Consider the following 288,358-nt stretch of genomic DNA (forward strand, 5'->3'; position numbering starts at 1 on the left):
AGAAGGAAGGGGTTTATTCGGCCGGGGGCATCGGCAAGACTTCAGTCTCAAGAGCCGAGCTCCCGGAGTAACCAATTCCTGTCCCTTTTAAGGGCTCACAACTCTAAGAGGGTGCGTGTGAGAGGGTTGTGACTGATTGAGCAAGCAGCGGGTAGGTGACTGGGGGCTGCATGCACCGGTAATTAGTGACTGGGGGCTGCATGCACCGGTAATTAGATTGGAACAAAACAAGATGGGGATTTTCACAGTGCATTTCTATGCAATGTCCATAATCTATAGATAACAGAACCAATTAGGTCAGGGGTCAGTCTTTAACTACCAGACCCAGGGCGCGGCGCCGGGCTGTCTGCCTGTGGATTTCATTTCTGCCTTTTAGTTTTTACTTCTTCTTTCTAGTCAGAAAGACTAGAAAGCAGAAGGCAGAAATTGGGCATAAGGCAATATGAGGGGTGGTCTCCTCTCTTATATATATAACATACTAAAAAAGCAGAAACTAGAAAACTTAAAAAATGGATTATATTATACATAATACATATGTTATATATAAGTATATATATTATAATACATATACTTATTTTACATATACATTCCCCTTTTTTTTTTTGAGATGGAGTCTCGTTCTGTCGCCCAGGCTGGAGTGCAGTGGCACAATCTCCGCTCACTGCAAGCTCCGCCACCTTCCGGGTTCACACCATTCTCCTGCCTCAACCTCCCGAGAAGCTGGGACTACAGGCGCCGCCACCACGCCTGGCTAATTTTTTTGTATTTTTAGCAGAGACGGGGTTTCACTGTGTTTGCCAGGATGGTCTCGATCTCCTGACCTTGTGATCCGCCCGCCTCAACCTCCCAGAGTGCTAGGATTACAGGCGTGAGCCACCTCGCCTGGCCTACATATACTTATTATATATATACACATATACTAATTATAATATATATGTTATATAGAAGTATATATTATGATACATATACTTATATATAGCTTATATACTCTCTTAATTAAAAATATATGTGTGTATATATTTACATTTATTTACATATAAATATAAATATATATTTATTTATATATATATATTCCTTATTCCATGGTATGTATCCACGCACACACATATACACACACGTTTATACAAAGAGAGAGAGAACCTAATATATGTATTTATATTTATTTTTATATAGATTTATATTTATTTATATATTTATATTTATTTATATATAAAATATAAATATATATTTATACAAATATATTTCCTATTCCATGGTATGTACCTCTTTATGTAGTTTTCAGTGAAATTCAGCCCAATGAAGTAGAGATTAATTTCTTTATTTTAAAATTGAGGAAAACAGTTTTCATGACGGGATGTCCTTCATAAGGTAATATAATTAAATAATCAGGATTCGCATCTGTGTTCTTCTGATTGTGAAACTCCCTGTTCTTTCTGGCTTCATGGTGCTGCCTTAGGTATACATAAATATCATTTCTTTTTTTTTTTTTTTTTTTGAGACGGAGTCTCGCTCTGTCGCCCAGGCTGGAGTGCAGTGGCGCGATCTCGGCTCAATGCAAGCTCCGCCTCCCGGGTTCACGCCATTCTCCTGCCTCAGCCTCCTGAGTAGCTGGGACTACAGGCGCCCACAACCGCGCCCGGCTAATTTTTTTTGTATTTTTAGTAGAGACGGGGTTTCACCGTGGTCTCGATCTCCTGACCTTGTGATCCGCCCGCCTCGGCCTCCCAAAGTGCTGGGATTACAGGCGTGAGCCACCGCGCCCAGCAAATATCATCATTTCTAAGGAGAATGTTTTCCTCAGTAAACCTATTGCCACGATCATATATATATATGTGTGTGTGTTTGTGTGTGTGTATGAAATATATGTGTTTGTGTGTATGCATATATGAATACATACATACACATATACACAAAACCACAAATACACATATATTTCTAAATTCCAATGAGAGAGAATATAACAAATTAAATTTAAAAAAATATTTACATATGTGCTTACATATGAGTGGTGCATGTTTATATACATATATGTGCATTTGTGTGAGAGCGCTCCTAAGTCCCATGAACAGATCTGTCATTTTCTAAGTGACATTTTCTGCAACCATAATGCCATTTCCCCCACATTTTATATATCCCGTTTATCTTCTTGTTTTCAAAATACTCCTGTTAATTATCACATAAAACTACTTCTCTTAAATAAAAATAAGTTGTTTTCTCCAGCTTCATGCCTGAGATATATTTCCAGTCAATGTAAATGTGTGTGTGTGTGTGTCTATGCATCTACTAGGGAAACAATAACATCATGTGGAATAAATAGTCATTGACTCAGAAGTAAGAAACCAGGATTCATTTCTGGCTCTGCTACCAACAAATTCTGTTATCATCTAAAAATTGCAGACATTAAAATGTATTTCTTTGACTAGCTTTTCTGAAGAGTAAAAGGTTAGATAAAGTTAGGTTTTATAAGGTTAGATCTTTAAGTTCTTACCTTATAAAAATCAGCGAAATTTAGTGGTTAAGTGCACAAACTCAAGACAAAGAACACCCACTATCATTGTTACCTTGGGAAAATTAATCTGTCTATGTATCTTTCTGGTTGTATATGTTCTCATCTGCAAAATGTTTATATTAGTAGTAAGAATTTCAGTGAATTGTTATAATTAAATGATTTAATTCATTTAGTAGCTTATAAAGTGCCTTACAAATTATTAAGGATTAATACATGTTAGTAAATTATATTCTCTTCTAAAATAGGTAGTCCAACAATGTGATACAAAAATACTTCATAATCTACTTTAGGATAGATTTAAAAAGTCATGGTATATCCTTTATTAAATATAGAAAGATTAGCCCAAAGGGAAAAACATGCATGGGACAGTTATGAATATGTGTAATTTGATCTTATTTAAAAAGGAAACATGTACACAAAAGACAGAAGAGAAAATGGCTTGCCTGGTTCCACAGCAAATAAGCAGTAAGTGATTTTACAATTTCCCTCCTGCCATTGGGAAAGCTGTTGGCTCTCACCATCCATTGTCTTGTTGCTGACATCTCCCTCATCTTAAATTGCACATTATGGGGGCTACTCTCTGGCTCTCCAAGGAATGAACAAATTGCCTTCTGTTTATTTCCTCCATCAATCAGGTAGAGTAATAGGCTCTTTCCTCAAACCCCAGAAATGTATCCAGCTCAATTCAAGCCCTAGTGGTTGGAAAGTGTCCAAAATTAAAGTACGTAAGATTCGAAGACCAGAATTTATAAAAAGTAATTGTGCCCACTTAGAAATGTTAGTTATGGTCTGTATTTCTGACTTCTAGCAAAACCTAATTGTCCTTCCGTGGAACAGTGAGAAATCCATCAGATTGGAGATAAAAAGTCTTAGCCTTTTGCTGTTTCTGGAACAGCTGGGACAGTATAATATCTAAAACGTCCCGCTCCACTTCTTTAATTTACTCATATATGAAATAATAATAATCTTCAGCATTGCACTCAACGCCTTCTAAGGCTGTGCTACTCAACTCTTTTTGTCTCTGTATTTTAGCCCGTTATTCTCATCTCTTACCACACCCGTTTCCTAGTCCCAATAAACTCCCTGGAATCCCATATATCTTGGTTTTGAAGAAAATACACACAGAATTTCTTTGGATGGACTATTTTAACCTTTCTCTCATCTAACTTCCTAATTTCTAGCATCTTTGAACACTTAGAACAGATGCCATACAACTCCGTGAATCTTCCTAAAATCCCTGCGTTAGAATTGCTTGGCAATGTTTTTGTACCTTTACAGAAAGGCACAATCAGATACAGCCTAGTTCTTGCCATGTAATTTTATGGCAATCTATGTGATATGGTTTGGCTCTGTGACCCCACCAAATCTCATCTTGAATTGTCACCCCTACATGTTGGAGGAGGAATCTGGAGGGAGGTGATTGGATCATGGGGCAGTTACCCCCATGCTGTTCTTGTGATAGTGAGTGAGTTCTCACCAGATCTGATGGTTTAAAAGTGTGTGGCAGTTTCCCTCTCAACCCCGTCCTGCTGCCATACTTCCCCTTCACCTTCTGCCACGGTTGTAAGTTTCCTGAGGCCTCCCCAGCCATGGGGAGCTGTGATTCAACTAAACCTTTTTTATTTTAATATAAATTACCCAGTCTCAGGTAGCTCTTTGTATCAGTGTAAAAGCTAATACACTATGCATTATTATTCATTGTTTGTACCTACCCCGGACCCCCACTTATCTACATATAACCTGGACCACATCTTATTCATCTTAATGCCCAGCATAGACAGCATCATAATAGATACACTGGTTTAATAACTATTTGTTGAATGAATGAATTTATAAATAAAACTCAGTTCCCTATAAGTAGAATGAGAAAGTGGGAGTCTGAAGTTCACCTCAACTATATATATTAAAAAAAATCCATTCAACTTTGCAAACGCATTTATTCAATGTTAACGAAGACAACAAAGAGTGATTGTTTTACTTATTTTTTAAGTAATCAACAAAATTGAGCAGCATATGGGTCACCTGGTAAATAGAAACTTTGCTTTGACAGAGATGAAGATGTAGATAATTAGACAAATGAAAGGGATTTGGAGAGGATTAGTTACTAGGGTAACCCAGAAGCAAGATATCATGATAATCTAAAACCAGACAAATTTAAAAAGTGAAGACAATCATAACATGCTGAGCCAATTTTCTTATTGGCAAAAGAGGAAAATTTATTCTTCTGAATCAGCAAATATATGGGCCCGATTAGCTGAAAGCACAAAGTTAAACAAATGGGAAAATCCTCAAGTAAATAGTTTAAGTTAACATATATGTATGTCTCAATGAACAAGTACAATTTATTTTTATTTATTTATTTATTTTTTTGAGAGGCTCTGTCGCCCAGGCTGGAGGGCAGTGGCGCAGTCTCGGCTCACTGCAAGCTCCGCCTCCCGGGTTCACGCCATTCTCCTGCGTCAGCCTCCCGAGTAGCCGGGACTACAGACGCCCGCCACCACGCCGGGTTAATTTTCTGTATTTGTAGTAGAGACGGGGTTTCACCGTGTTAGCCAGGATAGTCTGGATTTCCTGACCTCGTGATCCGCCCACCTCGGCCTCCCAAAGTGCTGGGATTACAGGCGTGAGCCACCGCACGGCGCCTGAACAGGTACAATTTAAATTCAAATTGCAGAACAAAAACTAGAATATTCAGAATGTTAATCACAATAAGAAACAGACACTAGCATATAATAGTTTGTTATGAAACAGTTCTTGTCTTTTTCTCATGTAAATGAGAGACTTTATGACAGTCCCAAAGCTGACTTGCTCTAGTATCTTACTTTCCATAAAAATTGGAATTGCCAGATTTGACAGTCTATCTTGTCACATCACAGGTCTTAATTTGATGATTATAAAGAGGTGTCAAAAGATGAAATTACAACTAATTTAGTTTAAAGAACTAATTGGCTTTTATTTGCAATTCTAAAATCAGGTAATACGTCATGCTTAAAAATAGAATAAATGTTCTGCTGTGCGAGATCAAGCGTTTGGTTTTTGTAAGGTGAGAATAAGGAAACAGCACAATAAATAAAGTGGATTCATTTATATCAGGCTATTGTAGTTTACTAATAGTTGTAAAAACAGAGGGAAAATTTGTATTATGCTGACTCAGGTACACTGGCTGTTTCTGATCCATTGCCATGAATCTGTTTTCAGAAAACATACCTGATCTATTTGATTATTTGCCTGTTTCTTTAAATTTTCAGGTTGATTATGTGGCACGTAGCATGGGTAACTCCATTTTGGTTTGGTCTGATTTGCTGGGGCCTGTTACATAAACTCAGTCAAAAACAATGGCCTCTCATAATTTTATTTAACGTTTCCCCCTGTTTAGTCAGGCCGTCACCTAGGTGCCAGTGTGACAAAAACTTAATATGTTATCGCTACTCTCAGTTACCACCATTCTTGGTTTTTAGCCTCAACATATCATTCATAGGTCACAGTTTCCTTGTTATATGTCGCTTTGAATTTTTGTTGATGTAGCCAGAGAAGGACCATTTAATGTTCAAAGAATGGCTGCATGCAGACATTAAAACTTTTGAGAGAATACGGAATACCAGAGACACTACTATTATGACTATCAGAAGAATAATACAGAGTTTGGAGAATGCATATTAGCCAGGGTTCCCATAAAACAAATCAACTAAAATTTAATAGATCAAAGAATAAATCAGATTAGAAATCTACCCATATTAACCAAATAGCTTATTGATTAATTTTTTGCCACTGAGTTTCTACAATGCCCAACATACTTACCTATGTGAATTAAGAAGTGTAAGCCACCTCACAGAACCTTCCCTGTTCAGCCAGCAGGTAATTGAGAGCAATTCTCTTATCTAGTACAATTCTAACAAGAGAATTTAGAAAAGTCTGTTGTGCAACTATAGCTGTTGTAGTAGAGTTTGCTATAGAGGCTATTGTGAGAAACACGTTTCAAATCCTTGACTCATTTGTACCTACTCCTAGCCATGGGAAAAGGTACCTGAAAAATAATGCTCATCCAGAAGGGTTAATGCTTCCTAGTAATATTCTCCTTATTTTGTAGGTTAAGGGGAGTGAACCAATATTCTGCTTCTGATGGGTTATGGAGTGATGAAGGTACCATTAAAATTCTTAGCCCATACTGACCCTTCATTTGCCATTGGTGAAGTTACTCAATGAAGCTAGGGAATTTGAAATTCTAACTACAGGGTTATTCTGACAAGTGAAAGAGGTATGCATAAGCAAAGAAAAAAATTGAGAAGAGTTAGAGTCTCATTATGATGGGAAGTCTTGTTCCAATGACTTGGGAAAAGCTGCCCACAAAATGACATCATCAGCTTCTTGCCTTTGTTTGCAATTTGAATGTCTCTGGTTATAACATTGGGTATTTCTGTGAATTCTATGAGTGGCTCACACATCAGGTACAAGGGTTGTCCTTTGAAATTTACATTGACTTATCCATCTCCAGCTTATAAAGTTTCACGGACAAAATAATTCCTGTTCCTTGTGATTCCAAGTCATAAAAGTTAAAAAAAAAAAAAAAATTGGAGAAACGTAGAAGAATTCAGGATCCAGTCCAGTCTACAGGTAGATAATGGAAAACAATGAATACAGTTAAAATCTAATAACAGGTATACTATAGTTTTCTTCTGAAACATCATTTTTCTTTCTCTAGTCATCCTCATTTCTACTCAAATCTAAGACAGTCAGATAGATTGTTTGAAAAATAAGTTTAATCTCATCAAGCTTGTCCTTATAATTAAAGTAAGTGCAGAAAGAACAGTGATTGACCACATAGGCTGTTAATGAGTTTGCTTTGCTGGAATTTTGTATAAGTAATCCCAGATTAGACTTTTAAAAGTTTCTCAAGGTTAGAAAGCCAAACCACAGCAGACTTCAGACTTTGCCTTTAGTACCTATATATTAGAGTGAATTCTCTTTTTGAAGTTTCTGAAATATCCTCAGGTACTTGGGCCTGCCAATCAGTGAAATTTTTGTATTCACTGTAAGGCTGGCAACACTTGAAGCCAGGTGTCCTATGCACATTCTCAAATATGACATCCCAGTCAAAGCTTTGGTAATATAATCATAATTTATAGAATATACATGCTAATAAAAGTTTTCATGTTTATTAACAGATCCAAATATATTTAACTTATCTACACTGTATAAATACAAGATCCCTAAACATATAAATTTAAATGTATATTTAGCAATTAAGATTTCAGCATTTGAACCTACTTAGAAATCACTCGGACATTTAATGAATATCTGTTACTTAACATAATATAAATTTAAAACTTTAAGTTACCAAAAAATATTTTTTGAAACCATGAAAGGTTCATTTGTGAACTTTTATCCCATTTGCACTCATCTAATTTACTTGTTTTTAATAATTGTGCTTGAGTTGCTCATGAAAATTTTCACAAAACACTAACCATCACACCCAAACTTTTCCACAAACCCTCCTGTATCTTTTGGAGCCATTTATCTTTCCAAGACATTTATTTACTCTAAGGATATCTCTCTTCTTTACCCCTGACCACTTTATCCACTCCAAAAGGAGACTGAGTCAAGGGACCATTGCCCATTTCTTGATTAACCTCCCTGAGTATTACCCTAAATGATTGTTAGCTAGTTTATTCATTGTAGTCTGTGACTTTTTGCTTTTAAATTGAGCTTCAGTTTCTTAACTAGATTACTGAGTTTAAAGAGGAGCCTATCAATAAACGGGAAAGATAGCTTCTATACCTGAATTCAGCATAGATAGCTGTGAACTAGGGTGTGAATGTGGTTAAAGAATAAAACTGGGTTTGCCTAAGGGTCTAGCTTTTATAAACACTTTAGCTTTCTTTTCTCCTTTTGGGTTGAATGGTAACTAATTGAAAAAGTTTGCAGATTCAGTGTTTCTTATCAGTTAATTCATTTATCTTTTCATTTACCTTTTGTAAGAAATCTTTTGAAGAGACAAAAATTTTTTGAAACCTTTTTAAAAGCTTTTGTACAGCAATTAAAATAGGTACCCCTGGGTGGACCTAACTTAAGAGTACTTATTTTAAAACACATGCCTTAGATGAACAGTCTTAATCATTTGGAATGTCCTCCATTATAGCCTTTGTAATTCTAAATTATCTTTAGTAAGATTTTGCCATTTTTGTAAGTGTTTGCAGCTTCTGGGGCCTAATACTTAAAAGGGTAGGTGTCGCCAGAAGTTGGAGTACTCAGTTCTTTAGATATTAAGAATTTTATTTTTACATTGAATCTTGGGTCTCTTAGAGCCAAAATAAAAGACTAAAAAGAAGACACCACAGTGTTGGGTCCTGTAATATGTTTACAGTATTCTTTTGTGGAACAGAAATTTTCTCGAGACTGTTAGGTGACCTGGTGTCACCTTTGCAGTTTCATGACCCAGCTTATCTTAACATGGGAGTCTTATTTTTAGCTGACTAGTGGTCTAACAGCTTTTAGGTGCCTGACTCATGCCCACCACTGGAGTATGTCTTGGCTCGAAGATTGCCTTTGACCAACTTAGCCAATAATTTCCCCCTATGTAAACATGCAAAACAAAAGCAAGAAAAGGAGAAAACTCAAATTTTGTTAAATATCTGAAATCTGGATTCGCACATCTCATGCCTTAATAGCCACTTAATGGAACCACCATCTATCACCTTTAAAACTCCAGTGACTGTCAGTGACACATCAATCACCATGCAAATCACCAAAAAGTCATGTGCTCTTGGTACAACAAAACCACACACTCTCTCACAGCACAAATAAGTGCTGGATTCAAAAGCCAAAAATATCAGGGAGCTCAAGGCAAAGACAGCAGAATTTGAACTCAAGAAGATTTCACGACCCTCAGGGTTTAGGGAGGAATCCCCAAAAAGGCAGTCAACAGTGCCTCACCTGCATTCCCCATGGGGCCTCGGGGTGTCTTTGGAGTTCCTTCATAAGTTGCCAGACATTTTCAAAAGACAAAATTACAACAAATTTAGTTTAAACATTTCATTGGCTTTTATTTGCTATTCTAGAAGCAGGTAACACCTCATTCTAAGAAATAGAATAAGTGCTTGGCCCAGCGTGACAGAACAGTTGGATTTTGGAAAGTGGGAATAAGGAAAAAGAACATTTAAAAAAAGTGGATGTATTAACATCAAGTTACTACAGGTTACTTTTTTTGTAAGATTTAAAGCAGAGGGAAATTTCTTACTATGCTGAATCAGGTAGATTGGGATCTTTCTGATTGACTGCTGCTAATCTCCGATTTTCGGAAAACTACTGGTCTGGGGATTTACCTGCTTCCTTTAGGATTCAGTTAGATTATGTGGCACTTGACATGAGTAACTCCATTTTGTTTAGTCTGGTCTGCTGGGGCCTGGTGGCCCCAGTCCAAAACAATGGCCTCCCATAATTTTGTTTAGCAATAGTATCTCAATTTTGCTTTCATCATACTCTTCTTGATTGCTATTGAGATTTACAATCTCTTCATATATTCATTGGGTATTTGCATGTCAATTCTGAATTATGACAATATTTCTTTTTGTTTACTTTTAGATTTGCTTCTGAACAACTTTAATTTACTACTCTTAAAGGTTTCATGGATTCTATTTTGGCTTATGTAAAATTTGTCAGTCTAACAGCATTTTTGTGTATGAATAATCTGGAAAAAATAAATAATCTGGGAAAAAACTGTCAACCATATTTTTTTCCCCAAAATCGTTGCATTATGAAATTCACCCTTTCTTTGTGCTACTGCCAGTAAGGAGGTAGACAATGGATGACGTAAAATATCTTTCCTCTCTGGCAGTTTGTAAGGTCTCCATATTTTGTATTCTGAAGTTTTCCTAAAATACGTGAACTTATTTTTATTTATTACATATAATATATAGAATTCTTTATGCCTCCAAGATCTGAAGATTCATGCCTCTATCCTATTCATGATATTTTTCTGCCATTATGCATCCAAATATTGCTATTTTTGTTTTCTTTATTATCACATAGTTGTTGAGGGAGAAAAAAAAAATCTGTATTCCATCCCTGATTCTTTTCATATAGATGTGATTGTATAGATATTTCATGCCATCCTTTGTCTACCTCCTTACTGGCACTAGCACAAAGAAAGTAGAGTGAATTGCATGATGCAACAATTTGGAAAAAAAAAAGTGTGGTTGACAGGTTTTTTTTAAGCTTTAATGAGGAATAATTAACAAGAAAAAATTGTACGTATTTAAGGTACACAATGTGCTGTTTTGATACAAGTATTACCTGTGAAATAATTCCACAATCAAACTGATTAATGTATCCCTTCACATAGTCACAAGTGTGTATGTGTGCACGCGCTTGTGTGTGTGTATGGTGAGAACACTTAAAATCTACTGTCTTAGCAAATTTCAAGTATACAATAGAATATAATTAGTGAAAATCATCATGTTGTGCATTAGATTCCCAGAACATGCTCATCTTGTAACTGGAAGTTTTTATCTTTTGACCAACATCTCTCCATCCCTGCCACGTCACTGCCTGTGGCGTTCACTTCTTCACTAGGATCACTCTGGACCCGTGGCTATTCCTCAGCCTCAGCTCAACCTTTGCACTTGCTTGTCCTAGAATGTTCTTCAGCTTTTGACATAACTGGCTTCTGTTTATCCCTCAAATCACTGCTCTTCTTATACAAATATTTCTTTCCTAGAACTTATCATTAGTTAACGTTCTATTTCAGTTATTTATATTTTATCTTCCCATTAGATATTATGCCTTGTGTGGCAAGAGTTGATTTGCTTGTTTACTGATTTTTCCTTAGAATCTTAAAAAAGTGTCTGGCACATGATGGGTATTAAATAAATATTGATCAAATGAGCAAATGACTGTTTATAATGTTTTATCATATATATTTAGTTGTAAAAAAGCTTTATGGTCTGTTGAGTATTTTCATATACATTTACATTAAGTGGTTGTACTAAGGCTAGAAATCAAATATCTCATGTTTAAAATCTTCTATTTTTTAATGTCAGAAATATGTAGTACTATATGTAAGGTTAATAAATATTATAATAACAGCTAGTAGTCACTGAAGTTTTATGTAACAAACACCGTGCTTTAGAAATATCTTTCAGTGCATACTCAAAACAAGATTGCTCATATTATTTACATTTTTGCTCTATAATATGGGAACACTATGACTGAGTGAAGTTAAATTAATCACCAGCGGTTACTAATATAAGGGTGAACCCATTAAATAAAACTGAGATACATTAGACTTCAAAACCCATGCTATTTACACTAACTACCTTTTCAGATCACAGTCCGATTTCAGCTTATCTCTATTAATAACTACATAAATTATATCTACTTATAATATTTTTACTCCATTTTTATTCCATTCTAATATTCAAGCACATTTTTCTTGTGCTTAATTGATCTGAGTCTGAGATGAACTTTACGTGATTTATTTAAAAGTTAATTTAACTTGACAGCGTTCTTTGGAGAATCTGTATTTAATATCTTAATTTTCCATAAATACTCATTATAGTAGACGTTCTCTGAACAGCATTGGTTATGGTTCCTGTGAATGATGTCACACACTCCATGCAAGCTCCAGTCTTCACTGCAAGGAGAACACTGTGTAAGCTTAATAAACTTGCAGGACTTGGAAGGACATAAAACAGACTTAGATATTTCACTCAGAACACAGAGTACTTTACCGTCGGGTGAGAATTGCATTGCGGCTGCATCAAAGACAGGGTTTTGAGCTTCTAGAAGATAGGCCTGAAGTGGCACCAATCATCAGTAATATTACACATTCCATAGCATGTATTGAGCAGCTATGTCAAAATATGAAATGACTAGGATACCATGGAATGTGACATCCTTGCCTTGTATTCCAGTCTTAATGTCATCTCTTGAGGTTAAAGATGGTGTGAGAACTTATGATGGGATGAGGATGCTTGCTTTTCATGTCAATCAGTTAAAAAGCAAGCTAAAAGATTAATATTTTGTGTTTGAGGCCATATATCCCTGGCACTAAAATTGCTGCTACAAACAGACAGCAATGACAAAACAAAAACAAAAACAAAAAATCTTGTGTTCTGACTACATCTTATGACTCATCATTTCTATTCTTATCTCCCACTGAAGATTCCACTCAATATTTCAAACACACACACATCTTCTCCTTATAGCCAGGCACCACAGAACTATTAATGATCTTACATAACATCTTCTAGCTCTCAGCCTAGAATATTCTTCCCCCTCTGGTAATGGTTGTAGGAATATTTTCACTGATAGCAGAGGTGGAGTTGACTTATAGGTTTTCCTTCTTTCGGAGTGCTCTGATATGTCTTGTTTATCAAACTACCTCTCCGACTAGAGAGTGAACTCCTATAGAACAAGGCATATTATCAGACCAATGGAAAAGTAATTGCAGTTTTTGCCATGAATGGTAAAACCACAATTACTTTTGCACCAACGTATAATAAATAATTATTGGCTTTCTTTGTATTCCTAACTTTGAGCACAGTGAATGATATATAGAATAAGTGTGGTAACTGGTGAATGAGTGAATGAATGAATAAATGATTTTCAAGCATTTAAAATAAATGTAGTTTTCCCTAGAGGCCATTATCCCTAGCAAACTAACGCAGGAACAGAAAACCAAATGCCACATGTTCTCATGTGTTAAGTGGGAGCTAAATGACGAGAACACAAGGACACATAGAGGGAAACAACACACACTGGGACCTTTCAGAGGGTGGGGAGTGGGACGAGGGAGAAGATCAGGAAAAATTTAATGGGTACTAGGCTGAATACATGGGTGATGAAATATTCTGTACAACAAACCCCCATGACACAAGTTTACCTATGTAACAAACTTTCACTTGTACCCCTGAACCTAAAATTGAAATTAAAGAAAAAAATAAAGTTGAATATTGATGGGAAAAGTTAGATCAGGAATGCTGGATACTATTTTCTGTTGAGTATGTTTCCATCACCAGCAGGGAGAATAAATCGGTTTAGTGGGACAGTAAAGGACTTTGGACTATGGACTCTAGTATCTAGGATTTAGGACTATGGACTCTAGTATCTAACTTCTTGATTTCCAGTCCTGTCTTAGTAGATACTTGCTTTGTGTCTTTGCACAGCTATTAAACTTTTCTGATTCCCATCTCTTCAATTTAAAAATGGAGATATTGAGAGTTTCTGCAATCAATTGGATTCAAGTCAGACTTAAATTACATAGAATATGTAAATATCTTTAGCACAATATTTAGCTCATGGTAAAGACCCAGAAATATGAATGATTACAGAAAAAATATAATACTTACCATCTTATGATTGTTCTCTAGGCAAAAACAAGTCTGGCCATCACTGTGTGCAAAAATGTATTGTCTTAAGCAATGGAAAGTTCTGACCTTTTCTTGCTAAGTCTATGAGTTATGCTTTATGATAAGGCATTGGTCTTTACATACTCGAAGTAAATATGTTGCTTAGTTTAATTAAAAAGACATGCCTTTGCCTACCCTATCTCGGGCACTATGCTGGGTATACAGATTCAAAGCATAACAAAACATTCTCTTGCCCATAAAGAATTTGGAGCATGGGGAGAAGTAAAGGGTTATTTAAAGCAGCCTGCAAAATTCCTGTTTTCTGAGACGCTAGTCTAGTTTGTGCAGACTGTAGTGCCTTGAGTACCACCACTGGTGAATAGGCTAATTACACATTTTTACTGGATTTCTTCTGAAAAAGCTAGCAACCAGAGTACAATAAAGAAGTGTGCTTGGGCTAACATGCTTAGTAAACTTCATGGCCACAACCACCTTACCCATGGCAGACCTAGCATTTATTTAGAAGGCAAGAATGCCTGATTCTTTTCTGCTCTACTATACGCTTTCTGATTACTTTCGCATCTTTGAGAAAGATTACTATTGCCAAATGTTTTTGTTGTAGAAGTCAAGTTATGAGAACAAACAGCACTAATTAAATTTGGAAAAAATATACTCACGCCAGGGATTCACTATAAATGTGCGCTCTTTTTCTTTTATTGAATGACTGTGTGTGCTTTGAACTTGATAGTAGTTTTCACTCTGCAATGGTAGAGCAAAGAAATATTGGGAGAAAATATATAAAATGTCATACATAAGGTGAAAAACAAGCAAAATATCATGAACAAGCCACTTTGTTTTTCCATAACAAGCACTAGAATATTGCAGAAATAGTGTTACACAGCCTTGGTATATTCTCTATGTCAGTGTATTTAAGAGTTCTTTTGTGAAGACAATATGAAGCTAACACAATACTAAAACCGATTTAACTCACACTGTAGTCCAAATACACTTCTGCAGCAAGCACGTGAATGCACACACGCTCACATACATGTCATACATACACGCATACAAATATGCAAACGTGCACACTCAAGTACCTGTCAAGTATTAAATACTAAGCATCAGTGCTGTGTTTTACTCCAAGTGCCAAACTTTAGCCTCTCCACACAGATACTTTAGTGTATCTCCTCTCAGTGGTTGTAGGTTTTTAAACATCAACTCCCTAATTAAAGCAGTCTTCTGAATCCTTATGTTTTTCACCAAAAAAAAAAAAAAAAAAAAAAAAAAAATCTTCAGTAGCAATGGAACAAAAAAGCACATCTCAATTATTTACAAGGAAATGAGAAAAAGGCTTAACAGCAAGAAAACAACAGTTATCTTGATGAATTATCTTGATGAATTTATACATATAGAAACATTAGCTACCCAGTACCTACGAAGTCTACCATGTATTAAACTGTTTACAATCACAAAATCCCATGATTCTATGAATAACTGTGAAGTGCTCTGTGACCAAAAGAAAGTCTTATTAACTACAATACTGTCCCTCTAGAGTTAAATTTCAGGTGGAAAGTATCAGAAAGCTCCAGAAAACTATGTTTTCCTTATTGTGCTTTAGTTATTTTATTGGATTGTAATTTAGATCAAATAAGTCACATATCTTAAAGTTACATACATTCATTGAATTTAAACAAATCTGTAAACTCATATGACCACCACCATAATTAAGATATATAAAACATCATCTTCATCCCCAAAATTTATCTTGGCTCTTCCCAGTTTCTACCAACTCAGGCCCCAGAAAACTAATGATCTGCTATAATTATATATTCTCTAGGTTTCCACATAAATGGAATAATACAGTCTAGTGGTCACTCAATATCAGTAGGGAACTGGTTCCAGGACTCCTGAAGACACCAAATTCACAGATCCTCAAGTATCTTATGTAAAATGGTGTAGGATTTGCATATGACCTATGCACATCTTCTCACATACTTTAAATCATATGGTAAGTATTTACTAACTGTATAGGACATGGCAAGAGACTTTTCCAAAGTGTTAGAACCCTCTTACATTTCCACTACCATTGTATTAATATGAGTGCCAGTTGCTCTATTTTGTCCAAAAAACTTTGTGTTGTCAGTTTTGTCTTCTCACAATTATTTTAATAATCAAACATAAAATAACATTTAAATAATTTAAAGTTGAGTACCTGTATTCTACCATCTAGATTGTACCATCATTTTTATAAAAAATAATCACATATCTATTCTCTCTCTCCCCCTACCCTTCCATTAATCTAACTTATTTTTGATGCATTTCAAGGTAAATTGCAGACATTGACATGCTCCTCTGAATAGTTTAACATTCAAATTATTAAATAGAAGTGAGCATTTATTTATATTTTTTAAATTTTAAGCCAAAATTTACATACAATTAAATGGACAAATATAAGTGTACCATTGCTGAGTTCTGAAAAATGCTTTTCATTTTTCAAATAATTGGGAATTTTATAGATGTAATTTTGTTATTAATATCTAGTTTCTTTTGAGACCCTAAAATGAACTGCATATGTTTTTAATTATTTTCAATGTTTTGAGACACTTTTTCTGCCTCATCAATGCCATATTTTTATTTTTATTTTGAGACAGGGTTTCACTCTGTCACTCAGGCAGTGGCACAGTCTTAGCTCACTCAACCTTTGCCTGTGTTTCTATTCATTGTGCTTTCACCATTTAAGTACATCATCACATTGTGTTTTTATTGCAAAATTCTGATACAAAATAAGTAGAAAATCCTGTCATTTCTACTCTGCACATACAAAAGATCCTCTGGTTACTTTTAATATTGTTTTTAGAATTTTAAGATTATCTCTTTATAAATGATTTGATTGGACTTTTTTGACTTTTCTTTGTTTTGGCATTCTCCTAAATTTGTTGAGCTTTTTAGATCTTTGTACAAATAAGATTCAAATTTACTAAACTTTCAGCCACTATTTATTCAGCTGTTGTTCCTGCCTCACCCCTTTTTCTGATATTCCATTTCTGTGTTTTCCAGTGCATTCTATCACACACAAGCTCAAAGTGCCTGTTTCTTTTTTTAATTGTTCTATGTTCAAGATCAGTGATTTTTTTCCCCACAGTGTTAAATCTATTATTATTCTCCTCCAGTACAATTTTTAAATTCACATATTTTATTTGTCATATCTAGATGTTCCATTTTGGTTTTATATATTTAATTTCTCTTTTCATTAGGTTCATGTTTTCTTGTAAATACTTAACCATGGTTACAAGCTTTATTTTAATATCCGGGTCTGTTTGTTTACTCGTATCTGTCCCTTCTTGTTTTTCTTTTTTTTAAATTTACTAATTTTTCTCCTCATTATGATTTGCATTTTTTCTGATTCTTGGCATCTCTAGTTTTCTTATTGGTTTGGGCGATTATGAATGCTATGTTATTTTTTGTCCTCTATTCCAATATGTTGCTCTGCTGTCTTCTGACTTCAATTCTGTTCTCAATGAGAAATCAGAGATCTTCCTACTCCTTTTTCCTCTATATACAGTATGCCTTTCTTCCCCGCCCTCTGATTTTAAAATATTCTCTTTAGTTCACACAGCTTCTGCTTTGTGTTTATTTAGCTTCTTGGATATGCGGGTGTATCGTTTTGTTAAATTTGGAAAATTTTTTCCCATTACATCTTCAGATAATTTTCTGACTACTCCTGACCATCCAGGCACTCTAACTGTATGTACATTAAACTGCTTGAAATTGTTCCATAGCTTCCTGATACTGTTTTTTTCATTTGCTTTTTTCTCTATACATTTTCTGTGAATAGTTTTTAGTAATATGTCTTCAAGATTTTTTCTAGTTGTCATCAAATTATCTAATTATCATCAAACTAATCTTTTCTCCTGATAATCAAATTTGCCCTTTACTCTGTATTACACATCATAGTTTTTATATCTCAAGCTATATTTGGGTTATTTTTATATCCTCTATATCTCTACTTAACTTTTTGAACCTATGGAATGAATGTAATTATAATAATAAAAGATTTTATTTCAATGTGTGCTAATTCAGTTCTTAGTTGGTTTTAAATGAATTTTTTTTCGCATAGGCCATACTTTCATGTTCATTTTAGGTCTGGTGATGTTTTACTGGATGCCAGACATCGTGATTTATGTTTTGGGAGTGCAGAGATTTTAATATCCCTATAAATATTTCTCAGCTCTGTTTTCGGGATACAGTTAAGTCACCTGGAAAACATTTGGTTCTTTGTGTCTTTAGCTTAAGATTTATTGGGTAGGATCAGAGCACTGTTTAGATTAGGAGTGATTATTTCCCACTGCTAAGGTAAAACTCATCTGTGTACTCTACACATTGCTTCACGTTCACGACGTTTTCCATTACGGTAGGTGGGAATTCTTTTCCAGCCCTATAAGAATTCTGGGCACTGTTACCGCTAGTATTTTTGGATGGTCCTTGCCTTGACTTTGGTAGTTTCCTGAGGTGTATGTGCCGATCTGTGCTTAACTGAATAGTGAGGGGTAACTTGTGCAGACATCTAGAGTTCTCTCTCTCTCTCTGTCTCTCTCTCTCTCTCACTTCAAGCAGGGGAAATGCCAGATACTTATAAATCATAAGATCCTGTCGGCCTCCTGAGTCGCTGGGACTACAGGCATGCACCACCACACTCGGCTAATTTTTTTTTTTTTTTTCCTGAGATGGAGTTCTGTCATCCAGACTGTAGTGCAGTGGTGCATCCTGGGCTCAGTGCAACCTCCGCTTCCCAGGTTCAAGCAATTCTCCTGCCTCAGTCTTCTGAGTAGCTGGGATTACAGGTGACCACTAGCATGCCCAGATAATTTTTGTAATTTTTTTTCTTTTTAGTAGAGATGGGGTTTTGCCACGTTGGCCAGGCTGGTCTTGAACTTCTGATCTCAGGTGATACACCCACCTCAGCCTCCCAAACTGCTTGGATTACAGGCATGAGCCACTGCACCCAGCCTAATTTGTGTATTTTTAGTAGAGACGGGGTTTCACCACATTGGCCAGGCTGGTCTCGAACTCCTGACTTCATGATCTGCCCGTCTCGGCCTCGCAAAGTATTGGGATAACAGGCATGAGCCACTGCACCTAGCCTTTATTTATTTTTTTTAACTTTGTGCCACAAAGCTGAGTGATTGGCACAGTAGGAAACAGAGTGTATCCAGAAAGCTTTATTATTTTGACACAACTACCTATAACTTACGTTTAAAAGAGGTGATTTCAAACTACACACATATATTCCATTCTTTCAGATATGTATTGCTGCATTAAAACTTACCCCCAACTTTTATTACTTATAAAAACAATCATTTAATTTGTGTACAATTTTGTCAGTCATCATTTTTTTTACTGTGCTTATCTGAAAACTTTTTTTTTCCTCTGGCTGTCATCAGTTTCAAGTAAATGTTATTAAATCAACTCAAAATGAAGAAAAAATGGCCTGTAGGCCTAAAATAGCATTTTAAAAAGTTCCAGTCTTTGCCAGCATTTCCTTTTCTCTATTAAACACTCTTTTAGCCCTCCAACTTTATATTCAATGATAGCTATTATGGATTTCAATTATGGGAGGTTCTTGCACATAAATAATCATTTATTTTTCAGTTACTTTTGTTGTATAAAAAACCACCCCAAGTTTATTAACTTGTGAAACCAACATTTCGTTTTCCCATTTTGTTTTTCTGTGCTTCAGAAATTTGAGCTAAGATGACTAATTCTAATGGTCTTGTATGAATTACTCATGTTATTGCGATCATCTGGTCAGTCTGTTGAGGTAGGGATGTCCATAACTCCTTAATTCGCATATTTAGTGTTCAGGACTGCTTTTTAAACATGTCATGTATCTTCAATATGCTAACCTGGCCTTCTTCAAATGGCAGAAGAGTTAAAGCAGCAAAAGAAAGGCAAGCTCCATTGTTCAAGAACATACTTTGTAAGCCTTTGCTTGTGACATTTTGCTAATATTTCATTGTCCAAAGCAACTCACATGCCAACACCAGGGTCAATATGGGGAGTGCTATGCAGATGTGATGACAGGGAGGACTGATGTTCCTGGGACCATCTGCAGCAATCTGCCTACACAGCCACATCACTTATTTATGTCCAGACTTCCACCAGCACTGAAGATCCTCTCTTAATATGTTTAAACATTTCAGAAAATACAACAGAGCCATTTATTTTTCTTGGAGATGCCTCTCTTGATGGCCACCACTGTCTGATGCTAATGTTTATGTGCTAAACGCCTACTTCATAGTCATCTTCCAGGGACTGTCATTCATCTCACATCTGCGTATTCCTGTTGCTTCCTTCCTTTGTTATAGCACCTATTTTGCATAGTAGACAACTGTTATACTGTTAAAACCAATTTTATTTTTAACTTAGGGCTCCCCAACAAAGTTTAAGTAAATTTTTCTTCACTTTTAATTTTCCACATTGTGATTACTTCCTTTCCAATGGATCATGAAAAAAATCTACATTTTCCAAACTCTACTAGGGTATAGGCATATATGACTTAGATTCATCCAATAAGTTGCACCCACTGCTGATTTGGCAGTTAGTGCATGGGAGCTATGTGGTATGGCAGCTGCATGTGGAAATACTGAATTCTGGAGTTCATGGGACCTCTGATTTTCAGTCCGGAGCATGAAAGTGCAACACTGTAAACAGGAAGAGCAGTGATATTTTCATTAGAAAGTTCTCAGAAGTGGTTAGAATCTGTCCCTCTCTCTGTTGCTCCTAGCCTTGTATCATACAAGTCAACAAACAATCTAGCCATCCCAAAGTATTTGAATAAACAATGTATTTTAATGAACACCTTTCTCATTCAAACAGTTCAAGTGAATTTTTCTCATTTGCAACCAAGAGCCATAATGGATACAACATGTTATCCTCTTTCTTGGTTTCCACTTCGTTTTGGTAATATTCATCTTCTAAGCATCTTCATGTCTTTAAGTCCGTGAGAGGCTTATTTGTAATATGCTCCTGTCTTAGACAGTTTGTGCTGTTGTAACAAGATACCACAGACCGGGTCATTTATAAACAATAAAAATTTATTTCTCCCTATTCTGGAGGCTGAGAAGTCCAAAATCAAGGTGCTGGTTGGTGAGGGCCCAGTCTCTCTTCTTCCAAGATGGTACCTTGTTCCTGCATCATACGAGGGGGAGGAAATCTGTGTCCTCACATAGCAGAAGGGCAAAAGTGCCTAAACCAGTTCCCTCCAGCCCTTTAACAAGGTACTCATCTGTTCATGAGTATGGTGTTTGACATGGTTTGGCTCGGTGTCCTCATCCAAATCTCATCTTGAATTGTAATGTGCCTGTGTCAAGGGAGAAACCTGATTGGAGGTGATTGGATTATGGGGGTGGTTTCCCCCATGCTGCGCTCGTGATAGTCAGTAAGTTCTCATGAGATTGGATGGTTTTATAACTGTCTGGTATTTCCCCTTCTTGAACTCACTCCCTCCTGCCACCTTGTGAAGTAGGTGCCTGCTTCGCCTTCCACCATGATTATGAGTTTCCTGGGGCCTCCCCAGAACTGTGAATCTATTAAACCTCTTTCCTTTAAAAATTACCAAGTCTTGGGTACTTCTTTATAGCAGTGTGGAAACAGACTAATACAGAGCCCTTATAACTTAGTCACTTCCCAAAAGGCTCTGCTTCCTAACATCACCGCAACAGGGATTAGACTAAAATGAGAATTTTAGAGGGGACACATTTAAACTATACCATCATAATTACTTGAAAATAAATTTAAATGAACCTTTACAATTGATTATAAACTTCTCTGCGTGAAAAATAGAGGTTGGACATCCATTCTTATTAGCATTTTAAAAGTTTTCTTTGTCCATTTTTAAGTGGAGCCCAGTTTGATTCCTTCATTCTTTTTATGTGGTTTGACTTTTCATTCTCTGTGAAAGCTTTTAGAGATCGTGACATTGTTATTTTTTATGTTTCACCAAAAATGTGCTATTATTCCATTTTATTCCTTATGCTTAGCATTCAGTTTTTATTTTCTATTTAGAAACCTTATATTTTATAACTATGAAAAATGTTCTTATTTCTTTGATATTCTCCTGCCATTCTTTGTTTTCTTTGTTCTGGAACAACTTTTATTCAGCTATCTCCTGAAAAGAATCTTTAATTTACTTATTTTTTTCTTCCAATTCTCTATATTGTTCTACTTTTGTGATTAGAAAACTCTCCATTTTACCTTCACAACTTGTAATAAATATATCATCTCTGTCTTCATTAAACATGTCTGCAACTTTTCAAAAAATCATTTATTGAATGGATGATGATCCCCAATGTTCTGGTTTTCTTCACATATTAACTTTACTTACCTCTCTGAGGATATTAAAATATTTTTGAAGTTTTTTTTTTGTCTTATCATCATCTCTTTTTATAATACTGGCTTTGGTTTATTATTCTATCTGACATTTATCAGAAATGTAATCACTTGTAGATTGTTTATATTTGAGGGAACACTGAAATGATTATTGAACGGTCTATGTTCCTATTTGATGGTCTATGCCATGGTATTGAGAGGTAACAATGTGCTAGCAGCTCTCCCTTGCTCTTGGCACCTCCTCAGGCCTCAGTGTCCCCTCTGGCCACGCTTAAGGAGCCCTTCAGCCCACCGGTGCACTGTAGGAGCCCCTCTCTGGGCTGGCGGAGGCTGGAGAGGGTTCCCTCTGCTTGTGGGGAGGTGTGGAGGGAGAGGCCCCCGCGGAAACTGGGGCTGTTCACTGTGCTCACAGGCCAGCATGAGTTCCGGGTGGGCATGGGCTCGGCGGCCCTGTACTGGGAGCAGCAGGCAGGCGCTGCTGGCCCCAGGCAATGAGGAGCTTAGCACTCAGGCCAGCAGCTGCAGAGGGTGTTCTGGGTCCCCCAGCAGTGCCTGCCCACCCGCACAGTGTTGGAATTCTTGCCAGGCCTCAGCTGCCTCCCAGGACTTACAGCCTGCCATGCCCGAGCCTGAAGCCTCAAACCTTGAGACTCTCACCTCCCCTCCCTGCCCTCCCGCCCTGGTCTCCCCCGAAGCCGGAGCCTCCCCAAGGGGTGCTGCCTCCTGCTCTGCGGTGCCTAGTCCCATCCACCGCCCAAGGGCTGAGGAGTGCAGGCGCACCGCATGTGACTGGCAGGCAGCTCCCTTCATGGCCAGGGGCGGGATCCACTAGGGGAAGCCAGCTGGCCTCCTTAGTTAGCTGGGGATTTGGAGAACTTTTATGTCTAGCTGGAGGATTGTAAATGCACCAATCAGCACTCTGTATTTAGCTCATCTGGTGGGAACTTGGAGAACTTTTGTATCTAGCTAGAGGATTGTAAATGCACCAATCAGCACTCTTTGTCTAGCTCAGGGATTGTAAACGCACCGATCAGCACTCTGTCAAAACGGACCAATCAGCTCTCTGTAAAACGGACCAATCAGCTCACTGTAAGAAGGAACAATCAGCAGGAGGTGGGTGGGGTCAGATAAGGGAATAAAAGCAGGCTACCCTAGCCAGCAATGGCAACCCATTGGAGTTCCCCCTTCCACAGTGTGGAAGGCTAGTTCTTTTGCTCTGCGATAAATCTTGCTGCTGTTTACTCTCTGGGTCTGCGCCACCTTTATGAGCTGTAACGCTCACTGGGAAGGTCTGCAGCTTCACTCCTGAAGCCAGGGAGACCACAAACCCACCAAAAGGAAAAAACTCCAGACAGATCTGAACATCTGAAGGAACAAACTCCAGACACACCATCTTTAAGAACTGTAACACTCACCATGAGGGTCCGTGGTTTCATTCTTGAAGTCAGTGAGACCAAGAACCCACCAATTCCAGACACAGTATGAGGTGCCAACCTGGATGTTTCCATGGCACCATCTTAGAGACTACCTATAGCTGTTTTATGCGGGGCTACTGAATTGGATCAGAGCAAGTAATCCACTGTCCTTACTGGTGGGAGGGGTCTATAAGTTTGGCTGTTAGTGTCCTGAGAACAAAATGTGGAAGAGGAAAATCGTGACTCAAAATTGTTTCTGCAGACTTTTCTGAGCCCCCTGTTTTTCATAAGGTATATCACTACTGTCCTTTTGGGTCCCTTTTATCCTACATTTAAACTTACTTTTATTCAAAATATTGAGAAAATACATTTCTAAATTTTTCAGGGATATGTAGACCCTACCTATAATTGAAGTTCAACCCTCATAAACAAAGTGTAAATCACCCATTCATCTTACAGTTTCCAAAATGTTCTTGTCTGTCTTCACTGCTTATATCATTCCCTTTATTTATTTTGTTTTGAGGTTACGTCTTTTTTTATTATTTCACTGTCAGGTTCATGTAGATTTTGAAGACAATAAACCAAATATGTCTATGTATCCATCATTTTAACTGAATTGGGTATGATAGTGAAATTTTTGAAGAAAATTACAATGTTCAATTATTTTTGAAAAGCTTATGGTAATTCTGCTTATTGGAACAACATGCTATAATTAAAATATTTTTTATAAAGATTACCTACTTTATGGAAATTGGCTATGGTGAGGATTAGACTAATAACCAATTTTACATCCATTGTGATTGCAATAATTTTTAAATGTTCATTAATAGGAAGCAATAAGTATTAAATGGTATACCTCAAGATATCAATGTATAGGAGTGATTAAATGACAGATTGCTTGTAATCTTTTTTCATTATTTCTGTATTCTCTGTTTACTTCAATGGGTAGGTGACATTTTTTAAAAATGAAAAAGAAATCAGACAAGAGAATACATGTGTAAAAAATTGTATATTTACATAAAATCATCATTTCTATGTCTTATGTAAAAATTAACACTGTCCTCTTCATGCATAGCTGGCCAATTGTTTCTACCAGCTGGACATATTGGCAATTTACCAAGAGAATGGTGCTCACACCTAATTTCCGTAATTATGGAAATTATTTAGCCCCTGGTGTTTCTTTTCTATTTAACCTTTTTGTAGAAATATGTATTTTGTAAAAGGATTGTAGAAGGATGATTAGCCTATCTGTGTACCATTAGTATAGACAAAATGGAGAGATAGAACAACCCATCATTAACCAGCTATGTGACTCTAGGAAAAAAATATATATGTCTTTTCTCAGTATAAATTTTTTTAATCTATTGAATGAAAGTTTGACTCCTACATAGTTCTGATCAGCAATGTTATACCCACTTCGCTTATAACTGAGAAACCTATTTGAAATGATTTACCCTAGATATTTTCAAGTTGTCTCATTTCACTGTGCTCCTTGCATCACAGTAATTTTTTCATGGCATGCTTTAGGCCAACAGAAGTACCAAACAATTTCAATATATGTATTAAAAAGTTTCCAACAACTTAAATACGTATATCCTAAATTGGAATAATCAAAATACGTATGTTATATATGTTAAATGATTTTTAAAAATCCTTTCCTTCTTAATTACAATTACTTACTAGTAAAAGTGATTTTTGGGTACTGTACTGCCTCTAAAACCTGGAACCAGATTGGACACCACCACCCTCATTTTCTGTTCCACAGTGATTTTCTTGCTTTATACTGGTGTTTGCTTCTAATTCCAACATCCACTAAAATCCCAGCTTCGCACAAATATCACATTCATGAAAGGAGTGCAATGGGATCTAATGTGCAAACTGTGAAATATCTCAAGCTGCTAGTTCACATAGCTTTCAAAATACACTCAATATCTCTTCTCTTGTTTCAAAAAATTTAAACTGTCTCAGAGTTATCTCTACGGTACTGCAGGATGCTTCAACACATAGTTTTGGAATCGTGGACTTACATAATATATCTAGACATGTTTAAATGTAAAGACATTAGACTATTCTTTCACAGAAATGTTTATAAATACCAGAGCTAGAAGAATCTCTAAATTGTACTTAATTCACGTAACTTGTTTTACAGATGAAGCCATCAAAACCAGTAAATCACATGGCTTGCCAAAGGACACAGAGATAATTCATAGACTATCACTGTTATATCACTTTTGATGTTTTATTACAATGTCCTGTTGACTTATCAATCTTGGTCACTGAATAACAGAAATCATGTCTTTGGTCTTTCATTTCCATAGTCTTGGTACAAAGGACATTGTATATGCTCAATAAATGTCTCTTTAACCTATAAAAAAGTTGAGATAAACATATGAAATCAGATCTTATACATCTTTTATATCGCAATATCTTTGATAAATGAATTTCTTCAGTCATTTATCGTAAAAATCCAAATTTGTGTGCTTGGGAGAAAAATCAATATTCTTGTTGCCTCCAGATTCTAAATAGTTAAAAAGTATTTATATTCCATTAGTATATCTTTCAGAGTATCAGCCTCATTATATATCTTAGTCTCACCAATTTTTGTCTTATTTAGCAACCTAAAAATTTGATTATTTCAAATATACTAAACTATTTTGGCTCTCGGATATTGAAAAAAAAGTCTAATGAAGATGAAAGATGTAGTTAGAAAAATAATTCTCAAACTAATATAAAATTATATATATATTATTTTATTGATATGCTTCTTTCTTCAGTCTACCAATTTAATTTAAAAATTCTTAATTGTCATTTGCTTTTGTAACTCCTGGGAGTTAAAAAAACAGGACAAAATGCTACTGTGGGTAATTCGAAATCTGGTAAAATACACAAAAACATAAACAACTAGCTCTAATAAAATGTGATGAATGCTGTGTCAGAACAATCATGACACTAAACATCAAGAATAGTTTAATGTCTTCATGTAGTTCAGAGACTTCTGAGAGTACAGTTGAAGCAAGGGAGAAACTGATCAGGATGAAGAAAAAGTATGAGCATAAATGAAGGATCCATACATGTTTAAGAAGTTTCTGGGAGAAAATACATAGCAAGGTGTTTTGAAGTTTGAAAATGAGAAGAACTACAGGAAGAATATTACTCTGGAAAAAATAATCGAAGGAATTGAGTCTCAGAGGGTTTGCGTAACTCATATTGCCTGGGAGGTACTCTCTGTCAGAATCTCATGACACTCTTGATAAATGGTGTTTTTGCAGGGTTTTCTCTGGAGTAAATATAGAGCTATGATTCAAATTTTGGTCTTCTGGATAAGTCACAGGAGCAAGAATGATCTGTGTTTGAACTCTAATTGTTATCTAACCTTGGAATTTTTAAAAATTTTCTCACATTTAATTTTTCCATCAGAAAATGTGGATAACAGAAATCTTGAACTGTCTGTATGGAAATTAAATAGAATAAATTTTTATTGCCTCGTACAATGACTAACCCACAGAGTTGTTTTTACAGATGAAAGAAAAAAGTTAGATTATGTGTCTCATTCAAAATCCATTAAAACACAGCACTTAACATTTTCACACTAATGCTTTAATCTGCTTTTGGCATTTTCCTGAAGGAAGAATTAGCAAATTCCTGCGGCACAAGAATTAGTACTTAACGTAACTGAGAGAAGCAAGCAAAGTTTAAATAGCTATGATTATATTTTATGTATAGTAGGGACTAAAAAACTGAAGATATCATGACCAATCTAAAGAGACATCCGATGTCAGGTCCAAGTTCAAGTGAAATTATATCATGTTGAAATATGGGATAGTTATGTCAAATCTTCCAGTTTTTTTTAAGAGAATCTAGAAATACAGATTTCTTTAAAAAGCACATTTCGAATGCTTTTGTTCAGCAGTAATCCTGTCGTTGTGTACCCTCTGCATCAACAAGACTTCAAATCCATGGGTATTCTAACCAGTGCTAAAGGAGGCTTTTGTTTGTTTGTTTTAATTTCTATGCCAAACTATAGAAGGTTTTTTTGATTTCACCCGACTTTACACTGCTCTTGCTTATGTAAATGACCTGCTCTATAAATGGCCTGCCAGCCAGCTCAAATAACTTTGGGAGAATGTGCATTGCTGACATGTCTTATCCATAGGTATCCAAAGGATAAAGCGGGTGGTCGAACTAAGTTGTCTTCCTTGAGGTGTCTCTGTCATTCCACAGATAATGAAAAAAGTAGATTTCAGGGAAAATGGTCATTTTGCATACTAATTAGTCTCAGAGATAACAAATAAGATGAGATAATTTGCTCCCTTTTCAGCATTATAAACTTTCTGTGCTTTAGGCATTGGGTGACCTGATTAGGTAGGACCACAGCTATAAGACACAGTAATAGAATGAGGGAGAAAGGAAGAAAGAATTTCCAAGAGGCCGACTTCTGTAGTGAAAGCCCTCAGAGGCATGCAGGAAAACAAATTAATTTTTCATCTGGGACAATGCAGCTTCCTCCTGGGCCAGGAACTTGACTCCATTTAGGTGAGATAGTTGTTTCCCATCGTTTGGCTTCTCATGCCCATGGCTATCCTCTGACTTCTCTCATCCTTCACACTTTTCTTCCTCTCCTGTTTATTTTCACAGTACATGGAGGTCATCAGATATAATGAAAGTTTAATCCAAATGTCTCTTTAGAAAAAGGCCACTGTGAAACAGTAACAGGAATTATTAGGGGAGGTGATTATGACACCATATATTTGGACACTATACTGGTGAGCACTTAAGTTTGTGTATTTGCTCCACTGTCCCCCACGTATTGACTGAAGCCTGCTCAATGGGGATGGGGTGGGAAGAGCATCTGTTTAGCATTTAGAGACTTTGGTTGAATCAGGGTAACAAAGGGACATTAGGAAACTGTTAACTTCTCTCAAGGTTGAGCTCTTTATCTCTAAAATCTACTAACTCTGTTATCATTGTATTACTTTCAGGATTAAATTAGTTAATTTAGGTAAAATCACTAGCAGATATTATTTTAATTGATTTAATTTTTTTAAATTTTTAATTAATCTAAATGAATTTAATTTAAATTAAATCACTAGCAGATATTATTCCACAAATGCTATATTTCTATTATTGTTTTTTCCCCCTGAATATTGTTTTGACATTGTTGACTCCATCTTGCTTCTAACCTCCAAGCTGTCCTTCTTCATTTCTGGGTATAGGTTAAGCTAAATTTGGGAGGAATTTTGTTTGTAGTTTAACCTTAGAGGAAGGATGATAATAACCTTTCCCAAAACCACTCCTTCCATATTTGGGACCAAAACTGCCATTGTAATACTAATGAAAGGCCATAATGTTAGGATTATGAGAGGGGCTTGGATTCTGCTAAGATATCGGTTTAGTTACATGATAACCAGCCATTATTCTGGAAGTCATAAGATTTGTAACTTCCCCAACTACTCATAGATAAAAATAGATAAAATCACTTTTTTGGACCCTCATATTGGGCTGACTCAGCAAACAAGGACTGCTTTCCACACCCCTGTGATTTCACCCCAACCAATCAGTAGTACGCATTCCCTAGTCCCCTGCCTGCCAAATTATCCTTAAAAATTCCCCGTCTCCAAATTCTGTGGGAGACTGATTTGATTAATAAACTCCAGTTTTCCACTTATATATACTATATGTGTGTGTATATATATATAAAATATGTATACTATATGTGATATATATTATATATGTATATGATTTATAAAAGGTAAAAATAATAAACAAGCCTGGACCATGCAAAAGCTACTCAAGAGCTCATAGCCTAGATCAATAAAAAAAGGTAATCATAAATAAGTCTGCCTGAATTCACAGTTACTGACTGCAGCTGTTAAATTTTGCTCTGAGTGTTCTAAGATATGAGATGAAAAGTGAAGATATGATCACTAAAAAATTCTTTTAATATCACAGTGCAATAAATGTTCTAATTCTTCTTAAGTAGCAAAATTTAGAATTTTGCTGTAAATCTTTCTAAATAAAGTGTCCTCTATTGAGTCCTTAATACTACTTACAACGTAGGCAGGTGATGTATAACTCTATTTAAAATTAATGTCTAGTGGAATCACCTCATATCCACTATCTCTCTTTACATTGTTGACCTATCAGTGAATCTCAGGCCAAGTTTGATAGGTGGATTATTTCAGGTCCAGCTACATTAGATTATCTCCTTATCAGAATTTGGCGAAACAAACTAATGATTGTTTACCCCTCAGTTGTAATGTTATACCTGAATAACATTTGGGAGAGGGGGACAAAAATAAAACAGCAAAAATACTTCAAATATTCTTCAGTGTTTGATATGTAGTTACTTAGGCCACTTTGGACTTTGTCATTTGATATGGGAACATTCAGCTTTAGGGATAACTGTCGCTGACTTTTGGGCATAAAGGTTTTATTTTTTTAATGTGTGGTTAGAAAATGCTGTGACAACATGCACCTGATTCATAGACCTGTAATTTCACAGAATATATTATTCTGAATTTGGATTTAAATTAGTAAAGAAGAATTTCATTAAACATTTATTCAAAAAAGTTAACAATGTCAAGCAGTGGCGCAGAATATTTAAACCAAAATATAACATGATGACGGAGGCATTCATTTGTGTAGTTTATTATACCTACATCTAGCATTGTTATGTCTTCCTGAAAAGCACAGGCCTGGAACAAAACTGATGCAGACAAAAAGAAAAGAAAGGAAGTAACAATTGCAACCGTTCTGCTTTTACAGTCAGTGAAAGGGAAAAACATATACACAAAGGACTTCAATTCTTTATGCTGAGCTCCTTTTAACTAGTTATTCTCGGTGCTCTGAATGAAAAATAAAATTCATCTATAAATAAATAAATATTCAACCAGAGGAGAGCTCAGATATTCACAAGATAAATAAAGCAGCAAATCAGAGGGATGATTCTTCCTTATCAATGGGAAAAGCACCGTTCTGCCTTTTTGGGTTTTTTCTTTCAATGTCTTGTAATAAAGAAAACCCATTTCAGTGAAGTGAAATTAACAACTACTGAACACCATAGCCTTGAATTTGATTCTAAGACATTTTTAAAGCCATAATATTCTGCTTAAGATGACACTAAAACTTACTGCCTCATTTTTAAAAGGTAGTTTGCTTTTCAAGGAAAAATAATTGCCCTACGCAAAGAAACAATACCTTGGTTTCTGTAGAATAAGGCAGTTTCTCTCTGTATGAATTAATACTTATATGTTACATATTTCTTTTTGCCAAATAAACATTCGTGTTCTACAAAAGCATTTCTGCAAAGAATATAGTGAAAACGCTGTTCTATCTTTGGCTCCCAAGAGGAAAAAAAGAGGAAAGAACACAAGTTTTGTTCTCATGGTTCATTAAAATTCCATGCCTCATTCATGGATTTCCTCAGTCTTAACTCCTTCTATTGAGGCTTTTCATCATACTAGTCAAATGGAATCTTTTCCTTCTTCAAAATTCCATGTATTTTCCCTCTGATTATTTCAAATGACTTTTTCATACCACTAATCATGATTTCTATCAGCATCGCTTAACCTTGGAGAAGTAAATCTCTTAAAGGCAAAGACTAAGTCTACTCTATACCAAGATTTCCTTGTGAATGCCAGGTGCAGAGGTGACCAGTGTATTCATACTGATGCAAGAAGAACCTCCCAATAGTCTCTACCCGACCTAGGTGTGAAAAGAGTTTTTCATTCAAAATGATAGTAACAAACTATCTCTAATCCCAGTGGCACCTGTGTCTCTGTAGTGCCTGCCCTGTCATGACTAATGCCAACTATAGGAAATGCTTAATTATCTTTAAACACAGATGCTTTCATATCTCCCACATGTTTATAAATGACACACAAGCATTCATTTTCTCTGATTAACAGGGAATCTTCCTTCTCCCAATAACATCTTAAGTCAACTCTAACCTTTACTGATTACGGTAAGTCAACCATTACTCTAACTGCTTTAGATGCTGCTACTAGGTGCTATTTAGAAGACTGGTTGGTTCCACACCATTTACTATGTCCTCTGTTTCAATAATAATATTTAAGTACAAATTCCTCCTGGCAACATTGTGTTTCCTCCTGCTGGGCTTCAAGTTCATAGCTCTTTGATATACTCAGTATGTTCCTCAGCACCATTCCAAGTTGAACCTTTATTCTAATTTCATTCCAATCAGCCATTTCTCAGTAGTCCTTTCTGCTTAGCATAGGTACCAACTAAAATTTTTCTCTTACTAAGTTCTTTTTTCAGACTCTTGTTATCTTTTTCTCTCTGCAGATCAACTATATGTCATGCTGTTTACAAAGACAGCTGTTTATACAAACAGCTTTCTATAACATGGAATCTCAGGGTAGAAGGATTGGGATCTTGGTCTCTTCTCGAAGTCCTGGTGCTCCTTATGTAAACTGGTCTATTTTCACTCTACGGCATGTATACTCAAGGATCTCAAGAATGGCAGTATTGTCCAAGCCACAGAAAATCAATTACATCCTTCCACCCAAGCAACTATTTACCTATTTGTCTTATATTTGCCTACTGAAAAAGAATAAGTTCTCTAAAGGATTCCTCCCATAATCATAAAAATATACTTCCAGGTGATTGCTGTTCTCCACCTGTGCTCATAGAAGTAACAAGCATAATTATTATTTACCTTTAATCATAAAGAGTAGTATTAGAAATGTAATCCTCCTTAATGCCCAGTGTACAAAAAAAGCACAAAGATTAACAATGGGACTTACATAAAAAGTATATGTGATATAGAAGAGGCAATGCAATTTCTCCATTATTATCAAAAGAATAATTGTGCTTTTAATCTGTCTCTGGTACTCCTTGTGTGATCCACTGCAACTAGTCCTTTGGGTGCTTTAGTTTCCAGATCACTCATGTAGAGAATCCAAATATAACCTAACAGAACATGTATTTATGATACTTTGAATACATGTTTATTTTAAATTATTATTTGTCAGTGACACAAAGTTTTTTTCTTCTTAATGACACAAAATAGATTGATTGAAAAGATACTCAAATATAACACTGAATATCAAATTATAAAATGGTGATTACAACAGAATTGTAGATAAAGTAAAATGAAAACGTCACAAGTTAGGAAATGAGCATTTTGACCAAATTTTAGATCTGGTGAGCAGCGGACCTAGTATTTTGTCTTTCTGAATCCAACCCCTGATTCAGAAAATCTCCTGATTCAGAAATACTCAACTGAAAACTCTAGGTCTGTTCAGGTTTACAATCCATAACAACTGCGTGAAGATCAAATAGGATATCACTTATGACAGGAACTGGTAAAGTAAAAAGCGTTTTTAACAGTTCATCTGTAAATGTTACTAATTATAATAATTTTGATACATTTAGTGTCTCTCATAGCTCCGTTATGTACCCTGATCTTCATGTTGCTAGGAGAAAAATGTGCTGATTTTTTTCCAATGTAGAGATCAAGGCATGGCTTCGGAGTAGATTGCTAGCTATTGAAGCTCTCTGAGCTTGAGTGACCTCATCTGTAAAAACCTGTGCAGCATTCAGAGAGAAATTAAATGAAAAAGTGAATGCATCCTATTTGTACAAACGTGCCCCTCCTAGAAAGGTCAATTATTTCTCCTTAAGAGGAAATGTCCCTCTAAGTAAATTTTGCAGAATATTAGTACCAGCAAATATTTTCCTGATAATCTAATTCTTTATTTTTTTAGAAGTGAAAGATGAAGCCCACTAATTTGATGTGACTTTCCGAACATTACACACATATATTTAAGAAGAAGTTCTAGCATCTTTGAGATCCCTTTCTGTGCCTAGAGTAAGGTTGCAGTTCTTAATGACAATTCTGAACTGGCTTTTAGGGAATTCACCCAAAACCACACCTGAAAGTGAGGCAGGGTGAAAGATTTCATTAATAACAACTCCTTTCTGTATAAATGGTACTGCATATACACCTATTGTTCTAAGACACTAGTAATGATGCGGAGAAAGTTAAAAAGTAGGGCAGAACAAAAACATTTTATAAAATAAGTAATTTGTGAAAAATTATCTTAAATATGCTTCTCTTCATAAAGTTTGTGCTTCATTTCTCTATATATAAATTTGCAAATTATCTGTTTTGACAAATATCTTCATTTGCCAGAAGACCAAGTAACTCATTTCATCAATATATTGCATTATACATAAACTTTAATTAAGTCAGGCCAAATCCATACTTAAGCCTTTCTTTATGTTCAGGCTTAAGGTAGGAAGCGCTAAGAGACAGAAATAAGAACTTACCTGCAGTAGAACTCCTAGAAGAAAGTTAATTAATTTTAGTTAATAGTCAAATTGATTATTACGTTTGCATTTTATGGGTTTATGTCATTTTTAAGTGGAAATATTTAGGAAATCTTTTCTTTGTTTTGGCAAAATCTTCAAAATGACTCTTTTATTACACAAACATAAAGCAAATAGGAATGCAACTAATGTAGAAATACAGAAAGTAGATAGTCAAGCATTTTGTCTATGAAGCTTTTAATAGCTAAACAGGGGAGTGATAAAATTATTCACTGATATGCAGAACACCAGTTGTTCATAGGTTAGCTAAGTTTTGCAGACTCCAAAGTATTTTAGGAGAAAAGGGTCTAAAACTCTACTGTATTTCCCTGTGATAACATGTATCATCACTTTCATGCTTCAACCTAGCTATGTCCGAGGCTTAGTGTATACACTTGGGAAAGTTCATTTCCTTCATCTGTATCTCTGGACTTTACTATTGCATGAACTCCAACATGTAATGATGCTTTCAGTATGAAGGGCCTCTGACTCTAGTCATTTGGATTCTCATATAAGGCTTAATTCTAACTTGACAGCTTTGGCACATATTTCTGAATTTTAATATTTTGTGTTAAAAGTGTTCAGATTCATAATAAATTCTTTGCTAACCACGGGTTCTTGCTTATCCCTTTAAGCTTTTCTTCAGTCTCCTTAATAAAACCGCCATATACTACATCTTCAAGCTAGAACTTCCAACCTTTCAGTGTGACACGGACCTTGTTAAAAATGAAAACTTACCAGCAACTCAGCAGTGAGAATATAGCACCTCTATGCAGTTTTTTTCTTTTCTTTTCTTTCTTTTTTTTTTTTTTTGAAGTTTTCTTCTCTTGACATGGGAACCAGTCAAGATTAATCTTTAAAATACTTCAAGAGAGCATTTACCTCCATGGATTTTTTTGATAAAAAAAGGCAGCAGCTGAGGCAAACAATGTAAGTAGAGAATTTATTTGGACCAAGCCTGAGGTCTGCAACCCAGGAGCATAGATTCTATTTATCCTGAATATACACTCAGATCAGCAATGTAACAAGTGTTGCTTGTAAGTAACTAGGGAAGTAAAGGGAAAGAAGAGGCAGTTCCTGAGTTGTTTACCAAAAATTTACATTAAAATAACATCAGCTGTTGATAGGTTATACATTGTTCTTTGTGTCACAAATTCTAGGAACCTGAAGATAATGGTCGAGGCAGCTGGTCAGGAGCACAAAAACTAAATAACTTTTCCTAGGCATAGTGTGGCATCGGAGTATGACTAAAGTCCCATACTCATGTCTCTCTGGGCCTGCATACCTTGCAGACTTCAGACTGCTCTGAACTATTTTTCTTTCCTCATTTCTCCTGTTTATAAAAAATATTCCCATGGAAGCAGTGATGATCAGTCTCTTAGGCCTTCATCCCTTGGCACTGGGAAGGCTCATTCTTGGATAATCCTCAGTCAAGTCATTGATTTATAGAACTGTCATTGCTTGTTGAGTCATCTCCAGTCTTCAGAATTTCATGCTTTTGGTTTTCTCAGAAGAAGTAAAACTGATAAATACATAATCAAAAACCTGTTTCATTGGGGATTCAGTCCAAATTGTTGGAAAATTACAAAAACTCGAAAACAGTGGTCAGGGCTGGAATCTAGTAACAGGTATGCTATAATTTTTCTCTGAGCCATAATTTTTATCTCTCCAGTTTCCCATTTATACCCAGGACAAATCTTAGTAGGACCAATTTACTTGCAAAGTAAGTTTTAGTGTTACACTGGGCCTGATTATTTTCAAAAAACACAAGAATAGCTATTACCGTATAAGCTCTTTTAAATTGGTTTTGCTGAAACTTTCTTAAGGAATTTCAGATTAGGCTTTCATAAGTCTCCAGGCTAGGAAGCCAAGTCAAAGATTCACAATTAGAATGTGCCTGTAATACCTGTACAAATGGAGTAAATTTTTCCCTTCTCAAGGTCCCCAAGATATCTTGAGTTTCCTGGGCCTGTCAGGTATGGACGTTCTTTACTTACTGCAAGGTCAGAATTTTTGAAAGGGAACTATGTGGATGAAGTACCAGGCCAATCTCTCCGAGGACTTTTTATTGAATCTATAAAGTCAATCTTAATTTTTTAAAGCAGTCTAGTAATATCCAAAAATATGCCATTTTGGTCGTAGCCTTAGTATAATAATCATTGTATCTAGTGTATCTTATTTTACGGTTACCATAACGTAAGAGTATTCATAAAAGGATTTTAAATTTTGCAGAAATAACTTATAGAGAATTTTGTTCACACATGTATATTTCACCCCATTCTATAAGCTATAAATAGCTCAAAAAAGTTTCACTTACTCTGCACAACAGTTATAAAAAGAATCAGCAATGTTTTAAACACAAAGTCCTAAAAATCATTTCAGTCTTCTTTTTCTATCAGTTCAGTCCCACATAATAAATTCTTGTTCTGCTTGATGTTGAGTTAGAAATCTTCATGAACACATCAGTTTATGAGAGTTCTCAAAGTTTTTGCTTAGTCTAATAATACAATCTCCAAAGTTATCAGAAACCTGTATTCAAGAGTACTTGTCAGGGTTCTTTCCATGAATTGTCTTAAAAAAGAAAAAGCAAATTTTGAACTGTTGTCAGTTGTAAACCACTTTCTGAGAAGAATCCAAGTAAAACAATAGTTGTCTGTGGATGAAAAAAGACTTAGACTAGTCATGGTTAAAAACGCAATTGACAAGGAAATTTGGTTATGTCTGTGGCAAACGACAATGTAACATAATAACCATATTTATGTCTGACAATGTATGGTAACACATCATAATTTTAGGAATATCATACAATGTTGAAAGACATAATAGTATATAGTATATCTCCTCTAGAGATATAATATATATTAATATATTAATATATTAATATATTATATATAATATATTAATATATATATAATATATTAATAATATAGTATATCTTATTAAATTATTATTATTACTATTATTTGTGGTATCAAAAGTAGTGAAAGAAAGGATCAGAAGTGAAAAGAAACAGAAGAATTAGTCTTATAGGAACCAATTTGGGGGCATGTTAAGCTTTCTAAAAGGCAAATGATGTTTTACATTTTTCTCAGCAAAAATTATGCCAACAAGATAGGAAGTAACCAGACGGATCAAACACCTTTAAAAAGAGTTTCAGTCAACTGAAAAAAATCCCCCAAAACAGGAACCAAAAGAAGAAAATGCAGAAAGCCCTTTTTATTCTTATTTTTTAAAATTATAGCCTAAATGTCAGCTTTTAGTTAAGCTCACTTCTGACCCTAGAGCTCTAAGAAAGAATCTTTTTAAATCTCTTATTACGAGACTTAATTCAAGAAAAACAAACTACTTCTCTGATTCAGTATGTGTGGTGCTAAAACCAGCTTTTTTTTCTTTTTCTTTTTCCAATTGTGTGAGCAAATGGATTCTTTTAGACATAGCAAAGGATTCTTATTTTACCTACTGCTGATCGTTCCAGTGAAACGGGCTGGTTGTGGAGTTAACACCCGAGATCTGTTGTCTCAGTCACAGAAATCTAGGATGCAGATACACAAAGTGTCAGGTTGAGAGTAGAAGTTTAATAGGCAAAAGAAAGAGAAGAGCACTCTGTTGCAGAGAGGGGTCCCAGAAAAAGGGGTTGCTGAATCCATGGCGAAATGCAGGGGGATTTATAGGTGCCTGGTGAGGAGGCAGTGTTTGATTTACATAGGGTGTGAAAGATTGGTTGGACCAGGGGTGCCATTTGCATAGATCATGAAAAACTGGTTGGGATTAGGTGTGCCATCTGCACAGGGTGCGAATTTCTGGCCACCCCCGCCCTAATCTTTTATTATGCAGGCGGGTCCTCTGCCTGAGCTGCGCCATGTTGCCTGTTTCTTTATCGCACACATGAACAAGAAAAGGGAAGATGGAGCCTCCGTGTTGGACGTGCTCGGCCCTCAGGTGGCCCTTTTCTATCAGGGCCTCTGCCAGCATTCGCCCCTGCAAGCTTCTCTCTTGATTATCTGTGTTTGCAGCTCTATGTTTCAGGCTGATCTTCATTAGAAAAGGAATGATTTGGGGGGCTCCTTTTTGTTAGAAGGGAAGCTCTGCGAAGAACTCTGTTGCCCTATCTGCCTAAATAATTTCTACCTTCTGTATCACTAAATTAGGCGGGTCCACTTTCCTAGGCCTTTACAAGAGGATGCCCCATGAGTGTTACACATAAATCCAGCTGGTGTTTCTAAAAGGGGTACTCTAATTTTGATGCTTGACGCTTGACTTTCCCTAATTTAGGAACTTTTCAAGGTTGGGAGTGTGTTTAGGGTGAAAGTGTAACTTATCTCGGACTGTCTCTAACTTCCAGGGGTCAATAGTGTGCTCAGTGTATGAGGACCAGATCTTCATAGTATACGTTTTTGGAAGAGCAAAAAGAGGGAACACTTTTCAGTTAGAAACTAACAGGAATTGGTCTCAAATAAAACGATAGGTCTGAATTTTTAAGCAATAGAAAGAGTTCTAATCTTAAGAGCATGCCATATAAAACAAAAGCATCTGTGCGTAACTGCCAGTCCTTTGACCTGAACCTCTGCTGTGAGACAGAGGCAGGAAAACCTTGACCTAAATCTCCATCCTGAGGTAGAGGTGGAAGAACCTTGATCTGAACCTCTGCTGTGAGACACAGCAGCAAAAAACACATTTTCTGCAGAGCTCTTTACTTGAAGCTCATGTCCAAAGACAGAGACCAAAGTCCTCTCTTAAAGAAAAGAGACGGTTTGAAAAACAGCCAAATAAAGTCTAAATTTTCAACCCAAGTGTGGGAGGTCCTAATTCTGGAGAACTTACCCAAAACACCCAGTGGGACTTCTGAAGACACAGAGTTCGTGCTGGTATCAAGCACTGATTTCAGGGAGAAACACCGCACCTGGTGGTGAGAATGAGTCACTCTGAATCCTGCTGACGATGCCAGATAACGCCCATCTCAAAGGAACCTGCTGAGTCAAATTTAATCTATTAATAAGCAGAGATTTTACTTGGGCTAAGTTTGAGGGCTGCAACCCAAGAGCATAGATTCTATTTGTCCTGAATATACACTCTGATTAGCAACAGTAACAAGTGGATTTTTAAAGGGAAAAAAAAGAGTCAAGTTCCTGAGGTTTTTACCAAGGATTTACGTTAAAATAATATAAGCTATTGATTGGCTCAACATTGTTCTTTGTATCATAAATTCTAAGAACAGGAAGATATTGAGTGAGGCAGTCAGGAACAAAATGACTTTAAACAATTTCCCCTAGGCATGCGTGTGGGGTGTGGGCATGACTGAATCCCATACCCACGTCTCTCTGGGTCTACATACCTCGGAGATCTCAGACTGCTCTCAGCTATTTTCCTTTTCTCAAGTTTCACATTCTCAGTGTAGAATATTTTTGTCACAGGCTATTTTATATGTGGACATACAGAATGGCCAAAGGAACTTTTTAATGCAGTGAAAAATATACGCAATGAAACTGATAACATGTGTTTAACAAAAATGATATGGAAAATTAAGGTCATTTTTAATGAATATGTGATTTTGAGAATGGGGGAGGGAATTCATGGGGTCTTTTAAAGCCTGTAACATCTTAGTGAGTTTGTGGCTTTGTTTTGGTTGCCTAATATCAATAAAACTCTCATAAATTTAAAAATCTCTATATTAAAAATATTTGATTAAGCAAAGGATGCAGAAAAGATTTTATTCTGTTACAGTCAGAAAAAGATGTCTTAGGCAGCTCAGGCTGCTATATCAAATACCATTGACTGGGTAGTTTAAACAACAATCATTTCATTTCTCACAGTTCTGAAGGTTAGAAGTCCAAGATGAACTGTGGAAGTTAGAAGCCCAGTAGGATCAGATTCTTTTCCTGGCTTGCATCTGGCTGCCTTCTCATTGCCCTTACATGGTGGAGAGAGCGATCAAGCTCTCTGGCGTCTCTTCTTATAAGGGCAACAATCCCGTCATGAGGGCCCCCACACTTACAACCTCATCTACCAAAGACTCTATCTCTAAACTACCACATTTGGAGATTACAGCATCAGTATGTACATTTTTAGTGAATATAATTGAATCCATAGCAGAGTGGCAATGTTAATTAAGCAAAAAATGCAGAGAAGGCTATCTGTCACGTTCAAAAAAGGGATTAATCCACCATCCACTCCACAACAAACACAAAGTATAAAAAGTTTATGAAGAACGCATCCACACATGTGAAAATATTCAGTTTTCTTTTTTAAAGTTAAATGTAAAATCAGAAGTGAAACTCAAGTTACAATTGTGGTGAACCCTAGAGGTAGCTCTGTTAATACCTGGGGAAAATCAACTTGTTACTCCCAACTCATAGATTTATAGAGAAAGAAATTATGGCTTAGAGAGATGTAACCCTGCTGAGATAAATAATGAGTTAGCAGTCAAACTAGAGAAAGGATATAGCCCTCCACGTTCCCACTGCTTTTTCCACCTCACTTTCCTAATAAGCCACTTATAAAACTAAATTCATGTGAAACTATATCCACTTGTTCTTCATTTTGATGTACTTCATAGTCAATGTCTTTCCTAATGATGTCAATCTAATTGAAAAGTTAAAAAAAAGAAAGCCAATATGTATAGGTGACTAATTTTATTGTTTTAATCCATGTTCTATATTCAAGATAAATGATAAAATAAATTATGACATGTCTTCAGCTGTGCTGCAATGTTATTAAAAAGAAAGGGAGACAGAATGATAGGGTTGAAGACTCATAGATGTCATACAGCAGTTAAGAAATGCTATTTTTAAACAACATTATATTGGTTCTACTGTCCTAAAATGTGTAAATCATATGTTCCTGAAAACATTTCATAGTCGACAAATGTTACAGATACATGCCATTCAGTGATTAATCACTATTGGCAGATAAGAGCTGTAACAGAGTCATACTGACACAGTAAATTAATGAGTGAGTAGTAATATTAATATGGAAATTTTTTGGTATTAATGACTTCAGTACCAAATAAATCTAGAACTTATTTTCTCCCAGTGTGCAGAATAAGCATTTGAAATGATTTCACACTTACAATTTTTTTTTTTTTGGTATGTGCTAGCATGGTTTACAATGAAGACATTGACAGGATAAAAGAAAAAGGAAAGGTTGAAAGATGATACTGTATGTTTTTTTCACATTAAGTAGGAAACAAGAATGGTTCAAAATTGGCCAACATATGTTGAATGGAATATAAATCAATGGAATTGTGGTAGAGTGAAAAAAATGGCCACAGTTTTTTCCCATGCATGTAGGTATGTTCTTCCCGATGTGACTTTGCTACTCCTCAAAAGAGAGGTGAAATTTTTCTCTCCATCATTTGAATCTTGGCATGACCATGCAAATTGCCTTGGTCAGAAGGCATTAGAAATATGATACAAGTAAAACTTTAAAAGTATTTGCATATTGAGGGTTGGCCTCTATTGCTACTGGGAACCCAGGAACTACCATTCACGAACTATGGGCTTTCCATTGAAGAGCCATGTGAAGAGTCAGGGAACTCTGGCCAACACCCTGCTACATATGACACATATGAGCAAAGCCCTGCTAGACTGGTCCACTAGACTGCCTCAACAGAGCTGCCATCTGACTGCAGCTGCACAAGTCAGCTCCCAGGGAACAAGTAGGAAATCTGCTAGGAGTTACACATACAGTATAATGGTACAGCCATCAAGAAAGGATATGAACAGACATTTCTCAAAAGAAGACATTCATACAGCCAACAGACACATGAAAAAATGCTCATCATCACTGGCCATCAGAGAAATGCAAATCAAAACCACAATGAGATACCATCTCACACCAGTTAGAATGGCGATCATTAAAAAGTCAGGAAACAACAGGTGCTGGAGAGGATGTGGAGAAATAGGAACACTTTTATACTGTTGGTGGGATTGTAAACTAGTTCAACCATTATGGAAAACAGTATGGCGATTCCTCAAGGATCTAGAACTAGATGTACCATATGACCCAGCCATCCCATTACTGGGTATATACCCAAAGGATTATAAATTATGCTGCTATAAAGACACATGCACTCGTATGTTTATTGCAGCACTATTCACAATAGCAAAGACTTGGAATCAACCCAAATGTCCATCAGTGACAGATTGGATTAAGAAAATGTGGCACATATACACCATGGAATACTATGCAGCCATCAAAAAGGATGAGTTTGTGTCCTTTGTAGGGACATGGATGCAGCTGGAAACCATCGTTCTTAGCAATCTATCACAAGAACAGAAAACCAAACACCGCATGTTCTCACTCATAGGTGGTAACTGAACAATGAGATCACTTGGACTCAGGAAGGGGAACATCTCACACAGGGGCCTGTCATGGGGAGGGGGGAGGGGGGAGGGATTGCATTGGGAGTTATACCTGATGTAAATGACAAGTTGATGGGTGCAGCACACCAACATGGCACAAGTATACATATGTAACAAACCTGCACGTTATGCACATGTACCCTACAACTTAAAGTATAATAATAATAAATAAATTTAAAAAAAAGACTATATGAACTTAATACAATTATAAATATATATAAATAATTGAAGGAGATAGAGAGTCCAAAAATAACCCATCAGATTATGGCCAATTTATATTTCAATTGTTTCAAAGGCAATTCAATTGAATCTGATATGTTTCAACAATGATACTGGTAGAATACGTGCAAGGAAATAAACCTTGTTCCACGCACACACAAAAACAAAAACCTAAAAACGTAAATGGAAAATGTAAATGTATAACATTTCTAGAAGAAAACAGAAAAGAAAATCTTCGTGATATTGACTTAGGTAATAGTTACTTAGATACTACATCAGAAGAGAAAATACAAAAGAATAAATTGTAAATTAAGCTGCATCAAAATTAAACCTTTTGCACTTCAAATGTCATTACTATAAAAGTAAAAAAGGCAAACTACAGGCTGAGAAAAAAATATGTGAAAAATGTATCTGGCAAAGGCTTTGTATCTACAATATAAAAATAACTCTTACAACTAAATAATAAAACAATCTTTTTTAATGGCCAAAAGTATTTACAGTCACACCAAAAATAATTAGTACATTGTACATGATTCTTTATGTAAAGCTTTAAAAACTGCAAACAAATCAGTACTTAAAGTAGGCTAGAAGATTTCTGGGAATAAGAAGATGGAATAGTGAGGGATGGATGAGCTGCAAAGGGACATGAAGAAACTATTGGGCATCATACATATGTTCATTAGGATAATTTTGGTGATGATATTCTAGGTGTAAATAGATCACAGATCTTGTAAAACTGTATACTTTGGTATGTGCACTTTATAGTATATATATATGTAAAATATATAATAGATGTTACATAAAAATTATTTTGTCAAATTGCAGAAAATTTAAATATATATTTATCTGACACATAGTACATCCTATGTGTTGAAGATACTAAAACAAGTTAATTAAATATAAGCTTTCCCTCAAAAGGTTGTATCTATAATAGCATACTACCTAGCTCAGTAATAAGCACACTGAAAAGACTTTATCTGTTTTTTGGAACTCTGACCCATAAAGTGAGTGGTGAAACAAGGAAGCAAGCAAAGGAAGAAATAATAATAATAATAAATAAATAAATCTAGTTTTGCTTCATCCTCGTTTAAACTTTACCAACATGTACATTGTTCTTCAAAAATATAGAATGTGATTTATTCAAAAATTATATTGTCAATCCTAGGGCAACCACAAAGCCAGGGTAAAACAAAAGAAAGCAAACTAACCAAACAAAAGTGAGTAATAAAGAAAGTGATTTTAAAAAGAATAAATGAAAACTAATAATCGGGTAAAATATAGTCAATCCAAATGCAGGCAGAGTGCAAACTGGTCAAAGGACATTTGAAACAAACAGAAAACAGGTAGCAACATGGAAATTTTAGTCCAAAAATAATAATAGAGTAATTCTTTAATCATCTAATTATAGGCAAAACATAAACCTTGACACACAGACACACACAGCATATATAAAAATTATCTCAAATTGATCATACACCTAAATGCATTACCTAAATTTATAAATTTTCCAGAATAATATCTAGAGGTAATTTTGTGACCTTGGTTTAGGCAAAAATTTCTTAGGCATCACACACATAAACACACACACACACAAACACAAACCAATAAGAAATTGACAAATTTGACTTTAACAAATTAAAAACTTCTACTATTCAAAAAATTCAGTCTTAAGAAAATAAAAGGATGAGCGATGCACTGGGGAAAATATTTGGAAACTATAACCAATGAAAGATATGTATATGGAATGTATAAATAATATTCAAAACTCAACAATAAAAAAGGGTAAAACTTTGAACAGCATCTCTCTCTATATACATATATACATAAATTTTATATATAAAATAAGTATATAAATACATGCTTAACATTAGCCTTTCATAAAATGTAAATTAAAATCACAAAGAGATGCTACTGCCTATCTGTTCGAGTAGTGTATTTGTTTCCTAAGGCTGCCGTAACAAATGGCCTCAAATGGGATGGATTAAAATAACAGAAATGTATTATTTCAGAGTTCTAGAGGCCAAGAGTGCAAACTCCCTTCTGCAGGCTTTCAGGTAGAATCCATGTCATGTCACCTTCTGACTTCAGGTGGTTTTGGCAATTCTTGGTGTCTTTGGCTTGTAAGCTCATTAGTGCCATCTCTGCCTCCATCTACACAGGGTCACTCTTCCTGTGTGTTTCTGTCAGCTACTCCTTATTTTTCCTTTATGAGGGCTTGTCAGATTTTAGTACCCAACCTATTCCAAATTGAACTCATCTTGAGAATCTTACGTTAATTTCATCTGTACCCTGATTCCAAATAAGTTCTCATTTTGAAGCCTTGGGGAGATATGGCTGTGGGGGATTGTAACTGAACCCACTACATAGTTAAAATAAGTGTTGTGTTTGTGTGTGTGTGTGACACAGTTTGGTCCCGATGATGATAGAGAGAAACTGGATCATTTATGCATCATTCATGAACATGGAACATGTTACAGTCACTTCAGAAAATAATTTGTTAATTTATTATGATGTTAAACATATAGTTAACATTTGCACTAGCAATGTCATTTTAAGGTATTTATCTGAAAACTATAAAAACTTGTATATACACAAAATCTGTTATTTGAAATTTCATAATAAGGCTTTGTTCCTAATGACTCCAAACTGAAAATAAACTAAATATTTTTAGACTGGTAATATTCCGCATAGTGCATCACACAACAGACTACTTCTCAACGATAAAAAACTAGTAGTATATGTAACACATAGAAAAATCTCAAACACATGGTGCTAAATGAAGGAAGCTAGACTCAAAAAACCACACATTGGATGATTCCACATACATGAATTTTTGGAAAAGGCAGCACTAAAGAAAATGAAAATATCTCAGTGGTTGTTAGGTTGCCAGACACATGGTATGAGGGTAAGTGTTAACTACAAAAGGACATGGGGAAAATAAAGAGCATGGGAGAATCTTTGGAAGTGATGCATATCTTGATAATGGGGTTATATATCCCCAATACATTTGATAAAAATATTGAAGGGATGGTCTCATTGAATTTGATCACTATGCCAATTGAATTAAATAGGAATTTATGGCTTTATCTCTAATATCTTAAGAATAAATATTCACATACGTTACTTAAATCCAGGATTTTAAAAATTACAAATCCCACAGGCTTACAATGATTTCATGCTGCTCCTGAAATGCAATATAGGGTAAGTGACACACTGGAAGTTAGACACAGAGGGCAAGAATAACTATTTATCCAAGGCCAGGGTCTCAATAAATAAAGAAAGAAAAGAAAAAGTCACATTGTGCTTCAACAATCTGAATCACAGGAGGTATTCAGTGGAGAGAAAATAAGTCAGAAAACATCATTAGGTGCTCTTCATCTGAATAGAAGAATATCAGTACGATGTTCTGATTATATAAAGTTGTTTGTTTTCCCTTACACTCACAAAAATATTTTTATTTTGCGCTGCACATGTTAACCCTGACTCCATGCCTCATACCCCCATTAAATAAATGGACTTCAGATTCCAAACTCAGTCCAAATGGCTACAGAGTGAACAATTTAGCCACCACAGCTGTTGAACACTATAAAGAGATAGCCCTTCGATCTCCTTGTAATTTAAAAGATTCATTCCTGGCATAGTTTTCATATAACTGGAGGTAAGTTGTTTGAGGAGTGGAGGAGGATTGGAAGCAGTTTTGCTCTTCCCTTGTTCCTCTCAGTGGATTCAGTGGATAAAGAGCAGACACACATTACAATAAACATTTTTATGGTCCCCAACATTAGGCATATAAATTCTACCTGTCTTCATACACTTACACACTAAAACTCCCACACAAAGGGGGAATATTAGAAAAGGGGTGATATAATTTGGCTCTGTGTTCCCACCCAGATCTCATCTTGAATTGTATTCCCCATAATTTCTCACATGGCAAGAGCAGGACCTGGTGGAGGCCAGTTGGATCATGGGGGCAGTTTTCCCTATGCTCTTCTGGTGATACTGATTGAGTCTCGTGGGATCTGATGATTCTATAAGTGTCTGGCATTTCCCCTGCTTGCACTCACTCTATCATGCCACCCTCTGAAGAAGGTGCCTGCTTCTTCTTTGCCTTCCACCATGAGTGTAAGTCTCCTGAGGCCTCCCCAGCAATGTGGAACCGTGAGTCAATTAATACTTCTTTCCTTTATAAATTACCCAGTGTCAGATATTTCTTCATAGCAATGTGAAAACGAACTAATACAAGGGGCCACTGACCATGCTTGGTCCAGGTCCCATGGGCCTCTCTTCTGCACTGGTGTGCCTTCTCATGTAGTACCCTAAAATATGCATTGAGCAAACAGGATCACAGGCAAAGCCACATGTCCCAGAAATATTTCCTTGGCACATTCTTTCAGACACACCCTGCCTACAGAACATAGATAATCTTTCCTCTGCTTTTGTTCCCATGTGGAAATTTCAACTGGACTGAGCTCCTCTGCCCTGCAAATGTCCAACCCATTTCAGATGGAAAATCATCAGAATCCTAATGTTGGCTTCTAGTGTATACAATATCTTTCAATACAGCTTTATCTGTGACAGTTTTCTGTGAGACATCAATATCTTCTTCAATCTATTCTGACATTTGAGAAGGAAAATTATCACCCTTAAAGCTCATTTAAGTGAATATGTATCAAAATGAAAGCAAAAGTACATTTCGTAAAGAAAAATTATAAGCCATACTCTACTTAGCTTATTTTCTTTCCTAATGTCATGGAGCTTTGAGTAAAACTTATCTGAGTGGCTAAGACAATCTTAGAATAGGTGGATAATGTAGCTATTTCATTTTTATTCTAGTAAAAATGAGACAGATGATTACTGAGAAAAAAGGTTAATGTGAGAGTATTTTAATCAGTTTCACCAAATCCATAAAATCATTTGATTCATGAAATCATGAATCATTTTATAGTATTATACTTTGATAGGCAGATGCAGTTTAGTAGGTAAGAGTCAGGAAAGAGTGAACTTTAGAACCTATTGGCCTTTCTCAATCCTCCATACATCCAGTGCTTTTATTCTCCCATGGCATGTAATGCCTAAACATTCTAGAATGCAGAAAGTCACCCCTTATAAGACCTATTACTGTTTTCAGTAAGATAATCAATCTCATTCTCAATTACCCCACCTGTAAGAGGAGAAATATAATAAATCACAGTGCTGCATGTATGAAATATGATAATAGAAAACACTTAGCACAATCATGCATATAGGTAACCATAATATATATTCTATATAATATATAAAAAGAAGTAGGACTATTGGAATTCTATTGTTTTCATTGGCCTGGTTTAGTGAATGTCTGGGAATTCATCTTGGTACCTGTGGGTGCCTGCTGTGCCAACCATCCTTCTTTTACCTTTAGTTTCTAAAAAGATCTGGTCCTCAAGCAAAAGAAAGTCTATGCTATGATAAGCCTTCGGATGCTATATTTGTAAGATCAGTTTAAACAGTGCATGAAACTACGCTCTACCTTCGAAAGAATAGAATTTATACAGCTGCCTGCATTTAATGGATCCACAAGGCAGGCTGAAGTGGAGCCTGCTGAGAGCAGGCTGATGAGGGATCAGATGATTTGGTGCTCAGCAGGTACCTGCCAACAACTGCAATCCGTTTCTGCTCAGATCTAGCTCGCTAACCTCTTATTGTCCCAAAGGGAAGGGAAGACGTTGTGAGAAATAATTGAAAGGAGAGTGGACTCAAAGGAACATGGAATTGCTGTTGGACAATAAGGAGCAAGGGAAGGAAATTGTGAATAGATGTAAACAGAAAAAAAAAGAGAGACCAAGAGATGACTTCATGGGTGTGCATTCAGTCTATATAGCATGTATTTATACTCTGCCTCTGTCATTCACTACCTGGATGGCCTTAAAATACCATGTAAACTATGTGAGCCTCAGTTTCCCCTTATATAAAAGTGGAAATAAGACTGATCCCGTCTGGATGACAAGTTGGTTATGTGAAACTCCATACGCAGTTCCTAGAACTGCAGATATGTGTCATGCGTATGTCAGAGTATATCAATGAGAATTAAGGAAAGCTTCTTGACAGAGTGAAGATGGTTTAATAAAAAGAACATGAGCTTTGGAGTAAGAGAGATCTGGACTTGATTCACAGATCTCGTGTTTTGCAGCATTTTGACCCTGAAACCTAAAGCTTCAGTTTCCTCATTCATAAAATGATGTAGTATCTGTGTAGAAGGGTTGTTGTAAGCATTAGCGCTGATACATGTAGACTTCCTATTACTATGCATAGGACAGTCTATTTTAATCATATTACCTCTTACTGAAAATTATAAAACACAAAATTTTTTAAAAGACAAAAATCAAGCCTTCTATTTTTCCCAGCACTTTGAAAGGTTTTAGAAAACATTTGCTTCCATTCCTTCACATCCATCTGTCCGTTAAGTATCTCCCAACATTCTTACATGATATATATACAAAGACATAACATGGTTTACATATAAGGTAACTAATGTCTAAGAGGCAAATTAACGAATATCTAGTAGCAGGGAAAAAATTGAAAGTCAAGTGTATCTCACTGCAAAGCCTAGTCTGTTTTCATCTGTACGGGTTTCCCATTCTGTTTTTGTGTGAATGAGAAATAAAAGCTATTTTTTTTTTTTTGTAACGAACCACCCCAAAATACCACTTTGTATCAGAAAAGTGGCATGCCTAATTGTATGGAGCTCCTACATGCAAAAGCTGTGGCAGCTATTCCTTAATCTTCTGAAAAAAGGTGGATGTATGAAGAGTAATTTATAATAAATTACAGGAAGTATAAATGTAACTGAGAAGAAGTGATTGATTCTAGGACAACTTTTGAAAGTCTTACGGAAGGAGGGCCTTGACAGGTGAGAGTTCAGTAATAGCCTTATGGTGGAGACACATATACTACTAAAAAGCAAAGTAATCTCTGAGAACTGAACATTTATTAATTAATAGGGATCTCAATCTTGCCCATCAGAATCACCTTTGAAGCTTTTTCAAAATGCTTTAGCTCAGGGTGAACCTTTGCTTTTTGGCAAGTAGAAACTGCTCATCATTCTAACATAGGGAGCCAGGCTCTCCATGCCTTCATTTGGACACCTACTGTCACAGCCCAAGAGGCAGGGAAGACAGACAGAGAGAACGTGGCCCAACATGCACTGGCTCCAAAGCCCCTGGGATGAAAAACAACAAAGACATCAAAAACAAACACCAAAAACAAACACCAAAAAACCATCCATCAGCCAAAGGCAGTCACAAGGCCAAGTTCGACTTCACAAGGCAGTTTAGTTTGTTCAATTCTTGGCTTCACAGGAAGCAGTTGCAAATATTTGTGAACAATATTCCACAGGATCACAGCTAATATGTAACCATAATTATTTCCAATATTATTCCACTTTTCCTAGGGCTGCTTATTTTTTCCATTAAAAAGAGAGTGGAATTCTGAAGGGAAAGGAGTGACTTTGAATAGAAAATGAATGATTTCTTTTGTAGTTATAAAATTGTGTTGAGTAATTTTACAGAGAAAACAGGTGATAACTTTTATGGTTTCCTGTGATTCTTAATTAATATGAGCCTTAGAGTTAAAGCTGTAATGAAAAGACATGAATTCATTTTTGCATGCAATAAGCATTTTGTTGGCAAATAGTGTTCCTGAATCAGCTTCTTCCTTAGAACCTAGACTTGTTTCTGCTAATAATCTTTCTATTTAATGGACAGAAGATGACAACTAAACAAGAGAATCCAATTATTTTTGTAATACATTTTAATATCTATTGGCACATGTTTTTTGTTTTGTTTTGTTCTGAGGGATTAGAAAACTGAGAGATTGACCTTTATATTGTGGATAACCTTTTTTATTCTCAGTGTCATGGAAAATGAAAAATTTTTAAGCAGGCACAACTTACAATGTAGTTTTGAACAATGGATTAATAAACGCAGGATCATCTCCAGGAGGTAATACTCTTACCTGGCACATATCACAATAAGGGAAAAAACCTAGAAGCTAACACAAATTCTCTCAAGCCTTTGTAATGTACTTGAAAATAACACTGGGGCTTATTGAACAAATTGGAGAATTAATCAATCAAAAAGCAGACTCACTGATAGAAACTTAAACATGGAAAGGTTAGAATGTAGGTAGATTCTGCCTGTTAAATTTTCAATTCAGCACAGCATGGTATGGTTCCCATCAATAAAAGTGTGTAATATACAGGCAAAGCTGAATGTTTGAGACCAACCTGACCAACATGGTGAAATCCCTTCTCTATTAAAAATACAAAAAAAAAAAAAAATTAGCCAGGCATGGTGGTGGGTGCCTGTAATCCCAGCTACTTGGGAGGATGAGGTAGGAAAATTGCTTGAACTCTGGAGGCAGAGGTTGCAGTGAGCCAAGACGGTGCCATTGCACTCCACCCTGGGCAACAAGAATGAAACTCTGTCTCAAAAAAAAAAAAAAGTGCTGAATGTGGAAATGACTTCCTGCCTTAGGTCTACCACCAGCATTCACTTTATTCAAGCAAATGTCTACCTATTTCTGGACCTTGTTTGCTTAATTCTAAACTGACTCTCACATTTTGTCCAGCTCTAAGATCAATGAATCTGAAAATGCTGAGGAACATGTATCTTCACCATGATAAGAAATGCAGACCGTTGGAACATCTTACTGTATTAGTTTGTTTGCTGTTGCTTATAACAGAAAACCTGTAACAGGGTAATTTATAAAGAAAATAAATCTATTTCTTATAGTTATGAAGGCTAGGAAATCCACAGTTAACAGTATGTATCTGGTGAGAGCCTACTTGCTAACGAGGCCTTTGCAGCATTCAGAGGTTCAGAGGTGGTACAAGGTATCACATGGTGAGGGTACTGAGCATACTCATGCGCATGCCCAGAGATATCTTCTGAAAAAGGCATCAGTTTCACTCCCACAATAATCCATTAATCCACGAATAGATTAATCCATCCTTGAGGGCTCTCTCTCATGATCCAATCACCTCTTAAAGGCACTACCTTTCAATAATGCCACATTGATGATTAAATTCTCAACACAGAAATATAGAGAAGACATTCAAACAATAGCAATTACATATATGTATCAAATTTCTCCTCACTAAATAGCACTTTTCTAGAGCACTTGTTTGCAGGCAAAACAGGGAAGGCTGCAGGCAAGGTTAGCACGGTGAGAGTCTGGCCCAGTTATTTTTTCTGAAGAATGGCAAGTTAGGTGCATGTTACCCCTGCATGGGCTCCATGAGAATATATATACTCTAAAGAGAAGGATACTGTGTGGAGTTATATGAGCCACCATTCACAGACATGGTCTGGATAAAATTGATGTGTAACACACACACACACACACACACACACACGCACAAATGAGTAGTACATGAAAGAATAGTTTCATCCAGAGCAAAACATGGTTAAATATGTTAAATATTGTATCAGTTCTGTAGTGAAGAGGAATTGGAAAATTATGCTTTTTGTATCTTTTAGTTTATATTATATATGTCATATATGTTTTTATTTTAAATCTGTATTTTAGTTTTTTGTTCGTAATATTTTGTTCAGCTATTTTAATTCTTGTGTGTATGGGAAGTGAATTGAGACATAATTGGAAACACACATCAAGATCCTAGAGACTCAGTTAATACAGCATTCACTACTAAATACTTTTTAAAAATTCCTTTTAGTCTGAATAAGCCACGTATTATACCAGTGCTTCTAAACTAAGGGCAATTTTATCCTCCAGGGGCCATGTGGCAATATCTAGAGGGAGTTCTTTTGTTTTTACTTTTCCTCAAAATTCGACTTCATGGAGAGGGTTTTGTTGTCACTTCTGGGAGTGTGCTACTGGCACCTGGCTAGTGGAGGCCAGAGATGTTGTTAATATCTTGGATTACTCAGGACAGTCCCCACAACAAAGAATTATATGTCCTAAAGTGATAATACTACTGCTGTTGAGAAACCTGCATTGTGGTTTCACACATGTCTTTTTAGTTTCCTTCCCAATTACCATGTGAGAACAAGAGTGGGGACTATATTCCTTGCTTTGTAGATTGGCAGATTGAGAAGCAGACAAGTTTACACATTTATTCGAAGTCATACAACTAGGTAGTGGCAGATCCAGTGGCTTTTATCTAACAAGTTAGGCATCTCTCAGGACATCACCAAATATATTCACTCAAAAATAGGTTGCAAATGCTACTGAGAACTGCACAGAAATTGCTTATATATATATATGTATATATTATATGTATGTTCCATGAATATGTTCCATGAATGGGGAGTCTTAGAAGTCCCACAATCTACAATCAGCAAGCTAGAGACCCAAAAGAGCTGGTGCTATGAATTCCAGTCCTGATATAATGGCCTGATAACTAGTAGAGTGGCTCATAAAGTTCCAATTTGAAGCCAGAATCATGTGCCTGCTCAAGCAGTCAGGTGGTGTATCAGTCTGTTTTCACAGTGATACAAGGATACTACCTAACACTGAGTAATTTATAAATAAAAGAGGCTTACTTGACTTACAGTTCCACATGGCTGGGTTGGCCTTCCACATGGCTGGATAGGCCTCATGAAACTTACCATAACAGTGAAAGGCAAAAGGGAAGCAAGCACCTTCTTCACAAGGCAGCAGGAGAGAGAGAGGTGGTGGTGATATGGTTAGGCTTTCTGTCCCCACCCACGTCTTATCTTGAATTGTGATTTCCATAATCCGTGTGTCCAGGGAGGGACTGGGTGAGAGGTGAATGGATTATGGGGCAGTTTCCCCCATGCTGTTCTCATGATAGTGAGTTAATTCTCATGAGATCTGATGGTTTGGTAAGGGGCTCTTTCCTCTTCACTCATTTGCTCTCTCTCACCTGCCATCATAAAAGATGTGCCTTTGCTTCTCTCTTGCCTTCTACCATGATTGTAAGTTTCCTGAGGCTTCCCCAACCATGTAGAACTGTGAGTCAATTAAACCTGTTTCCTTTATAAATTATCCAGTCTCGGATCTGTCTTTGTAGCAATGTGAGGACATAATAATACAGAGGAGAATTACCAAACACTTTTAAACCATCAGATCTTGTGAGATCTCACTCACTGTCATGAGAACAGCATGGGGTAAACCAAGCCCTATGATCCAGTCACCTCCCACCAGGTCCCTCCCATGACACATGGGGATTACAGTTTAAGATGAGATTCAGGTGGGGATGCAGAGCCAAATCATATCACGTGGAGAGAATGGACTCCATTTCTCTGTCTCTTGTTCTATTCAGGCCCTCAATGGATAATTTCCCTCCACATTATTTTATCAATTTAAATGCTAATCTCTTCCAGAAATATCCTCACAGATACATCTAGTAATAATGTTTAACCAAATATCTGGATACCCCATGGCCCAGTCAAATTGTATTATAGCATTAAACATTAACTGCTCCTAGGTATTTCAATGGAATCATAGAAGACTCACATGAAATTAGAAAACTGTAGAAAGAGCATCTGATTGATATTCAAAATATTAAAAAATGTATCTGTTAATGTGGCATGGTCCAGCATAAGATCAACTGGCAGAGATTGACCATGGTGACCCAGTAGAACCCTATCATCAGAGATGATAATTTCTGAACTCAAGACTTGGGCTAACATCCATGGTTATGTAGCTAGAGTAGAATCATAATTATGGGCATATGTTCTGCTGATGATTTCACTGGTTATGGTGCAGACATTCTGGAACTCAAGATACATCTATGTTGGAGATAATACAGCCTAACCACTAAATATGACACTGTGGTCAGGGCAGACTTCTGTGACTCACTCATGACACACTGTGACAGTGACAGAAAGATCACTATTCCTCATAAGTTTAGGAGCCACAGAAATCTAGGAATGTCAACTGTAGTCAATTCCTGAAACCGTCATGAGAATGAAAAGGCAGTGGATCTAGGAGGAACTTGTAGTCTATTCAACCCTATTGTGCTAAGACTGCCAGAATTCTGCATGAAAATTTGCAGTTTACTATAGATAACAACAAGGTGACAACTGCAAATACTTTTAGCTATGGAGATAAATTCCAGAGACCAATATTTGCAGAATCTATTTCAAGGTATCCTATTTTCTGCTAGTCCTCAGGTGGCCCTACTTGAGTTACAAGGAACAATTTCTAAACAAAGGTACATAAAATTGTGATGTTTAAAAAATTGGACCTTCAGTTTGACAGGTGAGGGCTTGAAGTCATAGTATGAGTATTGAAAGACATAGGACCTTATACTGCATTCACAGAATGGTGAGGCCAAGATTTTTAGATTATACTCAGAAACTCAGCTTAGAATGCATTTCTTAGAAAACCATTTATCCACCATCGGTATTGTTTTGAAAGCTAATTGTAGATTTTAATGTCAGTGGAAATGAAAAAAAATCACAGTGACTCTAATATGGAACAATAAGATGGAGTAATAAAAAGAGAGTTTCATGCCAAGAGTTTCACTGGTGAATTCTACCCTACATTTAAGAAAGAAATGATAACAATTAAGTGCAAACTCTTCCAAAAAATAGAAGCAGAGGAGATATTTTAAAATAAAATATACAAGGTCAGCATTACCTTAATATCAAAACCAGACAAAGATATTACAAGAAAGTAAAAGTCCAGGCCAATATATCTCACGAACGTGACCCTCAACAAAATATCAGAGAATAGACTTAAACAATGTATTTAAAAAGACATTACACCCAAATGGGTTTTATGCTAGGTATGCAAGGCTTGTTCAACATCCAAAACCAATTAAGATGAAACACTGTTTTAACAGGCTAAAGAAGAAAAGTCATGATCATATCAACAGATGCAGAAAAAGCACTTGACAAAATTCAACACTTGTTCAAGACAAACACTCTCAGTAAACTAGCAATAGAGGGAAACTTCCTTATCTTGATAAAGCACATCTACAAAAATCTACAGTTAACATCATACTTAATAGTGAGAAACAGGAAGCTTTTTCTCTAAAGTCAGGAACAAGTCAAGGATGTCCTATCTTATCACTCATATTCAACATCATAGTAAAAATTCTAGCTAATGAAAAGCAAGGAAAGGAAATTTAAAAAATTATTGGGATAAATATTTATTCCAAAGAAACATGCTTTTCTATGTAGAAAAGACTCAAAGAATCAATAAACAAACAAAAAACTGTCACTAACAAGTGATTATGGCATGACTGCAGGACACAAAATTAATAGTTAAATTCAATTGCTTTCCTATATATAAACAATGAACAATTAGAATTGGAAATAAAAAACACACAGCCATTTACATGAACACCAAAATTTTGAAAACCTAGGTATGTGTTTAAAGTATGTATAAGATCTGTATGAGGAAAATTACAAACCTCTGATGAAAAAAATCACAGAAATAAATATGGAAATATTTTGTGCTCATGTATGGGGAAACGTATTCTTGGTCTTAATTGCTGATTAGTACTAAGTACAATTAAGAGCAGTAAACGTCTTGTGTACTATTAAGATGCCAGTTTTCTTCCAACTTCATCAATAGAATCAATGCACTACAAATCAAACTACTAGTAAATTAGTTTGTGGATATCAACAAATTGATTCTGAAAGTATAGGAAAGGCAAAATGCCCAGAATAGTCATCATAATATTGAGAACAAGAACCAAGTCAGAGGACTGACATTACGTTACTTTAACAGTTACTATGAAATAGACCAACACAAATACAATTAACTGACTGTAACAAAGGCAAAAAACAATTCAATGAAAGAAAAAATATCTTTTCAACAAATAGTGCTAGAACAAGTAGACAACTAGACATCCATATCCCCTGCAGAATATCTATATACAAGCCTTACACTTTTCACAAAAGTTAACCCCCAAATGGATCATAGACCCAAATGTAAAATGCAAAACCATAAACTTTCAAGGAAATAGCATGAGAAAATCTAGGTGACCTTGAGTTTAGTGTTGCCTTTTTGGATACAACACCAAAAATTCAATCCATGACTGAATAAATCGGTAAGTAGGACTTTATTAAATTAAAAAATGCTCACTCTGCAAAAGACATTATTAAGTAAATGAAAAAGCTAGCCACAACTGGGAGAAAATATTTGCGAAACAAGTATCTGATAAAGGACTTGTTTCAAAAATATAAAAGGAACTCTTAAACATTAACAATAAAATCTAAAAGCCTAATTTAAAAATGGGCAAAAGATCTGAACAGGCATTTCATCAAAGAAGATATACAAAAGGAAAATAAACATAAGTAAAGATGCTGAACATGGTATGTCATTCAGGAATTTCAAATGAAAACAACAATGAGATACTACACACCTATTAGAATGGCTACAATCTAAAACACAACACCAAATGTTGATGAGAATATGGAGCAACCAGAGCAGTTATTCATTGCTGCTGGGAATGAAAAATACACAACCAGTTTGGAAGATAGTTTGACAGTTCTTTACAAAGCTAAACATACTCATGTCATAAAATTCAGCATTCACACTCCTAGATATTTATCTAACTAAGCTGAAAATGTCCATGTAAAAACCTTATGTCCTTATAAAAGCCTGAACACAGATGTTTATAGCAGCTTTATTTATAATTGACAAAACCGAACGCAACCAAGATCTCTTTCAATGTGTGAATGAATGAACAAACTGTGGTACATGCATACAATGGAATTTTATTCGGTGATAAAAAGAAATGAGCTGGCCAGGCGCGGTGGCTCACGCCTGTAATCCCAGCTCTTTGGGAGTCCGAGGCAGGTGGATCACCTGAGGTCAGGAGTTCAAGACCAGTCTGGCCAAGATGCTGAAACCCTGTCTCTACTAAAAATACAAAAATGAGCTGGTCGTGGTGGCAGGCGCCTGTAATCCCAGCTACTCAGGAGGCTAAGGCAGAGAATTGCTTGAACCCAGAAGGTGGAGGTTGCAGTGAGCCGAGATAGAGCCACTGCACTCTAGCCTAGGTGACAAAGTGAGACTCCATCTAAAAAAAAAAAACATTAAAAAATGAGCTATCAAGATATGAAAACTATGAAAAACCTTCAGTGCATGTTAGTAACAAACAGCTCTCACTGCTAGGAACTTTCTGTGGAAACGAGCAAGCCTAAAAGTCACTACAGGATGCCCTAGTGAAATAAAAGAAGCCAGCCTAAAATGACTAAAAGTACTACGTACCGTACGACTTTATGTCTGTGACAATCTAGTAAAGGCAAAGCTACGGACACAGTGAAATGCTCAGTGGTCAGTAGGGGGTTGGGGGAACGGAGGGAGAAATGAACAAATGGAAAATAGGGGATTTTTGGAATAACAAAACTATTTTGGTATGGTACTGTAATAGTAGGTACATGACATCATGTATTTGTCAAAACCAATAGAACTGTAAAAAACACAGAATAAACCCTAGCATGAACTAGTTAATAATTGTATATCAATATTTGTCCGCCAATTCTAACAAATGTGCCAAAGAAGATGCTAATAATAGGGAAATTGTGGCTGGGATGAGAGAGAAAAGGTAGTATACGAGAACTGTCTGTACTTTTTACTTAATTTTCTTTTTCTTTTTTTTTTTTTTTTTTTTGAGACGGAGTCTCGCTCTGTTGCCCAGGCTGGAGTGCAGTGGCCGGATCTCAGCTCATTGCAAGCTCCGCCTCCCGGGTTCAGGCCATTCTCCTGCCTCAGCTTCCCGAGTAGCTGGGACTACAGGCGCCCGCCACCATGCCCGGCTAGTTTTTTTTTTTTTTGTATTTTTTAGTAGAGATGGGGTTTCACTGTGTTAGCCAGGATGGTCTCGATCTCCTGACCTGGTTATCCGCCCGCGTCGGCCTCCCAAAGTGCTGGGATTACAGGCTTGAGCCACCGCGCCCGGCCCTTAATTTTCCTATAAACTTAAAACTACCTTAATAAAGCCTATCAGTAAAAAAAAAAAAAAATTAAACACACAAAAAATCAGAGATTAGAATTTATTCACTATAATCACAAGGTCACAAAATAAATATTGCATGTTAAATATAAGAATTCAGTTTCTGGATGTTCATCGGATAAAGGAAAGGTCTTTTAAAAATATGCGTTATGTCTGCGTCCTGACAAGTGTGTGGCACTAGAGACCCCAAGTAATTTAGCTACATGCTCTAGAAGCAGTTCTAACTGAAAGTGTCCATATTACTTCCTTGCTATTACAAAGGAGGATTTCTCCATGGGCATTGTGAGTCTTTTCTATCCCTGTTCAAATACACAGGGATTAAAATTTTAGACTCATCCAAAATCCACTCTCTAGAACACAGCTGAACACACCAGGCTATTCTAATTCCACTCCGTCCACTTCGATCACATCTGAACAATGTTTCTTATCAAACGAGAATGTAGCCCGTATTTGGTTATTTTTATCTTCCTCCATACTGCTTCTGAAAACATCCCCTTATTCCCTACCATCGTACTTACTTTTCTTACTTTTTACTGTGAAATATTACCAATTATGGGGTACTGTATTTTATTCTAGAAACTAGAAAATAGCCAGATTTCAATTTGCTGAGCTGCTACTAACTCACTTCAAGACTTTGATCAGAGCACTCTGTCCTCCTCAATGTGCCCAGCTATATGATAAGGGTTGGGGGAATATTAATTCTGCAGCACTGTGTGTATTCTGTGATAATTATCACTGTCATGTTTTTAAATCAAATAGCAGCAATAATAATTATGATAATAAAAGAAGTAAAGAAAAAGAAGAAGGATGGCTGACATGCAATGTGTGTCTCCACATACTATAGGACACGCAAATTGTTTTGTAAACCGTGCCAGGCTTATTCTTATTCTCAACTAACACTCATAGCCAGTCATTAGCTCCTCTTATATGAAATGCATTACAAGATTTTAAAATTTCTTTCAACATTGGACTTACGTATTTTGAGACTAGACCCAAAGTGAAAACAAAGAATAAACAAGGTTTCTTTCTTCTAGATTGCATGCTGCTCCTCATCCTTTTAGAAAAAGCTCTATGAGTCTCTCATAAATAAACTTCTGAATTAGGTTCATTTTAGGGAAAAAAATTAAGTCAGAAGAAAACCCCAGCATCTATTTTGAACAAACCAAGAAGTTTTGCGTATTTGTTAAAATAATACTCAATGATTTGAAACAACAACAAAACTGATTATTTCCTTCAGTTTTAACTATATAAATTTCTTCCAGATACAGCCATTTTAATAATTTCACCAACAAAAATCTTAAGTGCTTATACAGTAACAGGCACAGTCACCGACAGCTGTTGAAGAGGTTTCAAACCTCTTTGGGCAGATTCAAGCACTTGCTGCTTAGAGAGGAAAATGGAAATGGATTCTGCGTTGTGCAGAGAAGAAGGTATTATTTCATTCTCAGTGTTCCCTGGAGTCCTCAGCATATTACTCTATAAGCCCTTCATGCAAAATAACATGTGAGTTATATAGAGCAATTGATGTCACAAAAATAAATATAAGCTGTAAAGGATCCCTGTGGTTGACCGAATCATTTTCACAATTCCTCACTCCCTTGACACAGTTAAGAATTCACACACTTTCTATGGTTCACCTGTGGGCAAAATAGGCTTTCTACCTCCTTAATCTTAACCTTGGCTGGCTGACTTGTTTTGTCCAATGTGACGTCATAGTGCATATGATGAGAGCTGAGGCTTGACATTTGCTTATACAATTGGACTTGCACTCTAGGGCTCCAGTGACCAGTTATGGGAAGAACTTTCTCTAGATAGTTGTGACTACTTTCATCTAGGACCCAGAGTAAATACAAATTAAATTGGCATAACCCAACCCAGAGCTAGGATCTCAGAGCAGTGGAAGCCTCAACTTGTAGCAGAGGATAACAGCTCAGACTGCATTGGGAAATCCAGTTAAACTGCTAGACCCTAAGCATAAAAATACATTTTTTATTTTGCCACCAAGGTTGTGTGTTTCTTTGTCATGCAGCAAAGGCTGACTATTAAACGGTCCAATATTCTAATGAAGGCAGCATATAAAAATAACTACAAAACTATTCATTTAGTAATACAGTAAACATAGTTATAATGTATTAGAGTAGCATGGAGAAATAAGTGATTATTTACAGAAGAAGAACAAAGAAAATTTTCCAAATAGTTACCAGTTGAGATGAGCTCACCCAGTGAAAATGGGAGAAAAAAATAAATTTCAGGAATTTTACAAATATACTAGCAAAGAGTACAGAGAGAAATCATCAATCTAAGAAAAAAATTACAGTTATAATTTTAACGTATTACCTTCTTTATCTTCCATGCCTATTGTGCAGGACTATAATGAATTTATATGTATAAGCCTGTGTCTTTACTTAGAAAAATGTTTTCATAGTCTTCACTCATCAGTATTACTATTTTAAACATATACTTTAATTTTCAACCTGTGAATACAGTATCTTTTGTGCAACAATTTCCTCATAGATGATTTTAATATTGTTTCCAGTCCGTCTCTATTACAAATAAGACGATGATTTTACTAGCATACAGCTTTTGATTTATCTTTGAAAATGTAAATACTAAAAAAAAAAATCCAATTTAAAAATAGGCAAAGGACCTGAATAGACATTTTACAAAAGGGGACATACAATGGCCAATAGGGATATGAAAAAAAAGCTCAACATCGCTAACCATTAGGGAAATGTAAATTAAAACCACAATGAAATATCATCTGGCTCTTGTTAGAATGGCTATTATAAAAAAGACAAAAGATAACAAATGTTGGTGAGGATATGGAGAAAAGAGACCCCTTGCACACTGTTCATGAGAAAGTAAATCAGTGCAGCTATTATGGAAAACAATATGGAAGTTCCTCAAAATATTAAAAATAGAATTACCAAATGATCCAACAATCCAACCGTTGTGTATATATCAAAGAAAATGATACCAGTATGTGAAAGAGATTCCTTCGTTGCCATGTTTGTTACAACACTATTCACAATAGCCAAGCTGTAAAATCATTCTACGTGCCCATCAATAGATAAAGAAAATGCAAATATGCACAGCGGAATACTATTCAGTCACAAAACAACATCCTCTCATTTGCAGCAATATGAATGGAACTGGCGATCATTCTGTTGAGTCAAATAAAGCACAGAAAGACAAATACTGTCTGTTTTCACTCACATCTGAAAAGGTTGGTTTCATAGACATAGAGTAGAATGGTGGTTAGCAGAGGCTGAACTAGTTGAGGGGAGACCAAGGAGATCTTGGTCAAAGGAGACAAAATTACAGTTAGATAACAGGAATAAGTTTGAAAGATCTATTGTACAGTGCAGCAACTACAGTTAATGAAAATACATTATATTCTTGAAAAATGCTTTACAAAATTGTAAAAGAGTAGATTTTAAATATTCTCACTACAAAAATGATAACCATGTATGGTAGTGCGTATTTTAATTAGCTAGAATTAACTATTCCACAATGTATATGCAAGCATTCCTCAGATATGTTGCAGGGTTAGTTCCTAAAGCAAATAAAGCAAACACCAAAATAAATCAAGTTACATAAATTGTTTGGTTCCCCAGCACATTTAAAAGTTATTTTATACTATACTGTAGCCTATTGAGTGTGAAATAGCATTAGGTATTTAAAAATATATGTGCTTTAACTGAAATATACATTATTGCCAAAAACATGCTAATGGTTATCTTGTAACTTGTAATTTTTTTGCTGGTGGAGGGCCTTGTCTTGATGATGTTGGCTGTTGGCAAATCAGGGCGGTGGTTGCTGCAGGCTGGGGTGGCTGGGACAGTTTCTTAAAATAAGACAATAATAAAGTTTGCTGCATGAATTTGACTCCCTCTTTCATGAAATATTTCTCTGTGGCATTGTTATGCTGTTTGAGAACATTTTACCCAAAGTAGAGCTTCTTTAAAAATCAAAGTCAATTCTCACAAACTCTGCCACTGCTAAACTTCTGTAATATTTTAAATCCTTTTTGTTGTTGTTGTTCCTTTGAGGAAAGATTTTGCTCTGTCACCCAGGCTGAAGTGCAGTGGTGTGAGCAAAGCTCACTGCAGCCTTGAATTCCCTGACTCAAATAATCCTTCTGCCTCACCCTCCTGAGTAGCTGGGACTATAGGCATATGTTACCATGCTTGACTAACTTTTTAATTTTTTGTAGAGACCAGTCTCCCTTTATTGCTCATGCTGGTTTCGAACTCTTGGGCCCAAGTGATCCTTCTGCCTTGGCCTCCCAAAGTGTTGGGATTATAGGAGTGAGCCACAACACCTGGCCTTCCATATCTTTTATTGTCATTCAAATAGTGTTCACAGCACCTTCACCAGGAGTAGATTCTATTCCAAGAAACCACTGTCTTTGCTCATGCATAAGAAGCAACTCCTTATCCTATCCATTGAAGCTTTATCATGAAATTGCAGCAATTCAGTCTTATCAGGCTCTACCTCTAATTCTAATTTTATTGCTATTACTACATCTGAAGTTACTTCCCCCGCTGAAGTTTTAAACCCCTCAAAGTCATTCATGAGAGTTGGAATCAGCTTCTTCCAAACATCTGTTAATGATGATATTTTGGCCTTATCCCATGAATCATGAATGTCCTCAACAGCATCTACAATGGCAAATCCTTTCCAGGAGGTTTTTAATTTTCTTTGCCCAGAGCCATTAGTGGAATTACTATCTATGGCAGCTATGGCCTTACAAAATATATTTCTCAAATAATAAGACTTGAAAGTGAAAATTACTCCTTGATCCATGGGCTGCAGAATGTATATTGTGTTATTAGACAGAGAAACAATTTAATCTCCTCGTACGTCTTCATCAGAGCTCTTGGGTGACTAGATGTATTCTCAGTCAGTGATTACACATGGAAAGGAAGCTGTTTTTCCAAGCAGTAAGTCTCAACAGTGAGCTTAAAATGTTCAGTAAACCATGCAGTAAACAGATGTGCTGTCATCCAGCCTTCGTTGTTCCATTTACAGAGCACAGGCAGAGTAGATTTAGCATCATTCTTAAGGGTCTTAGGATTTCAGAATGGTAGATGAGAATTGGCTGCCATTCTCACTAGTTGCATTAGCCCTTAACATAAGAGTTAGCCTGTTATTTGAAGCTTTGAAGCCAGGAATTGACTTCTTTCTAGTTATGAAAATTTTAGATGGAATCTCCTGCCATTATAGTGCTATTTTGTCTACTTTGAAAATCTGTTCTTTGGTGTAGCTATTGTTATCAATTATCTTAGCTAGATCTTCTGGATAACTTGTTGCAACTTCTATATCAGCATTTCATGTTTCACTTTGCACTTTTATGTTTCACGATATAGATCCTTTCTTTTATTTATTTATTTAGAGATGGCGTTTTGCTCCTGTTGCCCAGGCTGGAGTGCAATGGCACGATCTCAGCTCACCACAATCTCCGCCTCCCGAGTTCAAGCGATTCTCCTACCTCAGCCTCCCGAGTAGCTTGGATTACAGGCATGAGCCACCAAGCCTGGCTGATGTTTTGTATTTTTAGTAGAGACAGGGTTTCTCCATGGTGGTTAGGCTGACCTCGAACTCCTGACCTCAGGTGATCCACCCACCTTGGCCTCCTAGAGTGCTGGGATTACAGGCATGTGCCACGGTGCCTGTCCTCTTTCTTTAAGCGTTATGAACCCATCTCTGCTAGCTTCAAATTTTTCTCTGCAGCTTCCTCACCTCTCTCAGCCATTGCAGAATTGAAGAGAGTTAGAGTCTTGCTCTGAATTAGGCTTTGGTTTGAGCGAATCTTGTGGGTGCTTTGATCTTCTATCTACACCAGTGAAACATTCTCCAAGTAAGCAATAAGCTTCTTTACTTTTTTTTGTCATCCATGTGTTCGGGGGAGTAGCTCTTTTAATTTCCTTCAAGACCTTTTTCTTTGCATTCACAACTTGGCTAACTGTTTGGTACAAGAGGCCCACCATTTGGCCTGTCTTGGCTTTCAACATACGTTCCTCAGTAAGCGTAATCATTTCTAGTTTTTGGTTAAAAGTGGAAGACATGCAATTCTTATTCTCACTTAAACACTTATAGGCCATTGTAGGGTTATTAAATGGCCCACAGTGAATATTGTTGCATCTAAGCAAATAGGGATGCCAACGAGAGGGAGAGAGATGGGGGAATGGCCAGTGAGTGGGGCGGCCAGAACACACACTGTTTACAGATTGTTTGCTGTCTTAAATGGGAGCAGCTTTTGGTGCCCCAAAATATTTATAATGGTAACCTGAAAGATGACCAATCACAGATCACTATAACAGATATAATAGCAAGTAAAAAGTTTGAAATATAGTAAGAATTACCAAAATGTGACAGAGATACAACATGAGTACATGCTGTTGAAAAAATGGTGCTGCCAATGGACTACCTCAATGCAGGGCTGCCACAAACCTTTACTTTGTAAAAAATGTAATCACTGCACAGTGCAATAAAGCAAAGTGCAGTAAGACAAAGTTGGCCTGTGTACTTCAAAGTATCATGTTATACACAATAAATACATTTAATTTGACCAGTCAACTTAAAATAAATAAACAAATGTGACAATAGGAAATGTCAATATTTAATTTAAAAGGCAATATTCATAAAAATTTGTCAAAAGATTCTATTTTAGGTGCTCTTTCTACAAAAAAAGTAACTGGAGAGTTACAGATAAGTTAAATTACTTGACTATTGTAATCATTTAAAATATCATGTTGTAAGTCTTAATACACAATAATAAAGCAAGAAAGAAAAGAAAATGGAGATAATTATTTTGAGGGGAAAACAGAAAAAAAGCAAGTGTGGTGGAGTTGCATTTATTTAGAGTAAAATGAACTAGAATTTGTTGAGCATCTATTTTATGCTCAATATCTTGTTGACAGCATGTGATCACAAATGTACTTTTCAACAACCTTCCTGGTAGAAAATTTTCACAGATATGCAGACTGGTGACTTTAAAGGGAGACACAGCTCCAAATTGACCACACTGAATCTTACACCCAGGCCTCCCTGACTTCCAAACACACTGTCTTTCCACTATACCACACTGAAGTCTTGTGATACCAAAATTCTTATCTCATTTAACAATATTCTCAACTTTTTTCCTGTTAAATTGGATAAAGAGGTGTGATTACATATAATATTTTCCACCTGTTCTGACGAGGATACATTTTCTCTCTAGCATGCAAAAATTATTGGAAAAACATCTTAAAATATATTTGATGGAGTTAATAATGATTAAAAGCACTGTGGCATTTAAGATTTATTTCTCAAGAGGAACCTTGGGAGTCTGATAAAAAGCCAAAGAATCTTCTCTCTCTCTTTTCTGTCCTCAAGTTTTCTAACACTTGATAATGTGGGCACCTCTGCATTTTAAAGAACAGAACTTTTTGTTCAAAAATGAGGCAGAGCACCTTGTAAGAGATTAGTGTAATGGGGGGTCATAGCCTGCATTTTTTCTGTCACCAACAACTTAAATGTCAATGTGCTCTGTTCCTGTGGCTGGCTGTCTGCCTAGGTTTTGAGCACCCAGACATCTGGTTCTTTATGCTTATTATTTTAATTTCCCTCTCACATTATTCTAAATCCTTGGTGCATGTACATATGTACATTGATACATACATTTTGAGAGATAGCTTCTCTATATTGTTGAAAATGAGAAAGTAAAACTAACCTTAAAAATAAGCTATGGCTTCCCATTTCTTGCAAGGTTAAGTCCAAAATCTTAGCGTGGAATATATGACTTTTCAAATATTGAAGCCTTTTTGCTTTATTTCTTAGAGCTCCTCCTTCTCCCTATTCTGCATATGATGCTTAGTTGTAACTGAACTATTGCTATTTCCCCACAAGTGCCACACCTGCCTCAACATTGCTCTTGATTAGGCTTGAACACTCTTTTCCAAATCTCCTTGGTGTCATAAATACCTTAATGTTTTTCAAGACCCAGCATAGATCTCCCCAGGTCCATCAGGGACTTCCCCACCACTCTGTCATTCCAGGGTTAAATATTGTCATTTTGCATTATTTTAATAGCAGGTGAACAGTTTCCTAAGGAACCCAGCCAACATCAGAAAAGCTAATTTGCAGAAGGAGTATGTTGCCAATGAACCAGATGTCGATTCTTATTAATTTAATGAAAATATGTTTTAAGGAAACGACAGTCTTGAACATATACAGTGAAAAGGAATATATTTTTCTTACATGTGTATGTGTGAAGTAAACCCTCATACATTTTTGTATGACTAAGTCATACTAACAAAATCAAATGTTATAATTTCATGTCTTTTATATATTTTTATGTGATCTTACAATGATACATTTGATGACATCCTTAAAAGTCTAGCTACCTCTTCTATGCCAACATTATAACCATTTTACATGGGAGAAAACTCCCGTGAGGTCAGAGAAATAAAGTATTTTGCCAAATGATCATACAGTTGTGAAATTATACAATAGGCTCAGAATATAAATCTTCTGAGCCCCCTCTCTAGTGTTCACTCTGGCCTATCAACTATATGAATGGGTATAACATGCAAAAATATAAATTTACCTATTGTGCATTACCCAAAGTTAGCCAAATTGGAGGCGAAGGGCACAGTATATCAGATGATCAAGTCTGCCCAAGACTTCTGACACCAATGGCAAGCTGGAGGCTTTCCCAAAACCACTGTCAGTTTTGATAATTCAGTAGAAAGTTCAGTAGACTCACAGAACTCACTGCAAGCCCTGACACTCACAGTTATGTTTCCTTCAGGCGAAGGACACACATTAGAAAGAAAGGCATAAGGTAGAATACAGCAGGGGCCTAAAGCAGAGTTTCTGCTTGTCATCGTGCTGTGGAGTCATGCATGGCATTACTGCCTCCCAGCCACAATGTGTTACAATATCCAGAGATTATTTCCAATCAGAAAAACCCATGCATGCTACAGTATTCAGAGCTTTTACTGGGCCTCTATTATGTAGGTAAGCACAATTACTGTAATTATTGTTTATGTGGTTGAATTTAGTCTTCAGCATCCCCCTTCCCCATAGGTTGGGTTGATATCTTGTGAGCTAAATTCCCAACCCTTAATCACCTGTTTAGTCTTTCTGGTCTGGCCAGCCACCTAACCTTAAGATTGTTGAGTGCAGTCCTGGAATCTACTCATTAAGTCACTTTTTTTGGCATAAACTATGAGGTTTGGTTAAGGGGCCCATCATGGTTGAAAAAAAGACACTCTTATGACTCAGAAAAATTCAAAGGTATAGAGGTCACCTCCCAGGAGCTGGGTCAAAGGCCAGACCTCTATTTGGAGTTCAAATTTCTGGCTGTAAATACATAGGAATAGATGATGTATTAAGCAGTTCTTGCATGGCTATAAAGAATTACCCATGACTGGGTAATTTATAAAGAAAAGAAGTTTAACTGGCTCACAGTTCTGCAGGATTTAAAGGAATCCTTGGTGCTGGCATCTGCTTGAAGCTTCAGGGAGTTTTCAATCATGGTGGAAGGCAAAACAGGAGTAGGCACTTCACATGGCAAAAGCAGAAGCAAGAGAGAAAGAGAGTGGGGTAAGAGTGGGTGCCACACACTTTTAAAATGACCAGATCCTATCAGAACTTGCTATTGCAAAGACAGTACCAAGCCATGAAGGATCCACCCCCATGACCCAAATACTTTCTCCCAGACCCCACCTCCAGAATATTATAATAATGCATCATCCAAATATATAATCTTGACATATGACTTATAAAAGTTACGTATTTCATTTATGTAAATGTGAACATATTCTATCATTGCAATTCTCTATAGATAGAACATGGTTATAATGTCTTCAATATAAGATAATGGGGAGGAAAAGTCATATTTATATTCCACTCCCTATGTTTCCTCTATTAACATGATGATAACATGATATTTTAATGGAAGCAGAAAGTCCTCCATTAAAATGACATTTCTGTGCTGTCTCAGGCACTTTTTCAGCATTCCTTGGTGAGAAAGGGTGACTTCTTGATTACTGAGTGTGATTGAAGCAGATGGACATGCCTGGCTCAGACTCCTCCAAGCTAATTCTTAGATTCTGCCTAACCCCCAAAAGCATGGAATTTCTAATTTTCTAGAGACAGGCTTCCATGAGTAAGGTGGTCATACCTTCTGCTTTGCCCAGATAAGTCAAAGTTTATTCTTTTCTGGAGCCTCATTCAATTTAGAATGGGTACCGATTTTTTTTTCTTATAAAGTTGTGTTATTAACAGTTGCAGGAAAATAAGTGGCTTTACGTTTGATAGACCTACAACTTGTCTTTTCTCTAGCTTCTGTCATAATCTTACCTATTAGTGTCAGAAGTAAATTCAAAGTGAACAGAGTTCTCATTTAACACATGGATAAATCAAAGAGTTGACCAGTGAGCAAGCTTCTCTCCTGAGTAGCCTTTCTTGATGTCAGTACCTCTGGCCTCCCTTTAAAGTACACCACACAAGAGTCTATTCAGACATAAGCAGCTACAGACAGCCAATTCCGTCTAGTCTTTGAGTAATAGGAGGAGAAGTAGTTAATGCTGCTATCCCCACAAGCTACCTATTGTGTCAGAAAACTGAACCGCAGAACTTCTGGTAAGCTGTGAGATGTGCAAATTACATCAGGATACCTTGGTGAAAATTTTAAAAACTTACAATTTAGATGAAATAAGTGTGGAAAATAGAGACTGAGGAGACTAACCATAGATAAAGAGAAGATGGCAATCCTTTTGCTACAGAAGTAAATCACAATTATTCATTGTGTTATATTACTTGATAATTTAATAATAAATTCTACCATTAATTAGTTTTTTAAAATGTATAGTTAATGAACACTTAAGTAGTAAAAGTTCACGTTTATAAAAAATGCTGATTATGCTCTGGACTAAACTTTGGTTTTTCAGCTCTAAAATGATTTTATATACTTTGCTTTAGGAGGCTGGGGCTAAGATCATATAAACTACATTTCTTTCTTCTTTGTCACATGGCTTGCTGTCAGTTTCTGGACATCGGTGGCCTACTGAGAGACTAATAAGTAGGAGAAGAGAAAAGGGAAATTATTTTTTCTTTGTTCTAATTTTTTTTCTGTCTCAGAACCAGGTTCATCATACCCTCTAGGCTGAAACTAACACCAGCTGTCAACCCATTTTCAGAAACCCGAGTTTCAGTTCTGAGAGAACCCTCCAACAAGCTGTTTTTTCTGAGTCCCCACATTACATGGGCACCACGCCTTTTTTACAATTCTGTGCAATCCTTTCTATAAGACTCTAAATTCCAACAACCCCAACTTCTTCCTTCTGTTTCCCAAGAAATTAGGGATGATAGCAGTTTCTGGAAGTTACAAACCACCTTCCATCAATATTCCTTTCTTTTTATTTCTGTTCTCCAAAACCTGTCTAACCAATTGTCTGTCTGTATTTTCTCAGTTAAAATAACTGGTATTGGGTTTTTTAAAATTGGAATCTTAGTGTGTAATGTTCACAAAATGTCTATCAGTATTTACCATCTAATGTGGTAAACCCATAAGATACAAATCACAGTAGCAGTTATTGTAAGAGAGGAGCAAGTAGATAGCTACATACATTTGTAAAGAGGACATTTGTGTATTTTCAAATTAATTTTTAATTCAATTTTTGTGCATATATGAAGTAACAAATAGCTGTTAATGTTTTGGCTTTATTAGTAGAAGAAAAATTTCATAAACAATTAATGCTCATTTATATCATGTGATCAATAATATATACAATCAGATTAATTCCAATATTGTTCAGATATTTTATACAACAACTCATGAAATCAAAATCTTTGGTAGCTGATTTTATTAAAAATGAAACAAGCAGAAATGTTGTGAGTGTTACAGAGTATCTTGCTTAAAAGTGCAAAAAAGTTTTTTTTGCTTAGAGTATTTTAAATACGTGTTTTGAGGTGGTAGAGATCATAGCAAAACCAATATTCCATTCTCATTAAATTAAGAATTCTGTGGGGAAACATGTATTTGAATTTGGTTTTAGAACGCATAAAATTCACAATTGTGTCCAAGCAAGGTGTGATGTACTGTCAATTAAAATATAGAAGTGGGGAGCAAGGTAGCAGAATAGGACTCCCCAGCAATCGTCCCCCCACAGAAACGTCAATTAGAACAAGTATCTATGCACAAGAATACATTCACAAGAGCTGAGGAAGCTAGGTCAGAGACCGTAGTACCTGGTTGTTGCATAACAGTAAGAAAAGGCACACTGAAGAAGGGAAGAAGGATATTTGTACGTTACCTGTATCATCCCTCCACAATCTGAGGCAGTGCAGTGTGGAAAAAGATTCTGTCTGCTTAGAGAAGAGAGAGACAAAATGAGGATTTTGCCTTAAATCATAGCACTCAGCCCATCACAGTAAAACTCAGCACTGGACAGATCCCCATAGCTCCATATTCCAGGCTGGTACCTGTGGCCTGATCCTGTATACCTGCCCCGGTGCTGGTGGGATAACACAGCTCTAAGCATTATGCTTTCTGGGAGAACTCAATTTCTGACCTACAACACTTTTAGGCTGCTGTGAGTGGCCTCAGGTGCTAGAAAGCCCTCATTATCAGGCAGGCCTCCGAGGTCCCAGACTTACGGCGTGCCCCAGGTCCATACTTACCATAGCAAGACCTAGGCTTCTGGAGCACCATACTGGCCACAGCTGCTCTGTACTTCTGAAATATTACAGAACTATGCCTGCTGCAAGGCTTTTCCAGAGAAAGCCAGTCTGTGAAGACTAAAATGAACATCTACATTTTCAAATCCGTAGACATTGATGAACTGCCAAAAAGATCAAGAATAATCAGGGAAATATTACATCATTAAATGGAGAAAATAAGGTGCCAGTGACTGACTCTAAAGAAATGGAGATGTGTGCACTTCCCTACCAATAATTCAAAATAACTTTTTAAGGAAGCCAAGTAAACTTCAAGAAAATACAAAGAAAAAACTCAATGAATTAAGAAATAAATCAGAAGATGAAACTGAATACAGAAACTCAAATGATAATTAAAAACCCCAGGAATTCTGGAGATAAAAAATTATAATGAATGAAATTTAAAAAGCAAGGAAGAGCATCAATAGCAGAAATAATCAGGCAGAAGAAGGAATCTGTGAACTCAAAGATGGGTTATTTGAAAATGTACAGTCAGAAGAGAAAAAAGAGACAAAGAATGAAAAAGAGTAAGGAAAACATACAGGATTTTTGAGACTGCCTCTAAAGAAGGAATGTTTGAATCAAATGAATTCAAAAGGAGAAGAGAAAGATAAAAGGTAGAAAGTGACATTCCAGTATATGAAGGTCAAAAGGTTCCCACCAGATTCAATCTAAATAGGACCATCCCCAAACAAACAATAGTAAAACTGTCAAAATGCAAACAAAGAGAGAATCCTGAAAGTAGTAAGAAAAAAGAAGCAAATGACATATAAAGAATTACCTATACAGATAGCAGCAGACTTCTCAGCAGAAACCTTCATGTGGAGAGAGTGTGATATTCAAAATGCCAAGTGAAAAAATAAAACAACCACCAACCAAGAAAACTGTACCCAGCAAATCTCTCCTTCAAAAATTCAGGAATGAGATGAAGGCTTCTCCAAACAAAAGGTGAAGAACATCAGTACCAAATATGCCTTACAAGAAACACTGAAGGTAGTTCTTCAAGCTGAAAGAATGCTAATGAGTAAGACAAACACATCTGAAAGTATAAAACTCACTAGTAAAAGTACATATAGAGTCAAATTTAGAATACTATTATGTGTGTAAATTACTTGTATTTTTAGTATGAATGTAAGAATAATTTGTTAAGGAATATGCAATATAAAATGATGTAAACTGTGACATCAAAAATTTGAAATGTGGGGTGGAATGAATTGGAGTGTGGAGTTTTTGTGTGTATGTGTATGTATGTGGCTATAGTTAAGTTGTTATAATCAGCTTAAAATAACCTGTTATAGGCCGGGCGCGGTGGCTCATGCCTGTAATCCCAGCACTTTGGGAGGCCAAACTAGGCGGATGATGAGGTCAGGAGATCAAGACCATCCTGGCCAACATGGTGAACCCAGTCTCTACTAAAAATACAAAAATTAGCCAGGTGTGGCAGTGAGCACCTGTAGTCCCAGATTCTTGGGAGGCTGAGGCAGGAGAATTACTTGAACCTGGGAGGTGTAGGCTGCAGTGAGCTGAGATCGTGTCACTCCACTCCAGCCTGGAGGATAGAGCGAGACTTTATCATAAATAAACAAATAAATAAATACCTGTTGCAACTATAAGATATTTTGTAAGCTTCATGGCAACCACAAAGCAAAAACCTGTAGTAAATAGACACACACACAAAAGAAACAATAAAAACATTTGACTAGAGATAATTAGCCAAAAAGGAAGACAGCAAGAGAGGAAGAGATAAGAAAAGATCTGCAAAACAAATAGAAAACAATCCACAAAATGGTAGTAATAAACCCCTGTCTATCAATAATTGCCTTGAATGTAAATGAACTAAATTCTCCAATAAAATAATATAGAGTCCCTGAATGGAAACAAAAAAGCAAGACCCAACTATAAGCTGCTCCAAGAGACTCACTTCTGAAAGAACTCACATACTGAAAGCGAAGGCATAAAAAAGATATTCCATGCAAATAGAAACCATAAGAGAGCAGGAGTGGCTATATTTAAATAGGATAAAATAGACTTTAAATCAAAGTTTGTAAAAGAAGACAAACAGATAATTACATAATAATAAAGTACTCAATTCAACAAGAGGATATAACAATCATAACTATATATGTGCTGCCCAACACTGGAGCAACTAGGTGTATAATGCAAATATTAATAGATCTAAAGTAATAGATAGACTGCAATACAATAACAATAAAAAATTAACAACACATTTTCAGAAATAGACAAATCATCCAGACAGAAAATCAATAAAGAAACATCATACTTAAACTATACGCTCAATCAAATGGATTGTCAAATAATAGACATATTTACAGAACAATCCATTCAACAGATTCAAATTACCCATTCTTCTTAATGGCAAATAAAATATTCTCCAGTATAGAAAATACTTTAGTTCACAAAACAAGTCTTAAGAAATTTAAGAAAATTGAAATCATATTAAGTACCTTTTCTGATGATAATGATGTTAAACTAATATCGCTAAGAGTAGGAACTTCAGAAAATTCATAAATACATGGAAATTAAGCAATGTGTTCTTAAATTACAAATGATTCAATGAAGAAACTAAATGGTAAATTTCAGAAGTTCATGAGACAATTAAAAATGGAAACACAGCATACCAAAACCTATGGGATTCAGCAAAAGTGGATCTAAGACGGAAACTTATAGCACTAATTAAAAGATAAGAGCTCAGGCAATGCATGAGGTTTAATTTTGAACTTCTGTATTTGAGGTTTTAAATATTACAACATGGAGAAAAGATCTTAGAGTGAGCTTCTACTTTTAATTGGATAAATTTATATTATGCATAAGAATTAGATATAATTTAGGAAGGCCTGCAATGTTATAACATTTAAATTGAATTATGGATTATAAATAGAATAATACACAAATAAAGAATATTTGATATGGGTTTTCTTGCAAAATGTCTTTTAGAATGAAGACAAATACTTTATAAAACTGTTATTAATAAAATGTCTATATGAATAAAAGCAGAAATGAAAGTACTCACCCTTCATCAAAATTTGCCCTCATTTTTTCAGGTATCTCAGCAAGTGCAGAGATAAAATGATTTTTTTAATTGAGGTCTACATAAGACAGTCAATAGAAGATATCACAAAATTTAGTAATCTGTCGCCATAAATTAAACCTTGCAGAAGATTTCTGGTTCATTCTTAAACTCATTAAAATTAATAACATGATAAAACATGTTTTTCAGAAAATAGTGCAACAGTGACATGGTATTAGAAACAAATATAGACATGAAATTGATTATAAATATATGAATATATATTGCATTATTTTCTTTTTCTTTTCTTTTTTTTTTTGAGACAGAGTTTTGCTCTTGTCACCCAGGCTGGAGTGCAGAGGCAAGATCTCGGCTCACTGCAACCTTCGCCTCCCAGGTTCAAGTGATTCTCCTGCCTCAGCCTCCAAAGTACCTGGGATTACAGGTGCCCACCACCATGCCCAGCTAATTTTTGTATTTTTAGTATTGGCAAGTTTTCACCATGTTGGCCAGGCTGGTCTCAAATTCCTGACCTCAGGGGATCCACCCACCTCAGCCTCCCAAAGTCCTGAGGATTACAGGCATGAACCACCATGCCCAGTTTATTTTGATGTTTTATGTTTACATATTCACTATGATATTTTAAACTTCTTCATTTAAGGTACGCATGTCTCTATATCTTTATATTTCTATATGATATTTTACTTATTAGAGTGGCTTTTAAATGGAATTATTATGCAGATCTACTAGTATACTTAAATCAATAACATGTACAGTTTTTAAATATTTTTTGTTTTCTCTACATTCTTAAATGTTTTCTAGTTTTCACAGTAAATTGTGTAGTACTTTTCCCCTTTGAGAAAACTGTTGCTCAACCTGGGTGAGCAAGTCATTTTAAGGATGAATTACTGAAAAGCTTACTTTTCTATTATATCTAAAGTTATATTTCAATATGCTTGACTGCACTGTATATTTTGCAAATAATTCTGAATTTAAGGAGAAACAAAAAGTACTATTTACTTGTTTCTTTCAATCCCCAAACAGATGATATTAGTATTAATTGAACAAATGTTAAAATTTAGAATGAAATTATGCTAACTTTTTGTTTGAATAGACTTATCTGCATTGAGTTTCTAATGATGAGAATATTGCTTGAGGACAGAATGATGTCTGCAAGATGGTGGAATAAGAAGCTCTGGACCTCATTGTTTTACAGAGACACTGACCTAAAAATAATATATGATCTAAAAATGCTTTAATGAGAACTGCAAAAATTAGACAAGAAGTCATAGTCTACCAGGTGAGCACAAAGCAAATGGAATAGCTTAAAGAAAGGCATTGCATTTTACCTATGGTAAGCTTTCCCTGAAGCTGGCACCGCTCAGTGTAATTGGGAGAAAATGTTCAACTTGTGATGTATTGTTTGAAAGGGAAAGAGAAAAGTGGAATGTACATCCAATATTCTCAATTTGTGAAGGGCTGCCAGAGAAATTGGTTTCTGTCTTGCCTGACTCAGAGTATTGATGGAGAATCAGCATACTTTGGGCTGCTTAGAACAAAGGAGAGCTTGGTGATTTGTTACAGCAGCAGAGAACCTGCAATACTCCAGACAGACACCATAGGGAGGGATTTTTTTATTAGCTTCTTAAAAAGACAGTGGTAAATTTCTCTACTTGGGAAATTGCACACGTGAGCCCAGAGAAGACGCATCCTCAGGAAAGGTCTGAGAAATCTCCACGGTCTCTCATTGTTGTGCAGGCTGGTCTTGAACTCTTGACCTAAAGTGATCCTTCCACCTTGGCCTCCAGAAGTGTTGGGATTACAGGTAGTAGCCATAATGCTTAGCCACAGCACATTTTTGAAGAAATACGGGTCAAACATAAAGTCATAATGAAAATTAGAAAATATTTTGAGACAAATAGAAGTACCAAAACATATGCGTTGCGGCAAAAACCATAGTGACAGGAAAGTTTATAGCCATAATGCTTACACTAAAAAAGCAGAAAGATTTCAAGTCAACTGTCTATGCATATGAAGAAACCAGAAAAGTAAAACAAACTAAAACCAAAAATAGCAGATGAAAATAATTATAAGGATTAAAACTAAAATGAAGTAAAATGAGGAATAGAAAAACAATGCAAAAAAACCCAACAAACTTAAGAGTTAAATTTTAAAGATCAACAAAATTGATTAAACTTTATCTACACTGAAAAAGAAAAAAGAACAAAGAACAAAACCATAAAAGAAAGAGGAAACGTCACAACTGATGCTATATAAATGAAAAGCAATATAAGTGACTTCTATGAGCAATTATACATCAAGAAATTGGAGAACCAAAAGAAATGGATAAGTTCCTAGGAACATACAACATACTATGACTGAATTTTTAAGAAATAAGAAAATACGAGTAGACTTATAACTAGCAAGCTTACTGAATCGGCAATCAAAAGATTACTAGCAAAGGAGAACCCAGTACCAAGTGGCTTTCCTGGAAAATTTTGCCAGACTTTTAAAGAAGAGTTAACATCTTAAATATATACACCTCACACCCATTAGGATGGCTACTATTAAAAAAAATAGATAATAACAAGTGTTGACAAGAATGTCAAGATATTGAAACCCTTGGGTACCATTGGTGGGCTTGTAACATGGTGCCTAGGTATGGAAAACAGTATGGAGATCCTTAAAAAAATTAAAAATTAGAAATAGAATTACCATATGATTGAACAATCCCATGTCTGGGTATATATACAATAGAATCGAAAACAGTATCTCTAAGAAATGTTGGTATACTAATGTTCATTGTAGCATTATTCACAATAGCAAAGATGTGGGACCTGAATGTCTGTGACAGATGGATAAAAAAATGTGGGGAACACATACAGTGGAATATTATTCAACCTCAAATAAAGAAAAAATCCTCTTATAGGCTACAGTGTGAATGAACGTTAAGGACATAATGTTAAGTAAAATAAGGCAGTCATAAAAAATGTTAAGTAAAATAAGCCAGTCATTATACTGCATCATTCCAATTATATGAGGCATTTGAAGTAGTCAAACTCAGAGAGATAAGAATGGTGGTTGGCAGGGGATGGGGAAAATGGAGAGTTGCTGTTCAATGGGTATAGAATTTCAATTTTGCAAGATGAAAAAGTTCTAGAGATCTGTTGCACATCAAGGTTTATGTAACTTAACACTACTGCATTGTATACTTACAAATATTTTAAATGACAAGCTTAATGTATTTTTAAATGATAATAATAAAAATAGCACAGCTTGAGAAATATTATTGCTAGCCTGTTCCAAGAAATATTTGCTGAGCCCCCAAACACAAACTCGTAATGATTTGTAAGAGAAAGCTCCAGAAACTAACCCTAAGATCACACAGCTGACCATAAGGCCAAGCAGCAGGCAGCATGCCAGAGAGATGTCTACAGAGCTTCTGCTGCACTTTTTTATCTTTTTAAGAAATGTCTGCTTTTTAAAAATGCAATTTTACATGCTTTTACTTAGCCACATGACTTGTTTTTTCATTTCATGTAAATGAGAAACAGCCCAAAACATACTGATGCTTGTTAATTATAACAGTAACTATTCATAACTGACAGCAGCTAAGTTCCATAGCACAAAACAGGAGAGAGAGAGGAAAAGGAGAAATATAAAGAAGAGTATCTCTTAAGAAAAAAAAAAAAATCTGTAAGGACCAATACTCCATCACATACCAACTGAATGTTTGTGCTACATAAAAATTTTTGTAAGCATGTAAAATGACTTTTTCAAGTTATGATTAAGAAGTTTTAATGGCAGCAAAATATATGTTAAAATTTTTGGAGGTTTCAAAAAAGTATTAACATAGAAACCATTATTTGGCAAGATATGGTTATTTAAAATATAACTACAGTATTAAAGCAGAAAATGTCAAATGATGCAACACTGTTGGAAAGGCATGAAGAACTCTCAGGTGAATTAGAAAAGTCCTCATATTATATAAGCAAGTACTGAGGATCAAAAGGATAATCACTTGTTATTAAGTGGGAAAAACTAGACTAAAAGCCAGTAATCTTAAAATATATCACTATGCAAAATATATTTTTGGACACTTTGAACTCTTTGGGGGCTTAATATAAATATTTGACCTAAAGTGTGTTTTTTTCTCATAGGTGCCCTGAATCAAATATGTATTAAGCCCATCATAACAGAGCTATTTGAAACTTAGCCCTCCTGAAACTACTGAGAAGAGGGACCAATTTGCTACCATTTTTTTGTACAAATCATTGGACAGTTTAAACACTGGAATTGCAATCCATTTTTACCATGATTATCTCCTTCAGAAAAGATTTTTCACCATTTGCTGCTGAGAAAAAATGAAGGCCACAAAAAATGTCCTAGTAGGTGATAATGTCTTTGATATCATTTTTCGGCCTCAAGGAAAGTCATTTCATCTTCCTAGCTATTGGGTAGGCAATCTATTCAGCCAAGTGTATAAGCCACCTAGAAAGTGCAACTATTAACTATTGTCGAATCAGTAAAGTTTCATTTGTCATCCCTGAGAAATTTTTGCCTTTCTCAGGAAGAAGCAAGGAAGCATTACTTAGGATACTTTTGCAGCAGATAAAAGAATTCAACACGCAAAGGTCTATAATTGAAATAATGACTTAATGTGTCTCATTTCAACAATTTCAGAGGTAGAGCAGTTCCACGACTGGTTAATTGGGTGAGTTCATGAAATTATCAATACTTGGGCTGTTCTTATTGTTTGGCTTTCCATTTTCCAAATATTCTCCTAAATGTCACTTATTAATGGTAGAAAGAAGCCTGTGGCAATTCCAGATATTAAGTGAAGAAATAACATCCAGCAGCTGAAGAGGAAAGAAAATAAAAAATGAAGGGAGAAAGTGGCGGGGGGGGGGGGGGGAGAGGGAGGGAGGGAAGGAGAGAGGGAGGTAGGGAGGAAACAAGGAAGGAAGGAAGGGAAGGGAAGCGAAGGGAAGGATGGAGGGAGGGAGGGAGGGAAGGAAGGTCATTTATTCTGTGTGTTTCATTTTAATATCAAAAAAATATTTCCTATGTTATTCACTGACAAAGGGAACAGGACCTTGTGATAACTTATATGAATTGCAATTTGGAGTTATTCAGATAACCTATCTTAAAATACTAAGGAATGTAAAGTGAAATATAAATACACTTGCCGTTTAGATTTAGAGAATCTACCTCAACAAACTGAAAGAAATAAAATGCACACCTAACAGATGCAAACTTAAATTGTATAGAGATCCTGAGAATAATCCAAAAGCAGGCAAATCAATTAAATATCACTTAATCACTTTGGTTATAGCCTTCAATTCTTTGATTCATACTATTTAGCATTTTAATATATCCCTAGATTATGTTACATGTTAATATTGAATCACAATTTCACAATTTTTTTTTGAGAGGAAGAGTGATGGATACAAAAGAGCCCAAGCTTTAGAGCTAGATATACTAGGTTTCAATTTTGGTTTAGCTATTTGCTTATTCTGTGGCCTTTAGCAATCCATTTAAGTTATCTGATGATAGTTTACTCCCATATATAAAAAGTATAACATTATATATTGCATTGTGTTTTTGTGAGGGTTATAAATAACACATTTGAAATGTCCAATAGAATGCCTGAAAGAAAATGTAATCTAAATAAATGATAGCAATTAGGGACCAATATATCCAATTGTGTATGTGTGTGTGTATGTGTGTATGAAAAGAAAGCCAGCCCAAGTGAACTGAAAATTGAGTATAATCAATTCAGTTTACTGTTTATTTTTACATTCTTGCCAAATGGTTCTATGAAAATACAGTACTGATATTCTTCAAGCGAAGATACATTGAATAAGTACTAGGGCTGTTAAATCATATCCTATGGATTATACCTAGCACACTCAAGTATACTTTCTCCACATATCACATTTTGCAAAATTTCATACTGAAAAAAATTCAGTTAAATAAAAGATAATTATTTATGAATCTAATGGTTATTAACTAGCTACTCTGGGCAAATCACTTTGGGCAAATCCTCCTCTCTAAGATCATGCTAAACAATAATAAAAATAATTGATATTTTTTAGGAGTGTATGTGACATCAAATACCATTCTTGGTGATTTAATGCTTTTATATCATTTGTTCTTCAAAACAAGACATTTCAGGACATTAATCAAATAATAATAATGATAGCAGTAAATGTAAAATTACATTTACAATACATGGAAAAAATTTAGAGGATCATGGTTTTTGAAAATTTGTAAAGTTTACATACTAGGTTAATGTGGGTTTGACCTAGAAATGAAGTTCAAGAAAATTTTTTCTGAAAAAGGGAACCACTGACTTTATCCAAAGAATAAGAAGGTGATGAAGAAAGTCAACAGCAAGTAGAAATCCCAGTGGCTGGAGGGAGCATAAGCCTTTCTTGAGTATGTACTTGGGGAATAAAGAAGGCCTGTATGAATAGCAGCACCAAGAGCAAAGGGGAAGAGCCTAACAGAGATCAATAAAGACAGCTAAGGAACAGGCCATTGTGGTACCTTGCCCATGTAAAAGGTTTTGTTATTTTAAAAATTTGTATTGCATGTTACCCCCATTAAGCTACTACTTTCTTCACAGAATTAAAAAAAAAAAAAAAAAAAAAAAAAAAAACTACTTTAAATTTCATATGGAACCAAAAAAGAGCCCATATAGCCAAGATAATCCTAAGCAAAAAGAACAAAGCTGGAGGCATCACGCTACCTGATTTCAAACTACACTACAAGGCTACAGTAATGAAAACAGCATGGTACTGGTATCAGAACAGATATATAGACCAATGGAACAGAACAGAAGCTTCAGAAATAACACCACACATCCACAACCATCTGATCTTCAGCAAACCTGACAAAAACAAGCAATGAGGAAAGGATTTTCTATTTTAAAAATCATGCTGGGAAAATTTCTAGCTATATGCAGAAAACAGAACCTGGACCTCTTCCTTACACCTTATACAAAAATTAACTAAAGATGGATTAGATACTTAAATATAAAACCCAAAACAATAAAAACCCTAGAAGAAAACCTAGGCAATACCATTCAGGATACAGGCATGGGCAAAGTTTTCATGACTAAAACACCAAAACCAATTGCAACAAAGGCCAAAATTGAAAAATGGGATCTAATCAAACTAAAGAGCTTCTGCACAGCAAAAGAAATTATCATCAGAGTGAACAGGCAGCCTACAGAATGGAAGAAAATTTTTGCAAGCTATGCATCTGATAAATATCTAATATCCTTAATCTAGAAGGAACTTAAACAAATTTACAAGAAAAAAACAAACAACCCTATCAAAAAGTGGGCAAAGAATATGAAGAGACCTTTCTCAAAAGAAGACATGCATGCAGCCAACAAACATAGGAAAAAACAATCTCATCATCCCTAGTCATTAGAGAAATGCAAATCAAAACCACAATGAGATACCATCTCAGGCCAGTTAGAATGGCAATCATTAAAAAGTCCGGAAACAATAGATGCTGGCGAGGCTGTGGAGAAATTGGAACGCTTTTACACTGTTGGTGGGAGAGTAAGTTAGTTCAACTATTGTGGAAGACAGTGTGGCGATTCCTCAAGTATCTAGAACTAGAAACAACACCATCTGACCCAGCAATCCCATTACTGAGTATATACCCAAAGGATTATAAATCATTCTACTATAAAGACACATGGAGACGTATGTGTATTGCAGCACTATTTACAATAGCAAAGACTTGGAACAAACTCAAATGCCCAAAAATGATAGACTGGATTAAGAAAATGTGGCACACATACACCATGAAATACTGTGCAGCCATAAAAAAGAATGAGTTCATGTCCTTTGCAGGGACATGGATGAAGCTGGAATCCTTCATTCTCAGCATACTAAAACAGGAACAGAAAACCAAACACCACATGTTCTCATTCGTAAGTGGGAAGTGAACAATGAGAACACATGGACACAGGGAGGTGAACATTACACACTGGGGCCTGTCGGGGGTAGGGGTGGGGGCAATGGGAGGGAGAGCATTAGGACGAATACCTAATGCATGCAGAGCTTAAAACCTAGCTGGTGGGTTGATAGGTGCAGCAAACCACCATGGCATATGTATACTTATGTAACAAACCTGAACATTCTGCACACATATCCCAGAAGTTTTAAAGTAAAAAGAATAATAATAATAATAAAGAAAATACATCAACAAGAAAAAATTATATTGCAAAATAACAGCAAAAGATAGTACAAAAATACAAAAGTCAGCTCAAAGAATTACCACAAAATTAACAGCAGTGTATCCACTACCAAAAGGCACCAAAAATAAGGCACCGACAGTATCAGACGAGACATTTTACTTTCTCTCATTTACTGTTTCTTTCCTTTTACCCCAAGATTGCTATAGCTTAATTTCTAAATTTGTAAATTTATTCTAGAGTTATAGCTTAATTATGAATATTTTTCTGACTGTTTTTATTCAACATATTTGGCAGATCCATCTACATTGAAAGTAGTTTAATTTGTTTTTTTTTCATTCTATTGTGTAAATCATATTTTTATCAATTCCCCTCTTAAATGGTCATATAAATGCTTCTTTCCCTAAGCACAAAGCCAATATTTTTAAAAGTTAAGTATAAAAACAGTTTTTTAATGCACTGGTGTTCATATTTCTATTGAAACATAGTTGATAGTTCACATATTCAAATTTAGTAAAAAATGATTTTTTTTTCTGGTGATTGTGCTAATTTAGATGCTCACTACATCATTCTCATCAAGGGAACAGCCATTTGCTAATTTTAGCCATTATCTTGGTCACATAATTTTAATTTTCTTGATTAGTAATAAGGTTGAATATTATTTGATATTTGTATTTACATTTTATTTATTCTGGTTTATGAAATATCTTTTCAGGTCTCCTATACTGTTATTCTATTGGATTATCTGCTATTAAATAGAATTTAAATGTTATGTTATAGATTTACAGTATTTATATATTCTGAGTCTAAATTTTTGTGATTACTATATGGGTTGCAAATATTATCTGTTATTTGTCACTTGCCATTTGTCACATCAGTGGTTTTTGATGAATATAAATTCTCAATTTACATAAGATTGAATTCATTAATACTTTCCTTTTATATTAAGACTTTTTGTGTCTAGTTTCAGAAATCTTTTCCTCCACCAAAGGCATGAAAGTATTCACATCTTCTGTTTTCCCTTTCGCACTGATTTCTAAAATTCATTTAGAATTCACTTTCTTTATGATATGTAGTAGTAAAATGTGGTTATATTCATGTGTATATATGTGTATTTCATATATCAATGTTATATGTAAATTATGTGCACATAGTATTACATAATCATATATAATCAATTATTATATAATATTACATATATAATTGATTATACATATAATTTTTTAATCTACTACCAAATTTTCCTACTGCTTTAACAATACCAATCTTTTATTAGTCAAGAGTCTACAAATATGTGAGTCTATTTCTGGGCTTTGTTTTTTTGTACGATTTTCCTCTCAATCTTGCTTTTCACTGATGTACTATTGTCTCAGTTACTATAGATAGTTTTTTAATATGTATGGTTGATATATAGTTGAGGAAATACTAAATATTGATATAGGTTTGAGGAAATACTAAACCATTGTTTATCTCTAGTAGTCTCTGCTATTCTTGGTTGTGACTCTGCATATTAATTTAGAATTATATATTTCACGTAATGGAGCCATGATGATAAACTTAATTTCACTTGCTGTTATCACACTTTAATCATCTTTAGATTAAGCTGAAACTGAATGTATAGATCAAATTAAAGGCAAGTGACATCTTTACATAACTGAATCTTGCAATTTGTAATTTTCAAATGTGCTGTATATTTTATTAGAATTTCCCTAGATAGACGATTTTTTAATAGTGTTAACGTTGCACTTTTAAATGAATTTCTAATTGTTTACTCTAGGGGTGTGTGTGCGTGTGTGTGTGTCTACAATATACACTTAGAATTATCCACAGTTTTGCCCACAAGTTCTTCAACATAGAATTCCTTCAATTTTATCTACAGTTTTTCCAACCACAGTACTTATTTGAAGAAGTACCAGCTTTTTTTCATTTAGGAAGACATTAGGCCAAAATTCTTTGAAAATTCTGAGCCCTTTTCTTTCTCTCATACCTCACATTTAATTCATCAAGAAATTCTAGCAACTCTACATTCAAAGGGTATTCTGAGTGTGAATAATTCTAATTACCTTCTGTGTACTCAATTTATTCAAGCCATCATCACTTCTCATCTGAATCATTGCAATAAACACCCACAAATATGCCTGAATATACTCTTGTTTCCCCAGACCCTGGTTTCCTCATTGCTGGAGAGGAACACATTTAAACATTAACTTGGGTAGAATATGCCTGCATCTCAAGTATTCCTCTGATTTTCATCTTACTCACAGGAATATATACAATGTTTACAACAGTTTACATAACCTTAAAAGACCAGGCCGCCTGCTGCACTCTGACGTCCTCTTAAGCACACACACATTCTAAGTACTGTTCTTTCTTTCTCTCTCGCTCTCTCTTTCTGAGTTGCTTTTCCTCCAGATTGACCTATATTTTGCTGTTCTTCTTTCAGATTTCTTCTAAAACATCACCTTTTTAGAGAGAGATTGATCCTGGTCTAGCCTTAGTGACTCAGTTGTAACCGGTAGAATGAAGTAAAAGTTACTCTGTGTAACTTGTTAGCACAGGTCAGATTAGACCATGTCATTTCTTCATGATTTCTTTGGTGACGTGGGATATTCTGAAGGAGGCTCGCTGCTATGTAAGAAGTCTGAGTACCTGAAGTCACTGTCCTAGAGAGTCACGTGCAGGTCACCAGCAAGAACCACAGATGAGCTCTCAGCTGGAGATCAGCATCAACTGCTAGGAAGTGAGGGATGTTAAAGGCTCCAAAGAAAGAACTGCCCAGCCAAGCTCTTTGGAATTCCTGACCTGCCAAAAACACAAGCAAATAAAATTATTGCTGTTTTAAGGCTTTGATATGTGACTATAAAGACCCCTTATATAACCTCAGAGTTTTAAGGTGGTGACTCATGGAGCCCTTTCTTAGAGACAAAAGGCCTTTCTAATGATCGTGTGTATGTGGCTCACAGACAATCCCTGTTAAATAACAGAGATTCTAAGAATCTAAAGGGATCGCAACAGAGAAAGGAATTCCTCAGAGATTTGTCATTGTGGCTTTATGTCTAAATGGAGTAAATTTTAATACAATTTATAAAAATTATCACAAAGTTTGTAAGCAAGTTGTACCAGCGAAAGCCCCAACAGCATTAGTTGAAAGGAATAGAGACAGTCAAGTGTACAAAGGGTCTTTAGACCTTAGTCTTTACACAGGAAGGTGTCCAGGAAGGCTATCCACTACCTACACATGTCCTATTTTGTAGGAAACTAAGGATGACCTAGAGAACAGAACCAAGGCTAAAGGGCAGAACCAAGAACCATGGACAACAACCCCAGGCGGAATATATTATTGCATTAAAGGAAGTTTGCCAAAAGCAAAGTGAGATCCCCAATCAGTATGCTGCAGACTTCCTGCTTACAGCAAAATGCTGTGTTTGGTAAATGTATTTGCTACGGACAAATGTGGGATGCCTGTGTTGGCACAGACATGCATGTTAGATGCATGTGTGTGTTACAGTCTTTTACCATTCTGTTTTCTAGGAGTTGATCCCAATTTATCACACTGTCAGAATTTTGTTGTAATCAAACCTTCTCAGGATGGTTTCCTAGAATTTTATTTGATCCTTCCTTATTATTGAAATGCAAGACATTTGATTTTTATCCTCATTCAGAAAGTACAGAAATAGTATCATGCCAAAATATTTCTCAAATGTATATTTAATCAATCTTTTAGTGGCTCCTACATTCAAGTTTGAAAGCAGTGTAACTGATGAGTGCCTATTTATATGAGAAGTGTCAGACGGCAGGCTTCCTGGAACGATACTGGAAGTCAGCTACTGTCTAAATTTAGCACACAGAACATATCCCAAAAGTTATTGCATGGCATAGAATAGGTCCTTTTGTGTGTGTGTGTGTGTGTGGTGTTTGTGTGTGGTAAGTTCATCAATAAATGGGCCATTGACATTGGATTTAATCTAACTCTCCCACCTTTTATGTTATTATCTTGTTGAATTACCCAACTTCAATCCTAAAAATGGGATTAATGATATCTATTCAGTGTTGCTTTGGGGACAATTGCCTTTGAGCTAATTGCCTTTGTAGTCGTGAGCTCACTTTTTCTTCAAACCCTCCAAACTCAGTAGTGATTGCTTATCACTGTCATATAGATGAGGAGACTAAACCTTAGAGAGATTAAGTCACTCATGCGAAATCACTGCTATGATTTGAATCTTTGCTTAGTGAGAGGAAAAATGCTTTGTCTGTAGGCGAAGTTAAGTATTGAAGATTATTTAGATACATACAGTTAGACATTCATAGTTTTCAAAGCCAGAAATTGTTTTGGAGTATTTTCTAAATCTGTGTATTTCTACAATACAACATGTTGAATTGGGAAATAAATTCATAGCTTCCAGGTACCCCGTATTCTCCGGATTTTCTCCTGTCCTGTCCCATTGTCACTCCTTTTAACTTCCTTTGCTAGTTCTTTTTGATTAATACATTTTTGGAGTGCTCTAGTGCATAGTTTTGGGAACTCATATCTCTTTTTATTCCACACTCAATAATTCAAATCTGTGATTATCTCATCCAGCATCATGTCATTAAATACCGCCTCTACATGATACATCCTCTACTTATGTCTCCAACCTGGATTCCTTCCTGAAACTCCAGACTTTATTTTTAACTGCCTAATGAACATGAGTGTAAGTAACTTTGACTGCAGAGCAATGCTAAGGTTTGTTTGGCAAGGCCATTGGGAGTCCTCAAGCCAAAGTCCAGTCACTCATCAGAAAATTGCTTCAACTCCCAACAAATGAGCCTGCCTTTGTATCCCTGCCACGTTCAGTCATTGGCTAGGCAGTCTATGGGACATGTGACCTCAGCTGAAACCCACTGATGGATTTCAGAATGCTCCTGGCTGTCAGAGATCTGAGAGGTGCACTGTTATGGTGGACACACACTGTGATCTATCACGTTGGTCCAGGTCACTGTCCTTTCTCAATAGAATTTCTGGAATAAAATATACCCCTCTTATCTATCTGCTTTTTCTTCACTTTAGCCTTTTCTCAACAGAACTTCCACTGTATTCCTTTCAAGATATAAGTCAGGTCTTGTCACTGTCAACTCAAACCTTCCAGCGGTCTCCCATTTTTGACCAGACCACAAAGCCATCATAACAGACTGCGGGTCTCTGCATGAATTGGCAGGTGCTTCCTCTCTGACCTCTCACTCAATACAATCCTAGCCTCCCTGCTATTTTTCAAACATGTCAGGTATACTCTAGCCTGCAAGCCTCTGCACTCGCTGCAATCTCTGCTCAGGGTTTGTCCCCACCCCTGCCCTTAAATTTACAATCTCCTGCCAATTGTATTTATTTATTTATATTTGAAATTTTGCCTAAAGGCATGTAGCCATATTTGGGCCAGGGTTCTTATCCATTAATTGATGCATTTTTAGAGTAAGATACAGAATAAGTTCTCAGAATATATTTTTGCATTTACAAATAATGACAAATCCAAAGACTTCTGTGGCAAACAGATGGGCATTGAAATTTCAATTTATACAGCAACTAATGTTTTCCTCTGAAAAAATGAATTACCACTGTACCTCGGGTTCCTCAGCTGTGAAATAATAGATCAATTCAGTACAGGAATCACCACATATGTGTTGCAGGTATCAAATATTACACATTTTTTATAATCTTTTAGTAGTTCCAAAAGTGCCACTTATTACAGTTCTCATCTGACTAGACTGGAAACTATCGTTCTTCTACTCCAGACCCAGTCCTTGCAGGTGATGACCAGATTGCAAAACAAATCTGAACATTCACACTCAGAGGTACTTTGCTTATAACTTTCTTGAGGAATTACAAATCACTTTTCTTTCTTGCTCAAAAATATTCAAAAGGGTATAAATTAATGAACAAAGGATTTGTATTAATATCGGTTTGAAAACTGGCTTTTCCTCAGTGGGTATGTAAACAAAAAATTTATTTTGTACCTCTCAGTTTCCCTTCCCTCCCTCCCTCCCTTCCTCCCTCCCTCCCTCCCTCCCTCCTTCCCTCCCTTCCTTCCTCCCTTCCTCCCTTCCTTCTTTCCTTCCTTGGCTTCTTCCTTCCTTTCCTTCTTTCTCTCTTTCTCCCTTCTTTCTTTCCTTATTTCTTTCTTTTTCTTCATTTAAAAAAAGATTTTTTTGAGATGGAGTCTCACTCTGTCACCCAGGCTGGAGTGCAGTGGCATGATTGTAGTTCACTGCAACCAACACCTCCTGGGCTCCCACCCCAGCCTCCTGAGTAGCTGGGACCACAGGCACACTGCACCACACGGCTTTTTTAATTTTATTTTTATTTTTGTAGAGACAGAATTTCGCTATGTTGCCCAGGCTGGTCTCGAACTCCTCGGCTGAAGCTATCTGCCCAATTTGGCCTCCTAAAATGCTGGGACTATGTGTGTGAGCCACCACCCCTGTCCTCAGGCTCAATTTATTCATCCATAAAATCATGGTAATGATACTTTTCTCTCTAAGGGGATCTGGTATAAGATTCATAAGAAGTCTAAGTTATTTTTATATCAAGTAGCCAGCACCCCTGAAAATGTCACTTTACCTGAAAGTGGCAGAAAGTCAGTGATTCTCAATAAAGGAATGAAGGTATGAGATCATTTCCATATACTTGAAGGACACAGGTTCTTATTCAGCACAGCATTGGTCTCTAGCACATCATTGCTCTTAAAATGGCCAATGAAATGAAATGTTTGCATTCCAAAGTCAGTGTATCATTATTCTGTGCTGACTGAAGAATAAGATAAAGTCATCAACAAATAAGGTCATCTGAGCATAGAACACATTTATTCCCCAATTTCTCTTCATGAGCCACACTTCTCCTGACCTGTGATGTCCTATGTCAATATGATGTATTGGATGAAGTATTTTATGTTGAATGCTAGGTAAAAAACATGTCTTTTCTTTACTGACCTTGATATATCTCATTTCTAGAATTATGAGCACCAGAGTTGCAAAAGATCTGATCATGGCCTAACTCTGTCTTACTATAGTGGATGTTTTTTAGTTGCATCGTCTCATCATTTGCCCCCTAGAGTCCACTCTAGCTGAGCTTTGAGTTCTGTGCTGAGCTTTGAGTTCTGTAGAGGGCAGCCTTATCTCTGCTCTTTATAGTAATTTTCAACCAAGGACAGAGGTCTGTAAATAATCCATTTATAAAAACAGACCAATGTGTAATTTGGTTGAAAATCCACCCAGGTGTATTTTTAAAAATATGTTGCTTTGTAACAGAATATAAAGTATAATTGGTTATATTTTGCCATAATAATTTCTTGCATAAGTATTAATTACATTATTCACACACTGAATTGTCAGTCTTTCATTCTAGTGAAATAAGCATTGCATAAGTAAATATGAAATTATAGAATAGCCATTTATTGAGAGAAGTGAAAATATCAAGCTCCTTATAAATATTTTTTTCCATAAAGTATGTTAGTGAATTCAACAAAAGCAATTATAATAAAAAATGCCCTCTTTTGGTAGGGTGTTTGTAGAATTTATCACCCAAACTTAAACACATTTGAAAATGAAAAGGTGATATAGTTAACAACTACCGCAAGACATCAGCAAAAACTGAATTAGAAGATCAGCTTGTTCATCATTCAGTTTAAACTCTTTTCACTGTGATACATTGTTCCATATAAATATGTTTTAGACCCATCCTTCCCAAAATATCATACAAAGTATGGGATTAAATGAGTGTCTATAGAGTAGACACCGCTTGGCTGGACATTGCAGTCCTTTGGGGAACACGGAGTGTAGCCTTGAGAGGAAGCACACAGGTATAGAAAAGATTAATTCTGAGAGGGGTACTTCATTTTAACATGAAGACAGACTAGATAATCTGTAGGCACTTCCAGAGCAATACATTTGAAAAAATGAATAAACAGCAAAACATTCTCTTCACTGCATGACTAAGTTTTCAAGAAAGGAAAATAAATCCCCTGGCCTAAAAATATTAACTGAATGCAAGGAGGTTAGCGGATGCTAACTTGACTGCACTGAGGATGAATTTTCATCTTTAGACCTAAAATACTCGCATTTTCAAAGGTATGAGGAATGAGGATATAAGAATGACCACAGGCTCCCTTGAAGTAGGAGTGTAACTGACACCCTTACCAGTTCACCTCTAAGGTGATTGCCCTCCACTGGGTGTAGTAATGGCACACTAGTAGGTGTTTGTACTTTAATGTGGCTGTTTTTTGGTTGTGACAAGGGATGGGGGGACATCATAGTAATTTAGCAAATTGATAATTTTTTAAAATGTAAAAATAGAGTTTATGGTAGAATATAAAAAATATTTGTTTAAAGAAACTAAATATTTTGTAAATTCTACTTGAAAATTCAATTGCACATCAATGATGGGGAACAATCAGAGAAGAAATCTCCCCATATTTCATATAAGCATTTTTCACAATACTAGTATTATCATCTTTAATGAAATAACACAAGCATAAAGTATTGAGTCACGAAAAATGATTAAACTTTGGTGGAATCAAACAATTTTGAAAACATATGATAAGGTATGACTTTCTTTTTACAACATCAAGATCTTAATACGAATACCATTTCTTAAATCATATAGTGAAAACTAAAAATATTCTGAACTCTACTAATCCTCAGAAATTGTGAGTCGAAGGACTGTAGAAATTAGCATATATTATCTTCAGCCTCTTTGATGTAGTTTGTAAAGAGGAAACATCTGTGGGAATACATAGTGCGTCTGAAAGCACAGAATGACATATTTAATCATCAATATTCTGCACTCACTGAAGTGTCAGTATTTATTTTCTGCTTCTCCTTTTGGTTAACTTTATAATCCTCTCTGTGAATTATGTGGTAAATTTAATCACTAGAGAAGGATAGGTGGAATTAAAATTGGCATAGCATTTGTGGTTACACAGACCTTGAATGAAACTCCAGCTTCTCAATATGTCTGACTGAGGGCAAGTACTTAACCTCTCAGAGACCACGTATCTATTGCTCATGTTTTAAAGAAAGATAAGGGTGCCTATTTTACAGGATGTATGTAGGAATTATTAATAATAAATGCAAAGCCTCTAGGATCAAATAAGTTTTCAAAAAGGGTAGCTCTTATTACAACTGTACATCAGAATCACCTGAGGTATATATTAAGATTCAATCATATAATATCTAAGGATGTGGCACATGACCAAGACTGTAGGTATTTAAAAATAGCAACAGAGATATTCCCATTTGTACTACATTAGGAACAGCTGTGCAATGCTTTTGGCTTTTCCCGTATCCTTCCCAAGTCTCACACTTTGTAAAAGCTTCTTCGGCTGGGCGTGGTGGCTCAAGCCTGTAATCCCAGCACTTTGGGAGGCCGAAGCGGGAGGATCACGAGGTCAGGAGATCGAGACCATCCTGGCTAACATGGTGAAGGTCCGTCTCTACTAAAAATACAAAAAATTAGCTGGGTGTGGTGGCGGCCACCTGTAGTCCCAGCTACTCGGGAGGCTGAGGCAGGAGAATGGCGTGAACCAGGGAGGCGGAGCTTGCAGTGAGCTGAGATGCGCCACTGCACTCCAGTCTGGGCAATAGAGAGAGACTCCGTCTCTTAAAAAAAAAAAAAAAAAAAAGACTGTCTCTGTTGCAGACCTCACAGAAGCTGAGTAAGTGCAGTGGCAAAATTTGAAGCCAGGTCTCTAAGATTCACAGTCTAACTTTCTTTCAATAGCTAGTTCAAATGTCTCCAGCTTTTACATTCCTTCAAAAGATAGACTTTTTGTTCCTACTTTCAGCTGCCCTAGCATATTTTACATATCTTCATTAGCACACTTTTCACTTCAATCTATACTTTCCTATTGACATGTTTCTCTAATTTATCAAATGTTGGTTGCTAAAGGGAAGGAACTCTGTTATTTATTGTTCTGTAACCATACTGTATATGCTCACTTCCAATTTCCAACTATATATTCATTTTATGAGGTTGGTGCAAATGTAATTGTGGTTTTGCCATTGAGAGTAATAGCATTACTTTCAATGTTCAGCAATGTTTTTGTTGCTATCTGTAAATGCCATTACTTCCAATGGCAAAAACTGCAATTACTTTTGCAGCAACCTAGTATTTATTTTTGTTATGTTTCTTTGGGCACTTTTTTCCAGTTTGTTTTTGCTTTTCTGGAACTTGATTACTTGAAGAATATACACTAATTATTTTATAGACTGTCCCTTGGGTGTATTTGATGTTTCCATATGGTTAGATTGAGATTAGGCAAGCTCTTCAGTGTCTAGACTTGGTCAGAGTTGGTAGTGATTAAGGTATGGCAGGATCTGTAGGCAAAGGACCCAGCACTTGAGTGGGGCAAACTTAGCCAAAGACTCACGTCCTTATTGACATTTGGCTTCATTAGACTTGGGGCATCAGCATTTCTTCCAAGTCACCTCATGTTTCCACATGATACTGTTATCTTTTATTTAGCCTAACCTAGTGAACAGCTTTCACATCGTCTCAACTTGACTAAATTTTGAGACTGAATTATTGTATTAGTCAAGGTTCTCTAGAGAAGCAAAACCAATAAGATGTGTCATACATATATATAATATAAAAATCATATACATACATATATTTTTATTATATATATGTATATATTTTTGGACTTACCAAGCCAAAAAAAGCGTGTGTGTGTGTGTATGTATATATTATAAAATATAAACCTTTCACATATTTCATATATTATATATATATTTTATGAACTATATATATTTTATGAACTATATATTCTAAATATATAGTTTGAACTATATATTCAAAAATATATATATAGAAAATGAAAACTATATATTCATAAATATATATATATTTATGAACTACATATATATAGTTCATAAAGTATATATATAGTTCATAAAATATATATATACTTTTGGACTTAGCAAGCCTCCACAATGGCGTGAACAAATTTCTTAAAAATAAACTTTTCAGCCGGCATGGTGGTTCATGCCTGTAATCCCAGCACTTGGGGAGGCTGAGGCAGGTGGATCACCTGAGGTTAGGAGTTGGAGACCACCCTTGCCAACATGGAGAAATCCCGTCTCTACTACAAATACAAAAATTAGCCGAGCATGGTGGCGGGTGCCTGTAATCCCAGCTACTTGGGAGGCTGAGGCAGGAGAATTGCTTGAACGCGGAGGTTGCAGTGAGCCTAGATGGCACCATTGCACTCCAGCCTGGGTGGCAGAGCAAGACTCCATCTCAAAAACAAAAACAAACCTTTCATATAGATATAGATTTATTTCATGAAATATAAGCCTTTCATAAATGTTTTTTCATATTTATTTTATGAAATATATCTATATCTATATGAAAGGTTTATTTTCATATGTAAGCCTTTGGGAGAGGCTGGCATGCTGGAGATTCAGTCAGGTCCAATGTTATCCATGAAGTCAGAGAGCTAGCAGAATTATTTCTTGCTGGGAGAGGTCAGTCTTTTGTTCCATTCAAACCTTTACCTGATTGGATAAGACCCATCTATACCATAGAGGGTAATCTGCTTTACTCACAGTCCACTAATCGAAATGTATATCTCATTCAAAAGCACCCTCACAAAAACATTAAGAATAGTGTTTGAACAACTATATAAGTATTGCGGCCCAGTCAATTTAACACATAAAGTTAAACATCACAGTTATCCAGTCATCAAATTGTCTGTAGCTGTCATATACCAGATGTCACAAGGCTGATTCTTTTTTTCTGATAAGCCTGTCTGTTTCTTGTTACCACTGTAAAATAAGCACAGTCAGAGGCTGTCAGAGCTGGAAACGTGCTGAGAAATTATGCTATGCTACATTTTACAGGTAATATTAATATTAAATATTTTACATGTAATATTTCACAGCTATTCTATATTAATATATGTAATATTTATGTGCACATATGTAACAATATGTGGAATATTTTGCAACTATGCTATATGTAAATATTTTACATGTAATATTTCACAACTATGCTCTATTTCAAAGTTGAAGGACATGGGGATCAGATAGGAGCATGGCATTCTCAATGTAAACACGGCATGTTGAAGATACAGCAAAGTATCCTGACACTTAGGGTATTCTTGTTATCTCTACCATTTTCCAGATCTTCCATTTATATACTGAAAAAAAATAAATGCTATTGCTAGGGGCCTAAAGACATAGATTATAGTGGTTTGCAACAAGAATAAAATTTATTTGAAAGTTTATGCTCTACATCAAAAATCAATACAAAATTTTAATCTCTACTATAAGGTATGTGTATATTTGTTTAACCTAAATATCTGTGGTGGTTAATTTTATGTGTCAATTTATGTGGGCCATGGTGCCCAGATGTGTGGTCAAACATGAATCTGAATGTTTGAGGGTGTTTGGGGATGAGATTAACATTTAAATCAGGGGACTATGAGTAAAGCAGATTGCCCTCCATAATGTGCATGAATTCTGCAGCAAACAGCTTCTGGGCTTGAACTACAATATTGGCCCTCTCCTGCGTCTCCAGTCTAAGAGACTTTGGACGTGAACTGTAACATTGGCTCGTCTCTCCGTCTCCAGCCTGCTGGACCATTCTGCAGAACTTGCCAGCATCCATAATCAAAAAGGACAATTATTTAACATAAATCAATATATCTTTCTCATATATAGATAGACAGACTAGACTAGATAGACAAATGAAAGATAGATGGTAGATACATAGAAAGATAGATGACAGATACATAGATAGATGATAGATACATGGACAGGTAGATGATAGATCCATAGACATAGCTAGGGACACATACTGTGTACTAGTGTATTATTGGCTCTCTTTCTCTGAAGAATCCTGACTGATACAATGCCTTAAAATAAAAATTTCTCCAAATCTCAGAAAAAAAAAAAAAAACATAATCTACTAAGAGTTTGACTTGCTTCAAGGCATGTTCTATAAAGAATAAACCTCTGTTTTCTGCCAACATATAGACTCTGCATTCTCCTTTTTATTGCAAGACATAGCCACAGAAGCCCTTTCTCTCACAGAAGAGGAATTTCCACAACCCTCAATTAAGATAGGGTCTACAATGTAGTTTTTTTAAAATGCCATGCTTATCCTGGAAATAACAGAATTTAAAAGTGATGAATCAGCACTGGAATTCTAGAAACAGGATGCACAGCTACCATACATCCAATAGAGCTGGCGGCAGCAGCTGACTTAATGCAGACTCAGAAGACCCAGTAAAGCCAAACAGGGTGAAAAGAAAGCCTGAAAGGCTATACTCGAAATCAGCACAGTCATTCTCTGGAAATCTAATAAAATCCTCTCTGTTTTCACAAAGCCGTATGTCCACAGGAGTCCAGCTTCAGATACCTGTATAGCTTTTGGAGAATTCAAAATCAACTAGCAGCTTCTGAGAAAAATCGAATTTCAGAATTAATTTGTCATAAACATTCAAGCAAAAGCGTATACTCCAACTGCACAAGAGCAGAGAGAAAAGGGAGAGGTTAATTGGAAAGAAATGGAAGGAAATAAAATTGACCATAACATACAAAAATGTGTACAGAGTGAAAGTGATCTGGGCTCTGGAAAACAACAGCAAAATAGCTGTAAATGCTATTAGGCAATGAGCAATTATATCATTTGGAGATCTGGGCTCTTTGGAGTCTCCAATGAGTAATTGCAGTCCCAAAAGAGTAAGTAATCGTGTTTCTAACAATTTATGAAGTTGTGGCTTTTTTTTTTTTAACTAAAAAACAGAAACCAACCAAATAAATCCCCACAAAAATAAGTCACACTGGATTTCCTCATTTACCACATAGTTATATGCATAGGGATATTCAAACTGTCTGATAAACAAAAAGTTTGAGCAGAATGATTTTTTGTGGGGTTTTTTTTTTTTTTTTTTTGCTATGAATGTATTTTGGGTAAAAAGAAGATGCCTGGAATCTGGCTGCTCAGGAAAGGTAAAAATGGTAGCATTTCTCATTGCATCTTAGTCATTTGATTATACATCAAACTTGATTGAGGCAATCAATTTCTAAAAAATTATGAAAATTAATTCAACTAATGGTTCTAGTAGAATTTAATACCAAATTGTAACTTTTAGCTTTATTCAAGCATCCTTGGGTCCCGGTGAAAATAGTTTATTGAATGACTCTTTTAAATGCAGTTCTGTTTTGCTGCTTGAAGCCTATTCATTGAAACACAAAGTCTCCAGTTATTGTGTTCTTAAAACTATATTCATGCCATTTTATGATTTGATACAGTCTTTTTGCAAAGGGGCATACACAAGAAAATTATAATACAATGGATTAAGAAATTTCCCTGTTGTCTTATTTTACCAAGTGTGTTTTAAGGCATTAAAAGAACAATATTTGACAAATGACCCACAGAGACTCATATATGTGTTTCTTCAAATATATAATAAAAGGTGAAGGTTTAATATGATTTAATTCCCTAATAATGGATCAAATCCTCAGCATCACAAACATTGTATTGAATCTTTGTGCTTTGAATAAGGTAGTGAAATAATGTCTTTATGGCAATTACAAATAAAGTAATTCATGTAATTATTCTGTAATAATGTGATTGTTGCCATGTAGACTATAGACCATAAAAAAGCATTAAGTAATTGTAGGGTTATTTATGGCCTGAAAATTGTCTGGCAATTATACTAGAAGTAATAGTAGTATAAAATTCATAGCTTGTTACTTGATTTTTTAAATGTAAAATGTATCTTTTTATTATAGACCTAGGCACCTAATGCCTGGCCACATAATTATATCACATACTTCACATAGAATGGAAAAATTGGGTACAATCCAGTGAAGAAATATATTCTTCTATTTCACTGTAAGTCCTTGAAAAAACAGTTATTTTTTTGAATTGGCTGTGTCACTTCAATTTCCACATTTTTAACATTAGAAAGTTCAGTTTAGATATTTATGTGATACTATTTTCTATGAGACCTTTTGGTCATGTGTGTGTGATGTGTGTGTGTGTGTTTCAATAGACAGAACTTCCTTTGTTCTTTAAAAACATTAAAATTTGATAAAATTGGAAGAACTTGGCACACTTGATATGCCTCATTCCTTGCATCAATGTGAAAATTTACCTTCTGAGAATGAGAGATACTATTCTTGGAAGATTGGTTGAGAAGAGTAGTTAGCACTCATGGTTTATGTTCATCAGAGATAAAGATTGAAACTGTGAAACCCACTGCTCCCTACCCCATTACTCTCAGCCTCACCACCACTGTCTGCCTTGAAGTCCATAGTTCCAATCTGACCTTGTTCAGCGAGCCAACAACACAACACGCAGACACCCAGCTCACCTGAGACTTCCACATTCTAATCCCTGTAAAGTATTGTACATCTTTATTCCGTTCTCTTTTCTTACCTTTTCCAAGACATAAGACCCTTCCTCGAAATTCTTTTTACTTAATTATGAGAAAAAATGGCCTCTAACTTCAATCCATTTTAGGAATATTCTTTAGTTTTTGTTCTAAGAGAAAGCTGGCTTTTCCCTGAGGACCATAATTGCCCTGCCAGGCGTTACAGTGACGGCTGTTTTTAGTCTCCCTCATCCTGTCATCCCCATCACCTCCTTGAAAGTTGTCTTCTTATGCCACATGGCTGTTTATAAACCACTTTCCTTGCTCCCAACCCCCACTCCCTTCACCTTCAAATCTAATATTAGCAAGTTTCTTGTCCATTGGCCTGCATTACTGCTGTTTTGTACCAACTACTAGGACAGTTTTGTCTTCTTGATCGCCATTATTCTGAACAAAATGACCCATGTTTTGGTTGTTGATTTCAACATATACATAAACAATTCATCCACAGCTATGGCCTCTCAGCTCCCAGAACCATTTTCTTACAATATTTCTGTCTTCTACCTTACACAAGCCAATCATTTCCAGTATGATACTTTAAAAAAATATGTCCTTTTATGGTAACTCCCCTGAATAATAGTACCAAGTTTATTAATAAAACATTAAATACATTTCAGTGGCATATTCTTATATCTCATGCAATGAGTAATTAAAACAAACATAAGACCTTTTCATCTTCTTCAATTATTTAAAAGTGGTGGCAGAATAAAGATAAAGTAAGATTGTGTCTTTTTTAACCTTCAACATTATGCCTGGTATAAAATATGTGTTAAAGTTCATTTATTGGTTAAATAAATGAATTACTGATTAAATGAATGTAAAGGAAATAATAGTTCCCAGAAGATAAAAATACTTCTGATTCCATACATAGCTACACACACACACAAATGTCTGCACATATATTCACATCTCTCAAACTATATTCATAAATCAGTACATTGTTAACATTTGCTTCTGTCTATGATTGATTAAAAAATCTGTAGACACATTAGGAATAAAACTTTGAAAACATGAAGTCATTTTATAATCCTAAAACTTTGACAATCATCAAAATCATTTTAGTGCATGCCTTCCCAAAGCCTAGGTTTATATAATTACTTAATATAAAATTATGTTTACATTTTACATAATTTAAAGATACCATGACACAGAATCTAGTCATTAAACATTCATCCCCTCCATGTTAAACATATTCCAACTCTTTATGTCCGGCTGAGCAATGAGTTCAAGACTTAGCTAAACAGAATACCACTAATTCAAGAGGCAACACTAATTCTTTACAGCATGTATATTTGTGGCAAGTACTTAACTAGTATTTGCATTTGTTAATCCTTCCAGAATAAAAGCCTTCAATAATATAATATTATAAGTATCTTTCCCCTTCTCCCATGTGTCTATGTTTAACTCATTTATAAAGAGTCCTCACTGACGAGAACAAATTGCTCTTTTAGGGAGAGAAACAATTTCGATATTTCATTTCTGAAAAGTCCTTAACAATAATCTATTAAAAGAAATACTGAAATAATGTTTTAAAATTATGCACAGAGGGCAGATCCAATTTATTTAGGAAAATATATTAAAATTATTAAGTTCTTAAATAAGCCTGCCAACACTTTAACAAAATTGGGATGATGTTTTCACCCATTTCAGATATAGTTATTTTTAAGAGTTTGGCTTTTGGGCATTTGATGTAATCTCTCCACTTGCAAACTGTGAATAGCTTGTGTTAAGGCAGTTGCAATTGTCTTGACAAAGTCTAAGTCCAAAATACATCTGTTGGAGCATAAAACCTAAAGTGCCATGATTTTTTACTGGAACTGAACAAAAAATTGCTGTCATGTAAGAGTGACATCACAGAACTTTTGAAATCTAAGTTTAACCAGACTTTAGATCTCATTCTCTCCTAAACAATCTACTGTGTTAAGAGTCATCTTTCTGAAACATCTTTCTTATTATAAATAAACTGTTTTAAACATGCCAGATTTTTCTGATGTTTCACATAATAAAATAAAATTCCCTTCATGTTGCATGCAAGTTACTTATGACATGACCTCAGTGATACCTTCTATAACCTACTTGATTTAACCTCAAGTTCCCACCAAGTATCCACTATTTATGCCACACAGTTATTTGCTGTTTACAAAGTATAATGTGATCATTATCAGTTTCATGCTTGTTCCTTTACATATACTGCTCAACTTGCATGAAATACCCACCTTTCTTTATTTGAGGAACTCATTCACCCTTAAATGCTCCTGTCATATGTCAGTCATTGTTCCTTTGAAACATTTCCTTATTTTCATGGTAGAAACTTACTGCTCTCATATTTGTGTAAGTGTTTTATATCCTTTATTTCATTGTATTTTGATTATTGTCTCCATTTTCCTCTACTATGAACTCTAAAAAAAAAAAAAAACAGTGTTCTTTCCTTATCTTTTTTCTCATTGAGCTGGCAAGAAAGATTTTTTGAATAATGAACTAACAAAATTCAGAAAAATGGGTAGTTTGGTGTTTATTTTTATATTTATGTAGAAATTGTGAAGATAGTATAAATGGTCTCTATAACCATGTCCCTCACTCAGCTCCCTTTATTTTTAACATTTTACATTAGTATGTATGTTTATTAGAATTAATGAGTCAATATGGATGCAATATTATCAACTAAAATCTGTCAATTTATTTAAAATTTCTCCTTTCCATATGGTGCATCTTTGGAAGGAAGTCACTGTGTGTAGCCCAGAACTGCAAATGGAAAAAAACAAAACCTTTGTTATAACTGAAGAATTCAACATCTCATTTTCAGCAATTGATAAACCTAACTTGCTGAAAATCAGTAACGATATAGTTGATCTGAACAATATTATCAGTAGACTTGATCGCATAACATTTGTAGAATGCTTCATATAGTAATAACCTAATACCATAACTTACTAATAACCTTCTGAGAGTGATCCTTGGGACATTTTTGTGGAAAGGTTATTAGGAAGTTATTTTTTCATAGACAATAGGCCTAGTCAGATTAACTATTTTTCATGAGTTCTGATATTTTATTTACAAATATGTTATTTCATCTCCATATATATTGGAATGTTTTGAAGTCATCTTTCCATTATTGATTTCTAATTGTATTCTATTGTGGTATGAACACTTACTTTATATGATTTGTATTCTTTTTAATTTCTTTTAAATGTTTTATTTGTTTAATTGTGCTTTTTAATCCAGACAATAGTTTACTTTTCTGAATGTTTCATATGAGCTTGAAAAGAATGTGTTATGTTATAAACATAAAGAATGTGCATGTTATGTTCTTCAGTTCTAATAAAGGTTTTGTTTTTTTCAGTTTGCAGTTCTATCAGATTTTGCCTTATGCATTTTGGTGCCCTATTGCTAGGTACACACATGTTAAGAACTGTGATACCTTCATGGGGAATTGACTTCCTTATCATTATGTAATGTCCTTTTCTTATTTCATATCTTTCTACCAGAAGCCCAGACAAAAGCACCAGCAAGGACCCATCTTGCGTGGGTACCTTTGGTGGTTCAATTTTGGGAGGTTTTATTTTTCCAAGAATTTATCCATTTCATCTAGGTTTTCTAGTTTGTGTGCATAGAGGTGTTCATAATAGTCTGAAAGATTTTTTTTCTTCTTTGTTTATTTTTGAGACGAAGTCTTACTGTGTCACCCAGGCTTGAGTGAAATGGTGTGATCTCCGCTCTCTGAAACTTCTACCTCCCAGGTTCAAATGATTCTCCCACCTCAGACTCCTGAGTAGCTGGGACTACAAGCGTGTGCCACCACACCTGACTAATTTTGGCATTTTTGGTAGATGGGGTTTCACTATGTTGGCCACACTGGTCTTGAACCCCTGACCTCGTGATCCACCTGCCTCATCCTCCCAAAGTGCTGGGATTACAAGCACTAGCTACCACACCTGGCCTTTTTATTTTTTTATTATTATTTCTGTGAGGTTGTTGATAATGTCACTTTTGTCTTTCTAATTGTATTTATTTGGATCTTCTCTCTTTCTTTTCTTTATTAGTCTAGCTAGTGGTCTATCAATCTTATTTATTCTTTCAGAGAACCAACTTTTGGTTTTGTTGATCTTTTGAATTTTTTTGTGTGTCTCAATCTTATTCAGTCCAACTCTGATTTTTTATTTCTTTTCTTCTGCTAGCTTTGGGGTTGGTTTGTTCCTGTTTCTTTAGTTCCTGTGGGTGTGATGTTAGGTTCCTAATTTGAGATCTTTCTAACTTATTGATGTAGGTGTTTAGTGCAAAAAAATCTCTCCTCTTAGCACGACTTTAGCTGAGTTTCAAAGATTCAGGTACATTGTGTCTCTGTTTTCATTACTTTCAAAGATTTTTCTAAAAATTTCTGCCTTAATTTCATTCTTTACCCAAAAGCCATCCAGGACCACTTGTTTAACTCTTATGTAATTTTATGGTTTTGATAAATCTTGGTGTTGTTTCTACTTTTATTGCACTGTGGTTTGAGACTGTGGTATGATTTCTTTTTTTAAAAATTTGTTAAGGTGTGCTTTATGGCCAGTTGTGTGCTCAGTCTTAGAGTATGTGTCATGTGTTGATGAGAAGCATATATATTCTATTGTCATTGGGTGGAGTTTTCCCTAGATGTCTCTTACGTCTAATTAGTCAAATGTCTAGTTTATGTCCATAATTTCTTTGTTAGTTTTCTGCCTCAGTGATCTGTGTAATTCTGTCAGTGGGGTGTTGAAGTCCCCCAGTATTATGTGCAGTTGTTTAAATCTCTCTGTAGATGTCTAAGAATTTGTTTTATGAATCTAGATTCTCCAATATTGTGTGTATATATTTAGGACAATTAAGTCTTGTTGGATTGAGCCCTTCATCATTATGTGATGCATTTGTCCATTTTGATTATTGCTAATTTAAAGCCTGTTTTTATCTCATATAAGGATAGCTACCCCTGCTCTTCTTTGTTTTCCTTTGACTTGATAGATATGCATCCATCCCTTTAGTTTGAGCCCTATGGGTGTCCTTACATATGAGATGGGTTTCTTAGACAGGATACAATTGAGTCTTGCATCTTTATCCAACTTGCTCATTTGTGCTTTTTAAGTGGACCATTTAGCCTGTTTACATTCAGGGTTAATACTGATATGTAAGGATTTGTTCCTGTCATCATGCTGTTAGAGAGTTGTTATGTATATTTGATTGTATAGTTGCTCTATAGTGTCAGTGAGACATGTGCTTAAGTGTGTTTTTGTGGTGCACATACTGTCTTTCCATTCCCATGTTTTGCATGCCCTTTAGAAGCTCTCATAAGGTAGATCTAGTGGTAACAAATTCCCTTAGCTTTTTAATTGACTTTCGCCTTCTCTCTAGCTGCCTTTAATTTTTTTCCCTCAAATTGACTTTGTTGAATATGATGACTGTGTGTCTTGCTGATGGTCACTGTGCACAGTATTACACAAGGGTTCTCTAAATTTCTTGAATTTGCATGTCAACCTCTTTAGTGAGATTGTATAATTTTTCATGGACTATATCTTCAAAATTTATGTTGCTTGGTCTCTCTCCTCTTTCTGAAATGCCAATGAGTGGCAGCTTTGGTATTTTTATATAATCCCATATTTCTCAGCAGTTTTGTTAATTTATTTAAATTATTTTTTCTTTATTTTTGTCTGCCGGTATTGCTTTCAAGGAGTGGTCATCAGACTCTGAGGTACTTACCGCATCTTGGTCTATTCTGTTGTTGTCCTTCAAATTTTACTTTGAAACTCCTATAGTACATTTTTTATTTCCAAAAGTTCAGCTTCATTCTTTCTTAAAATGAGTATGTCATTCTTCAACTCCTGGATCATTTTAGTATGTTCCTTGTATTGAGTTTCAACCATCTCTTGTATCTCAATGACCTTCCTTGCCATCCAGATTTTGAATTCTATGTCTGACATTTCAACCATTTCAATCTGGTTAGATTCCATTGCTGGGGCGCTAGTGTGATTGTTTGGCGGTAAGAAGACACTCTGGCTTTCAGTGTTGCCAGAGTTCTTGTACTGGATCTTTCTCATCTTTAAGGGGTGATGATCCTTTATCTATTTGGTATTGCTGTCTTTTAGATGGAAATTTTCGTTTTTATTGTCATTATTACCTTTGAGGATTTGTCTGTGGCACAACATGGGTGTAGCTGAAATACTTTATTTCTGGATGCTTTTACCGGGCAAGGTTCATTTTCACACTTCTGGGCTGTGTTCTCTAACCTTGGAGTACTGGGTCTGGGTCAGTGGTTTCATCCCCTTCTTCCTCGAGGTCAAGCCCCAGCTGGGCTAGAGAGTCCAAAGTTCTCAAAGACCACTGGCAATAGCACTCCATAGGCGACAGCAGGGTACCACTGGCTGGAGGGGCTCTGGTGGGGACAATGGGGGAATCTTGGGCAGGAGGCACTCCAGCAGGGGGATGGGAGGGTGCTGTGGGTGAGGGTGCTCTGGCGTGGGGTGTCACAATGGTATGGTATGAGGCACTCTGGTTGGGGGAGGGCACAGGCATAGTGAGCAGGAAGTGTTTCAGTAGCAGTGGCACAGGAGGAAAGCATTTTGGTGAGGGTGCTGCCGGCAGGAAGTGCTCCAAAAGGGTGGCTGCAGGGTCTCAGGCTAGCATGTTCCGGTGGGAGGTTATCAGCAAAGGCACTCCTTTGGCAGGGGTGGGGGCTCACTATCTGCAGACATGGCCAGGCAGGGACTCTAGGAGAGACTGGAATCAGCAAAGCAGGCACATCAGGCTTTCCCTTGTCCCAGGGGAATGATAGTTCTGCTCTTTCCATTCTCTCCAGGTCCACAGCTTACATAGGGCAGAGCCACTTTGTCTTTAAGAGCCATTCCAGGCCTGGAAAGGGCATCGACGCTGGGCCAACCCAGTGGGGTTCCCAGCTTTCTCTCCCTTCGGTCCCAGAATCTGGATCATCTCTTCAACCACTCTCAGAGCCTTCTCTCTGATGGTCTGTTTGGAATATGCCGGTTTACTTGATATTCTGCTCTGTCGTGGTGGGAGAAGTTCTTCCTGGCTGCATCTAGTTGGCAATCTCGGAATTTCTCTCAGCATTCTCATTTTTAACGTAGATCAGAATTGAGGACATGTTGTTTGCCTTCTTCCTGAAGAATTTATTTGAATGCATTTTGCAGGAAATAGCTGCTAGATATGAATTCTGTCAGCATTTTTTATTTGCTTGTTTCCTGAGAAAGCCTTAATTTTTCCTTCACTTTGTAAGAATAAATTTTCTGAATATAAAAATCTACATTGATGTTTTCTTTCTTTCATACTTTGGACATTTCACTCCATTGTCTGCTTCCTTGTGTGGTTTCTAAGAAATTTACTGTAATCTATTCCTTTCCTTCTATAGGAAAAAAAAGTTTGTTTTGTTCTTTCCTACATCTTTTTTCAAGATTTTGTACTTTTCTTTGACTTTCTACAGTTTTAACATAATAAGTCTAATGGTAGTTTTTGTTTCCAGGTTTTGTGGTCCATTGTCTGTCATTATATTTTTTTAACCTCATAGTTATTATTTCTTCAAACATTCCTTTCAAATCTCTTCTCTCATTTTTTTCTTTATGATACTTCAATTACATTCGTGTTGCACCTTTTGGAATTACCACACAGTTCTTGTAAATCCTGTCCTTTTTTTCTCTTTCTTCTCTGTTTTTGTATTTCATTTCAGGCAGTGTTTAATAAAAAGTGTTTAAGGTTACTAATTCTTTTATATCTGTGTCCAATCAATTAATAGGCCTTTAAAAACATTCTTCATTTCTGTTACCATATTTTTGATTTCTAGCTTTTTAAAAAGAGTTTCCATCTCCCTGCTTATATTACATACCTTTTCTTTCATGTTGTCTACTTTTTTCATTAAAGCACATGATGTATTAATTATATTTATTTTAAATTCATTTTCTAATATTTCCAAAATCTATACTATATGTGAGTCAGGCTCTCATCCTTGCTTTGTCTCTTCAGACTTTTCTTCCAACTTGGCTTTACTAATGCTTTGTAATTTTTGTTGAAAGCTGGGCATGATGTATCAGGTATTAGGATCAGAGATAAATAAACCTTTGGTCTGAGATTTTATGTTTATTTGCCTCTGAATTGGGCTATGTTTAATGTTCTTTGCAATAGTAGGTATCAGAGGCTTCAAATTTATTTAGTGTTTTTCCTTTACTATCCTCTGTTTTCTTTGTGTTTTCCTAAGAACTCCTTAAAACTGAGTGTGTCTCTTGCTGCTATTTCAGCTGTAATCCCTGTTTATATGGTAGTAAGGGGTGGGGGAGAGAAAACATTCAGTAATCACACGATGAGATCTGTCTTTCGAAGGGACCGTGTTCGTGGTCTGTGACTTTCAAAGCTTTCAAAATCTTTTACTGTCTCTTGATTTAGACAACAGAAATGCCAGAAGGAGTAACTTTTGATAATTTTCCTTAAGCCTGTGTGAGAGAGGCTTCTGACAAAGACTGCTACAAGCACAGGTCTTCGTTAGGAGAACACACAGTATATTTCAGATGGTTACTCATTCACTCCCTATATTAGTTTGTTTTCAGGTGACTGATAAAGACATATCTGGACTGGGCCATTTACAAAAGAAAGGTTTGTTGGACTTACAGTTCTACATGGTTGAGGAGGCCTCACAATCATGGCAGAAGGCAAGGAGGAACAGGTCACATCTCACATGGATGGCAGCGGCAAAGAGAGGGCTTGTGCAGAGAAACTCCCATTTTTAAAACCATCAGATCTTGTGAAACTTATTCACTATCACAAGAACAGCAAGGGAAAGATCTGCCCCCATGATTCAATTACTTCCCACTGGGTTTCTCCCACGAAATGTGGGGATAGTGGGAGTTACAATTTAAGATGAGATTTGGGTGGGGACACAGCGGAACCACATCACTCCACCTGCCAAAGGCACAGGTTGATTTTTCTTGCCCTTTACTTAAAAAACCTGATAAAGTCCTGGAATTGAAAACTGTAAAGTACAAGGATTTCCTAAGGTTGCAGGTCCCATGATTCTCACTCTCAAGTTAGCCCATACGTATCAACTTGCCATTTAAATGCTCCTGTCATTTTATGGGTCCAGTAGTTTCTTTTCTGGTTAATCTGATCTTGGCTGGACTTGTCTGTATTTTCCTGTCTCTCCAGTTTTCAGAGTGGCAGTTTGCACTGTGACCTGAATTTTCTATTGGATCCAGGAAAAATCATTGATTTTGAGTTTATTCAGCTCTTTTCTGGATGTAAGGGTGGGAATAATGACCTCTGAGCTCTTCACATGTCGAAGCTGGATTGTACAGATTTTTACTCGTCATTAAAAAAATTTTCCTAGTCTGTTCCAACCATAATGATCATGAGGTAGTAGAAGTTATTTTATTTTATTTTTTAATATCAATCTACTGAATTCTTTAAGATTACTTCTGCTGAAAACCTAGGAGAACGCCTTGATTGGATGCATGTCATAGGAGATTTAAAACGAAGCTCAATATTATTCCCATTATGGTTAGCTTTAGGAGTTTCAGAAAAAAAAAAATCATTAATTTTCATAAGCAGGGGGGGAACAGCATCAGTGTACTAATCAAGTGACACTATGAACGTATTATTTTGTCACAGTGAGTAGTCTCAAAGCCCTGATGTGTCCTTTCTGAAGCTGGTTATTTACACACACACACGACAGAGAGAGAGAGAGTCATTTCTCTGGAATATAACTGTTAAAATAATGACACTTCTATCAAGAAAAAGTGATCTGTGCAGATGTCATAAAACCACTATTATTTATCTTCTATCTGGTTTTATGCTTGTCTACATATTTTACTTAGATGGTCTGCCCGTTAAGTAAAGCCATAAGTCATCTGTCACTTGGAGATATTTAATAATTGGGAACAAAACAATATAAAAATATACCTACAACTCAGTGAAATTGTAAGAAAAATTTCACATAGTATAGTCGCTTTTATCTAAAATATTTTGTCTTTTTTATTTTTTAATATATATAATGAAAGTCATCTTTAAAAGGTTTATGTGCTAAACTAATATACATTGAGGTACATATACATTTAGTGACTCAGTGGGAAGTTATTAAGGAGAGTGGAGGCAGTAAAGAAAGAAGCAGTAAGGAACATTTTGGCAGACATAATAACTTAGGTCAAAGATTCTAATGTGAAGTTCTATGGATGTATTCTTTGTTCGATTTGGATTAAGTCAGTTGTTCACAACCAGAGGTCATTACCCTCCACTGAGAGGACATTTGATAATATCTAGGAACAATTTTGGTTGCCACAAGTGAGAGGTTGCTCCTGCAATTAGTGGATAGAGAATGAGAATGCTGCAGATCTTCATACAATGCACAGTACAGCCAAATAGAACAAAGAATCTTCTGTGCTAATACGTCCATAGAACTTCACATTAGAATCTTTGACCTAAGTTATTATGTCTGCCAAAATGTTCTTTACTGCTTCTTTCTTTACTGCCTCCATTCTCCTTTATAACTTCCCACTGAGTCAGTAAGTATATATATACCTCAATGTATATTAGCGTAGCACATAATCCTTTCTAAGATGACTTTCATTGCCAAACAGATGTTCAAAGGGAGAGATCCAAAAAGATAAATCTGAGTAGAAGTCAGGCATTCTGAGCCTGGCTCATGGTAGAGGACGTCTTCTTTGTCTACAAGTGGTGTTGCATGATTGGGAAAGAGATATTTGTGGTAGTTCCTAAAGTGTCTCAAATTACACCTTCCAGGCTTGCATTTTAGCTTATATGAACATAAATTCAGCCCTTTATGTTGAAGTATGTAAACTCTCATAACAAACATTCAGTCACTTGTGCACCAGTGAACATTGCAAATTCCAGTTTCCTCAAATCTCTACAGTTTCACCACATATCATTGTGTACTGATGGGATTGATTTATTTGAATGAAGATAAAAACATGGCTTCAGTACTTTCATTTATACATGCTATAGGATTTTTTGGTGCTGTTGTTGTTGCATAGCATATCAGTTTGAAGAAATACAGATTTTGTTTCTCAAATAACTAAAGCCTGCTTATTGAGATTGATGAGAAATACAATATTATCTTTTGAGGATTTTTTTTTTTTTTTACCAACAGTGAACTGTACAGATACAGAGTCATTTTGTGTAAAGTGAAATAAAAACAAAACTGGACCTTTTAGTAAATAGAGTATCATATATTATTTATTTCTAGAGTCTAACAAAATAGTTAACATGCTCTGGGTAAACTATAAATGTTTAGGGATGGATGAATAAATAAATGCATATATTAGTTATGAAAAAACATGTAGAAATAGCATTGAAATATTTTCTTCTCTGCCATATCATTACTCTGACATTTTTCCAGTATTTCCTTGAGAATATGAATACTTTTTCTATGATATTTAAAGACTGTTCAGAAAGGTGCTTCAGAGAATACCACTTCCACAAGGAATAAGAAAGGCTGCAAATAACTTTGCTCTGTTGATAACATTGAGAATACTCTAAGTAATCTATAAAATCATACCTTTTTTGAGCCTATCAAAGAACTAATCATTGCAAAATAACTTGATGAACTGAATTCACAATGGTAACTAATTCCTCAGTGAGCCACATAAACTGTTTCACCTTTGGGAGAGTTTATGAAACAAGGTAACAACCAGAAAAGCAGAAAAGAAGAAAACTACCGAATTTTTTTTCAAGTTCCTAAGGATCACATTTAGGGGAATGTGACAGTTTAGTTCTACCTGAATGTCCCACACATTCCTCTAAGGGCTTGCTTGCAGAAGCTGTCTTGGGGTGCTCAGGAGAAACATGCAGCAGACCGTAGATCTGAGGGGGTCCTGTGGTGACACAGGCAGGCATATCATGATAAGCTGTTCCTAGAGAACAGGTACAAAACGCAGACTCTTATCTCACATGAAAGAAAGCTGCCTGCTGCTAAGGACAAGCTAGAAATCTCCCCACCACCAGACCCAGAGAGTGGGTAGCCACTCTTAGTAAAGGAAAAGAAACCAAACCATCGTTTTTAGAGAACTGTAAGAACACCTCCTCGCCAAGTATCATGCACTGGAATAAAGCAGACAAAGTGCTGAAAAATCACTCTCCTCCCACGCCTCCTCAACGTTATATGGTAGCATTTGGCTATTATAAGGTAGGTAAAGAAAGTGGGAAACACATTATCTTGGAAACACATATATTCATGGGCTACCTAAGACTGAGACCGAAGAAGGAGAGCCAAGGATGAATAGAGAGAGTAAGTCACTTTGTGTCTCTGGTGTGCAAGGTCCCTTAAAAGCTGAAGCAGAGCAGGGTCATTGAGAAAAAACTCTCCAGTGCTACAGGCCATACAGTAAGCAACAGGTAGGAGTCCGCCATTGATGAAGAAATATGAAGTCAGTGGTTCACTGAAGAGCAATTCAGCCACAATTAAAGCTAAGTCATCCACTTCCGAGACAAAGTGATCGGAAAGAGTTTTAAAGAGAAAAAGCAGCCAACAAAACCATACTCAAAAATGGCCTTGATGTTGAAAATGCCGGGAAAGGAATTGTAAACTATGAATAATCAGTTTAAGAACGTAATGGAAAAGGTAACAACATGCTTGAACAAATGGATAACTACAAAGTGATAACCATAAAAAGTGTCAAATGGAAATGGAAGAAATGCAAACCATGGTATCAGAGATGTAGATGTCTTGTAACAGGCTGAATAAGTCGACTGGACTCTGTAAAAGATGTAATAAGTGAATTTGAAGACATTCTAATAAAAAATATCTAAAATGAAATATAAACGTATTTTTTAGTTCAGAATAGAGCTTCTAAGAGTTATTAAACTATATCAGAGTGTTTAACGTAAATGTAATTGGTGTCCTAAAAGAAAAAACAAATGGAAAAGAAAAGGAAAGGTTAGAAGAATAGTTGAAAAGAAAGTGGCAAGGATTACATTAAATTAATCAAAACCCATACCAGGTAGAATCAAAAGACTCTACTGGTAACCATAGGCAGGATAAATACTAAGAAAATTTCCAAGGGCACATTATAGCTAAATTGTGAAATATTTAAAAAAAAAGAAAATATTGAATGCAGCAGAGGGGATAGGAAAATAAAATAAAATATATGAAAATATATGATGATAACAGCAGACTTTTTATCCAAAACGAGGCATCGATGGGAGGCAAACCAAAGCTGGAGGATTTATTGAAAGCAGACTTGCCTTACAGGTAATATTACAGGGTTTTCTTTTTTCAGGGAAAGTCTACATGACACCAGATAAAAATTTCAATGCACAAAAAAGAAGAATACAGAAATGGTGAAAATGATAATAAATATACAAAATATTTTCCTTATACTTAATATTGTAAATGATAAAAGTGTACTGTGAGATTTATACCAAGTGGCAGAGGAAAAGATCAAATAATAAAGGATGGGAGTGAGCAAAATGGAAAATTATTATGCTAAGATACTTATATGTTGCATGAGGTGGTATTATGCAAAAGTAGACTCCAATAAATTAATGTACCTTTTATAATCTGAGAACAGCTCTTAAGAAATAAAACATAGAAATATGCCTACAAAATTAATAGTGAGAATAAATTGAAATAAAATAATTTTTCCAAATATAGCAGAAAGAGGAAAAGCAGAGTAAAATAGAAAAGAAATAGCTAGAGTATATTTAAAAACTAAAAGTATCAATAATTACATTAAACATGCATCTTCCAAATACTCTAGTTACATATAGATTTAACTAGATGGATAAAATAGCAAGATCCACATACATGCTACATATAAGAAATCCACTCCAGGCCGGGTGCGGTGGCTCATGCCTGTAATCCCAGCACTTTGGGAGGCCGAGGCGGGCGGATCACGAGGTCAGGAGATCGAGACCATTCTGGTTAACACAGTGAAACTCCGTCTCTACTAAAAATACAAAGAATTAGCCAGGCATGGGGGCAGGTGCCTGTAGTCCCACCTTCTCTGGAGGCTGAGGCAGGAGAATGGCATGAACCCGGGAGGTGGAGCTTGCAGTGAGCCGAGATCGTGCCACTGCACTCCAGCCTGGGCAACAGAGCCAGACTCCATCTCAAGAAAAAAAAAAAAAAGGAAATCCACTCCAAATACAGAAAGAAAAGCTAGATTAATAATAAAATAATAAAATACATTACATCATGAAAACACAAATAGACAAATCCTGAGTGGCTACATGAATACAAGGCAAAGTAGACTTAAAAAATACTATGGATGAAAAATATTTGCATGTTACAGAAGTCAATTCATCAATACATAACAATCTTAAATAAGTAAGAATACATTCAAAAAAGAGCTTCAAAGTTTATAGTGATATAACTGAAGATAAAATATTTATAATAGCATGAAAAACATGAAATACAGATAAATTTCACAAAACATATGAAGAACTACAAAAAAATTCTTGAAAAAAATTGAAGGCCTAAATAAATATAGACATATATGATATCCATGAATCAGAACACTCAATAATAAGATTTCAATATTCCCCAAATATTATATACACACAGACAACACACACACACGCACATACACACCTACACATACAGAGAGATTCTATGCAATAAAAATTCCAAAAAGGTTTTGCTAGAAATGGTCACACTGATTATAAAAGTGTTATCAAATAATAAGGTACTTACAAAAATTTAAAAAAGTAAAACAAAAAACAAAACAAAGAAACAAATAAAAAAACACTAGAGGGCTGATACCGGCTGACTTCAAAACTTACTATAAAGCGAAAATTGTCAAGGCAGTGTGATATTGGCATAGAGACAGACATTCAGCTCAAAGAAGTGTCAAGAAATTGATGCACTTGATGTGGACTTTTTATATTTTACAATGATGCTAGGATACAATTTTTTTTTTTTTTTTTTTTTTTTTTTGAGATAGAGTCTCGCTCTGTCGCCCAGGCTGGAGTGCAGTGGCATGATCTCGGCTCACTGCAAGCTCCGCCTCCCGGGTTCGCACCATTCTCCTGCCTCAGCCTCTCGAGTAGCTGGGACTGCAGGCGCCCGCCACCACGCTCGGCTAATTTATTGTATTTTTAGTAGAGACGGGGTTTCACCGTGTTAGCCAGGATGGTCTCTATCTCCTGACCACGTGATTCGCCCACCTCGGCCTCCCAAAGTGCTGAGATTACAGGCGTGAGCCACCACACCCGACCACAAATGTTATTTAATAGAGAAAAAATTGTATTTTCAACAAATGATACCAGAAATGTTGTAAATATACATGCGTACATATGTGAACTCGAACCTTTCTTGTACCATATAGCAGCATTTAGTGAAACTTTATTACAAGACTAAATACAAAAGTTAAAAGTATGAAATGTGTGATAGGAAACGTGAAAGAAAATCTTTCTGACCTTCAGTTATGCAAATTTTTTTGTCGTTATGACTCAAAAAGGCAAATACTATAAAAGAATAAATGATAAACTTGACTTCTTTGAAGTAAAAAATGCTTTGCTCTTTCTAAAAACTTTTAAGAAAATGAAAAGACAGGCTACCAACTGGCAGAAGACATTTTATAAACATATATTTGGTAAAAGGACTTATATCTGGAATATATAAATAATACTTACAATTCAATAATTAGGACAAAAATGATTCAATAGGATAAAAGATTTGAGTATACACTTCAAAGAAGATGTATGAGTGACAATAAGACAAGAAATAATGCTCAAATAGCTGAGGTTTTCATATTTAAGGAAACATAATTAAAAACACAATGAATACCTCTCCAAAGCAATTATGTTGGCAAAATGTCAATGAGTAAAAATAACAAGTGCTAGTGAGGCTAACTGGAACTGTTATACATTGCTAGTGTGAATACAACATGTTATAGCCAATGTGGAAAGTGTTTGCAGTTCGTCATAAATCTAAAAATATATGTTTCATACAACTCAGAAATTTCACTCCTAGTTATTTACTGACAATGAAAATATATGTCCAAACAAGGACTTTCAGGTGAATTCTCAGAGTATTTTTTTTTTAATCATTAGCACCCCAAACTGAAAACAACACAATTGTCTTTCGGATGGTAAATGAACAAATTATGACACATTTGTTCAATGGCTTACCACACAATAAAAATAAAAATAAATATGCTGTATGCAAAAACATGGATGAATACTAAAATTACTTTGTGAAGTGTGAGAAATAGACATAAAAGCCTTTGTATTATCTAATTCCATTTATAGGAAACTGGAAACGCAAAACTATAGCAATCACTCTGCACTTTTTGAACAGAGCAATAGTTTCTTCTGTGAAAAAGTTATATTTTGGTCAATATTAGTAAACACATCATAAAGAATGTCTATTGTAAGAGATTTCTGACATGGGAAAAATTAAATGTAAGACCTCGACTCCATACTGTTTTTGATGGGGACCACTGATAGCACTGTTGAGTCCAAGAAATTGAGTAGGTTATTCTTCCTCAAACCATTGCTTCATTACACTTAAAATGTGTCCGTATTTGATTAACTTGTGAAATTCCTTTCCTAATGGAAGCACCCAATGAGATAAAACTAAAAAATTCTTGCAGCAAAATTTCTAAAGTGCATTATCATAGTATCGTAAATATATGATACATATATGATTGGTTGGATAATAGTAATACAATTTATTATAATGTTCAAAACTATACGTTATTTTAAACTAGAAAAGGATATTCTGTAAATATAACTTTTACTTGTAAAAAAAGAAAAGCTGTGTTTATTTCCATTTCCATTTAACTTAAAAGTTATATTGTGGGTCTATAAATAACGACTGTTTTTTAGCCATTTTCAAAACCTGACAGTAATTTTGCTGGAAGCACAGATCATTTATTTCAATTTTATGACAGATATTCAGGAATATTAATGACAAAAATGCAAGTGTAATTCAGATATAAATATATATATATATATATTTTTTTTATCTGGCATGATGTAAGATGCTAGCTGCTACCCTTCTAAGTTCTAATATGAATATGTTTATACCTCAATCACACCATATTTCTGTTGTTTTATTTTATTGATTCATATTTATTTACTATTTTGACATTCTTTCTATAAATATTATACAAATCTATTAAATAAAGTACAGAAAATGTGTTGTATCTAGACTTCTTCAAACCTGAGACAAAATAAGTAATCATTAAACATATTGAGGATTTATTTTCAGTTACCAATGAAAATGTAAAAATAATCCAGAAAAGTCTTAAAGATCTTTAATAATAAGTCTTTGTGGTGTAATGGGAGAAAAATAAGCACTTACTGCTTTTGTAAAACAGGTAACTCAACAATTCTAATTTTCAATTTGATTCTCTAAAATTTTAACAATTATGCTTACCTCACCACTTTGGTGCAAAATGAAATATGAAATAAAATCAGTTATTAAAAATACCTATCAAAATGCCTAAAATTTCTTTTATTCAAAGTTGTAGGAGCTGATTTATACCCCCATGAGAAATTGAGCAGAGTGGACTTGAATTTTCTTGTAGTATTTTAAATCAATTTGTATTACATAAGCCCTCCTGCCTCTGTGCTCTGTTTTCATGCTTCTGTTAATTAGATCTGAAAAAGAGAGCATCACGCTGCTGAATTCCAGACCCCAACTTTTCTGACATAATTACGTTCAGAAATATACTGTAGGTTAAAAATAACCTACATTATAAAGTCTAAAAACTTCATAAAAACTGTAAAAATGTATTAGGAAAATTGTCTCACAAACCTAGTTTCTGCTCAGCTGCAGATATTAACATCTTGACATACATTACATGGACCACTAATATTGCCCTCCAGATCCTTACCATGCGGACTGTGGAGTCCACATGGCTTCATTTCATTTCATTATTGGCTTCATTCCTGTGTTGATTTAATTATACTCATTTATTGTTTCCTTAGACCCAAAAGCCTATTTTTCATTTCTACCTATTTCTTCATCATCTCCTTTGGATTCTTGCATCCCAGATTAAAGCTCTTGTATGAAAATGGTAATTATTTCCTCCTTTAAAAATATTTGGTGATGTGTTTTGCTATTATTTTCTTATGTTTCATGACAATATATCTCTAGGGATTTGCATTATTTCATTGGTTTTACATTATTGTTTCCTTCTCCAGTATGTTACATTGAATCACATTCTTGATTTTGTTCTCTTAGGCTGGATCCTATCAGTACACAGAATATAATAGAAATCACGGAATGTAAATATTTTTCCATATCCTAACCCAGGTTACCTTTGCAAGGAATCTTTGTAGTTAGCTTGCTCTACATCTGATTGACAAAATGAGTAATCAAATTAGCTTTGTAGTATTAGCCAAGTACAAGTACTGGTTCTAAAAGGATGGCCTGGATCTTAATCTGGTGCTAATCCCAAACATAGTTTGAAAATGAAGTTCAGGGACAGTTCCAAGTTGCCAGAGGAGGGCCCTCCAACAACCTTGGGACATGATTCTAACCCTTACTGTCCTGCCTGGCAGCAACGTCCCAAGGTGCTGCTCCTTACTTAGCAGAAACAGTCTTCCCAGATGAGTATATCAGCCCAGAGATCGGTACACAAGCCAAGTCATTGGGCAGTGGGCCTGGATTGCTCTCTACTTCTCATTAGGCAGTTCCCCTTGTTGATTGGGATGGCCTTAGGGCTAGGCAAGCATAACTCAATCTGGCTCTGTTGAGGCTCTGTCCACTCTAGCCTGCCCTCACTGGGGCATATACATGGCAGGACCTGAGTTGTAGGATATTCCATGTGCTGTGGTAGTAATCCTATATGAGGCTGCAATCAGGCAGTTTGTCAAACCCAGATGCTGGTTATGGAGTATCCTGAGCTACTGCAACGTGTGTACTGAGTGCTGGACATCCAAGCTTCTTACTGTCTTCCTTCCAAAGCTGTGATGGGGTATACAGTCTAGCTTGTATGTCCTACTGCCAGGCCTTGTAGGAGAGCTAAAGTCTTTCCAGATCTAGTTAAAAGAGCATATGATAATAGAAGCTCTTGTCCTCTTTGGCTCTCATCACTTTGTAAGCCAGGATCTGTAAATTTTGTAATTGGGCTACTTGACATAAATGAAGTATTGTCTCAGCTTGGACAGACAACATTTTAAAAATGAAATAATTATTAACTATATGTGGAGTATATTAGAAATATTTGCTACAGAAGTTTGAATGAAAAAGATATTTTAAAGGCTATATATTTGTAGCCTAAAGTAAATATTACTTAATAACATCTCTGAAAATCCAGTTAGGTACCCATATCAGGTTCGTCCGTCTTTCCTTCCTTCCTTCCTTCCTTCCTTCCTTCCTTCCTTCCTTCCTTCCTTCCTTGCTTCCTTCTTTCCTTCCTTCCTCCCTCCCCCTTCCTCCCCCTTCCCTCTTCTCTCTCTCTCTTTCTTTCTTTCTTTCCTTCTTTCTTTCTCTTTCCTTCTTCCCTTCTGTCCTTCCTTCCTCCCTTCCTCCCTTCCTCTCTCCCTCCCTCCCTCCCTCCCTCCCTCCCTCCCTCCCTCCCTTCCTTCCTCCCTCCCTCCCTCCCTCCCTTCCTTCCTTCCTTCCTTCCTTCCTTCCTTCCTTCCTTCCTTCCTTCCCTCCCTCCCTCCCTCCCTCCCTCCCTTTCTTTCACTCTGTTGCCCAGGCTGGAGTGTAGTGGTGTGATCTCAACTCACTACAATATCTGCCTCCTAGGTTCAAGTGATTCTCCTGCCTCAGCCTCCCAAGAGCTGGGATTACAGGTATGCACCACCATGCCTGGCTAATTTTTATACTTTTAATAAAGACATAGAGACAGGGTAGAGACAGGGTTTCACCATGTTGGCCAGAGGCTGGTCTCAAACTCCTGACCTCAGGTGATCCACTTGCCTCAGCCTCCCAAAGTGCTGGGAGTACAGGTGTGAGCCACTACACCCCGCCAGGCTCTTTATTTCTATAAGGGAAGACTGATATCATCTATTCATCCTCTTGAAGAGTCCAGTGAGTTAAGCAATGATAAAAATAGCTAACATAAATTTAACAGATGGTGTTGTCTCCCTTGGGATAAACCCAGTATTGGGTTTAGAAACCTCAGCAGACATGACCTGAATCACATAGTTTTCTGGACATGCCTGTAAATTTGCTATGTAATTTTAAAACAATCATTATAATATTTCTTTGGGACAAATTTTTTTCTTGGTGTTATAGGCAAGTTGATTACAGACTCATTGAATTTTATGACTGAAATGAATGATGATGAAAATTATCAGGTCCAATTTCATGCTCAAGGCTGCAAAAGCTTATGTTTTAATGAAAACACATAGATACCCTGCCCGTGTTGAAACTTTCCTGTGTCCACTTTTCATCTGCCCCCACACAGCAGTCTCCCTTCCATTTAGGGGCACTTCTAGTTAGTTAATAATTTTCCATTATCTCTCTAAAGTGCATTCACACGGATTTACACAGGAGAAAGAATTTCCTGTTTAAAAAATTATCTATCCCAGAAAATACCTCAGAGATTTATGTTAGCAACAGCTCCACCTAACAGTAATCTCTAAGGGCAAATTAGCATGTACTTTTTGAAAGAAAAAGTAAGTTACTATTGAGTAAATTTGTAATAATTATGTGATATTTTGGCAATAAAAGGTGTTAAATGAAAGAAATCCGGGCACAGTTTTCCAGGGTTATTACAACTAAGAATAAGATTCCATTTACTAGGAAAAGTCTGTAGTTCAAAATATAGAGTTAGACACTGCTTAATGACAGGGATACATTCTGAGAAATGCATAGTTAGGCAATTTCATTGTGCAAACATTATAGTGTACTTATACAAACCTAGAGGGTCTAGCCAACTACACACCTAGGCTATATGGTAGAGCTTATTGCTCCTAGGCTACAAACCTGTAAAGCATGTTACTGTGCTAAAGACTGTAGGTCGTTGTAATGCAATGGCATTTGTATATCTAAACACATAGAAACACAGAAAAGGTACAGTAAAAATACACTATTATAATTTTACGGTATCACTGTCATATGTGATCCATTGCTGACTAAAAAGTCTACATGGTGCATGACTATAATCATTTATTCTGGGAGTATATGAAATGTTTTTTTTTTCTTTTTTTATTATACTTTTTAAGTTTTAGGGTACATTTGCACAACGTGCAGGTTTGTTACATATGTATACATGTGCCATGTTGGTGTGCTGCACCCATTAACTCGTCATTTACATTAGGTATATCTCCTAATGCTATCCCTTCCTCTTCCCCCCTCCCCACAATAAGCCCCAGTGTGTGATGTTCCCCTTCCTGTGTCCAAGTGATCTCATTGTTCAATTTCCACCTATGAGTGAGAACATGCGGTGTTTGCTTTTCTGTTTTTGTGATAGTTTGCTGATAATGATGGTTTCCAGCTGCATCCATGTCCCTACAAAGGACACAAACTCATCCTTTTTTATGGCTGCATAGCATTCTATAGTGTATATGTGCCACATTTTCTTAATCCAGTCTGTCATTGATGGACATTTGGGTTGATTCCAAGTCTTTACTATTGTGAATAGTGCTGCAATAAATATACGTGTGCATGTGTCTTTATAGCAGCATGATTTGTAATCCTTTGGTTATATACCCAGTAATGGGATGGCTAGGTCAAATGGTATTTCTAGTTCTAGATCCTTGAGGGATCACCACACTGTTTTTTCCACAATGGTTGAACTAGTTTACAGTCCTGTCAACAGTATAAAAGTGTTTCTATTACTCCACATCCTCTCCAGCACCTGTTGTTTCCTGACTTTTTAATGATTGCCATTCTAACTGGTGTGAGATGGTATCTCATTGTGGTTTTGATTTGCATTTCTTTATAATTTTACAGGATCACTATCATACATGATCCATTGTTGACTAAAAAATCTATATAGTACATGACTATAATCATTTATTCTGGGAGTAGATGAAATTTGTTAACATTATTCTAGTCTTTAGGTAAGTAAATGATAAGAATGAAATTTTAATTTATCTGACAAACAATAACCCTTCTGACAAGTAATCACTTATCAGATTCTTAACAAAAGTAATTATTAAAAGTTTTATCTAATATAACAAATGACTAAATATCTCCATCTAGTTGAATATTACACTCAAGCCAACATTTATTAAACAGTTATATATGTCAATATTCAGTAAAAAGATATTTACAGCCCAAGTGTTCACAGATAAAAATATTTAGAGAGATTAATATTCAAACAACTAATTACATTAGTATCCAAATACTCATACTATCCAAATACTCATAAAATAATTGATGTAGAGGGAAGTGTGAATTATTTTGAGGAGGTTAAACAATTACTTCAAAGGATAAAGGAGCTCAGTATTAAAGGATAAATATAATTTTTTATCAAATATAGGAATCTGGCTCAAACCGTCCTTTGAAATTGTCAACCTTATTTTGTAAAATAATAAATATTTAAAATCTTGCCAAAATACAAGTAAATTGAAAATATGTTTGCTTTATTAGAGAGAAGTACATACTTATTTCTAGAACATTTAGGTATATTTTAAAAAGATAAATAATAAATCATTCTGACTGTATTTCCTGTGGTTATTTTCATCTAATTTGCCTAAGCATTTTTCTGAGAGTCTGGGTAATATCTTATAACTCAAGAAAAAAATCAATAAATAACTAGAGCCAATTTCTGGACTAATTCCAGGAAGATGATGGCTCAAAATCATCATTCATCCCTTTCAACTCAACTCTAAATCAGCCAACTGTCTTGAGGCAAGCAGTTCCCGAGTCTTGTCAGTGACTGATTAGGAAAGAGAAGTTTAGCTCTAGGGAAATCCAATAAAACGGAAGTGGTACAAGGCTCTTGTGGCCAGTGGCCAGTGCGACTACTAGAGGCCATGTTAAAAGGACCCCAGTGTAAAGAAAAGAATATAATATGTATATGTGTATCTATATATCATCTATAACTATCATCTCCTAGAAAGAGCCTGGCCTACAGAATTGTAAAAACCACCTTGTTCCTATGTGAGTTTGCCTGACCTGCCTTATCTCCAAGGAGCCAAAACTGTCTAACTCCTCCTACTCCTGAGGCTAGGAAAGTTGAGAGCATTGATACTTCCATGGGGATGTGCATCCTGCTTGTTGACAGATGCCAACCATGTCTACATTGTACCACTTGCAGAAATCCCACAACTCAAGGTATTTCAACCAAAGACTTGGACTCCAATAAGCAAATAAAGAGAAGTGACACAATATAGGAGGATTCTTGCAGCCAAATATAATTAATTCAAGGATAAAGGAAAAAATCACACAAACTTTAAGATGGGGAAAACAATTTCTTACAAAGAAAAAAATTAGAGTAGTACAGTATTTTTTTTTTTCATTTACCACATCAGAAGCTAAAAGGTGGTAGAATGACATCAAAAGAAATTCACAGTGATAGAAAATGTCATACCCAACAAAACTATCAATATCTAGGAAAAAAGAAGTATGTTGTGGATATTCAAGAGTTTATCATCCATGAATTTGAGTTCAAAGAAATATTCAAATACTTGAGCAAGGACTCTACAAAATATTTTTTAGCTCTCTACAATGAGAAAAAAAAATTTTAAGAGTAAAATGATGAGTAATAAAAATGTAAAATATATAGCGGTACGTTACAGCTAAAGATACATATACATATAAAATAAATGTACAATTGTCAACTATTATATAGGGTAATTGTCAATATAGTATAATTTAATGTAAATCTATCTATATAGATGAGAGATTATAAGCTAAATTTTAATAATAGACTAAGTAAAAACCTATGTAGGCACTGACAGAAAAATAGTAAGATAGAGAAAACAAGCATTTTAAAGGTATCACACAGTATTAGTAATGGGAAATGATGGCATCAAAGCATATTTGTCTGGGAAAATACTTAGTATTATGTTAAACAAGAAAAATAATGAGTTTTATTATTATCAGAATTATGCACCCTCCTCAGAGAGAATTTCAAAAATGTATTGACTAATTGGACAACCTTATCAATTTCCAACCCATTAACTGATTTACTGTTATTTTCCATAGCACTTATTTCTTGACATTTTATCATATATTGATTTGCATCTTTGTTAGTGTTTGTTTTTGTATTAGAATAATTAGAATATAAACTGTATTGTGTTAAGGACTTTGTCTATTTCAGTCTTTGTCTTAGTCCCATGCCAGGCAGAAACGTGAATAATAAATAAATATTTATAAAGCAAATTTATGATTTCCAAGTTTAAAAAGTTAATAGTTAATGTAATGGAGAAGCATTCTACATGTACGAAGTTGTCAATGTGAAATATAGAATCAACAGAAATTTGACAAAACCAGAAAAAAAATCATCAAAATGCAAAAAAAAGAAAATAATCAAGAATATAAATTCAAATATAGAGTAAGTCAAGAAAAACAACAACAACAAAGCCTCCTTAGAACAACAGCAACAACAACAAAAAGCTGGACAAAGTGATAATCGATGTTTTTTTTTTTAGGATACATCATGGAACAGAGGGCAAACTGCCTCCTGGAAATGTGGAGTGTCTAAGGAGTCACAGCTGGGATTTTCCTTGGATTAAAGGCCGCAGGTGCCACAAACAGGTAGGAATACTCGAGTGGTAATCTTGAAAAATTACTGGAAGCTGAGGGTAGTCTAGGTGGTGAATGAAAACCTCCTGTGGACCTCAGTCTTAGGGAGGGGCCACACTTTTCTGGGCTTTACCTCCAGGAACCCTATCTTGTTCTCCCGGTGAAGAACCTGCAGTTTCCATTGTGGCTCTGAGGAATGGGAAGGGACAGAGGAAGGGACACTGTTCACAGAATAAAAATATAAACCACAGACTTGAATATTTGCAGAACATATATGTTACAAATAAGTTGTATCCAAAACATACAAGGAACACTTTAAACTCAACAGTAAGACAGGAAACCTACATAAAAAATGAAAGATATGAACAAACACATCAACAAAGAAGACATACAAATAACAAATAATCACATGTACGGTCCTTAAACAAATGTAAGTTAAAACAACAAGATACTACAGTATATCTATTAAAATGGCAAAAGATAATATATATAATATTATATATTAATATATTATTATATATTATATAATGATATATTATTATATATTAATATATTATTATATATTATATAATGATATATTATTATATAATAATATATCATTATATATTATATAATGATATATTATTATATATTAATATATTATTATATATTATGTAATATATTATTATATTATATATAATAATATATTAATATATTATTATATAATTATATATTATATTATATAATATATTAATATATTATTATATATAATATAATAATATTACATAATATTATATATTAATATATTTATATATATTAATATTATATAAATATTATATATATACTATTTTACAATCACACTAGAAATGAGTGAAAGTTATTGTTGCTCTGCATCTCGGCCAGCATTTGGTATTTTATATATTATATATATTACTACATATGGTTAATTGAATTTAACAATTGTATTTGCATCACAAATCAAGAGGTACAAGTTTCTTGCTGTTGGAGTGGGACGTTACAAATAAAAATTGGAAGAGGAGAGAATGATCTATACGGTGATGGATTAGGGCATGATTATGAACTACTGTTTAGCTTAATATATGTATAGATGGTAGTATATAGAAATATTTATAGATATGTGCATTTATGTATTCATGTCCTGACAGAGGGCAGAAGGAGCCCATTCTACAGGGAGGGAAAAATAAATCTTAGCTATGTCAAATTTTTTACCTCATAAATCCGTTATTGCCTAGAGCAAAACACTAGCGTTTTGTATGTTGTGTACCAGGAAGGGGTGATGCAATGAAAGAGTTTTTGGGGCAGGTGTTAAAGGCAGGAAGCCCTAGAGAGAGTTTGAAACTAAAGGATCATCAAGCTAAAGGAAACTAAAGGAAAAGGGCCATGCTGGGCAGAATTCAGAAAATGAATGTTTGATGCATCCCAGCAGAGAGCTTCTCTAGGCTCTTCCTCTTCACAGTGGTTAGCACAAGTGCTCTGGGGCCACAGAGCACTTGACAGTCACTCTGCATTAAGTTTTCCTACCAGGTAAGTCATATGAAGCAACAGGGAGCAATGAGGGTTAATCCTTTTCTGGCGTGTATCAGTAAGAAAGTCTTCAACATCCCAAAGTCCAAAGAAAAGAGGCTAGTATCAAACAAACAAACACATAAACAAACAAAAATACTTCCTCATTAGCATGGCTATGCCTTTGCACAATTCTCTGATTATCTCTGCATCAGATTCTTTTTTAACACAATGGGAATATTAATGCCTAACTGAAGCAGGGCACAGTGGCTCATGCCTATCTCAGAGGAGGAGGTTGCAGTGAGCTGAGATGGTGTCATTGCACTCCAACCAAGATGACAGAGTGTGACCCTGCCTCAAAGTAATAATTAGTAATAATGATACCTATCTGAAAGTTTCTCTTCATTTAAACTTTTTTAGCAATACAATAAATGAACAAATTTAACCAGCAGTTGTTTAAGAGAAATGGAGCTCTAAATGAGCAATGATTAACATGATAACATACCCAGATTCTCTTGTAATCAGGTAAATACAAATTAAAAGCACAACAAAAAATCTTTTAGGATTCATAATGTTGGTACTTTTATCATTTGACAATATCAACAGTTAGGTAGGATGCAGGAAAACAGGAATTCTCATATACTGCCAGTAAGAGTATAAATTATGGCAATAACTTTAGAAAACAATGTGGCAATTCTGTTACAGTTTCGGAATGTGTCTGATCTGTGGCTAAGCAATGCTAGTCCTTGATATGCACCTAAGAGAAACTCTCACAGGTACAAAGGAGTTATGCAACAGTCATTCTCTGATCTAAGAAGGTTGGAAACAATCTGAATCTATGCTGTCTGGTTAAGTAGCTTCTGATCACTTGTGGTATATATTGTTGCGTGGAAACATAAGAAGTAATAGGTATGTAAAGGATTACATGGAAATGAAATATTTAAATTTCAAGAGAGTGGTTATCTTCTAAGAAAGAGTGAAAGGAATGACATTCAGTGTGTTTATAAAACGTTTATACTTTATGCTGGGAGATGGGTACATGGAATCTTATATTTTTCTCTAAAAACTTTTTAATTTCTATTTTTTTAATGATTATGAATAAATAATGAACACACTTATAGGGCACATGTGGTATTTTGACACAAACCTACAATGTGCAATGATCAAATCAGGATAATTGAGGTACAAATCACCTCAATTATTTGTCATTTCTTTGAGCTAGAAATGTTCCAGTTTTGCTCATTAAGTTATTTGAAATATACAATAAATTATTGTTAACTATAGTAAGCCTATTGTGCTACTAAATATTAGATCTTACACCTTCTGTCTAATTGCATAGTTCTGTACCCATTAACCATCCTTACTTTATAATCCCTCCCCACTACTCTTTTCAGCCTCTGGTAAACATTCTGCTCTCTATCGTTATGGGTTCAATTTTTTTTTTATCTCCCAAATATTACTTAGAACATGCAATTTGTTTTCTGTGTCTGCTTTATTTCACTTATAATGACCTCCAGTTTCACTCATGTTGTTACAAATGACAGGATTTCATTCTTTTTCATGGCTAAATAACATTCCATTGCATATATGTACTACATTTTAAAATCCATTAATCTGTTGATGGACACAGGTTGATTCCATATCTTAGCTCTTTTGAATACTACTATAATAAACATGGGAGTGCAGACATATCTTTGATATATTGATTTTCTTTCATTTGGATATAAATGCATCAGTGGGTTTGCTAAACCATGTGGAAGTCCTATTTTTAGTTTTTTGAGAAATTCCATAATATTCTTTTGGCTATAGTAATTTACATTTCTACTAGCGGTGTATGAGGGGCCCCTTTCTTCACATTTTCACCAGAACTTGTTATTGCCTGTCTTTTGAATAAAAGCCACTTTTACTGGGGTGAGATGATAGCTCATGGTGGTTTTGATTTGCATTTCCCTGATGATTAGTGATGTTGTCAATAATTTTTTTAAATATACCTGTTGGCCATTTGTATGTCTTCTTTTGAGAAATGTCTATTCAAATGTGTTATTTTTTTTTGATCAAATTATTTGTCTCCCCTGCCCATTGAGTTGTTTGAACTCCTGCTTTATTCTGGTTTTTCTGTTGTCAGATGGGTGCTTTGCAGATATTTTCTCTCATTTGTGTATTGTCTCTTCACTTTGTTGAGGTTTGATTATTGTGTATGTTTAGAGATAAAGGTCTAGTTTCATTCTTTGACATATAGTTATCTAGGCTTTTCCAGCATCATTTGTTAAAAAGGCTGTCCTATCCCAGTGTATGTTCTTGACACCTTGTCAAAAACAGGTTGACTATAAATATGTGGATTTATTTCTAGGTTTTTTATTCTGTTTCATTGATCATTGGTCTATGTGTCTGTTTTATGCCAGTACCATGCTGTTTTGGTTACCATAGCTTTGTAGTATAATTTGAAGTCAGACGATGCCTGCAGCTTTGCTCTTTTTCCTCAGGATAGTTTTCACTATTCTGGTTCTTTTGTGGGTTCATATAAATTTTAGAATTATTTTTCTTATTTCTATCTTTGGTATTTTGATAGGGATTATATTGAATCTATAGATTGCTTTTGGTAGTGTGAACATTTTAACAATATTGGCTCTTTCAACCAAAAAACATGGAATATCTTTCCATTTTTTTATGTCTTATTTAATTTATTTCATCAATATACTAGAGTTTTCCTTGTAAAGATCTTTCACTTCTTTGGTAAGCTTATTCCTAGGTATTTTATCTTATTATATTTATTGTATATTATACTTATCATATATTATACAATTTTAATATGCAATAATTATAATGTAATTATATAAGTATAATTGTATTATACTTATTATTACATTGTAATATTACATATTATTGTATTATAATATACAACAAATATACTTATATAAGTATAATACACATTAAATATAATAAATCATAATTTATAAATAAGTTATATTTATATTATATAATTTATTATATATTAATATATTTTATTATAAATGGAATTACTTTTTCAGGTTGTTTGCTGTTTGCATATAGAAATGCTACTGATTTCGGTATGTTGATTTTGTATCCTCCAACTTTACTGAATTTGCTTATCAGTTCTAACAGTTTTTTGGTACAGTATTTAGGATTTTCTAAAAATAAGATCATATCAAACAAGGGTAGTTTGAATTCTTCCTTTCCAATTTGGATGCCCTTAATTTTTTTCTTTTGTCTGATTGCTCCACTGAGGACCCTCAGTACTATGTTGAATCACAGTGGTTATTCAGCAGGGCATCCTGACTTGTTCCAGATCTTAGAGCAAAAAGACTTTCAGTTTGTCCCTGTTCAGTATGATACTGTCTTTGGGTCTGTCATTGATGGCTTTCACTGGGTTGACGTATGTTGTTTCTGTACCCAGTTTTTAAGGGTTTTTATCATGAAAGAATGTTGAATTTTATCAAACACTTTCTCAACATCAGTTGAAATGATCCTATGGTTTCTGTCCTTTATTCTCTTATTATGGTGTATCACACTGATTGATTCGCATATGTTGAACCATCCTTGAATCTGAGGGATTCAAGGATGTGACCCACTTGGTCACAATGAAGATCTTTTTCATGTGTTATTGAACTCAGTTTTTAAGAAATGGGGCCTTTCAAAGTGAGGAGTTCCTCTCCCCAGCCACCCATCGCCTGGGAAGGGAGGAGCGACTCTGCCCAGCTGCCGCCCCGTCTGGGAGGTGAGAGGGGCTTCTGCCCGGCCCCCTCATCGTCTGGGAAGTGAGGGTCACCTCCGGCCGGCAACCCAACTGACTGGGAAGAGAGGGGCGCCTCTGCCTGGCTGCTGCATAGTCTGGGAAGTGAGGGGCACCTCTGCCTGGCCTCCGCACCATCTGGGAAGTGAGGCGAGCCTCTGCCAAGGCTGTTGCCCCGTCTGGGAAGTGAGGGGCACCTCTGCCCGGTCCCTGTGCAACCCTCCAAGTGTGAAGTGACAGCCTTGTATGTGATCTTCCTGCCCTCCCCAAGTTTCCATTTTCAACATTAAAGCTTCCTTTTTAAAGTTTTAAATTGGAGAATAAAAAGAGAGAGAGAGAGAGAGAGAGAGAGAGAGATGGGGCCTTTCAGAGGTGATTGATTAAGCCTTGAGGACTTTTCTCTTGGGGATGGGATTAAGCCCCTTTTAAAAATTGCTTCACTTAATGTTTGGCTGTCTCGCTTTCTGCCTTGTGAGGACACAGCACTCCTTCCCTCCGAAGGATGCCGCAACAAGGCACCATCTGGGAAGTAGAGAGCAGCCTTCGCCAGATAACAGAACCTGCCAGCACCTTAATCTTCGACCTTCCAGCGCCAAAACTGTGCGATGTAATTTCTGTTCTTTATAAATTACTCAGTAATATAGTTTGGCTCTGTGTCCTCCACCCAAATGTCACTTTGAATTGTAATCCCCATAATCCCCGTATGTCAAGGGCAGGAGCAGGTGGAGGGAACTGGATCACAGGGCTGTTTCCCTCAAGCTGTTCTGGTGATAGTGGGTGAGTTCTCGTGAGATCCGATGATTTTATAAGCATCTGACATTTCCTCTGCTTGCACTCACTCTGTCCCGCCGCCCTGTAAAGAAGGTGCCTGCTTCCCCTTTACCTTCCGCTGTGAGTGTAGCTTTCTGGAAGCCTCCCTAGCAATGTGGAACTGTGGGTCAATTAAACCTCTTTCCTTTAGAAATTACCCAATCTCAGGCAATTCTTTACAGCAGCATGAGAATGAACTAATACACCCAGACTCAAGTATTTTGTTATGGCAGCACAGACTAAGCCAGTACTGTTCCACAGAGTAACTGATCAGTACTCAAAATGCTTGGGACCATCAAAAACAAACCAAAAAAGGTTGAGAAATTGTCACCAAGAGGAGCTTAAGGAGACATGGCAGTGAAATCTCATGTGATATTCTGAATGGAATCCTAAAACAGAAAGAGGCAGTAAATTTAAAAAATTTGAATAAAGTATGGACTTTAGTTAATAATAATGTATTAATATTGGTTCATTTATTATAACTACTGTACCATACTAATGCAAGATGTCAAAAATGGGAAAAAATGGATATAGGTATCTGGGAACTCTGTACTATCTTCACAATTTTTATGGATCTGAAAATAGTTTATTTTTAAAGACAATTAGTAAAGAGTTAAAAATATATTGTGTTAGCAATTAATATTGGATGTAAGAGAATTTAGAAAGAGTATAGCAAGGTATTCATGTAAAATGTATCATCAGAAGATGGAACTCTTGAGATGAGTCATCAAGGGCTTAAAAATAAGTTTAGGATGACTGGGGTTTCCAATCAAGAGGAAAAGCATATGGTGTATACCCACTACCTGAGATTCAATAAACACCCCACAATCTCCACTTATGACAGAATGAAGATACCAGAGGGAACAACATATTTGAGGCTAGTGAGCTTGTAAGGAAGTGAACAGGCAATGAGAACAAGGATGATCATAGAGGGTGTTATGTGGCATTTATAGGAGTCCAGGAGTTATTAATTTTTGGTGTATGTGGATTATCATAGGAAATTTGGAGACCAGAAGTATACAGTGTAGTTGATGTGTGGCTAGTCTAAGGCAACTACTGTGGGATAAATAACTCAGAAATACAAGGGAACATAAAATAATCTTTGTAACTATTCAGGCATGATAGGAAAATAGCATGTTGAAACAAAATGACATTTCTCACTGGCAGATGCAAGCAAGGCTAATAACATATTAATGTTTTCATGTTTTTATACATCTCTAGAAACTTGTTAAAGGTCAAAGCAAGAAATTCATAATTGAATTCAGAACAATGGGCATAGTTGCTTTAGCTTGAAATACCTAAATGAACCCCAACCTTAAGAAGTAGATATCAGTAGATTTATTCAGATACTATATTTAATTCCTCTATGAAATTAAACATTTTGATATTTCAGAATTTACTGATGCTTATTTTATTGCACAACATAAAGGCTAAAGAGGAAGTTGAGATTTTTATACCTGCTGTGCAGTAATGAGTGACCTCTTTCTCCACTGTTTCAGGAGAGAGTACATGAGATCTTGGACTTCCATTTCTTTTTTTTTTTTGAGACGGAGTCTTGCTCTGTGCCCCAGGCTGGAGTGCGGTGGCGTGATCTCGGCTCACTGCAAGCTCCGCCTCCCGGGTTCATGCCATTCTCCTGCCTCAGCCTCCCAAGTAGCTGGGACTACAGGCGCCCGCCACCTCGCCCAACTAATTTTTTGCATTTTTAGTAGAGATGGGGTTTCACCGTGTTAGCTAGGATGGTCTTGATCTCCTGACCTCTTGATCCACCTGCCTCGGCCTCCCAAAGTGCTGGGATTACAGGCGTGAGCCACTGCGCCTGGCGGACTTCCATTTTCACATGGAGGTGATGAGACATTCCTCCATCTTCTAGCTGGAGTGGTGTGAGAGGAGGCTTAATGCAGTGTCAGGAATTTCAATAGTGCCCAATAGGAACAAAGCCAGACACCCTCGGTGTCAATGTAGGACACATGGGAGATGGCAAAAAGACATTCCTGTCCCTCCCAACCAGGTGAGTATAGTAGAGGCTTAGTAGACAACTGTAACTCCTACACATTTGAACAGAAATTGGGAGTTTTTACCACTTGGGTATTAATGGATGCTGAGTATGGTGTGTGGTCTTCTAGTCTACATAGCAATAAAGATGCAGTACCCTGCTTTTTTTCTGATGGAGTAGTGACAGAGAAGTCAAGGCAAACACAGATTTTAAATAAGAATGAGAAAAATCATACCATACTAGGAAAACAGCCAGGTTTCCATCAAAAATTATGCATCATATCAAGAAACAGAAAAGTCTGTGCTTAAAAGAGAAAGATAGCAGATGCCAACACCAAGATGATGGTGATGATAGAATTATCTGACAAAGATTTTAAAGCAATTACTAGAAAGTGCTTTAAAGAAAAATTTTAAACATGCTTGACAAAAATATTCAAAAATAGAAGATCTTAACCAAAAATTAGAAAGTTTCAGCAAAAAGTAGAAGATGTAAAAACAAACTAAATGGAAATTGTAGAACTTAAAAATAAAATGAACAAACAACTCAGAAAAATGAATAAAACAGAGACTAGTCAGTGAAATTGAAATGAAACAGTAGAAATTACCTAAACTGAAAAGAAAGAGAAAATAAACTAAACATTAAAATGAGCAGAGCCTTAGAGACAAGTGGAAGCTATAACAAAAGATCTAATGTTTGTATTATTGAATTTTTGAAAAAAGAAAAAAGTGGGAAGGGCTGAAGAAAAAGAGTTGAATGTCATAATGACTGAAAAAATGTCCACTTTGGTGAAATATATAAACCTATAGATATGAAGTGTTATGCCCAGACCGTTTGTTCCCCAAAGAAGACCACCAGAGTCTAGAGTCAAAGCCAAGCGGCAAGGATCTTTTACTACAAGTTCGAACTTGGTCCCTCCGTTCCACCGCATATAGGAGGGCCCCGAACAAAGCAAGTGCTTGCCTTTTATAGCCCGAGGTAAATAGGATACGTCAAGTTACAGAGGAACAAAGGAATTCTTTTGGTTACAGCACTACAATTGGGTAACATTTTAAGTTATACATTTAGCAGTTTTCTATTGGTTCCCGCACTTTCAGTAAATCCACGAATGGCTGTGTCCTTATCAGAGACTTTCCAGGTGGTGTTTGTACTGGGCTTGGGAAGTTGAGAGATATATGGGGGTATGTGTTTGTACTGGGCTCGGGAAGTTGAGAGATATATGGGGGGTTGTGTTTGTACTGGGCTCGGGAAGTTGAGAGATATATGGGGGGTTGTGTTTGTACTGGGCTCGGGAAGTTGAGAGATATATGGGGGGATGTGTTTGTACTGGGCTCAGGAAGTTGAGAGATATATGGGGGGATGTGTTTGTACTGGGCTCGGGAAGTTGAGCCCGGGGCTGAGGAATGTGCCTGATTTTTTTCATTCCTTTCATCCCCCCCTTTCCTCAGGAACCTCTAGATCCAATCTTGGGTCTTACAAGTCTGATTCTGTTTCAGCGTTTACAGGTTGGTATTGGGCTCTGAGGACCATGAGCTGAACGGTGTCAAACCTTTCTCTGACAAACTGCAAAATTCTGTTAACAACACAAGGTCCTATGGTAAGCAGAAATAGTAGACGCAGCAGGGGTCCAAGGAAGGGGGCTAACAGGGAAAACATAGAGGAATTCCACCATTGGTCTGCAGCTGAAGCAAACTGCCGTGTTCTTACTTCTGTGCTTAACTTGCGTAACTGTTGGACCCGGTCCTCTACAAGCCCTGATTCATTTATGTAGAAACAACAGTCTTCTTTTAGAAACATACATGTACCACCTTTTTCAGCAGTGAGTAGGTCTAGGGCCCTCCGGTTCTGCAAGGTTACCTGGGCTAGGGATGTGAGCTGCCGCTGAAGGGAGGCAAGGGATTCAGTCGACTCCTCCATAGCAATGGCAAATTGTTGGTATAACTTGTTGCTTTCTATGAGGGTGTGACCTAGGGCTCCCCCCGCCAGTCTGGCCGCAATGAGGGATGCAGTGAGGGAGATTCCTGCAATGAGGGGGAGAAATGTGGCTCGTGCAGGTCTCAGTCTAGGGACTGGGTGAATAGCAGTACTAGTCCAGTTACCGGTGTACCCCAGGAACTCGCCGGCAGTTAGTAGAGTCAACCAGGGAACTAATGTGACAGGAAGACACAGTAGGTTGGTAACAGAGGGACCAGATAGGTTCTTAGATAATGTTCCATTACACCAGAAGAATATGCCCGGCGGAGCCCTTAGGGTGATATGAGGGGGCATTGCAGTGATGCTGCAGAGGCTGGAATTGGTTCCTGAGAAGCAGTAGGGAAACTTCTCCTGACTGGGGTTTAGGTATAGTGGCACGTTTAGGATAGGGGCATATGAGAGGTTTCGGAGGTTGTTAGCTTGGGCAGAGGTAGAGGATCCCCATGGCAGAGGGACAGCGGTTAGCGGTGGACGCCCTAGAGTGGCACACAGAAAGCTGCCAGACAGGCTGTGAAGTCCCATAGGGTTAGCAAGTTCTAGTCCTTCTTGTAATATTTTTAACCAGGAGAAAGGACGTAAGTCTTGTGTTAGTCTGTTTTCTTGTTGTTGGATATTCCCATGGACCAGGGGCAGTACCTGCACTAGACCTCGCCACAGATAGAGGTGACTGCTAGGCTATGTGGAGGAGGAGGAGTAGTATACAGCCCCATGTTGAGGCGTGGTCCAGCGGGAGTTCCAGGGGTCTCTAACTATTCATGTATATGAAAAGTCTCCGTCCTGTCTACGATGGAAGGGCCACTTAGGGTCTAACTGTTTTTCCCCTCCCCAATAACGGGATCTATGGATGTTACAATAGTTATAAAGACAGCCAGCATTTTGGTGCCACCAATAGTGTTTACAATTATATTTAGTCTGATCAAACTCAAAGCATATTATTGGTGCCATAGGTTTGGCTATTTGAAAACCAGTAAAATTTAGTAGAATTGGGCTATTGCACCCTGAGGAGGGGCAATCAGCACTGGCCAATAATTTTCTGGGCTTATGAGGTTGCCCATGGTGGGTTTGGTTTTCATAAAGCCAGAATCTCCAGACAAAGGGATTAGGAGCTGGTTTTGTGATTTCCCCAGCGGCCACTAGGGCGACTAACGTTAGGATTAGACTACCTAACTGCATGTTTACAGTGAGCTATGCTGCCGGCGCAGGGTGAGTTTTAAGGGGGTTGTTCTTAGCTCTGTCCACAGTCCACGTGGCCGGTGCTTTAGCTGCCACCGTGATTGGCCCCAGAAGGTCGGAGGTTGGGTCCACTGGCTTGATGTGGGTGTAATGGATCCACGACGCGATGCCTTCTACCTTCAGGGCGGTGGGAGTGGTTAGGAGTACCTGGAGCGGTCCTTTCCACCTGGGTTTTAGGGTCTCTTGTCAGTGTCGCTTAACCAGGACCCAGTCTCTTGGCTGGTATGGATGGGGTGTCGGTGGGGGACCGGTCTCATATAGTTCCTTCAGCTTGGGTCAGAACTCTTGATGAATTTTCTGCAAGGCTTGTAGGGAAAATAAGAGTTCAGAGACATTTTCCGTTTCAGACTTGAGCAGATCATCTTTTAGGCTGGGAACCAGGGGTGGCGGTCTGCCATACATGATTTCGTAAGGGGTAAGGCCCAGTCTGTAAGGGGTATTACGGGCCTGGAACAGAGCGTAGGGGAGAAGGACCACCCAATTAGCGCCAGTCTCTATAGTCAATTTAGTTAAGGTCTCTTTTAAGGTCCGATTTATCCTCTCTTCCTGTCTTAAACTCTGGGGCCTGTAAGCACAATGTAGTTTCCAATTTGCCCCAAGGATGGAAGCCAAATCTTGACTTACCTTAGCAACGAAGGCCGGCCCGTTATCTGACCCTATCTGGACGGGGAAGCCATACCTGGGGAGGATATCTTCCAGAATTTTCTTTGCTATAACCTGAGCAGTTTCCCTTTTGGTTGGGAATGCTTCAGTCCACCCTGAAAAAGTATCTACAAAGACAAGTAAGTACCGATACCCGTATTTTCCTGACTTTATCTCAGTAAAATCTATTTTTCAGTAGATACCGGGCCTGGTTCCCCTGAGCCTTGTTCTCATTGCAGCCTGGGATTGGGGGTAGGCGTTGTTAAGCTGGCAGACTTTGCAACTTGTCACGATGCTGCTGGCCGTCTCGGCTATATGTCTGATTTTGAGCTTAGAGCATCTGATCAGGTCTGTCATCTGCCGGGCACCCAGGTGGGTGGTTCGGTGGATGTGTTTTAACACTTGCTGTCCTAATTTTTCCGGTAGGATGGTTTGGTCATTAGTATCAGTCCACCACCCATTCTGGATCTGTTTCAGGGGAAGTTTGTCAATCCACTGGAGATCTTGTTCTGAATAATCAGGGAGATATGGCAAGTCCCGGGGGCCCGGATCAGGGAGCTGGAGTGCAAGGAGCTGGCTGGGAGCCTTTGCCACACTCCTTGCAGTTTGGTCTGCCAGAAAGTTGCCTTGAGCAGTTGGAGTGGTTGGTTTCTGATGCCCTGGGCAATGCACAATGGCTAACTTTTCTGGCCTCCATAGGGCTGTTAACAGGGCTAGGATCTCTTGCTTGTTTTTTATCTATTTTCCTTCAGCCGTTAGTAACCCTCGCTCCCTGTAAATGGCCCCATGTATGTGCGCCGTAGCAAAAGCATATCGGCTGTCTGTATATACTGTCAGCTTCTTCCCTGCCCCTAAGGTAAGAGCTTGGGCGAGCGCTATCAGTTCGGCCTTCTGGGCTGATGTCCCCGGGGGCAGGGGTTCCGCCCAGATTACCTCAGTCTCTGAAGTCACTGCAGCTCCAGCGTACCTCTGGCCTTGATGCATGAAGCTGCTCCCATCAGTGAACCAGACAAGGTCAGCGTCAGGGAGTGGGCGGTCCTGCAGGTCCTCTCGAACTCCGTGCACCTGAGCTAGTATCTCGGTGCAATCATGGAGTGGGGCGTCCAGGTCCGGGTTGGGCAGCAGCGAGGCAGGGTTTAAGGTCGTTGGGTGCAGGAAAGTTATCCTGAGAGGATTTAGTAGTAGTCCTTGGTAGTGGGTGAGCTGGGCGTTACTTATCCTTCGATTAGGTGGCTGTTTGAGTACACCCTTGATGGCATGTGGGGTAACGACCCGCAATTCTTGACCCATGACAAGTTTATCAGCATCTTGTACCATCAGAGCTGTGGCCGCAATCATTCGGAGACAAGGGGGCCACCCGGCAGCCACTGGGTCTAACTTCTTTGACAGGTAGGCAACCGGCCTCCGCCAGGGGCCTAAGTTCTGAGTTATTACCGCCTTGGCGACACCCTCTCATCCACGTATAAGTGGAAGGGCTTGGTGACATCAGGTAGTCCCAGTGCAGGCGCAGAGAGTAGGGCAGTTTTGATATGTTGGAAAGCCGACTCGGCTTCGTCTGTCCAATTAAATGGCTGCTGCCCCCGTGTTGCCTGATACAAGGGTTTAGCCAGTTCTGCGAACCCAGGTATCCATAGTCTGTAAAATCCCGCCGACCCCAGGAATTCCCTCACTTGTCGGGTGGATTGTGGCCTGGGGATCTGCAGAACAGTCTGCTTCTGGGCGTCTGTTAACCAGCGCTGCCCTCCTTTTTTTTTTTTTTTTTGAGACGGAGTCTAGCTCTGTCGCCCAGGCTGGAGTGCAGTGGCCGGATCTCAGCTCACTGCAAGCTCCGCCCCCCGGGTTTATGCCATTCTCCTGCCTCAGCCTCCCGAGTAGCTGGGACTACAGGCGCCCGCCACCTCGCCTGGCTAGTTTTTTTTTTTTTTTTTTTTTTGTATTTTTTTTTTAAGTAGAGACGGGGTTTCACCGTGTTAGCCAGGATGTTCTCGATCTCCTGACCTCGTGATCCGCCCGACTCGGCCTCCCAAAGTGCTGGGATTACAGGCTTGAGCCACCGCGCCCGGCCTGACCTCCTTTTAACAGGTACCCCAGATATGTTACTTCTGGCTTACAGATTTGAGCTTTCTTTGCCGAGGCTCGGTAGCCTAGATTCTTTAGAGCTTGTAAGAGACTCCTGGTCCCTTGAATACAAGTTTCTTGGGTCTCAGCAGCAATCAGGAGGTCATCAACATACTGTAGTAAGGTTATTTCAGGGTGTTTGCTCTGTTATTGTAAACCCGCTGGACTATCTGAAGGAGGTCCCGCCTTTTAATGTCTGGGGCCACCTGATTTACAAGAGACCTTACAACAGCTGCCTGACTTCCTGGAGCCTCTGGGTCTATGGGGGTGTACTGTCTAAAAGCTTCCATTAATCTTTCTAAGTAGGTAGCTGGGCTCCCTGTCTTTCCCTGCAGAACAGAGTATACTCTAGCCAAATTAGTGGGCTTGCGAGCAGCTGCCCGGAGACCCGCCATCAGAGTCTGGCGATAAAGGTGTAGCCGTCCCCTACCTTCTGCTGTGTTGTAGTCCCACCCCGGCCTGTATTCTCTCTCGCTCTTCCGTTGTGAACAAGATTCAGAGGAGCTGCTGACAATCATCCCAAGTGGGCTGGTGGGTGAACATGACACTATCCAGTAAAGCCATTAAATCTTTGGGGTTGTTTGAAAACCGAGCACTCTTGGTCTTCCAGTTATACAGATCACTGGTAGAGAATGGCCAGTACTGGAGCCTGGGGATTCCCGTGTCATCTGGGGTTCCTATTTCCTGAAGGGGTAGAGCCACTGTGGAGTCAGGCGGCTGGGGGGAGGGGCTGGCCCGCGAAGTGCGCCCTCGCATCCGCCCCGCCGGCCCTTCAAAGTTACTTTCACTTTCAGCGGGTCCGTGTGTGCCCGCCGCCTCCCGTCCACCTGCTCCTTCCCGCGGCTCAGCCTGTGGGGTGGGTCTGGGGCCCGGCCGCCTCCCGTCTGCCTGCTCCTTCCCGCGGCTCAGCCTGAGGGGTGGGTCCGGTGCGCCGGCCGCCTCCTGTCCACCTGCTCTTTCCCGTGGCTCAGCTTGGGGGGCGGGTCCGGGGCCTGGAGGGGTATGGAGGGGGTTCTGTGGACAGTGGGTCCCCGCTATCAGGTAGAACAGGATGTGGGGGGCAGTCGGCTGCTTGGATTTTAGCGGCCGGGCAACCAGTGCCTTACAAGGTTTAGGGGCTGGTTGGAAAGGTGACAGCCAGGGAGGCGGGTTCTCAACAAGGTCCTACCATACGAGGATATATGGGATTTGATCTAAGTGGCCCGCACGCCCAGGTAGGAAAATCTTGGACTTTAGTGATGACAGGAAGTCGGAACGTCCCTTCGGGTGGCCACGCCACATCAAAGGCAGGCCATTCAGAGTGGCACAGAGTAATTAGCTTTCTCTTCCTGATTTCCATACCAAGATCATGGCCCCTTGCTATAACATCCTTGAAATTACTTATAAGGAGAGATAGGGGAGTGCTCTGGGCATTACCCATCCTGTAATAATTTGTAGTCTCTTCCTGCAAAAGAATATGGGTTAGAATTCCTGTAAAGGAAATCTGACGTATTAATAATATCTAGCCGCAAGCACGCTCCGGAAGCCCGGGTCAGAATCAGCTGCTCAGATCGCAAACGCACTCTGACAGCTCAGATCGCAAGCGCGCTCCGGCAGCCCGGGTCAGAATCAGCTCAGATCGCAAGCACGCTTGGAAGCCCGGGTCAGAATCAGCTGCTCAGATCGCAAACACGCTCCGGCAGCTCAGATCGCAAGCGCGCTCCGGCAGCCCGGGTCAGAATCAGCTCAGATCGCAAGCGCGCTCCAGCAGCCCGGGTCAGAATCAGCTGCTCAGATCGCAAACGTGCTCCGGCAGCTCAGATCGCAAGCGCGCTCCGGCAGCCTGGGTCAGAATCAGCTGCTCAGATCGCAAACGCGCTCCGGCAGCTCAGATCGCAAGTGCGCTCAGGCAGCCCGGGTCAGAATCAGCTGCTCAGATCGCAAACGTGCTCTGGCAGCTCAGATCACAAGCGCGCTCCAGCAGCCCAGCTCAGAATCAGCTCAGATAAAAATCTAGATCAGACAAAAGCCAGGGGACGTCTCCCACGGGTCTCCGCTGGCCGTCCCATCGTGCGTCCTCCAGGACTGCGCCAGCTACAGTTACAGACCTCGCGAGTCACAGATTCAGGTTCAGAACAGACACAGACAGACAAATGGAGACGAGCCGGCTCACCTATCAGTAGATCAATCCTAGTAGATCCATTGACCAGGGGTCTGGTGGGCTTGGGGAATCCCGGAAGAGCCCCCAGATGTTATGCCCAGACCGTTTGTTCCCCAAAGAAGACCACCAGAGTCCAGAGTCAAAGCCAAGAGGCAAGGATCTTTTACTACAAGTTCGAACTTGGTCCCTCCGTTCCACCGCATATAGGAGGGCCCCGAACAAAGCAAGTGCTTGCCTTTTATAGCCCGAGGTAAATAGGATACGTCAAGTTACAGAGGAACAAAGGAATTCTTTTGGTTACAGCACTACAATTGGGTAACATTTTAAGTTATACATTTAGCAGTTTTCTATTGGTTCCCGCGCTTTCAGTAAATCCACGAACGGCTGTGTCCTTATCAGAGACTTTCCAGGTGGTGTTTGTACTGGGCTTGGGAAGTTGAGTGATATATGGGGGGATGTGTTTGTACTGGCCTCGGGAAGTTGAGAGATATATGGGGGTATGTGTTTGTACTGGGCTCGGGAAGTTGAGAGATATATGGGGGGATGTGTTTGTACTGGGCTCAGGAAGTTGAGCCCGGGGCTGAGGAATGTGCCTGAATTTTTTCATTCCTTTCAGAAGAGCTGAATTAACCTCAGTCAGGAAAATTGGAAAGAAGTGTACACCAAGGCACATCATAATCAAATTTCTAAAAGCTAAAAACACTGAAGAAAAACCTTGAAAACAGCAAGAGAGAATGAGACTTTAAATATAGAAGAAAATGATTCAAAACACAGCTGACTTCTCAGCCAAAACAATGGAGGCCAATAAGAAGTGAGATATTTTTCAGGTCTGAAACTAAGGATAACCATAATTGTATAACTAGCAGAAATCTTTCAGAAATAAAAGGAGAGTCCAGACATCCTCAGATTAAGAAAAACTAAGTGAATTTGTTGTCATCAGAACCATCCTAAATAAATGGCTACAGAAAGATTTCTAAACAAAAAGAAATGAATAAAAGAGGAACACTAGAAAATCAGGAAGAAAGAAAAAGTGGAAAAGGAAAAATACTGTCAAATATATACATTTTATTATCCTTTCGATTTTAATACATAATGTTAGGTAGTTAAAACAAAAAAATTGTGATACTATGTTATTTGACTCAAATATATTTAGAGGCAATATTTGAAACAATTATAAATGGTGGAGGGTAAAAGACCATACAAGCATGTAAAAATTTCTAAATTTTACTCAAATTGGTAAAATGCTATCTCCAGTAGACATGATAAATTATGTATATATAATGTTTTACCTAGAATAACCATTAAAAATCTATACAGATTCACTCAAAAGCACTATGGATAAATAAAATTGAAGTTTAAAATATTTTCAAATATCTCTTTTTGTACCAACACCAGGTTGTTTTGGTTACTGTGGCTTTATAGTATAAAGTTGGATAGTGTGATGCCTCCAGCTTTGTTCTGTTTGCTTAGGACTGCTTTGCTATTTGGGCTTCTTTTTGGTTCCATATCTCTAATTCTGTGAAGAATGACATTGATAATTTGATGGGAATAACATTGAATCTATAAATTGCTTTCAGAAGTATGGCCATTTTTACGATATTGATTTTTCCAATCTATGAGCATAGAATGTTTTTCCATTTATTTGTATCATCTCTGATTTCTTTCAGTTGTGTTTTGTAGTTCTCTCACTAGCTAGCCATATGCAGAAGTTAGAAGCTGGACCCTTACTTTTTACCATATGCAAAAATTAACACATAATGTATTAAAGATTTAAATGTAAAACCTCAAGCTATAAAAATTCTGAATGACAACCTTGGAAATACACTTTTCTACATCGGCCTTGGCAAAGAACTTTTGGCTAAGTCCCCAAAAGCAATTGTAACAAAAACAAAAATAGATACATGGGACCTACGTAAACTAGAGCTTCTGCACAGCAAAAGAACTATCAGCAGAGCAAACACACAAACTACAGAATGGGAGAAGACATTTGCAAACCATGCATCCAACAAAAGCCTAATACCCAGAATCTATAGGGAATTTATAATAATAATAAAACCCTCATTAAAAAATGGACAAAAGACATGAACAGGCTCTTCTCAAAAGAAGATATACAAGGAGCCAACAAACCTATCAACGAATGCTTAGCATCATTAATCACCAGAGAAATGCAAATCAAAGCCACAATGAGGTACCATCTCACACCAGACAGAATAGCTGTTATTAAAAAGTCAAAAAACAATAGACCTTGATGAGATTCCAGAGAAAATAAAGAATACTTCTACAGTGTTGGTGGGAATGTATATTAGTCCAGCCACTATGGAAGGCAGTCTGAAGGTTTCTCAAAGAACTTACAACAGAGCTGCCATTTGACTCAGCAGTCCCATTACTGGGTATACACCCAAAGGAATATAGATCATTAAACCAAAAGACACATGGACTCATATGTTCACCACTGCTCTTTTCACAATAGCAAAGACATGGAATCAACCTACATGCTCGCCAAGAACAAATTGGATAAAGAAAAATTGATGCATATATACCATGAAATACTACACAAGTCATAAAAATGAATAAAATTACTTCCTTTGCAGCAATATGGATGGAGCTGGAAGCCATAATCCTATACAATTTTTTTTTTTTTTTTTTTTTTGAGACGGAGTCTCACTCTGTTGCCTGGGCTGGAGTGCAGTGGCCGGATCTCAGCTCACTGCAAGCTCCGCCTCCCGGGTTCACGCCATTCTCCTGTCTCAGCCTCCCGAGTAGCTGGGACTACAGGCGCCCGCCACCGCGCCCGGCTAGTTTTTTGTATTTTTTAGTAGAGACGGGGTTTCACCGTGTTAGCCAGGATGGTCTCGATCTCCTGACCTCGTAATCCGCCCGTCTCGGCCTCCCAAAGTGCTGGGATTACAGGCTTGAGCCACCGCGCCCGGCCAATCCTATACAAATTAAAGCAGGAACAGAAAATCAAATATCACTTGTTCTAAATTATGAATGGGAGCTAAACATTGAGCACACATAGAAATAGATGTGAGAACAATAGGCACTGTGGACTGCCAGTGAGTGGAGTGGGAAGGTGAGTTAAAAAACTAACAATCAAGTACTATGCTCATTACCAAGGTGATGGAATCCATACTCCAAACCCCAGCATCGTGCAATATTCCCATGCAATATATCTGAACATGTACCGCATGTATCTAAAATAAAAGTTGAAATTTAAGAATAAAATACTAATAAATGTGCTTCACAGAAAGTATATAAATTAATTTTAAAATCTCAAATAACATAGAAGAAAGCAGAAAAAAGAAAATAGAGATATAAAACAGACAATAAAGAACAAACAAAAATTAAAATGACAGATAAGCTCTACAGTGTAAATAACTTAAATGTAAATGGTCTAAATGCACAATTAAATTAAAGAAATCAACGGTGTAGATTTAAAAAACAGTACCCGAGGATATGCTTTTTTATCAGAAACAGCCTTCAAATATAAAGAGGAAAGTTAAAAGAATGGTGAAAAATGTATCATGTAAATATGAATAAAATGAATCAGGAGTGATTACATTAGTATTACCAGGATAGAGTGAAACATTACTTAATGATAAAACGTTTAATTCAGCCAGAAAAAATGGCACTTCTACTTGTGTACGAATTGAACAATAGAGCTATAAAATATATAAGCAAAAACTGACAAAGCTGAAAAGAACAATAGGAAATTTCACAATTGCAGTGGAAAACTTTAACAATTCTCTCTCAGCAAATACTATAAAATTAGGCATAAATCTGCAATAATAAAAAAAACTCAAAATATGATTAACCAGTAGGATTGAATCAACATTAGACAATGAATAATATACAGTATTTTCAACTGCCTATATAAATTACACTAAATTAGAGTATATCCTTGACCAGAAAAGAAATCTCAGCACATTTCAAAGAACTGCAATTGTATACAATATATTCTCCCTGTACAATGGAATCAAACTAGAATTCACACAGAAGAGCTAGTTATAGTGGCATGTGCCTGTAGTCCTAGCTACTAGATCAGTTGAGAGAATAAATCAATAAAATTGAAGTGAGAAAGAATAATAAATTAAAATGAACAAAAATATGGTTCTTTAATTATCAATAAAATTGACAAAGCTCTACCAAAATGAAAAAAAAAAAGAGAGAAGACACAAATCATCAACATCAGGAATGAAACAGGGGAGATCACTATGGACTCCACAGATATTCAAAGACTAATTAGAAAATCCTGCTGATACACTTACACACATGAAATTTGAAAACTTAGGTGAAATTTACCAATTTCTTGAAAAGCAAAATTTACCCTGACTCATCTAATATGGTATAGGTAATTTGAATGCTCCTGTAACTATTGACAAAATTAAATAAATAAGTAAATAAATATTTTTAAATTAAAAAAGATAATATCCAAGCTCAGTTTTCACTGAGGGGTTCTTACAAATATTCAAAGAAGAATTAACATAAACAACACAAATCATTTTCAAAAAATAGAAGACTTCCCAACTTTTCTTATGAAGGTAATATTACCCTGATACCGTGACCAAAAATAGCAATGAAAATGAAAACTACAGATCAATATCAATGCAAAAATTCTTAGCAAAATATTATAAAATAGAATTCAACAATATACAAAAAGAATTTTATACCATGTCCAAGTGAGTTTTACTGTAGGGTTGCTAAGATGGTTCAATACTAAAAGATCAATGTAATCCACCATATGAAAAGGTCAAAAAAAGACAAATCTCATGATTATATCATTTGATGCATAAAAAGTTTTCGAAGATTCAGCACTCATTTCTTATAACACTCTCAGAAAAATAACAGAAGGAGCTTCCTCACAAAAATCAATTATGAAAAATCTACAGCTAGTATTACATTAAATAATAAAAGATTGAATGTTTGAGAGCAAGGCAAGGGTATTTACCATCACTGTTGATATTGAACATAATAATGGAGGTTCTAGAAAGAGTAATCAGACATACAATGGGTATCAATTGCTCACACATTTGAAAGGAAGGAACAAATTTGCCTCTATTTGCAGATGAGAAAAGGTATGTGTAAAAAATTATGAAAAACCAACAAAAGGAAAATAAAATCTAGAATTCATAAATGAGTTTATTAAGGTTACAGGATGCAAGAAAAATATGAAAAGTCAGTCTTATTTGTATATACTAACAGTGAGCATCTAGAAACCTAAGTGATAAACACACCATGTACAATTGCAGCAATAAAACTGAAATACTGTTATGTTAAACTCTATAAAACCTGAACAGCATCTCTAGCTATAAGTTTCAAAATGCACATGAAAAAAAAAGACCTACAACCTACATAAATAAACAGACATACTATGTTTGTGGATTGGAAGACCCAACATTGTAAAGATATCCATTTTCCCCAAATTGATCTTCAGGTTCAGTGCAATTTTAATTAAATTCTGCGGGATGGGGGGGGTTATTTTATTTTATTATTTTATTTAGAAATAGGCCTTTTCTAAAATGTCTATGAAAAAAGAACATATACTCGAATATCTCAAACAATCATGAACAAGAAGAATAAAGTAGAATTGCTTTACCTGATTACAATACTTACTATATACTATCGGGTGAACCTGCTCCCGATAGTTAATGTGAGTTATTTTCTATTTCCTAGGTGTCTTGGCTGGTTTGAGAAATAAAGGGAAAGAGTATGAGAGAGAGATTTAAAGCTGCGTGTCCGGGGAAGATATCACATGTCGGCAGGATCCGTGATATTCCCCGAGCCGTAAAACCAGCAAGTTTTTATTAGCGATTTTCAAAAGGGGAGGGAGTGCATGACTAGGGTGTGGGTCACAGAGATCACATACTCCACAGGGTAATAAAATATCACAAAGCAAGTGGAGGCAGGGCGAGATCACAGGACCACAGGATGGGGCGAAATTAAAATTGTTAATGAAGTTTTGGCATGCATTGTCATTGATAACATCTTATCAGGAGACAGGGTTTGAGAGCAGACAACCTGTCTGACCAAAATTTTTTAGGTGGGAATTTCCTGTCCTAATGAGCCTGGGAGCGTTACAGGAGACCAGGGCTTATTTCATCCCTTCTGCTTCAACCGTAAAATGTGGTCACCCTCAGGGGGGCGTTCATAGACCTACCCTCAGGGCACATTCTCTTTCTCAGGGATGTTCCCTGCTGAGAAAAAGAATTCAGCGATATTCCTCCTATTTGCATTTGAAAGAAGAGAAATATGGCTCTGTTCCACCTGGCTCACTAGCTCAGTCAGGCTCCAAGTCTTATCTTATCTCCCTTGTTCCCTGAACATCGCTGTTATCCTGTTCTTTTTTCAAGATGTCCAGATTTCATATTGTTCAAACACACATGCTCTACAAACGATTTGTGCAGTTAAGGCAATCATCACAGGGTCCTGAGGCGACATATATCCTCCTCAGTTTACGAAGAAGATGACGGGATTAAGAGATTAAAGTAAAGACAGGCATAGGAAATCACAAGGGTATTGACTGGGGAAGTGATAAGTGTCCATGAAATCTTCACAATTTATCTTCAGAGATTGCAGTAAAGACAGGCGTAAGAAATTATAAAAGTATTAATTTGGGGAACTAATAAATATCCATGAAATCTTCACAATTTATGTTCTTCTGCCGCAGCTTCAGCGGGTCCCTCGATTCAGGGTCCCTGACTTCCCACAACAATATCTATATAGTATTCAAGACTGTGTAGCATTGGTGGAAATAGAATCATAGATCAAGTGAATAGAGTAATACCATGCAGTGGTCCCATGCAAGGGTGACTTACAAAACACACAAAAACAATTCCGTGGAGGAGAACTAGTCTTTTCAATAAATAGTGCTGGGACAACTGGCTATTTCTACAGCTTGAATGTTTATGTCTTCACCAAACTGATGTGTTTAAACGTAATCCACAATGTAATAGTATTTGGAGGTGGGGACTTTAGAAGGTAATTAGATCATGAGGTCATAGCCTTCATTCACAGGATTAGTGCACTTATAAAAGGGTTTCAGAGGGCCCCCTCACATTTTCTGCCATGTGAGGATACAGTGAGAAGGCCATCTATGAAACTAGATAGAGACCCTCAGTCACTAATTCTACAAGTGTCTTAATTTTAGACTTCTCTGCCTGCACAATTGTGAGAAATAAACTTCTATTGTTTATAAGACACCCATTTTACAGTATTCTGCTATAACAGTCTGAGAGGACTAATACATATATCCTTAGGCAAAAAGAATTAACATCAACCTAATCTTCACACGGTAAACAAAAATTAATTCAAGATGGATTATAGAATTAGATATAAAATGTAACACTATAAAATATCTGGAAAAAAACACTGGAGAAACTCCTGGGGAGCTCAGGCTTGATGAGCAAATTTAGATCTGACACAAATATTATGATGCATGCAATTTTTAAAAGATGATAAATTGTGCTTTGTCAAAATCAGAAGCTTCTGCTTTGTGAAAAACCATGTCAAGAGGATTAAAAGACAAGCTACAGACTCAGAAAGTATTTGAAAATCTACATAACTATTAAAGGACTCATATCTGGAATATATAAAGAACTCTCAAAACTCAACAGTTAAAAAAAAAAGTAAAGAAAAACAAAAACTAAAAGCTAGCCAGTTATAAAATGGGTAAAAACGTGAACATATATTTTACCACAGATGATATCCAGAAGGCACATGAAAACATATTCATCATTATTGGACCATCAGGTCAGCAGAAAGAAAGACCATGATGAGATACCACAACACAGCCTACTGGAACAGCTAAAAGAAAAACAAAACAAAAACACCATGATACCAAATGCTGGTTTGAATGTAGAGAAACTAGATTCCTTGTACGTTGCTGCTGGCTTTCTAAAACAATACTAGAAAAATAGTTTTGCTGTTTTTCCTTTTTTAATGTAAACTTATGCTTATTGCATTATCCAGCAATCACCCTTATGGATATGTTTTTAAGGAATGGACACTTACGTCTTTACAAACTCTAGTACAAGATTGTTCATAGTAGCTGTCAGGCCTCTGAGCCCAAGCCAAGCCATTGCATCCCCTGTGACTTGCACCTAAACGCCCAGATGGCCTGAAGTAACTGAAGAATCACAAAAGAAGTGCAAATGCCCTGCCTCGCCTTAACTGATGACATTTCACCACAAAAGAAGTGAAAATGGCGGGTCCTTGCCTTAATATGAAATAGAATTTCATATTATCTTGTGAAATTCCTTTTCCTGGCGCATCCTGGCTCAAAAACTCCCCCACTGAGCACCTTGTGACCCCCACTCCTGCCCACCAGAGAACAACCCCCCTTTGACTGTAATTTTCCTTTACCTACCCAAATCCTATCAAACGGTCCCACTCTTATCTCCCTTCGCTGACTCTTTTTTCGGACTCAGCCTGCCTGCACCCAGGTAATTAAAACGCTTTATTGCTCACAGAAATCCTGTTTGGTGGTCTCTTCACAGGGATGCGCATGACAGTAGCATTATTTATACTAGAAAAAACATCTGAAAAAATAAAATTTCTCATAATAGACTAATGAATAAACAAACAGTGATAGATCCATATCATGAAAAACTACTCAACAATAAAAATTAAATAAACAAGAAACTATTGATATATCTAATGACTTGAATGGATCACAAGGAAATTATGCTGAGTACAAAAGAAAAATACAGCATCAAAATGTCACATATTTTGCAATTCTATTTATGTAACATTCTTAAGATGTCAAAATTATTGAGAGAGAAGATAGACTATTGTTTGACAGGGGTTGGGGGTGGTGTATGAGAAAGAGGTGGATGTGAATTTATAGGGGGGGCAAGAGAGAGATAATTGTGGTAATAGAAGAGCTCCTTGTCATTATTGTGGTGGTGGTTACACAAAACTACATGCAATAAAATGATATAGAACTACACACACACATTGTACCAATGTCGTTCTCAATTCCTTAGTTTCTATATTGTATTATAGTAGCCTAACATGCACCTGGGTAAAGAGAACACAAAACCTCTCTGTATTTTATGTTTGTTTGTGACTTCCTATAAATCTATAATTATTTAAAAATTATGTATATGTAATATATTATATTATATTATATATGTTGCATTAGCTTATCTATCAAGGTGTGGGTGTTGAGGAATTTGATATCAGTGTCTGGAAAATTGGATAATCATTTTAAGCTGTGTCAAAATATTTTACAAAACTTTTGCCAGTGAGAATTTGGAAGGAAGATTATGAGTCTTTGAGGCTGACAGCTCTCGAGGAAATAACTGGAAATATAGGGTTAATGTAATCCTAGGCATAATAATGGTTCCCTCAGAGATGTTCACATCCTAATCTCTGGAATCTGTGAATGTGTTATCTTTCAAGGCAAAGAAGAATTAAAATTGCAGAATGCACTCCAGGTACTAATCTGCTGACCTAATAGATAAAATAGGCAGATTATATTGGACAATATACAAATAAACACAGTAAAACTGCAGTGATCCTTAAAGGTCAAAGGGGCAGGTGGAAAAGGAGAACCAGAAAGGTGCCATTGTGAGAAGAATTCAGCTGAACATTGCTGGCTTCAGAGATGAATGAAAGTTTACATAAGCTGAGGTCAGTGAGCAGCCTTCTAAAAGCTGTAAAAGCAAGAAAATGGATTCTCTCCAGAGCCTCTAGAAGGGAATACAACCCTGCCAACAACTTAATTTTAGCCCAATGAGACTCATTTTAGATTTATGGTCTACAGACTCTTAGATAAAAAAATATATGCTTTTTTAAGTCACTAAGTTTGCGGCAATTTGTTACAGCAGAAATAGAAAATGAATACAGTGAATACACTGTATTGATACACCATATTAGCTACTACTGGCTGTGTTTGACAAGGTATTACAAGAAAGAGATGCGCTCAGAGGAAACTTGGCCAGATTGCGGGTATAATGAAAGGAAATGGAAAGTCCAGCACTGTTTTTTTTTTTTTTTTTCATTTCAAAGGGGAGTTAATAACACCTGTTTACTCCAAATTTGAAAAGTAGCACTGCAAAAGTCCTTGAGCTGTGGAAACACATTAACAAGATGCTTTTGTTAAAAATCAAGTAAAGAGTGTGCCCTTAGCATTAAAGCTTGAGACTCTCAAAGTAGCTGCCATTAGATTGAGGTAGTAAGTGCAATCATGGTGGTGAAAAAGAAAAAAATTGACAAGTAAAATATGTAGAAAATGACTCTATATGCAGCTATTAGAATATGGAACTAAATCAAAACAACAGAAGTTAACTGTGTTTTTGCAGGAATTGTGTTTCTAAAAACAAATGAAATAAAACATAAAACATTAAGCCCAAATTAAATTGCCTTTGACAATAAAATAAGTAAAACAATCTTAAGCCACCAAATTTCTTTGAGTAGAAAACAATTTTCAAAATTTCTGTGATCTTCTGGACTCACAAGAGAGGATAGACAAGGAAGAATATTGTAGAAGGCAGGGACATGAATCAGAGAAGAGACAAGGGAGTTCTTTCCAGGAGCAACATTAGGAATAATAAGGACATGTACCCCCACATCCATGGACAAGGACACCCCATACCATGTCTCTCACAGTATTGCCGCATTGTGGATGCTCTGTTTGTCCCAGCTTTGCTGCCCTGTATTTGTATATGGGGGATGGAGGCAGATAACTCGACTTCTTGTTTCTGTACATTGTCTAGCAAGTCTAGATTTACACTCAGAAGAGCATTTATTGAATTGGACTATGGCATGAGTCAGCAAAAACAACATTTACTATGTGAAGACACTGGGATTTGAGGCTGTTTCTAATATCTGATACCAATACTTATCTTTATTAATTTAGATTCATTAGTATAAAGTGATAGTTAAAGCCATGGAATTTGATCAAATAAAAAGGAGAAAAAAATTGAAAATAGACAGAAATCTCAAAATATTCAGAGTTGAAATGACTTTAGAGCTCATCTCAGGCACCTCATCATTTTTCAATAGGATGGGTAAGACTCCATATAAGCCCATGTAAGCTGAGGATTGCCAAAGTCCATGGCACCCCATTCATATGAATTACGTATAATAGGCATCCCTGGAGTTACACAAAACAGCTGTCCTGCCAGTAGGATCTAGACTAAGCTAAGGAAACATTATTATGGAAAATAGAATGAAAATAAACAAACTAAAATAAATGAAAACAACAGTATTATCATGTAAAATTGCCCCCCAACACAGATTTATAATCAAATTTAAGACTACTGAAAGCACAGTAAGAACTTAGAATACAAATTTCAGGCAGATAAGCTGCTTTTATACCTTCTCTGCAGCAGATTTTGCTCTGAATCATTTTCTTCATTTTAGTTTTTTACATGTGACTTCATGTGTCTTTGTTTTTACTTCGAGTGCTCCTGATTTTTAAAAAGATATTATCTTCAACGGGACAAAGTATATTTCCCTTCAGCGTACAAGTTGCAACAACTAATTCCTTTGTATCTCTGCCACCTTTGAAATCCAAGGTACTTACAAAATTTCATCATTCAGCAGTCTGCTCTTAGTTAAAATATTTTAAAATTAGAAAGGTAGTAAATGTGAAGGACCTCTTCAAGGAGAACTACAAACCACTGCCGAACGAAATAAAAGAGGATTAAAAACAAATGGAAGAACACTCCATGCTCATGAATAGGAAGGATCAATATCGTGAAAATGGCCATACTGCCTAAGGTAATTTATAGATTCAATGCCATCCCCATCAAGCTACCAATGACTTTCTTTACAGAATTGGAAAAACTACTTTAAAGTTCATATGGAACCAAAAAACAGCTGACATTGCCAAGTCAATCCTAAGCCAAAAGAACAAAGCTGGAGGCGTCATGCTACCTGACTTCAAACTATACTACAAGGCTACAGTAACCACAACAGCATGGTACTGGTACCAAAACAGAGATATAGACCAATGGAACAGAACAGAGCCCTCAGACATAATACCACACATCTACAACTATATGATCTTTGATAAACCTGACAAAAATAAGAAATGGAGAAAGGATTCCCTATTTAGCAAATGGTGCTGGGAAAACTGGCTAGCCATATGTAGAAAGCTGAAACTGGATCCCTTCCTTGCACCTTATGCAAAAATTAATTCAAGATGGATTAGAGACTTAAATGTTAGACCTAAAACCATAAAAACCCTAGAAGAAAACCTAGGCAATACCATTCAGGACATAGGCATGGGCAAGGACTTCATGACTAAAACACCAAAAGCAATGGCAACAAAAGCCAAAATTGACAAATGGGATCTAATCAAACTAAACAGCTTCTTCACAGCAAAAGAAACTACCATCAGAGTGAACAGGCAGCCTACAGAATGGGAGAAAATTTCTGCAATCTGCTCATCTGACACAGGGTTAATATCCAGATTCTACAAAGAACTCAAATTTACAAGAAAAAAACAAACAACCCCATCAAAAAGTGGGCAAAGGATGTGAACAGACACTTCTCAAAAGAAGACATTTATGCAGCCAACAGACACATGAAACACTGCTCATCATCACTGGCCATCACAGAAATGCAAATGAAAATCACAATGAGATACAATCTCACACCAGTTAGAATGGCGATCATTAAAAAGTCACGAAACAACAGATGCTGGAGAGGATGTGGAGAAATACGAACACTTTTACACTGTTGGTGGGACTGTAAACTAGTTCAACCATTGTGGAAGACAGTGTGGTGATTCCTCAGGGATCTAGAAATAGAAATACCATTTGACCCAGCCATCCCATTAGTGGGTATATACCCAAAGGATTATAAATCATGCTTCTGTAAAGACACATGCACAGGTATGTTTGCTGCGACACTATTCACAATATCAAAGACTTGGAACCAACCCAAATGTCCAACAATGATAAACTGGATTAAGAAAATGTGGCACATATACACCATGGAATACTATGCAGCCATAAAAAATGATGAGTTCATGTCCTTTGTAGGGACATGGAGGAAGATGTAAACTATCATTCTCAGCAAACTATCGCAACGACAAAAAAACCAAACACCACATGTTCTCACTCATACGTGGGAATTGAACAATAACTCTTGGACACAGGAAGGGGAACATCACACACTGGGGCCTGTTGTGGGGTGGTGGAGGGGGAGGGATAGCATTAGGAGATATACCTAATGTAAATGATGAGTTAATGGGTACAGCACACCAACATGGCACATATACACATATGTAACAAGCCTGCATGTTGTGCACATGTACCCTAGAACTTAAAGTATAATAATAAAAAGAAGAAAAGAAAGACAGTCAATAAAAAAAGAACAAGAAAAATATTTTATCATAGTAGAATTTGGAAAACTGAGTGTACCAGATTTGAAATGCAATAGACAGAAAATTCCACTCTCTATATATCTTTGTTTAAGTGTTTTTTTTGTGTGTGTGTAAATATACACTCTGCTTTATTTAAGATTTTCCAATTTAGGCTTAAAGAGATAAAGATTATGTCCCAGTGAAATTGCACCATTAATTTTATTCATTAATTATGAATTGGAGAGTAAAATAAATGGATTGTATTATCAATTCCTAATCACTGTATGTATTTGTATCCTCTACCTAATCTATATGCAGATACTTAATGTTCTTCTTTTTTGTCCAATTATTTTCTCTATTAATATTTTGGTTAGTAGGAAAGTGGGAAATGTCCTAGCATACATTTATTCTTTGTTGTTTTTCTCAGACAGGATTCTATAATAATAATAGCATAGATTGCCTTTTATTATTTGATTTATAGCAATTGAATGTAACTATCATGGATAAACATGATATTTCTTACATAGCTCTGAATTCCTTTTTTGTGTACATCATAACCTCACGATACCCAGTCTTTAACTCCTCAAAAGCCCTGTCTCATTATGGTCATGGGTAAGTTTTCACTTTTATTTTTATGAAAATACCCTATGACAGTGGCAGAAGATGAGAAATTATTGTGCTGAAATGAAAATAGGGATTCAGAAAAGAAAAGAAATGGTTTGGTTGTATGTAAAGACTGCATTGGAGAAGGAAAATGAGCATTGTGCAAGATGTTGTCTGATGGATGAGGTAAGTTTTCTCATTTACAAAATTGAGTGCAGAATGGAGAGCTATTAAATAACTCATATAAATTTCAATTCAAGAAACATGTTCTGAGTATTAATATGTACCAGGTAGTTTTATGTGTGGTTCAATTTAGCCATCTTTGAAACCCTGCAAATGAGCTGATAGTAGCCTTTTTAACAGATAAAGACATTGATACTCACTGAATCCAGGTGGCATGTCCAGAATCATTGGAGGTAAATGAGAGCTAAAACTGTGCATGCTTTTTTTTTCCCCCTATATATATTCCATTGCTTCCTTAGAGTGGAACAGTTTTGTAGACTTGCTGTAAGACTGTGCTTTCTTGGGTGTCCGTTCCTCTTTGGCATATAGTGTTGGCACACACATCTCTGGGTAGAAAAAAGCAGAACTGTATTTCAAAGTCTACTTACTCCTGAATTGGGTAGGGTGCTTCCTGAACAAGGGAGGAAATGCAGACACTACACAGAGTTACCACGTGGTCTCTGACCACGATGGCTCCACCATGTGACATGTTTCCTTCAAGATTATGCTGATGATGGACCATGTCTGCTGTGCAAAATACTCAGTGTCTGAAAGGTGAACTTTTCACCGAAGTTTGTAGAGCGGAAAGTGCTTGAAATTACAAGTGTAATAATTATTAATGATGGGATAGAAATAAATCCTGTACAGACTTCAGGAAACAGTATTCAAAAGTATGGTTCAAACTGCAAATTGTTTCTAGAGATTGTGTTGGAAATAATGTCTGTTATTAGGAACAATTGATTACCTTTCAGAACACATATTGGTTTTTGTGTTTCCTTTCGTTTGGTTTGGTTTTTGTAACATCGATGTCAGGCTATTTAGAATACTGTGAAAGTGACAGTAGTCAATAAGTAATGAAGGAGAATTCTTTTATCCCTTTCTGTTGTTCATATGATTAGTATGAAGAGAGAATGCTGCACAATGGGACTGCCACCAACACAGAAAAGCCTATCGTCCTTCATTGTTACCTAATGAACAAGGTTGTTTATTGGTGGAAAAAGTTTATCTAGCTATTTTAGATAGTATGTAAATTTGATTTTCTGAGCAATACATGCCATATATTTATATCTGACTATTTTTGTATAATAATTATATTTCTGAAAATGATTTTGAAAAATAATTGAGAAATAATAACTTAATTTAAATCTTAGTAAGTTACTTTGTGGATATTGAAAAACTAATTCTAATGTTTATTGAGAAAGGCAAAAAACCCAGAATAGTCAACACAGTATTAAAGAACAAAGTTGAAGGATTGCCACTACCTGACTTTTAAGTCTTACTATAAGGCTGTAAGAATAAAGACAGTATGGTGATGGTGAAAGGATAGACAAACAGATGAAGAAAACAGAATGGAAAGTCTGTGAACAAACCTACTGAACTACAGTCAACTGATCTCTGTCAAATGAGTGAGGACATGTCCTTCCAGTAAATGGTGCTGAGGAAAACTGGACCTTCACATGCAAAATGATGAATCTAGACACTGACATTATAAGCCAAAATGGATCATAAGCCCAAATGGAAAATCACAAACCAGAAAATTTCTAGAAGAAAACAAGAAAATCTAAGCTACTTTGAGTGTCATGGTGAGTTAGTAGATACAACACCAAAAGTAAGATCCATGAAAGAAAAAAGTCAAGTGTGACAATTAAAATTAAAAATCTACTCCTCTATGAAAGGCACTGTTGAAAGAATGAAATGACAAATCCCATACTAGGAGAAAAGATTTTACAAAACATCTTTTTGATAAACGACTTGAATCCAATATATACAAAGAACTCTTAAAACTAAACAATAAGAGATCAAACAACCCAATTTAAATATTAGCAAAGGATCTGAGAAGATACCACAGAAGATATACAAATGGCAAATAAGTGTATTAAAAGATGTTCATCATCATACAGCATTAAATAAATACAAATTTAAACAACAATGAGATACCAGCACACTACTATTAGAATGGCTAAAATCCAAAATACTGAGAATACCAATTCTGTCAAGGATGTGGGGCAACCTGAATTCTCATTCATTGATGGTGGGAATGCAAAATGATTTAGCCTCTTTGAAGGCATATGATTTATGCCTTCTTCTCTTACCATATGATTTATTAATTGCACTCGTTGGTATTTACCAAAGTGAGTTAAAAACTTATGTCTACACAAAAACCTGCATGTAAATATTTCTAGCAACTTTGCTCACAATTACCAAAATTTGGAAGCAACCAAGATATCCTTCTATAGGTTCTTGAATGAACAAACTATAGTACATCTATACAATAGGATATTATTCAGTGCTAAAAATAAATGAACTATCAAAATACAAAAGACATGGAGAAACCTTATATACATATTGCTAAGTGAAAGAATCCAGTTCAAAATGGCTACATGGTATACAATTCAAACTGTATAACATTATGGAAAAGACAAACCTATAGGGAAAGCAAAAAGATCAATAGTTGTCGAGAGAGGGGAAGTAAGAATGAATAGGTGGATCACGGGAAATTTAAGAATAATACCGAAACTGTTCTGTATAATAATATAATGGTGATACATGGCATTATGCATGTATTTGGTCAAAGCCATGTATGCATTTGGTCAAGGCCATATAACCGGACAGTACAATTTTTCTTCAAACTTAAAAGTGTTCTAAAAAATAATCTATTTGGTAAAAAATTTCTGAACCTGAATTATTTGTTATCATTAACTTATTACTGAGTTAAGAATAATGTGGTTTATAGACAACAGTTTTTTAATAGCATCTGATTTGCAAGACACATAAATAGCTAAATTCTTAGTTATATATAGTTTACATTGAAGGTAACAGGCACATCAATGAATACTTAAATATCTTCATTTTTATTATTTAGTTTTTTTAAGTTATAAGCTCCATGTGTTTATATAAAATTTAATTTATCATCAACATGCAAGAAATTGATTTTTTAAGTTTGATCCTTAGATTATAATTGGCACACCACATCAAATACTTTTAACTATGATCTTGCAGATTTCAATGATTTCAGTGGTGATAATTGATAACATATTAGATCCATTCTGGTGAAAGTATGGATTTATCAATGTATTTTATTACCACTTTTAAAACAGAAACCATCAGCTTTTTGAGGAGTTCTATATGGTATTCAATAAGAGAGTATTGTTGCAAAGAAGATCTGATTTTCATAACAAAACTGAAATAAATGCAAAAGATATTCATTTACTTGTTAAAAACTCAGTGTTTAAGGAAGTGTTAAGATTAATCAATCAAAGTACATATGAACCAGAAAAAGAAAGGTAGGAAAGTCCTTGATGATTAGCCTTTTAGTAAGGAGGAAGTAGCAAAGGACAAAAAACAGTAAAGGGGAACAGAGCACTGTAGCAAAGTGTCACAGAAAAAGCCAACCAGATTACAAAATTGCAGAAGGTATACTGGGAAAACTGAGACGCAAAAATGAACACTTGACATTGTCATAATAGAAAATAGGAACTAAATACATCAGAATTTAGGCCTTGTCAAATTATTTTATATTTAAAACTTTTTCCAAGAGGGGCACAGTGGTTCACTCCTGTAATCCCAGCACTTTGAGAGGCCAAGGTGGACAGATCACTTGAGGTCAGGAGTTCGAGACCAGCCTGGCCAACATGGTGAAACCCTGTCTCTACTAAAAATATAAAAATTAGCTGGGTGTGGTGGCAGGCACCTGTAATCCCAGCTACTTGGGAGGCTGAGGCAGGAGAATCACTGGAATCCCAGAGACAGAGGTTGCAGTGAGCCAAGATGGAGTCACTGCACTCCAGCCTGGGCAACAGAGAGAGACTCCATCTCAAGATAAATAAAATAAAATATAAAATAAAATTTGTCATATGAGAATCCAAAGAATGATGTGCATAAAGAAAGGTTTTATTTACTCTCATAGAGGAAATAGACATCTATACTCACATTGTAAAATGAAATGAATGCTCATAAGTGATTCAGAAGCAGTACTCAAGCTTTTTACTACAATGTGGAGCTCCCAAAGAGAGGAGTTATATCTGTTTTGCTTTATCTAGACAAAGCTAGGAATATACTAGGCATTCAATAATCACTTTCTGAATAAAGTATCTCTAAGACCAATTATCTAAGTAGATTTTAGTGTCTTCCCTATTCTAGGTCCTAGGTTCATTGGGGTAAAATATGTTATAAGGAATTTTAATGAAAACCACATCTGAAGGGTGACATTGATAGTTAAATTTGAAAAGTTAATCAGGTGTTTATAAATTTGACAAATGTACAACAGGATTCTGAAATATCAGTAAAAAGCATTTTTGCTGAAGTAAAAAGTATTAATAATATGTAATAAAATTTTTATCAACACAATTGATGCTTAAAAGCATCCAGTCCATACAAAGGTAAGTTTTAGTTAACCAGAAATTGATGAACACCCATTGCTTTTATTTATGTTCTAATCTACATTTTTCTTCATTTTTTTCCTAGCACAAAAATCTGCCTGCAGTGTTACAGAAATAAAATTATGGTATCATACACCATTACACGGTTTTGTAACTGTCCAATGGTTTCTCCTTGTCTGCTGCCCAGATAGAGCTGATTTATCAAGACAGGGCAATTGCAATAGAGAAACAGTTTAATCCACATAGAGCTGGCTAAAAGACCAAAATTTTATTATTACTCAAGTCAGCCTTTCCGAAAACTCAGAGGATAGGGTTTTTTAAAGATAGTTTGGCAGGAGAGACTCCCGGGAACATGGAATGCCAGTTGGTTGGGCTGGAGATGAAATTATAGGGAGTCAAAGCTATTCTCCTGCACTGAGTCAGTTTCTGGGTGGGGACTACAAGACAAGAGGAACTAGTTTATTAGTCTGGGTGGTGCTGGCTGATCCATGAGAATACAGGATCTGAAAAATATCTTGAAGATAAATCCTAGGCTTTAAAACAGTAATGTTATCCGCAGGAGTAATTAGGGAGATGAGGAATCTTGTGGCCTCTGGCTGCATGACTCCTGAGCCATAATTTCTAGTCTTGCGGATAATTTGTTAGTTTTACAGAGGTAATCTGGTCCTCAAGTAAAGTGGGGTTCCTTTGGGGGAGGGAATGGTATCATCTTTGTATCAATGTTAAACTATAGACTAAGTTCTTCTCAAAGTTAATTCAACCTACACCCAAGAATGAATAAGGACAGGTTGGAGGTTAAAGGCAAGATGAAGTCAGATAGGTCAGATCTCTTTTGCTGTCATAATTTCTTCACTGTTATAATCTTTGCAAAGAGTGTTTCAATTTACTTAATGTTTTTGTTCTTTGGTTTTGAACATTTTAGTGTAGTAAGTTCTTAAATTAAAAGGATTTTTATATCTAAAATTGTTATTAATATAATTTGTATGCTCTTTTTGTGCAGGATGTTTTGAAGTATTTTATGTATTTTTAATTAACTATTGGTAAATGATATTTTGCAAAAATACATTTTGTTATACTTTTAAAAAGCTACTTACTCTTCAAAAATAAAATTTCTGTCTCTATTTCTATTAATCAAAGCCAATGTTAATCACCCTATGGGCATGCTCTGAGAACAAAAAATATCACTGTCATGTGAAAGAAATCTTGGATACTGATGAAATTTGAATTTTTAAAAAAGGGAGCAACTTGTCAAATTAAGAATAAATGAGGTGATGATGCCTGCAAAGTAAAAGAAGCAGACAGATTTGTCACTATTTGTGTGTAAGGTAGGTTAATTAGGTGAATTCATCATACCCTAGATTTGGTCATCAAGCAGGGCCAACCAAAAAGTAGGATAGGTTCTCAGTTCACTCAGAAATATTGGTTATAGCTTGAAGGTGATCCAAATAAGAAGGAATCAAAAGATAATCTGTGTGTGAAAATAATTACATGTATGGCTATAGTTGATCAGAATCAACATATCCAGAAAGCAAATGAATCATCCTAAATGTGAATTTCTAAAGACAGAATCAGAGCAAAAGGAAACAGAGAGTTTTAATGAAAAATAGTAATATAAAGAGTAGCTTTCAGTGACTGAGCACACACTATATACTATTCTTTTTGAATTTATGTTCTCCAATCTTATCAGCAATTCTGAGACACAAACTGTATTTCCTCATTTGAGTTTAAAGAATAGAGCAAACTAACCAACCTTTCTAATTCTAAAGCTCATACACATTAGAATATTTTTCTTAATAACTCACACCACTCTATTCTATGTTAATTATGTTGGATATTCTGTCTAAATATGTTAATATCTCTGAGATGGAACACTCAGAGGAGGAAGACTCAAGTATGCTAATGACTACTGTGCTAAGGGTAGAGTTTCCATTTTGTAAAGTGAAGCCATTGGTATTTTTGCCTTAACTTAGTTTAGTCCCTTTGGGCAATCTTTTTTGAGGTAAATCTTTCTTGGCTTATGATACATTTTTAATTGATCTCCCATTCAGCTGATTGGTTAATCATTAGATTTGAATCAGCCACCAACTGGTGAGAGAGCTTAACCTTCTATTGTTCATCCAGTTCTTTCAGCACATTAAAACTAGTTCCTGGTATTCAATTTCCCATTTGAAAGAAGTAGCATTGTGTATATTTTCCTAACTTGATATTGGCTAATACAAATGCAGTACAAGAAATATTATGTGACGTGAGAGCACAAATTTAAGAGGAACCAATACAACCTGGGGAGGAATAGGAAGCGTTCAGAATGAAAATGACACTGGAGCTGATTCTTGAGGGCTGAAAGAAATAATCTAGGGGAGAAGGTGTAGGAAAAAGAAGTCAATAAAGCTGAATAAAACAAAAACAGCTCAGCAAAGTAGGAACTGAATCAGTTCTTTCATCTCTAATCCCACAAAATACATTATAAGATTTTTAACTGTGAACCATATTGACTGTCAAAGATACGAAGTTATTTCTGTGTTATCAATAGCTATATCCTCACTAGAAAGTGTTTCTTTCATCCTGCTGTTATTTTATTCATTACCTTTTCTGTCAAATAATAGAAGGCTGTTTTTGATTTAAATACTAGGAAAGCATGGTGCATTAATATAACTTTCCTCAGGGCATGTCTTTACAAATTGCCTCTATTGAAAAGTATTAGGATTGGGGTTGTGAGAAAAGGAAACCGTCAATCTAAACTAAAGGAAATGATTCAAACTGATAATATGAATGGATCATTTATAACATGCTTTTTCTAGGGAAAAATCATAGACACTAGAAATTTAATATTGCCTGGTGTTTTCCTCAAAATATCTTTGCATTTTTCCCACTATATCTTAGGATTTCTCTTAGCAAATTTCACACTGATTTTAATTGTAAAATCTTAATTATGAATATCACAATCTTCAAACTTTTTGACTGATTAATTTGACCAGGAACAAAATGTGTAAACTTACATATCTATACACTCCAATGTTCACATTAAAGATGATGATTTCCTGGTCCACCCATGATGTGTCACAGTGAGGACACTTTTCTATATATATTCACAGTAGAGGGTTGCTTTTCTGTAGACAATAACATAAAAATTTATCTTACAGAGCTCCTTGCATGTGAGATACATAGAATAGACAGTATCTAATCTGTCATTGATGCAGGACTTATCTTAATCACTTTCACCAACTGGAAACACCTAACTGACAATACCCTGGCCTAACCTTGGCCTGCGCTATGGGGCTGGCTCAGCCCTGCCAACATTTCTGTAACATGGGGCGGCTACCATCTGCCAGTGGAGGACAGAGGGCACGATGTTACAGCCTTCATTGTACACAAGTTCAGTGGGTCCTGAGCTCTTGTCTCACATCCAAGAAGAATGAGGATATGCTAATGAACAAAGAGTGACGTGGGTGAAGAATAATTTTATTGAACAACGAACAGCTCTCAGGGGAGAGGGGACACAAGAGTGGTCCCCCACCCCTGAAGTCAGGTGGTTTCTCCCCCAGGGTGTCTGAGTCTGGAGTTTTTATGGGCACAGGATGGGGGTGGGGCAGGCCATAGGTAGTCTTGGAAAAAGCAATATTCAATTGGTTAAAAAGCATTATTGAGAAATAACCAATTGGGAAATGGCAGGAAAACAGAAACAGAATTTCTCACTCCAGGACATGTTTTTCTTGAGGAACCAGCAGTCTGGTCTTTCAGTCAGGCTGTTTTTGGCTTGAAGGTAGGGTTTTATCAGGGAAATGCCCCTATCTGCCTAGGCATTTGTCTGCCTCCTGCCACTATTAATTTTCCCCTATCAAGAGGTACACTGCCCTTAGGAAAAGGATGGTGATCACTCTTAACTGCTTTCTGCTGACAGGTGAGTTGTTTTGGAAAGAGGGCAGTCAGATCTCTCTCATATGCCTATCTAAGGGTCTCTGGTAAATGGCAGCCATAATATGAGGCTCCAGTTGCATGACCATTTGGAGTTTGATGGCCTGAAGGCAAGAAGAGACAAACTAGATTATTAGACGATTCTGAAAAATAAAACAAGGTTCAGCAATGTTTTAAGAAAAAGTTAAAAAGGATTACTACAGTTTTCTATTTAATTAATCCCACTTACTTTTTCTCTGCTTGATATTCATGAACATTGCAGCTCTTCATGAGTCCTGTGTATTTTTCCTCTATTCCGTTATCACAATATCCAAAGTTATCAGAAACTTGCATTTGAGAGTACCTGCCGAAGTCCTACAGCTGATTATAAACCATCTTTTGTAAAGGATTAAAGCAAGACAGCAATTTTCTGTGAGTTACAAAATGTCCAGAGGAGTTACAGTCAAAAACATGATTGACAAAGAAATTTGGTTATATCTGGTTTACAATAACTTAACATTACAAGCTTTATTATGATTGGTAGCATATACTTGGATATCAGAATTTTATAAATGCCATACAATTTTGAAACATACTAACATTATTCACTAAAATATAGCTGGAAGAAGATTAAACCTTATTTTTATTTTGGCAATCCCATGTAACTAAGCGTGTGAAATAGCCCTGTTCACCTCTCTTTTGGATGCTCCAGGGGCCCTCTGTAGCATTCAAAAGTTAAGGGTCAGAAAAAAAAAAAACTTTTGAAGCTGAAGTTTGATTTGGGGAAGCCTGTTAAGTATGTTACAGATTTAAAACGCTTCATATTATTAAATATAACTCCAGATTACCTTAAGTTATTCATTTAGCCAAAATATGACTCAAATATGTTAAAACAAGGCAAAAACCTTTACTCATTAAGATGGAAGACTTAACTTTCCAAACAATTTGTTTCTTGTTATCTTCTTTTACGGTAGGTCATTCACAAGGCAAACAAAAATCATTCATTATCCTTTACTATTACATGAAAATCTTGTTCAAGGGAGAGAAAGCCAAATTTCACCCTTGCATTAGTCTACTATCAATCTTAACCCCAATTTTTAAATGAAACCTTGTAGATAATACTATACAATCTTAATCAGTTTGGCTACGAGGTGAGATTCCTATAAACCTTTTATAATCCTTTACAAGTTTTTGTTAAAGAGCAGATCAATGCCTTAAGAAAACCTTGTGTTTTCATTTCAATGCTCAATTTACAGAAAAACCATATAATACTCTTTTGAATTTTGTCAATATGTTCACACACAGGATTTCTTTTCTAAGATTAAATTTTACAAATGTTTCATAACTTGTTTAAACCTTCAACTTTATCTTATCTAATTTAAGACAATTCTTTAACCCTCTAACTAGGCAAAAATTTACATTCTCATGCCTTTTTATAATCTTTTACTAAAAACACATTTTACTTTCCTTATATACCTTGAATGTAAATCTATTTTCAGTAGTCTCAGTATAACAATTACATGTAATAATGGTAACTCTTAGCGATTTTTAATTTTAATGTAAAACCTGGTAAGGTATTTTAATTACATACTAGTTGCACATAAGGTCTGACTTTTTCCAGCATAGTTGGAGGTGTGGTTAGTTTCATATGTCCTCAGGCCTTACCAAACTGTAAAGCAGGCAAATTGAACAATTTTCAAAAGCCAAAGAAGCAGTTTGTTACTTTAAAGCATTTAGCAAACCTAATATCTGAATATCATGATTTAAACCACATGTTCACATTTTGAAAACATTTGTATTTTACCAATAATCTTTAAAATTGTTTTTATTTTTCAAATAGTAAAATCATGTGAACTGAAAGACATTACACCTTGCTTTTTATTTAAAAATATTTGTTCTAAGCACTTATTTTTCTGTACGCCAATTGCTTAGAGCTCTTTTATATATAAACATCACACACATAAAACATATATGCAGACAGACAGAAGAAGATCCAGTAGTTGTACGATTTTTATTTGCCAATCTCTTAATTAAATTATTGGCCTCATTGTGAAGCCTTTCAAGAAACAGGGCTAGGAAAACATTCAGTTTTTAGGGTTTAATAAGCAGATATAGCTGGAAGACAAAAACAGATTTTTAGAGAGATCTATCCACTTCTAATTCTTGGGGTTCCACGAGGAAAACAGATAATTTTTTACAAAATTGGGTCTCTGGTGCCTTCTTTGTTTCTTCCAAGGAGTCCCAAGCTATCAGAAGTTATGTTAGGACCTCTCGTGTATACATTAAAAGTGAATAAAGATAATTCAGCTGACTGAGAGAAAAAAAACCTTTTTTCCAGCAAAACAAGATCCAAGAAAATAAACGAAAAAAAACATAAAGACCCTTTAAATATACCGATAGCCTAGATATCCATTTTTAATTAAGCTGACTTTTAAACATGGTACTCTTTAAAAAAATTATTTAAAATCCCTTGTTACATTACTTTAGCCCCACCAAGTGACTGATATTTCTCGCTTTTGAACTTTACCAAAAGTAACCTCACAGGTGAAACCAACAAGTGTTACCTATAGTTGTGACTTAAGTGCGAGTGTATGAGGTATTTTTCAAGGAGGTGATAAGGAGTTTTTACAATATCTAGAATCTTCAATGGTAGCTCAGAGAAAGAAAGATTTAAGAAAGGAATCTAGAAGTCATTCATGGAAGGGAAGAGAATCAGCAAATGTCACACAGGTGTTAACCAGAAAGTAGTCATTTCCTAAGCCAGGGTTGAACCCAGGCTGTCATTATAAAATGGCAGAGACCGAAAGAAAGGACTGCCACATAGTTACAAGGTCAAGCTCCCAAGGATGAAAACAAGGTGGAGACCACATCCAGTTTGTTTGTTTGTTTCTTCAGAGAGCTGTAGCGAAGTTTTTACTAACCAGTTTGTTAGGCTGGCTTCAATAGTGAGCTTATGGGGTCCTAGGCCCGCACTCTATCCTAAAAGGTACCCCTCTTTCTGAGAGAACCATAAAGAAAGACACACAAATCACACCAAATTGGCTATTGCATAAGACTAGCTCACAAACTCTTATTTCCATTAATCAAAACTTTACAGAGGATGTAAACAGTGATTTTTTTACCACACCTATGACCAGTTTGCACAGAAAGAGAGAGGCCAGAAGTCTGACTGGTAAGAGCTTTTACTCTTTTGCCAGCATGTCAGGCTGCTGGGTTTCCTTCCCTTGATCCATGGAGCCCTTTTGACCCTGGAGTCCCATAAAGGGAGAACAGACAAAGAGGTTTTATTTGCATACTGTAAAAGTTGTCCCTCCTCAAGAGATTTGCTTAGTTAGATCTGTAATTTCTTCCTGATTCATTTTTAAACCAAACGGTTTAAGGTGTGGGGAAATTAAATTTTTCTCAGTTTGAGGAATGCATTCAAGGGGAGGGTCCCGTGGTATGGACACACAATTACTCATCCACAAAGAGAGGACAGAGGAGGAAACAGAAAAATTGGGCACGTTTTTTTTTCCCACAGGAGTCCCAATGATTCAGGATGCATTCAAGAGAAATACAGACTGATGATGGTTGGTTATCCATCTGGAAACGGGGGAAAAATATGTCGCTTAGTTTGTTTCTCTTCCCGTTGAATACACAGAGTATGTGAGAGAGAGAAAGACAAAAAATGTGTCCCCGTTTTTTCTTCCATACTTATATTTCTGAGTCCTGGCAACCTCGGCAGGTGCCACTTGTGGGTGCTCATGTGGTTTTCACCCATATCACAGGGAGTCCAACAGGGTAGGATTCATCTGCACTCACCTATGCACTGGCCTATCCTCCCCACAGTCAGTAACCTTTGAGTTCCCTAGATCTCATCTATGCCCTGTATACGAGCATGATCTCCATCCATGAAATGGGGCGGGGGTGGGGGGGCACTAATCAGCTGGAATTAGTCATACTTATGTGCACTGTGCCCCTTGACTTCTGCTGTCATCTGCCTCTGGATCCCTCAAATCCAGTTTTCCTTTCTAGGGCTTCAACTGGAAGCTTGGAATTGAGTTTGGGATGAAAAAAAAAAAAAACCGCAGGAGGGTGAATGAACTCATTCAGACAAATCCCAGGTGGCCCTCGCCAGACTGCAGTCAGCAGCCAGGAGCGCTGCTCCTTCACTGCTTTCTTATCACAAGCCAAAAGCTAAGGTGAAGCTGTGGAGCTGAATCCTCCTCAAACAAGGGAGAGAACAGGGAGTCCCTGAGAATTTGGGACCTGGCCTAGGAACATGCCTTCCAAAAAGAAAAAAAAAAAAGAAACATAGCAAAGCTTTCATATTCACAGAGCTGTATTAATTCCTGGCATTGTGGAGAAAAGAAGTAAAAACAGTTTAAATGCAGGGAGGGGAAGATGCCTGTGGAAAAAGTCTCTTGCTCTCATGCAAATTGGTTCCTTCAACAGGAAAAAAAAAAACAAACAGCTTTTAATTACTGACTCCTCCCTGCTTCCGAGAATAGATGAAAACTGCACTGTTCTGAATTACATTTTTGATGACTGTTCTGAATTACATATTTCGATGCCTGTAACTGGATAGTTATAGAGATATATGCATTCAAGGGGAGGGTCCAACAACACCCCAACATTGTCAAAGAAAAGATAGGTGCCGTGATAGTCCTAAAAGGAAGAAGGAGAATGCCATAAAAAAGACCAGATTATACTGAAACTGGCACTCCCAACCCCTAAGAGTGAAGAGGATGGTGGTGGCAGTGTCCTCTCCCGCATCCTGTGCTCTGTAGTAGTGCCATTCACTCTTAACTAGCTAATCAGACGTTTGGTCCTTCGTATGTCTTTAGTAAAAAGTGTGAGGACAAGAAGCCTCAGAAAAAAGTGAAGAGTGTAGGTCCACATTTACTCACCCTTCAGGAATCCCAGATGATCTCCCAGAAAATGACACAGGACTCTTCTCCACCACTTTTGCCAGCCAGAAACACCTAGTCAGAAACTCCCTTGCTGTACCTCGGCCCAAGGCATCAAGGCAGGTGAGGCCCTGCCAGTGTTTCTGTCACATTGGGCTTCTGCCCTCCTCCAGCAGAGGGCAGAGGGCCACGATGTTATAGCCTTTTCTATATGCACATTCAGTATGTCCCAAGCTCTTGTCTCATATCCAAGAAGAATGAGGATATTCTGACTCAAAGAGTGAGGAGGGCAGAGAATAATTTTATTGAGTGACAGAATAGCTTTCAGCAGAGGGGACATGGGATAGTCTTCCACTCCCACGGTTGGGTGATTTCTCCCCCAGAGTGACTGAATCTGAGGTTTTTAGAGGCACAGAATAGGGGAGGGGTGGGCTGTGGTAATATGGGAAAAGGAAACATTTGATTCATTAAAAAGCATTATTCAGAAAGAACCAAGCAGGAAAGGGCAAGAAAACAGGAAAGATGTTCACACTCTGTGTCACATTTTTCATCCAGAATGAACAGTTGGGTGTTTCAGCCTTCAGGCTGTTTTTGGCTTGAAGGTGGGGTTTCTTTGGGAACCTGCCCCTATCTGCCTAGGCATTTGTCTGCGTCCTGCCACTATGACCATTAAGACTCTCTTCTCTGTCCAATCTTTTGTCTCAAGGGAGATAGGCCATCCTGGTGTGTAGGTGTTTATATTTAGCCAGCCACCCTACACAGCTGTCAAGGGTTAATTGCTCTGTGAATCTTACTGGATTTGTCACTCTTCATTTTCATCATATTATTATCACTTTTACATCTAAAAAGCTTTTTGGTCAGCATAAAAAAAATAGAAAAAGATACATTAAGATGGGGAGATGTTAAGTGACTTGTAGGTTATTTGGCTAGTGGTAAAGCAATGGTTAGCATCCCATCCTGACTTTCTGAGACACTCATAATCCACAGAAATCCTAAATCATTTGTCTACTACCAGGCATATAAACAGAACCTCACTGTTATCTCATAAATATGTACTATCATGTACAGTTTCATTTTTTATTTTATTCTTCTCAAGTACCAAAACAGCACTTCCCCCTAACAAGTGAACTTACGCTTTTTATGTTCTACCTGTGAGTACTAGGATCATCAGTTATATCTACAACTTCCCCTCAGTTGATTTATGGATAGTTTGTATTTTCACTGTATCTGTCTCACACCTTTTCGAAAAGGGAACATTATATGGCTACTTTTATGTGATTAACTTCTCCTCCATCAATTTATGTATCAATGATTGCCTTCCTGTAATGGATTCAATTTCTCTGTTTCCATTGTTTCTTTCTCACTAGAAAAGGTCTTTAAAATTCTATGAAAATGAAACTATGCTAAATTAAAAATCTACTCATGATAATAGGAGACACTCAAAATTATGGGTTTCAGTTTCAAGCTTCTCACCATGTCCTCAGATTGTACTCCCTTTCTAGCCCTTCTGCAGCAAATAAACTTTGCCATCAGTTCACCAAAAGCACTCATGAGGGGAAAAATGACACATCACTAAATATAGAGTCCTTTGTCACTTCTTGATTTCAAATTTACAACCAATACTCAACACTTTAATTAAATCTTTCTTTTCTCTGCTTCCTAAAACATACATGCAAATTTTAAAAAAAAATCGTGACCCTATTTCTTGTCTCTCTTACTCTTCTTCTGCCTTCTGTATGCACCTGCAAGAAATCTATCTTCATCAGTTTTATTTCTCAATTTTATATATGGGAATTCATCTTCTAGTCATCTAATATCAATAATTCCCAAATCTAGATCTCTAGCTTTAGAGATAGTTTTATTTTGCATATTAATTTTTTCTGCTATCTGTTTAACAAACAGCATATTCAAAAACTAACTCATTATCTCTTTATTATAAAATTCATTTTTCCTTTTACTCTCATTATCTAAAAGTTCATTAATAATGTGCTAGAATATTTTTTATTTTTAAAGCAAATGATCACTGAAATTGTCTTGCTCAGTATTACAATTTAAACAAATAATCAGATGATCACCGTGTGACTCATGAATAAGTCATCATCTCCATCAGCATGTGGAATAAATAGTTTGGAATCATGTAGAAGAAGTGCAACACGAAGCAAAATACAAATTCAATCAATCAGGAAGCATTCAGAAAGCATTAAATAATCAGGCAGATGAGGGAGTAAATGGCAGGGGCTAGCTGCTTTTCTGACTTCAGAATGGCTGGCGATTAGACTCTCTTATGAAGTGTAAATGGGACCCACATACAGGTAAATGGGAATGAATTTACAGCCTGGATGGCTACATTCTCTTAATTATAGGCATAAAAAAGAAGAGTGTCTTCAATAAAAAATGGCTTACAACAAATTATATAGGAAGTACAGTGCTGTAGTAGATACCTCTGGTGCCTATGACAAGCCCTCTCAGCCCACCTCAGATGCAGCCACAGCTGTTGTGAACTGTTATGAGGAGCTCAGACTCATTTCCTGCTGCCAGTGACTCACCTCGCATCAACCCCACCCAACTTTCTGCATTCTGTTGCCCGGTCTTCTTCAGTGGCAATTTCATCTGGAAAGGCAGGAGCTTATCATCCTCAAGGCAACCTTTAATAGTTACTGCAGACAGTGGGAAAAGGCGTTAGCTTTTTAGGTGAACAATCTAAAAAGCATCCTTTATGATTGTCAGAAGTGTCATGCTGCCTACTGATGAAATAGCAATAATAGACCTTAAGTTAGCTTTTCCTCTTTTTCTGTCTCATGCTCTAAAATCTGTTATTCCATAGATCATCTCCCTGAAAATTATCTGTATGCAAGTTCTTTTTTCTGTCCATTTTTTATAACCCTAAATTAAGACAAGCACATTTTGATATCATTTTTTTCCTAACTCCATAATAAATGTGTAATTACATTTGTGCAAGAATTGTTTTCTTCTAGGCTAATCCTGTTAATTTGTCTTTCAAATTCCCAAACTTTTATTTTGGTCTGTTTGTAGTCTCCAGCACGTGGGTGAGAATGTGACATTTTTTCTTCAGTACTCTTATTCAGTACTTTTTTTTTTTTTTTTTTTTGAGACGGAGTCTCGCTCTGTCGCCCAGGCTGGAGTGCGGTGGCCGGATCTCAGCTCACTGCAAGCTCCGCCTCCCAGGTTCACGCCATTCTCCTGCCGCAGCCTCCCGAGTAGCTAGGACTACAGGCGCCCGCCACCTCTCCCGGTTAATTTTTTGTATTTTTTAATAGAGACGGGGTTTCACCGTCTTAGCCAGGATGGTGTCGATCTCCTGACCTCGTGATCCGTCCGTCTCAGAGGCCTCCCGAAGTGCTGGGATTACAGGCTTGAGCCACCGCGCCCGGCCTATTCAGTATATTTTGGTATTCGTTTATTCACTTGCTCCAGCAACAATCTTTAATTAACAAAAACCTTTAATTGAATTCCACATTATGCTTTAGTTTCGTACAATATCCTCTGCAGTTGTTAATCAATCTCTTTCTCTCTGAACTGCAAGGTTTTTCAGTGCACCTATGTGTCTTTTACAGATTGCATTTGTCTCTGTCATGATCAGTATATTGCTCAAGCAGTGGAAATAAGAAAAGACTTATAAATATTATCCAATGAGAGACTCACTTATTTTGTGGCCTGAGTGGAAAATGTACTCTCATTGTGTAGCACCATGCCTTTGTGTGTAAAAAATCAATAACTATTTCTTGGAAAGAGTATCATCGAGGTTCACCCCCAAACCACACTAATGTGTGGGCTGTAGGAAATCACTGGGCTCCGAAAAGGAAACTTAAGTTATTACACCTAATAAGCTCTGTGGGCTTAGATACGTAAATCTTCTCTTGCTCTCCACTTTTACTTGTATACACTAACATTATCTTAGTGATTTTACAGTTGCCTTCCAGCTAGAAAAATGTCTATGAACAAAAAATGCCTTTTCTTTGTATTATTATATTTCCCTCTTTTATAGAAAATGAAGATGTTTTTGGTCTTTCGACAATGGAATCTGCTCTTCAGGTCCAGACACCAGGATAACTTTTTTCCAGCCAAAGATCTGTTGTTGTTTCATAAAACCACATAGTGGCTCATACACTAAGGCAGCTTGCTTGTAAAGATTTCAGCTAGATAAGCATCCTATTTGGCACCAACTATTCATCCCTCAAACTCTAGTCTGTTAACCTAGTTTCCTATCTCTGCTGTAACACCTATATTTAATTTCTAGTGAATGTTAATTTATATCTCACAGCCCAACTTTGTGTATTATCTCCGCAGCTTGCCAGAATGAATTTTCAGTTTCTTTAACACATGGAATTAAATCTACTGTCACTGAGAAATTTACTTTTATTTAAATACCTTTAACTGTTAATATATCTCTTAGAATTTTCTGTTAGAGGTCACACTTATTGGACAGTTGCAAAAAACATAGAGGTTTAATACCAAACCAGACCAAGTTCAAATCCAAAGTCCCACTCTTACATTAACTCTATGAACTTGTATCTCTTTGAGTTTCTAATTATTCTCTGCAATAAAGGTAAACTATTTACTCAGAAGGCTTAAAAATAAAATGATACCTTATTTTTAAGACAACTAACAAAAGACCTAGTACATGACATGTCCTCAACAAATATTACTTCCTATAAAATAATAAATGTAGTCTAATTCCCAGGATTCCAAAAGATAAATACAACTGATTTGCATCAGTTATAGGAAATCCAGAAATGTGCCTTTTAGTCTTTGGAGCCATTGTATAGTAGAGAAAATAATGCGAGTCCTGCATTCAGAGGTAGAATCATTCCCCTGTTTGGCATGCAGTAGATGCATCCCACTGGCAAGTGGTATAGTTCCCTACAACTTTATGTTTCTTGGTGAAATAGGTGCCTTATTATAGGACAGTTTTGACGGGAACATTAGATCCAATAACAAACACAAAATGCCAAACACAGTAACAGGCAGGGAGTTGATACTCAAGCCACAGTAGCTAGTAATAACTAAATAAGTTGTTAGCACCTTTCAATACAGATTAATGTAAAACTACATCCTATTGAAAGGCCAAGATACATTCTACCTGTCAGAGTGCCTAAATGTATTAGTGCAATATGGGCATGGTGCAAATGGATCCAAGATTGACTCCAGTCTTAAATACATTTCTTCCTTATGAAAGAATTATTTTTGAAATATACAGGCTTGTGTGTTATTACAGAATATTTCTCATATGTGTGAGGATATTTCTAAATTAATCTATTGGTATTGTTTGGGAAGAGATTAGATATATTTATCTTCTAGAGGACCCCAGTAATGTTTCCGTTTCCAACTTTATTAAACTGATGCCAATTCTATTTGTCAACTTAAATGTCCTTTCTTCTAGGAAGACTTCCCTTACTTAGGTGAGGTGTTCCTGCTTTGGCTCTAGGGAAGTCTAGGGAAGCAAAGGTCACAGATGCCAGCGTCTATGTTCCATTAAGCACCAAAATTGGTGATTCTCAGGCATTGCTTTAGAAACTGCTTAGCTCCCTGCCTGAGTCCTCTGATCATGTATATGCCTGAAAATTAATCAACAGAATTGTGGTGTCTTCTCTCCAAATTTCAAATCTCACCTTAGTGACTCTTACAAGAGGAAGCAAAAAGAAAAGCTTATATTGTCCCCAGCTTGTACCATACAATACAACAGAGATCTTAGAAGAAGCTGGTGGAAATAATGAGTTAACAATCACAGGCTTTACCAGATAAAGATAGAGAATAACAAATTCCCTCAGTCATTGTATTTTCCTCTTTTGGGTCCATGACTACTAGGTAACTAGGATTGCTGTGTTCATTGTATTTTCCTCTTTTGGGTCCGTGACTACCAGATAACTAGGATTGCTGTGTTTAATAAATCAAGTGGATGAAATAAAATACAATGATAAAGTGCAACTATAGTTGCTATACAAGCAACTATCTGATTACTCTCTAGGTTGCCAGATGCAATGCAAGGATGGTGTGAACTGTATTCAGGACTCTAGCTGCTCAGGAAGGTCGCTTAGTACTAAATTGTCCGATTGGCATACTTTTTTATATATTCATGTAACTAATAACTGAGGTTGTGGAATAATTAAATATCTATGTGAAATAAATAGCATACGAAGATAAGCCAGAAAAAGAATATTTTCAAAGCAGAAGGAGGCTTACCAAGTTTATCTACTTTAGCATCAGCATTTAGATAATTAGAACTCAATAGAAAGACCTGAAATAGAAAAACCTGAAAGTTTTTAATTTTTCTCCTTTCTTTTCCTTTTCCTTTCTTTTTAAAAAATCCTTTCTTTTTATCTCATTTTTAAAAAGTTTTACTTTAAAATTGAATATAGCATATGTGTAGTATACAAATCTTAAACATGAAACTCAATGAAATTTATATGTTTGTAACCATTTAACCACTACTCACACTGAGATATAGAATGTTTCCATCAACAAAAAATGACTCCTCCTGTTCCAGGTCACCCAGTACCTTCCAGAGGTAATTCCTGTTCTCATTTTTTATTATCAGAGATTAGTGTTTTCTGTCATTGAGATACATAGTGAATTATTTAAATATTCTCTTTGTGTTTCTGTTCTTTCATTCAACATATCTGTGAGGTTCAGCAATGTTGTTGTGTGTTATCAGTAGCTTACTTTTATTTTTATATAGAACTCTATTATGTTATTGCACCTCATTTAAACGTTCTTTATGTACTAGTTTTTAAAGTTGTTTCCACATTTTGGAATTATGAGAAGCTGCTATGCACACTCTAACGTATGCTTTTGATTGACATACACACTCTTAACTATATAATCTAGGAGTAAAATGTTGGGTCATAGTGTTGGCTTGTGTTTACTCTAAATGGATGTAAGGCCGGAAGTGGTGCCTCATCCTGTAATTCTAGAAATTTGGGAGTCTGAGGCGGTCGAATCACTTGAGTCCAGGAGTTTGGAACCAGCCTGGGCAACATGGCAAAACTTCATCTCTACAAAAAATACAAAAATTAGCCAGATGTGTTAGCTCACACCTGTAGTCCCTATTTCTCAGGAGACAGGTGGGAGGATCTCCTCAGCCTAGGGAGCTCAAGACTGCAGTGAGCCGTGATCAAGATCACAGCACTGCACTCCATCTTGGGTGATGAGTAAGATCCTGTCTGAAAAAAATAATAATAATAAAAAGATGTAAAACTATTTTCCAAAGTAATTTACATCAGAAAATAGAAGAGTTCCACTTCCTGTACATTCTCTCCAGCACTTGGAGTCCACATATTTCCAATATAGTCATTGAATTAGTGGTGTATTATTATAATAATGTCATTTCTTGTTATTATTAAATTTATATACAATTAAATATATATTTTTGGTATATAGTTCTATGAATCTAAGTTATGTATAGATTTTGTAACCACCATTACAATCAGGATACAGAAGAATTACACCAGCAGAAAATGTTCCCTCAAGCTGCCTTTTGAAGTCAAAATGATTCCCTTAGGATAATGGCCTTCATCAGTGTTACTACAAAAGACGTGATTTCATTCTTTTTATGGCTGTGTAGTATTTCATAGGTACCACATTTTCCTTATTCAATCCACTGTTCATGGCCATTTAGGTTGATTCATGTCTTCACTATTTTGAAGAGTGACATGATGAGCATGAGAATTTATGCATCTTTTTGGTAGAAAAAATTATTTTCCTTTAGGTATACATACACTAAATAATGGGGTGGCTGGATAAATCGTTGTTCTATTTTTAATTCTTAAAAAAATTTCCAAATTGCTTTCCACAGTGACAGAGCTAATTTACATTACTACCAACAGTGTATAAGTGTTCCATTGTCTCTCCAGCCTTGCCAACATCTGTTGTTTTTAGACTTTCTAGTAATAGCTATTCTGACAGATGTGAGACAGTGTCTCATTCTGGTTTTGATTTGAATTTCTCTGATGATTAGTGATGATGAGTATTTGTTCTTATGTCTGTTGGCTACTCGTATGTCTTCTTTTGAGAAGTGTCTATTCATACCCTTTGCCCACTGTTTAACAGGGTTATTTGTTTTGGCTTGTTGATTTAAGTTCCTTATAGATTCTGGATGTTAGAGCTTTATCAGATACATAGTTTGTGAATATTTCTCCCATTCTGTGTTTTTTTCCATTTACTCTGTTGATAGTTTCTTTTGCTGTGCAGAGTCTCTTTAGTTTAATTAGGTTCCACTTGTCATTTTTTTGCAATTGCTTTTGAGAACTTAGTCATAAATTCTTTGTCAAGGCAGATGTCCAGAGGAGTATTTCCTAGGTTTCATTCTGGGATTTTTATAGTTCGAGGTCTTACTTTAATTCTTTAATCTATCTTGATTTAATTTTTGTTTATGACGATGGGTAAGGTCTGATTTCATTCTTCTGCATATGGTTAGCCAGTTATTCCAACACCACCTATTAAATAGTAAATCCTTTCTACATCCCTTTTTTTGTCGACTTTTGTGAAAATCAGTTGGTGGTAGGTGTGTGACTTTATTTCTGGGTTCTGTGTCCTGTTACATTGATCTTTGTGTCTGTTTTTTGTACGAGTACCATGCTATTTGGTTACTACAGCCTTGTAGTATAGTTTCAAGTAAAATAATGTGGTGCCTTGGATTCTTTTTGCTTAGGATTACTGTGGCTATTTGGGCCCTGTTTTGACTTCAAATGAAATTTAGAATACTTTTTTTTCTAATTCTGTGGAGAATGATATTGGTAATTTGGTAGAAATGATATTGAAAACATAGATTGCTTGGGGCATTATGAACATTTTAATGATAATTGATTTTCACAATCCATGAGGATGAATTTTTTTTCATTTGTTTGTGTCATCACTGATTTCTTTCAGTCATGTTTTGTAGTTCTATTTGTAGAGCTCTTTCATCTCCTTGGTTAAATATATTCCTAGGTATTATATTTTATTGCTGTGGCTATTGTAAATGGGATTGTGTTCTTGATCTGGCTCTCAACTTGAATGTTATTGATATATAGGAATGCTACTGATTTTTGTATGTGGTTTTTGTCCTGAAACTTTACTGAAATCGTTTATCAGGTCTAGAAGCCTGATGAAGTCATTGGAGGTTTTCAGGAATAGAATCATATCATCAGTGGAGAGATAATTTGATTTATTCTTTTTCTACTTCAATGCCTTTCATTTATTTCAGGGCTTCCAGTCCTATCTTGAATAGGAGCAGTGAGAGTGGGCGTTCTTGTCTTTTTCCAGATCTTAAGGCAATGCTTCCAGCTTTTGCCCATTTGGTATGATGTTGGCCGTGGATCTGACATACATGACTTTTATTATTTTGAAGTATGTTACTGCAATGTCTAGTTTGTTGAGGGTTTTTATCATGAAGGGATACTGGATTTTATTGAAAGCTTTTCCTGTGTCTGTTGAGATGATCATGTGGTTTTTTTCCTTTTATCTCTATTTTTGTGGTGAATTACATCCATTGATTTGCATATTTTGAGCCAAGAAAGCGTCCCAGGAGAAAAGTCTACTTGATTGTGGTCAATTACCTTTTTTATATACTGCTGAACTCAGTTTGCTAATATATTGTTGAGAATTTTTCAATATATGTTCATCTGGAATATTTTCCTGTAGTTTTCTTTCATCATTGTAACTTTGCCAGGTTTTGGTATCAGGGTGATGGTGGCTTTGTAAAATGTGTTAGAGAAGAGTCTCTTCTCTTTGATTTTTTTGGAATAGTTTCAATAGAATTGGTACCAGCTCTTCTTTGTATGTCCGGTAGAATTTGGCTGTGAATCCATCTGGTATGGAGCTTTTTGTGTGTGTTTAGTAGGGTTTTTATTACTGACTCAATTTTGGAACTCATTATTCTGTTCAGAGTTTCAATTTCTTCCCGATTCAATCTTAGGAGATTGTATAATTCCAGGAATTCATATATTTCCTCTAGATTTTCTAGTTTGTGTTCATAAAAGTGTTCATATTAGTGTCTGAGGATATTCTGTATTTCCATGGCATTGAATAGAAAATCTTCGTCATTTCTGGTTGTAATTATTTGGATTATCTCTTTTTTCTTTATTGATCTGGCTAGCAATTTACTGCCCTTTGTTATTTTTTCAAATAACCAGCTTTGGGTTTCATTGATTCTGTGTATGGATTCATGTATCTTAATTTCACTCAATTCTGCTCTGATTTTATTTGTCATTTATTGTGCTAGCTTTGAAATTAGTTTGTTCTTATTTTTCTAGTTCCACAGGGTCAATGTTAGATTCTTTATTTGAGATCTGTCTTCTTGATGTAGGTGTTTAGCACTATAAACTTTCCTCTTAACAGTGCTTTTCTTGCATGCCAGGGATTTCGTTATGTTTTGTTTCTTTATTTAATTATTTCAAAGGATGTTGTTTTGATTTCTGCCTTAATTTAGTTGTTTTTCTAAAAGTCATTCAGGAGCAAGTTGTTTACTTTTCATGTCATTGTGTGGTTTTGAGACATCCTCTTGTTATTGATTTCTATTTTTTATTTCACTTTAGTCTAAGAATATGCTTTGTATGATTTTGATATTTTTTAATTTATTGAGACTTGCTTTATGGCCATGCATTTCATCGATCTTAGAGTGTGTTCTGTGTGCATGTGAGAAGAACATATTTGCTGTGATTGTTGGATGGATTATTCTGTAGATGTCTATTAGGTCTAATTGGTCAAATGACAACATTGAGTCCAGATTTTTTTGTTAGTTTTTCTGCTCTGATGATCTGTCTAACACCTTCAATAAGATTGTGAAGTCCCCCACAATTATTGTGGGGCTTTCAAAGTCTTTTCATAGGTCTGGAAATACTTATTTTATGAATCTGGTTGCTCCAATGTTGGGTGCATATATATGTAAGATTGTTAAGTCTTCTTGATGAATTGAACCTTTTATCATTACGTAATGCTCTTCTTTGTCCGTTTTTACTCTTGCTGGCTTAAAGTGTGTTTTATCTGCTATAAGAATAGCTGTCTTGCTCTCTATTGTTTTCCATTTGCCTGAAAGATCTTATTCCATCCTGTACTTTGAGCTTATGTGTGTCATTACATGTGACATGGGTCACTTGAGGACAGCAGAATTTTGCATCTTGTTTTTTATCCAACTTACTATTCTATGTCTGTTAAGTGGGGGTGTTTAGACTGTTTATCTTTAAGGTTAATATTGATATGTGAAGTTTTAAGTCTTTTGTGGAATTGTTAGTTGCTTTGTAGTCTTGAATGTACAGTTGCTTTATACGGCCTGGGCCTATGTACTTATGTGTGTTTTTTGTAATAGAAGGTATTGTTCTTTGGTTTTCATGTTCAGAACTCCCTGAATCATATCTTGTGAGGTTAGTCTAGTGTCAAAAAAAATCTTAGCAATTGTGTGCCCAGAAAATATTTTATTGCTCTTTTCCTCATGAAGCTTAGTTTGGTGGAATATGAAATTCTTGTTTAGAATTCACTTTCTTTTAGAGTGTGAAAAATAGGTCCTAATCTATTCTGTCTTGTAAAATTTCTGCTGATCTGTCCACTGTTTGCCTGATGTAAATCCATGTGTTAGTGATGTGACCCTTTTGTCCAGCTGCCTTTAAGATATTTTCTTTTTCATTGACCTTAGAAAGTCTGATGACTACGTATTTTGGTAATGGTCATCTTGCATAGTATCACACAGCGGTTCTCTGAATTTCTTGAATTTCTGTGTCAACTGGTCTAGAGAACTTAGGAAATTTTTTGTGGATTATATCTTCACATATGTTTTTCAATTTGCTTACTCTCTCTTCTTCTGTCTCAAAAATGTCAGTGATTCATAGATTTTGTTTCTTTACATAATCCCATATTCTCTAGAGTCTTTGCGGATTTTTTCAATTTTTTTTTTCTTTTTGTCTGATTGGGTTGATTCAAAACACCATTCTTTAAGCTCTGAAATTCTTTCCTCAGCTTAATTTAGTCTATTGTGATTAAGATTTCCAACTGTATTTTGAAATTTCTATAGTGACTTTTTAATTCTGTAAGTTCAGTTTGCTTTTTCTTTTATTATGACTGTGTCATCTTTCATGTCTTGGAGCATTTTTCTGTCTTCCTTGGATTGGATTTCTATTTTCTCTTGAATTTCATTGTGTTTTGCCACCCAGATTCTGAATTGTAGGTCTGTCATTTCAGGCTTTTCAATCTGGTTAGAATCCATAGCTGGGAGATTAGTGCAATTATTTGAAGATAAAGAAACACTCTGGCTTTTTGAATTGCTGAATCTGTTTCATTGGAGGTCACTAGTAGTTTGTTTTTTTTTTTTTTTTTTTTTTTTTTTTTTGGAAATTGCTTTTGTTTAAATGGGACTTCTTAGGTTTTTTTTTCCCGTTGAGAATTCGACTGTGGTGTACGGTGTGTATAGTAGATTGCCTTTGTTTCCGTGTGCTTTCAGAGGGCCAAGGCTCTGTATGGGTTCCTTAGTTGTAGATAATTTCCTGCATTGGGTTTCATGGACTTTGTGTGTTGAAGGAATTTATTTTTGTTTGGTAGTATAATTCAGACTCCAATCCAGTAGATGATCTTTAAGAGTAGGGGTTGGCTGATAGACTCTTAATCAGGGCATGCCTCTTTTGTATTAGTATTACAGAGCATATGCAGCAGTGCCCTGGGGAGGGGAGATGGGGGGCGAGAGATGACTCCTTCACTAGTCGATTCCTTGGGCTGCTTCAGTTAATGGTGCCATGTCTGCATTTCCATAGCCCCAAAGAGGGCTTTGACAGGAGCCCTACCCCACCATTTTAGCAGTTCTAATAGATATGCAGTGAATTTCCATTATGGTTTTATTTTTCATTTTTATACTTGTTGATAACATTGAGTATCTTTTTATGAGTGTAATTGCCAATTTGTTTTGTACTCCTGAGTTTTGAGAGTTCTTTAAATATTTTATATTCATGTTGTCTCTCTATTGGAAAGACTTGTATTCAAACCATTTGGAGTCAAAGTCATTTCTAAATTAGGGTCCAAACTGGTAGTAGATATTCTGTGTAATAATGATGTTATTCTATGTACAGTTTGTTACTAAAAATTTCTCATTGCAGCATTTCTTCAGAAAACCCTGTATTAAGCATCTTATACTACAGTTTTAAAGCATGTCATACATATCATGTTTTCTTTTCAGCTGCACAATCAAATTGCTGCTCAAAAAGCCTTTTATTTCTATCAGTCTATTATTTCAATTATTAAAATATACATATAAATTTCTTAGTGTCTACCTCACTACTAGATAATGAGTTCATTGAAGAAAGTGTGTATGTCTTACTAAAATTGGGTTTCATTGAATGTCAGTGTCGTTTGTTCTGCATGTAAACTTTTCTTCTGAAAAAATAACATGTAAATCATTAAGTTATCTGAAAACATAAAAAGTAATTAGTTGAAATTCTAAGCTATTAGATGAAATAATGTTTTTATTGCTACATAATCAATGTAACAATATCATTTGTGAAAAATTCAATGAAAAGTTTTGAGCTACAATTTAAAGCACAATTAATTAGCAGTCAAGGCAATATGATAAAACCTAGCCAATGAAGGTAATCATTGCGTGACTTCGGTTATAGCATTTTTTAATTTAGGCCTTAGATTTTTCAACTATGAAATAAATGTTTTTCTTCATGACATTGAGATGATTTCCAGCTATAATGTCTTTCTAGCCTTCAAAATAGCCCCAGTTATCTCTAATTTGTTTTAAATAAGAAAAGAAAACACTCATATTCAGCCTGAATTTCTTTGATTAATGAAATTTGAAAAGTAGATGTTAACCAGTATGTTAGAACATAATGCTTCAGAATGTTTTCTTAAACACACAAAGTAAAGCCCTACAGAATTCTATTTCTTAAAAGAAAAATGTATTTTATCATCAAGATGTGTTCATTCAAAATTTCTTGTCTTTATTATGACATTTGCACTGAGAGAAAAATAATCTGTTTTCTTAAAATGACACAAAAACATCTATCATTTCTTTCAAAAATGAGTAAAATGATACATGTTGGATCATTTGCTTAAGGAATCCAGAACTTATACTTGACACAGAAAGTTGGTTTCATTCTTGAGTCAGTGTGATCATTATTGCGTTAGTAGTTGAGTTGCGATTGCAACTTTCATGATGGTGCTTTTGTTCCCATCACCCCCCTTTGGCTGTCATGCTACTCCCTGGACATACAAAAGCACTGTGCCTCAAACAACGTACAATAACAGAACATTTGAATTTGAATAAAGTATTTATGACTTTACTCTTACACCACTCTATTCTGCTGTGAGAAATAAATTTAAGATATATAAATTTGTTATTCTGTTTAAATCATTTCCACACTCCTATTCTTGCTAATAAAGTCCCAAGTAATATGGCCTAGAAGATTCATCCTGATTCATTTGTCATATCATTATCATTATAATCCCTGACACTCTCCTCAATGGTATTTGTGTTTTATTGACTATTTTTTAATAAAAACTTCTATTTCAAAACTTTTTTCTCAAAATTATTCATTGAGTGTTAAACTAAAAACCTTCTGTAAGTGCTTATTTTGTTTTTCACCAATCTCTCATATTTAAAATTTTGAATTTCAACCACTTTTTCATTTGGAAAGTGATGGGCAGGTTACAATAAAAATTTAAAATACATGTATTCTAACTCCAACAAAATGCCAGAAAGATAGCATCAATGCCAATAAAGAAAAAATGGAGAAGATCCAAATAAACATAATTAGAAATGACAAAGGGGATGTTACCACTGATCCCACAGGAAGACAAAAAAACTCCCTAGAGACTACTATGGACATCTCTATGCACACAAACTGAAAATCTAGAAAAAATTAATAAATTCCTGGACTCATATAAGCTCCCAAGACTGAATCAGGAAGAAATTGAATCCCTGAACAGACTAATAATGAGTTCCAAAACTGAATCATAATACAAAGACTATCCACCAAAAAAAGCTCAGGACCAGATGGATTCACAGCTGAATTCTACCAGATGTATAAAGAAGAGACAGTACCATTCCTGCCAAAACTATTTTAAAATATTTAGGCGGAAGGGCTCCTCTCTAACTTATTCTGTGAGGCCAGCATCATCCTGATACCAAAACCTGGCAGAGATGCAACAAAAATAGAAAACTTCAGGCCAATATCCTTGATGAACACTGATGCAAAAATTCTCAACAAAAATCTAGCAAACTGAATTCAGCAGCACATCAAAACAACTATTTGACCATAGTCAAGTAGACTTTATCTCTGGGATGCAAGGTTGGTTCAAGCTATGCAAACTAATTAATGCGATTCATCATATAAACAAAACTATAAACAAAAATGTCATTATTTTCTCAATAGATGCAACATAATAAAGTAAAACCTGCCCAAAATTTTGTATCAGAGAACAACGAAATCAAGATCCAGATAATAAGAAAAGTAATACGAAAATAATGCTAATATTAAGACTAATTGAAATAACAACATTTATTTAGTGCCTACCATGTGGTACTTGCTTTAAATAATGATTCCATTAATTATTTAATATAACATTTTAAACAAGAAAGTATTAACCTCTGTAGAAGGGAAAAATACTGAAGATGAGAAAACGTAGGTGATTTGCTCAAATATAGTCCATAGAGAAGTCAGGATTTAAGCCTATTTTTGCCTCCATAAATATTCTTGTTCTTCTCTGACAATACTTTGCGTCTCTCTTTGCCAAGTAAAACTATGCTATGCAGGTCAATGAATTTAATATATTTGGAAATCATTTTTTCTTCCAAAATATGGGAATAATATTACTTAAATATTTTTGAGTACAAACTGTGAAAACATACTTATGTTTTCAACTATTTTATTAAATATTCATTCATTCAATAACATTTATTGAGAAGCAGACTTCATGGCAGACTCCCCTCTTAAGTGTTCTAAGAACTATAGTAATAAATAAAAGTGACAGAAACCCCTGCTCTCAAAGCATTTTTATTCCAGTAGGGTGAAACAAACAATAAGAAAAATAAAGAATCAAGTGTGAGATTTGTCTTTTGCTTTGAATTGCAACACAGACCTAAAAATGACTGAGAGTTCGGTATGTGATTAGGATGTAGAAAGATGCAAAAGAATGTTGCTTTCATGCTAAGAATGAGAAAAGCCATTTAATCTACAAAATCAAACATTTCTTTGACCCTATCCAAGAGCTGAGGTCACAAGGCAACAAAGGGGGCTGAATTTCAAAGAGTAACACGTACCTCCATGGAGAGCAGACATATGAACTGTTTCACCTTTACCAGGCATGGGAGGAAGAAGCAGCCCCCATAGAGGAGGGTAAGAATAAATCAGCTGAATTTATTACAAATTTCTGAAGGCCAAGTGTGCAATAGCACACCAATTTAACATAATTACAAGTCCAGAAATCAGAGCACACACTTCCTCAGAAGTTCCTCTTTGGGTACTCACAAAAAAGCGTAGGGGTTAGACCAAGGCCAAAGGAGCTGTTCTCAGTGGCACAGTTTTATGAGACGTGTCAGATGCTGATGCAAGACATACCCAAACACTACCCACTTCCTAAAGCTCTTCTCTCACACATTAAAAAGAAGACTTTCAACCACAAAAGAAAGGGCATCGAAACTTTTGATTTCTAAAGTCACTTTTGAAGAAGTAAAAGCAGAACATTCTGGCTTCCCAAGGTCAGAAAAGTCTCTCTTTATCTCAAGGAACCAAGTGAAGACCAGGGTTTTTACTGTTGTTAGTGATCGTTGTATTTTTGGAAGAAGGGTAAAAGTGAAAGCCACCTGTAACCGGGAGATAAGTGGGAAAATTTCTCATGCTCAAGATCTCACACAGACATGAGGTTGTATTGGCCATAATGAGAAAATGGATGAGGGAGTTGAAAAGGCTCAGTCTTGAACCCAGAAGCTCAGGTCTTACCTCAAACGGAGGGTGGACCAAGAGGATTGAGAAATATTTCCTGCCTGCACCATAGGCCTAGCACTGAATAACAAGCAACAAAAGTCTGCCACTGGAGAAGTGTGAAGTGTGTGGGAAAATAAATTGCAATAGCAAAAACAAAACTCATACCCAACTCACCCGGTGACTAGAATGATCCAATATGATACATACACTAATGACTGGATGAGAAATAAAAGTGCCCATTTTCAGCTGGATATGACTCCGTATCTACTGTTCTTTTTTATACAAAACCTTTTACCTAACTGAAAATGACAATGTATGTAAACAAGCACAAAAATGATGTATTCTCAAGACATAAACTCAAAGATGACATAGGTTGAATTACTCAACAGAGACTTAAAAATAACTGTGATTTCTGGGTTAAAGTTTCTAGTGTGTTATGGGTTGAAATGTGTCCTCCCAAAGTATATGTTGGAGTTCTGACCCCGGGTACCTGTGACTACATCCTTATTCAGAAATAGGGTTTTGCAGATATACCCAGGCAGTTTACAAAAAAAAAAAAAAAAAAAAAAAAAAAAAAAAAAAAAGGTTTAATGGACTTACAGTTCCACGTGGCTGGGGAAGCCTCACAATCATGGCAGAAGGCTAGCAGGAGCAAGTCATGTCTTTCATGAATGGCAGCAGGCAAAGAGAGACCTTGCGCAGGGAAATTCCTATTTTTAAAACCATCAGCTCTTGTGAGACTTATTCACTATCATGAGAACAGCACAGGAAAGACCCACCCCCACGATTCAATTACCTCCCACCAGATTCTTTGCATGACAGCTGGAAATTGTGGGGGTTACAATTCAAGATGAGATTTGCATGGGGACACAATCAAACTATGTCAGCCGCCATGCCTGGTGCAACAAGTTTTTAATAATTGAATTTATACTCTGTTCACATGGAGTTAAATTAGAAACCAATAACAGAGAGTTATCTAGACATTTCCTGAGTACTTGTAAATTAAGCAGTATACTTCTAAATAATAACTAGATCAAGGAGGAAATTGCCCAGGAAATTCATTTTATTTTGTACTTAGTGGAAAAGAAAAAAATACAACACAACAACATGTATGGGATGCAATTAAAATAGTGATTAGTGGGATTTTTATAAAATTAAATGCCTACATTAAAAAACATGAAAGATCTCAAATCACTACATAAAGCTTCCAACATGAAGAATAATTTAAAAAGGCAGGGATCCACCATCTCATCTCATCGCTGAACAAAATACACATCGCTTTGTTAGTCACTTTTAAATGTTCCTTTCTAAGAAACTGGATTTATCACCCTCTTTCTTTGCCCTCTCAGCTTCCTTGGGCCCTGAAGCTCGATTCCATAGACCCACCAACTGTGAAACATGTGGCAAGCCCTAGCCAGAAAGTGAGAGACCAAGAAACGCACAACAACCTGAGGCATTTTTAGGCAAAATCCCCGGTAGCAGCCACTTCGAGGTTGAATGGCATGGCTCACCTTTCGAATGCTTGTGGGTGAGTATGGAGATGCCCTGAAAATGTGAAGTGTTATAGTCACCTTTACTCCTGTTCTCAGTGATTGTTGGCTGAGAGACAGCACATGCAGCAAGAAGGGCAGCCAGCAGCTACTGCAGTGGATGGCTGCTTCCGTGGGCTGCTTGGTCAGTGTTGGAACCCAGGTAGCAGCAGAAGCAGAATAAAATTGCTTGAGTAGGAATTACAACTAGGAAAATGTTATTCTTAAAAAACTCTATACACAAAAGTCAACTTTGTTAAAACTGACATTTGGGCTATTTATGTATACATAGGTATTCTTTTAAGACCCTTTTTCTTTCTCTGTACAACATCTCAGTCAACTGAATCTTCTCTATTTCTCCATTTGCTTCTATCTGCCTCTCCTTCCTCTTACAACCCTTTGTTAGGGATGGAAGGTCACCAAGTTACTGGTGGTGAATCCATATGTGTCTTCGGCAACCTCAATTCTTGCCTCCTCAGAAGAAAGAATTTGAGTGAGGAGCATAAGGCAGAAAAACACAGAGACTGAAGCAAGTTTCAGAGTAGGAATAAACGTTTATTAAAAAGCTTTAGAATAGGAAAGAAAGGAAGGTACACTTGGAAGGCACCCAAGCAGGCATTGTGAACATCAAGTGCAGCATTTAACCTTCATCTTATGACTTTATATGCTGAGCCACTCCTGGCATCTTGCACCCCTTTCTCATGATTCTTTGCTTAGGGTGGGCTGCAGGCATGCACAGCGCCCTTCTTAGGCTTTGGGTGTGAGCATAGGCAGTGTGTTTTGGAAGTTGTATGCATGCCCATGTGAGACTTTCTTCCCTTTCCAGTGGTATACTCCCCGAAGGTCATACTCGTGCCATTTTGTCTCTTAATGCACATGCCCAGAAAGTTGCCTCTCTCTGGTGCCTACATTTAATTAACACTTTAATGTGGCAGCTGTGGACCATCAGGAGATTGTATCTCCCTGATACCAGCTGCCAAATTAACATTTTTAGGGAGGTGATGTGATAACCGTTGAACCATGCCCAATGATCGTTTGACATTCTTGGTGGGTGGGGGAAGAGCCCTCTCCTGCCCTGCTCATACCTGTCTAACTACCTGTAACACCTTGACGCCATAGGAGGAACCTTAAAAAAGGAAATTTCTTTGCAGCATGCCAACATGGCACAAGTATACATATGTTACAAACCTGCACGTTATCCACATGTACCCTAGAACTTAAAGTATAATTTAAAAAAAAAAGAAAAAAAAAAGAAAAAAAAGAAAATAGAATGAACAAATGAAAAAAAAAAAAAAAAAGAAAGGAAATTTCTGACAGCCTGGGATCCCTTAGGAAAAACAGAAAGGTGCCAAAGACTCTGCTGTTTAGAGGAACATGTTTTCCCTCAGGGAATCCCAAGCATTGTAAGCAGGCAGATCCCCTTAGGTCTAAGGCTCTGCTGTCTTTGTTATTATGTTACTTGATTGCTTTGGCTTTTCAGAGCTATGAGAAAATATATCGTGAGAGGACTTGACCCTGGTGTATACTGGCTTTTAGTCATGACAGCTACAGTGTTAGACGTAGCAGACAGCAGTGTTGTTTATAAGTGGTTATTACAACAGGGGACTATTTGGCTCTTTGCATGTTTTAGTCCTAAAACTTTCCTGATAGTGTTCCTTAAAGGGCTCTACCCTAAAGTTAGTAATCTAATGAAGGAACAAGTCAAGTTAAAAGACTACCTATCAAACTAAATCATTCTTTTAAACTGTTTGTAAAAGAAATTTACATCTTTAAAGAAAATCTTCCATTTGTAAGGGCATTTCTGTCTCTGCACTGAAACCACTAGGAACTTTATGGGGAAGACAATGGCTTAAAGTTTATGTAACAAACCACGCTTTTGTTTAGATCTAAGTTCTGTAACTTTGAGATGTAAATTTTCCCCTTCATAGGTGGCCTTTAAAAGGTTTGGCCTTTAAAAATCAAACTGCCATGGAGACTGCTTTACCTGTAATTTTGGTTCACAGCCTTCATTGGATTATCTATTGGGCCAAACAAAGTAAAAACTGCAAGAAGCTTGTGTTGCTATCCCATGCTAAGGTTCCACGTTATTGGATCTTTGTTTATGACTGCATATACATGTCTAAATGTATTTATTTGTATGTACACTTATTGTTATATGTGGTGAGCACAAATTGGGTTATAAGTAAAAAAGTGCTAAAATATTAAGTAAATAAGTCTAAGCAATTTTCAAGCTCACCTGACTTAAGTATAACTTTACTAAACAAGCTGGCTTTACAATTATTGGTAGAATAAAAATAGAAATGCCTTCAGAATTGTCAGCATACATTTTGTCTGAATTTTCTGTTTGTCTTTGCTAGATATTTTAACATTTCAGTGTTTGGCACAGAAGGTTGTAAAACTATACACCCAGCAAAAACAAAATGAACTTGGTTTGTGTGTTCCGTTTTGATGAATGCGAGTAATTTATGAAAGAAAAATATTTTGGGCCTCCAAAATCACTAAGTTGAAGGGAAAATTCAAGCTGGGAATGCTTAGACAAACCTGCTGTTAGAAATAGATAATGAGTGCCACAAAGAAAAGTCAGCACAGAGACAAAGTATTTCTCAACAAGGCCATTTTTATTTTCTGCAGAAAGGTGCTCCTCGCAGATGGAACAATTTTGACAATTTTGGTGGCAATCCGTGTGGGGACTCACTGTCCTCTGGTGGTGGTCTCTAGTCCTCTCTCATGAGGATGGGTCCTACCACCTTCTTTTGGTGGCCTCAGGGGTGAGGAATCAAGACCCACCCAGTGTGACAATAAACCCAGACTCTCAACAACATGGAAAGAAACTGGCCAGCAACCTGCAGTAAAGGATTCTCACTTACTGCAGCAACAATTCTGTGCACAGAACAAGGAAGGAAAAGCCACAGGAGCCAGTAAAATACTTCCTGGGTGGTCAGATTCTGGAGGGCTGAATGTGTGTGTGCATGAATGATCACAGACAATCCTGCTTGTGGTGGTGTTTGTGTGGATGGTGACAAGTCCTACTGCTGGACAGAGTGAGTGGGTCCTCTCTGCAGTTTGGTAGCTACCTCATATGGCTTAGGGTGGATTCTGCTGTGGGATTTATACCGGCATGCCCACGCTAAGAGGGGCCTAATTCTGCCTCTGGGGAGCAGCCAGAGAGGACAACATGAATGAGAAGTGTGTGAGGGACATTCAGAGGGGGAAAGTGAGGAAACAGGTCAACCTCCCAGGGCAGGCAAAGCAAGACATCCCTAGTTTGAGGGGTTGAGCCTTCCACTAATTTCAGGAGATTGAACCTGACCACTACCCAACATGGGAAACGTTTCTGGTAAAACAAGGATAGGGAGTAAAGATGACTCAGGGAAAGGTGAAGGTGATCAGATTTCTTCTAACAGTCCTTTAGGGCATATGTTAATATATTAGAAGGATAATGAAAGGCCCAAAAACAAGAAAAAGCAGCTGCTGTCCCAGACCCTTCTCCTATCCCTGTTGTCCTCCTCTTTATAAACTTGCCTCTTGGGAATCATCCCAAGAGCCCACTCGCTACCAGCCGAAGTACCCAGGGGGCCAAAACCTATAAAGAACACAGAACCCCACTCTCCAGACAATATAAAGGGTAAGAAAGAGTAAAACCAGGAAACTCAAAGGAAGAAAAAAAATCTTAGAAGAGAGAGAAAGAGACAAAGAGGGAGTCAAAAAGAGAGAGAGAGAATCAGAGAGAGAGAGAGAGAAAGAGAAAGATAGAAGTGGTAAAGAGAAAGCAATGTACCCTATTCCTCTAAAAGCCAGGGTAAATTTAAAATCTATAATTGATAACTGAAAGTCTTCTCCGTGACCCTATAACACTCCAATACTGCCTGTAAAGAAGCCAGACGGGTCACACCAGTGAGTGCAAGACCTTAGAGCTATTCATCAGATACTCCAAACTACCCACCCCATCATTACGGTAATAGATTTAAAAGATGCCTTCTGGGCTTGTCCGTTAGCAGAGGACAGCTGGGACCTATTTGCCTTTGAGTGTGAAGACCCTCACTCCAGTCAAAAATAGCAATACCAATAGACAGTCTTACCCCAAGGCTTTATGGAGTCTTCAGATTTATTTAGTCAAATATTAGAACAAGTAATTTAATTAGCAAAGGTAAATGCCTAATTGAGCTTGAACGGATTAAAGGCATCATATCCTTGCCTGTGCTGGGGACTAAACAAAACTTAGACAATTTTAAGATTAGTCAGATGCTGTCATCTATGGATAGACTCTTACGTCCTGAAAACAAAACCCTTATACAGAAAGCTCACGCAAGACTGGCAAAAACCCCTTCCTCATTTGGCAATTACCAGAAATCCAATAGGTGGAAAGGTTAAAACATCTATTAGTTTTAACTGCCCCTGTCTTAGCTTTACCCTCCTTAATCAGCCATTCCACTTTGTTGTCAGTATAAACAAGGGCATAGCCTGAAAGCACGGAGGCCACAGACAACCCATATAACCTTCCCATCAAAAATTCTTAACCCAGTAACCTGCGGATGGCCCAAATGCATTCAAACTGTAGTGACAACTGCTTTGCTAACAGAAGAAAGTAGAAAAATAACTTTTAAAGGAAACCCCATTGTGAGTACAACACCTCAACAGGTCAAAACTATCCTAAGTCAAAAAAGCAAAAAAGTAGCTTACTGACTCAAGAACCTTAAAGTATGAGGCTATTCTGTTAGAAAAAGATGATTTAACATTAACCACTGGTAAGTCCCTTAACTCAGCAGGTTTTCTGACAGGGGATCTAAACCTTAATTAATGACAATACAGAGATCTGACCAGACCTAGGAGGGACTCCCTTCATGGCAGGATGATAGATGGTTCCTCCTGGATGACTGAGGGAAAAAGATCCAGTAACTGATAGGGAAACCCTTGCAGAAATGAAGTTAGGAAAATTGCCTAATAATTGGTCGGCTCAAATGTGTGGGCTGTTTGCACTCAGCCAAGCCTTAAAGTACTTACAGAACCAGGAAGGAACCATCTATACCAATATTAAGTTAATTTGGACTAAATGAGGTCTTATTAATTGCAAAGGATAATTAAAATCCCAAACTTACAAAGTTTTCAACAGAAGTAAAATCTGCTAAAAGTTAACAGTGTAACATGTATTCATCCTCACTTCTAATCTTATGGCCTTAGGCAGTCTAGTCCACAAACATGAAGGAAATTTGCTTTGGAAAAGAATGGTTATCATCTTAAAAAAAAAAAGGGGGGGGGGAGAATTTATATAAATAGAATGTCATATGGTAAATTCTTGTCCTAAAATAAATTAACTGGTTGTTTAAAGAAAGGGTTGTTTACAAGTCAGAAAGTTGAGACATGTCAAAGATTGTGAAAGTCATGAAAAATTATCAAAGGGAATTTATGCAAGAAATGTTATATAATTTAAAAGTAATTAGGCCTCCTGAATGTAAAACTATTGAAGAAACAGTTTATGTGCAAGGTGTGTAAGGAAAGTAAAATATACTTTTGGTAAAAGGATTATAAGGAGGCATAAGAATGTGGATTTTTACCTACATTAAAAGGTTAAAAAATGTTATCCAAATCCCTTATAAAGGAAATCTTGTTCCAACTACATCAAGGAGCCCCAAAGGGTCCCTTAGAGACAACATAAGTAAAACTAAGAAAAAGGAAATCTCTCAGCAAGAAGGCACTGGGGACTGTAAAGTCCACTGCTGATGTCCCCACTTTTAAAACAAAAGTTCAGTTTACTAAAAATTATATACTTGGTCTCGCTTCCACTTTCCCGTCCCTCAAAACTAAAAGTCTTTTAGCACAGACACCACCCCTAGAATTCCCAGTAAAATAGCACCAGCCTGAGAACCATGTCCTCATCAAAGGGATGTAAACAGGGGAAACTCGAGCCAGCCTGTGAAGGAACCTACCTTGTGCTGCTAACCACCGAGACTGCCGTTCGCACGCAGAAAAGGATGGGCACATCATACCCGAGTCAATAAGCTGTCATCACCATCAGAGTCATGGGCCATTGTTCCAGGGTCAAGCTCTACCAAGTTAAAGCTAAGAAAACTTAATCTAGCTATCTTTAATTTTTCTTTTTTCCCTTTAACTACTTCCCATCTTAGTATTATTAATATAATTAGATCTAACTCATCTCAAGTTATTACTTTTAATGCCTATTTTGTTATACCTTATGGAGTCATAGGTTAGATCTGTGGATACATGAAAGCATCTTAACCATTATTACTTAAGAAAAGCAATGGCAATGGCTCTTTATTATACTTTTTAACAGATACAAAATAAAATAATCTTACCCGTGATTTATTTATCATTTCCATGAAATTGCATCTGGTTTCTAGAGAAGTTTTAAGAATTAGGTAGCTGGCCAGTGACCGCGGAATGTTAGTCTCATTACTCTGCATTCTAGCCACTTCAGTCTGACCTCCTATACAATAAGGGGGAATTATCTCTTGACAGTACAGCAGCGATATCAAACAGTTTGTGAGCATTATCCAGGAAGAGGAGATACTCTGCTTTCACTTTCCCCAGAATGCTAAAATCATCTTTTTTGGACCCCAAGAGGCATTGAAAGAAAATATCTCAGGTAATCATGAAGATAGCATCTTAGCAGAGGTAAAGGTGATTCTGCTTATTGCCATGACTAAATGAAATAATGTATATAAAGCACTTTACCCAGTTCCTAGTCCATAAGAGCTTGGGTATCATATATTTCTTTTCTAATGGGGTTAAGGTTTTTGTATTATCATTAATAAGGTGTTTATATTAACATGAATATTTATTTTTCTAATGAATAGGCAATGCCTGAAATGACACAGTCTTTCATGTTTTTACTAATTGGTCACCTTTTTAAGGTATTGCCTCTTTTAAAATACTTGTCTTTGCTAAGTACCAACATTATGTTCCATTTCTGCCAGCACTCCATAGGATACGTGAAATGTGAAGAGCGCTCTGTGTCTATACTTTTAATCACACATCAAATGAGACACAACTTAAACAGAGAAGTCATTAACAGATATGGGCATACACTACATGCCAAGTTGGTAGATGAGAGTCACTATTTTATCATGACTAAGTACATGATTTTACGCATGAAGCTCTATTCTACTGAAGGCTCTGAAACCTAGGAAAAGTAACCTATGCTTTCTTAATCCACTTATTATTATTCTTATGATTTGCTTTATAAAACAGAAATACTACTGCTACCTACCCAGTAGTGTTCTGAGGTTTAATGCGATCAATATGTATAAAGCAGTTAGCTTTTAAAGAATGTTGAGAGATGTGAGGGCTTATGTTGCTAAAATTCCAACTTGTGAATTGATATGGTTTGGCTGTGTCCCCAACCAAATCTCATCTTGAATTGTAGCTACCATAATCCCCATGTGTCATGGGAGAAACCTGGTGGGAGGAAATTGTATCATGGGGGTGGGTTTTTCCTATGCTGTTCTCATGATAGCGAATAAGTCTCACGAGATCTGATGGTTTCACAAAAGACTTTTCCCCTGCACATGCTCTCTTGTCTGCTACCATGTAAGACATGCCTTTGTTCCTCCTTCACCTTCTGCCATGATTATGAGACCTCTCAAGTCATGCGGAACTGTGAGTCCATTAAACCTCTTTCCTTTATAAATTATCCAGTATCAGGTATGTCCTTATAGCAGCGTGATAACGGATGAATACATGAGAGCACAGGAACTTGGCTGGTTGACAAGTGAAGAATTAGGCAAGGTTTTCATCAAAGCTATCCTCCCTTCCCTCAATCCTCATTCTCAACCACTACATTCCCAGTACGTTGTCAGTACTGAGTTTGCCCCTTGGTTGTTAGGAAATTCACCAACTTCACTTCAGAAACAAGAGATAGGAAAGAGGTGAAAGTATAGCTTATTTTACTACGCAATATTATCCCCCTTTTATCTACACAGTTATCAGGTTAATCACCATTGTCATCATCGTGTGCTCTTCATGTAATCACTCTGATTTTTCCTAGAAGGCTCTTGTCCAGTGATTTTATTTGCTTTTCTCAATGGGCTACGAACTGCTGTATTGCTTCCCTGCTAATTTGGTTATGGACTTTACATATATTCTAATTTATTTGCCACATACAAACTCAGCTTTAACAGTGATTAGTATAGCACAGTTTCTACCTATTGAAACAAAAATAACAAGGTAAGGTTAGAAGGCAAACATATCTACACATGCAGTTTGAATCCCCTGCTATACTAATTATGTAAGTGATTTTATTGTATTTTATATCCATCCCATTGACTAATATTACACATTTTTATAGATAATTTCACAAATACTGAACAAAATTAAGTTGGTGAGAAAGGGGATTGTACTCTGTATCTCTACTATGCTTCAGGAAAATTATATTTCAAATTTTCTCATTTAATTATATAATAAAAATGTTTTGATCAAATATTCACATATGGAGACTGCTATAGAATCTGGGAATAAAAGTAGAAATGAGACAAGCATGGGTGCATTTCACATTCCTAATTTTTAAACTCCAAACATTGTCTGTTGTTTTCTACCTAACCTAAAATTAATTCCCAAATATGCTTTGAACATTAGATATTTTACAAGAATATTAAACCCCCAAGTAGTATAGACTATCAAGGCTGAGGTGACTCAATGTTTATTAGCAATCCACATATCTTTTTCTTACCCTTAATTTTGCTTCATAAATAAAAGGATGGAAATTGACAAAAAGGTGAAGTCTTTAGGGTTTATAATGGATGACTTTGTAAAACAGGAATCCTAAGACGTTCTGCCTACCAAGGTTGAATATACATACACTTGAGAATATATATATGATATGTATACATATTAATGTATATAATATATAATAAGTATTAAATAAGTAAAGTTTTAAAACTTGTCCAAACAGAACTAACAAGGAGTCTGTCTGAGATTCATATTCTGCTCTGTGACTCTATGTCTTGCCATTTTCCTTAACAATACTTAGTCTTTGGGGAAATTGAACACCTGATTATTGATTTTAGCATAAGAAGAGATACAAAATATATCTTATTTCATATAAAATATAATACTTATTATATAATACATTGTATGTTATATAATGTATATATCTTTTACATAATGTATAATATATAATATATCTTACATATATATTATGTATCTTATTTTATATAAAATAGAATACCTTATATACAATATATCTTATTTATATAAAATATAATACTTATTATACATAATATATGATGTATTATTTTATAAATAAATATACATATGTTATTATATTTAATGATATATAATAAATATATACTAATAATAATTATAATAAATAATATAATAAATATATTATTTTACAAATTTTATAAACACATCTTATTTTATATAAAATATAACATTATATATTACATATATTATTTTATAAAGAATAAATATATTTAATATATACTACCAAATGTATAAATACTATATAATAATTATAATAAGAATATATAATAACGTTATTTTATAAATTTTATTATTTATACATAAATATATTTTATATAAAATATAATGCTTATTTCACATATTATAAAAATATAAATGTATAAATTAGTATCAATAAATATATGTATAAATATATTTCAAATATTATATATACTTATTTCATATATTATATATGTGTTATATTTTATAAAAAATAAGATATATTTTATACCTACATATAATAAATATTATATTTTATGTCTTGTTCTTATGCTAAAATCAATAATCAGGTATTCAATTTACCCAAAGACTAAGTATTTTTAAGGAAAAAGTCAAGACATAGAGTCACACAGCAGAATATAAATCTCAGATGGACTCCTTGTTAGTTCTATGTTTGGACAAGTTTTAAAACTTTCTTCATCTCAGTTTTCTTTCTTCATCTTTTCACTGAGTATAATAATAGTTTCTATCTATCAGATTATCTGAGGTTTAAATGATAAATATGATTTTATAGAAATATGATGTACTCAAATAGTATTAGGTTTCACTAAATAGGAGTATTTTAGCTATAATATAGGAAATTTTCAAAGCATTAACCATCACATAATATTATTATACTGCTGACCAAGCAAAGAGGATCACTGACAAGTCTGAAGGAGAGTTGATAAACTAAAGTTTACAGTTTTAGATTTTGCTAATTATATTTCTACGTGGTTCCTCAAAAATTATTTTCTCTACTATTGTCATAAGAAAAAATATCTCTTATTCAACAGGTCATCAGAAACTTATCTTATAGTTTATAATAATACTAATGAGAATACGTATTTGTTTGTTCAAAAAATACTTAGTGTCAACCTGTTTGCCAATTACTGGGCCACGTACTGGGAAAGAATGTTTAAAAAACAAACAACTATCTGTCTTTGTGGTACAATTTTAAAACCTGTAATTTAAACAGATTCCTAATGTTTTCACACAACTTATTTCATTGAATCCTGATAATAACCAATTGAGACAATTTTAGTGATGGAAACACTAATGATCAGAAAGTAAAAGAGTTTGTTACCTTGCCTAATAATTCCAAATCTTGTACCAACAGCACACATCCTAACAGAAGATGTGTATTATGTGCAACTATTAGTACACAGTGCCCCCAGGTTGTGAGTTTTCATGACATAATTGTCAGCAGACATTGGGTCTTTGTTGTTTTTAGGGCTTACCTCCATTACCAAACCATCTGTAATTGTCCTTTTTCTATACTTGCCATTTCCAGTAGCCTGAATCAGGTCTCCTCTTCCATCGGAGCATATAATTGAGAGCTGATCTGCAGTGTGAGAAAGCCTAAATTGAACCATTTTCTTAATCTAAAAAAATTTCTTTCACCCTCATAAGTTTCTGCTTATTGTTAGAGCTACAGAATAATAAATGCTTGATTACTTGTTCTTTTATAGCTGCAGGTATTGTCTATTTCTAGAAAACAGCTATTTGTATATTACATTTTACAAAAGATTAGATCTATCCGCTCATTACCTGAGGAGTATGCCTACATACATAATGTTTATCTTGCAATCTTTCCTCTATCCTACCTGCTTCAATTATCTTTCTCCCCTTCTGATTGTTTGGCGTGTATTGCCTGAATTACTAGGCCATGAAATGTTCTTTTTCCTATAACTCAGTCTCTGACATTTCCAAATCTTCCTTGTGAGAGATATCAAAAAGGAGCACTTCATTTCTTTACAGAATTAATAAGATGTGTGGCCTTAATTGCAACCTTTTTTGCTAATTAAAATGCAGCAGGAATGCATATGGTGGAGGTAATGTCTGAATTTACTGCTGGAAATATTCATGACTTTAAAATTTTATGCTTTTGAAATTGTACCTTTTGTATATTGAAATATATATAAATATATTGAATCCTGTTGCACAAAACAATGAAGATGGAAAAAAATAATTTTATTTTCCATTGCCATTTGTGGCACTCTACCATAGTGATTGTATTTTGTAATTGTAATTCATTAAGAACAAGAAAGAGATTTCTGATTCTTACTAAATTTGTTCTCGTGTTTTACTTGGACCATAGTAATTGCATCCTTAAAGCACTAGCTCACAATTTCTACAGATTAAAAATTGAATAACCTCAAATGCTCAGGAATATCATCTGAAGACATATGGAATTAATTTTACATAGCAACTTGAACTACGTCTATTTACAAAGACCAATTATGTATATTAAAAAACAATTTGGTCGAAGTAAGGCTTTAATTACACATAAATGTGAATTAATCCTGATTGCTTTCTTAATATTAAAGTTCTGAAAATGGGAACATTTGTCTAAAGAATATTTTCTCACATATAAACATTCTTGTGGTTACTATTGATGATTTTTATATGCTTTTCTCTAAAATGTGCTTGAATGGTCATAGTTGAATATAAATTCCGTGAGACAGAAGTCCCCATTGCATAGGGAGATAACTGCTCTATCTACTTGCCTCAGACTTTCAAATTTCTAAGGTTTTACTATCTCTCTCACAAGTACTTTTTAGTAGGCTTAATCTTTTACTTCCTTCTGGCATTTATACGATTACGAGTACATTCTCAAATATGCCAATGTGAGTGTTTGAACTTGACAACAAAGGGCATGACTTGACATGCAGAGATGTGTAGACTACCTGCAAATAGGCAAATTTCTTTTTAAAGATAGTAGTTAGTTCCAAATATATTATTTCATGGATGACCAGTTTAATCTAAAGGGGGCTACATCAGGACATCGGAATCGCTTATTGGACCAGAAGAATTGAAACCTAGATCAAATAAATTTGAGTAGAAAGGAAAGTTAAGAGAATGACACAAAAAAACACCCAGAGGAGAGCATTTCTGTGTAAACAAGTAAATTAATAGGTGGAAATTTAATATACAAATTCACAGTTTTTTCAAGATTGGCCTTGTGTGTATGGATACTAAAAAGGAAATAACACTAATGCTTCATTCATTTGTTTATTCCAAATAATTTTGCTAAGCCCCATTACATAGCCAACACACTGTTAGACACTTTGTTTTAAAGGTGAAAGAGTTAATACATTTGCTTCCAAAGAACTTACTAGTAAAGTTACACACATACACACACACACACACACACACACACACACACACACACAGAGAATTACATATTCTATAGGAAAGAAAGGCAATATAGAAAATCTAGACTACCATTCAACAGTAAATTTTTTTTAAAAGGAGGTATTTTACCTGTACAATTTTGAGTGATAAAAAAGGAACATGTTCTTCAAATAATGAGTCTAAAAGAATAATGCAGGTTGGCTGGGCACAGTGGCTCACGCCTGTAATCCCAGCACTTTGGGAGGCTGAGGCAGGCGGATCATGAGGTCAGGAGATTGAGACCATCCTGGCTAACATGGTGAAACTCCGTCTGTACTAAAAATACAAAAAGAAAAAAAAAAAATTAGCCGGGCATGGTGGCGGGCACCTGTAGTCCCAGCTACTTGGGAGGCTGAGGCAAGAGAATGGCATGAATGCAGGAGAATGGCATGAACCGAGGAGGCGGAGCTTGCAGTGAGCCGAGATCATGCCACTACACTCCAGCCTGGCTGACAGAGCGAGACTCCAGCCTGGGCGACAGAGCGAGACTCTTTCTCCAAAAAAAAAAAAAAAAAAAAAAAAAAAAAAAAAAAAAAAAAAAGAAAATGCAGATAGCAGTGACTTATGTTCTAGATGTGAATTTTATGTTTGTTTCCTTTATGACATATTTTTGTATTGTTTTTTGAAATATGACAGAGGAAACTGAAAACATTCCTTTTGTCTTTACTATGGAAAAGGATTATGAAGAGAAGTCTAGAAGATCTCCTTTCAAACCTGTTTCTAACTTCCAGTTTCAGTCTTGACCTGTAAAGAGTGTAGAAGTTGGAATTTCCATAGTTACAAGGAAAAACTACACAAAGAGAAAATGAATGACTTTTCCGGAGCCCATTAGAAAACTGAAGAGAAACACACACACAAAACACTCACACACAATCATCTTCAACCAGGTGCAGCCCAAAGACAAAGGAAAACGTCTTGAAAGAATCCAGAGGGCATAAAACACTTCTTGTCCGCAGAGAAGCCAACATCGGTATTATAGCAGACTTCTCGTGATAAACCATGCAAGCAAAGACAGTGTGGAGGAAAAATGTTTTAAATATTGAAAGAAAAATAAACAATGTAGAAATCTGTATTGTGACAACTCTGAGGTTAGAGATTGTCATTGTCATTACCAACATTTTCCAGATGAAGAAATTGAGGCACCAGTGAGAATAAGTCAGTTTTCCAAAGTCACATTAGTAGTAAGTGTCATGGCTGCTATATGAACCCAGACAGTATGACTACAGAGTCTATGTTGTTATCCATTATTCTGTACTGACTTTGTCCATTTATTTTTATCATAACATTTATGTGTTTTATAACATCTGTGTATTTCCATGGCAACCTTGACGACTAGATTATGAGCTCTGCATTAAATAAAAGAACAGACAGTCTTTGTTAGTAAATGAAAGAATGAATGAACAGGAGTAACTAAACTTTGGCATAATGAAATATATCTGTCTTCAGTTCTTTCAGATTTTAAATTACTACATGGGCTGTGGCAGAGTAATTTAAGTAAACCTAAAGTCTAAACAGTTTGGATTTTTGTATAGACTAGCTCATATTTACTTTAACAAAGTACTAAAAAAGTTTTCAATCAAATGATTAAGATTTTGCTGAGCATTCAGTGTGTGTCTGTACTGAGCACAGAGGGCAACCTTTGGTGATGACTTTGTTGTGGCTTCAGCACTGGGGTTGTGGAGATAAGCCACACTACTGGGAGTCTATGAGATAACAGGACATGACAAGCAAAATTTTGTTCTAAGTTGTGAGTCACTAACTGTGAGAGGAGAAAGGAGACCTACACATGATGGACTTAGTATGAGAAAAATTCTCCCATAGGATTCTTCATTTATTTTTAAATTTCTCACCATATTCATTGACGGGTAGACTTCTACCTTGATAAAATTCATCAGCTATGCTTTTCTTTTTAGAAGAACACATGATGCTATCGCTAATTAATTTAGAAATTCAGTGGAATTGTTTTGTGATTTTATCATAAATGCCTATCAAGGGTCATATGTTTGCCAGGCATTTTGGAAGTGCTGAGCAAACAGAGATAAGCAAAGAGACATTCCCTGGATTCAGAGTGTTGGTGGTCAGCCTACAGACATACAAACAAATACTTAAAGTGTTCAAACTGTTAAACATACTGTATTACAGATGTATAGGTAGTATGGACTGACAAGCAAATTTACCATGAAGATTAAGCTTGAGGATCTCTCACTCGTATGTATCACTTCCAAAGTTTAACATGTTGCCTCCAAGAACATGAAAAGACACACTACTTTGATGACTGTCTGACAGCCTAGGGACTGCCCCAACCTGGAGATTACATCTAAGCCAGTGGTTTGCAAGTAGGGGACAATTTTTATTCTCAGATAATGTTTGCCAATGTCTGGAGATTTTTTTATTATAAAAACTAGTGGGGCAGGACTGCCATTGGCATCTAGTGGTAGTGATCAGGACTCTCTGCCATACATTGTGCAATGCACAAGACAGCACCCTATGATCATTGATTCTTGAGTTTAAAACATCAATAATACTGTGGTCCAGGGACAATAAGAATGTGAGCAAACTATGCTCAGCTCTCTAGAGAAGGAGGATGATATGGTTTGACTCTGTGTCCCCATCCAAATCTCATCTTGAATTGTAATCCTCACGTGTCATGGGAGGGATCCGTAATCCCCATGTGTCGAGGGAGGGGAGTGATTGGATCACGGGGGAAGTTTTTTTCTATGCTGTTCTCGTGATAGTGAGTGAGTTCTCACAAGATTTGATGATTTTCTAAGCACCTGGCATTTCCACTGCTTGCACTCCTTTCTCCTTCCACCTTGGGAAGAAAGTGCTTGCTTCACCTTTCACCTTCCACCATGATTGTAAGTTTCTTGCGGCCTCCCCAGCCATGTGGACTGTGAGTCCAATGAACCTCTTCCCTTTATAAATTACCCAGTCTCAGGTATTTCTTTAAGGCAGTGTGAAAATGGACTAATACAGAGCAAAAGGAAGAGTGATTTATTTAACAACTAAGATTAGAGAGGACCTGGCCAAACTACTTGACATAGCTGCCTCCTTCCCACCTCAAGAGAGCCTGGTTCTAAATTTATTTTCTAACCAGCTGATATGTAAACCAATCTCTGATCTCACATGTTCCTATGTGCTTATCCTCCATTTAATTTTACTACTATATACCGTCCCTTCATTTCTGGTTTTCACTCTAATGTTTCAAATTCTATAAAATACATTCTAGGAATTCATTTATTTTTTATTATTTTTATTAGGTAATTAATTTCCAGATATTTCTTCTAATTACCTTCTGAAACAGTCATTTTTGCATATTTATTCAATTTAATAATCTATTTCTTTCACTATTTAATTTTTTTAAATGGAAATTCCTTTTTTGCTTTGGGTCAATGTCAAAGTATCAACAAACATTTTAACTTTAGAAGTAGATGGAAGTGGCTGGGCGCGGTGGCTCAAGCCTGTAATCCCAGCACTTTGGGAGGCCGAGACGGGCGGATCACGAGGTCAGGAGATCTAGACCATCCTGGCTAACCCAGTGAAACCCCATCTCTACTAAAAAATACAAAAAACTAGCCAGGCGAGGTGGCGGGCGCCTGTAGTCCCAGCTACTCGGGAGGCTGAGGCAGGAGAATGGCGTAAACCCGGGAAGCGGAGCTTGCAGTGAGCTGAGATCCGGCCACTGCACTCCAGCTTGGGAGACAGAGCGAGACTCCATCTCAAAAAAAAAAAAAAAAAAAAAAAAAAAAAAGAAGTAGATGGAAGTTATCTATTGTTAAATAATCACCACTGCTTGAGTTGTACTAGCAAGCCCTTATTTCAATTTCTATATTCACTTTCAAAACTAATTAGGCATTTGGATTTTCAAAGAACTGAACAGGCAGATATTCAAGATTTTATGAAGATTTATAACTGCATTTCATTAAATATATGTTTGGAACTAGTGCTTTAATAGGAAAAACTGGGCTTTTTAATTTTTGAAACATAGCAATACAATGACGAAAAATAAAGTAGTAAGAATAAATGAATGGAAATTCTATAATTTATAAAATATGTATTTGAAAACATAGAGTGATAGAAGTAAATTTCTTTCTTCTTTCTTAAGTTCCAAGAAATTATATTTGTTAGAACCAAGTTAATAGATTTAGCTTTATGGAACAAATTATATAACTTCTAGCAAGGGGAGGGACATAGCATATGAAGAAAATAAAAAAGAAGGAAGAAAAGAAAAAGTGATGAAAATGAAAAATGAGGCAAATGAAGAGGGTTGAGTTTCCGGAGGAGGTGCAAGAGCACGGAGGCATCCCTGCAAACCATCCAGGGCTACTAGTTTCATAATTACCAAAAGTAAGCCTAGCATATTATTTGAGGAAAATTAAATATGGAGTAATAGGTCATTAAATATGGAACATTAAATATGGAGTAATAGCTCCTCTTCTGAATTTATAAGACCTTTGAACCAATAATCTAATACAGATTAAGAATTAATGTTACATACTTTGCTATCTAGGAACATTATACTTCATAACCCCCATTAAGATGATGGCACTGGGTCACTTGAGTACAGATTGGGATGACAGATATGCTTTTGAATCCAAGCCTATTTTAGATTAGTGACACATGACTGGCCTTCTGAGACATCATTTGGTTCTTTTCCTCTCTTTGCTTTCTTTTATTTGTACATTTAATGAGAAATTTCAGTATGGATAAATGAGATGTGTGTGTGTTTGTGTGTGTGTATGTACGTGTGTACTTAAATTCTTACTGCAAATATTTATGTTATCATGAAGTCTGGAAATCTGTACACCCACAAGCATAAAAAAATTGCATAAAAAATTGCTTTGCAGTTAGAAACCTTGATGTAATTATTAAAAAATGATTGCCAAAAAGGTAACTTTTATAGTAAATCTTTTCTATTAAAAAAACTGTGAAGAAATGTAAGCATATTTTCTGTGAATATAGAACACTATTTGAAAACAACTTCATCAAATAATCGTGTAATAATAAACAAGCATACTAACAAACAAAACCAAAAATGCTCTCACTTGTCTTCACCTTGTTACATATTTAGAGTAAGCATTATCTCAGGGAAGCTTTTCCCAGAACCCTTTTGTTGTTGCTATTGCTGTGGTTGTTTAAAATAAGTCTCACAGATTTTAACTTAATATTCATCGCATGATTATTTAATTAGTGTTTATATGCCCTGACAGACAAGTCTTGGAGGAGACAACAAAGTCTACATCTGTTTTACATGCAGTGATTAACATACGATAGGAGTACCATATACATGGGAATTGAATAATTCCAGGACAGCCTCTGAGAAGGACAACCGTGTCATGTCACATAACTTGCTTGTCCTGCCATGGTGCCCCAAGTGTTAAATAATTTTTCTCTGATATAACTTCAAATATCTCACTTTCTGTGTTACTCCAAGATGCCACAACATGGGACAAACAGCTTAATCAGCCATATCCTCAGTCTCTCTCTGGTTGCTAATGAGGAAGCATTGCACACAAATACCAAGTGATGATGGTTTATACCCAAATCTGTCTTGATTCAAAGTGATAAAGTGAGAAGGCTGGCTATGAGGTAGGATTTTCACCAGCTATTATATTTCTTTTCCAAATACATCTTCCTAGTGTTCAGCAGGCTTTGTCTTACTAAACGTTAGAAGATCGTGCTAATTAATAAACAAGTGAAGACAGCAGAAGGGATGAACTAAACATTACGTTGTCCTACTGAAGGCTTTAAATAAAATCTTCTCATACCATGAGGGGAAAATAATAACTTGGACCGCCTTTTAATAACACACAACTATTAATACATATTCTTTGTATGAAATTATTTTTACCCAAACATATGAGAAGAGCCATTTGAAATTCAATTTTTAAAAAAAGCTACAAAAAATTGTCACTCCCAGTTCCGCAGAACAAGAACATTTTATGTTTTATTTTATTTCATCTTGTTTTAAGCTTGGTGGGTTAGAATTTGTTAGCTCATTGGATTGTAAAATATACCTCTGTAGAAAACTATTATTGAAGTGCTTTGTCATTGGAGCGTAGAAGCTGACATCCTGTAGGATTATTCTGCTAGTGATTTCATATGCAGGGCTCATTGGAGCCATGTCTATTTGTTCTGCTGACAAGCCAAAGACTCTAAAGTTTTAAAAGAATTGAGTTAGGTTTAACAACATTTCTGCATTTCCTAAAAGGAAATAAAATATTTAGAGAAGGCCCACAGTTTTAGGAAACCACAAAAAACTGTCACTGGAAACCACTGCATTTTTGCATTACGAGGCACCAAGCTGATGTGATAAACTGTTTATCTAAGGCCCTATCTGCAGACGTCTTGTGGATTTGATAAAACCTATGACAATTATAGTGTCCACTGTGCGAGAGCAAGAAGTCGTTTTGCTTACTTGGAGAAATCTATATGGGAGTATAGACTTTTGCATAGTTGATTGTCATGTGTGTCACCTAAGGATGAAAAAGATAGGATGGACCCAGGACAGTTTTTGGATGAGACACAGACCCTGGCAAGAAGCAAGAAAGTGGTTACAGGCATTTGAGCAAGAAACCACAGAGGAGCAAGCAGAGTGATGAAAAGTCATGGAATTGGCCCCGCAGGAGAGAGAGAGAAGAAAGACGTTCATGATCGATGGAAAGGGAGAAGGTTGAATGGAGACCTAATCTTCGAGGAAAAGAAATATTGCTTATGGAACAATGAGCAGTGGCCTTTTCTGTTAACTGAGGGAATGAGTTAGAATTTTAGCAAGAAAGATTTAGGGTAAGCCTAGAAAAGAAATTTGTGCTGCAGTTTGGGAAACAAAGAATCCGTGTTACCAACTAAAACTGCAGATACTCGTTGTATAGAGATTTCTACATTACTCTGAAATCTGTAGGTTGATCAGCTTCATCCAAAACTATAAATTTGTTTTTTTTAAGTTTGTCCCCAGCTTTTAACTCTGCATCATAGATTTCAAGGAGAAAGGGCTAACATATAGGGCAAGCCTGGAGGCCACAATTTCCAACATTTTTAAACAATTACCTAAATTGCAACTGCATGGAGTCAGAAAACACAAATAATCAACCGTGACCCTGGAATCACTCCATAGATAATATTCAGAGTTCCAAGAATAAAATAGAAGAGTGTGTGTGTGTGTAAAATATTTAAGTACCAATCCCAAATTAATTTAATTAAATTGAATACCTGCTTATGGAGAGTTCATTTCAAGTTCCTTTCTATGCTTGAAATTTTGGTACATTAATTATCCACAAAAGACGTCACAATCCAGGAGAGAAAATAGCCTATGCAATAACCATAACACAATACAGTAAGTTAGGTATATGGGAAAGTTTTGAGGACAGACAGAAGAGGGAGTTCTTTCTTCTTGTACTAGGTATAGAATATGATCCTTCTGGGGAGAAAATAAGAACAGAGGTGACATTCAGTTAAATAATGGAATATAATCAGTCTTTCACTGATTGGAAAAGAATGAAGTGGTTGGTTCAAGCCCAGTAAACACTATTTGGGAAAGAGTAGAGGCCTAAGATTTTGTAGTGATACTTGAATAACAGTGAGACATTAGCTGTATAAAATGATCAGCTGTAGCACAATTGTTGGGGGTGGGGAGAGAGAGAGAGAGAGAGAGACAGATAGGCAGACAGACACAGAGAGCAGAAACGTAAGTTGGGCATTGTTAGGAATATAGAATGATGTGGTAAAGCTATCAGATTTTTTTTCTGTAGGTCAGAAAAAGTCTCTAAAATGATTGAGCATGAAAATGACAGGCCCGGAAATAATTTTATAAAGATAACTGAAAAGGAGTGGGAGGAAATAAGAAATGGGCAGGAAGGACACAATCAAAGTTATTACGACTGTCAAAAAGATGATGAGGATGACTAGAACCAGAATGTTCAGCAGTAAGAGTGGCAGTGAGGCAAATATTAGAGAGCCAAGTAAGCATATGTTCATGCTAGAATCCATTAAATTTAGAAACAGTAAATGATAATATTTTTCAGTTTTTTAATTAATTAATTAATTTATTTATTTTTCTGGAGTCTCGCTGTGTTGCCAGGCTGGAGAACAGTGGCACAATCTCGGCTCACTGCAACCTTCACCTATTGGGTTCAAGCGATTCTCCCGTCTCAGCCTCCCAAGTAGCTGAATATTTTTCAGTTCTAAAATAATTTACATTAAATCATTTCTAATGAATCTATGTGTATACCACACTCAGTGTAATATTGGGTATTATATTAAACCCAGATGAATTTTTTCTTTTTGTAGGTCAGATACCATTAAATATCAGAAATTTGATACATTTCACCTTAATATAATTAGATGTTAGATTGCCCATTAAATCATGGGACTGGAGTGAAAGAAGTGAGAGATCATTTTTAAAAAGCATTAAATGTTAAGGTTCTGTTTTGAAAATTCCAAAGCCAGTGTTACTTGAAAAGAGGTTGTGAGGTGGTACACGTAGTATGTGTACCAGGGGATCCATACCAATGTGTAGGAAACATCTCATTATCCTCAAGTCAAAATAAGTTAAATGTCTTCAGAGTGCTCTTCGTGGGACATGCAAGTCATTATTTAACATATAGCATGAACCTGGCCCAAAGATGCAGAGCAGGAGAAAGTCACTAGTGTAGTTCTTTAACAGATTTCTTGCCAGAATCTGTTGGAATCTAGCATTTCCAATTTCTTTGTATTCATATTTTTTTTGGCTAAAATAACACCAACTATTAATTAATGATTCCAGATTTTGTTTTTTTCTTGAAAAATGTGAGTGGGTCTTATCATTTCTTGATACAATATTTTTCTATCTGTTGACCCAACTGTCTGTTGGCTATGGACTGAGTTGTATGTAACTCCCCGCAATTTAAATCTTCAAGCCCTAACCTGCAATGTGACAGTGTTTGGAAACAGAGATTTTAGGAGGTAACTAATGTTGAATATAGTTATAAGGGTGGGGTCTTAATCTGGTGAGATTGGTGACCTTATCTCTCTCTCCTTGCTTCCTGAGACCAAGGAAAGACCAAGCGAGAATACAAGGAGAAGAGGGCCACCTATGAGACAAGGAGAAATAACTTGGAATAAACCAATCCTGTCAATGCCTCCAGCCTCTAGAACTATGAGAACATACATTTCTGTTGTTTAAGCATCCTGCTTTGTGGTATTTTGTTAAAGCTTCACTATCTATCTAGCTATCTATTGTCTATCATCGATCTACCTCTATTGTGTCACACAGGGTAAAAACAAGCAAAACCGAACATCTCATGCTTTACCTCCTGCTTCTCTGGTGAGGTGACTGCCCTGGCATGATGGACTCACCCTGCCTCTGATCCTGTACATATTCTCCTCTCAGCCTTAACCCTGTTATGCCTGAGGTTGCAATTCTTTGAATTCTGGCAATCAGAGCTTCGCAATGACCTTGAGCAGTAGGATATAAATAACTCCTACATGCTTAGTGTTCCAATAATAGAACACTAGACATATGGGTTAAGAAGAGTATAAGACGTAAGAAACCAATAAGTAAGATCATGAAGTTAAATAACAGAAGCAAAACAAAGCCCCAAATCTTTTGATCCAGCTACCTATGACTTACAAATTGTAAATTTTAGGTAAATGTAGGTTTTACTTAAACCTAGTTAATCATTCTGAACCTCACTATCCATCCCTAAGTAATGGAGATAGTCACTACTTGAACATGCACACATGTGTGAGAATTACAGGAGACAACCTATGCAATACTTTCTCTTGCCTCAGCTCTCCACTTTCCCTACAAACTATTCATTCAAACTTCAATCCCCAGTCTAGCTACTCCAGGGTGCCTTTTCAGGTGACTAAAATATGTTTATTTTCTGGCTTTTCAGATTGATTTCAAACATAATATTTCATTTGAACTTCACGTTTAGTCTAAACTCAACACTTTTTAGCATTTCAGGGAGCAAATACTATGACTAACAATTAATGGAACTAATTATATACATAATGATATATAATACATAATATAGAATATAGAATATGGAATACCATATATATATCATATAAATGTAACACATATAATAATATATGTATCTACCCACACATACACACACACACATACGTTCAAAATACCCAGAAGAGTTTGTGTTTAATGGTTAACCAAATAGAAAAGCCTCTAGCAATGTAAATTCAAACCAACAAACTTCACAAGATGACACTACTTAAATAAAAACTGGACATTTCTGATGTAGTAGTGGTTTTGAAATTAAGGACAAAATGTGATAAACTGAAAATCACGCTGAAAGAAAGAACTTACAATTCTTGCCATACCCAGTTGACTACACTGGTACTTCTGCTGATAATAATCAAAATGCTGTTATAAAACAAACAAATGTCTTTAATACATCCCTGACACAGCAGTAAAAATTGCTCCGGATAGAAAACTAGCAATAACTGTCTTATTGCCTGGATAAGAGAACATCTGTTCAGAAAATTTAACCGTGAGCAGAGATTAAAAGCAAAAATTCATTTCTTTTTCCTGAAATTTTGTGACCATGCACTAGTCCTGAGGTAGCTAGATATCTCTAGCAAACTACCTGGATGACCCAGAATGATGTAAGTGGCAAACACAGTTTAAAATCCTAACTCATAGATCTATACTGATTGCAGGAACCTGAAAGAAACAAAGAAAAATTTTCATCAGATAATTCCTATAGACAAAATAGAAGGCTAATATTCACATTAACATAATAAATATACAAGATAATGCTTTCATTAGTAAGTACAAAAAAGTTATACCTAGAGTAATCCTCAAATTCATTAAATAATGGATACAAATAAAAAACAGTTTTGTTTATGTTCATTAGTTTCAATAAATAAGGCAAAGACAAAAATGTGGACAAGGCAGTTTTCAAACTATTTCTAGTAGAAATCTAAGAAATAAGAATATGTCAATTGAGATCCAAATGTCATATAGCTTTAATTTTGGACTAGATGCAGGTGAAGAGAGAATACATGATCTAGAAAAAAGCATAGGGGTTCATACTGGGTGCTCTAACACAAACAATACCTATTGAACTACTTCCTTAACCTTTTCAAGGCTTGATTTATAGATCTTTCAAATGGATATACTAATCAATCCATAATAATTCTGTAACAATTAAGTGATACTATATATTTTAAAATATCTAAGATAGCAACTTGTAAATTGGAGGCACTTGTTACATAGACAACAACTTAAAAAATTAAAAACATTTATTTGCACCATATCACCGTCTTTGTTTTCTTGCCTTTGATGCACCAGAGAAATTGTAAAGGCTTCTATTTTTCTTCTGAGATTTGTCCAACAGTTTATGTTTTAAGATTTGATGGAAACGATTGAAAGCCTCGCTTAGATTTATCGTTTAGTTACCTGTTTATCTATTAACTACTAATCAACACAGTTTATTGCTACAGGATATTTTTGGAACTTTTTTTGTGAAATGAATCATAATTACTTATAAGGATTTTAGATCTCCTGAAACTAATAAAAAGCTAAATGTTTTCCAATCAGAAAGTGACCATAATTCTATGAAACACCAGCAGGTAAACCCAAGATATCCTAAGAGGTGGAGGAAGTGTTTTTCAAGGGATGGCAAGTGCCGTGAATATAGGATACCATGATTTATCATCACTAAAGCTCTTGGTACTGTTGAAAAGATAACTCCATTTCCCAGCTATCGCCAAAAAAAGAAAGGGGCACTGCAAACTACAGGTAGAGTGCAGAAATGATTCACTCAAATACTGGGCCTCTTGTTGGAACTGTGAAAGAAGGCAAGAGGAAGCAAATAAGTGAAGAAGAATGATTGTTGTGATAACTAATCTTATGTGTTAACTTGGCTAGTCTACAGGACCCAGATATCTGGTCAAATACCATCCAAATGTTGCTGTTAAAATGAGATTATCATTTAAATAAGTGACTCTTCCTAAGGTTGTAAGCCTCATCTAATCAGTTGAAGGACTTAAGAGAAAAGGACTGAGATCCTTCAAGAGAGAATTCTGTCACCAGACTGCCTTAGGACTTGAATCTCAAGATCAACTATTGCCTGCTTCTTTTTGCTTCTAGACCTATTACTAGATTCGTGTTTCCGCCAGTCACTAAAAGTGATGTACTAAGTGTAACCAATGAAGAAATATGCTATACTCCAAAAGAACTACATGATATCTCAAATTTATATGGACAGAAATCTAGCGAGCATGTATGAGAATGAATATTAAGGATGTGGAATAATGATGGAATCAACATGAATTTGGATAATGCTGAGAATGAATATTAAGGGTGTGGAATAATGATGGAATCAACATGAATTTGGATAATGCCAACTTCATTGTTATGAGTCCATGCTTACACTAATGTATGACTGTGTATGTTCTGAGTCAGCATCCAATATATGGTGCTGTTTCTTCTGTAGCTGGGATTCTTGTGTTCAGGTATCAAAGAGGTGGAAATGGAAGAGTTACCACTTACCATTACCCCTAGTGATCCACTAGTAAAGTTTTTGCTTCCTGAAACGTTATGCTCTGCTGACCTTGAGGTCTTAGTTCCAAAGGGAGAAATGCTTCCACCGGGAAGCACACAATGATGTAATTGAGCTGAAAGTGAAGACTGCCCTCAGACCACTTAGGCTTCTCATGTCTCCAGATTAACAGGCAGAAAAGGGAATCACTGTGCTGGCTGCGGTGATTGATCCTGATTACCAAGGGAAAATTGAACTGGTAATCCACAACGGAAGTGAGAAAGGGTGTATCTGAAATACAGCAGCTCCCTTGGGGCATTTCTTCGTATTCGCATACCCTGTGATTAAGGTCAATGGAAAACTACAAGAACCCCCTTCAGGCAGGACTACTGATGGTCCAGATACTTCAGGAATGAAAGTTTGGGTTACCCAACCAGGTAAATAATAACAACCAGCTGAGGTGCTTGTTGAGGAAAGAGGTGAAATGAAATGAGCAGTGATAGAGGGTAATTGTGAATATTAGCTATGACCACACAAACATTTACAGAAAAGAAGACTAATTGCCATGAGTATTTCTTCCTTATTTTGTTATAATATGTTTGTGTGTGCATATTTTATATATATAAAATATAATATATATCACGTATATAAAATATTTTCTTTGTTCTTGTATCCCCTTATCTTATAATATGTATTGATTTTACATTATAGTTTTAAGTATTGCCAGCTTAATATTATAATATTTAAGTTGCAAGATATTAAGGAGAAGAGTGAATATCACCCAAGCAAGCACTCTGTATCTTTTCTGGAAAAAAGGTTATGCATTTCAGGTTGTATGCAGGATGGTTGTATCATGTTAGGAGGAAGTATGACATTGTTATTTGTTTCCTTTTGGAGATTAAGTACATAAAGTTTAAGGATATATATACCAATGCCAAGTTGACAAAGGGTGAACTTGTGATAGTTAGATTTATATGTCAACTTGGCAAAGCCATGATATCCAGATTTGGTCAAATACCAGTCTAGATGTTGCTGTGAAGATATTTTTTAGGTAAGACTAACATTTACATAGGCAGACTTTGAGTAAAGCAAGTTATCCTTTGTCTTAGTCTGTTCAGGTTGCTATAAGAAAATACCATAAATGGAGTGGCTTATAAACCAGAAACATTTATTTCTGACAGTTCTGGAGACTTGGAAGTCCAAGATCAAGGAACGGTTTCCTGGCTCATAGATAATACCTTCTTTCTGTGTCGTCACATGATGGAAGAAGCAAGAGTCTCTCTTGGGTCTGTTCTACAAGGGCACTAATCTCATTCATGAGAACTCCATCCTCATGACTTTTCAGAAAGAGAAAGAAAGATAAAGGATGTGGTTCAAAAAACATTATGCAGGAAATGCTGAAAGCATTGAGAATATCAACTGAATTAATTATAAGGCCACAACCAAAGTAACGAAGAAATGAGATAAGAATCTTGTGAAATAATCTACTTTTTTAGTATATCAAAATTATATAAATAGTGATCCTAATTTGCTCTAATAATTTTTCTTTTTAGGTGCCAATATTACCCATTTGAAATAACATATAATGCATTGTTGTACTTTTGTAGACAGATTCTGTTAATATTCTTTATTTTTCAAAAATTTTATTGTTCTCATGCTTTTTTCCTCCTAAGATGAATTTTACAATTATTGTCACTACTCCAAAGAACAATTCTGCCTTCTGAGGCATTTATTTAAATTGACTGAATCATTTCCATATATTTTTTCTTTTGAGTATGCCTAATAATTTTCATCTTTGGCTCAATTTTAAATGATTTTCTGAATTTTTTATTGAACTTTTCAGGTTCACTTGCAGTAATCAGTCTTTGTCCTTTAAATGTGTTTTTAAAAAGGCCACCCATTAGTTCATGAGTTAATAATTGTCATGTGTTTGGCCTCTCCGTGTTACCCTGCAGCTTTTTATCTTGCTTCTTTCCAATTCAAGGACTCTGTGTTCTCTGACTTGATAATTTTGTGTTCTGCCTCTGTGTTTTGCATTCTGCTACATGCTTTTGCGACAAAAGTACTACAACAATTTGTTCCTTTTGTTGAAAGTAACTTTCTTGTTGATATTTGAGCTGAAAATGGGTTCCTTTGTTATGTAGAAATGTAGACATTTTTCTTCTTCACATACAGCATCATTAAACATACCCTCCGGCTGCATGAGTTTAGAGCTCTTCTTTATTATTCATCATTGCACACCAACATGTCCTTCAGAATTATATTAATCTCAGATGACATTGACATCTAAAGAGGACTTGGAAGACTATGCACCTCGAGGGTCATGCTGCTCTGAACATGGTTTTGGGCAATTTCCTCTTTGTGTATTAGGTGGATGTGAGTGTGTGTTGTGTTTATGTGGGTTAACTCACTCTATTTAACTATTAATAGTATTCATTAATTAGCTATGTCCTTTCAGGTATTATGTTATTGCAAAAGATGGAAACATTTAGAAATCATGGTTCCCACCCCGAAATAGGTTAGTCTACTCTAATAATAGGCAAATAAACCAAATGTTTTGGAAGACTTGAGTAAGCATTATGAAAGCAGAAAACACGGGAAGGGGCTCCATAGGAAAGGAACTAAACTCCAACCAGTGGATAATCAGAAGAAGCATCCTTGTGAGCACTGTGACTGAACCAAATCTTACAGGATGAGAAATTAGCCAGGTAGAGCATAGATACATACCTTTCCCACAACAGAACACGAGTGTATATAATACAGCAAATGAGAGAAAACAGAATGCCTTCAGATTTTTTGAGCAGATCTATAAGTCTTAAGTCTTACAGACTTGATATCTCCTTTGATGAGGGTTGCCAGCTTAAAGCGTTACTGAAGGAAATATGATTATAAGTAAACCTTACTGTGAAGAAAATGTGGTGAGAATTGTGGCTGGCAACTAGAGAGAATGATAGAGATTAAGCAGAATAGTTTACAAAATAAATTGTGCATATGGTTCCTTAATTCCTGAAGAATCAAAGGCTTTTCAGTGGTCATTTTGTTACGACGTATCTACACTTAAATAGTCTTGGAAAGACTAGAGTAGCCAGCCTTCAAAACATACCTGGTGGAAAAACTACTAATTTCATGAATGAATTCAAGGACAGCAGTCTTTATAGTCAACATTGTTTTGTTAGTCAACTCTTTAGACCATTTCTTCTGATTTCATTTTCATGAGATTTATAAATCTATGGCTCCTCCACTGTAGTAAAGCAAAGATACTGGTGACATCATACCACACTTTACTATTATGATTCTCCATCTCCCAAATCAAACCCATCTTTGCACGAACAGTTTAGTTCAAGACTTACTGGCCCCACCAAACCTTAATTGAGTAGAGTCATCTATTTCTCCTCTGACCCAATCTCTTGTACCAGACAACCAACCCTATGACTGGGTTTTATTTTTTTCTTGAAAACTTAAGTTATGATAGCTTCTTTTTATATTTTAAAACTAATTATCTGCCTATATTATCTTTGAGCACTTTCAAGGCGACTTGAAGATATGCTTTGCCCTTCTAGGTATAAAATAAAGCAACTATGACTATGTGTCAGGAACATAAGGTTGAATGCATACTTTTTGGCATTAGAGAACACAACACAAGGAATTGTGAAGAAAGACCATAAACCAGACTGCAAATCCTGCTCTGTAATATCTTTCATCCAACATGAAGTACCATTTATACTCTGGGTCTTTTCAAAAGCTGAAATATGCAATGAATTACTAAGAGTCACGGTAATGGTTTCATACTATGGAGAGCTTGTTCCACCCTAAATTCTATTTTTTATATTCCTCTCATTTGAAAAGTTATTTTTGCTTACAGTAATGTAAGCTAAAATTTTATATGCAAGTGAAGAGCTTATAGCTTACAGCCACATCACATCAGTTTATCCTACTGAGTAATCAACAAGTTGAAGTCAGCTTCACGTTGGTTCTCCTGTAATCATATTTCCTCCAATTATGCTTTACAAAGTCAGTTGCCTCATCAAGGGAGAGAAAGACAATTGTCTCATATGAATTTAACGCATTAAAATAATGCTGCTTGTTAGACACAGGTAATATAATAAGCTCTTTTACAATAATTTAATTTAAAATTTATCTTGCATCAAGGTGAAGCTAAGAAGTCTAGAGGTTTACAGAATGTCCCTCACCCATATGTTTTTAAAAGGACAGTATTTTCTCCTTTTTATTATTTTCATATTTTCCCCATTATTCATTGTCCTTTAAAGAGGGTTTATTGTACTTTGAGTCAGGTGTACCTATTTTTTAGCTACCTATATTGATAACATCTGATGCAGGTCCAAAGGTTGTTTTTATTTTTTATTTTTATTTATTTATGTATTTATCTTTGAGACAGTCTCACTCTCTCGCTCTCTTGCTCTGTCGCCCAGGCTGGAGTGCAGTGGCGTGACCTCGGCTCACTCCTAGCTCTGCCTCCTGGGTTCTGCTAATTTTTTTGTATTTTTTAGTAGAGACAAGGTTTCGTCATTTTAGCAGGATAGTCTTGGTCTCCTGACCTCGTGATCCACCCTCCTCAGCCTCCCAAAGTGCTGGGATTACAGGCGTGAGCCACCACACCCCTAGCCAGGTTGTTTTTATTTTTTTTAACAATTTGCTTTTTAATGACTTGAGCTTTTCTGTGTGACATGTATAATTCACAAAATTTTATACATCAGTCATGAATAGAGCTGAAATCAACTTCACCAAGAGGTTTGTAAAAAGATATAAAATTGTGAACATGAAGAAAAACAATTCATGAAATTGTATAGACGCAATGAATAGAACATTTCAGAATTATTCTTGCACATATCAGGTCCCTAGGGTTTTCCATTTTTACCTTTCAGGAAAATATACTTGTTTGAATTTAGAGAATTCCTCAAAGGCTTCTGAGGACAAAGGAAATTCAATAGAGATCAATAGGTACAAGTTAGATATTTAAGTAATTGGGCACATACTGTCAGAAAAGAATAGATATAATTCCTTAGTCAGGTTCTTCAAATTACCCACAAAGATAAAAAGTGTAGAGTGGAGGCTGTGATGGGAATTGCTGTTTCCTTAGAGCAGCTGGTCATTTGTTCTAACACGTAATATAGCAAATCAATGCACAAGGTGATTGTGTTAGAGAAGAATGCACTTGAAATACTTCTGTAGACACAGAAGCTATGAATCACAATGAATTCTAATACCTTGGTGTAAATTTTGTCTTAGAAAAAAATAGGAGAAATGATTTAACTCATATGACCTAAGTCAGTATTTTAGACAGCATGACAGTGAAGTAACCATTGTACCATTGAATACACAATATTGTAGTAGTCTTTTAAATTTCCCATAATGTTCTAGAAGGGTTGGACATTTTCTCAAAAATTATGCAAGGATAGTCGTTATTTGAAAACTCACAGGTATAAAGCATACATGTATTTTAAAGATGGATATAACATAAGTGGCAGCTAGTCAAATTATTCAGAAGACTTAAAAATATTTAGCATGTCAATATATGCACAGGTATGTATACATGTGCATTTATGTCGGTATATTTACATATACATATATTTTCTGTGTATGCGTGTCTGCACATCTGTGTTTGTGTGTGCATGTGCGTGCATGTGTGAGTTTGCATGTCTGTGTAAATGGGTTCCTGTTTTTAATTTGCCTTTTGTAAATGAAAAATAACAATCACAATACCAAATTCTATTTACTGTCATGGAATCTTCATAAAAAAGAAAGCTATTTAATATCACAGAAATAAAAGCGCTTCAAAAAAGGAAGGTAAGACCAAGTTAAATTAAAATTTTATTTTGAAATAATAATCCATGCATTTTCCCTTAATTTGCTAAATACAGTTATTTAGTAACCACTTCCTTCGATCAAACCAACATTTTACTTACACATTATTGAGGTATATAATTATTACTATATTTACACACAGCACAGTTGAATGGTAGTTGACATTAACCTAATTCCAAATTATGTACCCTATTCAAAGCAACAAATTTCTGATAAATCTACATCTTGAGTTCTCCATTTTCTTTTTTTTTTAGAGATGGGATCTCACTACGTTGACCAGGCTGGTCTCAAACCCCTGGCCTCAAGCAATCCTCCCATCTCGGCCTCCCAAACTATTGAGATTACAGGCGTGAGCCACTGCATTTGGCCCAGGTTCTCCATTTTCATTATAATGTACATATCTTTCCTGTTTAGTATACAGGTTATATTCCAAAATACTATCAAACTCAAAAATATAAAAGGGTTAGCATCTTGGGTTACTTTAATACAGGGGTTGGCAAGCTTTTCTGTAAAGGGCCAGAGAGTAAATATTTTAGATTTTGTAGTTCAAACAGTCTCTAATACAACTACTGAACTCTGCCATTGTGGTATGAAAGCAGGCAGAGACAACCTGTAAATACATAAGCATAGCTATGTTCCAATAAAACTTCAGTTATGGACACTAACATTTGAATGTCATATAATTTTACATGTCATAATATTATTCTTTTACTTTTTTTCAACCATTTAAAAAACTGAAAATGTTTCTTAGCTTATAGGCTGTACAAAAGCAGACAATAGGTTGGATTGGCCCAGAGACCACAGTTTGCAGACTCCTGCTTTAATGTTTTAATATGAATGGAGATATTTTTAGCAGAATGAATTCTACAATAACTTAAATTATATGCATAAAGTTTGCTTAAATCCTATCTAGTCCACCTGTGTCAACAGGATGCAATGGATTCAGAAAAGAAAAGATGGTAATGGCACCAAAACATCCTTGCTGGTACCTATAGAAAGCTCCCCACACTGACTTTTAATGTAGAGAAGAAAATGTTGATATGACTCCAGAATTTAATTTCTTTTCCCCTAGCACTAAAATTGGATGTGCTGGAGATCCACTTTACAGAAATTACATTTCTCTGTGTAGAAGATGTAAGTGATCAGTTGATCCTCCAAGCATGATATAAACAAGTGAGGTGGGTGTAGTGACAGCTGCCCCAGAACCAAGGCTTAGTTTTCTGTGTGTGCTGTGCAACCCTGTGCCTCATCACCATGCCATGTTTTCTCTGAAATTGATATCTTATCTGTGATGGGCTCATTTAACCCTCCGATACTAATTAACATTTGTTCACCCACTTATTTTACTGGAGAAAGATGATTTTAATAAGTTGTTTCATTCTCCCAGTCAAATGGTGCTAACCAGACTAAATTATTATTGATTCAAGATGTGTGTTAAGCCCAAAGACACCAAATGTATCAGTGCAGTGTCAGCTCTTGGCTTCTACAAGGGATGGGTTCTGGGACTTCCTCAGATACCAAATCTGGGGATGCTCAAGCCCCTTATATAAAACCATGTGTAGTATTTACATATAAACTATGCACATCCTCCGGTATACTTTAAATCATCTCTAGATCAGTTAAAATACCAAATACAAGGCAAATGCTATGTACACAGTTTTTAGAGCATGTTTTTTTTTATTTGGGTTATTTTTTATTGCTGTATTTTTTTTTTTTACGTTTCTTAAAAAATATATTCTACCCATGGCTGGTTTATACTGTGAATGCTGAATCCATGGATATGAAAGACCAACTGTATAACTCTTTACTTCTGTTTTAAACGGAATAATCTTCCATAGAGGAAGATTTGCGATACAGAAATCATTACCATCTTTATCTTTTCATGTCCACTAGTTTAGATAAACAGAACCAGAACTCAAACGCCCGTCATCAAAGTAGCATTTATATTTATGTTTTTAAAAATTGAAATCATGCTTTCATATGTAAAATATATTTAATTAAATTTAATTTTAAGTATTTCAACCCAAATACTAAGAATATTCATAACATATAATTTTAAAATAGCTGGATACAATATTTTAAAAATATAACAAATATATTATCCTGCTATTTTGACATATAAATTTTTTTCTATTTTCTATTCTACACATATGAGCTATCTATGAAATGTTTGTATTTATTTATTGCTATTTAACCTTCTAAATATACTTCTCTCAGGATCTCATTGGGTGAGGGTATTCATGGTCTAGTCAGAGCCTAAAGTGTCCTAAATCTTTGGGGAATAAAATTAAAAAGAAGCTACTCACTAGTTTATAAGCTGATAGGGACATAGAATATTAATCTCTGATTATCCTCATTTAAGTTCTTATGTGAGAAAGCACTGGTGACTGGTAGATCCCTACCTTAAGTATTTCTAGAAAGATTACAAAAATAAACTTTCCAAGAAGAATTACAATACAGTGATTACTATGCCGGCCTATCCAAATAAGGTATCTTTGCTTTCATTTCAAGATAGTATAGTTTTAACCGAATGAAATGGCATTTCTTTATTCTTTCAAAGCAAACAAAATTTTCCATTGCTAAATGTATTTGTATTTCTCTAGTAAGCTCTCTTGTCATGTTCACTACTTTTCATTAAGGTGTATTTCTGTTACTGATTTTAATTAGGCTTTTATATATTGTATACCAAAATGTTTTCTAATTTGTACCATTCCAATCTCTTTGCTTTAAAATATTTAGTTTCAAAATGATATAAAGTTATTAAAATTTGTATGACAAATTTTTGAAACTTTTATGATTAAAAATTATAACCTTATACCTTAGCTGATAAATAATCTATTTGCTTTCTTTTGTTGTTGACAGCTGATTGACAGCTTTACTTATAAATTTAATTCTTTAGCATGCTTGTATTGTATGACTATTTGCTCAGTGAAATGTTTTTGTGCACTAATCTCATTGTTCCAGAGATTTTTCTTGAATAATTATTTTTCTCAATGACTTGTAGTAACACTCTACTTTGCTTATGTATAATGAAAATTCAAATAAAGGTAGAATAGGGTTTATGAGCTTAAGTTCTAGAATCCGTTGAATTTAGGTTTTCTTACTAGCTTTACCTTTTATAAGCTATTTTTGTAAATTATGAAATTCTTTTTGTTTTAATTTTCTCAGGTAAAAATATTTAATAGAGTATCTCTGAAAAGTGATTAAAGATTAAATGAAATAATGATGATTAACTGAACTTTTAGAACATAGTAACCCTTTGATACAGACAGGAGGCAGGTAGACACTGGCTAGAAGAGAGTGATTCCCCAGCAAATGCCCTACCATCAAGCCTGGAAACCTACGGCCCTAAATGAAAATGGGCATTCCTGGTTTTGCACCCAAATATTGCCTTTTGGCCCCCCACGCCCCCCACCCCATCCTGTACCCATGTATATTAGTTTGTTTTCACGCTGCTGATAAAGACATACCTGAGACTCGGTAATTTATAAAGGAATGAGGTTTAATGGACTCACAGTTCCACGTGACTATGGAGGCCTCACAATCATGGTGGAAGGCAAAAGGCACGTCTTAAAGGATGGCCAGCAAAGAGAGAGAATGAGAGCCCACCAAAAGGGCTTTCCCCTTACAAAACCATCAGATCTCATGAGACTCACTCACTACCATGAGAACAGTGTGGGGAAAACCACCCCCATGATTTAATTATCTCACCAGGTACCCCCCCTACAAAACACCTGGGAATTATGGGAGCTACAATTCAAGATGAGATTTGGGTGGGGACACAGCCAAATTATATCATCATATAAATGCAAACCACAGATTCCATGAGCAGATGAGCATAGTAGCAGAAGAGCAGTGTGGCAGAGGAGAGAAGAGAAGGAACATCCGAACGTTGAAAGTTCAGCTGGGGACAGTCAGGGAGGAGATCAGCCATGGGACGGCCAAACTCCAGGGGAAGATCATCTTCCTACTCCATCCCCCTCCAGCTCCCCATCCATCCCACTGAGAGCCACCTCCGTCCAGCAATAAAACCCCCGCATTTACCATCCTTCAATTTGTCCCTGTGACCTGATTCTTCCTGGATGCTGGACAAGAACCTGGGAGGGCACTGAGTTGGTTAACACTTAAGCTATCTGCAGATGGCAGAGCTACAAGAGCACTGTAATGTGCACACTGGGGCTTTGGGAGTTGCCGGCAAACACTCCTAGATGCTACTGTGGGGCTGAAGCCAAAAGTGCTCACCCTGACTCCAACACCTGCCTGTCTGCATGCTCCCTCTCCCATAAGGGGTTTGAGTGTAAATAGATGAGCCACACCCTCATCACATGTCCTGTGAGGGGAATCAGGGAACTCTCCCATTTCACTTTTAGAGATGTTAGATATTTTAATGGCATAGCAATACACTAACTTTTACTGATTTTATTTTTATATCCTTGTAACTTATGTGTTAATTTTTACATGTGTGGTGAATATGTTTTGCCTTCCCAACCTTCTTTTCTACCTTTCTCTTTCCTACTAGAATGTCTCTCTGATTCAGGTTTCTTTCTGTCATTACATATTCATCTACTTTACTTAATTAAGTAGAAAGACCAATGATTCATTTTCTAAGATAAAGTGTTTCTTTCCTTCTGTGGCATGGAACAAGACTCAGCACAGAGTCACACTATGTACACATGGAATAAATGAATAGGAAGAACAAATTGTATATGGCATTGGTATTCATCTTACTACAACAAAATGCTAAAGCAAATAAGATGGAATAACAACTAATATTTAATTTAAAGTACTTTTCTATGGTGGGTGGGTGTGTGTGTGTGCGTCTGTTTTACTAGCAGTAGTTGCTACTGGGCTCTGTATGGCACATTAGTAAGAGAGTTCAAGCAAGGCAAGCAGTTTTACTTGTGAACCTGTTCTCTTAACCCCTGTGTGATACTGCTATCAGAGAACACATAGAATAGAAGGGCTTCAGTCTTTCATGACATTATTAAGCTACTGCTCAGACATCACTGGAATCAGACCTACTCCTAGACTTCCAATTATATTATAGGTCATTGTTTATAATAATATTCAGTAAAGATTTTTGTTATGTGAGTATTAAAGTGTCTTGACTGAGTCCTCAAACTGACCATCTAGCTGTCTGATACTGTTGTAGACCTGATTGAAAATTCTTGATCTGGCCACCTACCCTGTTTAATTGATGCAGACTCGACTGGGTGAAATAACTGTGAACTGGGCATGTCAAGAGACAGCTGAAAGCCATAATCTCAAGATGGAAACTTCAGGTATCCAATAAAGGTATTTATAATCTTGAGACACACAGAACACTTTTTACCGGTGCAGTGCTCTCACAACCAACAAATCTAGATTTTGCTGGCCAATCAGTATACTTCTTAATATGAGTCTTTTGGCTTTTGAAGATCAACTTCCCTTTTACTTTACTCATCTTATTCCTGAGAATGTACCTAGACTCTGTATTCTATCAGGTTATACTGTTGGTAGCAATGCTTTTGGTCTTCATATTCTTTAACATTCTAGAAGTGCCACCAAAATTACTTGATCACACTACCTCTTGAAGTACATTAACCAGTGACTCTTGAAATAAATATTTCAGGGGCCCATCAAGTCTTGACTTCAAACTTTTTTTTGGCTTGTTTGACTGAATACATTATAGTTACTACATTAATTTTTGCTGTCACTGAGTTTTTTCTTGTTCTTTCTTATGAGTTTCTGTTCATTTTGATTCACAGCCTTCTGGTCTTTTCATGCTTGAATAGAGAAGTAATATAATTTCTCCTTTGAATGCCACAAAAAGAGGGAATCTCTGCAATGTCTGATCTGTTCTATTAGTGGATCTGTGTATTGTCAAGGAGTTTCTCAAATAGCTCATTGTTTGGAACATAAGCTATGCCATTACTTGGAATCAGCATCTAGTAGTAAATCAGACCAGTAGCCCAGCCCAAACTGTGGAGTGAGGAGAGTGCCTTGTTTACAGGTGTCTAGCAAGCGTTGACGTAATCTCCTTTTTGTTGTTTATAATAACATTCTGTCCCTTCAAAAAATCAAACCTTACCAACCGCCAGGATCCGTATGTCTTATATTTATGTTTACTACATGTCAAATTCATGTACATAGCTAATAAAACTGCACACATATATCGAAAAATGTTTCGAATTGAATTTTGAATAACCTTCATTTTTCCACAAGGTCTTACACCTCTGTTGCATCTTAAGACAAACAGAAAGTAATCCTCTTTCATGATCTCTGTATTTGAGTATGGGTCAAAGGATTTAAGTGTTTTCATAACTCAAAATTAACTTTTTTTAAAGAATCCTGTAGTAAATACTAAGCAAAAGGCTAGCTAATTATCAAGTTAACCTTTTATAACTGTACCACTTATTTTTCTCTACCTGTCTCCATTTTTGTCTTCCTAGGCCTTACAATCTACTTCCACTGTATCCTGCAAAATAATAATATTCTGACTGTTGAGAAGACTAAAACTTTGCAACATTCTCCCAATATCATCCTCATGGAGTTTTCCAAACTCCTCATTTCTTTGCGTCTGTTAGCCCCATATTCTTCCTCATTGTTGAGCTTAATCTCAGTAAAGGAAAAACTATCTCACAATCACCACTAAGATTCTATTCCCGCCCTCCAGGGAAAGTCTATGCCATTGTTTTTGAAAACTGGTCACAAGTGAAGCTCCCCATTACAGTAAAATGATTCTTCAAGCCTACAGAGACCCAACACATTTCCTGGAATTAAAATATTTTCTAGTGCTGAAGTCCAGTTCTGCTAGAATTTTATCCACCTATAAATATAATAGTCTCACCATCAGAAGGCTATAGATGGTTCCAAAGAGCAAACTGAAACTCAATTGAAGATTATTAGCATATCACAAGTCAGAAGAAAATGTATTGAACACTAAAGAAATAGGATAGCCTCAGGGCATCCTAAATGTCTTCTTTATGAAAGCAGATTTGGGCAAAAAATTTGGCATAATTTATATTAACAAAGCAAACACCAGCAGTAGACTAGTATGGAGAACTTGAGAGGAAAGTAAGAATACTAAAAAACTTACTGATCCTCAAAAACTAAAAAGGGGGTCTAATGAGCCAACTTAGGGATTCAACAATGCCCCATCTATACAGATCTGGATCAAACTAATATATTTACTGATTTTTCTAGACAATTAAAATGAAATTAATATGATTGTTCAGGACAGGCTGACACATTTCTGACAGATACAGTGGCTTCTCTTTCTGAATAAATTTTGTGACTTATGCCAAAATATTCCTTAAGATACAAATGGAGTAGAGGCAGTGGACATCTCAAATGAACCTATGATCCTAGCAGCCTCACAACCTTAACAATTTGAAGCAAATAATTGGAGGAAGAACATGACTTTCTATTTTGCAACACTGCTCCAGCAAAATTTATTAGGTCAAAACTGTCAAATTAAATCTTTTTAAGCTGGTAGATATCTAGAGATCCCAAAGGAATAGGCTGTATAAAACCAATTTATAGCAATCATGTGTACCCCAGTTTCTGTGCACCCAATGACCTCTACAAATCAAATATTAGATTATTCACCCTCTACTCTTTGGGCCTAAGATTTTATTGAACTGAGCAGAATACACGGAGCTTACTTTATTAAAATTAAAATTATTCCATATAAGCCCTTGCCCGAATTCTATTTCAATGTGTTTTGAGACCTCAAGCAACCTCAGGAAGAAGACCTATTATTGATCCTTTGTTAGAAAAAGGACTCATTGTGTCGGACATCAGTCCTTGCAGTACTCCCATATTGCCAGTTAAACAGCTTAATGTAAAAGGCTACTTATGTGTACAAGGCCTCAGGGCAATCAATAGAACCGTGATCCCTAGATTTCCCGAAGCTTCTAACCACCAAGTAAACACTTTAAGATGGCAGATTTATTTGCAGTCTTATTTAGGAACTAGTAGGTAAGGGCAGTCAGTATTTATTTACTCTTTTCTGGGACAATCAGCAATCTCCCTAGTTGGTTATGCCTCTGTTATTTATGAAAACTCCCTTATATTTCTCCTGATGTCTAAATAATAATCACAGATTTGACTCTTGCTTGAAAATACATCCTGGAATGACATGTAGGTGATTTAGTGCTGTGCTCTCTTGAAGGAGTCCACAGGAGAACTCCATATATCGCTCAAGAAGATTAACTGAAGAGGAACAGAAAGCACCTAGAGAAAACTTGCAAATCTGTGAACAAATTATGCAATATTTAGGTTGTGATCTCAGCAGACATATATTCTACTCTGTGAGAATAAGGTTATTTGACTACAGTTGACTGCAAATTAAAAACCACCAAAAGCTTTTTCATTTTATTTTTTAGGATCGACTGCTTTGTATAGGCAATAATGCCTTTTTCCCTAAATTACATCAGCCTTCACATGTGTTTACTAATACTGGTATATCCCATGGGATAGAAAAGCAAAACAATTCCTTCTCTTTAAAGACCTGTCTGCAGCAGCCTCCAACTTTGGGTATCCCTAATTGTGCTAAATCCTTCTGTCTTTTTGTTTCTGAAAGAGGAGATTGTGAATTAGGACTACTAACATGGTAAAGCAGTTTTATACCAGACCTGTGCCGTTAGCCTAACCCTCCACTCAAAACGTAAAGCGTAGACTTGCTGCTTGTGTGATGCAGCCAAATTGCTTTGTGCTAACTTGATAGGTTCCACATGCAGATAACTCTGGTTAATTCTTAATTTACCACATGAAGACTCAAGAAAATTTTTTATTGTTTACTTTATGCTACCATTAAACTTTATTAAAATCTTAATCCTGCAAGTTTACTCCTTCTACATGGAGAACCACGTGACTATTTAGCAGTAACTCAGGAATTAAGAAAGTTCAGTTATGATTTTACAGATCCCTCATATTCAATACTAAATTAATATTGTTTGATATGGCTCTTATCTTAGAATTGGTGAAGGCGCACCTTATGTGGGATATGCTATTACCACTGAACTTGCAGTTATCAGAGAATTTCTATTCTTAACCCTTAATCTGCTCAGGTAACTAAACTCAACATCTCCAATTTGAGCATTAACCCTGGAAAAAGCTTAAAAAGTAAGCGCTTATGCAAATAGTAGATGTGCTTTCCAAGTTTTGTGTGATTTGGCAATATATGGCTGAAATATGCAGGTCTATTGAAAATACTAAATAAAGCAGTGCAGTTTTAAAAACTATTCAATGCAGCAAAGCGATATCTGTAAATAAACCAGTACTTTATATCAGAGATCACTCCTGAAGTTAAGGGCAATGGCCTTGGTAAATGTGGCATTTACCCACCCAATATATTAAGTGCTAATAAATTTATAAAATTATGATTGAATCAATGCAGTCAGCTCAACCTTCTGAAAAAATATATATCCACTATCAGAAGACTTCTCCCACTTTAATGATAGATACTATTGATTTTATCCTGGCTTCCTAGAAACATTATATTTCATCTAATGGATCCTGGTCAAATTGCTTCTTTATTGCTCTTTACATAATTAAAAAGACAGTTGCTACATGGCTCATCTATAAGCAGCAAAATCCTGAGAATATGTAAAGATGAAAAATTGTTCAGGACTTCCTCCTCAAAGTCTTATCAAGCATTTATTTACAAATGAATTTCTCACATCTTTAGACTACGAGTATATTTTATAAAGTTCTTGTTTATAAAGTTTCTGGTTGGCTATGATATTTTCATTGATAGAGGACTACAACTGATGAAGTGACAAAAATACTATTTAGGTTGGTGCAAAAGTAATGTCAAAGACTGCAATTAATTTTGCAACAACTTAAATACTACACTCTTTGTTCCCTACATAGAAAGAGCCCATCAAGCTTCTTCTCTTACTTCAGAAATGAGTTCACTGTTTATATCACCCCCAGTTATTAGGAAAATTAGTAACAGTAAACATGATGCTGAAGTTAAAATTGTCCAAAATATAAGAATTTGTTGCTCTCTCTTGGCCTAGATTTTTTTCACTAACATTAGCGGTCATGGAAAAAAATCTCAGAGTACAAAGTAACTTTCTCCCTGTGAGATAATATCAGAACATTTCATGGAATTTGTAATATTTAGAAAAATTCTACCAGTAACTGCCTTCGTGTTACACATAGATCTATTTAAACACAGTCAAGGACTTACTTGTTATATTTATAATTAGATTTAGCAAGTACAAGCCACCTTCCAAACATTGCATGATTTCCAGCATGGAAACTGGATCTACTAGAAGAGAGACTAATAGTAATGAAAAGTTCTTTATCCTTGCTTGAAGAGAACATTTTATACCCTTCTGACTATAGCAATAGCAGTGAAGATTCAAAACGGTGCAGGCATACTACTAACCTGTATACCAGTGGAGTTTTACACTCATGAGTGAGTTCAAACTAATACTATTTAAAAAAAACCTAGAAGCCTAGGACTTCAAGACTCAAATTGTGTTCCCAAGAAGATGACAAGATGTGGCTGCTTCTATCCAATACAGTGGAACATGACACACCAGAATAATTTTCTTAATTCATTTTCCTTTGGAAATTTTTGGATGATATCCTTCTGCTGCTTTAACTGAAATACTTTGAAGTCATTGCTTTTGTTTATGATAGTTTTGTTATAATCAACATACATGATTAGAGTTTGCCTCTAAATTTTCAATAAGATTTAATATATCAGAATATAGAGAATATGAACACTTCCTTTTTCAAGCACAGTATCTTCCCATGAGACTGGTCCTACGTAATTCTAGTCATTATCTCTTCCTGTGATACCTTGCAGAGGCACAATGTAACTGCTCAGATGTTATATGGGTAACGAGATCTGAATGGGATACAGAGCTGGCAGCAATTCAATTCTGAAAATAAAAATGGAAAGACAAAACGGCCATCACAAACAATGCATATCATTTTTAATAATGTTTAATTCATATAGATGTAATTATCAGGGAAAAAAATATGATAGATTACTTTTATTTAAGAATTCTTGGTAGTGGGTGGAGCAAGATGGCCGAATAGGAACAGCTCCAGTCTCCAACTCCCAGCGCGAGCGACACAGAAGACCAGTGATTTCTGCATTTTCAACTGAGGTACTGGGTTCATCTCACTAGGGAGTGCCAGACAATCGGTGCTGGTCAGCTGCTGCAGCCCGACCAGCGAGAGCTGAAGCAGGGTGAGGCATCACCTCACCTGGCAAGTGCAAGGGAAAAGGGAATCCCTTTTCCTAGCCAGGGGAACTGAGACACACAACACCTGGAAAATCGGGTAACTCCCACCCCAATACTGCGCTTTAAGCAAACAGGCACACCAGGAGATTATATCCCACACCTGGCCAGGAGGATCCCACACCCACGGAGCCTCCCTCATTGCTAGCACAGCAGTCTGCGATATTGCGGCAAGGCAGCAGCGAGGATGGGGGAGGGGCGCCGGCCATTGCTGAGGCTTAAGTAGGTAAACAAAGCTGCTGGGAAGCTCGAACTGGGTGGAGCTCACAGCAGCTCAAGGAAACCTGCCTGTCTCTGTAGACTCCACCTCTGGGGACAGGGCACAGTAAACAACAAAAGCAGCAGAAACCTCTGCAGACGCAAACGACTCTGTCTGACAGCTTTGAAGAGTACAGTGGATCTCCCAACACGGAGGTTGAGATCTGAGAAGGGACAGACTGCCTGCTGAAGTGGGTCCCTGACCCCTGAGTAGCCTAACTGGGAGACATCCCCCACTAGGGGCAGTCTGACACCCCACACCTCACAGGGTGGAGTACACCCCTGAGAGGAAGCCTCCAAAGCAAGAATCAGACAGGTACACTCGCTGTTCAGAAATATTCTATCTTCTGCAGCCTCTGCTGCTGACACCCAGGCAAACAGGGTCTGGAGTGGACCTCAAGCAATCTCCAACAGACCTACAGCTGAGGGTCCTGACTGTTAGAAGGAAAACTATCAAACAGGAAGGACACCTACACCAAAACCCCATCAGTACATCACCATCATCATCAAAGACCAGCGGCAGATAAAACCACAAAGATGGGGAAAAAGCAGGGCAGAAAAGCTGGAAATTCAAAAAATAAGAGCGCATCTCCCCCGGCAAAGGAGCGCAGCTCATCGCCAGCAACGGATCAAAGCTTGACGGAGAATGACTTTGACGAGTTGAGAGATGAAGGCTTCAGTCCATCAAACTTCTCAGAGCTAAAGGAGGAATTACGTACCCAGCGCAAAGAAACTAAAAATCTTGAAAACAAAGTGGAAGAATTGATGGCTAGAGTAATTAATGCAGAGAAGGTCATAAACGAAATGAAAGAGATGAAAACCATGACATGAGAAATACGTGACAAATGCACAAGCTTCAGTAACCGACTCGATCAACTGGAAGAAAGAGTATCAGCGATTGAGGATCAAATGAACGAAATGAAGCGAGAAGAGAAACCAAAAGAACAAAGAAGAAAAAGAAATGAACAAAGCCTGCAAGAAGTATGGGATTATGTAAAAAGACCAAATCTACATCTGATTGGGGTGCCTGAAAGTGAGGGGGAAAATGGAACCAAGTTGGAAAACACTCTTCAGGATATCATCCAGGAGAACTTCCCCAACCTAGTAGGGCAGGCCAACATTCAAATCCAGGAAATACAGAGAATGCCACAAAGATACTCCTCGAGAAGAGCAACTCCAAGACACATAATTGCCAGATTCACCAAAGTTGAAATGAAGGAAAAAATCTTAAGGGCAGCCAGAGAGAAAGGTCGGGTTACCCACAAAGGGAAGCCCATCAGACTAACAGCAGATCTCTCGGCAGAAACTCTCCAAGCCAGAAGAGAGTGGGGGCCAATATTCAACATTCTTAAAGAAAAGAATTTTAAACCCAGAATTTCATATCCAGCCAAACTAAGTTTCATAAGTGAAGGACAAATAAAATCCTTTACAGGTAAGCAAATGCTTAGAGATTTTGTCACCACTAGGCCTGCCTTACAAGAGACCCTGAAGGAAGCACTCAACATGGAAAGGAACAACCGGTACCAGCCATTGCAAAAACATGCCAAAATGTAAAGACCATTTAGGCTAGGAAGAAACTGCATCAACTAATGAGCAAAATAACCAGTTAATATCATAATGGCAGGATCAAGTTCACACATAACAATCTTAACCTTAAATGTAAATGGACTAAATGCTCCAATTAAAAGACACAGACTGGCAAACTGGATCAAGAGTCAAGACCCATCAGTCTGCTGTATTCAGGAGACCCATCTCACACGCAGAGACATACATAGGCTCAAAATAAAGGGATGGAGGAAGATTTACCAAGCAAATGGAGAACAAAAAAAAGCAGGGGTTGCAATACTAGTCTCTGATAAAACAGACTTTAAACCATCAAAGATCAAAAGAGACAAAGAAGGCCATTACATAATGGTAAAGGGATCAATTCAACAGGAAGAGCTAACTATCCTAAATATATATGCACCCAATACAGGAGCACCCAGATTCATCAAGCAAGTCCTTAGAGACTTACAAAGAGACTTAGACTCCCATACAATAATAATGGGAGACTTCAACACTCCACTGTCAACATTAGACAGATCAACGAGACAGAAAGTTAACAAAGATATCCAGGAATTGAACTCATCTCTGCAGCAAGCAGACCTAATAGACATCTATAGAACTCTCCACCCCAAATCAACAGAATATACATTCTTCTCAGCACCACATTGCACTTATTCCAAAATTGACCACATAATTGGAAGTAAAGCACTCCTCAGCAAATGTACAAGAACAGAAATAATAACAAACTGTCTCTCAGACCACAGTGCAATCAAACTAGAACTCAGGACTAAGAAACTCAATCCAAACCGCTCAACTACATGGAAACTGAACAACCTGCTCCTGAATGACTACTGGGTACATAACGAAATGAAGGCAGAAATAAAGATGTTCTTTGAAACCAATGAGAACAAAGATACAACATACCAGAATCTCTGGGACACATGTAAAGCAGTGTGTAGAGGGAAATTTATAGCACTAAATGCCCACAAGAGAAAGCAGGAAAGATCTAAAATTGACACTCTAACATCACAATTAAAAGAACTAGAGAAGCAAGAGCAAACGCATTCAAAAGCTAGCAGAAGGCAAGAAATAACTAAGATCAGAGCAGAACTGAAGGAGATAGAGACACAAAAAACCCTCCAAAAAAATCAATGAATCCAGGAGTTGGTTTTTTGAAAAGATCAACAAAATTAACAGACCGCTAGCAAGACTATTAAGAAGAAAAGAGAGAAGAATCAAATAGATGCAATAAAAAATGATAAAGGGGATATCACCACCGACCCCACAGAAATACAAACTACCATCAGAGAATACTATAAACACCTCTACGCAAATAAACTAGAAAATCTAGAAGAAATGGATAATTTCCTGGACACTTACACTCTTCCAAGACTAAACCAGGAAGAAGTTGAATCCCTGAATAGACCAATAGCAGGCTCTGAAATTGAGGCAATAATTAATAGCCTACCAACGAAAAAAAGTCCAGGGCCAGATGGATTCACAGCTGAATTCTACCAGAGGTACAAGGAGGAGCTGGTACCATTCCTTCTGAAACTATTCCAATCAATAGAAAAAGAGGGAATCCTCCCTAACTCATTTTATGACGCCAACATCATCCTGATACCAAAGCCTGGCAGAGACACAACAAAAAAAAGAGAATTTTAGACCAATAGCCCTGATGAACATCGATGCAAAAATCCTCAATAAAATACTGGCAAAGCGGATTCAGCAACACATCAAAAAGCTTATCCACCATGATCAAGTGGGCTTCATCCCTGGGATGCAAGGCTGGTTCAACGTTCGCAAATCAATAAACATAATCCAGCATATAAACAGAACCAAAGACAAGAACCACATGATTATCTCAATAGATGCAGAAAAGGCTTTTGACAAAATTCAACAGCCCTTCATGCTAAAAACGCTCAATAAATTCGGTATTGATGGAACGTACCTCAAAATCATAAGAGCTATTTATGACAAACCCACAGCCAATATCATACTAAATGGGCAAAAACTGGAAAAATTCCCTTTGAAAACTGGCACAAGACAGGGATGCCCTCTCTCACCACTCCTATTCAACATAGTGTTCGAAGTTCTGGCTAGGGCAATCAGGCAAGAGAAAGAAATCAAGGGTATTCAGTTAGGAAAAGAAGAAGTCAAATTGTCCCTCTTTGCAGATGACATGATTGTATATTTAGAAAATCCCATTGTCTCAGCCCAAAATCTCCTTAAGCTGATAAGCAACTTCAGCAAAGTCTCAGGATACAAAATTAATGTGCAAAAATCACAAGCATTCTTATACACCAGTAACAGACAAACAGAGAGCCAAATCAGGAATGAACTTCCATTCACAATTGCTTCAAAGAGAATCAAATACCTAGGAATCCAACTTACAAGGGATGTAAAGGACCTCTTCAAGGAGAACTACAAACCACTGCTCAGTGAAATCAAAGAGGACACAAACAAATGGAAGAACATACCATGCTCATGGATAGGAAGAATCAATATCGTGAAAATGGCCATACTGTCCAAGGTAATTTATAGATTCAATGCCATCCCCATCAAGCTACCAATGAGTTTCTTCACAGAATTGGAAAAAACTGCTTTAAAGTTCATATGGAACCAAAAAAGAGCCCGCATCTCCAAGACAATCCTAAGTCAAAAGAACAAAGCTGGAGGCATCACGCTACCTGACTTCAAAGTATACTACAAGGCTACAGTAACCAAAACAGCATGGTACTGGTACCAAAACAGAGATATAGACCAATGGAACAGAACAGAGTCCTCAGAAATAATACCACACATCTACAGCCATCTGATCTTTGACAAACCTGAGAGAAACAAGAAATGGGGAAAGGATTCCCTGTTTAATAAATGGTGCTGGGAAAATTGGCTAGCCATAAGTAGAAAGCTGAAACTGGATCCTTTCCTTACTCCTTATACGAAAATTAATTCAAGATGGATTAGAGACTTAAATGTTAGACCTAATACCATAAAAACCCTAGAGGAAAACCTAGGTAGTACCATTCAGGACATAGGCATGGGCAAAGACTTCATGTCTAAAACACCAAAAGCAACGGCAGCAAAAGCCAAAATTGACAAATGGGATCTCATTAAACTAAAGAGCTCTGCACAGCAAAAGAAACTACCATCAGAGTGGACAGGCAACCTACAGAATGGGAGAAAATTTTTGCAATCTACTCATCTGACAAAGGGCTAATATCCAGAACCTACAAAGAACTCAAAACAAATTTACAAGAAAAAAACAAACAACCCCATCAAAAAGTGGGCAAAGGATATGAACAGACATTTCTCAAAAGAAGACATTCATACAGCCAACAGACACATGAAAAAATGCTCATCATCACTGGCCATCAGAGAAATGCAAATCAAAACCACAATGAGATACCATCTCACACCAGTTAGAATGGCGATCATTAAAAAGTCAGGAAACAACAGGTGCTGGAGAGGATGTGGAGAAATAGGAACACTTTTACACTGTTGGTGGGATTGTAAACTAGTTCAACCATTATGGAAAACAGTATGGCGATTCCTCAAGGATCTAGAACTAGATGTACCATATGACCCAGCCATCCCATTACTGGGTATATACCCAAAGGATTCTAAATCATGCTGCTATAAAGACACATGCACACGTATGTTTATTGCGGCACTACTCACAATAGCAAAGACTTGGAATCAATCCAAATGTCCATCAGTGACAGATTGGATTAAGAAAATGTGGCACATATACACCATGGAATACTATGCAGCCATAAAAAAGGATGAGTTTGTGTCCTTTGTAGGGATATGGATGCAGCTGGAAACCATCATTCTTAGCAAACTATCACAAGAACAGAAAACCAAACACTGCATGTTCTCACTCATAGGTGGGAACTCAACAATGAGATCACTTGGACTCGGGAAGGGGAACATCACACACCGGGGCCTATCATGGGGAGGGGGGAGGGGGGAGGGATTGCATTGGGAGTTATATCTGATGTAAATGACGAGTTGATGGGTGCTGACAAGTTGATGGGTGCAGCACAGCAACATGGCACAAGTATACATATGTAACAAACCTGCACGTTATGCACATGTACCCTAGAACTTCAAGTATAATAATAATTAAAAAAAAAAAAAAGAAAAAAAAGAATTCCCTAGGCTTTGACATTTGGGTAATGCCTTCTCCCTAAAACTGTGATGCGGAACTAGTGGGTTGTTAGAAGTTACCAGGTGATTACAGTTGATTAGATGGGTGCCTGTAATTTGGCCTATTTTATCATAATCTTTAGAATTTGTTAATTTTTTTTTTTTTTTTTTTTTTGATTTGGAAGTCTCGCTCTGTCACCAAGGCTGGAGTGCAGTAGCATGATCTTGGCTCACTGCAACCTCTGCCTCCCAGGTTCAAGCGATTCTCCTGCCTCAGCCTCCTGAGTAACTGGGATTACAGGAGTGCACCACCATGCCTGGCTAATTTTTGTATTTTTAGTTGAGATGGGGTTTCACCATGTTAGTCAGGCTGGTCTTGAACTCCTGACTTTGTGATCTGTCCACCTAGGTCCCCCAAAATACTGGGATTACAGGCATGAGCCACTGCACCTTGCCAGAATCTGTTAGATATTTCAACGCAAGGATAAGTAAAATAAAATTTAAGTTAAAAAATTAGGCAAAAGCTAACTTACAGTTTAGATGGAAAAAAATGTTACTTCAAATGTTGAGCTCTACAGAGTTATCCTTTTCTTTAAGAAAACTTCTCATTGTGCTTTCCTTTTTAAAAAACAGTAAATTTACAGAGGTAATAGAGGTTCCCTCCTAATCTTGTTACTGCTGATTTAATGAGACTGGATGAAGCTGCTGATTTCCTAGCAAAGGTAATATTAGAAATGAAATACCTAGTTCTCAAAAAAGGGTAATCTCAGACAAGTTATTTGCTTCAAAGGTGATAGTTTTATTTCCTTGGAGGAAGAATGTTGCTATGACATGCTGAAACTATGTATATTGTCTAGTTACTTTCACTCACTATAATCATTTTGAGATTAATCTATGTTATAGAATGCACTGATGGTTATTTCATAACTAAGTATTGTTCCATTGAAAAGATATAGGAAAATTTGCTTATCCATTCATCTCTTGCTGGGAATTTAGGTTGTTTGTAGTGTAGGGTTATTACAAACAAAACGGTGTGAACATTCATGCACAAGTCTTCATATTAACTTAGAGTTTTACTTCTCTTGGATAAATGCCTAGAGTGGGATGGTTGGAGCAGGTAGGCATACACATTATATTTTAGGAAACCACCAAACTATTTCCCAAAGTGGTTGTTCCATTTTACATTCCCACCAGCAATGTATGACATATCTAGTTTCTGTACATCCTTGTCAGCATTAGCTGTCGCTCCTTATAATTCCAGCCATTCTAAAAGATGTGTAGTGGTTTCAATTTGCAATTCCCTAATGACTAATGATGTTGAAAGTCTTGTTATGGGCTTATTTTTCATCCAGCTCTCTTCTTGGTGAAATAACTATTCAAATATTTTGCTCATTATTTAAAGTGGCTTGTTTATTTTCTAATTGCTTATCAGATATTAGATTGGAAAATATTTTAATTCAATCTGTGGCCTGTCATTTCAGTCTCTGAAAATAACTTTTGAAAACTGAAACTTTTAATTTTGGTGAAATCTAAATTATCAACATTTTCTTTTTTTAATATTTGCTTTTGCTATTGTATTTCAGATATGGTTGCTTAGCCCAAGGTCACAAAAGTTTTCTACTAGTTGTTCTAAAAGTTTTATAGTTTTTGGTTTTACCTTTATATCTATGATGCGTTTTGAGTTAATTTTTGTACTTGATATGAAGTATAGATCAAAGTTTAGTTTTAAAAATATATATGCCCAAGTGTTCTAGCACCATTTGCTGAAAACACTATTTGTTTTCCACTGAATTGCTACTATTATGGGAGAGATCCAGTCATATTTTCTCTGTAAAATATTTACCTTACTGTTCTTCCCTGAAACTTTATCACTGAGACTTCTGCAAGTTTCGTACTCTATGTTAAATCATTGGTTTCTAATAGACATACTTGAGACTGCATAATTTACACAAGAAGGAGGGTTAGTGGACTTACAGTTCCACGTGCCTAGGAAGGCCTCAAAATCATGGCAGAAGGCAAAAGTCACTTTTTACATGGGAGTGACAAGAGAAAGAATGAAAGTTAAATGAAACGTCTTTCTACTTATCAAACCATCAGATTTCATGAGACATATTAACTACCAGGAGAACAGTATGGGGAAAACCTGATACCTCCCATAACACATGGGAATTATGGGAGTACAATTCAAGATGAGATGTGGGTGGGGACACAGAGCCAAACCATATCAGTCTTCTTCACTAAATGTTAGCTGCATGAAGAACCTTTTATGGCTTGAATATAATTGTTCCTCTCTCACTTAGAAGATTTGCTGGCAAATAGTAGGCATTCATGAAATGTTATTTGAATAAATAATTAGAGGTTAATATATATTTATCATAGATAGTATATATAATGTATATATTTTATGTATTATATATTATACATAATATATAATGTATATAATATATACATTATATAATGTGTGTATTTCATACATATATGAGTGTATACATACACCGCCACACAAATTTGAAAATTACATTAGAACAGTGATGGTGGGTGTTTTACTTTTATGCTCCCTTAACCTGGCACAATAGCTGATCCTTGGTAAATAGTAATTGAACACAATGAAACATCAGTGGCATCCTGTTCAGAAGATTAATGAGTTCGTTGTATGATTCCTTATATATCTCGTGTGAAATGTAGTAAATAGCTACTAGCTCAAAATATTTAAATTACTGAAACTGGATATAATAAAAATATTGAAGCCACTTAAAACTTTAAAATAAACCATAATTATTATGCATTCATGGCTCTATTTATATGTCCATTTTTCATAATTTTCTTCTAAAAGTATTTGTGTACTGATGTCCAAAACAAAAGCTCTAAACTTAATTCAACAGTTGCCTTTTGCATAAACTTTTTTCATATTATTTACATTTAAATAAGTAGAATTAGATTTTTATCAAAATGTATTGTTATAAATCCATTGTACTGTTTTAAAACTCCAACAGCAAATTAGGGTTTGTTTACCAAACAAGTGTTATTGATTTCTTGCTGAAACCACCTTTGCAAAAATTATGTCAGATAACCATGGTGGTTGAAGAGATCTGATCTAGCCAACCCCCATCTTGCCTTTAGCCTTCAAACTGCTTTAAGTAATCATGGGCTTAGGCCAGTTAACTTTGGGAGACATTTAGTTTATAGTTTAAATGATAGTAGCCGTTTCCCAAAACTCACTGCCTTTGTAAAGCTAATGAGAGATCACAAAGCTAGGGGTAGGAGAGAAGCCTGAATTATGCTAAGGTGTAGACCCATAAACCATTGTCAGGCATTATTCTGGAGGTTGTAAGATATGCAACTTCCCCAATTTCCCTTTGAGATAACATAACTATTGTAGAACTTAAGACTGGCCTTTCAAGATATTTTTTCAGTTTTTTTTTTTTTTTTTTCATGTCTGATGACTGATGGCTCCACCTTCACCTGCCAATCACTCCTGTGGTCCCCCCCAGAAGTGACTCAGCCAAAGAGGCCACCTTGGACTTTCCTATTATTTCATCTTTGACTCAACCAATCAGAACTGCCACTACCCTAGCTCCAAGCTGTCTTTGAAAAACTCCCACGCTCCAAACCTGGAGTTGCCTTATTTGAGCAATAACTCTATCTCCCATATGGCATGATGAGCCTTGCATCAGTTAAACTCTTTCTTACTAAAATGCCGTGGTCTTTGGGCAGTGGACAGAAAGAACCCATCAGGCGGTTACATTGCATTATTATACTTTTTTAGGAGCATATGAACAATTCAAGCACACAGTTGAGATTGGTTTAATGAGTCTAATGCTAATGAACAAAGGTTATTTAAAAAAACAGTTTTTGTGATATTAAACCGTGAGATGATAAGTAAATATAAATACACATATTTTTAATAAATTAAGATACCCAAAATTTAAGAGATAAAAGTGAGCATTCATCAATCCAGCTCAGTGATTGAGAAAATTTTTTTCAAATTATATGTCATAATCTGTGTTTTTAACAAGGAATCACTATGCAAAAATAAAGATGGAATTTTAGCATAAATACAGCATTTGAATTCCCCAAGGACTGAAGGTTTTAGTAATGATATAAAGTGCTTAGCATTTATGAAAGGGATGAAAGCTGTGATGAAATTAGTGTACAAATGGACAATGGCCAGATCATGTAGGACAATCGAATTCTAATCCACCATGTCTACAGCAACTGGCCAGGAAACCAAACCCCAACTACAGCAATTGGCCCCAAAGCATCCAAACTGGATCAGTGATTGCTACTTCTCTTTACCTCAGTTTCAAGACAGCACCAACCAGAGAAAGCCAAGTATGTTTTTCAAAGCAATCACCTGTCAATGAAGAGTCAACCTCTGTAAAATATCTGAAGACATTTATTCTGAGCCAAATATGAGTGTCCATGGTCCATGACACAGCACTCAGGAGATCGTGAGAACATGTACTCGAGGTAGTCAGGCCACAGCTTGGTTTTATACATTTTAGGGAGACATGAAGCATCAGTTAATACTTGTAAGATGTACATTTGTTCACTTTGGAAAGTTGGGAAAACTCAAAGTGAGAGCTTCTAAGTCACAGGCAGATTCAAATATTTTCTGATTGGCAATTGGTTGAAAGAGTTATTATCAATAGAAAGGTATGTCTGGGTTGTACTAAGGAGTTGTGGACACCAAGGTTTTATCTTCCAGATGTAGCTTCCATGTAGCAGGTTTCGGAGAGAATAGATTAAAAATGATTTTTATCAGACTTAAAGATTCTTTTATATGAGTAACCCCAAAAGGGTATATATAATGAGGCATCTCTAGTCCCCTTCACATTGTGGCCTGAACTATTTTTTCAGGTTAACTTAGGAAGGCCCTTGCTGAGAGGAGAGATTCATTCAGATGGTTGTGGGAGCTCAGAATTTTGTTTTAGGTTTACATGCCTAAGATGTTCTGCTGCTCATTTCCACCTTTTCCATGACAAGAACCTTGAGTCAAAGCATAGTTGGAATTGTCCCTTTTTCTCTATAGAGCTCCGTCACTTCCCTGTCTCCTTTGAGTCTATAGCAAATGCAAGTGGGAATGGTGGCAACTCTTCTAAATAAAACAATTTCTGAATTTTCTGTTATGTTTTCATTTTAGTTTTCCTTGTTTATTTTTTACAAAACTTGTAAGTAGAGACTTTTAAATCAACCACATCTAAAAAACAAAATGTGTCAGTTTAAAATATTATTTTTAGTATTTTTATTGTATATTACACGACTGTGCATAGTATATTTAAAAAAGAATTAAATATTTCTTGTCTAACACAAAATAATTTTTCAAATATGCCAAATAAAATTAGTGAAATGAAATTTTAGGTTTTCTCAAAATGTAAATGTCATAAAACATTGTTTTTCATTAAAAATAAAAATCTGATTTTATTGGTACTCAACTCAAAATCTTCACATGGCTTTTTTTAGAACTTTATTAAAATATTTATTTTTTCCCATCTGTGGCTGGAAATAGATATATACACATCTGGTGAGAATAAAAGGGATTCTGATAAAACTAGTCTGAAGTGTAAAGCAAATCAAGTTTTTCCAAATCTTTCTCCAGTCTCATCACATATAGCTTTCTGCTTATTGAAGATTGTATTCTCTAGTCATATTGAAGTATTCACAATTTTTGGCGTATCTTTTTTGATTCCTGTAATTCAATTTAATTCAATAAATAAGTCCTGAATTGATGGGACTAGAGCACCAACTCTTTTGACCTTTAGCAACACATATTTCAAAAATAAAGACATTTCTTTCATTTTGGTTTGGCACTGCTTTGGCTGTTAAAAATATGTCCAAAACCATCTTGAAGTTGGATGTCATTATGTCTATTATCCTCATTTTCTTTTTCATAATGAAAAGCTTATCTGTTTTTCATTATTTTGATTGAGCTATAAAAATCCATATTGCATTGGCTAATTCAGATTTTAGATCAGTTTCTGATTTCATTTTGGAGTATTAGACAACAAAATTCTTACCTTCTGTTTACATTTCTTTTTTTGGCGTATTTACCAAAAAAAGATATTGACAGCAAATTTGGAGAAATCCACTGAAAAATGTCAGAACATTTTTGAGTGATTGGATGACATTTAATTGGGTAGCATATAAACAACTTAACATTCACAATTTCTAGCACAGTTAACAACACCTCACAAAATCATTTGTCAAAATCGCCAATTTAAAGACTGACTTTGCTTGTAGATTTATTTTTGAAACATCTTTTATAGAATTTTTAAAACATTTACTACATATATATTATTGTAATATATATGCGAAAAAGACTCACTGTTAACAACAATTAGGCCCACTCTTTACACAACATGGCAGCAGAAACTGATTAGATTGACATTGGCCAACTAAGCCCCCCTTATTTTTGTATGCCTCACAAGTTGACAATTTTTTACATTTTTAAATTGTCAAAAAAATCAAAAGAATGATATATGATCAAGCTTGAAATATATATAAAACTCAACTTTTAATGTTTCTAAATAAAGCTTTATTGGAAAATAGCTACACATATCTAATTACATATTGTTTATGATACCACAAAACAGATTAATAATTGCAACAGAGACTATAAAGCCTAAAATATTTACTGTCTGGCTCATTACAGAAAAAATTTGCTGTCCCCAAGACTACCTTGTTACTGCTTCTCTCATGTGCTCTTGTCCTAGTTGTTGGAAATGTCTACCTTAAATTTCAACTCAGCATGTCACCATTCCTCTTCTTGCTTTTAACTTGGAATCAGTGATTCCTTCAAAGCAGTAACATTTCTATGTTACCATATGGGTTCTGTAAACCTTTTGCTTGATTTCAAGATTTCTTAACCATTTTTCTTCAGGATTCAAAATCCAGAAATATATGTCCTGAGAAATGCTAGAAAGGAATGTCTAAATAGAAGCATCATTCCCAGTTGGAAGAAGACTCCTTTGTCGTTGAAGGTGTCTCAGGCCTTCCAAAGATGGAGTATATGTAAAACAAGAGATGTCCCCTCATCTGAACTGACCTTCTCTTACAGGTGTGGTTTCAACCCTGAATGACATCAGATTTCCTGTGTCTCCTTTTTATTCAACCAGAAGGTTTATTACAAACAATATTTTCTTCCTTTATTATAAAAACGAACAACACAAATGACTATCATTCTATTTAGGTAGTGAACAAACTGGAATCTCTTCAGAAATCCACTGATGACAATCTTTGAATCATACTAATGATGAAGACTATCATGCTATTTTTAGAAAAAACAGTGTAAGAAAAAATGTTTCAGCAGTTTCAAAGGCAATTTACAAAAGTACACCCCATTATTTAACAAGTGTCTGAAGAGTTTGAAATGTTAGTTTAAATATTAAAGACTATGAAGATTTAAAAGACTTTTATTCTCGCTAGCCCCTTTCCTTGCACTAACCCCTCTGACTGGAGAATTGAGACCCCAAGCCAGTTCAATATTTGAAGGCTATTGATGTCTGTGTCTCCAACAAATTTCAGAAGATGGCATTTACACATACAGAAATAACAAACTAGCTTAAGAAAAACATATATTATTAGTTAACAAGTCTTGAAGCAAAGAAACCAATTTTAAAGTACATTCTAAGCCAGAAAACTGTCAAAAAAGAAAAGAAAAGAAAAAAAAACCTTTCAAACTGCACAGCTGAATGATACCGGTACAATCCCATTTTCAATTTAAATGTCATTTCTACTTAGTAATAAAAAAACTTTAGTCCTGGTGCAGTGGCTCACGCCTGTAATCCCCACACTCTGGAAGGCCAAGGCAGGCGGATCACCAGAAGTCAGGGGTTCCAGACCAGGATGGTCAACATGGCAAAACCCCATCTCTACTAAAAGTACAAAAGTTAGCCAGGCATGGTGGCACATACCTGTAATCCCAGCTACTTGGGAGCCTGAGGCAGGAGAATTACTTGAACCCAGGAGGCGGAGGTTGCAGTGAGCCAAGATCGCACCACTGCATTCCAGCCTGGGCGACAGAGTGAGACTCTGTCGCAAACAAAACAAAGCAAAACCTTTATACAGCATTACAATTTTTACTCAAACTGTTATAAAGTAAATGAAAGCTTTTTTTTTTCTTTTTCCCTTAATCCTAATGCTAAACCACACATATATGATGCTAAAATGCTATCTTCATGACTCTAAAACCACAATTCCCTACAAGTAAACAAAAGACAAGTTCTTCACATATGATTTCTGCAAGTGTAATTTTATGGCTCTGTCACCTCTTGTGAATAGTTGTGAAAGCATGGGACTCTACTCTTGGAGTAGAATAAATTTACTGTAAGATTTGGAAGGTATTAAGATTTATGCACAATGGGCCAGGCACAATGGCTCACCCCTGTAATCCCAGCTCTTTGGGAGCCCTGAGATAGCAGCACTGCATTACCCTAGCCTGGGCAGGAGAGAGAGACAATGTCTCAAAAAAAAAAAAAAAAAAAGAAAGAAAAGAAAGAAAAGAAAAGAAATTGTGCAAGAGGATGGTAGAAGGAACTGACATCAGTAGAGAGTGACAACTACAACCTTTAATACAGTCATTAAACCTCCTCAAAGAGTTTTCATTTCTATTACCCATTGGAACGTTTTCCAAACTGATTTTGATTTGTAAGACTATTTGATTTTACAGACCCATAGGCAGAAGGGAGTTGCCTTGTTTCAGATGAGACTTTGAACTGTGGACTTTTGGGTCAATGCTGAAATGAGTTAAGACTTTGGGGGACTGTTGGGAAGGCATGATAAGTTTTGAAATGAGGACACGAGATTTGGGAGGTGTCAGAGGCAGAATGATATGGTTTGGCTCAGTGTCCCCACCCAAATCTCATCTTGAATTGTACTCCTATAATTACCACGTGTTGTGGGAGGGACGTGGAGGGAGATGACTGAATCATGGCTGAGGTTTCCCCCATATTGTTCTTATGGTAGTGAATAACTCTCATGAGATCTGATGGTTTCATATGGGGAAACTCGTTTTGCTTGGCTCTCATTCTCTTTCTGCCACCATGTAAGAGGTGTCTTTTACCTTCCACCATGATTGTGAGGCCTTCTTATCCACGTGGAACTGTAAGTCCATTAAACATCTTTGTTTTTTAAATTGCCCCATTCCAGGTATGTCTTTATCAACAGTGTGGAAATGGACCAATACAGAGATCACAAATAAACAGAAATGTTATGTTGTCAAAGGAAATATTTTGGGCCCCCAACATCACTAAGGAAAACTCAAGCTGGAAACTGGTTAACGCAAACCTGCTTTCCATTCTATTTAAAGTTATCCCTCTGCTCACTGAGATGGATGCGTATCTGATTCCCTCCTTTGGAAAGGCTAATCAGAAACTCAAAAGAATGCAGTGCACCCTTTTGTGTCTCAACTATCCTTGACCTGGAAGCTCCCTTCTGCTTCAAGTCTTCCTGCCTTTGCTTCAAGTTGTCCCGCGTTTCCAGGCAGAACCATTGTATTCTTAGATATATTGATACATGTCTCATGTCTCCCTTAAAATGTATAAAACTAAGCTGTGCCCTGACCCCCTTTGGCACATGTTGTCAGGATGTGCTGGGGCTTTGTCACAGGTATGTCCTCAACCTTGGCAAAATTAACTTTCTAAATTAACTGAAACCTGTCTCAGAGTTTTTGGGTTCAAAATTTGGTGACCATGGAAGGATTCTGAATGGAAATGTCCCTGATCTTTGACAAATCTTCTGTCAGTGCTTGTTACCAGCATGAGCTAAATTTATGGCTCAAACGAATAGGACAAATTGCTAAGGTCTGAGAGCATCCCCTCCAGAGATCCTTTATCTCCCCAGATTTGGTCGAGATCTAAATTTTATTTTGCTGTACAACTGGTTTGTTTTTGTTTTTTTGGGTTTTTTTGTTTTTTTTTTCTAGAGTTGTAATTGCCTCAACAAGGCAGGCAAGTTTTCCTGCTTTCATGAGGATGGACGGCAGGTAAGTCCTTTATGGAGTTTGAGCTTGCTTCCAACAGGAACGATAGGATTTTCCCCCCTGCTTCTAGGATGGTAGAGAGCAGTCTACAGCATGAGACCCATCACTAGGTAACAAACTGGTTTGGGATCCTGTCTTGCAAATTATTTCCAAATGACTGAAGTTAGCATTTAACAGCCAGCTGGTGTTAATTTCTGCTTACACTTAGAATGCTCAGAAATTGTATAATTTGTGTGATCATTGTTAGTTTTGCTTAACTGTTTTGTTGTTTATTTCTGCCCTGGTAAAATTTGAAGGGGAACCCTAAATTATGGGAAACAAGGCCTCTGAAGTGGGAGGAAAATGGCCAACAAAAGGAAAAACACTTGATTTTTAATATTACCTACCAAAGGGGCTATATTTACATAACAAGGCCACATTTTTGCCAGGAAAACCAAACTGAAAGAGCAACGGCTGTACTTCTGAAATAGCAGCTTTTTGTCTTAGCTTAAATATGGTAATAATAGGTGCTTAATGGTTAAAAGTTAGCTGAATTAAAACTTTAACATGTAAGATGTGTGTGTATGCATGTGTGCATGTTTGTATTTGAAAGGCCTTCATGTTTTTATTTTGTTTGTTTGTTTTTCTTTCCTAATACCTTGTCTTTTTTTGAGCAATAGTTTTTTTTTTTTTTTTTTTTTCTTCTTCTCAGTTGACTGAATTCTTTTTTCACCTGATTTTTTGACTAAAGTAGTTATTGAAACAGAGGCTACTCTTGGGTTTTTAAGGAAGAGTATAGTTTAATTTTATGTTGTGGCCCCCCCAAAATTAAAGCATCTCTAGCACCATGAAACTTTTTTCTCTCTGTACCTTATAATATAAATTTTGCTGTTTGATTTTCATCTGAGTTGTTTCCTTTAACGTGAAAATTTAAAGCTATTTTGCTGAGAATTGCCTAGGGTTATAAAACAGGTTGTCAAGAAGCTGAAAGTCTAAGAGAAGGAAAAAAAGCAGGTGGGGGGGGAGGTATTTATAAATCTATACAATGTACTTCTACTGGCATGCCTAATACATCTTTTTGTGTATTTATGTATTGTGTACACAAAGTTTCACTATTAAAAATATATAAAAGAGCTCTAATTGATTGGTTTAAAAAATAAAAGCCCTTATATCAGGTACTAAAAAAGAAAAGACTAGTTGAATGCTTTTTCAAGTTTATGTAAGTTAAGTAAAATTTTAAAAAAATAAGATAGCTTTAAAATCGTTGATAAAGTAATAGTAGAAATGTCTTAAGAATTGCCAGCGTTCATTTTTGTTTGCATTTATTAATGAAGCAATTTCATACCTATCACTGTCAGATACTATAGGGTGTCAAAATTTGACACTGGGGTTACAAAACTATCAACCCAGCCCGAAAGAGAATGATCTTTTCTTGTTTAATTTTTAATAAATAAGGCATTGATATGGGTTTAATAAAAATAGCTGCATCTCGAATGTAGTAAGATTATCATAACTTCTAATCCTGTGGCTTTAGGCATTATAGTCCACAGACAACAAGGAGGCTTGTTTTGGGAAAGAACTGTTATCATCTTTGTTTCAAAGCTAAACTATAAAGTAAGTTTCTCCCCAAGTTGCTTCCCCCATGCCCAGGAATGACCAAGGACAGCTTGGAGGTTAAAAGCAAGATGAAATTGAAAGGACACAAAGATAGATGTGTACCCGCCCCCCACCCGCTACACCCTTGTTCTGCTCTCTAATCTTTGCACATACCAGAGATTTTGTAAGTTCTGTGAGAACCTGGTTTTCTGCACATACCAGAGATTTTGTTTTGCACATACCAGAGATTTTGTAAGTTCTGAGGCAAGGTCACAAGACGTGTTTAAGTAAGATAAACTCTTGCTGCCATAAACCTGCTCTCCCGCCTCAAAGTTTGAACCAAAATATCAGAAATGGCAGGAACCAATCATAGTTAGCCAAATCGCCTTGTTCAAACACTAGCCAATCATATATCTGATTTGTATAATAACTCTATGCCCACTTTTCTTAGACTATATAACATTGTTCGGAGCTGAGTGGGGGAGCTCTCCTGCCCGTCTCGTTTCACGAGCGAGGGAGAGTTCCAGGTTCGAACCTGTAATAAAGATCCTTGCTGCTTAGCTTTGACTCTGGACTCTGGTGGTCTTCTTCGGGGAATAAACGGTCTGGGCATAACAAATGGGGGCTCGTCCGGGATTTCCCCCAAGCCCACCAGACCCCCAAGTCAACGGATCTTAATCTGTAGGTAAGCCGGCTTTGTCACTGTCTCTGTCTTTGTCTCTGTCTGTCTCCCTGAAATTTCGCGAAATCCGTAATCTGTAATCTGTATTGGTCTGTTCTGTAAGTGGCACGGTCTTGGCGGACGCGCTAGAAGACAGCCACTCGGGACTGGTGGGAGACGTTCCCCAGTGCCCATCTGGGGGCCTCCATCCTTGGTTGCCCCATCTGACTCAGGTCGGAAGTCCGACACGCGCTCGCGAATGCTCATCGTTATTACTGTCTGTCCGTTATTGTTAAGTGTTAAGTGTAAGCCCAAAACGAAACATAAAACCTTTTCTTCCCCTTCCAGGACCGGACCTGTCGGATACTCCCCTCTGCTTCACACTCATTTTCGTCCCCCCTTCTCTTTGTAGGAGCAGTCCAAAGATGGGCAACAACCAGAGCACGCTGCTCTCACTCCTTGTTACCAATTTTAAGGATGTGAAAGCTCGGGGGCGTAACTTAAGCGTAGAACTAAAGAAGGGAAAGCTAGTTACTTTCTGCCGTTCGGAGTGGCCCTCTTTCGGCGTAGGGTGGCCCTCCGAAGGAACTTTCTGTCTCTCTATTATTACTAAGGTAAAAACTAAGATTTTCCTGCCAGGGCAGTCAGGACATCCTGATCAAATTCCTTATATTCTAGTGTGGCAGGATCTTGTGGAAAACCCACCACCCTGGATAACTCCATTCATCCCTGAGCCCTGCAAAGTCCTAGTAACGCGACCTACAAGACAAAAGACTCCCTCTGCTCCCTCGGCCCCTGTGCTGCCGGACAGCCAGGACCCCCTAACGTTAGAACCCACATTTCCCCCACCATATCCGCACCTTATCCCGCAGGACCCAGTCCCCCAGGGTGGTGCTTCCGTAGAGGGAAACCGAGAAGCGGAAGCAGCCAAGAGCGAAAGTAACCTGGGGGGGCCGGCCGGCCTAACACGAGGCCGCGTACAGCGGGACCAAGCTTCCCGACTCCCTGACTCCACTGTAGCCCTGCCTCTCAGAGAAATAGGATCGCTCGATGATACCGGGCTTTCCCGTCTCATGTATGGGCCTTTTTCCACCAGTGATTTATACAATTAGAAGTCCCAAAATGCTCGGTTCTCAGATAATCCCAAAGATCTAACCTCGTTGTTAGACAGTGTCATGTTTACTCACCAGCCGACCTAGGATGACTGTCAACAGCTCCTCCGAATCCTGTTCACAACGGAGGAGCGGGAAAGAATCCAAGTTGAGGCCAGAAAACTGGTTCCAGGAAATGACGGCCAGCCAACTGCAAATCCTGACCTCATTAATGCGGCTTTCCCTTTGACCCGGCCCAGATGGGACTACAACACGGCAGAAGGTAGGGGACGACTGCTCATTTATCGCCAGACTCTAATGGCGGGTCTCCGGGCTGCAGCTCGCAAGCCCACCAATTTGGCTAAAGTATATTCTGTGTTACAAAGTAAGACAGAAAGCCCCGCTGTGTATTTAGAGAGATTAATGGAAGCCTTCAGACAGTTTACCCCTATGGACCCGGAAGCACCAGAAAATCAGGCAGCGGTAGTAATGTCCTTTGTAAACCAGGCAACACCAGATATTAAAAGAAAACTCCAGAAATTAGAAGGTTTAGAGGGAAAGCAGATTCAGGACCTCCTTCAGATGGCCCAGCGAGTTTATAATAATAAGGATACTCCAGAAGAAAAACAGTTCAAGGCAACCAAAGAAATGACCAAAGTCTTAGTAGCAGCTTTCCCCCAGGCAGGAAATGGCCAAAACAGAAAGCAGAAAAAGCAAGGCCCTAGGCAAGGATTAAAAAAAGATCAGTGTGCTTATTGCAAGGAACGTGGCCACTGGATTAAAGACTGCCCAAAGAAATGGAGACCAGCTAACCCTACCTCCGTACTCGTTACCCAGGACTCTGACTAGGGAGGACAGGGTTCGGACCCCCTCCCCGAACCCAGGGTAACTTTGCAAGTGGAGGGGTCCCCAGTTCGCTTCTTGGTCGATACTGGGGCGGAACGCTCAGTCCTAACCAAACCAATTGGAAAAATATCTAAGAAAACATCCTAGGTGCACGAGGCCACAGGCATCAAAAAATACCCCTGGACAACCCAGAGGACTGTAGACTTAGGAACGGGAAAAGTCTCCCATTCCTTCCTAGTCATCCCAGAGAGCCCCTGCCCTCTACTAGGGAGGGACTTGCTGACAAAGATGGGGGCCCAAATCCACTTTGAGCCAGAAGGGCCCAAGATAACTGATTCCCAAAACAGGCCAATATCTATCCTGACTGTCACCTTAGAAGATGAGTACCAACTCCATCAAGAGCAAAAGCCCCCCGATCAGGGAATTGACTCTTGGCTCCAGCGTTTCCCTGAAGCGTGGGCAGAAACTGGGGGCTTGAGGCTAGCTAAACATCGACCTGCCATATTTGTGGAAGTTAAGCCAGGGACGGACCCGGTTCAGGTTCGGCAATATCCTATGCCCCTGGAGGCAAGAGAAGGAATTACGCCCCATATCCGCCGACTCCTAGACCAGGGAGTCCTACGGGCTTGCCACTCATCCTAGAATACTCCACTGTTACCTGTTCGTAAACCCAACAGTACGGACTACAGGCCAGTACAGGATTTAAGAGAAGTTAATAAAAGGGTCATGGACATACATCCCACTGTGCCCAATCCATACACCCTTCTGAGTGCCTTACATCCCAAAAAACAGTGGTATACCGTTCTTGATCTAAAAGACGCTTTCTTCAGCCTTCCTCTGGCTCCCAAAAGTCAAGAACTCTTTGCATTTCAATGGACGGATCCTGAGAGGGGCATCAACGGTCAGCTAACATAGACCAGACTGCCACAAGGGTTCAAGAACTCGCCAACCCTGTTCGATGAAGCCCTTCATGAAGATCTAGGTGAGTACCGGTGGCAACACCCTGAAATAACTCTTTTGCAATATGTTGATGATCTCTTAATAGCAGCCAGGTCCCCGGAAACTTGTGTTCAAGGGACTGAGGACCTCCTGAAGACTCTGGGGGAGCTAGGCTACCGAGCCTCAGCAACAAAGGCTCAGATCTGCAAGTCGGAGGTAACTTATCTAGGGTACCTATTAAAAGGGGGGCAACGCTGGCTAACCAAAGCCCGAAAGGAAACAGTCCTACGCATCCCTAGACCCCAGTCAACACGGCAAGTAAGAGAATTCCTGGGGTCGGCAGGGTTCTGTAGGTTATGGATACCTGGATTTGCTGAGTTAGCCAAGCCCCTATACCAGGCAACAAAGGAACGGCAGCCCTTCAATTGGATGGAAGAGGCTGAGCTGGCCTTTCAGCAAATCAAAACTGCCTTGTTATCAGCCCCCGCGCTGGGGCTCCCTGATGTCTCCAAGCCCTTCCACTTATACGTGGATGAAAGTAAGGGTGTTGCAAAAGCCGTGTTAACACAGTACCTAGGCCCCTGGCAGAGGCCAGTTGCCTATTTGTCAAAAAAATTAGATTCAGTGGCTGCTGGCTGGCCACCCTGCCTCCGGATAATCGCGGCGACCGCCCTAATGGTCCGAGACGCTGATAAACTTATCATGGGGCAAGAGTTGCCCGTTATAACCCCGCATGCCATTGAAGGCGTCCTCCGGCAGCCACCGGACCGATGGATGAGTAACGCCCGGCTCACCCACTATCAAGGACTGCTGTTAAACCCCCTCAGAATAACTTTTCTGCCCCCAACCTCTTTAAACCCTGCTTCACTGCTGCCAAATCCAGACTTGGACGCCCCGTCCCATGAGTGCACTGAGATACTGGCTCAGGTGCATGGGGTGCGGGAAGACCTACAAGATTGTCCGCTCCCCGACACAGAACTCACCTGGTTCACTGATGGCAGCAGCTACGTCCACCAAGGCCAGCGGTATGCAGGAGCGGCTGTAACGTCAGAGACTGAGGTAATCTGGGCGGAACCCTTGCCTCCTGGGACATCGGCCCAAAGAGCCAAACTGATAGCCCTTACACAGGCCCTCACCCTAAGGGCAGAGAAAAAACTAACAGTATACACGGATAGCCGCTATGCTTTCGCTACTGCACACATACATGGGGACATCTACAGAGAAAGGGGACTATTAACAGCCGAAGGCAAAGAAATAAAAAACAAGCAAGAGATCCTAGCTCTATTAACTGCTTTGTGGAAACCAAAGAAATTGGCTATCGTACATTGCCCTAGGCATCAGAAACCAACTACGCCAATTGCTCGAGGCAACTTCTTAGCCGACCAAACCGCAAGGAGCATAGCAAAAGCTCCCAGTCAGCTCCTCGCGCTCCAGCTCCCCGATCCTGGCCCGCGAAATTTGCTATGTTTTCCCGACTATACCGAACAGGATCACGAATGGATGAACATGCTTCCCCTAAAACAGGTTAAAAATGGGTGGTGGACTGATATAAATGACCAAACCATCCTACCAGAAAAATTAGGACGGCAGGTGTTGGAACACATCCACCGGACAACCCACCTGGGTGCCCGGCGAATGATGGACTTAATCAGGCACGCCAAGTTTAGAATCAGGCGCATAGCTGAACTGGCCAGCGATGTCACAACAAATTGCAAAGCCTGCCAACTAAACAATGCTTGCCCCCAAACCCAGACCACCGCAGGAATTAGGTGTAAAGAAACTAGGCCTGGTATCTATTAGGAAATAGACTTTACTGAAATAAAGCCTGGAAAATATAGGTATCAGTACTTACTTGTCTTTGTAGATACTTTTTCAGGATGGACAGAAGCGTTCCCAACTAAGAGAGAAACTGCTCAGGTTGTAGCAAAGAAAATTTTAGATGAAATCCTCCCCAGGTATGGCTTTCCCGTCCAAATAGGGTCAGACAATGGACCAGCCTTCGTTGCTAAGGTAAGTCAGGATTTGGCTTCCATTCTGGGGACAAATTGGAAATTACATTGTGCTTATAGGCCCCAAAGCTCAGGACAGGTAGAAAGGATGAATCGGACTCTGAAAGAGACCTTAACTAAATTGACCATGGAGACTGGCGCTAATTAGGTAGTACTTCTCCCCTATGCTCTGTTCCGGACCCGAAATACCCCTTACAGACTAGGCCTCACACCATATGAAATCATGTATGGCAGACCCCCACCCCTGGTCCCCAGTCTAAAAGATGACTTACTCAAACCTGAAACTGAAAATGTCTCTGAGCTCCTGTTCTCCTTACAAGCCTTACAGAAAATTCACCAGGAAATTTGGCCCAGACTACGAGAACTGTACGAGGCAGGACCTCCGCCGACGCCTCATCCGTTCCAGCCGGGAGACTGGGTCCTAGTCAAGCGCCACCAGCAAGAAACTCTTCAACCCAGGTGGAAAGGACCACTGCAAGTACTCCTGACTACTCCCACCGCTCTCAAAGTAGAAGGCATCGCTTCGTGGATCCACTACACACACGTCAAACCAGTGGACCCAACATCCGACCTTCTCGAGCCGTCTGGAGCACCGGTTACATGGACTATAGACAAAGCTAAGAACAATCCCTTAAAGCTAACCCTGCGCCATCATCCCCATAGCCGTAACCATGTCTAGCTTACCTATGCTTTTATGCCTTATGCATCTGACTCTCCTCACTGCTGCGCCGTCTAATCCCTATGTCTGGAGGTTCTGGCTCTATGAGAACAAAACTCACCCCGGGGAAACCCCCCAAGCCGGTAAACTGCTAGCTAGCGCAGACTGCCCCCCCTCAGGGTGTAATACAATAGTTTACCTCAATTTCACTAGGTTCCAGATTGCCCAACCAGCAATACCCATGATCTGTTTTGAATATGATCAAACTGAATATAATTGTAAAAATTATTGGTGGCACCAGAGTGCAGGTTGCCCATATAGCTACTGTAAGACGCACTCTGTCCGATACTGGAGAGAACGACAAAGGTGGTATTTTTACAAAACTGAGTCTCCCGTCACTTACACTTGGATAATTAGAGACCCATGGGACTCTCGGTGGACAACCCCACAACATGGGGGAGTATATTACTCATCAACTAGTACCTGGCCCAGTAGCCATTTATATCTGTGGAGAAGTCTAGTCCAGATTCAACCCATAATCCACACACAAATCCACAGGCAAGAAACCAAGCTATCACAAGACTTGCAGCCCTTCTCCTGGCTAACTCTATTACAGGAAAGGCTAGCATTCGCCAACCTCACTGGTTTAGGTGACCTGTCCTCTTGCTTTATGTGTGCAACCCTAGGAAGACCACCATTAACGGCTGTTCCTCTATCCTCCCCTCCCACAAACTATACAGGTTTTAACTCATCGATAGTCACGATACCCGATGTGGCCCTGTACCGTGACCCATACCAAGAGAAATACCCCATTGTTATTCGGCAGTTAGCAACAGCCTCTGTAACCAATCGGCTACATACCCTAATAGTCCCATATATGCTCCCCCTGGTGTGTTCTTCTGGTGTAATATGACTCTGTTAAAAACTCTGTCCAAAAGCATCTCTGACGGACAGTTGTGTATCCCTGTTACCCTAGTTCCCCGACTGACACTGCTAACCCCGGCAGAGTTCATAGGCTGGGCAGGGACCGCCCCAACTAAAACTGCGTGACATAGACAAGCAGTTTTTCTACCACTAATTGCCGGAATATCCTTAACCACCTCTGTCGTCGCAGCGGGGTTAGCAGGAGGGGCCCTACAACACTCCATGATAAAAAACGACAAGCTGTTACAACAATTCTCTGTTGCTATGGAAGACTCCGCCTATTCCCTAGCCTCCCTTCAGCGGCAGCTCACCTCCCTAGCACAGGTCACCCTTCAAAACCGCAGAGCCTTAGACTTACTCATGGCTGAGAAAGGAGGTACCTGTATGTTCCTCAAAGAAGAATGCTGTTTCTATATAAATGAGTCAGGGTTAATTGAGGAAAGAGTCCAACGCCTACACGAACTAAGCTTAGAAATGAAAAAGCAACAATTCACTACAGCCGCTAACAATTGGTGGAGCTCTTCAATGTTTTCCCTTCTGGCACCCCTTTTAGGCCCCCTAATGTCTTTACTACTTCTATTCACTATAGGCCCCTGTGTGGTAAACAAAATTTTACAATTTGTCAGAGAAAGGTTTGATACCATCCAACTAATGGTCCTCCGTAGCCATCACCAGCCTCTCCTGCACCCAGAAAGTGAGGCTATATTATAAGACTCTGGAAATCCAAGATTGGACATCCAGTTACTTATGAGAAGGGGGAAATGAAAGGACACAAAGATAGATGTGTACCCACCCCCCACCCGCTACACCCTTGTTCTGCTCTCTAATCTTTGCACATACCAGAGATTTCGTAAGTTCTGTGAGTACCTGGTTTTCTGCACATACCAGAGATTTTGTTTTGCACATACCAGAGATTTTGTAAGTTCTGAGGCAAGGTCACAAGACGTGTTTAAGTAAGATAAACTCTTGCTGCCATAAACCTGCTCTCCCGCCTCAAAGTTTGAACCAAAATATCAGAAATGGCAGGAACCAATCATAGTTAGCCAAATCGCCTTGTTCAAACACTAGCCAATCATATATCTGATTTGTATAATAACTCTATGCCCACTTTTCTTAGACTATATAACATTGTTCGGAGCTGAGTGGGGGAGCTCTCCTGCCCGTCTCGTTTCACGAGCGAGGGAGAGTTCCAGGTTCGAACCTGTAATAAAGATCCTTGCTGCTTAGCTTTGACTCTGGACTCTGGTGGTCTTCTTCGGGGAATAAACGGTCTGGGCATAACAAAATCAGTTAGGTCAAATATTTTTTCACTGCCTCTGTTATAATTTTGCAATAGTGGTTTTACGACATGAAATCATAGCTATCACAGTTTGCATAAATAATCTAGGTAAATGATTAAAATAAAATAATTAGGTAGATGTAATGGGGTAAATACTTATAAACAAACTGGTCATACTTTAGAATATAAAGGTCTATTAAATTAAATAACAGATATTTTATCATCTGTGTATTCTCCAATTAACATATATTGGAGGAAAACATTCTTGCTAAAAAAAGATTGTCAGGAATTACCAAGGTGTCTGAATAGGAACAGCTGCTGTCTGCAGCTCCCAGGGAGATCAATGCAGAAGGCAGGTGATTTCTGCATTTCCAGCTGAGGTACCCAGCTCGTCTTACTGGGACTGCTTAGACAGTCGGAGCAGACCACGAAGGGTGAGACAAAGCAGAGTGGGTGTAGCCTCACCCAAGAAACGCAAGCGGTTGGGGTACTCCCTCCCCTAGCCAAGGGAAGCCGTGAAAGTCTGTGCGGAGAATAATGGTGCACTCTGGCACAGATACTACTCTTTTCCCGTGGTCTTCACAACCCACAGACCAGGAGATTCCCTTGGGTGCCTACCTCACCAACGCCCTGGGTTTCAAGCACAAAACTAGGCGGCTATCTGGGCAGATACCAAACTAGTTGCAGAAGTTTTTTTTTTTTTTTTCATACACCAGCGGCGCCTAGAACACCAGCAAGACAGAACCATTCACTTGCCTGGAAAGAAGGCTGAAGCCAGGGAGTCAAGTGATCTAGCTCAGCAGATCCCACCTCCACAGAGCCCAACAAGCTAAGATCCACTGGCTTGAAATTCTCGCCGTGAGCACAGCAGTTTAAAGTTGACCTGGGACACTAGAGCTTGATTGGGGGAGGGGTGTCTACCATTACTGAGGCGTGAGGAGGCAGTGTTCCCCTCACAGTGTAAACAAAGCCTCAGGAAAGCTCCTACTGGGCAGGGTCCTCTGCAGCTCAGCAAAGCCACTGTAGCCAGACTACCTCTGTAGATTCCTTCTCTCTGGGCAGGGCATCTCTGAAAAAAAGACAGCAGCCCCAGTCAGGGGCTTATAGATAAAACCCCCATTTCCCTGGGACAGTGCACCTGGGGGAAGGGGCTGCTGTGGGCACAGCTTCAGCAGACTTAAAAGTTCCTGGCTGCCAACTCTGAAGAGAGAGGCGGTTCTCCCATCACAGTGCTCCAGCTCTGCTAAGGGACAGACTGCCTCCTCAAGTGGGTTCCTGACCCCTGTGCCTCCTGATGGGGAAGACACCTCCCAGCAGGGGTCGACAGACATCTCATACAGGAGAGCACCAGCTGGCATCTGGCGGGTGTCCCTCTGGGATGAAGCTTCCAGAGGAAAGAATGGGCAGTAATTTTTGCTGTTTTGCAGCCTCTGCTGGTGATACCCAGGAAAACAGGGTCTGGAGTGGACCTCCAGCAAACTCCAATGGACCTGCAGCAGAGGGGCCTGGCTCTTAGAAGGAAAACTAACAAACAGAAAGGAAGAGCATTAACATCAACAAAAAAGATGTCCATGCAGAAACCCCATCTGAATATCACCAACATCAAAGTCCAGAGGTAGATAAATCCACGAAGATGGAGAGAAACCAGGGCAGAAATGTTGAAAATTCCAAAAACCAGAAGGCCCCTTCTCCTCCAAACGATCGCAACTCCTTGTCAGCAAGGGAACAAAATTGAACGGAGAAAGAGTTTGATGAATTAACAGAAATAGGCTTCAGAAGGTGGGTAATAACACACTGCTCTGAGCTAAAGGAGCATGTTTTAACCCAATGCAAGAAAGCTAAGAACCTTGAAAAAAGGTCAGAGGAATTGCTAATTAGAATAACCAGTTTAGAGAAGAACGTAAATGACCAGTTTAGAGAAGAACGTAAATAACCAGTTTAGAGAAGAAGTGAAAAAACACAGCATGAGAACTTCGTGAAGCATACATAAGTATCAATAGCTGAATCGATCAAGTGGAAGAAAGGGTATCAGAGATTGAAGATCAACTTAATGAAATAAAGTGTGAAGACAAGATTAGAGAAAAAAGATTGAAAAGGAACAAACAAAGCCTCCAAGAAATATGGGACTATGTGAAAACACCAAACCTATGTTTGATTGGTGTACCTGAAAGTGACAGGGAGAATGGAACAAAGTTGGAAAACACTCTTCAGGATATTATCCAGAAGAACTTCCCCAACCTAGCAAGACAGACCAACATTCAAATTCAGGAAATACAGGGAACAATACAAAGGTACTCTCTGAGAAGACCAACCCCAAAACACATAATCGTCAGATTTACCAAGGTTGAAATAAAGGAAGCCAGAGAGAAAGGACAGGTTACCCACAAAGAGAAGCCCATGAGACTAACGGTGGATCTCAGTGAAGAAACCTTACAAGCTAGAAGAGAGTGGGGACCAATATTCAACATTCTTAAAGAAAATAGTTTTCAACCCAGAATTTCATATCCAGCCAAACTAAGCTTCATAAATGAAGGAGAAATAAAATCCTTTACAGACAAGCAAATGCTGAGAGATTTTGTCACTACCAGGCCTGCCTTACAAAAGCTCCTGAAGGAAGCACTAAATATGGAAAGGGACATCTGACAACAGCCACCTCAAAAACATACCAAATTGTAAAGACCATGGACACTATGAGGAAACTGCATCAACTAACGGGCGAAATAACCAGATAACAACATAATGACAGGATCAAATTCCAAGATAATAATATTAGCCTTAAATGTAAATGGACTAAATAACCCAATTAAAAGACAAAGACTGGCAAATTGGATAAAGAGTCAAGACCCATCAGTGTGCTGTATTCAGGAGACTCATCTCACATGCAAAGACACACACACAGGCTCAAAATAAAGGAATGGAGGAATATTTCCCAAGTAAATAGAAAGCCAAAAAAAGAAAAAAGAAAAAAAGCAGGAGTTGCCATCCCAGTCTGACAAAACAGACTTTAAACCAACAAAGATCAAAAGACAAACACAATAAGAAAGGGCCCAATGCAACAAGAAAAGCTAACTAACCTAATTTTATATGTACCCAATACAAGAGCACCCAGATTCATAAAGCAAGTTCTTGGAGATCTACTAAGAGACTTAGACGCCTGCACAATAATAGTGGGAGACTTTAACACCCCACTGTCAATACTAGACAGATCAACAAAACAGAAAATCAACAAGGATATTCAGGACTTGAACTCAGCTCTGGACCAAGCAGACCTATAGACATCTACAGAACTCTCCACCCCAAATCAATAGAATACACATTCTTCTCAGCACCACATCGCACTTATTCTAAAATTGACAACATAATTGGAAGTAAAACACTCCTCAGCAAATGCAAAAGAACTGAAATCATAACAAACAGTCTCTCAGACCACAGTGTGATCAAATTAGAACTCAGGATTAAGAAACTCATGCAAAACCACACAACTACATGGAAACAGAACAACCTGCTCCTGAATGACTACTGGGTCATTAACAGAATGAAGGCAGAAATAAATAAGTTCTTTAAAACCAATGAGAACAAAGGCACCACGTACCAGAATCTCTGGGACACAGTTAAAGCAGTATTTAGAGGGAAATTTATAACACTAAGTGCCAACAAGACAAAACAGGAGAGATCTAAATTTGACACCCTAACATCACAATTAAAAGAACTAGAGATGTAAGAGCAAACAAATTCAAAAGATAGCAGAAGACAAGAATTAACTAAGATCAGAGCAGAACTGAAGGAGATAGAGACATGAAAACCCCTTCAAAAAATCAATGAAGCAAGGAGCTGGTTTTTTAAAAGATCAACAAAATAGATAGACCTCTAGCCAGACTAATAAAGAAGAAAAGAGAGAAGATCAAATAGATGAAATAAAAATGATAAAGGGAATATCACCACTGATCCCACAGAAATACAAACTACCATGAAAGAATACCATAAACACCTCTATGCACATAAACTAGAAAATGTAGAAGAAATGGATAAATTCCTGGACATGTTTAATCCCAAGATTAAACCAGAAAGAAGTCAACTCCCTGAATAGTCCGATAACAAGATCTGTAATTGAGGCAGTAATTAATAGCCTATCAACCAAAGTCCAGGACTGGATGGATTCACAGCCAAATTCTACCAGATGTACAAAGAGGAGCTGGTACCATTCCTTCTGAAACTATTACAAAAAATAGAAAAAGAAGGACTCCTCCCTAACTTATTTTATGAGGCCAGCATCATCCTGATACCAAAACCTGGCAGAGACACAACAAAAAAAAGAAAATTTCAGGCCAATATCCCTGGTGAACATCGATGTGAAAATCCTTAATAAAATACTGACAAACTGAATCCAGCAGCACATCAAAAAGCTTATCCATCATGCTCAAGTAGGCTTCATCCCTAGGATGCAAGGCTGTTTCAACATATGCAAATCAATAAACGTAATCCATCACATAAACAGAACCAATGACAAAAACCACATGATTATCTCAATAGATGCAGAAAAGGCCTTCGATAAAATCCAACACCCCTTTACGCTAAAAGCGCTCAGTAAACTAGGTATTGTGGGAACATATTTCAAAATAATAAGAGCTATTTATGATAAACTCACAGCCAATATCATACTGAGTAAACAAAAACTGGAAGCATCCCCTGTGAAAACCAGCACAAGGCAAGGATGCCCTATCTTATCACTCCTATTCAAAATAGTATTGGAAGTTCTGGCGAGGACAATTAGGCAAGACAAAAAAAATAAAGGGTATTAAAATAGGAAGAGAGGAAGTCAAATTATCTCTGTTTGCATATGAAATGATTGTGTATTTAGAAAACCGCATCATCTCAGCCCAAAATCTCCTTAAGCTGATAAGCAACATCAGCAAAGTCTCAGGATACAAAATCAATGTCCAAAAATCACAAGCAGTCCATTACACCAATAATAGACACACGGAGAGCAAAATCATGAGTGAACTCCCATTCACAATTACTACAAAGAGAATACAATACCTAGGAATACAACTTACAATGGATGTGAAAGAACTCTTCAAGGAGAACTACAAACCACTGCTCAAAAAAATAAGAGAGGACACACACAAATGCAAAAACATTCCATGCTCATGGACAGGAAGAATCAATACTGTGAAAATGGCCATACTTCCCAAAGGAATTTATAGATTTAATGCTATCCCCATGAAGCTGCCATTGACTTTCTTCACAGAATTAGAAAAAAAAAAAAAAAAAAACTACTTTAAATTTCGTATGAAACCCAAAAAGAGCCCACATAGCAAAGACAATCCTAAGCAAAAAGAACAAAGCTGGAGGTATCATGCTACCTAACTTCAAACTATACTACAAGGCTACAGTAACCAAAATAGCATAGTACTGGTACCAAAACAGGTATATAGACCAATGGAACAGAACAGAGGCCTCAGAAATAACACTACACATCTACAACCATCTGATCTTTGACAAACCTGACAAAAACAATCAATGGGGAAAGGATTCCCTATTTAAAGAATGGTGTTGGGAAAACTGGGTAGCCAGATGCAGAAAACTGAAATTGGATCCCTTTCTTAAACCTTATACAAAAATTAACTCAAGATGGATGAAAGACTTAAATGTAAACCCTAAAACAATAAAAACTGTAGAAGAAAACCTAGGCAATACCATTCAGGGCATAGGCATGGGCCTTCATGAGTAAAACACCAAAAGCAAGAGCAACAGAAGCCAAAATTGACATATGGAATCTACTTAAACTAAACTGTTTCTGCATAGCAAAAGAAACTATCATCAGCATGAACAGACAACCTACAGAATGGGAGAAAATTTTTGCAATATATCCATCTGACAAAGGACTAATATCCAGAATCTATAAATAACTTAAACAAATTTACAAGAAAAAAACAAACAATCCCATCAAAAAGTGGGCAAATGATATGAACCAACACTTCTCAAAAGAAGACATTTATGCAGTCAACAAACATATGAAGAAAAGCTCATCATCATGGGTCATTAGAGAAATGCAAATCAAAACCACAATGAGATACCATCTCGCTCCAGTTAGAATTGCAATCATTAAAAAATCAGGAAACAACAGATGCTGGAGAGGATGTGGAGAAATAGGAACACTTTTACATTGATGGTTGGAGTGTAAATTAGTTCAACCATTGTGGAAGACAGTGTGGCAATTCCTCAAGGATCTAGAACTAGAAATGCCATTTGATCCAGCAATCACATTACTGAATATATGCCCAAAGGATTATAAATCATTCTACTATAAAGACCTATTCACACGTATGTTTACTGTGGCACTGTTCACAATAGCAAAGACTTAAAACTAACTCAAAGGCCTATCAGTGATAGACTGAAAAAAGAAAATGTGGCGTACATACACCATGGAATACTATGTAGCCATAAAAAATGATGAGTTCATGTCCTTTGCGGGGACATGGATGAAGCTGGAAATCATCATTCTCTGCAAACTAACACAAGAACAGAAAATCCAACACCAGATATTCTCACTCATAAGTGGGAGTTTATCAATGAGAACACATGGACTAGGGAGGGGAACATCACACACTGGGGCCTGTCAGGGGGTAGGTGGCTATGGGAGGAATAGCATTAAGAGAAATACCTAATGTAGATGACGGATTGATGTGTGCAGCAAGCTACCATGGCATGTGTATACCTATGTAACAAACCTGCATGTTTTTCACATGTACCCCAGAATTAAAGTATAATAAAAATAAAAAGGTGTGTCTCTTTAAAAAAAAAAAGTAAACAAGTTTTTCTAATTCAAAATTTATTTAAAGGTAATGTATTAAACAAGGTAAAAGGAACCAGAACATTTTTTAAAAGATGTAAAGAAGTTTTGAAAATAAAGTTTTTTTTTTTTTTTTTTTTTTTTTTTTTGGATGGAGTCTCACTTTATCACTCAGGCTGGAGTGCAATGGCACCATTTCGGCCTGCAACCTCCACCTCCCAGGTTCAAGCAATTCTCCTGCCTCAGTCTCCTGAGTAACTGGGATTATAAGCGCCCACCACCAAGTCTGGCTAATTTTTGTGTTTTTAGTAGAGACAGGGTTTCACCATGTTGGCCAAGTTGGTCTCAAACTCCGGATCTCAAGTTATCCTCACACTTCAGCCTCCCAAAGTGCTGGGATTATAGGTGTAAGCCACCATACACAGCTCTGAGGTTTTTCTTTTTCTTTTTTTTTTTTTTTTTAAGGTAAAATGCTTAAAGAGAAATACTTTTATATAAAAAAGTATCTTGTATGCTAAATTTAGTCCTAAAATAAATAACTGGTTGTTTAAAAGGGACAGATGTTCAGGACAAAGAGAAAGTCTGAGCATGTCGTGAATGGTCAGTGTAAGTCTCAATAAGAAGCATATATATATGACAAAAACTTTTATATAATCAGTTTGTCATATTATTAAGTTGTGGTTTGCTTAGGAAAAAAAAACTGAGAATTTTTTTAAATTAAGCTTTTAACATCCATGTATCTTCCTGTATGTGCTTTTAAAGTCCTTGTAATGTTTAGTTGAGGATTTTAACCCCTGGGTCTAAAATGGATCCCAAGCCCTGCTAAATCTTAAACACTTAACAGCAATTACATCATCCTATTCAGGCCCCATAGAGATGCCAACCAAATGAACTTCATTCCTGAGACATAGGCCAAGAAATTAAAGCTATTCAGCTCCTCAAGGCCCAGGGACTCTTGTGGAAGTGGTGAATGCGTAAGATTGTAAGGTCCGACTTTGAAAGATAAAATAAATTTAGCTTCTCTATAAATTAATTATCAGTGTCAAAGGCACACTGAAGCAAAACCAGTATATAAACCCCTGTGTCAGATTAACAAAGCTTTCTTGCAGCATAAACCTACTCCTTAATGAAGGCTATAAAGGTTATAAAGGGCTTATGGAAGTTATATTTTATAATTAAGATTAAATTGTATAGATTGTTTACAAAATTCTGAAAAACAAATGTAACTGGCTTCTTGCTGTTTTTATTAGTGTTTCTTGTTTAGAAAATTAAGTCTCACCTCTCAAAGAATAAAGATTTTTGTTTTTTATTCAAATCCTTGAATTGTCACTTTGGTTAAATAAAACGACTTTACAACAAACTGTAATCCTATTTTGTAACATCAAATGTTTTAAACCTTTTATATTTGACAAAATTTCCAAAATCAAATTACAACTATGTCTTTTTCTAACCTAATTAATCCTTTAAGACATTAGCTTCCCCAATGTCCAAAAATAACATATTTTGACTCATTTGGTATAAAAATTACACAGGAAGCATTGTCAAATATGGAATTGTGTTTGGTTTTCTTTGGACCGTATTTGTAGAAATATGTTATTGGTGTATATTTCAAACTTATGGGAAACTCATGTAATTCTGATATAACTTAGTGTACATTATCAGTAATAATGACAATTGTTATGTTAAAATTATTGTGTGCTACAGAGGTAACAAATTTCCTTGACAATTGTGTCTTTTGACTATGACTGCCTTAAAATGGTTTTTTTTGTTTGTTTGTTTATTTGTTTTCTGACCTGTGGTAAGTAAAATGTTTCTGACCTGTGGTAAGTAAAAAATGCCACTTTCTGACAGGCGCAGAAGTCCCAGGTTTATCTAGGAACCTCAAGGGAAGAAGAAATTCACCCAACTCATAGGTATTTGATGGCACAAATCCATGGCCTGGATTTGCTTTAAAAAAGTCTTATCTGAGATTCCTCCTATGGAACAAAGTTCCATCAAATCCCATTTTAAAGCCTGTGTAAAAAATAATTATACTTGTTGCACTGTAAACAAATAATTAGGCCAAATATAATAGGCAAACCAGTTCTACCATAATTTGTCTTTAGTAAAGTGGTAAAATGGAGAGAGTAAAAAAAAAATATGTTTCAAAATGATAGTAAACCTGTTGTTATATTCTAGTCTTGCCTAATGTTGTTGTTTTTTTTTTTTTTTTCCTTCAATTTTTATTTTCTACAGTTTGAACTGAATTCTAATTTTTCTTGGCTACAAGTTTTCAAAATAATGTTTTCATTTTTTTTCCTTACTTTTTCCTAATTTGGAATCACTGAAAACTAAGCTGTGCTTTCCTAAAACCTTATGAACTGAAGCCAGACAACTTAAACTTCAGAATAAAGTAACAGCAACATATTTACATACATAAGCCACTTTCATCACTGCCAACTAATGTGTGGGCTTCAGAGTAATGTGGCCTATATCAATTTTTCTAGGATTGTTCTTTTGTTTGTTGCTGTTGTTGTTGTTGTTGTTGTTGTTTTCTCCCTTCCTCCCCACTATTTTCTCTTCACACAATATGAGTCTTCACAACCTGCTAAAAATGAACTTTCGGAACCTACCCATCTAGGAATAAGCCATCCTAGCCATGAGAGATCAGAGACCAGAGACTCATTTTCTTGTAAAATGTTTTCTCCAAAAGATTTTTAAAAAGAAAAGGGGGGAAATGTGAAAAGAAAATATTTTGGGCCCACAAAATCCCTAAGGAAAACTCAAGCTAGAAACTGCTTAAGGCAATCCTGACTCCTATTCTATTCAAAGTCAGCCCTCTCCTCACTGAGATGGATGCATATCTGATTGCCTCCATTGGAAAGGCTAATCAGAAACTCAAAAGAATGCAACTCTTTGTGTCTCACCTATTCCCAACCTGGAAGCTCCCTCCTGTTTCCAGTTTTCCTGACTTTGCTTCAAGTTTTCCCACCTTTTCAGACGGCACCAATGTACCTCTTACATATTAATTGATGTCTCATGTTTCCCTTAAAATGTATAAAACCAAGCCGTGCCCCAACCACCTTGTACACATGCTGTAAGGACATCCTGAGGCTGTGTCATGGGCACATCCTCAACCTTGGAAAAATAAACTTTCTAAATTAACTGAGACCTGTCTCAGATTTTCTGGGATCATAATGTCAAGCTGTGCCACACTTGGTTATTCAGTGAAAGCTTCTTAAAAATGCTGACTGAGTTGAGTCTTCAGATGTTTTCCAACTCACTAAAAGAAGGAAAGACTATCCCAGAAAATATTATTATACTTTTCCTTTACACTTGCAAATATTTCTCTTAACCTTATTGTCTTGATATCTTAACCATGACCTTGAACAACAAACTATAGCAGTCTTGACAACTGATAGCTTATACAAGTGTTTATAACATCAGCATCTCCTAAAATAAAAAGTCTGAGATTTTACAAGTAAGTAAATTCCTTTCTGTTTCAAAGCTCTTTAATAGTCACAAAATAGTATCTCTTCTTATAACTTGTAGCAAGGAGTTAGCAGCAGAGTTGATTACTCTTTTTATTGATAGACAGACTTTATCATGGTCATACTTAACAAATAAAACTAGAATAGAATCTGAGGGTCACCTTCCCACTCTAATTGAATTTTATCTTGACAAATATCTAATTAGTGCTTCAAATTATGACTCAGTCTTTAGTCTTCTAGGAACTCATGGTTTAAAATTGGGCTCAGTCAAGTAAACAAGTCAGGGTGACAGTCATGATTAGCTTCAATAAGGAAAAGTATTCCCAAAAAGATGCATAAAGGTATAGAGAAAAAATTACTTTTTTGTAGGTAAAGTGTCAACAAATCTTGTTTAAACTGTTCGTTTATAGTCTCAAATCTGTGTTCAATCACATTTAGAAACTTGCAAACCCGAAAGAAAAGGAAGAAAGTCTATTCAAGACAGCAATAATATCTACAAAATCTCAGAGACGTGAAATAAGCATCGCTCATATTCTTTAGCATCCAGTGCAATAAGCTGCAAAGTAAAATAATGATGACCTTAATTCACATTTAACATGTCAAGTAATTTGAGAATTCGGTCCCATCATCATCGGTTACTAAAAATGTGAATGTGCACAGGTTACTCAGTCCCACTGAGTCCCAAATACATATTAATAAGTGGGGGGAAAATAGAATGGAATTGCTCAGGAAATTTAGGACAATAATCCATGTTAGGCTTCCTGCAGGCCTGATACATAGTAAGTGATTACTAAATATAGGTTACTATTATAATAATCATCAATAATCATCATGAACACTATCAGATATATTCAAACCTCATTATCCATATGTAATTTACTCAACGTATGTGCACATTCCTATGCAGCTAGTGTTCTCATTTTCATCTCTGGCATTAGACTTCTACTCTAGGAGGATTCCTTGCTCCCCTGTATTCTGTCTGCATTCTTTACCACTAGTGATACAGTAATAAAAGCAGCTACCTTTACAATTTATAGGGAACAAACAAAACATTCTTCATGATAGGGTCTTTCTGTATGTATATGCATTAGTAAGGTTTACTATGAGCCCCTAAGATGATAAAATATCTATTTCCAAGGGTTGTTTTGGCCACAGTCAGGAATTCTTCTTAAGTCATCTCCATTGAAAGTTTGGTCCTCTGGTAATTTCTCTATTTGTCCCTAACTCTCTCCTTTTTCCCTCATCCATGTCAATATTTTCATTTCTCTTCTAGGAATAACATTTTTTTTTTTTCTGCTTACTAATGCAGAATAATATACCTTTCTCATGGTCATATTTCTAATTCAAGCTCTAGGCCACTTTGCAGATCCAAACACATAAAAGACTCAATTAAATAAGACAAGAGCAACTCTATTTTTCTTTAGTTGCTAACATTACTTTCATGAAAGAAGACTGTCTTAGTTAGCTAGGACTGCTATAACAAATTCCCAGAGACTGGATGGATTAAGCAACAGATATTTATTTCTCACAGTTGTAGATGATAAAAAGTCCAAAATCAGGATGCCAGGAGACTTGGCTCTTTGTGAGAGACTCTTTCTGGTTTGTAGAAGACTACCTCCTTGTTGTATCTTCCCATGGCATAGAAAGAGAGCGAGCTCTGTTCTCTTATTCTTCATATAAAGTTTCCACCTTCATGACCTGTTTAAACCTAATTACATCCCAAAAGCCTTTTCTAATAACATTACGTGGTGCAGTATGGTTCAACATATGAATTTGGAGGGTACACATTTACTCTATGCCAAAGTGTTATCCTTTTTAAATGGCAATTATATATTCTGAATAGCACCTATTAGCAGTATCCAAGATGTAGAAAAAAATGAAAGTAACTTACCATTAAGCTGTCCTGGTTATAGGATGTACCTTAAAGCGAGCCCAGGCTCTAGGCTTTCCAGAGCCCTGGCTTTGCCTAATCTTCAGATTTCCCTAAGAGCTGAGCACAGCATTAAATATGTTTTTAAAAAAGAGATTAAGTATATGCTAAATTATAAAGCTGTAAATTGCCATAGACATTTTTTCAGCTACTCTATAATAATAATATATTTGCATATAGCTTGTCTAATATCTAAAACAAATGAATACTGATGCATTTTAATAAACTCCACTGATATGATAGTTAATTTGTGCTCTGATTAGGAAAATTTCTTGTCCTTATGCTCAGGATATAATTTCATACAGTTTCCATAAGAATGATTTAAGCAAATCTATTAATATCTATTAGTAAATAATAAAGACTTAATTTGTGGATTATTGTCCCCAAAATAGTTCACATGTAAAATTATTTCTAGATATAAAATGTTTAACCGAGTAAAACAAGCTCTATAATAAACTCAGAGCACAACCACCTCTTCAAGAGAAGTAACTTAATATTTTCACTGATCAAGGAACATTAATTAAAAACCTGCTAAGGTCTGGAAACAATTATAGGCATTGTAACTTAGTGATTAAGAATAAAGACACTAGAGGCAGACTGCCTGGGTTTGAATTATGTATCCTAAATGTTCCAGATCGTGAGATCTTGAGGAATTTACCTAACTTATCTGTCCAGTTTTTCAACCATAAAATACTGATGATGGTGATAATAATAATATATATTTATATTGTTGTTGTTATGAGAGCTGAATTAGTCAATGTAAATTTATGCTTATAAATATATTTTTCATTATTATGATTCAGTAGTGAAGAAAAATAAAGACATCTATTTTCAGGGAGCTTACACTCTACAGAAGAGAAAGAATAACGAAGTAAACAAATAGAACATTTGCAATAGTAATAAATGCTGTGCTAAGAATTACACAGTAGGGACTCTTACTAGACGAGGCTTCTCTGGGAAGGTGACAGTTAAGCTAAAATTTTAATGACAGTAATGCCAGTATAAGGAGTTTAAATACTATTCTGCATAAATGGGAAGATTTGGCAGGGTTTAGGGTCGAAGGAAGAGAAAGAAATATGAGGCTATAAACTGACATCATATATAAAAATTACTTGAGTTTTTATGTGGAAATTATAGGGAAGCAATTATAGAAGCATGGATGGATTAGACAAAGGTGGTAACATCAGATATCAGCCAAATAGTTAATTTTAAGATATATTTTGCAGTTTCATTGGATATACTTTATAGAAGACTCCAACAGCCTTTTTTTAATTGGACATCTTTTATAACTACAAAATATGAAACAAATAAATAAAAGTTAAAACAGAAACATTCATGAGGCCTACATGAATCAGGTATTTTCAAATATTTTATTCAACTCATTTAAATATATTAACATTATCATAAACAGGTCAATTTTCCATGTAATGAAAATCTTGAAGGGAAAAAGAACATTCCATACAACAAAATCCTGTGTAGAAGAAAAAGCAACAGTAATGGCTAAGATAACTCTTAAAAAGAATAATGAGATCACATGCATCTTTTACCCAGTTTCTCCCGATGGTTATATTTTACATAATTATGGTCATCAGGAATTTGATCTCAGAACCATGTGTGTGTATGTAATTATATGTTTTTTAATCACAAGTCTAATTCTATGATATCAGCATTGCAATCAAAATACAGCGATATTTCATCACCACAAAGAACTCCTTCATGCTAGATACATCTTTTTACATTTTCCTGTTAGCACTGCTTTAGCTGAGTTCAACAACTTTTGATACGTTGTGTTTTTAATTTCATTACGTTCAATGTATTTTTAAAAACCTTTTCTTTTGTCTTAGTCCAGGATGCTATAACAGTGCCACAAACTCTCAAACAACTTTTTTCCTGCAGTTCTGGAAGCTGAAAGTCCACAATCAAAGTGTCATGTTGTCAGGTTCTGGTGAGGGCCCTCTTTTGGGTTGCAGATTGCTGACTTTTCTGTATGTATTCCCAGGGCAGAAAGAGATTGAGCTAGCTCCTGGATCCTTTCTTATAAGGGCACCAATCCCAATACAAAGGCTCCACTTTCATGACAATTCTCTCCCAAAGACTCTACCTCCAAATATTATCACATTAGCGGATAGATTTTAACACATGAATTTGGGGGGAACACATTCAGTCTATAACATGTCTTGAGTCTTCTTCTAGGACCTGTAGGTTATTTTGAAAGTGGCTTGTTCAGTTCCAAGTGTTCGAAGATTTTTTTTCTGTTATCTTTAACTTACTGATTTCTAGATAGATCCCACTGTGCTCAGAGAACACTCTCTATGTGATTTCAGTTATTTTAAATTTGTCGAGATTTTATGACTTAGGATGTCATCTGTCTTGATATGTATTCTGCGGGGGGTGGGGGGAGCTTGAAAGACGGGTATTGTGCTATTATAGAATGTCAAAATATCAACTGTAATAAACAAGAACAATAATCCTAGTCTTTTATTTAAGGGCCCTCTTTATTCCATCTCAACAGTCCCTTCTCCCAAGGGGAAAGAAAGGCAGCTCATAAGAGCCCATTAAAAAACTAAAACAAAACAAAAACTACCCCCTGCCAGTTTGCACACTGTTACTTCATTTGTTTTCCCAATCTTATTTCTTCTTTTTTATAATAAAACATTTCAAAGCAATTATCAAGCTATTGTAAATCTCTATGTGTATTTCTGTAGACAATGGCCTGCTTTCTTACTTCCCCTTACTTTGCCTATGTTTAGTTTTACTTTCTACGATTGTCCATCAACGATTAGGCACAAACCATTCTGAACTTCCTCTTCACTCTTATTCAAGTGGTAAAGCTGCTGTTTACAAAGTTGCAAACTAGAAAGTGCTAAACTGATGTTGTACATTTACGAGCATTCGCTTGAAAAAAAAAGATGTAAAAGAAGACGGGTGAGGCATCTTGGGAAGTGATGTGAGAGCAATTATTCTTTTTAAAATGTTTTGTCTATATATAGTGTGCACACCATCGCTCACAGCTTGTCTTCTCTGAATGTGAGTTCTGACATCCTGTTGTTTGCTGTGCCACTTAATTACGGTGAATAATGAAGAGATTTTAAAACCACACTGTCACAGTTAATAGGCTGAATAATTAAAGTAATAGGAGAGTTGGTTTTCCTTATGCACAATCCATTTGGTCTTCTAACACCATTGTTTAGATTTTGCTACAAAATGATTCACTTCATCAGAATTTCCTGCTGCATTATTTCAGAAGCCTGACTTTACCATTGTGTTAAGCACAAGAACAATATGAATTAACCTTTATGAATTCCCTGGAAATAACATATTAAGGGATATAGTTATAGCTTTATGCTTCTCCTGACCTTCTCCTTACCCTCTTCATTGAGATTGGAGTGAGCAATTTATTAGTCTGAAGCAATATTCAGTTGAAAATGCATTCATTGAACAATTATGATTTATCAGATATATTTTTGAAAGGGCCATACTTAGTTTCATATGGGTGAATAGACTTAGGCTAGAGATGAAACATAAGCAGAAATTATTTTTCTCATCATGCTTAACAAGAGAGAACAAAAGCATAGAAATAAAAAAGTAGCTGGCATTGAGAGATGGGTGAGGGCAAGCATTGTTAAGATTAAGAAAGGCTTATTGGTGCTAAGCCAAAAGGGTAGTTTGGGTTAGCACACCCAAACTTAGAACCCATATTAGGAACAGTTCTTAATGTCAAATAAGAACATGCAATTTATCTTGAAGAGAACTTCAGGACCAGAGAAGGTTTGAGCAGAAATGTGACCTCAGGCAAGTAATATTAGAAAGATTAAAAAAGGTTAAAGAAGATTAAATTCTAAAGTATGTACTTGATAACATGAGGATGTATAATAGTTAATTTCAGGTCTTTCAGTGATGAATTATTCATACTTAACATGACATGTTTAATATTGTTGAGGCAGTAGATTTATATAGTGGAAACTTTCCTAGAATAAAATCAAATAACTGGAAGTGATGTCAACATACTCATCTTCGTTTCCTCATTCTAAAAAGTATGCCTACCCTGTATCCCTCATAGGTGGCAGTCAGGATCAAAGTGAGATGTTGACTGATGATCCCATAAAACAAAACCAATATCACCTGCTGACCACGCAAACAAATTTCCTGCTGAACACAGCAAAGAGGACTTGGGAAAGATCTTCGTTGGGAAAGAAAAGTCAAGGATAGGACCTTCGTTTTGAAAGTAAGATTTTAGGTGGAAGTTTAATAGGAGGGCCTGATTAGAATTAAGCAAGTTTGTGATGTAATAATTTAGGATTAATGCATACAATGAGGCATGATTTGAAAGTGAATATTTTCTAATAAATAGTCATTTTATAAATCCAGTTTAGTAATCTGTTTTTCTGAAAAGGAAGCCTTTGAAACAAATAATAAAGTTACTTCCAAAATCATCTTCATGAGAATTTCCTAGAATAGTAACGTCATACTCATGCAAAAACAGTTGTAAATTAATTTTTGTTTTTGTTTTCTTTTTCTTTCTTTTCTTAGTAGCCAAGCTTGATTACTAAGATGTGTGGCTTCAGTTCTTAGTGAGTACAGTCAGAAAGGGTTGTGTTACCATGGAATACTATGCAGCCATAAAAAAGGATGAGTTCGTGTCCTTTGTAGGGACATGGATGCAGCTGGAAACCATCATTCTCAGCAAACTATCGCAAGAACAGAAAACCAAACACCGCATGTTCTGACTCATAGGTGGGAATTGAACAATGAGGTCACTTGGACTCTGGAAGGGGAACATCACACATCGGGGCCTATTATGGGGAGGGGGTTGGGGGAGGGATGGCATTGGGAGTTATACCTGATGTAAATGATGAATTGATGGATGCTGATGAGTTGATGGGTGCAGCACACCAACATGGCACAAGTATACATATGTAACAAACCTGCACGTTGTGCACATGTACCTTAGAACTTAAAGTATAATAAAAAGAAAGAAAGAAAGAAAGAAAGAAAGAAAGAAAGAAAGAAAGAAAGAAAGAAAGAGAAAGAAAGAAAGAAAAAGGGTTGTGTTAGAGATATGAAGGTGATTCCTTTAGATTTCCTTGAGAAACATGATTTCAGACTTCCTGAGGAAGCACAGGGTGTGACTATGTTACCTCAAACATGTCTTCCCTGTTCATAATTGGTTGAAACAGTAATTGGTCAGGACCAGAGGCAGCCACACCACATTTGTAATTTGTGATTTATGGCCTGATGCTTAAAGGGGAGCTAAATAGTTTTATTGCTCTGGAATATAAAATGAGGAAACTGAAAGAAAAAGATATTTGGAAGTGAGGTCAAGTTATTTTTAGGAACATCTTGAAGCAGATTCTGGGTAAAGGGGATCATTGTAAGTCGAACATTTGGCAAGAAAAGTAATGAGGGAGCAGAAATTATGAGACAGCCACCAAGTAGAAGTAAAATAGAAAGATGAGAGCAGACACAGAGAGAATCAGAGATGCCATGAGATAGAAAACACTGAGCTCATTAAAGAGAAAATACTCAGCTCATTAGAGAGAGAAGAGCATGTTTAGTGTGAAAGACATTTTCCTCCTTGGCTCATCTGTCAAAGAATGGCAGTGCCCTCTGTTACACAGTAGACAAGACTTACCTCTCCTTCCTTTTCCCTCTCTTCTCTTAAAGTTCCTTTTGTCATGTAATATCATATATCTGAATATACCCCTTCATATTCACAGATTCTAGTGATTGTGTGGAGCATCTTTGGGAGGTTATTTTAGAAATTCTGGGCCAACAAGGGGGTGTTAAAAGCCATTTAGTTTTGTTACTTCTTCCTAACCACATTGAAGATGTACCCCCTCTGCAAGCCAAATGAAAGAGAGAAAATAGATATAATCGAACAAATGAACATTTTTGAAGTGTTTTTTTTTTTTTTTTTTTTTGAGACAGAGTCTCGCTCTGTCGCCCAGGCTGGAGTGCAGTGGCACGATTTCGGCTCACTGCAAGCTCTGCCTCCTGGGTTCACGCTGTTCTTCTTCCTTAGCCTCTGGAATAGCTGGGACTACAGGCGCCTGCCACCACGCCTGGCTAATTTTTTGTATTTTTTAGTAGAGACGGAGTTTCACCATATTAGCTAGGATGGTCTTGATCTCCTGGCCTCAGGGTCCGTCCACCTCGGCCTCCCAAAGTGCTGGGATCACAGGTGTGAGCCACTGTGCTCTGCCAAGTTTTAATACTGTTGTCCCAAATTAGACTTAATTAAGACAACTAAGAGATATGAGAGAATAAAACTATACTGGGTGTCTACCCTCTGCAGAAAACAAATATAACATATGACATACTACAAAAACTAAATGCTGAAAGCACATGAGAATGGACAAAATAGGCAAATTCTGGTGGAGAAAGCATCACAACCTGGCTTGGAAAAAGTGAGACAAGGAGCTACACCTGTGAGATCTCATCTCCACCACTTATAATTTTGGGCTAATGGCAGTGTATGTAGCTTGTCCAGTAACGGCTGTATCGCAGATGGAAAAACCTGTAATCTTTCTGGCAAAAGGAGGCAGAAGTGGGAAGGTAGGAAGCTCTGAACACTACAGAGAGTGAAAGAATAACAGAATAGAAAGACAGAGAAGGGATTCCCGAAATTGGTTTGCCGATATTTCTGACTGGTTCCTGAGCCACATATATATGGAAAAAACTCAAAGCAGTTGATCGAAATATATTACCTCATGAAAGGACTTCTGCTCATGAAGCAGAGTTTCCAGTGCACGTTCTCCCAAATCATCATCATCACTGTCATCATCATTATCACCATCTGATAAAATTATGGAAACAGCAATCATGAGAGAAAAATGAAAGAATTCAGAAAGTTGTGGAGATGAATCAAAAGTACAAAGTACAGAAACTTTGGAAGTCAAGATTTTTAAAAAGCTATAATCAGTGGCCAGGCACAGTGGCTCACTCCTGTAATCCTAGCACTTTGAGAGACAGAGGCAGGTGGATCACTTGAGGTCTCCTGACCTCAGAGACCAGCCTGGCCAACATGGTGAAACCCAGTCTCTAATAAAAATACAAAAATTAGCTGGACGCAATGGCACATGCCTGTAATCCCAGCTACTCTGGAGGTTGAGGCTGGAGAATCGCTTGAACCCGAGAGGCGGAGGTTGCAGTGAGGCAAGATCGCGCCATTGCACTCTAGTCTGGGCGACAGAGCAAGACTCTGTCTCGAAGTAAATAAATAAATAAATAAATAAATAAGTAACAAAAAATAAAAAAAGCCGTAGCCAAACCCAAATATGTAAACAGATTGTCAGAATTCACAAAAAGTTACTGTTAACAAGAAATGTACTTTAATATTGAGAATAATAACTGGAAAGTAAATTGACAGAGTAAGATACCCATGAAATAAGTAAACATAAGAAGGATACAGTGGAAAACATGAAATGTAACAACTCCCCAGCCAGAGAGATGAATATGACAATAAAAAAGAGAAGGCCCAATTATTACTATCTGAAACAAAAAAGGTATCACAGAAGACAATATGTGAAATATATGCACAAGTTCATGCGAATGAAATTGACAACTAGATGAAATAGATAATTTATTGGAAGAAACAAGTTACCGAAACTGATTTAAAAGAAGTAAAGCCTGAATACCTATAAACCAATTTAAAAAATTGAATCCATAATTTAAAATCTTTCTACAAAGAAAACTCCAATCTCAAATGGCTTCATTGTTGAATGCTGTCTACATTTAAGAAAAAGAGGAAACAAATTATCTACAAACTCTTTCACAAAATAGGGAGAAAATATTTCCCATTTCATTGTATGCAACTAGCATTAATATCAATCTAAAACTGGATAAAGTCATAACAAATAAAGAAAATAGGAGACCAATATTACTTATGAGCTATGAGGCAAAAATTCTTAGTAATATATTAAAAAAATTTTAACAACATGTACAAATGGTAATGTACAAAGACCAAGTGGAGTTTATGCTGGGAAAGCAAGGTGTATTGAAGTAACACAACACCCCCAATTTAAAGAGCAAAAGCATACAAACACTTCACAAAATAAAGTAGATACATGGCCAACTTGAACTAACTGACATTTAGAGAACACATCATTGATAAACAAAAATGCACATTACTTTTAAGAAAACATGAAATATATACTGAGATCAATTTTATGTTATAAAACAAGTCTCAAAAAATTAGAAATATTCAGACCATTCAATATATGTTTTCTAAATACAATTACTAACTTAGAAATAAATAGATATAGATCTGGAAAATCTTCAAATATTTGAAGTCCAACTAATGCACTTCTAAATAAAATCAAGAAGTCAACAAAAAATCAAAATAAAAGTAGAAATTTTGATTTAAAATGTAAACCAAAGCTAAAGCATTGCTTAGAATAAGCTGATATCAATAAACACATATAGAAGGAAAAAAAACAATTTCATAGATTTTCTTTCACCTTAGTAAACTAGAAATTGAGTAAATTAAAAGCAAAGTAAACATTTGAAATTAATAAAGATTGGAAATTATTAAAATAGAAAAACAAAAATAAAGACAGAAAATCAGTAAGTAAAAAACTTATTTGAAAAGATTAAAAATCCTGATAAAACACTATCTAGGAGTAACTGTTAAACAATACAACACAAATAATAATAACAGAAGAATATTTGTATATTAAACCATACACTTCTAAATGTTGCATGGTCCAGGAGGAAGTCACAAGAGAAAAAAATATTTTTAATTAAGTGAAAATTTTTTAAATATATCAAAAATTATGGAGGCCGCTTAAGTTTTGCTTTGCAAAGAACCTATGCTATTAAATAGTTACATTAGAAAAGGAGAAGAGTCTCAAGTGAATGATCTCAACTTCTACCTTAAGAAACTAGTAAAGGGATAACAAAATAAACACGAAGCAATCCAAAAGAAGAAAATTGTGAATGTAAGTACCAAAATTAGTACAATTAAAAGTGAAAAAAAAAAAGAAATTAATAAATATAAAGCTTTTTCTCTGAAAAAATTAGAAGATAACAATAACAATGACACCACCACCACCACCAATGAACCTCTAGCATGGCTGCCAAGGAAAAGAGAAGAGTTATATATATTAGCAATGAAAGAGGGGAGACTGCTGTAGATTGCACAAGTATGAAAAATAAAGTACTATTAGCTGTACATGTACTTCTGACACCTCAGATAGAATTGAAAAAAAATTCTTTTTTTTTTTTTTTTTGGAGACGGAGTCTCGTTCTGTCACCCAGGCTGGAGGGCAGTGGCTGGATCTCAGCTCACTGCAAGCTCCTCCTTTTGGATTCACGCCATTCTCCTGCCTCAGCCTCCCGAGTAGCTGGGACTACAGGCGCCCGCCACCTCGCCCGGCTAGTTTTTTTGTTTTTTTTTTTTAGTAGAGATGGGGTTTCACCGTGTTAGCCAGGATGGTCTCGATCTCCTGACCTCGTGATCCGCCCGCCTCGGCCTCCCAAAGTGCTGGGATTACAGGCTTGAGCCACCGCGCCCGGCCGAAAAAAAATTCTTGAAAGACACAAACTACGAAACCTCACTTAGAACAAACTGCAATATCTGAAGAGTGTCTATTTACTACAGAAATTTGATTATTATTTTTTAATCCCTTGATGAGATCTCCAATTCCAAAGGCTTCAATGATTAATTTTAGAAATAAGACACAAGTTATATCAATTCTACAGAAACTCTTTGGGAGTATAATGGAAAAGAGAAAGACATATAGAAAGACAATAATGTTCCATAACTAAGCTGTGTCTATTCTTGTTAAGCAAGATTGATTCAGCACTCAAAGTTAAATCAGTGTAATTCACCGTATGAACAGACTAAAGAAAGAGAAGCCATATAATCATTTCAATAAATGTGTAAAATGAAATGCCCACTTATTTATAACATCTTAGCAAACTGGGAATAGAAGGGAATTGCTTCCACCTAGTTAGGGACACCCATATAAAATGTATAGTTTAAATAATGGAAAACTGAATGCTTTTCTCCTAAAATGAAAAGCAATGTAAGAATGTTTGCTCTCACCACTCTTGTTCAGCACTGTATCTGAGCTACAAACCATTGGCTTGGTTGAAGAGCAGAGCAACCTTTCATCTATTTCTAGTAAGCAGGCAAAAGTAGCCCCACCACTTCTTGTAATAGTAAATAGTCTGACTCAGTAACTCATCCCTGAGTGTTTTCTTGACAGAAATGGACATGTATGTCCACTCAAAGATGTGCAACTAAATACACATGACAGCATTGTTTGTAAAACACCAAAACCGGGGAGCAAGTCCAGTTCATATCAACTGATAAGTCTATGAACAACTTGTGGGTATATCTGTACCATCAAATACTACTCAGCAATTTTAAAAAAAGACCACAATTTTGGTGCACAATAACACATATGAATGAATCTCAAACATATTAAGCAAAATAAAATAAGTCAAACACAAAACCCTACATATCTTGTGATACCATTTATTAGAATACCTAGAAACAGCAAAACTCTAATGACAAGTCAGAACAGTAGTTTCCTGGAGCTGGCATAAGGTATGGGGATTGATTCCAGAGAAGCAATCATTTAAGGATGAGAGAACTGTTTTCTAATCTGATTTCTGTTATTTCTTAATGATTGTATAGAGTTACTTAATTCATCAAACTGTACACTTAAAGTTGGTGGATTTCACTGCATATAAATAATTCCTTAGTTGATAAAAACGAGTATAAATGAAAAAGTGACTTTTAGTACCCCTCAAATTATCATTACCTCCCTAAATTCTTTTATCCACATTTTTAGTCCAAGACATTCTGGTCTTACATTCTAATACCACTCTTTTGAGAACCAAATCTTTCCAAAAATAATAAACTCTCCATAAATGTATCTGCTATATCACATTTCCCCGATGCAAACTATTCTTTACTTATCCAAACACCCATGCACCCTTAGCATTCCTTGCTCATATTCTTCAACAGTGTTAAAAAATCTCACACAGTTGTATGTATTCAAATTATATACATTCTCATGAACTAATTTAAATATGATCTTTTCTGGGAAACCTTTCCACATTCCTATTACAATGCTTTCATAAAGCATATATTATGTTTAACTGGGATTACAGATACTTGTCTATGTACACATGAAATCTCTACAACAAGTATCTACATCTGTGTCATCTCTTGATGTCTCCAGTTTTTAAAACAGATTTTACATAAAGAAGGTGTTTAGTAAATATTTTGGAAGTGGATGATTGATTAAAGAAATAAATGTCAAAGTTAAATTGCTTCTATTAATTTATAAAGGTAGTTTAGAGTCCTAGGAGAATGCCACACAAGTAAGACAAATTTGATATTACTCTAGATATCATTACCTATAAGATATAAATTGGCTAATCCTATGGTCCATTTCCTTTTGAAAAACAAATGTATGGTCCCTGAGCATCTTAAGGACTGGAGAAAATGAATTCAAAGGGAATATAGGCCAGAGAGAATAATGTAACGAGGACATAGACGGCAGAGAATAGAGAAACTTAGATTCTGTTCCCAAGGTAGCTGGTGGATTACTAAACTTTCTCTCTGGTCACATTTCCCTGTTTCCAAATTATTATTTGACAGTCATGATTCTCATTTTGAATCTCCCCATGATGATATCACACTTTGTGTTTATGTGTCTACATATCCTGTACTTAAAATAGGCATTGGCCCATGATCTTTCCTCTCAGCATACCTCAACTTTCCACAATTTACTGCATATGCAAACAACACTTCTGCAAGCTACACTGATTTTCCTCAAGTGATGTCACTTAATTAATCACCCTAGACCCTAACCCAGCACCTCCATTCTGTTTGTCTGGTCATTTCATCACCGCCGCATTACTTTATACACTTTTTCATTTCAGAGACTGTGGCATACTTGTTACAACACCTATTAGGTTGCTTTTTCAAGCTTTGAACTCGCTTGAGATTCATAATGGATTAACTTATTATCTCCGACCCTAAGATAAATGGCAGTAAGATTGTGATTTGCGTGAAGTACATCTTTTGGGGTGTATATAAAGGACCAAGATGACAGAACAGAAGCACTAGGCCTCAACTTAATTAGTTGCACATCAATGTCTAGAATTTTTTACTTCCTAATACTAGCAACAATTATGCTAAAAACAACTGGCAAGGGTAATATTAGATTTATGAATCAAGGGTGTATTTAATAGAGATGTGTCACCTCCTTGCTTACTTATTTTTCTTTAGGGTCTAAGACGTATTTGTACAAAGATAAATAAAATTCATGTCTATGTGTTCAACTCTGTTAACTCTTTAATTAATGTTAACAATTTCTAAAAGTGAGAAAGAGATTTAAAAAATGAATAAACCCACAATTTTCCCAAGAGCCCAGATAAACAGCATCTGTGGGTATCATTATCTGTAAGATATAAATTTACTAATCCTATGGTCCATTTCCTTTTGAAAAACTTGTATAGAAGAGAATAAAATCAGCTTCCATTTGTGTCTGATATATAAGTAGAGTAATTTCTGAGTGAAGCTCAGAAGCTTTAAGCAGGTCCATTCAAAATAGTATTTTGGTTTGAAATTGCAACTAATATGTTTGTCTGTGAGTCCTTACTCTGAAATTCCATTCAAACTATGTCTGTCTTTCCCTTGGGTTTGTGGCACCCTAATTACTAATGAAAAATATAGAGACATCTTTAAAAGCCTGGAAAATGTAAAGTATCTTTTATTTTTTAAAAAGGAAATCTATTGATTATATATGAGAAAAGGATAATAGGGGGAGATCATTCATCCATGCTATTCACTCTCCTCCAAAATATTCTTTTTCCTTCACCCATGTTCTTTAAATTTATTTCTACTCAAGCCTTGACTGTCATTTAAATATTACTTGTTTCAAAAAAAAAAAAAATTCCTGAAACTCAAATTGAATTAGTTGTCCACAACTAATTCACCCTGAACAATTCCAGTATTGCTATTTTTCATGCTATGTTCTAATGATAGCTTAATTGCCTAGACCCTCAAATGAATTTCAAGTTCACTGAAAATGTGATGTATTTATCATTCTATCCCTAGTTAATAGATCCTATATTAATATGTAGCTCATTCCAATTTTATGCTGTTAAAAATGGAAGAAAACCATGTAGTCAGAAAAGCCTCAGACTTATTTCAGTGCTCTTCTGTTACCATCTAAAATTCTTAAGAATTTTCTTTGAACTTATTTTTTTTATAAATGAAGCCAACGAGACAATGAAGTATAAAAGAGAGCAGGTGAAATATGCCCAACAGGTTTATCTGGTATAGTTTCTTGCTGGCTTAATTGCATAGTGTTTTTAATACCCCATGCACATAAAACTCCTGTGAATGCACAATACATGAGAGTTCAGTGACACTCAAGGCAAGTACAACGGGAATGTGGAGGCAGGGGTGCTGCTGAGAGTTCACACTCTTGAAAAAGAAGATTGTGGTGCTCTCAAAAAGACAAATAACCAAAGCAGCCAGTCACATCTTTTCTAATTCATGCTATTTCACTGTAGTGTTCAACACTGAAAATAATGATGGAAAAGAAACAGAAAGGTAGCACCACAAAGATACACAAAGAGAGTTCCTTTTTCAGTCCTTTTATATACTGATGAATCGGCAGACCTATGGTAGAAGGTGCGCATAGCATGTAGTGTAAAACATTTGAGTTAGTTTTGTGTGTTTTTTCACAGTTCTTGTAAGAACAAAATACATATGCACTTATGTGCTATAAAATACAAGTTGTGCAATTTGATTGTTCAACATAAAAATTAAATGACATTGCATTTGCATTTAAAACTAGAATTATATATAGATAAGTAGTGACTTTTTGCTAATAACTAAAAGTTTTAATTCTTCTTTAACGAGAATAATGTCACAGCAAATATGAAACACCATAACATTGTGTGAGACAATAGAGAAAATAAAAAGATTTATATTTACTTCCTGTAATGGCAATGATTTCCTGCTTCTTGATGAAGGGGTCCCACATTTTCACTTTGCATTGAGTACCGCAATATATGTTACTAGCTATGTAATACATTTTTACATCAGCAAACATGAAGTGTTCAAATTTTGTGCATTTGAAAGTAAGGTCTTGCTCTCAACTAGCTCCTTGGAGATAAACTTTGAGCCCTTGGAATGAATGGCCTATTTGATAGAAGTGTTTTTGTATACCTAAGATATTGGGTCACACCAGATAGTTTGTGCTAACAATGCCATACATGCTGAGTACCTATTCAGATATTCATCTGAGGCTCCGGGACCAGGCTATATCATTTTGACCTCTAGAGGATGGCTGTGGAATTAATAGCTAAGGTCAGTTACACAAGATGCACCATGCCTATGTGATTGACCATCAATTATAACCTTGTGCTTGGACCTTCCTGTATTGTTTTATGCACCTATTACCTTCTCTAATTTAATCTAGATCCCTTCACTGTGACAAATCATGTCTATAAATATAAAAGCTTTACTGAGTTCTGTGAGTCTTTCTAGAAAATCATCCAACCTGAGGGTGGTGATGGAGATCACTGACACATAGGCTTTGACCTCTTAATTGCAAGTTGGAGCACCATATTTAATATTCCCAATAAGAACACAATTAATAGGGTATGTAGTTTCCCCAATGCGAAGTTGAATTTTTGTTCTAAAAAGGACAGAAGGATTGTTGATAAAAGAAAAATTCACATACATATAGTTCTTTATATAGAATACGAAACCCTTACCACATACATAATTGGCAGTTATTTTCTTCTGTTTCATGAGTTGCTTTTTCACTCTGTAATCTCTGAGGCACAGAAGTTTTATATTTTGATATAGTCTACCTAATCTATTTTTTCCTTTTTTTCTCCTTTCATCTTCTTAGAGCCACAGATAATAAGTTCTGTTGCCTCTGCGTTTGTTGTCATATCCAAGGAATCATTGCTAAATCCAATGCAAGGAAGATTTTACCCCATATTTTCTTCTAAGAGTTTTATAATTTTAGCACTTGCATTTAGGTATTTGATTGATTTTGAGTTACCTTTTGTATCTGTGTAAGGTAAGGTTTCAAATAATTCTTCTTCTTCTTCTTCTTCGTCGTCGTCGTCGTCGTTGTCTTCCTTCTTCTTTCCTCCTCTTCTTCCTCCTCCTCTTCCTCCTCCTCCTTCTTCTTCTTCCTCTTCCTCTTCCTTCTTCTTTCCTCCTCCTCCTCCTTCTTCTTCTTCCTTCTTCTTTCTTCTTTTTTTTTTTTGCATGTGGATTTCCAGTATCCCCATACATACTGATACTGATTTATACTCATTTAATTGACTTAGTAATCTCTTAGTAATTATGAGCTATAATAAGTATGAACCATTCTATGTATGGTTTCATAGTATGATCTGTTCTATGAAAATATGGGTAGAAATGGTTTTGAACAGAATGATTTCAAAAGTCTACCTATTGCTTTTAATTATTGATCTTAATTTATTAACATTGTATATAATAGCATTCATTTTTTACTTACCACTTTCAACCTAAGTTTCATTCTTGCCAAACAGCTTCAATTTCTAGATTAATTGATATTTCATACATATGCTCATGTTACTTCTTTGTTTCTGTGGTCTCCTCCTTGAATTCTCCTTTATGCTTCAATAATTCACATTTCAAATTGAGTTTAGATGCCTCATTTGGAAGAAACGTACTCTTTTATTTCTCAATAACTGCCACTTCTACATCATAGTTATCTGCAGAACCTACAAATTCTCAGAATACCTTGTGTTTACCCCTATGATACCGATGAATGCATTGCATTGAAAATCTCCATGTCTACACGCCTACACTTCCAGTGTTTTCTTTTATCTCTGAACCTTCATCCTTTCCTCTTCCAGAACAGAAGAGGTACTCTGCACTTTTGTGTTGAATGAACTATTGAATGCATGTACTAATCTGCAGTCCCATTCTGATGATGTTCCCCCCACAAAATGTTGATTGTATATGATCTTGGAATTGAAATTTATCTGAATATGTCCATTGTATAATATTTAAACATTTGAAAACCAGTCCAGTGGTAATTTCTAATAACATATCTACAAATTTAATTATAAGTCAAGTAACAGCAAAAGTAAATCTATCCAAAATATTTTCCAAACAAATTTTACAACTAAAGACCTGAGCATCGTACATAAAACAAACGCAGGATTGTGAATGTGGAGAGAAGAAAGTAAATTAGCTAGGGATTGCAGGGTTGCCCAAGGAATATAATGGTGAGTTCTCCAGGTTTTCCTTCTAATTCATATACCTAAACTTGAAGCTGGAGAAGTCAGTACAACAGACATTCAAAAAAAGGAAGGTAGAAAGAAGTAGAAAGAAAAGAAAAGAAGGAAAAGTAAAGAAAAAAAAATGAAAAACTAGTAAAGCTTTAACTACATAACTACACAACTAAAGTAAAGCCTGCTATACATACCATATAGTTGGATCATGTTTTTGTTTTGTTTTGTTAATGCTTTCTACCAATTTCTGTTTTTTACTGCATTTGAAATAATTATTGATAAGGAGGGACTTACTTTTTCTTTTTTAATTTTGCTACTTGTTTCCTATATGCCTCATACCTTTTTTTTTTTTTTTTTTTTTTTTTTTTTGAGATGGAGTTTCCCTCTGTTGCCCAGTCTAAAGTGCAGTGGCCCGATCTCGGCTCACTGCAACCTCCGCCTGCCTCAGCCTCCCAAGTAGCTGGGATTACAGGTACCTGCCACCACACTCAGCTATTTTTTGTAGTTTTAGTAGAGACAGGGTTTCACCATGTTGACCAGGCTGGTCTCAAACTCCTAACCCCAGGTGATCCGCCTGCCTCGGCCTCCCAAAGTGCTGAGATTACAGGCGTGAGCCACTATGTCCGACCTTCATAGCTCTTTTTGTCCCTCATTTTCTGCATTTCTGTGTGTGTGTGTGTTTAGTTGATTTTTTGTAGTGAAATGTATACATTCATTTCTTAGTTTCATTTGTACTTATTTTACAATTGTTTTCCTGTGTTTGCCATGGAGCTTACATTTGATACCCTAAAATTATAATGCTTTAAGTTTATAAAAGCTTAACTCTAATAAAACACAAAATTATCCTCCTTTACAGCTCTATTTCTACCCTTTTTGGTTGCTAATATCACAAACTTATATCTTTGTATGCTGTGTGCCAAAATAACCCCAAATAACTATTTTAAATTGATTAGCCTCTTCAATTATGTTATAAACAAAATATAGAGTTACAAATTAAAGTTATAATAATACTAGCTTTTAGATTTTTTTTAATGAATTAATCCTTTAAATCATGTAGAAAACAAAAAATAGAGTTATAAAGTATTGTTGTAGTAATGCTACCTTTTATAATTGTCCATGTATTTATCATTATTAAGATCTTTATTTTTTCACATGGTTGAGGGTTATCATCACACTATGTCTAATGTCTTCTCATTTTACCTTGCAGGACATCTTTGAACACTTCTTGGGATAACAAACTTACTCAGCTTTTGTATATCTGGGATGGTCTTAAGTTTTCTCTTACTTTTGAAGGACAGTTTTCTTACATGTAAGAATCTTGGGTGATTTTTTTTCTTTTAGCACTTTGATCACATTGGCCCACTGCCTCCTAACCTCCAAGTTTTCTATTAGGAAATCGACTAATCAATAATAATAATGTTACTAATGATCTTTTGTACGTGATGAATCACTTTTCTAAATTGCTGCTTTCAAGATTCTCTTTGTCTCTCAAAAGCTTGATTACACTGTATCTCAGTTTGTGTCTTTGAATTCACCTTACTGGAAATTCATTGAGCTCTTTGGATATTTACAGTGAAATTTGGAAGATTTTCAGCTATTATTCTTTTTCTTTTTTTTCTCTTTTCTTCTGAAATTTCTACAATGAGACAGTAAGTATGTTGGTTCTCATGATCGTATTCCATAGGTTTCTTAGGCTCTGCTCACTTTCCTTCAATTTTCTCCTTCTGTTCCTTGGATTTCAATATTATATTGAATAATATATTATTGACCTTCAGGTTAATTCTCTCTTCTGCCTGCTCAAATATGCCTGGTACATTTTTTTTCATTTTATTTCACTTACTGTAATTTTTAGCTGCAGAGTTTCTTTTTCATTTCTTTTTATGTTTTCTATCTTTTTATTAGAATTTCCATTTTGTTCATACATCATTTTCTTGACTGTCTCCACATCTTTCTTTAGTTATTTCAGCATCTTTTAGAAAGTTGTTGAAAGTCTTTCTCTAGTAGACCTGTCATCAGATCTTTTTCCAGAAATAGCTTTTACTGATTTTTTCCTTTTATGGGCCCTACTTTCCTGTTTCTTTCATGCCTTTTGTTTTTCTTTCAAAAAACTGTGCATTTCAGTTTAATGGGGGGCAAATCTTGAAATCAGATTTTTCCACTTTCCCCAGGATTTCTGTTTTTTGTTTTTTTTTTTTAATTGTTTATTCCTTTTTTAATTGTTGTAGGTTGTCTCTGTGCTAAGAATCAAGCTGAAGTGTAAACTTAAGGTCTTTTCACATTTTCTCAGATCTTTTCTGAGCCAGCACTTTTTCTGACCCTGGGTATAAGTGATCACTTTCTAATTTCTCCCATATATACTGTTGTTTTTGAATATTCTTGTCTTTAATGTCTGGCTCCAGGAAGGGTAAAAAAAGAAGGGAAATAAATGTTGGCCTTTTAAATCCAAAGGAAGCCACTTCAGCCAAGGGAAAGGGCTTCCAAGAAAAAAAGGAGTTTCAACAACTTTTTGTCTGCATCTCTGTGACTAGAAGCAACAATTAGAGGTTAGAGAACAGATCCCCTGTATATGGAGGACAGGGTTGTTTTGCTTACTGTGGGTCCTATGGTTGCCTGCAAGCTGATCCTAGAACGAACGCATGACTGCCTGCCCAGGACCTGGGTATAAGGAATGAGTACCTGCTACTGTGCTAAGGTCTGAAATTGGCCAAAATTAACCACGATTTATGGGATACATCTTATCCAGGAATTTGCAATCTTTCAGCAGACCCCAGAGTTCCAAAATTAGTTATGTCAGACAAATTCAGCCAATGTAATTGTCTTCTAGACGAAGCAAGAGATTACTGGTGCTTTCTACTTTGCCATTTTTCCAGAATTTGGAGCTTTACTCTTTTTAGGAAGCATTTTCCTGGAATTCATGGAAACATTGCAACTCAGACTAGACAGATTTCCTTCACTTACACATTTTTGTAATATAAGGCAAACATCTTAACTTTTTTTTTTTTTCTTTTTTTGAGGTGGAGTCTAGTTCTGCCGCCCAGGCTGTAGAGTGCAGTGGTGCGATCTCGGCTCACTGCAACCTCTGCCTCCTGGGTTCAGGCAATTCTCCTGCCTTATCCACCCGAGTAGCTGGGATTACAGGCGCCCGCCACCATGTTCAGCAAATTTTTGCAGTTTTAGTAAAGACAGGGTTATGCTGTGTTGGCCAGGCTGGTCTCAAACTCCTGACCTCTTGATCTGCCCGTCTCGGCCTCCCAAAGTGGTGGGATTACAAGCGTGAGCCATCATGCCCAGCCAACTTCTTTCTATTCTCCATACATTGAAAGAGTCAGGCATGGTGGCTTACACCTATAATCCCAGCACTTTGGGAGGCCGAGGCGGGCAGATTTCATGGGTCCAGGAGTTCGAGACCAGTTTGGGCCATATAGTAAAACCCAGTCTCTCCAAAATTAAAAAAAAAAAAAAAAGAGAAAATTAGACAGGCATAGTGGCACATGCCTGTAGTCCCAGTTACTGGGGAGGCTGAAATGGCAGGATCACTTGAGCCCAGGAGGTCAAGGTTGCAGTGAGCAAAGATCATGACACTGAACTCCAGTCTAGGCAGCAGCGCAAGGCCCTGTCTCGAATGAATAAATACATAAATAAAAATTGGACGATAAAATGAATATTTCAGTGGCAGCCTGGAAAGAGCACTGAAATGAAGATTGAGGATAATGTTTATCAAATATATAGTTCTAAATGTACTTGTCTGTGACACCTTCCACGGAATACAAATTCTATTTGTATTCTTAGCTGTATAGTATTTCATGCAGAGTAATCCTTTATATGCACGTGTATTTAATAAAATAGTAAGTTTGCATTGCAATCCTTCGACTTGCTTCCTAAAAATTTATGTATTTTCCAACCATAATATCACTATTTTGACAACAGGTTCTATCAAGCCCCAATATTTCACACTTGTATGGCTCCCGATAACTGCTGAACATAATTAGAAAAACTTCAGGTCAGTGTCCATTTTCAGTGCCTATGGGGTGAACATTAACAGAATGACCAATCAGGATTCAGGAATTCGTGTACAAATCAAAATTAAAAACTGTAAAATACTTGAGTTAATAACTGAGGTCATTGACATCAGAGGCAAACTTCCATAACACAAAGACCCATATTTAATACAAGGTCTGACATTTTCAATATGGGTGATCTTAGACAAATCTTATATTTAATCTTAGACAAATTAATTGTTTTCATCTATCAGCTTGGATGATAATCCACACCCATTAGATTATAAATATAAAGTTTAATATCATAGGTGAATATATTTTGTAATATACTGAGCATATAGCGGGCATTTTTCTATCTTCTGCTTATGTAGATGTTTTTCAACCTTCCTAACTCACAGTGTGAATAAAAAATGAGTTCTCAGTGTACCAGAATAGAAGTATTAAACTAGTGGCTAAAACTGGACACCATAACAGTGGCTCATTTGTGCAGGGCTAGCAAGATTGGAATAGAGTGTCAAGAAAAGACAATAAAAAGGAGGATCAGTAAACATTATTAAGGAGAGATTATAAATTTAATGATTTTTCTTATAGCCACATGTTGTGTATATCTGGGAAATTTTTCAGATTTTTTTTTCTGCTTTGCGTATCAACAATGGCAAAGAAAGTTCAGAATTTTATTAATGAGTTGCTGACACTTTAAAGGCAGTTTTGAATTTTCAACTCTGCATTCTCGGTGCCTAGGAAAGTGTCTAACAGAGAAAGCTTCTACATTTGTGAAATGAATAAATTAATTAAAGGGTGGATGATTAAATAAATGAAAGACTAAATTATTGTAATCATTTTAAGCCTCCAGATTCAGTGAGAACAAGAAAACACTCAAACACCTGAGACATTTTGTTATTTAGAGAACTATTTCTGATGATTTCTCTCTATGCAAGAGGACATAGCTAGCCCAGCAATAATTTGAACTTTGCAGAAAACAGTTTAACCGCTAAGGATCTGTAGTGCTCAAACGCAGCCCAGATTTCATGAGGCTGAGCAAGACTTAACTCCGTAAAATATATGAGCCAGCCATAAATTTTAGAATAAGGTCCTCTCATTTTAGCCTGCAGAGTATGTAGATTATAATGATGAACCTCTTTATACAAGGTCTATTCATGCTAAATCTTGGCTGTCACTGGTGAACTATTCAAGTGAGTTCGGTGGAGTCAAAATGCCATTTTATATGAATGTGAACACAGAGGTAAACTTCATCATTACATAACAGGTAGAAGAAGATCATATGGCTATTACAATTACTTTTCAGACTTTTTTATTTTAGCATCAACAGATTTATGGAATTAATAGATTTTTTAACCACATGCTTGACAGAAGCTAATTTTCTTTACTGTTGATTTTTGTCCCCAAACCACTTCTTTATCATAAATCTGCCTTATTTCAAGGACAATCTTTCTAGTATCCCCAGGGTTTAATTTCTTTTGTATCTTCCATTCACTTTAAGAAAACGCCCAAGCTGAAACATGGCATGCAGGACTTTCACAGTCTGGCTTCTACCTTTCTATCTGGTTTTGTCTCTCAACGATCTGCATATTCATCTTTATTCTCCAGTAAATCAAAACATTTTGCAGTCATTCTCAATGCACGAGAGTCTCTTTAATTGGTCAGTTCTCCTTTTTCTGAAATGCTCTACTTTTCCGATCTCTTTCTCTCCTTTTTTATTTTTATTTTTATTTTTTTGAGACAGAGTTTCCCTCTTATTGCCCACATTAGAGTGCAATGGCGTGATCTCGGATCACTGCAACCTCCGCCTCCCAGGTTCAAACAATTCTCCTGCCTCAGCCTCCCGAGTAGCTGGGATTACAGGCATGCGCCACCACGCCTGGCTTATTTTTGTATTATTAGTACAAACGGGATTTCTCCATGTTGGTCAGGCTGTTCTCTAACTCCTGACCTCAGGTAATCCGCCTGCCTCGGCCTCTCAGAGTGCTGGGATTACAGGCGTGGGCCACGGCACAGGACCCGATCTCTTTTTTAACTTGGGAAGCCTAGTCATGTCTCAATATTCAACTAAATGTCCTTTCCAGAAATTGTTCCCTAAACCTCCTAATTTGGTGAGCAATCCCTCCTTGGTGTTTTCTCCTTGTGCATACATTCATCATGGCATTTACCATATTGTATGGAAACTTGCTGCTTTATATCACAAAGGGAAAAGGTCATTCAAAACTCTTCGTTGAATCTCCTGGATTTGGTGAGTATTCAGAAAATGTGCTCAATAATATTAATTGAGGTTAATTAAAATAAAAGCTAAGAAACTATTTTAATTGAATACCGTCTGGTGGCTTGAAGGGTATCTTTCCTGAGACAAAACAAAAACAGACAAACAAACAAACAAAATACTATTAAATTATTAAACCATGGGGTTTAAAACGTGTGATATTTCTAGAAAACAAATTAGTTAAATTCTGTGCCGAAAAAGGGTATATTCCAGGCTTTTCAATGATCAATAACCATAGAATCAAAATTCTGGATGTCATGTAACAGTTTTGATTATACTTTCCTGTAGTAAATGTGTTTGCTTTGTTTCATTTTGTGTTTGGAAAAGCTATTATATACTCTGCAACACTCAAGAGATTATTTCTTTTTAAGCTGAGCTTCTTTAATTTCAGATACATAAATTGGCTATAATTCAGAGTGAAATGTGTCATTATAGTCTAACAGCATTTATAAATGTTCATAGACGTTAAATTACAAGCTATTCAGACTCTTAAAGGAATGCATGCACATGTACATTGGGAAGCAAATAATGAGAAAATTTATCTTTATGTTTGGCTGCACAATCTATTTCCATTCCCTGTGCTATTTTAATTTATAATTTGAACCTGGTCCTAAATCTTCTACTGAAAAGTGTTTCTAATGGGGCCAATATGAGTTGGTAAATAGAAGGGTGTGGGTGCTTATTTCTTGACAGGATTATGTGATGAAAATGCTGCAAAGTGTTCTTAGTATTTTAATTTTGTCCAAATGACCCTAGGACAAACCATATTTTTTCAAGTAGTGCTTACTATTACCAATATTTGGTCAGTAGGAGTTCCTTGAAGAGTCTTAGTTCTGATTCCAAATTATTTTATTTTATTGAATGACTATTTTCTTTCTTATGCTGTTAATCTTACTCTTATTTTATTGTATAAATTGCATAATGCATTGAATTAGAAAGAATGTTCATGTAGTAAGTGCCCATAGTAAGTTCATAATTGAGCAATGTAATGTCTCAACAGAATGATTTGTGAAAATTATCTGCACTTTCATTGAATAACCAGTTTTTATACTCACATTCTTTCTAGAAGAATGTGAGTATAAAATCTATCATGTTAGAGTATTAGAACAGGAAATGATAAACTGTAAAATAATTGCTGGTTTAATTTTTTTCTGAGATTGACTAAATTAAGCAGTAATTAAACTTTAATTTCCCAGATATTAAGGCAAATAGGC

At 36.5% G+C, this 288,358-nt stretch overlaps 2 long non-coding RNA genes across 2 annotated transcripts; one reads left to right on the forward strand and one right to left on the reverse strand.

Moving 5' to 3' along the window:
- The first annotated feature begins 5,023 nt into the window (after window positions 1–5,023).
- On the forward strand, window positions 5,024–184,279 carry LOC139357772 (uncharacterized). The gene is made up of 3 exons (XR_011611465.1): window positions 5,024–5,159; window positions 122,347–122,452; window positions 184,160–184,279. It is a non-coding gene; the product is annotated as an uncharacterized lncRNA (long non-coding RNA).
- LOC105486464 (uncharacterized) lies at window positions 34,925–71,754 on the reverse strand. The gene is made up of 5 exons (XR_011612219.1): window positions 70,814–71,754; window positions 67,963–68,057; window positions 38,811–38,956; window positions 37,446–37,521; window positions 34,925–36,642 (listed from the first exon to the last, which is right to left on the reverse strand). It is a non-coding gene; the product is annotated as an uncharacterized lncRNA (long non-coding RNA).
- Window positions 184,280–288,358: the final 104,079 nt, after the last annotated feature.

This window comes from Macaca nemestrina, chromosome 13, assembly GCF_043159975.1.
Source record: "Macaca nemestrina isolate mMacNem1 chromosome 13, mMacNem.hap1, whole genome shotgun sequence".
NCBI lineage: Eukaryota > Metazoa > Chordata > Mammalia > Primates > Cercopithecidae > Macaca > Macaca nemestrina.